Source organism: Aotus nancymaae, unplaced genomic scaffold (genome assembly GCF_030222135.1).
Source record: "Aotus nancymaae isolate 86718 unplaced genomic scaffold, 86718_ANA_hifiasm-v0.15.2.pri h1tg000016l, whole genome shotgun sequence".
NCBI classification, from domain to species: Eukaryota; Metazoa; Chordata; class Mammalia; order Primates; family Aotidae; genus Aotus; species Aotus nancymaae.
In genome coordinates, this window is record NW_026988428.1 from 53,280,069 (window position 1) to 53,564,466 (window position 284,398).

General features: G+C 36.8%; 2 protein-coding genes and 1 pseudogene across 9 annotated transcripts; all 3 read right to left on the reverse strand.

The window, feature by feature from the left end:
- Nucleotides 1-15,336: 15,336 nt before the first annotated feature.
- KCNJ8 (potassium inwardly rectifying channel subfamily J member 8) lies at nucleotides 15,337-24,436 on the reverse strand. 2 transcript variants are annotated; one of them, XM_012457123.2, is made up of 3 exons: nucleotides 24,179-24,436; nucleotides 22,900-23,330; nucleotides 15,337-16,419 (listed from the first exon to the last, which is right to left on the reverse strand). In XM_012457123.2, the coding sequence occupies exons 2-3, from the start codon at nucleotides 23,271-23,273 to the stop codon at nucleotides 15,519-15,521; spliced, it is 1,275 nt and encodes a 424-aa protein (XP_012312546.1). In that variant the 5' UTR covers nucleotides 23,274-23,330; nucleotides 24,179-24,436; the 3' UTR covers nucleotides 15,337-15,518. The 2 variants fall into 2 exon arrangements, with proteins under 2 accessions (XP_012312546.1, XP_012312547.1); XM_012457124.2 differs by lacking the exon at nucleotides 24,179-24,436 and adding an exon at nucleotides 23,717-24,023.
- Nucleotides 24,437-46,128: 21,692 nt separating this feature from the next.
- On the reverse strand, nucleotides 46,129-210,723 carry ABCC9 (ATP binding cassette subfamily C member 9). 7 transcript variants are annotated; one of them, XM_021666846.2, is made up of 41 exons: nucleotides 196,922-197,711; nucleotides 196,438-196,556; nucleotides 192,303-192,464; nucleotides 189,630-189,771; nucleotides 184,034-184,155; nucleotides 175,264-175,430; nucleotides 174,002-174,244; nucleotides 171,927-172,121; nucleotides 169,865-170,017; nucleotides 168,800-168,955; nucleotides 166,691-166,825; nucleotides 164,754-164,916; nucleotides 159,301-159,341; nucleotides 158,081-158,223; nucleotides 151,540-151,648; nucleotides 146,162-146,269; nucleotides 139,564-139,636; nucleotides 136,490-136,595; nucleotides 128,356-128,394; nucleotides 126,845-126,946; nucleotides 124,869-124,953; nucleotides 123,527-123,607; nucleotides 116,406-116,543; nucleotides 116,131-116,256; nucleotides 112,136-112,232; nucleotides 109,156-109,385; nucleotides 108,325-108,473; nucleotides 108,039-108,108; nucleotides 95,705-95,862; nucleotides 91,794-91,886; nucleotides 76,289-76,391; nucleotides 65,866-65,967; nucleotides 64,909-65,029; nucleotides 63,242-63,372; nucleotides 62,110-62,188; nucleotides 60,123-60,231; nucleotides 57,982-58,085; nucleotides 55,455-55,588; nucleotides 53,540-53,602; nucleotides 52,399-52,574; nucleotides 48,766-48,854 (listed from the first exon to the last, which is right to left on the reverse strand). In XM_021666846.2, the coding sequence occupies exons 3-40, from the start codon at nucleotides 192,442-192,444 to the stop codon at nucleotides 52,437-52,439; spliced, it is 4,650 nt and encodes a 1,549-aa protein (XP_021522521.1). In that variant the 5' UTR covers nucleotides 192,445-192,464; nucleotides 196,438-196,556; nucleotides 196,922-197,711; the 3' UTR covers nucleotides 48,766-48,854; nucleotides 52,399-52,436. The 7 variants fall into 7 exon arrangements, with proteins under 7 accessions (XP_021522517.1, XP_021522519.1, XP_021522520.1 ...); XM_021666842.2 differs by lacking the exon at nucleotides 52,399-52,574 and having other exon boundaries at nucleotides 46,129-48,854; nucleotides 196,922-197,710; XM_021666848.2 differs by lacking the exon at nucleotides 128,356-128,394.
- An 11,627-nt stretch (nucleotides 210,724-222,350) lies between these two features.
- On the reverse strand, nucleotides 222,351-226,520 carry LOC105720547 (translationally-controlled tumor protein-like; annotated as a pseudogene).
- Nucleotides 226,521-284,398: the final 57,878 nt, after the last annotated feature.

The following is a 284,398-nucleotide window of genomic DNA, read 5'->3' on the forward strand; positions in this document are numbered from 1 at the left end:
TAAGGTAAGACTATGGGACCAGTCCTGAGATTGGCTACAAGGGTCCAGGATTACAGGTTAATGGTGTAAGGGAGGCTCTAATAGCCTAAAACCTAGGGTTCTTCTTAGACTTGCACATATGAGAGGATGCTTAGGGAGACTTTTCTCAGAATTAGCAATAGGCTCAACTTCTGCGGTCAAAGAGTATTACTACCACCATGTCCAGTAGAGCAAGGGAAAACATATTCTCTTTACCCCGAGCCCCCTAGCATTTACAATAGATGACAAAACCTCTGACCGTCAGTCACAGTCTCAAACCTTCCTCCACTTTCTGTGCTTGTACAAGAAGACTGGGACAAGGTATAGTGGTTAAAGGCAAGCATCATCAGATTGGTGGGAAGTTCTGTAGTTTTTTCCTCCTATTCCCTATGAGGCTAGTCTAACTGAAGCATTCATGAAGCTTAGGGATGCCTGTAAAGTATCGAGACTGCCATCACTTGCTCTGAAGGACGTTTCCTAACTTGCAGAACTTATAGTTCCTCTCAGATGAAGGGGGTGGGCTACTTTTTGGCAAGGCTTTACTTGGGTTCCCTAGAATCTGCAAGAAGTACATGAATATAAACTCTAGTGTTGGGTTGTCATTTGGAGAAGGTAGGAGGCTTGCTGGAATTGATTGTGACAGCAGAGAGAAGAAACAGTTGTACAGTGCCCCGGGGAAAATGGGAATGACCCCTCACCCCATACAGGTTCTCTGTGGCCATTGCAGGATGCAGAAGAGGACTTTAGTTCTTTTGAAGCTCCACATGAGGAACGACGTGAAGAAGACAGAGACCAGGGTAGGCAGATAGGAGTGGTCCAGGCTTACCCACAGGAGACTCTTGCAGGTTGGGGTCTAAGATGGCCCCTTATGACCTCGGCTTCCTGTGTTACTCTCTTTTATCCAACAGAATATAATAAAGATGATGGAATGTCCCCCCCAGTATTTCATTATCAAGATCATAATTTGCACCTTGCTAGCAAACTCTCTCCATTGCTTTCTTGGCTTGAGGCTTTAATGAAGCAAGCAGCCCTGTTGGGTGGCACTTGCAGCAAGGAATTGCAGGTGGCCTCTGGCCAATAATCGGTGAAACTGTGGTCCTCAGTCCAATAGGTTTCAAGAACCTGACTTTTGCCCACAACCACATGAGCTCAGAAGTAAATCCTTTCCTAGTCAAGTGTTTAAATGAGACTTGTTTAAGCCTCGTGAGAGACCCTGGCTGACACCTTGTTTGAGACTGGTAAGAGAGCCTGCATCAGAGGATCCAGTTGCACCATGCCTAAATTTCTGAACCTCAGAAACTGCAAGATAAATGTTTCCTGTTTTAAACCATTACATTGTGGTAATTTGTTATATAGCATAACTAGTAGAGACAGTGAAGGCATGGCCACTGGCAAAAAATAAATGGAGATTAGGAATCCCCTCACTGACAGGGTGCTTAGTAATGTAATAATGATGCTACTAACGTCATCCCAAGAAAAATTCACACACATCTTGTGGGTAGAGAGCATGACATTGGCACAAGCCACTAAAAACAGATGGAAACATATTGGGTACCAGTTACATAATATATTTTCTACCAGCTCTTTTATTCCCTCTTCTCTTCCTAATACCCAGGGGGTCAAAAAGGAAGAGGGAAGAGATGTTCTAGTAATAGGCTGTTCCTCCAAGGTGAAAGAAGGAGAGAGAGATAAAAAGAACAGACTACTCCCACCCCACCCATTCACTTCAAATCTTTTGGGCCACAGCCTTTCCAGTGATAGGGGAGTAAAACTTTTCCATCTGATATATTATTGGAATTTTTAAGTAGACAAACTTTTTGGAAGTCCAGAGATTTTCTACCCAATCTGGAGAAGAAATTTAATATAGTATATACATAGGAAATGCTTGCAGAAAAATCAATCTGTTGATTGTGACAACAGAGAGAAGAAACAGTTGTATTGTGCCCTTGGGACAATGGGAATGACCCCTCACCCCATACAGGTTCTTTGTGGCTATTGCATACAGTCTATCAAATTTAAACTCCTCAATTAGTAAGTTTGTTTTATGCATGCAATCCAAGAAATTTAAACTCTTCAATTAACAAGTCACATATGAATTCAGCCAAAAAGGAATTTAAGGCTCTGAAAACTGGAAGACGCTTTGGGAAGAGGCTGTAGACTCTGAGCTGTGACAAAGTGCTTCAACATCTGAAAGGCACCAAGACTACCTTTGTCCTCCAACATACATCCAATGAATTTAACATGGAAATTCTCAAAGGTTTGACAGCAGTTTGTCCATACCTGCACATAGACTACGATGAAGCCTGTCTAGAACATCTCTTGATTTACATATACCCGAGTCTAGTCAGTGTTTTGAATCACCTTAAAACATAATTTGAAACTGAACACAATGACTTAATGATCTCTGTACTTAATACTACTGATCACTCTCATCCTTTGGGAAGTTCTTTTAGGGCTTCAGTGATCTACTTTCCAGGGTGTTCTGCCCTTTCTGACCATCTCACAGGCCATCTCTTTCTGTGGTTTCCTCTGAGTTGTCTGTCTAGATGCTGCTCCACACACATATGTTGATTCCTCTAGCTCAATACCTACTGTAAAGATTCTGCTGGCGAGCATGCTTAACTAGCAAAAACCAGATTTTCTATATTTTCTAGTAGTCACCTTCTCATCCTTTCGATGGTGAAACCCAGTGTTGAATTATAGTTACTTTATCTCATCCCTTAAATTGTCCCTGGCCTTCTTAATAAATCAGTCTCCAAATATCATAGATTTTCTCTAGCACAATGTCCTGTACATCTGTCTCTTTTACACTCTCTTTAGTCCAGGCCTTCATTAACTGTCGCCTGGGCTACTGCAGTGAACTCCGAGCTGATCTTCATACCTTTTTTCTCACTCATTCAACATAGTAGTAATGAAAGCTTCATAAAAGTGAAGCTACAACCATGTTTTCTCTTTAAAAAGCTCCAAGGTGTTCTCTTTCCTTCTTAGTTAAATTCAGATTCCTCATTTTGATATTCACTAATCTGCCTTCTGAATCCATTAATCTCCCTTCTTTTGTCATTTATTATACAGACTAAATCTTACCCCTCTTGCTGTTCTCTAGAAATACCCTTTCTTTTCCCTTTTGCCATTGGCTGCCAGAATAAGCTTTAAAATATGTATCTCATATATATTACATATGTAGACATATGTATGAATATCTATATGTATATATAATAAATATATAATATATATGTGTATATATACATACATATATAATACATATATGTATATCTAATGCATATATAATGTATGTATATATTATATATACATATGCCTATATCATAAATATTGTACCTGTATCATATCTCATATATTAAATTATATTAAAAATTACAATATAATTTTAATTATACATATATATAATTAAAAATTAAGTGATGGCAATCCCTGCTGCAGCCTTTCAATGTCTGTATGTATATACATGTATAATATATAATACATATAATATATACATACATATATAATATATATTATATGTATTATATATTATATATTTATTATATATGTTATATATTATATAGCATATTAATACTATTATATAATATATATAATATATAATATATGTATGTGTATATAATATATTATATATGTATATATTCAATGCATGTATATACATATATAACATATATAATACATATACATTATATATGTATATATAATGCATATATAATGTATGTATATATTATATATACATATGCCTATATCATAAATATTGTACCTGTATCATATATATCTCATATATTAAATTGTATTAAAAATTACAATATAATTCTAATTATACATATATATAATTAAAAATTAAATGATGGCAATCCCTGCTGCGGCCTTTCAATGGCTCCCTATTGCATCTAGAGTAAGTGGAGGCCTTTTGTGCTGTGACTCTCCACGCACTCTACACTCGGGCAGCTGGCCTTTGTCCTGTTCCACCGCCAAGACCTGCTTCAGCATGTGCATGTCTCATTGCCTTCCCGTGGCAACCTCTTGTCCTAGGGGCTTCAACTCAAATTATACTTATTCAGAGAGCCTTTCCTACTTCATTCCACCTAAGGAATTGCTCATTAACACCTTCCTTCCCAGTCTCTCACACCACCCTGTTCAATGTCTTCATCACTTATTTCTACCTGAAATCATCTTGTGATTAAAAAAAAATGTTTAGCTGCTTGTTGCTTGTCCTCTTTCATGAGGCCAGGGACATTTTATATCTTGTTTACTCTTATGTTTCCAATATTTAACAGCACCATTCCTCGCTTGATAAATATATGAATTAATGAATCAATGCCATTTATTCTGCTTGGTTACCCTCCTTGCCCATCTCTGCCTGTTGAAATAGTGTCCATCATTCAAGACCCATCTTTCCATTCTTTGGTCTTAATCTCTAAAGCTATTCTTGCACCAAAAATGTTCACATAGCTTTTTGTTTTCACAACAGCTGATCTGGCCCTTGTCAGGTTCTGCTTTGTTACTTTTAACCTTCCATTATTGCTTAGACTACAATTTTCTCTAGCAATAGTTTTTTTTTTTTTTTACATTCATCTTTATATTTCATTACTGTGATAAGAAAAGTGTAGTTGAGTGAACAGCTGATAAATTGAATTAAAAGGCAAGAAATATGACTAGAATTCATGCTACGATTTTACAAATAAATTCACAGTTCTGTTGGATTTAGGGTTTAAGGAATGTCTTTATGGAGCTAATTATTGATATAAGAATTTATTTTATGATAATGATACCAATTAGTAGTTGTAAAAGGTAGATAATATAAATCACATAATTCTAAGAAAAAAACCAATGACAAAGATTTTTCTTTTTCTTTTTTGAGTAAAAAAGTAAGTGGTTCCATTTATATAGGCATCTAATAGGTCTAAGGGTACCATACTTTGAATTTGACTTGAATTTTAAAAGTAGAAGTAAATAAATAGGCTTGACTACTTTACCTAAAACTGACAAAAGACCAAAATTATATTTAAGTTTAATTTGCTAGAATCCCTATAGTACACATTTCAAGAGGTGTCTCTCTTTAGTTGATGAGATGATTCAACTTAATTCTGTGATTTTTCCACTGCCTGTTTTATGTATTTGTTTTATTTTTACCTTTCTTGCCTTTAACAGGATTTATTTTTAGCAAGTCAAAACCCCTTGTTTAGCCACTCCATATAGTCTCCTCGAGTCTGAACTCTCTATATCCTGTTTCTAGTCTAACCGCCTTGTTGTTATCTTAAAGCTTTATTAAATATATATAAGCTCTTCTTTTCTATTAGTATTTCTAATAAGCACTAAGGATAGGCATTAATCTGGCTCTGGCAGTAATAAATTTTGGAGCATACTGATGACATTAAGAAGTTGTAGATGGTTTTGGTATGTTATAAAATATTTACAAATTGAAGTGTGTGACATCTAGAATTCATTCAAAATATACAGAGAAGGAGATAGAAAAACATGCGACGGGAAAAGAGGAAAAAGGATTGGCCCTAAAGTGATCATGATTGACGGGGGTGTTTCATATGTACAGTTCATTATGCTAATCTCTCCACTTTTGTATATGTTTGAATTTTTCTATAACAAAAGGCTGAAAAAAGAAAAGAATTACATTTTTTTCCCCAATAAAATACATTGGTTTAAAGGGTAATTTACAAAAGGAATTCTAGGGCAGAATAATTTTATTTTGAATAACCACACAGGAAATCTTTTATTCAAATGTCAAAAATTTCATTTAAATTTGATACGTTCTCCCTTGTTTCTTAGTTATATTTACCATATTTGCTATTCCAGCATTCTAGATTAAGCTTTCTATATGTTTCTCTGTACCTTGCCTACATTACAACACACATTTCTGCAGCTACTGCAATGTTCTGAAAAACTTAGTTCCATTCTTGTAACGAGTTCACCTTCTCTCCCAAAGCCAGGGTAATACTATTCAGCTACAAAGACAAAAGCCATACTAGAAAATCATTTCTGCTTTCGAGTAGTTCTACCTAAAATGGAAATATTGTAAGTTGAATTCTGTATCTGGATGATTTAAAAAAAAAATGTTTACAGTGCATGTCAAGTTAGGCCCTTTAGAGAACTCCAAAATAGTGATCTGTCAAAAAAGTATATTCATATAATTATAAATGTAAATTGCACAAATGTTAAGAAACTTCAAAGGGTGTTGAATAAAACTTTAATTCAAATGTTCAACTGCAACCCTCTTCTTTTTCTATCACCTGTGGTAACCCAAGTTATCTGAGGACCCAAAGTACCACTGGCATCCCTAGAAGTCTTAGGCACTAGATTCACAGTTACTTACAATGCCAATCCTTGTCTGCAGATCAGCACAGAACTACTAAAGCTCTGCAACGTCCATAAATTGCTGTCTGCTCTGGCTTCTGTTCCCAGCTGCTACCATCTCTGAACTTTAGATACTTCCTGACTTTTGTTGCAAAGCTCCTTGTTTAGCCACTCTATACCTCCTTCTGAGTGAATCTGGGTAATAGGTCTTAGCTCTGATTGGTTTTCCCAGCAACTCCATTCTATGCTCTTTATCTTTTCCAGGAATTTCTCAAAATTTCTTTCCCACTGATAAGTCTTTCTTGTTTACCCAGGCTGCAGTAGATTAAGTGTGATTTAACATTTTTTTGTTTGGTTATTTCAAAGATAAGGGGATCAACTAAAGGCGTAGCTTACCATTTTGGGCTAAAAATCCTTCTCAGGCTCACTCTCAGTTTTCTAATGATTCTCTGGTTCTAAATTGCTTAACCTCTGAATGTACCTTTGTAGCCTCTGCTATAAAGCAGCGGAGTATCAGAGAATCAGAGAAGAGTTTGATAGCCCCTCTTTTTATCTCCTTTCCTGACTTAAAGTACTGAGCTCTAAGATATTCATGTTGTTTGCGAAATTAGACATGACTCGAAGAGGGAGTGGTACCCTATGAGCTGAAGGCTGGGAGTTAACATTTTTGGTAGAAGATGGGGCCTATTCTTTATTGTTTTCCCATGTAGTCATGGTAGTTATTTTAGGACCCTCTAGAATAAATTCGCTGGTTCTTTCCTTTTCATTGGTCCCTATTGCCCTCTCTGTTAAAGAATCTGTTTCCTGCCCTTTAATTGACACTACCATACTACTGCTGCTGCTGCTGAAAGAATAATAATGATAGTAATCGTAATTATCATAGTTAAGATTTATTGAGCATTTACTATGTTCCAGGCACTGTGCTGAACACAAATTCTCAATACCTCAAAATAACTATATATATATATATATATATATATATATATACACACACACACAGTATAATAATGAGTATATGTATATTATATATAATATATAGCAAACCATATAGTATATATATTAATATAAAATAAGTAATAGAATACTTAATTTACTCAGTATGTTAAGTAAATTGAGGCTCAGGGGAACTTGTTCAGGGTCCCATGACTAAGTGGAAGAGAAGCCAGGGCTGCCTGACACCAAAGTCCCTGCATGTAACCATTATCATGTAACATGTCTTTGCAGGCATTTTTTGGTAAATGTCTTAGTCTGTGGGCACCTTGTGGTGACTTGGTTTATAATTTGTATCCCCAGGTTTTATCACAATGCCTGGCACAGAGCAGTTGCTACATAAATAATCGTTAAATGAATGATCGTATTCACACTCCAGCATGGAGCTATACATCTAACAGACCATGACACGTAAGGAGATAAATCTATTTTAAAATGATGTACAAATTTTATAGGGTCTTTACATAGTCAATTAATCTAAAAATTTTCAGTGCATTTACCACACAATTGAGAAAGTAAATTTTTATTAATGTTGATTAGTTTTAAGTGATTCTTTCTTGTTATTATTGTTTTGAGACAGAGTCTTGCTGTGTCTCCCAGGATGGAGAGCAGTGTCACGATCTTGGCTCATTGCAACCTCAGCCTCCCAAATTCAAGCAGTCCTCCCACCTAACCCACCCAACTAGCCTGGGACTACAGGTGCGAGCCATTATGTCTGGCTCATTTTTGTATTTTTAGCAGAGACAGGGTTTCGTCATGTTGCCCAGGCTGGTCTCAAACTCCTAGACTCAAGCAATTTGCCCACCTTGGCCTTCCAAAGTGCTGAAATTACAGGTGTGAGCCTCTGAGCCTAGCCAGAAATTCACTTTTTACTTTTCATTCTTTTCTTCTCTTTAAAGTATTTTGATGGTTAAATTATTTTGAATTTTATTAAAGGGAACCATGCATATAAAAAAGTGCGCAAATTATAACGTACAGTTCATGAATTTTCCCCAGGTGAATACACTTATGTAATTAGCACACAGTTCAAAAAACAGAACATTTGCAGAGACCCAGAAGCTTCCTCATGCCGCCTTCCAGCTCCTATCCCTTTGCCTCTGATGATAAACGACGTCCTGACTTACAAACACCAAAGAGTCATGTTGGCTGTTTTTTATATAAATGGAACCATAAAGATATGGTTTTGATTTGCTCAAAATTGTGTCTGTGAGATATATGGATGTTACTGTGAGTAGTTATAAATTATTCTTTCTCTTTGTTCTGTAGTAGTCCATCGTGTAAATACATTGTTATTTACATATCCATTTTACTGTAGATGGACATTTGGGTTGCTTCCAGTTTGGGCCTATAATAACAGTGATACCATAAAAATTTTTATATAAGTCTTTGGCGTATGGACCTAAAGTGGAACTGCTAAGTCATAGCATTTGTTGTATTTTGTTTTACAAGACCCTGCCAAACAGTTTTTCAGAGTGGTTATGACAATATACTCTCCCACTTGTGGTAGTTGAAGTTCCAGTTGCTCCTCATCCTTTTCAACACTTGCCTTCATCTTTTTCCGTTCAACCATTCTGCTGGTGTGTAATGGCATTACATTGTGCTTTTCATTTGCATTTAGATTACTAGTGAGCTTGAGTACCTTTGGATATGTGTGTTGGCTTTTTGGGTTCTCTTTTTTGTGATGTACTTTTTTCATGTTGCTTGTCAATTATTTCTATTTGGGTGCCCACATTTTTCTTACTAATTTCTAAGAGCTTTTTAATACATTCTAGAGATGAATTTTTATAGAATATGAAATGGAAAACATCGTGTGCCATTCTGTGGGTTACCTTTGCATTTGATAATTAAGCATTTCTATTAATCAGGATAGAGGCCAAACTGTAGTATAGTTAAGAAAACATGCAAACAAGCAGTCAAAAACTAAGCCAAACAAACCTGTCAAAATAAAGTAGATGTTTATTCTCATTTGTGTAACTGGCTAAAATTAGGAAGCCAGGCTTGCATGGCACTGTTGCACAAAGTGATTTGCCATGCCAGCTTACTGCCATCTTTTTACTCCACAGGTTCTGTCTTCATCAGCCTGGTCAAAGCTGGATTTCCATCATACATGTGCTCAGTCCATGGGAGGTGCAAAAGGTAGAGACACACAAACTCAGGGTTTTTTAATCAAGAATTGAAAGTGGTCCATGAGCTTCTGCTCACAGTACATTGAGCCCCAAATTCAGCACATGACCATAACTTACTGGCACAGCTGCTGGGAATGTATAATCTCTAGCTGGATGTTCACGTGCCCAGCTAAAACTGTTTCTATGAAGGAAAAAGAAGAATGGATTTTGGGGTGGTAACTATCAGGCTGCTATCACCATCTATTTTAGGCAAGCACCAGGATACATACTTTGGGAGGAAGAAGTTACAATCTAGTGGAACGAGATGTCTAGGGTATTCAAAATCTATGATACCAGTTATTATGAAATAACCAATAAATAGAGGTAAACGTTGTGGGGATAAAAAAGGAGTGATTTAGGTGGAGGATCTGAGAAGGCTTTGTAAATGCAATAGTTTGTGGTAGATAGAGAAAGCACAGAATTTCAGTCTCAGCAACTTGCAGAATGTGAGTGAAGCATTCAATAAACCTGAAGCTTCATCAGGTGTTGTGGGTGGGGTTAGAAAATGAGGCAGGAAAGGTGTATTGGAATCAAACCACAAACAGCCTTTTAACTATCATGTGTAAAGAATGTGAATTTTCTTCAACAACCAATGGCAAATAAGAGAAGCCTTTTGAAGTACTGAATATCTTAACTTCAATTTTATAGACAACTGTTTTAGCCTCCACTTTTTCAATATACACTGAAGTAATCCAGTAGTATGTGGCAATCCAGATTTAATATTTTTATTCCTTCAAATAATTAAGATAAACTCAGGGTAAGGTAACAGCTTCATTCCAACTACCCCAGGGAGCATTGGAGTGGAGGAAGGAGTGCCATATGGGACAGCCAAGAAAATCTTCATGAGAACTGGAACACCTCTTGAAAAGAGTATTCATGAAGATGTAAATAACGTAAAATGAAAGTGGGCTCTGATGTAATATTTTGATCTGAAGTTAAAGACTGATTAAGATTTTCATGAACTTAAACTTGAATCTGTGTGATTATCAAGGGGTGTAATTAAGAGTCACATCCTTTCTAGGTCTGTGGGGAAATTCCCATCACCATTGATGAGAATTGTGCATAAAGATCATGGGAAGAGCACGGCCCTTGGGTTTCCTCTTAAACAGCCTGTAGGATTTGTTATGGTTATTTAATGCACTGGTCCTTGGAGACACTAACTACAATTCTGCCTCTACCTTCCATGCTGAAAATAACAAAAGTTGGGAGTGGAAGCCCCAGGAGATGTAGATATCTTTTCATTCTTTCTTCTTTATCTACAATTGATTTATTATCAAAGGGAAAACTTCTGGCTCCAGAAATGCCAAGTCACTAAACAACAACAGTAACAACAAGAAAATGAATCCAGGTAGTGGAGGGGAGAAAGCGCTGCCCTATGTTCATTCAGCGATTAACTTTTCTGCGAGTTAGACTTTCTTTAGGAGCTAAGGTCATTTCCTTAAGCTGCTGGGAAACTGTCGGTTCTGAGACACACTTACGTGTCAGAACATTTTGGCCAGGGATATTTAGAAACGTCCGTGGGCAAGGGCAACAATAATTTTCTTTAGAGAGAGTCTTGAGCTAAGATGCAAACAATAAGGAATTGTAGAATAAAACCATGGTATGGTGATAAAGCAGGGAAAAGTGACAGTTCTAAGGACAGTGTTCTATTTTCTCGTCCAGCTGTCAGCAAAGCTGTATGTGCAAAATTCTGGGTCTTCCACTGTCTTTCCATGCCTGCTTAGTAACTAGCAGTATGTTTTGATTTTGGTTTTGAGACGAAAGTATCTCTTCTACAATTCTGGCATGCATTCTAGTTTTTCTTACCTGATACTTTCCATCTCTGATTACTTACCAGCAGAATCAGCGTGTACCCTGGCTATCAATTTCTGTTCCTCCTTAAAGAAAATAGACACACCTAGTTATTTTTGCCAGATGGTAAATGTCAGACGTGGCAGACATTCAATATGTTACTGAATGAATAAATAACAGACATGTACAACCAGAAATCTCTGTATGCAAAATGTTTCATTTTTACACATTGTGGTATTTTACACATGACAATATTTGAAGACAGGCAAGTATCTGTTAAAGGTGTCAAAGGATCAGGAAAAGCGACTGGGAGCGGGCAGATATAAGGGTTTCTGCTGCAGAGGTTTTAAGAGATCAGATCCATGTTGCCAAGTTCTTTTATCTCTGTCCTAGAGAAGAAGAGTAATGCATTGAATCAGCTATTTACTAAGAAGCCAATTTGTCTGAAAGCAATCCCTTTTTTTTTTTTTTTTTTTTTTGCCTTTTGTCTTTTGCCTTTTTTGAAATAAACGAAATCCTTTATTTCAAGTGTTTGTCCTGGGCCAAGGAATTATACTCTTTTAAGCCCTTTATATACATTAACTCACTTAATCTTCACAACAAATTTATGAGATAGATACTATAATCATTCTGAGTTTATATATGGGGAAACGGAGGCACAGAGAAGTTAATTGTGTCAAGGCCTTACAGATGCTAAATGTTAACATTGAAATTAAAACCTAGGGAGTCTGGCTTCTGGGTCTCTTATTTTTTTTTTTTTTTTTTGAGACGGAGTTTCGCTCTTGTTACCCAGGCTGGAGTGCAATGGCGCGATCTCGGCTCACCGCAACCTCCGCCTCCTGGGTTCAGGCAATTCTCCTGCCTCAGCCTCCTGAGTAGCTGGGATTACAGGCACACGCCACCATGCCCAGCTAATTTTTTTGTATTTTTGGTAGAGACGGGGTTTCACCATGTTGACCGGGATGGTCTCGATGATTCACCCACCTCGGCCTCCCAAAGTGCTGGGATTACAAGCGTGAGCCACCGCGCCCGACCTCTGGGTCTGTTTTCATAATTACAACACTATACTTCCTCATGAGGAGACACTCGAGCAGAGACTAAATAATGACATGGGAGATTCAATGAGATTTTCTGAGGGAAAACACTCCAGGTAGAAGCAAATCATAATGCAAGAGCCATATGCCTCTTTCTCAAAGAGCAGAAAGGCCAGTATGGTAAAGTGTGGGAGCTGCTGAGGAGAAGAGTGCTAAGAATGAGATGCAGTGGCCTGTGGGCCTTGGTAAGGATTTTGGTTTGCATTTTAAGAAAATTAAAAAGGTCTGGGCACGGTGGCTCACAACTGTATTCCTAGCACTTTGGAAGGCCGAGGTGGGCAGACTGCCTTAGCTCAGGAGTTTGAGACCAGCCTGGGCAACACAGTAAGACCCTGGCTCTACTAAAAATACAAAAGATTAGCCAGGCATGGTGGTGCACACCTGTAATCTCAGGTACTCAGGAGGCTGAGGCATGAGAATCCCTTGACCTGGGAGGCAGAGGTTGCAGTGAGCTGAGATTGTGCCCTCCAGCTTGGGTGACAGAGTGAGACTGTCTCCAAAAATGAAATAAAAAAAAAAAAAAGGCAGAAGAGGATTTTAAGAAGAGGTGTCGTGTAGTTTGATTAGTGATTTAAAAAAATATTGTGGCTGCTCTATGAATTGTAGAAGTGGAAGAAAGCGTGGAAGCAGAGAACCAAAATACAGAATATAAAATATTTAAACTCAATATATAAGTCAAAATCATACATAAACACATATATATGTATAGAGTCAGACTTATCTTCTAAAATGATCTAGTTCTCAAATTGCTTACCCAGTGAAATACATTTTAGCAAAAATAGGTTACAAAATCATTTTAATACTCTCTAAAACATTTTCAGATTTCTAGGAATTGTTGATAGGATTTTTGTTTGGTGTGGCTGTCTCTAGCTAAATGATGTCTCTGTTTGAGCCACAACTTGACACAGGGAGCCCCTCATACCCTTTCATTGACAGGCTTATTATATTGACGAGGTCATTAGGTCCTTGACACCCAGCATTTGGTTGCAGCTGGAAGGTGTCTGGGGAAATTTCCTGTACTCCATAGCTAGCTTTGCCCCTGGTGCTAGGGAATTCTCTAGCCCCCGGACTCAGAAATTTTGCATCTCAGCTCCACTGTGTCCCGACATCACCTGCTGCACAGCCTGTGTCACCTCCACAAACGCTGGGCTGCTACTGAGCAGCAGAAAGGCACCATCCATGTTCTTATTGCTGGATGATATGGCAGCTGCCTCTGGGTCTGCTCAGCTGCCCTGGGCTGGGAGGGTGGGAACCTGCATCTGGTCCAGAACTGCTTTGAGGTTGGGTAGCCACCTCTGTAGTTGCTGTTGGGCTAAGTTTTATTAAGATAGTCTTTAGCAATCTAGACAGAAATGTTTTAATATTCAAACAATTGGTACAGATGCATGCATATATACAGGGTCACAAGTATCCTTGCTTGGTTTATGAAGGAAGTGGTGGAATAGAGAGAATTGGTCAGATTCTGGATATATTTTGAAGGCAGAGCCAAGAGATCATTGCTAATGGATGGCATATAAGATATGAAAGAGATGGCAAGAACGACTTCCAGGTCATGACTTGATGCTTGAGTGACTGGAAGAAAGACTGGGAGGAGGGCAGGTTTTGTGAGTGAGAATGAAGCATTTAGTTTTAGACATAGTAAGTTTGAAATGCTTATTCAATATCCAAGTGGAGGCTCAGGTGCTTGTTTGATCTGTGAGTCTGGAGTTCAGAGAAACAGTTAGAACCTTTTCAGGAATGATTTACTCAATAACCTGATAAACAATTTCCGTTCACTTGGTTAGAATAATGAGTCTTAAGATAGAACATTTCATAATTACCTATTTCAATGTTCATAAATAAAATAAAATACAAAGCCCCAAATCTGTGAGAAAGGCTAGTTAATAGCTCAGCTTTCTGATGCTTAGCTATATAAGATGCAAGATTGAAACCATATATAGCTTATTAACCTAGTACTTCTCTCTTCCCTCTCATCCCTTCCTTGAAGAAGCAGGCACTAAGGATGCTTAAGTGAAGCTTTGATAGAAATTCTCACTTTAGCAAATGAGATAATGCTAAATTTATATATGCCAAGCCTAAATTCAGATATTGCTGGGAAGGAAGTGTAGTTTTAAGGTGGGAGATTGAAGATTCAAAAAAAAAAAGTTTATAGGATTTTCATGGTATGCCAGACTCAGATGGAAAAACCAAGAGGACATTTTAAAACCTGTAATAAAATGAAAACAAAGCAAAAAAAGCTAGTTCTCTTGGAGCAGATTTGAGAGAGAGGAATCTCAGAGTGAGTGTTATCACTTTGACATCTCTTTTACATGGCTCTAAAAACGTCTTTCCTTGAGTTTTAACTTGAGATGATTTTGTGAAAGAGGAATCACAAAACTAGAGTGAGTACAAATAAAATGTTTTAATAAAATATTCAATACAGTATTTCCCTGTGGAGGTTCTATAAGAAGAAGTGAGAAGCTGAAGGAAGTGACTGTCACTGTTGGGAACCCAGTCCTAAATGAGACAAGACTTAGCTTTCCTCCAAAGACACCTTGTTCTGCTCTGCCCAACAGGCTGCAATGAGATGGATGAGGAAAGCTTCAGGAGTCACTGACAGACCAAGTGAATGAACTGAATCCACTTACAGATTGACTTAAGCGGTATTTTCCTCAGGCTTCCTACCAAATGCAGTAGCAGGGACACAGGAGAAAGTTGATGTACAAAAGGTGTTAACATGAATTTGTTTTTTCCCCTCCTATTCTATTTGCATTTGCAGAGTGATCAATAGACACAGAGAGATCTGTGGTTTCACCAACTAAGCATTTCAAACAGACTCATTCCTTAACCAAATTTTGTGCTCAAGTCTTGTTACTATTAGTATAATTCTTGTGTTTCAAATTGAGAGAAACGAGAGCATACCCATCCCTACACATAACTTAAGCATATCACTGCGAATTGTACCATACAAAACAAGCATAAGCCATGAATCCTCCACATTGTGTATTATTTTTTATTACTACAGAAAGTGCTGTTGCTTGACTGTGAATATCATTTAGTGTAATAAAATGTAGATGGACACATTATTGTGTTCCAGCTCTGGTTCAGTCTGACGGTGCCCGGCATAAACCATTGAAACTTGATAAAAGATTGTCTTGGGGTTATCTTGCTGTCATGATTCCGATGTGTTTTGATTTCCTTCTGGAGTCATAAATTGCACCTTTGGTACAATAAGGGAAGAGTTGTTCCTTCGGATAGAATTGTTCCTCCTCATGGAATTGTTTCTTCTCATGGAATTGCGCTTCCTCAGAGAATTCTGATGGGACAGTTCACTCTTTTGGAGGGTCTGAATAAGGATGGAAGGCTTCTCATCCAGCTCTCGGGCACTGCACCGTGGAGCAGCTACTTTAACAGTGTTGCCAAATTTGGAGTAATCCACAGAATACACTCCTTCTTCCTCAGTCACAATGGACACAAAGCGGTGGCCCCACTGGATCTCCTCAGCGATGTAGGAGGTTCGTGCTTGTGTGGTGATGCCAGTAGTTTCAACCACTCCTTCCAGGATAACTATGACCTCCAAGTCTTGGTTGGCCAGGTCAGTTGCTGAGATGTCATACAGGGGGCTGCGCTTGTCAATCACGTGGCAGATGATCAAAGGCGCCACCAGGAAAATGTTATTGCTCTCGATTGGGTTATCAACAGGAATGTCCAGCTGGTGAATAGGCACCACCTCCCCTTCAGGTGTAGTTGTTTTCTTGACCACCTGGATGCGCACGGAAGCACTAATGATCATGCTTTTCCTCAGGTCACCCACTCGGAACATGAAGCACAGCTTGCCATTTCGGACAGCAATCACAGCATGGCGGCTGAAAATCAAAGTTTCTGCTCTTCTGTGAGCCTGAGCTGTTTTCATGAAAATACAGCCTAACATGACTGCATTGATGATCAAACCCACAATATTCTGGAGAATCAAAACCGTGATGGCCAAAGGGCACTCCTCTGTCATCATCCTCCCTCCAAACCCAATGGTCACTTGAACTTCAATGGAGAAGAGAAAAGCAGAGGTGAAAGACCTGTGAGGAATGATATCAGAAAACACCACCATCAGGTCACATTTTGAATAACGAAATAATATGCCAAGCTGAGCTTTTCATTTTCTTCTGCTAAAGACTATTAAATGCTTGCAGAAAGGCTAGGCAACTTAACTTGTAAAATGCCTAATTCTCGACTGTGTTTAGAACAGTCTCTCTCTCTCTTGCATGCATCTACCTCCACAATGCTGGAGATTAACATCCTATTAATTAACTAAGTTCCTTTAAGCTAAGGCCTAATTCTGTTAATATTAACATTCTATTAATGTTTCTTAGGTCACATAGTGATGAGCCTAATTGTGTAAAAGATTAATATATTTTTATATCTAGGCATAGTTTACATTGCAAAATATTTTACTTTCACAAAGGCACAGTTAACTTTGTAAAACTTTCTACCAGGTAGATGATTATTATTTATTGCATATCTATGTTTAGGAGACCGAGTCATATGGAAGGTACTGAGTATGGAGTATTTATCATTTATAATCTTTAAACTTGTTATTTATAATCTTTAAAGTCATATTCATTAGCTAATACTTATTTTGTACCTCATATAGAAATAGCACAGTGCTTAAAAAAAGGTATAAAACACATTATTACAAACAACTAGTATTTTTAATAGAAGGGAATGCTTTTCCATTTGGAAAGAAAAGTGTCTTATTGATGGTCTAATTTTGTTCTTTTAAGTCAGGGGTCCCCAACTTCCCTGGGCCAGGAAGCAGTACTGGTCCATGGCTTGTCAGGAACGGGGTCATACAGCAGGAGGTGAGTAGTGGCTAAGCCAGCATTACTGCCTGATCTCTGCCTCCAGTCAGATCAGTGGAGGCACTGGATTCTCACAGGATAGTGAACTCTACTGTGAACCTCGCATGTGGGAGATCTAGGTCACCCCCTCCTTATAAGAATCTAACATCTGATGATCTAAGGTGGAAGTTTTATCCCCACACCATCCTCATTCCGCCTCTATCAGTGGAACCAGTCCCTGGTTCCAAAAAGGTTGAGGAGTGCTACTCTAAGGGTTCTGGAGAATACTGAAGTGATTGACGGAAGAGCTAGAGGCAGAAACTAGTAAATGACTGTGTCAAGATCACACACAGATATCCCTTATTTTATTCTACTCTGCTGTGATGTACTTTGGAGATACTGCATTCTTATAAATTGAAGGTCTGTGGGAACCTTCATCCAGCAAGTCTATTGGCACCATTTTTTTCCAAAGCATGTGCTTACTTTGTGTCTCTGAGTCACATTTTTGGTAATTCTCACAAGATTTCAAACTTTTTCTTTATTAGTACATCAGTTATCATGATGTGTGAGTAGTGATATTTGATGTCACTATGGTAATCATTTAGGGCGGCAGTCCCCAGCCTTTTTGACAACAGGGGCTGGTTTTGTAGAAGACAATACTAGGGGGTGTGTAGAGGGGAAAGCGGTTTCGAGATGAAACTGTCCCACCTCAGATCATCAGGAATTAGATTCTCACAAGAAGCCCGCAGCCTCGATCCTTCACCTGCACAGTTCACAATAGGGTTCACAGTTCTATGAGAAACCTATTGTTCTCATAGAAGAACAGGGGACCCCTAGTTTGGGTACCATGAGCCGTGCCCATATAAGATGGCAAACAATCAATACATGTGTGTGTTCTGACTCCTTCACTGACCAGCTGTTCCCTTGTTTTCCCCCTTTCCTCAGGCTTTTCTATTCCCTGAGACACAGCACTATTGAAATTAGGCCAGTAAGTAGCCCTACAAAGAACACCAATTGTTCAAGTAAAGGAAATAGTTGCTGTCTCTCTAAATCAAAAGCAAAAATGATTAAGCTTGGTGAGGAAGGCAAGTCAAAAGCCAAGACAGACCAAAGGTTAGGCCTGTTGTGCCAAACAGCCAAGTGTGAACAATGGAAAGAAAAAGTTTTTGAAAAAAATTCAAAGTGCTACTCCAGCGAAGACACGAATGGTAAGAAAGCAAAATGGCTTCATTGCTGAGATGCAGAAAGTTTGACGGATCTGCATAAAAGACCAAATGGGGCACAACACTCCCCTAAGCCAAAGCCTAAACTAGAGCAAGGCCCTAACTCTCTTCAATTCTATGAAGGATGAGAAGCGAAGAAGTTGCGAAAGAAAAGTTTAAAGCTAGAAGAGATTAGTTCAGGAGGCTTAGGAAAAGAAGCCACCTTCAAAATAGAAAGTACAAAGTGAAGCACCAAATGCTGATGGAGAAGCTGCAGCAAGTTATCCAAAAGATCTAGCTAAGAAAATCAGTAAAGGTGGCAGCACTAAACACAGATTTTCAATGTTCAAAGTCAAACAGTCTTCTATTGGAAGAAGATGTTATCTAGGACTTTCATAGCTAGACAGAAGTCAATGCCTAGATTCAAAGCTTCAAAGGAAAGACTAACTCTTGTTAGGAACTAATGCAGCTGGTGACATCAAGTTGAAGCCAATGGTCATTGAGCACTCTGAAAATCCTACAGTATTAGGCTAAATCGACTCTGCCTGTGCTCTGTAAGTAGAGATAAAAAGGCTACATGATAGTATATCCATTTGCAGCATGATTAAATCGTTGAAGCCCACTGCTGAGACTTACTGCTCGGACAAAAAGATTCCTTCAAAATATTACTGCCCGTTGACAATACACCTAGTCACTCAAGTGCTCTGATGGAGATGTAGAAGGAGATGAATGCTGTTTTTATGCCTGCTAACACAACATCCATTATACAGCCATGAGCCAAAGAGAGTCATTTAGACTTTCAAGGTCTATTACTTGAGAAATTTACATTTCATAAGGCGATTGCTGCCATAATAGTGATTCCTCTGATGGAGCTGGGCAAAGTAAACTGAAACCCATCTGGAAAGGATTCACCATTCTAGATGCCCTTAAGAACATGTGTGATTCATGGAAAGAGGTCAAAATAGTCACATTAACAGGAGTTGGGAAGTTGATTGTAAACTTCATGAATGAATTTGAGGGTTTCAAATTAAAGGGAATCACTGCAGATGTGGTAGAAATAGCAAGAGAACTAGAATTAGAAGGGGAGCCTGAAGATGTGACTGAATTGCTGCAATCTCATGATAAAACTTGGATGGATGAGGAGTCGCTTCTTCTGGACAGGAAAAGAAAGTGATTTCTTGAGATGGAATCTACTCTTGGTGAAGATGCTGTGAACATGAAAGGACAACAAAGAATTTAGAAGTTTACATAAACTTAGTTGATAAAGCCGTGGCAGGGTTTGAGAGGACTGACGTCAGTTTTGAAAGTTCTACTGTGGGTAAAATGCTGTCAAACAGCATCAAACATTACAGAAAAGTCTTTTGTGAAAAGAAGAGTCAATTAATGCAGCAAACTTCATTGTCATATTTTAAGAGGTTGCCACAGCCACCCTAGCCTTCAGCAACCAGCAGCCATCAATTTTGAGGCTAGCTCCTCCACCAGCAAAAAAAGCACATCTTGCAGAAGGCTCAGATGATCATTAGCACTTTTTAGCATTAAAATATTTTTTGAATTAATATATGTACATTTTTCAGCCATAATGGTACTATATACTTACTAGATTATTAGATTACAATATAATGTAAATGTTTTACATGCACTGGGAAACAAAAAACTTTGTGTAATTGGCTTTATTGTGCATATTTGCTTTATTGCAATGGTTTGGAACCAAAACTGTAATATCTCTAAGCTGTACCTTAATTAATATTATGCTAACTTGAATTTTCCCACTTTGGCCTAATCCTGCAAAAGAAGCAAAAGGAAGGAACCAAGAAGTTGTAGGATTTTCTTGGGAAGCATTTTCAAATTGCACATCTACCCCATACCTTAGTGAATAGACATTGATTCGGTAGGGTGAGGTTGGATCTGGGTAAGATGCTTTGAAAAGCTCTCAGGTGATTCTGATTTACCCCCATTTGGGAAGCACCACATTTGTTACTAACAACGTATAACACTTAAATTCACAACTAGTACTGCTGTGGCTTCTTCGTGGAAACAATATTAGTCCTGTCTGTGTCCCCAATCCCAATTTCAAACTTCTCTAACTTTATAGAAGACAAGCCACACATTGGCCATCTCTCAAAGTATTACCTATTTATTTATGCCACAGACAGCAGGTGAGAAAAGCGTTTAAACATTTGAATACTTGGTATATACATTGCACTTTGTTAGGAAACCAGAAGGGATAAGCAAGAATACAGGGATTATTCTTTTGACTATCTTTTAATTGGAGTGTGAAAGTTGCCTTTCTCTGTCGTTACTAAAAGGATTCATGGAAAACTACAGTAATAGCCTATTGCACCAGCTACCCACAAAAAGATATATGGTACAGCCCCAAAACATGGCAAAGAATAAAAATGGACCCCAGAGAAGGGGTATGGATACAACACTAATTTCTGACAATGTATCCATACTTCAGAGAGCAGTCTAATGATAAATATCCCAAATGGTTTGTTTTAGTGGTTTAAGAGACTACTCATGTGCCATATTTTGTGTATTGTTGAATTCTAAATATTACATATGGTATAAGACCCAGCTTTTTACTGACACCTGCTGTGTTAAACAATCTCAAGAGATAAAAGTGTTTAGCTGTTCCTTTTCTGTTACAGAAAGAGCTGGGCTGGATAATATTGAGAAAGAGGAAATACATTGGTTATTTTTTGACTCATATTAAATGAAGGAGTCAAAGAGAGTCCTTAAAAGAGAAAATACATGAAGGAGAAAATGAGTCACCCTAAAAGAAGAATGGTCAAACATTATTTGGAAATACTGGTGAATATTCAATGAAAAATGTTGTTTCCAATTTTAATGATATTGTTGGACATTGAATTTACAAAGGGAAAAACTACAAAGAATTAGAATTATTATTAGTCACCTTTTAAATTCTCATTGGGAGAGAATGAAGATTTATTTATTTTTAAGGTTTGTGGTTATCATTTATTTTGTCTTTTTATCAGTATCTATTATATAATTTAGATTAAAAATTTATTTTGATATGAAAATGATTCACCACTAACAGTGCCAATAAGTTTCTTAAAGAGATATATTATAAAGGTATTTGATCTTAGAATATCTTTGGAACATTTTAACAGATATTTTAAGTATTGTGTTTTCTTTATATCTGGTATACTGATGATTACTATGTTTTCCACCTGCATTTTCTGAGACAAGTTTGTGACAAGTTTGAAAAAAGAAAGTAATATCTAATTAATGTTAAAAGCAATAGATCAGTTTAATATAGTTTTTGCTCCTCAAAATTTGAGCTGAAATCTGTGAGCGTGTGATCTCTGTGCACTAATGCTGCCTTCCTCCTTGAAAGGCTGGCATTGCAATCACTTAGCAAATGGAAGGGTTCACTGTCTGGGGTTCACTTTCTGCAGTGATATGCTAGCTTAAAAAGGTGTCAGGGCCACTAGAGGTCCCATTCTTTACAGTTTCCTGGTATTATGATGCTTTTTCAAATTTCTTTGCTTTGTGAATTATGAGAATTTAAAATTTCTTTCAAAAATGTTTTGGAAAATTTTCCAGTAGTATTACTACTGTTTTGTTTCACAGTGACCGTCCTGGTAATTGATATAATTTATCTCTTTTCATCTCCGAATAACAAAAAAGAAAACATTAAGAAATAAATCACCTCAACTAAATGTTCTTAGCCCATGTGAAAGTAAGAGAGAATCACTGAAATCAAATTCAATTTACCTGTCTTCAGGATACTTAAGATGAGAAAGAAGCCAAAGTGAGGTAATCTAAGAACTGTCTCGTTCCTATTCGATTAAAACTTTGAAAGAAGAGTACAAAGTTAAATTGCTTCTATATAACCCCTTCCAAGAAAATTTTGAACTAATTTTCATTAAAAATTAGCAATTTCTAGTTCTCAATCTTAGCATAACTTTTAATTTCTGGATCCAATGCAAACAATCAGTTATGTTATGATAATCTTGATAAAGAAGGGATGATATTTGTTATTGCATTTTTTAGTAGATTTTTAATCTAGGACATTCTCCCCCTAGGGCCTTCCCATTTTTTTTCTTATTATTTCTGAAAACATCATGGGTTAGAAGAGTCACTATGAAAAATGTCACTAGCACAATATTATTTATTGATCAGAGATATTTACTTGTGGACCCTGAAACTATGGACAGCAGCTTTTCATACTGAACTAAATATGTGCGTTTTTGGAGTAAAGTACTCTGTGTAATCCTTTGAATTACAATTTTTTTGATAACTGGTATAATATTTTCAAGTCTAGTCCAAAGGACTGAAGCCCAGATTTTCAGAGACCCTTCGTCCAAAAAGCTGCATTTAAAAAAAAATTTACTGTGTTAGGTTTTGTTCTTTATTGCGCTTTCTTTATTTCTGAAGGTTTTAAAGCTAACCCTTTATTCCACTTTCAATTAACAGAATGACAAGAGGAAGCGCATTTTGACATTTTTTCTCGACTGTTTTCCACCCCTGCCTCATCCCACAACGTTCTTACCTGACATTAGTCACACACACAGTGGACTCCAAACCACTTTTCTCCATTCCACTTTTCTCCATGTAAGCATAGATGTCCCCATGGGCAAAGGCCACCAGCCACCACATGATAGCGAAGAGCAGCCAGCTGCAGAGGAAGGACATGGTAAAGATGACCAGCGTGTGGCGCCATTTCAGGTCCACCAAGGTGGTGAAGATGTCCTGCAGGAAGCGTCCTTGCTCACGGATATTCTTGTGAGCCAGGTTGCAGGCCCCGCTCTTAGCGATGAAGCGGGCTTTCGGAAGGCGGTCTCGGATGCGCGGTTTGCGCAGGTTCTCCGCGGCGATGCGCGCCAGCACATACTCCTCCGGGATGATACTCTTTCTGGCCAACATCGTCCTGTCACCATAGCCAGCTTAGCCACCTGCCTCTGTCCCTGGACACCCGTCCTCCTGCACGAGGGAAACATTAATTAAAAACTTTAAAACCCACCCTATCCTCACCTCTTGGGTCCTTGTATTCAAGGACATGTCTGTACTTGCGCGAGGTAACATACAGATCCAAATATGTGATTTTTATTAAACATGAATCTAGCTTGTGCTTGAGTTCGAGCATCTCAGAAAAATTACTCGGTTTTACTAAAGAGAACTGTTTCCAATTTTTCTTATCATTCTGAGCACATATGGGCATAGCCTTAAACAAAACCAGGAGCCTTGAGGTAAACAGCAGGCTCAAAGCTAATTATCTGCGATTAACCGCACCTGTAAATTAGTGCCAGGCTACAGCACGTGGCGTCGATCATGAATATTGAGCTCAGTTGGGTGCACGATTTACTTACTTATTAAAGTACTTAGATGATGTAGCAGTATTAAAAGAGGAAATTCTTCCTCCGTTATTTTTAGAAGTAAGCAAAGGCCGTGACTCCTTGCGCAGTGTAAATAACATGTGTAACCTGACAAAAAATATAAGTAGTGTGCTATAGAATTTATAAATTATAAGAATTATTTTAAATGCGAAGGAAGTATGAGTTGCATCTAAAAAGAGTTTAAAAGGTTCCTATGGAAATTATAATATCATAAATCGAAAACATTATTATTATTATTTTACAACGAAGGAATCAAACATACAAGGTGCGGGAGAAAAAAAAAAAAGGGACAAGAGCCTGCGGGTTGCAGTAGGGAGTATGCCCCGAAAAGTCCATCCAACACTGCAAGCCTCAGCTGTGTTTTGCATTTTAAATCATTTGCCGGGATGCGGACTGGCTCTCCCTCCCCTCCCCCGGAGTAGCTTCGAAACTTACAGACTCCGGGCAGCGGGCGCGGCGGCTGTACCTCCTTGCACACGCCGGCGGGACGCGGGCAGGTCCCTCGCTCTCCCATCCTGGCGCGCGGGACCAGAGGCCGCCCAGGCCGGAGGGACAGACTGGGGGCTGCGCGTCCTAAGGGGAAGAGTTAAAATAATAAAAGGTGCAACTGAATCTAAACGCAGGGAGGGCTAGAGGAAGGGGGATGGGTGTAGATCTTCCCCTCCCCCTGCTCAGCTCAACTCCCTTGGCCACTTCTGTGGGCGGAGGAGGGACTGCGGGTGCGGGGGGCGGGGAGGCGATGCTCCACAAATCAGCCTCCCAGTTAGGGCTTTGACGCACGCCAGACCTCGGAGGCCGCCGTCGTCGCGGAGTAGGGGGCGGGCGGGGAGGGGGCGAGCGCGAGTCCCCGGGAGGTAGGGAGCAGGCCAGAGGGAGGGACGACCCGGGGGAAGGCGGGACCTGCAGAGCCAGCTCCTTTCCAGTAGCCGCGACCCCCTGCCGCCAGCGTGACACACAAGCCTTTAAAAGGCTCTCTGCTCAGGAGAGAGAACTTTCTGAGTCCAAGTTCACTGACGTAAGGAGGTTTTTTAATTTTAATCTTAATTTTATTTTGTGACCTAGGTAGATAACTGGGCTACTTCGGACTGAATAAAAGCAGAGAGGTCAGAAAATATTCTTCCGAGGCGTTCAAGCTGTGGGCACACACAATTATTTACATTAAATTTCCACCTGCTAGGAGAGATACAGGTGGAAGATGTTCTGAAACTCACTATAGTAAACTATTTCTTCACCAGCCAAAGCCAGTTCTCAGGGAATTAAACACGCACACACACTTCAAAACAGCGACTTCCCCCAACCCCTTAAGGAAAAGAAAGAAAAAGAAACCACTGCCAGTGGCTCCCAACGGAGAAATTTTACCCCAAACAGGGACCGCTGTTAACACATCAGCGCTAAGGTCAGGTCATTCGGTCTTCAGTAATTGGTTGCTTTCTGAAATGTTGCAGCTTCTTCCTCTGACTAGATGGTCTGAATGATAAAACAGAGCATTTGCGCACAAGAAAGATTATACAATAAACATCTATAGCTTTTTGAAAAAGAGCCAGTGAAGACAAATGTGCTTTTTCCCACAGGTCAAGCCTCCTGATTTTGGCACTTGCGTTAATGGAAACTTTAATTCTTGGAAGTTTCACGTATTTTCCAAGACTCGGGCCGAAAGTGTACGGGGCGTAAACAGTGTATTCATTTAATTACTCAAAGACCTAAAATTAGTCTTTAATGAAGGCAAATTAAGAACATTTTTTCCCCTTGTGGTTAGATCTGCTTAACCCCTGTAAGCCTGGGATCCTAGTTTGTTAGTGGTAGTCCTCCTCTATACTGTCATTAATTTTTGCAGTAATTCATGTCGTATAATAGTTTTACAAGTGTATGAAGGATCAGTGTGTGTAGTCAATTCTCATCATTGTTCTGTTTTACCTTTGACTTCGGTGTACGCATTATTCATTGTTTTAGCCTGGGGGAAACATTCACTGAACACCTTTGTAACCTTTGCTTTTAGGTTTATGTATCAAGAGATATATAAATATATGTCATAGTTGTTGCTCTTCAGAGGCAGACAGTTGCAGTAGGAGACAAGACATTGATAATAAACTCTAATACAAGCAAGGATGTAATTAGATTAGGAAAGGAAATAAATGCCATGGAAATTCAGATGAGAGGTATTTAAGAATAGGAGACTAAGGAAAAATCCATGGATTGTCTGGCGTCTGATCTCGGCTTTGAAAGTCTAGATATATTTGGGGTAGATAGCCCACATCAGTATTGATGAAGCCAAGTTGGCTACATAGCAAGATTGGACACTTGAGTCCAGTGCTCCCTTGGCAGGCGCTTGTTACCACCACTCTCAATACTTAATGAGATTTTCATGTACTTGTCACTCCCATTCCCACAACTCCTGTACCTCCTCCCTTAAACTGGGGACTCCTAGAGGGCAAGGCTGTGACTTGCTCATCTTTGTAGCAAGGCCCTAGCACCGTTTAAATTACAAATGGACTAAAAAAATATTTTCGAATCAATAAATAAAAAAACAAAGGTGAAAAAGCATATTGGGGCCTTAAAAATACAGAGACACCTTAAATACTGAACAAAAGAATCTGAGCAGTCCTCAGTAGGTAGTAATAAGGCATGAAAAGATTTTGATCAGAAAACTACATAGTAAGAGCCTGTTTTAAGAGGATCGATACTGAAGCAGAGAATACAATGGCTTTAAGGGTTGCATTTCTTGAGTATAGTCCCTCTGGGCTCCAAAATTCTGTAACTGGCAGAAAGCAGTGCTGGAAACTATTATATTAATTAGAGAAGGAATGTGTCTTGGGCTGATAGGTAATGTCAGTGGGCGATATACAAATACATACAAAAGGAGTGTTATACAGAGTCAGTATTGGGAAAGGGAAAAGTCAGAGGTGACTATGATATTTATAGTTGTAACAGAAAAATAGTAAGAAAATTGGAATGAGAAGAGCTGAACTGCTATGGAGAACTTATGAGAAGATTTACAACAAATAAATCCGTATCTGAATCCTCTGAAAATTCTATTCTTTTGGCATAATACATATTTCAGACTCATTTTTTTCCCGCGAGATATATTCTTCCAAATATGCAATTTTAAATCAAGTTTTGACTTGCTTTGGTAACAGAATGTCATATTTTTATTAGTAACTGAACTTGATTAATTCAAAATAAGGGCACATAATAAAGATCAAATTTTAAGGAATTAATAAGTAAATGTTTGATAATAGTAGGCCTAAAAATAAATAGTAGTCATTTTTTAAATGGTAAGGAATGTGTACTGTAAGACTATTATAGATAGATGTTTTTCTATTCCCTTCCTCATATTTTTTCCTTAAACAGTGGATATCTTTGTCCTTCAACTAGTTTTTCCTGCACTGAGTGGAAGCTGCATGAGAGCATGTTATTTATTATCACCACACAGCCAGGGTCTCAAATTGTTCCTAGCTCCCAAGAGTAGGTACTAAATAAATACTTGGCAAATGAAGGGAAGTAGGAATAGTGTTCAAAACATGGTATTTCTCTCTTGCATTTTCTCTCATCTCTCTACCCTTCAAGGTTTTGCAACTATTTCTCAGAACCCACATAGGAAATGGGAAGTTTTGGAATTCACTTGAAGTCTATTTCTCTACCTGTCTGCAAAGATTTTCTTATTCTCACTTTTCTCTTTACCATTTTGCTGTACCTTTAAATCAAGCTTGTCCAACCTGTGGCCCACAAGATGCTTGCAGCCCAGGCGAGCTTTGAATGTGGCCCAACACAAATTCATAAACTGAAAATTGTGAGATTTTTTGTGATTTTTAGCTTATCAGCTATCATTAGTGTTATTGTACATTATGTGTGACCCAAGACAATTCTTCTTCTAATGTGGCTGAGGGAAGCCAAAAGATTGGACACTCCTGCAAAATTATCTATTTCTCCCTTCTTTAACAACTTCCTTAACTGCTTTAAGAATACTTACACTCGTTTGGCATTTGCTAGTGAAGTTTCTCTTTACAACTTGGTTTTAAGCTTACTGGACGTATACCTCTATCCCCCCAAAATCTTTCTGGACACATAGTAGCTGCTCAATAAATACTTATTATTTACTGACCTGTAGCCCTCCTTCATATTATGGTCCAAATAATGAACATTTAAATTTGCCTGTTGTGAGAAATTGGCAAAAAAAAAAATCAATTTTTCAAGAGCACATTTACTACTTAGGGCTTATTTTATTCATCTGCTTATTCAATCACTGTTGTCCACTATAAGTTATTTGTATTTTCTTAAATGTTCAATAATTTTCTTAATTGTTCTTTCAGGAGTGAAGACGAATTTGCGCACCATCAGAGGAGATCAGTAAGTTCAAAACACAGCTAATTTATTTACTATTATAATTTTCTTGAGTATGCAGGAATCCTGTTAGAATGTACTCATGTTGCAGAAATTTATGCAATTGGGAAGCAATTCAAAGACACTGGTTCACTTGTAAGTCAGCGTCTGTCAGGCTCCTTTTAGACCCTATGAGCATTTTCTTTGGGTTTCTGACATTCTCATTCTCTTGAGAAACAAAGCTTGCCAAGTGCCTTCGGACTAGTAGAGAAAATATTAGGTTGATGCTTTTCCTAATTGTCTGCTGCTTTGATTACCAAATGCAAATCAGCGAAGTTTCTGAAACTACCCTTGAGAACAAGGGTGAAATTCTTGCATTTGTTGAGTTGGCCTTTGACGTGACTTGTAGACTTCAAACTCTTGGATTTCCTGAGCCATATTAGACTTAAAAATTTGGAGGGTCTTCAAAATGACGATGGAAATGAGTCATGTTAGCAGACCAAGTACCAGTTGGTCTATTTGCTTAGTATGCTGCTTTATTAGTGTCCTCATATAAACCACTTTGGAACATACTGCCTTGGAATCAGCTTAATAAAATTGTTACATAAACTAGTAATCAAAACAGCATGTTATAAACTTACTTTTTTGTAGTTATCATGGAATGGGAATGACAGTATAACTCTTCTTAGTTATTTGTTCCAGCAAATTCAGAGAACATTTCTTTTTGAGATATGTGTCTATTTATGTGCAGAAAAGCATTACGCTGCTTTAAATAAGATCATCCCTTTTCTTTTTTTTTTTTTTTGAGACGGAGTTTCGCTCTTGATACCCAGGCTGGAGCGCAATGGCGCGATCTTGGCTCACCGCAATCTCCGCCTCCTGGGTTCAGGCAATTCTCCTGCCTCAGCCTCCTGAGTAGCTAGGATTACAGGCACGCGCCACCGTGCCCAGCTAATTTTTTGTATTAGTAGAGACGGGGTTTCACCATGTTGACCAGGATGGTCTCGATTTCTTGACCTCGTGATCCACCCGCCTCGGCCTCCCAAAGTGCTGGGATTACAAGATCATCCCTTTTCTTCTTTGCAGGCTCAGCTCCTCAAACTCTAGGAAGCTCACAGCTGCGAGTCAGTAGGGTAGGAAAAGAGGCATTCATAGCAATAACTACCCTTTGATTTGCATCTAGGTGAGCAAAATGGAGTCCCTGCTCCAAGGCATTCTTGCGAGGAAGCTGTTAGCAAATAAGTAATACATTACATAATTATCAATAGTGGTAAAATATATAAAGAAAATAAAGCAAGATAAGGATCAAAAGTAAGTAGGACCAGAGATGACAGTTTTAAATAGAGTTCCAAAGAGACCTCTTTACAACAGTGACATTTGAATAAAGAATCAACTGTGTAATCAACTGGGGAATGAGTACTATGGAGAGCCCAAGAGCAAGTGTAAAAGCTTTGAGGCATGAGGTAGTTTGATGTGCCTGAAGAACAATAAGAAAATCAGTATACTTAGTAAGAGGAAAGGCAGAAGAAGAGGCAGGAAAAGTGGGAAGTGCCTTCACTGATCTCTCACTTTACCCAATGAGTAAGGATTGAGAGTCTGCCAGGTACTAGGTTATGAAAATCATTGACCCTAATCCTTGAGACAGCTGCATGAGAATTAGGTTGTTTTCCTCATTTGCACACAAGTTGATTAGAATTTAGCAAAATGACTTTCCAAAATCACTTACCTAGTAGGTAGAAAGCTATGACAAACTCAGAACATCTGAGTCCAAATCCTATGCTTTTCTCACTAGACAATATCTCAAAGAGATGATTGTCCAACCACGACCCAGCTACATGAGAAATGCCTGGTAATATGATTTCATACCCCTCCAGACTTCTTTTGAGCAAGGATAGAATAAGATAGAGAATCTTTGCCCCAGAAATTAAAATGTCTTTAATGAAAAGGTATAAACACTTCTAATAAAATAAAACACATTTAAAAGTTATCCTGGAGATTCTCTTGCCCAGCCAGGTGTTAGAACCTCATATAATTGTTTTTAAGGCAGGATGAGATAATATAAAATGCTTAGGATAGTTCCTGGCCTGTGATAAGTACTTAATAAATGTCAACTCTTATTAATATCTTAGGGCTGGTTCTGGTTTGGTGATGGTCCAGAAGGTCTCAGAGCAGGCTGTGGGGGTAGAAAGGAAAAGCTGTAGCCCACAGATTTCTTTTATCATTTTATAGACCTGGATATTTTTGAGATCTTACCAACTCTCAGAGTGCTATTATAACTAACCAATACTTGTACTACCATCTCCTCAACTCTTGAATTTAATTAAGACACTGGGGACTAAAAAGGAGCCAACCAAGATACTGGTAATAAAATAAGGACTCAGAAATCAACACATCTGTTTTACTGTAATAGTGTCTCCAAGAGAAAAATAGTTCCTTCCATCAAAGAAAGACTACCCATGCTGATTATGTTCTACTGGTAGGCTACAAAATGCTAGTTGTAAATAAAGCTAGGAGGGCCTCTCCCAAGAGAAGATGAGAAATAGTGTCTGTCACCGTTGAGTTTCAGAGCCTGAAATTATGCTTTCCGTTCTTGTGCCAAAGAAAGGCAAGTTCACATGAGCCTGGGATCTGTCCTGCCATAGGAACTCTTCACAGGATTTCTGAAACTCTTAGGGAAAAAGCAATTCCCAAGGATGGCCTGATCCATTGCTATGCTTTCACGTCATTAAGTTTTGCAAAATTAGTGACTCATGCGATGCTTGGAAAGAGAAACCTGACGTTTTCCAAAACTCTCCGTAGAGCAGCTCCTTATTGCCACCTTTCAAAACTGTCAGCTATAGAAGGATTATAGAGGTTGAAAGTTTTAAAGTGATATTTAGACTTCTTGGGCCCAATGAAGACAGGATTTTTTTTTCTGCTGTTAAATGATCTTTCCTTTTGTTTCTTTTTTCTTTTTTTAAGGTAAAAATGTTCTGTGCCAGAAAAGCTTTCACCAGGTCATTTTTGTCCAAACAGGTTCATACTGGAATTCTGGAATTACATATTTGAGAGTTGTTTCTAATTTAAAATGTCAAATTACCTCATTTTTTGTTAGAATCAATGGGATATTAAAATGATCCCCTCTCTGTAAACCTACAGAAATTTACTATGCATTTGAAAGTCAATCTTTCTTTAAAAAATTGAGAAATTGTGGGAGATACATGAGACATAGTATAACCTTTTATTTAAGTTCACAAAGGTTTAGAGTCAGAAAGACGAGATCAAGTGCCAGTTCTACCATTCACTTGGTCGATGGCTTTGAATAACATACTTAATGCCTCTGAGCCTCAATATCCTCTTCTGCAAAATGGACTAACATCTACTTCTCAGAGTTGTATAGATTAAATGAGTTGCATATGTAAAGGATTTAGCATGCACAGGCCCAGGACACCCAAAACAATGTTTTAAAAAATAATTATAACTTTGATACAGCATCCTTAATATTTAGGATATAGTTTATTATTTATTGTTCTTTTCTTAGCCTGAATTTGTTAGTATTGTTAGATTATTGGTAAATAAAAATGGTGATAACAGGCATGCTTTCTCTTCTTAGTGATTTTAATAAACTGCTTCCAGAATAATTTATCACTTTAAGGTGGTATGCTTTTTTCTACCTGTTTTTTAAATCAGTGATAAAGAATTATACAAAATGCCTGTGTAGCATCTACCAAGTTTATCTATTTTTTTCTTCTTTGACTAGTTAATATGGTGAATTAAGTCACTAGATTTAAAAAAATTGAACTATTTTTACATTCCAAGATTAATCTCCAATTGGTCACAGTGAACTGTTATTTTAATATAATGCTGGATTATGTTTGCTGAACAATTTGCTTAGGACTTTTGCATAAATATTTGTGAATGAGATTGGTCTGTATTAATTCTTTTCTGTGTTTTCTATCTGGCTTTGGGAAAATGTTATGAATCTTTGTAAAAATAATTGATGTGTATTCTTTCTCCATTGATTGGAATAGTTTATATAGAGTAGAGATTAGCTACTTCTTGAAAGCTTGAAATAATATTGATATCATCAGAGTCTGAATTTCTTAGGAATAATTTTGGGCTCTTTGAACTTCCTCATTCTTTCTCTTCTCTGAGATCCCTAGTTCAGACCTTCTCATTTTATCCTCCATATCTTCTGGTTGTTCTTCCATGGTTGTTATCTGCTTGTTCTGCACTGCATTCTGGATCTGTTTCCAATGGAAATAACTCTCTCGTCATCTAAACTTAATTACTGTTTGTTATATCCACTGAAGTTTAATAATAATTTTAGAGGTTTTTTCCCTAGTTATTTTTTTTTTGAACCACACTTTAAAAACCTATGTATGCAACCACATAACTACCACATGGATCAGATGTAAAGATATAAAGCATATCTATCACCCTGGAAGATTTCCTTCTGCCCTTTTTAGACTGTAGCTGCTCCCTAGCAGAGCTCACTTTTTTATGGCATTTAATCAGCAGTTTGTTTTGCTTGTTGTTGAACTTTGTATACATGGAATCAGACAGTAGGTATTCTTTAGTACCTGCCTCTTTCATTCAACAGAGTGTCTGTGAGATTTGGCCAGGTTGTTTTATATTCCAGTAACAGTATTTCATTTTGTGAATATAACACCATTTATTTATCCATTTTCCTGTTGACGAGCATATGGGTTATCTATGTTTGTTTGACTATTATGAATTTGACTATTATAAGTAAAGGTGCTATGGAACATTTCTGTACAAGATCTATTGTGGGCATAAGAATTCATTTCACTTGGATACATGCTCCAGCATGGAATTGTTGGGTCCTGGCATAGGTACATATTTAGCCTTATAGAAACTGCCAGCCTGTATTCCACACTGGTTGTGCCATGCACGTTCCCTTCTGCGGTTGTGTGAGAGTTACAACTTCACCGTGCTTAGTATTGTTTAGCATCTACCTTGTCATTTTAGCCATTTTGGGGGACAGTTTTAAAAATTTGCATTCACAATGAGGAATGATGTCGAACACGTTTTCACATGCTTACTGGCAAACATACATACTTTAAAACTTCTTATAGATTGTTTTATAATGATTTCTAGTTATTGTGCTAATATTCCTATTGGTTGTGTCTCTGGAATCCAATCTTGGTGTTCATTTTCTCATGTGATTTTAATTTTGAATGTGAGTTAAATTTATTGTTATTTTTTCCTCCCTGGGGGATCTAGATTGTACCCTAGCAGACTGATTTTGCATTTTCCCTTTCCAGAACCTCAAGGATATCAATATTCTGGAGCTATTTTTATTCAATTTCTCATCTTGAGTATACGATCTCACCATTGCAAAGTTGAAATGTCAATTTGTTTTTAGAGGAAATAAAACATTTATTCTGTGATTTTTAAAATCCCACGTATTCCCCAACTAAGATATGGTCAACATAGTGTGCTCTCAATACTAACATTTCATATTGGAATATACTTTTCAACTCATAAAGTTATTTCCCATCATTTTATTTGAGATTAATAAAAACTCAGTGAGGCCAGCAGAGTAGTTATTGTCATGCCTTTTCGTTTTCTTTTTGCAAATGAGGAAATGGGGACCCACACTTTAAATGATAAATCCAAGGCCATATATCCAATTGATAGAATCAAGACTAGAACTCAGTTCTTCTAGTTCAGTTCTCTTTTCAATAGTATTCTACATAGAATCACATAATTATTCTTTATTATATGTCACATACTGTATTAGTCAGGGGTTCTGTAGAGGGACAGAACTAATAGGTTAGGTATATAATATAAAAGGGAGTTTGTTAAGGAGTATTGACTCACAGGATCACAAGGTGAGATTCCACAATAGCCTGTCTGCAAGCTGAGGAGCAAGGAAGCCAGTCCGAGTCCCAAAGCTGAAGAAAGCAGAGTCCGATGTTTGAGGGCAGGAAGCATCCAGCAAGGAGAAAGACGTAGGCTGGGAGATCAAGCCAGTTCTTCTGCCTGCTTTTATTCTGGCCATACTGGCAGCTGATTAGATGGTGCCCACCCAGATTGAGGGTGGGTCTGCCTTTCCCAGTTCACTGGCTCAAGCGTTAATCTCCTTTGGCAACACCCTCACAGACACACCCAGGAATAATACTTTGCATCCTTCAATCCAATCAAGTTGACGCTCAATATTAACTGTCACACATACAGTATAAATCATTTATTCCCAAAACAAATAATTGACTTTACTAAATTAATCTTTATTCTAGTGCAGCACATGATTAAGAGTGTGGCCTTGCAGTCAGATTGCTTGAGTTTGCATCTGAGTTCCACTAAACCTTGTGCAAGTTAGCCTCTATGAATCTCAGTGATTAAATGGAAATAAAAATTTACCTCATGGAAATTTTTTCAAGACCAAAAGAGATTATACTTGTAAGGCTTATATCATATCTGCTCAATGTATGTTAGCTGTCATTACCCTTAGAACAAATTTTTAATTAGATGGTATATGGAATGAACATTCTACTGATAACTGAATCAATTTCATGTTGCTCTTCTTTTCCCCAGCGATTTTTCCTGTTTCATATTGTTTGATACAAGATGGTACTAGACATTACAGAGATTATAATGGTATTTAAATCATAAATCATTATGTCATCTCTTTGCTTTATTGGCATATGTAGCTAAGCTTTATTAAAATATTATTTAAGCCAAGAATTTCCCATGAAATATTAAGCTTTCTATTTCTTTCCCCTGCATTTTTGGCCAAAGGCCTGGATGCCTTGTGTTTCCAATATAATGTTTTGTTGTATTGAATATATGCTGGAAGTTCAGTCAAGTGGGAAAAAAGATGAGAAGCTTCTATTTTCCAAGTGAAAACTTGTCACCCCAAATCACTGCATTTTGCCATCTTCTCCTTCCTGTTTCCCAAGGACATAGGGACTGTGCTCCTGGGCCAAGTGCTTGGCACGTGTAAGTGTCTGTAGGTTATAGGTCACTGGGAAAAATGGCTGCTTCTATCCGAAATTTGCTTGTAATGATCATGTTAGCAATCTTAAATCAAGTGGGATAGTGCAATTCTGTGGTGGTGGTGGTGGTGGGGCGTTATGGCTTGTTTTGAGTGGGAAGTTGTGAGAAAATGTCTCAGGCTATGTGTTATGCAGTTATTCCCATAGAGAAACAAGACTTGGGCTTAAAAAAATCAGTATTTGGAGGTGATTATTTATGGCAAGAGATTTTGTTTTGTTTTCTTGTTTTAAAAGAAAAGTACATCTTTCTTTAGACTTTCCTTTTCTCTGGAACAAAGATAGGTTGAAAGAACATGAGAAGAAAGGCCTAGAGTTTTAGACAACAGCTCCTTTTAGTGCTTATGTGATAGAGGAAAGATTTTTACTCTCAATTTTTTTCCCCCAAAGGAAAATAATAAGTAGCCAGCCCAGTCTCATTAGTCTTTTTTGGAACTACTGGTTGTGATTTGTGTTTGCCTTCTTACTTTCACATCACTCCCCAGACTGTGTGAGGTTCTCCTCATTGCTTCTAACTGGCCTGTACTACCTGACCACAGCTTCTTAGGTCAGAGGTAGACTCCCGACCCAAAGTGATGTAATGCGCAGTTGTCATGTATAAGATTAAACGATGAGCTGCACAAGGTAGATTCCTTGCTTGATACTTTGAAATAGACAATCTGAGAAATGTAGTTAGTTGTGGACTGGGAAGCCAGAAGATTTAGTCTTGGGGATAGGAATGGTTCATAAAGGCAGGAAAGAAGTAGGCAGGGATAAGAACAGGGCAGAAGATAAATAAGAAACTAGAGACAGGGAGTTGGAATTGAGGGAGTGGACTGTCCCCAGAGAGGTCCCAGTCCTCACTTTCCCTGAGATGAGATAATTCTGCTTTTCTTAGATTCCAGTGCAGATATAACATTTTAATATCAACCTCCTCTCCACACCTACCCCACGCTGTTTAAAAGTATAGTTTCTAGAGTTGGATGGTCAGTCTTTAAATTAGTAACTTGGGGATAAATCATTAAAATCCTAGCCTCGGTTTCTCATCTGTAAAGTGAGTATAATAAAAATACTTATTTCTTAAGATTTTGTACTATTTTAAATATACTACATAGCTATGTGCTACACCGACAAATAATCTCCCTGAATCACATTTTGTTACTCAAAGATGAACACAGCAGATATTCAACAAATTATCAATCAAGATGAAATAACCAAAGTGTATTTTCACATAGCATCCCCTAGTAGGGAGACAACCACCTTTCACAGGTGCCTGGTTCAACACCTTTCATCACAATCATCATCATCCCTTTACTGAACTAAAAAGAGCCTCCTCACTGTAACCCAGCAATATGTTGCCAGTGTTATCTTAAAAAGTAGTTTAAAAAGAAAGGTTGGCCAGGCGCAGTGGCTCACGCCTGTAATCCCAACACTTTGGGAGGCCAAGGCAATCACCCGAGGTCAGGAGTTCAGGACCAGCCTGGCTAAGATGGTGAAACCCCGTCTCTACTAAAAATACCAAAAAAAAAAAAAAAAAAAAAAAAAAATTAGCTGGATATGGTGGCAGGTGCCTGTAATCCCAGCTACTTGGGAGGCTGACGCCAGAGAATTACGTGAACCTGGGAGCCGGAGGTTGCAGTGAGCCGAGATCATGCCATTGTACTCTAGTCTGGGTGAGAGAGCAAGACCCTGTCTCAATAAATAAGTAAATAAAAAAATAAAAATAAAAAAGAAACACTGAATCTCATATCACTGGAAACACCTTTTATGATCTATTTAGAAATGAAATTTCTTTCTAAGGTTATTTAGGTCTGAAAGACACACTTACCGATTACTGTGAGAATATTTCTCTTTATGCCATCTATTCTAACCACCTGTGTTTATCACTGCATTAGTGATATAAAGTTTCATAGCAACTATAGCCTTATTTAAGGCAGCAAGTTAAGCTAAAATGTGAGTGTATATGTGTGTGCACTGCATGCACACGCATGTACTGAAGGGTTGGAGAATAGGTTTAGGTTGTAACCTACAAAATCAAGTTAACAGGCATTTTAATGCATTCATATAGCTGGAAATTCTGTTTATGTCCAAGTTCAAATAATTGATGAACATTTTGGCTCTCTGAAAAAGTTTATGAATTTTTAAAATTACTTTTTACTTGACAACTGTTGAAACAAAAAGCCCAAACTACTGTGAGTTAAAGAGCTGGCCTAGATATCAAAGAGCTGGCCTAAATCCACTTGGCTCTGATAATATTAAAGGTCAATCATCTTTCACTTAATAATAACTGATAATGTTGTATAAACAGTACATACTTTTAATCATTCTCTTAGAGAAAGATGGTAATGAAATAGCATTAAGCTACTGCATCAGAGTTGCACTGTTGATATATATGAACAAGTTCCTTATTTATTTTTAATTTTAGTTGATATCTTTCTTTTTATTTATTTATGGAACCCAGGCACCATTATGGCTCACTGCGGTCTCTAACTCCTGGGCTCAAGGGATCCTTCTGCCTCAGCTGCCTGAATAGCTAGGACTACAGGAATGTACCATCCAGGCCAGCTAATTTTTTATTTTAAAATTACCCCAGAGCCCAAAGTACAATAAAAATAAAAATAAAAATAAATTTTTATTTTTGTAGAGACAAGGTCTTGCTTTTTTGTCCAGGTTGGTCTTGAACTCCTGGTTTCAAGTAACCCTCCCACCTCAGCCTCCCAAAGGTACTGGGACTGCAGATAGGAGCCACCGTGCGTGACCTAGTTAATGTCATTTGCACTCATTGTCACATTGCAGTATTGTTGATTTATGTTTCCGAATATAAAATATGAAAATGTCTCCTTTATAGCACGCTCTTCAATTTTGAATATGATTTTTAAGTTTTGCAATTTGGTAGGTAAAAAGTGAATAACCAAACAACAACAACAAAAAACAAAAATCCCCTCAAAAGTTGAATTATGTTTACATTTTCAGTAAATGCAACTTCGTACGGCATTATGCAACTCAATTATTTTTGCTCTTAAAACTTACATTTGCCTCTGTGGAGTAGAGAGGATCTGAAAAGAAGCATTGAAGAATGAGCAAAAAGTGCACCCTCAGTGGTCCTTTGTACCTTTTAGGTGGCTAGAAAATATGTTTCTTGCTACTTCCCCCAAATCTGCCAGTCCAAAGTACTTGAGGTAGCTTGCCTGCAAAATCGCTGCCATCAATTCTTTCCATTCCTGCATGTGCTTACTATTCTCCCATTAAGAGGAGAAACTATTTTTCCCCCATCTTCTTTTTTTTTTCATTGTACACAGATGATGACCTTTAGTTTTTTATATATATATATATATTCTTTAAGTCCTGGGGTACATGTGCAGAACGTGCAGGTTAGTTACACAGGTACACGTGTGCCATGGTGGTTTGCTGCATCCATCCACCCGTCATCAACATTAGGTATTTCTCCTAATGCTATCCCTCCCCTAGCCCCACACCCCATGATAGGACCCAGTGTGTGATGTTCCCCTCCCTGTGTTCATGTGTTCTCATTGTTCAGCTCCTACTTATGAGTGAGAACATGCAGTGTTTAGTTTTCTGTTCCTGTGTTAATTTGCTGAGAATGATGGTTTCCAGCTTTATCCATGTCCCAGCAAAGGACATGAAGTAATCCTTTTTCATGGATGTGTAGTATTCCATGGTGTATATATGTGACACATTTTCTTTATGCAGTCTATCATTGATGGGCATTTGGGTTGGTTCCCAGTCTTTGCTATTGTGAACAGTGCTGCAATAAACACACGTGTGCATGTGTCTTTACAGTGGAATGATTTATAATCCTTTGGGTATATACCCCGTAATGGAATTGCTGGGTCAAATGGTATTTTAGCTCTAGATCCTTGAGGAATAGCCACACTATCTTCCACAATGGTTGAACTAATTTACACTCCCACCAACAGTGTAAAAGCGTTCCTATTTCTGAGCGTCTTCTCCAGCATCTGTTCTTTCCTGACTTTTTAATGATCACCATTTTAACTCGTGTGATAAGGTATCTCATTGTGGTTTTGATTTGCATTTCTCTAATGATCAGTGATGACGGACTCTTTTTCATATGTTTGTGGGCTGCATAAATCTCTTTTTTGTGAAGTGTCTGTTCATATCCTTCACCCACATTTTGATGGGGTTGTTTGTTTTTTTTTCTTGTAAATTTGTTTAAGTTCTTTGTAGATTCTGGATATTAGCCCTTTGTCAGATGGACAGATTGCAAAAATTTTCTCTCATTCTGTAGGTTACCTGTTCACTTCGATGATAATTTCTTTTGCTGTGCAGAAGCTCTTTAGTTTAATTAGATCCCATTTGCCAATTTTGGCTTTTGTTGTCATTGTTTTTGGTGTTTTAGTCATGAAGTCTTTACACATGCCTCTGTACTGAATGGTATTACCTAGGTTTTCTTCTAAGGTTTTTATGGCTTTAGGTCTTACGTTTAAGTCTTTAATCCATCTTGAGTTAATTTTTGTATAAGGTGTAAGGAAGGTCAGTTTCAGTTTTCTGCATATGGCTAGCCAGTTTTCCCAACACCATTTGTTAGATAGGGAATCCTTTCCTCATTGCTTGTTTTTGTCAGGTTTGTCAAAGATCAGATGGTTGTAGACATGTGGCATTATTTCTGAGGCCTCTGTTCTGTCCCATTGGTCTATATATCTATTTTGGTACTAGTACCATGCTGTTTTGGTTACTGTAGACTTGTAGTATAGTTTGAAGTCAGGTAGTGTGATGCCTCCAGCTTTGTTCTCTTTGCTTAGAATTGTCTTGGCTATACAGGCTCCTTTTTGGTTCCATATGAAATTTAAAGTAGTTTTTTCTAATTCTGTGAAGAAAGCCAGTGGTAGCTTGATTGGGATAGCATGAATCTATAACTTACTTTGGGCAGTATGGCCATTTTTATGATATTGAGTCTTCCTATCCATGAGCATGGAATAATCTTCCATTAGTTTGTGTCCTCTTTTATTTCCTTGAGCACTGGTTTGTAGTTCTCCTTGAAGAGGTCCTTCACATTTCTTGTAAGTTGTATTCCTAAGTAGTTAATTCTCTTTGTAGCAATTGTGAATGAGAGTTTCCTCATGATTTGGCTGTTTGTCTATTATTGGTGTATAGGAATGCTTGTGATTTTTGCACATTGATTTTGTATCCTGAGACTTTGCTGAAGTTGCTTATCAGTTTAAGGAGTTTTGGGAGTGAGACAATGGGGTTTTCTAAATATACAATAATGTCATCTGCAAACAGAGACAATTTGACTTCCTCTCTTCCTATTCGAATACCCTTTATTTCTTTCTCTTGCCTGATTGTCCTGGCCAGAACTTCCAATACTATGTTGAACAGGAGTGGTGAGAGAGGGCATCCTTGTCTTGTGCCAATTTTCAAGGAAATGCTTCCAGATTTTGGCCCATTCAGTATGATGTTGACTGTGGGTTTGTCATGAATAGCACTTAGGATTTTGAGATACCTTCCATCAGTACCTAGTTTATTGAGAGTTTTTAGCAAGCAGGGGTGTTGAATTTTATTGAAGGCCTTTTCTGCATCTATTCAGATAATCATGTAATTTTTGTCATTGGTTCTGTTTATGTGATGGATTATGTTTATTGATTTGCATATGTTGAACCAGTCTTGCATCCCAGGGATGAAGATGACTTGATTGTGGTGGATAAGCTTTTTTTGTCTTGCTGGATTCAGTTTGCCAGTATTTTATACAGAATTTTTGCATTGATGTTCATCAGGGATATTGGCCTGAAATTGTGTGTGTGTGTGTGTGTGTGTGTCTGTCAGGTTTTGGTATCAGGATGATGCTGGCCTCATAAAATGAGTTAGGGAGGAGTTTCCCTTTTTCTATTGTTTGGAATAGTTTCAGAAGGAATGCTAACTAGCTCCTCTTTGTACCTCTGGTAGAATTCAGCTGTGAATCCATCTGGTCCTGGGCTTTTTTTTGTTGGTAGGCTATTAATTACTGCCTCAATTTCAGAACTTTTTATTGTTCTATTCAGGGATTCAACTTCCTCCTGGTTTAGTCTTGGGAGTATGTGTGTCTAGGATTTATTCATTTCTTCTAGATTTTCTAGTTTATTTGCATAGAGGTATTTATAGTATTCTTTGATGGTAGTTTGTATTTCTGTGGGATCAGTGGTGATATCCCCTTTATCACTTTTTATTGTGTCTATTTATTTGATTCTTCTCTCTTTTCTTCTTTATTAGTCTGACAAATGGTCTATCTATTTTGGTGATCTTTTCAAAAACCAGCTCCTGGATTCATTTATTTTTTGAAGGGTTTTTTTTGTGTCGGTATCTCCTTCAGTTCTGCTCTGATCTTAGTTATTTCTTATCTTCTTCTAGCTTTTGAATTTGTTTGTTCTTGCTTCTCTAGTTCTTTTAATTGTGATGTTACAGTGTCTATCTTAGATCTTTCCTGCTTTCTCCTATGAGGATTTAGTGCTATAAATTTCCTTCTAAACACTGCTTTAGCTGTGTCCCAGAGATACTGGTACATTGTGTTTTTGTTCTCATTGGTTTCAAATAACTTATTTATTTCTGCCTTAATTTCATTATTTACCAAGTAGGCATTTAGGGACAGCTTGTTCAGTTTCCATGTAGTTGTGCAGTTTTGAGTGAATTTCTTAAACCTGAGTTCTACTTTGATTGCATTGTGGTCTGAGACCTGTTTGTTATGATTTCCGTTCTTTTGCATTTGCTGAGGAGTGTTTTACTTCCAATTATGTGGTCAATTGTAGAATAAGTGTGATGTGGTGCTGAGAAGAGTGTATATTCCGTTGATTTGGGGTGGAGAGTTCTGTAGATGTTTATAGGTCTGCTTGGTCCAGAGCTGAGTTCAAGTCCTGAATATCTTTGTTAGTTTTCTGTCTCATTGATCTGTATAATATTGACAGTGGGATGTTAAAGTCTCCCACTATTATTGTTTGGGAGTCTAAGTCTCTTTGTTGGTTGTTAAGAACTTGCCTTATGTATCTGGGTGCTCCTGTACTGGGTGCATATATATTTAGGATAGTTAGCTCTTCCTGTTGCATTGATCCCTTTACCATTATGTAATGACCTTTTTTGTCATTTTTGATCTTTGTTTGTTTAAAGTCTGTTTTATCAGAGACTAGGATTGCAACTCCTGCTTTTTTTTTGAGCCTATGTGTGTCTTTGCACATGAGATAGGTCTGCTGAGTACAGCACACCGATGGATCTTGACTCTTTATCCAATTGGCCAGTCTGTGTTTTTTAATTGGGGCTTGTAGCCTGTTTACATTTAAGGTTAATATTGTTATGTATGAATTTGATCCTGTCATTATAATGCTGCCTTGTTATTTTGTCTGTTGGTTGATTAAGTTTTTTCATAGTGTCTATGGTCTTTACAATTTGGTATGTTTTTGCAGTGGCTGGTACTGCTTTTTCTTTCCAAATTTAGTGCTTCCTTCAGGAGCTCTTGTAAGGCAGTCTTGGTGGTGACAAAGTCTCTCAGCATTTGCTTGTCTGTAAAGGATTTTATTTCTTCTTCACTTATGAAGCTTAATTTGGCTGGATAAGAAGTTCTGGGTTGAAAATTCTTTTCTTGAAGAATGTTGAATATTGGCTCCTACTCTCTTCTGGCTTGTAGGGTTTCTGTAGTGAGATCTGCTGTTAGTCTGACAGGCTTCCCTTTGTGGGTAATCCAACCTTTCTGTCTGGCTGCCCTTAACGTTTTTCCTTCATTTCAACCTTGGTGAATCTGATGATTATGTGTCTTGGGGTTGCTCTTCTTGAGGAGTATTTTTGTCGTGTTTTTTTTGTATTTCCTGGATTTGAATGTTGGCCTGTCTTGCTAGGTTGGAGAAATTCTCCTGGCTAATATCCTGTAGAGTGTTTTCCAACTTGATTCCATTCCCCACATCACTTTCAGGTACACAAAATATAGGTTTGGTCTTTTCACATAGTCTCATATTTCTTGGAGGCTTTGTTTGTTCCTTTTCATTCTTTTTTCTCTAATCTTGTCTTTAAGCATTATTTCATTAAGTTGATCATCAATCTCTGATATCCTTTCTTCTGCCTGATCGATTTGGCTGTTTATACTTGCAGATGCTTCACAAGGTTCTTATGTTGTGCTTTTCAGCTCCATCAGGTCATTTATGTTCTTCTCTAAACTGGTTATTCTAGTTAGCAATTCCTCTAACCTTTTTTCAAGTTTCTTAGCTTCCTTGCACTGGGTTAGAACATGCTCCTTTAGCTCAGAGGAGTTTGTTGTTACTCACCTTCTGAAGACTACCTATGGCAATTTGTCAAATTCATTCTGGATCCAGTTTTGTTCCTTTGCTGGTGAGGAGTTGTGATCCTCTGGAGGAGAAGAGGTGTTCTAGTTTTTGGAAGTTTCACATATTTTGTGCTGGTTTTTTCTCATCTTCATGGATTTATCTACCTTTGGTCTTTGATGTTGGTGACCTTCAGATGGGGTTTCTGTGTGGACGTCCTTTTTCTTGATGTTGATACTATTCCTTTCTGTTTGTTAGTTTTCCTTCTAAGAGTCGTCTGCTGCAGGTCTGCTGGAGTTTGCTAGAGGTCCACTCCAGACCCTGTTTGCCTGGGTATCACCAGCAGAGGCTGCAGAACAGCAAAGATTGCTGCCTGTTCCTTCCTCTGGAAGTTTCATCCCAGAGGTGCACCTGCCAAATTCCAGCTGGAGCTCTCCTGTATGAGGTGTCCGTTGACACCTGGAGTCTCCCAGTCTGGAGGCATGGGAGTCAGGGACCCACTTGAGGAGGCAGTCTGTCTCTTAGCAGAGCTCAAGCTCTATACTGGGATATCCACTGCTCTCTTCAGAGCCGGCAGGCAGGAATGTTTAAGTCTGCTGAAGCTGTGCTCATAGCCATCCCTTCCCCCAGGTGCTCTGCCCCATGGAGATGGGAGTTTTATCTATAAGCCCCTGACTGGGGCTGCTGCCTTTCTTTCAGAGATGCCCTGCCCAGAGAGGAAGGATCTAGAGAGGCAGTCTGGCTACAGTGGCTTTGCTGAGCTGTGGTGAACTTCACTTAGTTCTAACTTCCCTGTAGCTTTGTTTACACTGTGAGGGGAAAACTGCCTACACAAGCCTGAGTAATGGCAGGCGCCCCTCCTCCCACGATGCTCAGGCATCCCAGGTCGACTTCAGACTGCTGTGCTGGCATTGAGAATTTCAAGCCAGTGGATCTTACTAGCTTGCTGGGCTCTGTGCGGGTGGGATCCGCTGAGCTAGACAACTTGGCTTTTTGGCTTCAGCCACTTTTCCAGGGGAGTTCTCTCATGCTGGTGTTCCAGGCACCATTGGCATATGAAAAAAAAACTCCTGCAGCTAACTCGGTGTCTGCCCAAAGGGCTGCCTAGTTTTGTCTTGAAACCCAGGACCCTGGTGGCATAGGCACCCAAGGGAATCTTTTGGTTTGTGGGTCGCAAAGACTGTGGGAAAAGTGTAGTGTCTGGGCCAGAGTGCACCATTCTTCATGGCACAGTCCCTCATGGCTTCCCTCGGCTAGGGTAAGGAGTTCTCCAACTCCTTGCACTTGTTGGGTGAGGCAACGCCCCACCCTGCTTTGGCTCACTGTCTGTGGGCTGCACCCACTGTTTAACCAGTCCCAGTGAGATGACCTTTGTACCTCAGTTGGAAATGCAAAAATCACCCCCTTCTATGCTGATCTCACTGGGAGCTGCAGATCAGAGCTGTTCCTATTCGGCCATCTTGCCAGTCACCAAGTTACTTATTTTACACAGTGGGCAGATTAGCAAAAATAATGGCCTGAAAACAAAACTCTTTGTCATGAATATGGAGTGTGTAATTGGTGATGGTCTGTGATGGTTGGTGGCAGTAAGTCACAGAGCGCATTCCTCTTAGAGCCAGTTAACTTATTTAGCCAGATATGGGTCTCTTTATCTTTGTCATTTTAGAAATAGGGCACTGGTGTTCATAGTGTGACTGGCTAAGTGCAATTTGCTACTGTCTATAGAAAAAGACATAACTTAAATTCCATTTATTAGATATGTATAATGGATATATCAACCTTCATATATCAGCAATGATACACTTGCAAAAAAACATAAGATGGAAAGGAGAATAGTCATCACAGATAATTTACCTTCCTTCCATGTTGTGAAACATCAATAGTGAAATCTCAAACTGGTCACATGCACATACAATTAATGTTTGAAACACTTTGCATCTTTGTGAAAAAGTTTTATCCTCAGATCCCTTGTTGCTGATTAAACCCACAAAACAAAAGAAAATAATGTTTTGAGTCCCTGTTGATAACTTCTCAGCTAAAATTCAGTTCATTAAACAATGTTTCCTTTATGATGAACTAAGGCAATTAATTCAGTGACACCAAGAGGCTTGTTTTAGCAATTCAGGATAAGGTAATGTCAGCAGGGAAAGGAAGCATGTGAAAATCACCGTTAGTATTTGATGGTTCCGTGTTAAGCATAACAAAGGGAAACTAGTGTAATGATTGAGGTAACTCAGTGATTCCCAAACTTGGTTAATTATGAATCCAGTTGGAGACACTTACTAGAAATATAGATACAAACTCTTTCAGTGGAGAATTTGATCCGGTGAATCCTGTTAATACTTGAGATAATCTGATATCAATGATATGTAATTACTAAAGAACAAATTAAACATAAGATACAGGATACATCCCCTTGGCTATTGCTTCTTATGCCAAATGGCTTAGATTAGAAGACTGTATCTAACTTTGAATAATAAGTCAATAATGGAATTATCATAGTACTGTAAATCACAGACCTCCAAAGAATGTGTTACAAAATATGATAAAATATATATTGGAAGACAACCCTAAAAGTTGATCAATAAACCTTGGGAAAAAGTCCATTAGGTTATTTAAATAAAGATATATTTAAAAAATAATATAGCTGTTTCACTTAATGGAAACTTCTCTGGAGCCTATCTATAAAAGTAAGGAAGTGCATGACTCTGGCAAATGTGAAACAGGATTGTCAAAGCAGGGCTAGGTATTGTCTCTAAATCGGTATTGATTTCCATCTATTGACCAGTCCTGGCTGCTGCCCAGTGGAACTGTAAGTGAAAAAATAATCACCCTCTTTAAGCAAATAGAGTAATTTATTATATAATAGTAGTCCAATATGTTTTTATATATTATAGAGCATAAATACATTTATTGTAGAGAATAAACACATTTTATATATTGTAGAGAATAAATAGAATAAACACAACACAGAAAAGAGAGAATAACCTATAGTTATAGGCACATGGCAGCAAAATTAATCAGTGAATCAATCAACTATATTTCTTAGGGCCTACTGTGGGTTAGGCACTTGTATTAAATTCCAAGGGCACAATGGCAAACAAGACATGGTCCCAAATTTCAGGGATCAGTTATTTAGAGGGTCTTCTGGTATCTAATCTAGAACTGAGTAGACTTTTAAATGGATCATGAGTAAGAGTATAAAAATAGAGGGTGTACAATTGTTTATACGAAATGTCTTTTCCCTGTCAATGACATCAGTAACCCTGGTATTTTAATATAATGCTTGATGCATTTATTGCTTCTTATGGGAATTATAATTTAAAATTTTATTTGACTAATGTAAAATTTATAAATGTAAAATTTGATTTAGTTAAGCTGGTCATCTTTTACAGAGATGTACCTATATAGTCAAATATTATTTTAAGATGAATCTTTTTATGTTTGATAGATAATATATGTATAATAAATGGTTATCAATGAAGAACATTATCCTTGACCTTAGTCAATTTAGTTGACAATTAGACATTTACTCAAGTAACTAACAGTTATGAGGGGACCAACCACCACTTGGGTGTAAAAGGGCAAACATGATCTTTAGTTTAGTGTAACTAAAAAGGCTTCTACTGATGTTGCCTGTACAGTGATATAATTAGAAAATATCATTAAAAGATTACTTTATGGGTAACAACCCTTTTCTCTGTTAGAATGAATTATAACTTGCTAACAAGAAATATGCATATTCAGCCCTACAAATGCTTTAAACACCAACATTTTAGAAGAGTGGTTGAAGTTTTAGAAAATATTTTCAAGATATAATTAATGAGTACCAGTCATATTCTGTTTAGTTTTCAGAAAACAATAATGTTATTTTCTTCCAATGAAGTTTTACATACACAACAAAAGTTTTCAATTTAAGCTAAATATGATGGGCCATTTTTGTCTATACTTATGGAACTTATTTTTTTGTCAATATAAAGATTCAATATTCTAGATACACAACTATTACAGATTTTCCAACAGTGAATACACCACACAATAAACAAAGCACAAAAAACTATAGAAAAGCACCAAAATTTCTCTTAATTCATCAATTTTATAAGTCTTCACAATCTTACAATGGATGTGGATCTTCATATGAAAATGAAATTGATTATATTTACAGTGGATGGGCGCAGAATGGTAGAAATGGGTTGCTAACATGACAATGAAGTTAACTTTTAGTATTTTTGAATTTATTAATTTTCATTTAAGCAAAACCTAACACTAATATCCCATGAATTTTTGATACACTCTCTTTACATGCTCATTAAAATTACAATAACATTTTTGGTATATTTTTTATATGCACATTAAAATTAGAGCAGGAGCAAATGATCACATGTGACACCACTGGGTAAATGTCTAGAAGAGGTAAACTCTTCCAGCCAGAAATAGACACTTGTTACATATATAACTTCAAAGTGTAAGATATTTCCAGCCTGCCATTAGATTGTTTCAGAGGAAATATCTGACACCTAAGAGGAATGTTCACCTGCCATAATTAGCAGTGCCAAAAGAAGTCACGTGCCTGTGTACATCTTGAGTAATGTGGCACTTTAGGGCTTAAGATAAGAACCACAGCTAGTAATTAAACTGTAGAACGTTTATCTGGCCTGCCACTGAAAGACTGAACCTAATCACTCTTTGAACTTCAGTCTGGAAAAGGCACATTATGCCTGATATCTTAATAATTCTCTCATTACAGGACAGGAAAAAATGAAAATTTGAGTAAAATTTTAAAAATATTTAAACTCTTCATGATCTTTCTAGCTAAGGCTTTGGCTTTATAGAATAAATATAGTGATAACTTCTTTGTGATAAGAAACAAGAGGAAAAAAAAGACTTCTAACAAAAATAGGTAAGAGTAATGTTAATGAATGCAAATACATTCTTGTAAAGTAGATAATGAATTTGAGAATTTCATTAGAAAACATGTCTTTTTAAATTCTCTTCCAATAACCTCTGGAGACTCCAACAATAAGGAAAATATATTCGTACTAACAAGAGTATGGTAATACTAACTACTCATTGCAACTTCCATGCCTGAGAGATGCCAGACTTAAAGTTCCAGAATTCCATGCCAGACTTAAAGTAATGAGAAAATCGTAGCTATAGATTTACCACTTAAAGTAGCTTACAGGTTTAATACAACCTAGCTATTAAAGGCAGAGTGGCTTGATCACTATAGAAACATCAATAATGAACATATTAAGCAATAATATCCTGAAAAACTGTTTTAAAAAACAGGAAAAATAAACGTCAACTTCTTGTGCAAAAATCTGTAAAACTTTAAGATGCCACTTTACAGAGGTCAAGCTGATGATCCATTAATTAGGTATGACTGCATTATTTTAAATACACATATCGTTTTAAGATACTCCTTCACATGTCTGCGCGAACAAAAGAAGCAAATACTCCATCTTCCCGAGCTAAGAGACTTTCTGGAGTGTCATATTCTAAAATATTTCCTCGCTTCATCACGATAACCAGGTCTGCCGTCAGAATAGTGTGAACTCGATGCTGTGAGTGAAAAGAACACATGTATTTGTTATACATTTCAGGGCACAAGCCAAAACAACACAACATGTATATTTCATGAATTATTCTGGGGTATTTGTTTATCTTGGTAGTAATGAGATGTGGGAATCACAGACATCTCCTCTTTTTTCCTTATTTAAATGATCATTTATTTACATACTTTTAAGCAATGGCCAACATGGCTGGGTTTTCTATGGGCTGTATTAACTTGAGTGTAGCTAATATATCAATGTTATCATTTTCATGAAACCTTAAGTATAAGTAGGGTAAAAATGTTTATTAAGCAATTAAGAGAGGCCATTGTGAACCAGTGGAGTTATACTTTAATGTCAACAATAATGATCTCTTGTGCAGAGTCACTAATTCCTTGGGCTATAACACAATTTGAAGAACCCTGGAAAGTGGTTCCATTCTGGGATGATAATATGGGGAAGTCCATTCTGGCATGCAGCAATAGAAGGGATTATCCAGGCCTTTAGACATGCAGTCTCAGTGTTTGGAGATCACTGGCACTGACCCATTCCTTCTTTCCACATGATGGCCTTTGGATTAATTAGTAACTAATAATGATGAAAGTTACCACTTCCTGAGCATATGCAATATATTAAGTGCTCCACACACATTCTGGTGAATCAATAGAACATTCCTCAGCTGTGAGTGTTATCTCTCCCCACTTTATAGGGGAGGCCATTCAGAGAGATAAAGCAAAATCAGGAGATCACGTAGATAATAAGTAGCAGAACCAGTATCAAAACTAGGTTTACTAATTTCAAAATGTAAGATATTTCCATTCTGTCATCTATCATAAGGCTCTCTGATACCTTAGAGGAGCATTCACCTACCACGTCAGTGTTATGGTTAACAGAACAGGCTCTGAAGTTAAACTGGGATTGTGTAATTTGGCTTTACCAACTGTTAGTTGTGCAATCTTGAGCAATATGCTTAACTTTGTGTAGTTCCAGTTTCACATCTGTAGAACTATAGTAATGGTACCTGCCTCAGAGAATGGTGATGAAGTTCCAGTGAGATAATCCATGTAAAAAAAAATCAGCACCTTGTCTGATACATACAAACAAATAATAAATGTCAACTACTATTGTTTTTTATGTCTATAAATTAGGAAAAATCTGTGTGATGGGCCTTTACTCTTGCTAAGATCAGTGTTGTTCAATAGAAATATAATGGGAGCCACACGTAATTTTAAATTTTCTAGGAGCTACATTTTCAAAGTAGAAATAAGTGAAAACAATTTTAATACATTTTAACACAGTCTATTCAGATGTTATTTCAATATGTAAACAATATAAAAATGATTTATGAGAACTTTTACATGCTTCTATTAGTGTTAAGTCTTTAAAATCCGGTACATATTTTACACTTGTGGCAGTTTTCAATTCAAACTATTCACATATCAAATAATAGCCACATGTGGCCAGGGGCTACCATACTGAACCTGAACAAAATATTAGTGTGCTGATGGTAGTCCCTGTCCAGAGTTCTAAAGCTAGAAATGCTGTCTGTTTAGCTGATAAACAGTCTTCCAAAGCGCTTCTCTGAACAATTCCAAGTCCAACCTAAAGCCATCCTCAGAGGTAAGGGCCTGCATTCTGCCCTAGGCCATGTAGATGGGGTGGACTCAGAAAAACCAGCAGTTATAGTTGTGACTCATGACTTCAGGGGAAGAGAAACACATATATGGAATGTGATAATGATGCCAGCTTAGAACATGCACCAGTTTTCAACACCCATGACAAGCCTATTGTTCACTGAATATTGGTAACAAATGATACATTAGGTTGGTGCAAAAGTGATCGTGGTCTTTGCCATTACTTTTAATGTCAAAGACCACGATTTATGAATTAACAAGATTTTGGAGGCTAATGTTTATTTATCTTTGAGAAAGGACCAGAGCCATTTGCACACCCACACATTTGGAAAAAGAAACTTAACAAACTATCCAATAATATCCACTGTGCATTTCCCTCCAGAAAAATATTAGTTCTTCAATAACCATATCATGGATGTCTAAAAAAAGAATTTGGCCTCAAAACCCATAAATGTAATATTATAAACACTGCATTAATATTCTAAAATAATGTTTACTAGAAAAAAATAAAAATGAAAACATTAAAAAATCTTGGCTAACAGAAATAAATATAGTTGGTTTTTATTCCATTATTACAAATAATTTTTCTTTGACAAAGTGTGGTGTCAATTGTAATTGTGTTGATAAAATTTTCAAAACATTCCAGAGAAATTAATCGTGTAATCACTTTCAGAAATAAATACATGGACTATTTTGGTGTGTGAGTGCTTCTGTTTAGAAGCTGGAGAAAGTTATCTTTTTAAGTTATTCCACAGTTTTAGCAGCAGTTAACCAAAGTAATAAGCTCTTAGCCAGGGAAGGAAAAACAGTTAATTTTAACAGAGCTGAGAGTCATTCTACAAAGAGTCTACCACAAACGCGGTGGTGCTTTCCCTTTTACGAGCCTGTTATGAGGAGTTGGTCCTTTAAAAAGTATAGTGATTCTTCCTCGACAGCTTCATGTGTATTAGGGGTGGGTGGGAGCAGGGAACTCTAGGTATCCTAGTGACCACCTTCACACAAGTGATCTTGAAATGAAGAATGGGTGAAAGATACCTAAGTCTATAGAAACGTATTTAGTGAATGTAGGAGGAGAGAAATCAGGTAAGAGGTAAACTAATCAGGAAACCTAACATTTTGTTTAAAGTACAAATTATGCTCAAGTAATCTTCCAGATATTGACTAAATAGAACCACCTAACAATGCCATGCTTCATGCAGAGTAGAGAAAATTCATCTTTTGAGTAGGCAATGGTCTATTTTTTCTCCCTCTCTCCACCTATTTTGGGGCAACAGGAAGTTCTTTATCTTCTAAAATATCTCCCTACCTTTTCCAGTAAGAAAATTCTTGAAAATACTGGACAATTATTTTTCAAGTTAACCAATTCTCCTACCCCTTAAATCATTCACACCTTTTCACTGGAAAAATTAGAGAAAGTAGATTTTTCTTTACTTAGGCAGTTTGCAAAAAGTGAGCGCTGATGGGGTATTTACTGCCATCTTAAAAAATGCTGCATTCCAAAGGGGTTCTATTTCTCCCATGCATCATCCAAGAAAGTGGAAGCATAGCAAGCACTCCATACACAACTCCCATTACTCACCAGTGAAACTCAAGTAACTATTTAAATTTAGCAATGCATTCTCCAGCGCAGGTAAGAAATGTGTATGGCACTTTTATGGATGCTTAAAAAACATCCCTAGGGACTAGTGAAACTGGTCCTTAGAGTAAGAGGTAATTCAGTTCATAGGTTTCATAAACACTCTCTTTTGCATGTATATATTTGAAAACACACGCATGAGCCCCATTTGGCAGTGAGCATAACTAAAGCACTTGGTTGAGCTGATTTGGTAACACCCTGCAGTTAGTTCCCTCATCCCAGCCCTCCTCTTTATTCAAAGCATTAGCCATGCCTTACTGAGGGGATACTGCTAAGATAACTACCAGAGAATGACAGATTTGGCGCAGTAGATCATGACGGTCTACTTGTTGGTCATCACCAAAGTGGAAAAGAGGCCATTCCTGAGGGCGAGCAAATTTGGAACAGTATCACACTCCACTAAAATACCCTCAGAAAAGACTAAAACAAGGCCTGCATCCATAATAGAAGAGACACGGTGCTGGAGAGAAAAATAGAAAGAAGAGAAGAGAATCAGCAGAGAAAAATGTCCAAGTGACTCATTAAAAAAATAGTTTTTGTTAAGCAGTAAGCCTGAATGTGAGCAAGAATCCACTTGCAAAGAGGAAAAGACAGAAAACTGTGGGCTATTATAAGTCAGCTTTAACGTGAATTACAAATATTTAAGCACTTCTATTTGATTGGTGCTATCTAAAACAGAAAAACTTACCTGCCCCTACCGTGATAGATCTCATTGTCTATTTTTTTAAATAGATAAATGAATGGAAACATAGAAATTAGGTATAGATAGTAGCAGAATAAGCAATCAAATGGAGGAATTATTTTCTTTCTGGAACTGCTCATCAGACCATCAGATTATAGAAAAGAGAATTATTCTATATGAACTACCATTGTATCTGGTGAACAAGCAGAGGCTATGACCCACTGGAATCTTTAGATTTAGGATGTCTTATCATTGTAACTTAGGAAAGTCAGTTAGGTAGAGCAGACAGTTTGGAAAGAACAATGCTTTCAAAACATCTTTGTATTTTTTTTTTTTTTTGTTTGTTTGTTTGTTTGTTTTGAGACGGAGTTTCGCTCTCGTTACCCAGGCTGGAGTGCAATGGCGCGATCTCGGCTCACCGCAACCTCCGCCTCCCGGGTTCAGGCAATTCTCCTGCCTCAGCCTCCTGAGTAGCTGGGATTACAGGCACGCGCCACCATGCCCAGCTAATTTTTTTGTATTAGTAGAGACGGGGTTTCACAATGTTGACCAGGATGGTCTGGATCTCTTGACCTCGTGATCCACCCGCCTCGGCCTCCCAATGTATTTGTTTTTAACAGATACAGAAACATTAGCTGAGAAATACATAATTCAACAGAAGTATATTTTGCTCAAACTCAAAGATGATAACATGTTAGAAACACCACCAAAGAGGTGTACTGACTCTGTCTTCTCATACTTACAGCTATTGTCACCACAGTTCGGTCTGCAAAGGCTGTCATTACTACTTTTTGCAAAATATTTTCCTACAAAAAAAAAATAAAGTGTAAATTTTCTCTGGACTGCTTTGTCTTACCATAATGTTTTGCCCCAAGAACAATATTCCACTCAATCCCTTGTGAGCACTCTCACTCCCTAGTCTTCTGTGGAAGGCATAAGAAAGAGCAGTCCCCAGCAGCAGGCTCATGTTGGATTCTGTACGTGTCTTCAAAACACAAATGACAGTCAGTGATCAGCTGGAAGTGTGTGATAGATTTATTTCCAGGAAACCCAAAGAAGAAAATGAAATTAATGTAGTATAACTCAAAATGCTCACTTGAGTTATACTACAAACAGTATATATTCGAAACCAGCAAAATTCTGTAATGATGTTTACCTTTGAGTCAGAAAAGGGAAGAACTAAAATTGATGCCAAAAATTTGAACTTTGACCCATAAATGAACATTCTAGGCAGAAACTGTTTTTATTCCCACCTCAAAGCACTATTATAATTATATTTTAAGGGCTGTTCTGGATACAGATTTCATCTCTCTTAGAGGAAATCTTGGTTCAATTTTTAAAGTGAAGGAGTTCTTTCTTTCAATCAACTGCCATTTCTTTCATACTCTCCTTAATTGAGGCAATATTACCCTTATAATAACTCTCAGTGTTGTAAAACCTTAATAATTAATACTGAGTTTGAAGGTGCTTATGCTATTTATTGCAATGACTTGATCAGAGACCATTTTACTGCTTTAGATTAAGTTCAAGAAAGCTGTGTAAGTCTACGTACTTCGATTAGACTTACTTAATAGAAAAGGGGGTGGGGAGGCACACAGGATGGGAGTGGAGGAAAATGCAAACGTGGATGGAGAGTCAGCACCAGAGGGAATGAACAAACAGTATTGTTGGCTCCTGTCTTTCAGGGTGGCCTCTCCTGTCTGTCTGGGCCCTACTATCTGGGGGTTTTCTCGAACATTTCCTGATTTGGGGGTGCTACTGCAATTTTAGATCCCGATGTACTTAAGCTGATAGCCCCCATGGCTCTTTAAAGACATAAACACATGCAAAATCTGGATAAAACCAGGTTGTGATTAAATAAAAAAAGGTCAAGTTAGCATCTCCACGTATAAATAGCTCTTAACAAACTTGAAACTGTTTCACTTTATGAGTGGTTTTACCCAATCTAAAGTATGCAGCAAAAAAAATAACATGAGGTTGTGGGTTCTTTTTTTGTCCTTTCTGATGTCAAATTTTAATATCGTTAACTTTCAAAAGAACATTAATTGCTAGCTCATACACAGTTTATGATTTAATGTAATATTTTCCCTACTCAATCATAGCCTTCTGGACAGATCTTTCTTGGACACATTTGACAATTTCAAGTACTATCTTTCAAAAGGCAAAATTTATGACTTTTTATAATAAACACATAGAGAAGGCTGTTATTAATTCTAGCTATTATTAATCCAAGTGAATCCTTCTTCTTCAAATTTGTTTAGGAAATAATGAGTGGTGGTGTTTATCAATAGATTCTATTAAATAGAGATTTTCATACTGCATTTCAGAACTTTTATGGCATAATACTTGAATATAGTACAGTACCTCTCATCAACTAAGCCCTGGAAATTTACTGTTCTGAAAATTTATCAAAAAGTTGTGGCAAATTTATTTTATGTTTATTGGTAATAGAATGCCTTTAAACCGTATATAGGGTCTTATTTATTTTAATTCTCAGTGTGCTGTAATCAGTTCATCAAGGAGAAGATTGAGAAGATTCTCAAAACAATAGTATTTGGACTGGATTGGATTCAGAACCCAATCAGGAAATAATCAACTATAATTTTCATGAACATTTCTCCAATTTGTCAATTTTAAAAGCACAGATAATGCACTCACTGTGGCCATGTCAATGGAAGCTGTTGCCTCATCCATAATAAGAATGCTGCTTTTGCGGACAAAGGCCCTGGCAAGGCAAAATAGCTGTCTCTGTCCAACGCTAAAATTCTCCCCACCTTCAGTGACAACTGCATCTAAATCAGAGAAAGAAGCAAGGATTTCACTAAAGGAATGCTACTAACATTTTCTTGGGCAAAATCACGTAAACCACATTACACTGTACGACAGCATGATAGCTATCACTTAGTGCTGGTGCAAGGATTTCATACTGGAGCAACGAAGAGGAACTCCACTTTGGGAAAATAAAGATGATCCTAAATCATCTCATTTATAGCAATAGGTAGGGAATTACCTCGATAGTAGGATATAACACATTTTGAAGACAGGAAAACCTTGGAGATTATTGAATTATTTAATACTATTCTCTAAGGAGATTAATTACCTAAGGCCCAGAGAGATGAAATGGCTTGCCTAAAGTCACATTTAGCTAACTTGATAAGATATAGAATATTCTCAACTCCAGTTCCACTTCTCTTTTCATTATACCATCTCTCTAGACTGTTAAGTACCAAGTGGATAAGGACTGGATTTGTTTTCGTTTCAATATGTCCTTAGTACTGTGGTATCTTACACAGGAGCTGAATAATCCACTGTTGTATGGATAAATGAATGGTATGTCCTCATTATCCTTTTCTTTTTTTTATGTCCATCTATTTTTCATAAACTGTACTATTGTGAGTTTAAGATAAATTCTGTTTACAAAATGTCTTTTTTTATTAGAATTCAAACACAGTTTCCTAAAGTTCTGGGGGTAATTTCTATTGATTATATTCTAATGCTATCAAAGTCTTACAGTTTGTCATGAATAGAAGATAGGTATTTATTTTCCAAATTCTAATTTATATATAAAAGAGGATGCTGGGGATAAGGAATGTTTCCACTAAAGCTGGCCTGAACCAAATCTTCATTAAGCAATTGGTCATCTTTACTAAGATGATAAGCATAATATACAGTCCGTTACATAATGTAAATACAATCTCCTATTGCCTGTGCTGTACCATAACCTCAAAACACTATGCCCACGATTCTAAACAGGTGCATGTAGCTCTCATGTTAATGAAGAGGATTAGAAAGATGCAATAGTCTGTCTTTTCAACTATTAGTGGAGAGAAAGGGGATCTCTAAATGCCAAGAGAGAATGTTCTATAAGCATGTATTAATTTTTCAAGTAGACTTGCTGGGCTTTCCACAGGAGACATTAAAAAATTATTATGGGAGCTAAGCAAAGTGGGGCACCTACAGTCCCAGCTACTCAGGAGGATGAAGCAGGAGGATCACTTGACCCCAGGAATTAGAGGGTGTAGTATGTGATGGTCATGCCTGTGAATAGCCACGGCACTCAAGTCTGGGTAACAGTGAGAACTTGTCTTGAAAAAAAGGAAAAAAATCACTATGGGAAAGTTCATCCAGAATTCTGGAATTACTTTCACAACCTGACCCTGGCAAGTCAATAAAACTTTCCTTAAAGACATGCTGTCTTAACTTTTGTTTGTGGCATACTTTCTCCTTGGAACTTAATTAAAATAATAAAATGTAGTGTTTTTGAGTTGGCTCTCCTTTTCAAGTAAACTAACAAATACACGTAATTTTATTTTGTAGGTTGATTTTTAAAAATCTAGATGCCAAACAACACAATTAGGCAATAATAAATTGTATATTAAATTTAGAATATCAATCAACTATTATCTTTCCTATTGCTTTCTTAGATGAGTTAAGAAAGCAGAAGTTTAGATGTTAAGAAAGCAGAAGTCAAAAATTATATGTTTGATTTAATGAGTTAAAGACAGTGATTTTAATCTGTGATTAATCTCTGTGATTTTAATAATCACATTTTCTTTCATTCTGTTATCACTTATTTGTCAGAAATTGTACAACCTCTGGGATTGAATTTTTATCAGTGATTGAGTACATGTTGTGTTCTTTATGCACTTGGTTAAAACTGATACTGCCTCAAGGCAATGCACAACAATGTCTTCAAACACAAAGAAACTTATGTCATATCAATAAAAAGAATTTTCCCTTCTTGCAGCAAGGAAAATGGCTACTAATGTGGCAAAACTGCCTTTCCCTAAATGGTGCCAAAGACTTAAACCTAACAACTCCTGCAATCCTCCCATTCATTTCCTGATGGTAGGTGATCAGACAGGTCAACTGAGCAAGAATAACTGCAGGGAAACATCCATTACAATGACCCATACCAACCAATTGTGAAAAGATGGCAGAGATAGATGTATTAATTGGAATATTTTGGAGTAGTCACATAGAACAGAATTTGTTACTGGGTTCATTCTCTGGTACCCCATGCAAGAACAGTAGAGTTTGAAATATTCTAATGACTTTTAGGATATTGTTGTAAATATAAGGAGATTTAACACTAAAGTTATGTGATTATAGCATAAAATATAGATAAAGATATGTAGGATTAATGGCATATATAAAAAATAAATATACTATTTGGAAAATATACCTAGACCTCCTGGTAGAGATTTGACCATATTCTTCAGCTGAGCAATTTCTAAGGCTTCCCAGAGTCTGTCATCTGTGCATTTGCACTCTGGATCTAAATTAAATCTGTAGGGAAAAATTAGTTAATCAATAAGTAAAAATAGAGAAACTTTTATGTACATTTACTTATTGCTTTTCTTTCCTTACAATGTAAGTTCCATTTGTTTGGTTACTGCTGTATATTCAGCACCTAGAATAGTGCTCAGGGCAGTGCAAACACTGAATTAGTGTTTGATGAATGAATGCATAATCTTAATAGTATAAAACATGGTCTTGATGATATTATTATATAACTTAATATACATTATATCATATAACCAAGTTTGTTACATAGATCCATTGGCTCCAAATAATGCTTGTATAACCCGAATAGTATCTAGCAAAATATTCCTGCAGAACTGATGCTACATACATACATCTCTGTGGGAACATATGACACTATTTTAGATAGGCTATGCTGCATCACCAGCAATAGTAGTGTATTGGTCCATTCTCATGCCGCTATATGTTTATAAAGAAAAGAGACTTAGTTGACTCACAGTTCTGCTTGGGGAGGGAGGTCTCAGGAAAATTACAATCATGGCGAAAGGGGAAGAAAAAATGTACTTTTTCACATAGCAGCAGGAGAGAGAGAAGTGCCAAACAAAGTGGGAAAAGCCCCTTATAAACCCATCAGATCTCATGAGAACTCACTCACTACTATGAGAACAGCATGGTGGTAACTGTCCCATGATTTAATTGCCTCCTGCTGGGTTCCTCCCATGACACTTGGGGATTATGGGAACTACAATTCAAGATAAGATTTGGGTGGTGACACAGCCAAACCATATCGAGTAGTATGCATAATAAATATTCTTGGAGATAGAAATTCACTATGTCATTCCTAAATTACTGGATACATCCAGAAGTTTTAAAGTAGTTTTACAACTGAATATTAGGCAATCTTACACATATTTTCTCTTTAATTAGTAAAAGGAGGTGGCAGACACTTCTTTGTCTAGATAGAGGTGAGAAGCAAGATAGACAAAAGATGATCAAATGAGAGATGTGATCTGGGGGATGATGCTGATAGGATTTTTCTCTGTGTCACCACACAAATCTCATCTCGAATTGTAATCTTCACATGTCCAGGGAGGGACCTGGTGGGAGGTGATTGGATTATGGGGGCAGTTTCCCCCATCCTGTTCTCATGATAACGAGTGAGTTCTCATGAGATTTGATGGTTTTAAAGTGTGGCAGTTACCCCTTCACTCTCTCTCTTTCCTGGCACCATAAGAAGATGTGCCTTGCTTTCTTTTTGTCTTCTACCATGATTATAAGTTTCCTGAGGCCTCCCCAGCCATAAAGAACTATGAGTCAATTAAACCTCTTTCCTTAATAAATTACCCAGTCTCAGGTCATTCTTTATAAAAGTGTGAAAACAGACTAATAAAGATGCCAACATGGACTTTGGAATCAGATGAACTTCAGTTGGAATAGCAGTTCTTCCACTTACTAGGGGTATGAAATTGGGTTAAGTTACAGCTTCTTTGAGTTTCAAAATTCTCGTCTGTGAAATGTGGATAAAAAATATGTACCCTAGAGTAATGGTTTGAGGACTTAATCAGATAATATTTTATGTATTTTTTTTTTTTTTTTTTTGGTGGGAAACCCTGAACCAGGCAGGAAAACTGTAGCAGCTTTATTCATAGAAATTTTGGCTGAAGTAAAGTTATAAGGGGTGGAGGGAGAGGTAAAAGGATTAACCAAAGTCAGAATATCTGCTGAGGCCAGGCCAGACATACAAGTTAGACTGGATATCTAGGATATCTAGGATAGAACACCTTAGAAATGTCTGCCAAGCATCACTGCTCTCAAGTATAGAGAACAAAGTGGCTTTTATAGAAGCAAATTGTGAGGGATGAAATCTCCTGGAAGCATAATTTTTATAGGTTAATTTAGCAACTCTAGGCTTTTCCAATCCAGATTGTAGGACAGCATATTTGATTTTGTTGTCCTGATATCAGTTCACTCATACCTGAAAAATGACTCTGAGTAAAACCTTTCTAAGAGTCAAAGGCTAAATCCTAAGGCACACAGATGTTTGCTGAACATGTTACCTACCTAATGGAACCACTGAATAGTATTGGATCCTGCAGAATGATTGAAAGTCTAGAACGTAGTGTGTGCAGTGGTAATTTAGAAATGTCTATCCCATCAATGACAATTTTTCCTGTTAAGGAGAAACAGAAATTACAGGCATGTAGTAAGGTAACAAGTAAATAATATTTGTTCACAAACTAAAAGTTCTTTCCTAGTTCAGGGTTGAAATTCAGAAGACCAACTTTTCCATTTAAGCGTTAAAAACATCATGTGTCTCTAAAAAAATACATGTTTGGTGATGGTTTGTTTTTCTTATGTATTTCTCCTAAAGGAATTCAGAGTTTTTATTTGGTTTATGTGATCATACCAACCAAAAAGTACTTTTACCCCTTACTGAGTCCTTTCCCTTCTTGTATTCCCTTTATCCTCCTTCCCACTTTATTTCTCTTCATGAGATTTATCAGAATCTGATATTCTGTATACCTTATCTTTTTAATTGTCTGTTCCCCAACTAGAATATAGGCTCTTTGAAAACTAGGATCTTTGTCATTCATTCCTATATTGATTTAATGGTACAATGCATTACAAATAGAAAAGACAATTCTGTGATACGAATATCAAGTTTTAATAAATTTCTCCACACTGCATATGGACTCATAGAGATTTGTGCAGTCTGGATGTTGTTTCTCCACTGTCATGTGTGCAGTTAATCATATCACTTATTGCCCCATGAGATAAGATGTCAGGCTCAGAATGGCAGCTGCAGTCCTTTTACCAGATAGATTTAGAGCAGGCAAGGGTGATTAGCTTAACCTATGTCTTTCAAGAATAATAGATCAGAAATAATAAATTATGTATTAAAATCTTAATAGCCTACTGCTATTAAAAAGAGAATAAATCACTGATAGTGTTCACATGGGACCTGAAATCATGTGTCTGGACTCATGAGGATCAGGCTAACCTGACATGATCAGTCATAAACATAGTGTTTCAATGAAAAATGTCAATTGTTTTTGATCACTTAATTGCCTTATAACTTAAATCCCACTGAAAGTCCTTAAAGTATCTGTACATTATTACTAGCCATGGAAAAAGTAAGCTGCTAACCTAGTGACAGAAGTTTATCTTCTTCCTGAATCTAAACCTCAAAGAAATTATACTTACTCTAGTTCCATGTTGTTCATAAACTGACCTCTTTATCTCACAGAGCTGTTGTGTAGATTAAATTCAATAATATAAACTGTCAAGTACAATAAACATGCAAAGTGCTATAATCATCATAATCATTACAGATAATAACAGTAAGCACTTCCTGTACTGTCAAGTACAATAAGTTCGGTCAAGTTTATTGCTGGATCCTCTTTCATTCAAGATACCTGATGTGCTGGCCTATATATAGGCCATCTGATAGAATAAATTATGTGACTTTTTTTAAAAACAAAGATTAAATTGTTTCTATGCTCTTGTGTATCATATTATTAATAATTTGGTGGATGAATAAATAGCTGTGTACATTGTTATCATGAGCTTTATCACTTTACAGCAAAGGTTGCCTCCTCACAAAATGTTCAATGTCATTAAACCATGATATTAAGCAGATGATGGTAAGAGTCATGTACCAAAATTTAAAAGGCAGTTTACTTATCTCCTTGCACTTTTTTCCTTTGTTGGAAAGAGATATATGTTTAGTCTAAAGGAAGCAAGGCAGTTGTCCTTCCTCTTCCTTTCTCTTGAAATGCCACCTCCACCTACTGCCATTCAAAGTGGGTGGTTTTGTTTTCATTTTACCAGTTTATTAAAATGCTTTAAGGACACCACTTTATTTCCCCAATTCTATGTCCTTTCTTTACTTTTGGGCTGTTTATTTGGGATATCTGCCTTGAACCATGTGCAGAGCACAAAGTCCTTATAAATATTTGCTTTTTATTTCTGCAGGATTAGGTAAATTGATTTTTTTTTAAAAGGAAAGCACCACATGGCCACTTAAAAAATTTAGTTAGCAACTCACCATCAAATATATCAACCATTCTGAAGAAAGCCAGAGATAAGGATGATTTCCCACTGCCAGTGCGACCGCATATGCCCACCTACGAAAACAGCTGTCACTCAAAGAGAAGAAGACTCAAAGGACAGAAGATTAGCCTAAGTTTTGTGTTTTAATTTAAACAAGATATGATAAAACTATAATTATATCTAAATAATTACATTATAGATATTTTTTCTTAGGTCTACATTATGAATTATCATCAAGATAAAAACAGGCTGGGCACAATGGCTCACACCTATAATCCCAACACTCTGGGAGGCTGAGGCAGGTGGGTCACTTGAGGTCAGGAGTTCTAGACTAGCTTGGGCAATATCGCAAAACCCCATCTCCACAAAAAACACAAAAAATAACTGCATGTGTTGGTGTGTGCCTGTAGTCCCAACTACTTGGAAGGTTCAAGTGGGAGAATAGCTGGAGCCCAGGAGGTCGAGGCTGCAGCAATTCATGATCATGCCACTGCACTCCAGCCTGGGTGAAAGAACAAGACCCTGTCTCAACAAAATGAAAATATAAAAACAGTTCTCACCAAATCTTCAACGATTTCATTCTAATTATTTTTATTTCCACGTGGTTGCATTGTTTATCCTTCATAGCTTATTTTTTTTTGCATTTAGTATATTGTTGGACTAACAAATAATGATTTCCATGTTATCTTAGAAGTGATGGTTTTATAACAAAAAGTAGAATGAGTTCATTTTCTTCTGCCCACTTGTTCTTTTTATAATAACTAATATAAGTCATTTGGGAACTAGAGTTATTATGAATGCAAAGGTTCCCAATGGGATGGCTAATATGGCAGGAACCAGAAGACAGACATTTTTTAAAACATGCCTATTGTTGACTTTTCTGATTTTCATGGGAGATTAGTGAATTACAATATGACTTGGATAACATGTACTGTAGTCTGATCCTATCTCTCTTGTTTTTATTCTTTTATGCAGATAATTTGACCTACACCAGGTAGGGAATATTATGTGAGCCCAGTGAGAATATATTTACTTGGCTGGGAAGTCTGAAGAGCTTAGGCAGTAAAAAAACCAGATTCCATTGGAGGTTTTATGTATACAACAAATCAAATGCAGTGATTTCATACCTTTTGTCCAGGTTTGATGTAAGCCTTGACATGTTTAAGAACAGGTTTCAGATTATTTTCATATCTGACACACAGATCATGTATCCTGATCTCCCCTTCTTGTGGCCAATGTTCTGGAACTTGAGAAGGATCTGGAGGTTGAGGTGAGGAAATAGATAGATAATAGGTAGATAGAGACAGATGTAGAAATAAATGTATGCATACTTAAATACATTAACACATGTATACTTTTTTCTAAATTTAAAGTAATACTGAACAAAACTATGTGGCAGGTTTTTAAAAAAATTTAAATCATATTCAAATAAACACCTTTTGATTTAGCACTTTTAAGACAGTTTTTTCCTTTGGGAGGCCGAGGCGGGTGGATCACGAGGTCAAGAGATCGAGACCATCCTGGTCAACATGGTGAAACCCCGTCTCTACTAAAAATACAAAAAACTAGCTGGGCATGGTGGCGCGTGCCTGTAATCCCAGCTACTCAGGAGGCTGAGGCAGAATTGCCTGAACCCAGGAGGTGGAGGTTGCGGTGAGCCGAGATCGTGCCATTGCACTCCAGCCTGGGTAACAAGAGCCAAACTCTGTCTCAAAAAAAAAAAAAAAAAAAGATAGTTTTTTCATGTTTATTTTTGGAGCCTTAACCATCATCATGTCTCTTTAGCATTCCATCACTCAATTCTATTCAAAGTGGACAGAGATAGTTAGTTCATTTGTGAATTGATTTATTTGTTCAGTCAGTTGGTCATTAAACACCTAGGTTCCTAAAAAGTGAGAGGTACTGTGCAAGGTGCTGGGAATGTGGAGATGAAAGACACAGCCCAAGGTGCTTGCTCTGTTCTTGGAGAAGTGTCCAGTAAGTTAGCACCTACAGTACTTCATGGAGGCCCCATGATGAGGGCAAACCTATGGCGCTCTGGGAGCATGGATGGCGCTAAACTCAGAGGTCCAGGAGGGCACCAAGAGGAACCAGTGCCTGAGATGAATCTTAGAGGATGGGAGATGGGGAAATTTATTTTAAATATATGCACATAGGAGAACAAAGAGGAAAAGAAAGTCTAGCATGTTAGTGTGGCCAGAGTAAAAGTGGTGCAGGTGGATGACAAGAAATGGGACAAGACAGGTGGGCAAGGGTTGGCTAATGAAGGGCTCATGATGTTAGCTAAGTGTTCTGGATTCTGTCCTTGAAGAGCTAGATGGCTGTTGAAAGATTTAGGTAAAGGAATGCCTTTTAAGCTTGAGATTGGCATTAATAAAGATTATTCTGTTTTCAGTATTGAATTTCCTGCCAGTCTTATTCTAGCAAAGTTAAGAATCTCAGTATTTTCAGATCCAAATTTCTTGACATCTAAGTTAATAATGTCTTGAGAAAGATAATATAATAGTTTATAGTTTAGGTCAGCAATTAATGTAACAAAGCCCAAATATTTTTATAACCCACTTTAGATAGCATTAAATAATCCTTGTTTGGACTCTGTCTGGTTTTATCCAAGACTTTTCAGCCTAAAGAGTCATATCTTTTCAGGTGTACATAATAAGCAAAGCCAAGATGAGAGACAGTTTTCTGGATATTGAAGTGGAAAGCAGATGCAAAAACAACAATGTGCCCAACACACAATAATATTTGTTTAAAATGAATATTTAAGTGAAACAAACAATATTTAGAGCAATACCCATGGTGCCTTCATAGTTCTCTGACTCCATAGTCAGGAAACTGTTCACTTTCTTCACTGCACCCATCTGGACCTCCAGGTCAGCCAAGTTCCTCACAACCCAATTCAAATAATTGGTTATCTGTGCCAGATGATAAAAAAACTTCTTAAAATAAATTAAAGTAAGAAATGGGGGTAGTCACTAGAAATTTTGGAATGGGTTAACTTGGACTATTAGTGTATGTGTGCGGTACAACTCATAAGTGCTACAGAATATTAGAGACCACGGAGAATGTGATGCAATATATCAGCAAAGAAGGTGTCTGTTCCCTTTAAGGGTCCATAAGTGTCACTATTTTGTGAACTGTCCTCTAATTTCCCTACACAATGGATAGTGGTATACACTACTGTTTCCACTTATCTCGTGTATATTCCATTCATTGTAGTGTCCCCAACTGGGTTGTGTACAACTCAGAAAAGGGATCCCAAATAGCCTTGAGAGTACTCTGACCATGAGATCTGAGATGTTTTTAAAAATTGGTTCACAAGGTAGAAATGAATCCAAACTATACTATAAAGCTGGGTTTGGGCCCCAATCTACTATTATTTGCAAGATGTAATCGTTATGAATTTAAACCTCTCCTCTAATGTCCATGAATAAGAGTTGATAATAACTACAGAAAGAACCTCCAACACTGCACAAAGTGAGATTTCTTTCCCTTTCTTTCTTCTAAAAATGAGATACACGTGCACAACGTGCAGGTTTGTTACATAGGTATACATGCGCCGTGATGGTTTGCCGCACCTATTGACTGACCCCCTAACTTCCCTCCCCTCATCCCCCATCCCACAGTACGTCCTGGTGTGTATTGTTCCCCTCTCTGTGTCCATGTGTTTTCAATGTTCAACTCCCTGTTATCAGTGGGAACATGTGGTGTTTGGTTTTCTGTTCCTGTGATATTCTTTATCCATACTTACCGTAAGTGCATACAGAAGACCCAAGCCTACCAATCCAGAATTCGAAGACCCACTAATGGATGCAATAGATGCAGTGAGGACAATGCAAGCTCCCAGATAATCCTTTGAAAAAGCAAGAGAAAATGTTAAAAGACTACTCCCAAGTTCTTAAAACAAATATTTCAATCTTCTCACAGAGGTGATCATTAAAGGAATACACATCATTCCATGTGCATCCTGTTAAGTTTCAGAGGAAGAATACCTAAGATGTGTTAGAATAATAGCTTGCAATAATAGGGCTGGAATAGACAGTAATTCCGTGCTCTCACTAAGACAGATAGATAGATAGATAGATGGATAGATAGATAGATAGATAGATAGATAGATAGATAGATAGATAGATAGATAGATATGGGTTCAGAGAAGTTAAACATCTTGCCAGAAGTTAAGAAGTTAAGCTACAGTTGGTGGCACGAGGATCAGATGTAGGGTTTCCTTTTTTTCCCCCCCAACTTTCTACAACATTGAGTTGCCAGATAAGCAATTATTTTTGGACCTGATTTTCTAGCTCAGATTTCGTGTGTGTTTATGTCAGGATTGTGATTAGCTCCTCTGTGTGGTGTAGTGAGGCCCTTGCAGAAATTTGTCTCTGGTTAACTTGTTGGGATTTGTATTTGGTTGATGCAAAAGTCATGGCAAAAAACCACAATTACTTTTGCTGCAACCTAGTATTTGAACTTTTTGTCAACTATCTGGACTGAGAGTCTGGGACACTAAAACTACAGCTTTCACATAAATAAGAATAAGGGCTATATTTGCTCAGATAGTACAAGTATGGGCATGTCTTAATGTATTTAAATAGTGTATGATTCAATTAAAAACTCTTTTCCAAAATTAAAACAATTCTTTAATAACAGCCTTAAATTCAAATAAAAGATGGGGACACCTGTCCATTTCCTAACACTTTCTTTTTATCCCATTTCCCAGCACTCTTGGGTATTGTTCTGTCTCATCATTTAAAAAAGAAATTCTAAAAACTTCTCATGTTAATGTGTCACACGCCCCCAAAGCATGTAGAATTTGAGATATGGTCACTTTCTAGAATTATCTCAAGTCTCATCCCACTGGTGAACTCCTTCTCTAGCCAGATTTGTCTCTGGTTTCTCAAAAAAAAAATCTCACAGCTAGATAATAACATATTAATGACAGTAATGGAATGTTCAACGTGCTGAAGTCAAAGAATGAAGTTTCTCAAATGAGCTCACATGTATACATTCCGGCCTCTTTTAAAAACAGCTCCAAAGATCAAACTGTTGGAGAACTATCAATGGTCCCAGCCTTGGAATCAGAATCTGGGTTCAGACACTGACTTTGCCAATTACTAGTTAATGAGCAAGCAATTTAAAACTCTCTGAGACTCAATTTCTTCCCTAGAAAATAGAAATCATATTTAATTCACAAGGATTTTTAAAGGAATAAAAATGTTAAATACCAGTTAGATTTCCCTATCTACATGTACCAAGATGTCTTTTTTTTTTTTTTTCCGTTTGGATAATTTTCAAATGTTTCAAACAAGCTTAAAACTTTGTATGCATCATAAAACATCAAAGGTTAAAGCAGGCACTAAAATTCAGTTCCCCATTGATGCCCATGATCTTTACAAAGATTAAAGGAAAATAATCCATAGTTAATCCTTTGAGGCAATAAATTCCACAGAGGTAGTAAGTACTTCTTTGATTGCCTCTTCTGATGTATCCTTTTCTTAACAACTTGCCACACCCCTATCAGACAGTCTTTCTCTTTTCCCCTTTATTTGAATTAACTACGTGGATGCAGAGTTTAAGCAGTCTGGCATGTTCTCCTGCAGTTTATACATGCCAATGTGCTCCCAAATACTTCTAAAATATTTAGAGCAATATGAATTTTTTCCTTTCAGCCATTTTGTGTAAAGTTCATACTATCAAATTTATGTTATACATGCTATTTCCATATTATTTTTTCTAAAAGTCTCATAGAGTTTCTGTAATAAGTTGCAGAAAGTAAATTAGTACCAGAAAATCCTTCCAGCAAGGTCTGCCTGGCTTGACATTAAAAGAAAGTATTTGTCATCTGGCTTCTGAGAAATATCTGTGGGTGGTGTATGTTAAGGGTTTGAGGCGAGGTACTTCTTTTATTAACTTCTATTCTCTACTTCCTGCCAGCTGACTTCATTTATTCATTCATTCATTCATTCTTTTAAAAATGTAAGTCAGGTCATATAACTCCCCTATTTAGAATTAACAATGCCTTCCTATTATAATACATTCAAACTCAGATAGATTACAAAGCCTTTTAAGATATAGTCTGGATTTTGTTCCCTGTCTACTCTGACCTCATCTGAGATTACTTTCCTGCTCCTTCACTATACTCCAGCCACACTAGCCTTTTTCCTATTCTTGGGAATACATCAACTTTGTGCCAATGACTGCTTGAAATACTTGTCAACAGGTCTCTGATACCTGGCTCCTTCCCATCATTTGAGTGTCAACTCCAGTCACCTCCATGGAGAGGTTTTCCTTTCTTGGTCCCTAACTCCAGCTCTGTGCCTCTTCTCTATCCCACTGTCCTGTTTTGTTTTCCTCAAAGCACTCTGAAGTGTATGAAATGATCTTATTTGCTTGTTTACATGTTTATTGTCTATCTACTCTCATTAGAATCTAAGTTCCATGAGGACAGGGTCTTTGAATTTTTACCACTATTATCTCCAGTAATAGGAATAATGCTAAATATATTGATTGTAAAGTTTCAGTACTTTGTGGAGTAAATGATTAGATAAATTCACCCCTTCATAAAAGATTCACTGAGTTTTTCTATGAGCTGAATATTTTCCAACTTAGGGCTTCTCCTGACTTTGCTTTTAGGATTTATATGAATCATTTAAGGCTCTACCAATCTCATATCCAGATTTTAAAAGTTAAATATGTAAAGATATTACCACGGTACGTTTTTTCATAAAGTGGGAAGTCTGACACAGAGTTTTACAATCTTTTAACCCCATCTTCCATTTAGAACTGTAATATGACTGTCTCTTAAAAAGCTTTGCTATGTGTGTTAGGGGTTATTTCCTTTTCGAAAGTGAAAAGTACTTTTACCTAAGCCATGAATTTTATTATTCAGTTCCAAATTATTACATTTTTTTTTACTATTTTAATTGTGGAGAAAAAACTCACAAAATGTTGCTGTGTTTTTTATAAATAATAGATCTGGACTAGAATAGAACAAGGTCATATCTGAGACATTGAAACAACAAAAATCACTGGGTCTAAATAAATGGAAATTAAGCAATAGGCATAATATGAATATAAATATAATAAAGGAAATGTAAAACATTATACACTCAATTTCTCTCTAGTAAGTTTAGTTTACTATGGAAATCTTTGTGTTCTATATTGGGCTCCTGAATTCACTCACTGTAAAGAATAAAATGGTAGATTCAATTAGATGATAATTTTAACTATTTTCTATTGAATTGAAATGATAATGCTGGTAACAGATAGGTAGTCCTATTCTGGCAAAAGGGCCAGCAAAAGAAGTGAAAACAGATGAGGGAGAAAAGGTAGAAGGCTCATCAGTAAGTTGTAGTCAATATATATTTTCTACGCCTCTTTCATGTGGGCCCAGAAAATATAACATTTTCAAAACTACTTGTACAATTTTCAATCCGATCAGTAAATATTACTAGTTATTAGGCCAGTAATCAAAACATGCTCAAATTAATATATTAAAATATTTTGGAAATAATGTTTTTGACCCTTCAGCAAAAGAAAGGCATAGCTTTTTGAGGTATATTTTATAGCAAAACTTTTCAGAAGAGGAACTGATTTTCAAAACCTAAAATCTATTAAATTCAAATAGGTATTATAGCTTGAAAGCCAATATGTCTATAGTTTAGTACCTATAACAAAGTTTTTTTATTATAAAAATATTTTAAAACTATTTTTTTAAAGAAAAAGCTATTCATGCTGTCTTTTAATTATACTAACTAAATACTTTCCAGCTCACTCCTGGATTATTATCAGTGCTGAAAACTGTTTTTTTCTAAAGTACTGGAAATATTTTAGAGATTTCTGATCAGAATTTTATCTTGATTTGCATAAGGGACAAAGCTCCTTTGTATATTACACTTTTCAAAAAATATACAGCAAAATCACTAAATTTCAATCACTTCAAATATTATAGTAGTATAGAAATGTGAAATTAATAGCTAGCATAAAAGCTTTTGTTAGCTCTCATTTTTCACTTCCTTTACTGTTAAACTTAACAAGTTTAATGAATCACAAAGTGACCCTACGGTTACACCTTTCCATTCCTCTGCAAATCTGTGAGTAGCAAAACGGGAGAAATGTCAGATATAGGTGAAGGGGAGGAAGGCAGCAAATCACACTGCCACATATGTAACTATGCAACAACCTTGCATGTTTTTCACATGTACCCCAAAACCTAAAATGCAATAAAAAAAAAAAAAAAAAAGAAAGAGAAGCAGATGGTCTGAATAACTTTCCCAGAAGACAGCAAATACTTAGGGATCACTAATAGCATTTATTCTTCTGCTATGGCCTTACACATCCTAAGCGACCTACTCAGTGAAAAATACCTTCCATCCAAATAATACAATGAAATGAGAGATTCAACTTAGGAAACAGAAGCTACAACCTAGATGAATCATCTACCTTCAAAAGAGGGCTTTTACCTGTATATTATACAGGTAAATTATAACTTCCATAAATTTTGCGAATTCAATACTCCCCACCAGAAGATTTCCATGTCAACAGAGAGCCCTCTTTTCAGATTTCTAGTGATTCAAAGACATCTATCTGTATTTGGAATTATAATGAAAATTATAATTCTCTATAAAGCAATCTGGTAAACAGTTAAGAGCAACCAAAAAGTATATGATCCATCTCCTTCGTACAGCATGCAGGAGCACATTATGGTACCACTGGCTGTCTGCAAGAATATATTAAGGCCTCCAAATTACGAGATCAGTGCATCCCTATCTGGCATTGAATTGTGAACACACTAAAAAGCAGTGTTATCTCACAAAACAGACTTTTGTGCAAGCTCACTCTAAAGACCATTTTTACTTTAGCCTGTTGATTAAAGACTTTATTTTTGGCTTCTTGATGCTAATTTTCTTTTGTCCTTTCACCACACAGCAAGACAAAACCTTGGAAAGACAGACTTTAGATAAAATTACACCATTTTCGCAACTGAAAACACCAATGCCAAAGAACTGGAATTGTTTAGTGCAAAGGGATGAAGAGAGAACACTGTGCTGAACAAAAGGACATAAGCAGCATTCAGAGGTTAGGCTATAGTGACACATTGCACTCAACCACGGCCGGCTTCACTTGGCACCCAGAGGAAAAACAGTCCCCTCTGCTGCCAAAGCAACTCCGGTGGCCACAGTCTAGCCGCTTTCTACCAGCCAAATTATAGTTTCTTCTTTTTTGATTTGAGTGGGTTATGGCCTTTATTGTTTTTCCCAATTTAAAATGAATATGAAATCAATATGGTGGGCAAGGCTAGATTTTCCATCGGGAAAACTGCACAGAGAAAGAGGATAAATCATGATTGTCTTAACTCTTACTTAAGATGAATGGGAAAAGAAAAGAAAGCTCTCTCTCTCTATTTTTTAAAATAATTATTTTGAGATAGTTTCTATGAATACCTAGTTTATTGAGAGTTTTTAGCATGAAGGATGTTGAATTTTATCGAAGGCATTGTCTGCATCTATTGAGATAATCATGTGGTTTTTGTCTTTGGTTCTGTTTATGTGATGGATTACGTTTATTGATTTGCATATGTTGAACCAGGCTTGCATCCCAGGGATGAAACCAACTTGATCGCAGTGAATAAGCTTTTTGATGTGCTGCTGGATTCGGTTTGCCAGTATGTTATTGAGGATTTTCACATCGATGTTCATCAGAAATATTAGCCTGAAATTTTCTTTTTTTGTTGTGTCTCTGCCAGGTTTTGGTATCAAGATGATCCTGGCCTCATAAAATGGGTTAGGGAGGAATCCCTCTTTTTCTATTGTTTGGAATAGTTTCAGAAGGAATGGTACCAGCTTCTCTCTGTACCTCTGGTAGAATTCGGCTGTGAATCCATCTGGTCCTGAGCTTTTGTTGGTTGGTAGGTTATTAATTACTGCTTCAATTTCAGAACGTGTTATTGGTCTATTCAGGGATTTGACTTCTTCCTGTTTAGTCTTGGGAGGGTGTATATGTCCAGGAACTTATCCATTTTTTCTAGATTTTCTAGTTTATTTGCATAGAGGTGTTTATAGTATTCTCTGATGGTAGTTTGTATTTCTGTGGGATCAGTGGTGATGTCCACTTTATAACTCTTTATTGTGTCTATTTGATTCTTCTCTCTTTTCTTCTTTATTAGTCTGGCTAGCGGTCTATCTATATTGTTAATCTTTTCCAAAAAACCAGATCCTGGATTCATTGATTTTTTGAAGGGTTTTTCATGTCTCTATCTCAACATATGAAAAAAAAGCTCATCATCATTGGTTATTAGAGAAATGCAAATCAAAACCACAATGAAATATCATCTCACACCAGTTACAATGATGCTCATTAAAAAGGAAACAACAGATGTTGGAGAGGATGTGGAGAAATAGGAACGCTTTTACGTTGTTGGTGGGAATGTAAGTTAGTTCAACCATTGCGGAAGACAATGTGGCTATTCCTCAAGGATCTAGAACCAGAAATACCATTTGACCCAGCAATCCCATTACTGGGCATAAACCCAAAGGATTATGAATCATTCTACTATAAAGACACATGCACATGTATGTTTATTGCAGCACTATTCACAATAGCAAAGACTTGGAAACAACCCAAATGCCCATCAATGATAGACTGGATAAAGAAAATGTGGCATATATACTCCATGGAATACTACACAGCTACAAAAAATGATGAGTTCATGTCCTTTGCAGGGACATGGATGAAGCTGGAAATCATCATTCTCAGCAAACTAACACAGGAACAGAAAACCAAACACCATACGTTCTCACTCACAAGTGGGTGTTGAACAATGAGAACACATGGACACAGGGAGGGAAACATCACACATCAGGGCCTGTCAGGAGGTGGGGGGCTAGGGGAGGAATAGCATTAGGAGAAATACCTAATGTAGATGACAGGGTGATGGGGGCAGCAAACCACCATGGCACGTGTATACCTATGTAACAAACTTGCACATTCTTGCACATGTATCCCAGAATTTAAAGTATAATAATAATAATGATAATGATAAACAAAAATTAGATGAGGTTCAGAGAACTTCCCAAATTCAACAAAAGGGGTTTCTACTCGTTTCTCTCTCTTCTTTCTTGGGACTTCCTGTCAATAGCAGTGACATGGCTTTGGAAAGTTAAAACTCGGCATGAAGAAGAAGGGTGGAAAAACATGGCCACAGAAAGCAATGATACCATGTTTTCTCCTGTTTCCATTATGGCTCTGAGTCCATGAATTAGAGTTGGTGAAATCTGTGTGAAGAAATCCTGCTTGCCTCTTCTACTTTATACCCAGTGAATTGACCTTCTTTGTACCATTTTGGCTGCTTTCCTGGTCTGGAAACTCTAAGAATATTTTCTAGAAGCAGATATTAATGTGAACTTACTAAGTAATACGACAAAGGAGGGGGTTGTGTTGATGCCATAGATAAGATCAATGCAGATGTACCAGGCCAAATAGAAATTTTAATTACTTAAAAAAAATGTATTACAAGGCAGCTGTGGGGTGTAGAGAACAGTTCACACCCTAGTCTCCAAGGTCCTATATCTCAACTTCATTTTTCTCACACAAGATCCAGTTATTCCAAACTAAAATTGCGTCTCCAGTGATATGGACATGCCCACAGAAGCACAGTAGTAACGAGGCCATTTATATGCACACAACTGAGAGAAAACGTTATTTCCCAGGAGAAGTTATCTACTTTATTTAACCCTCCTATTGTGGTATATGTTCTTGGATTATAGCATTTATATTTAAATACACCCTGTTCCAATAAAAACTCTCAGTTTACTCAGAAGAGCAGAGTGACAGTGAATCTGACTGGTCTCACAATGGATCTCTGAGATTGTCTAGAGGGGTGTGTGTGTGTGTGTGTACACATGTTCACCCATATGAAGTTACTGACATATAAATACAACAGATGGAGGCGAATCATACACCAAGGACCTTGAACCTTGACTTCTGTCAGCAGATATGGCTGGAACTTTGCAATAAATCAACAAAAGTTTCTTGCCAAAATATATCTTTGCCCATCAGAAATAAAAGCAAAATACTTCTTAATTTTGTATTAATTTTTAAGAGAGAGTTCTAGTAATAAGACTAGATTGAAAATCTTGGAAGGATGCTAATACACAGAAAGCAAAAAGAAGACATAGTAACAAACGTATTACAAAGTAACCAAATGAATGGCCCATTCTGCCCTTCCTGTTTAAAGTGACAGTATTTTTTTTTTGCAGGTGAAATTCAAGATATAGAATTCAAGATATAGATTCTATTATATTCAGGCTGCTTTTTCACGTGGGGGTTAAAGTATTGGGTTGTGAGTCAAACTAAACTAAACCATTTTGAGTTTGGCTGCTGTTCCTTTCTAATTTTTCCTGACCTTCCTTTTCTTGGCAGTCTTAGGACTCTAATATCTTGTCTTCTGGCTATGAGAATACAGCATATGGTTTGTTTGAAGATTTGTATTCAACATTTATCCATTAACCTGACAGCAGGAAGTGCTAAAGAGCAGAAACAGGAGTCGGTCAGACCCTCACCTCAAGTCCAAGGCAAACATGCTTGCCCCTAAAAGACATACTTGATCTTCAAGTTCAGGAAAGCCAGATACAAAAGCAACTACTAACATTTCTCCCTTATGATTTTGGGACATTCTTTCAGTAAGCTATTCCATCAGTAATTATATTATTAATATGATTTTTTCCTTTATAGAACAACAGAAATCACTCACACACACACACACACACACACACACACACAAACACACACACAACCCAAAGAGAAGTCAAAACAACGAATTAAAAGAAGAAATTATGGAATTATTGTTTAGATAGGGTTTAGGAATAATGTTTTGGTTTTGTGATAAATCCTAAGTAATACTTCACTTGCCTTTATGTTATCTATAAACAATCCCCAAGAAACTCTGCCCTGCCGTCTTCCCAATGTGACAGTTACCTGGAGGGAATTTATCAGTAACCAATGCTTCTATCGAAAATCTGTGAAAAAATAACTGTGTTGTGCTGTTGAATATTTTCTATATTATGACTAATATAGTTGTGAGAATCTCTGTAAACCAGTGAGAAATCATGATCACTAAAGCTCACAAGGATGTTCAAGATCCTAGATTAATCTGTATCCATCAATCAACTACTCAGATTTTAGCTTGGGCTCCTTCATTTCTACCCTATTAAATTCCCTTTACCATCTTCCTTCTCTTTTCTGTTGTGTTTTGAAAGAAAGCCTGCACATGTTAGTGCAACACAATTAGTGGGGATAAGATTCTTCCAATAGTACAGATCAACATGCTTTTTCTTTTCAAAACTGGCAAATACTCATTAAAAAAATTACCCTAAACCCACCATTACCACCAAAGTAGCTTATGCATGTTTTGGATTGCACAGACTAGAAACTATATTCTTTGCCTTCTGGAATGTCTGTCTCATCTCTCCTGTTTGATATTCCAGCTCATTGGCTTATGAACTCCCTACCAGGGCGGGTTCTGTTTCCATTCATTATTTGTTCATGCATGCATTTGAAAAACATTTCTTGAATGCATTTGCCAATAATAGGGGATTTATGTGACTTTCAATCTAATGCCCATACAAGGTACACATTCTTATTTTGTAGATGAGAAACTGGGACTAAAATTAACTTGCTAGACCAAGTCTGTATGATACCAAAGCTTGTGCTTGTTCTTCTACATTATGCAAGACAGAAGGCAATGGATGATTAACTGTGGTTTCTACATTTTGTGCTAACATGACCCTCTACTGGCTTAAAACATAGAAAGTTGCCATCCTTCCAGGCAGGACCAACTCAGGGAAGGAAATGAGTACATCTGTTCACTTGCCAAATGTGCTCTTTTGGAAAAAAAATTGAAGTTATACAAATATTTGCCATTCCATTAACTTATGTGATCTAGAGACTAATGAACATAAAATGAATTTTTGCTTTTGGGGCTATTTGTCTTTTCATTAGCTAAAACATTATGACAAACTTCATCTGTAACATAAACAAACCTGAGCTATTTTAAAGTCCAGAAAATGTGAAGCTAGTGCCGAATCTCAGTGGAAGACTAATTTTTACAACTGTCTGCCTCTTTGCGGCAGGCATCTTCTCTATTTGGTTTCCATTTCGAAATCATGAAATGAACGTACCGTTCTGACCTCCAGCCATCTGTTGGCAGCTGAGAGAAATAAGTAGGCAATGTTGTTTGTATCTGTCAGTTCCAGCATACGTTGTTTAAATCTGGTTTCATGCCTGCAGAAAACAAAAATAATACGATGTTAACCACACAACAGGAGAGGTAATAAAAAACAGTCACACTTACTACTACACAATTTACTCAACATAGTGACAAACTAATGGCACGGAATGATCAGTAAATAGATTTCTGCTTCAAAATAAAGACCAGCTGCTACTGCTCTTTGCATTCTTAGTAGAGATGGTATGGTCAAGTGTTTATTTCCTTTCTTACACCCTTACTAAAAAAAAGTCCTTCTAATACAACATGGCATTAAAAATCAGTTCATGCATTTCTACATAATTATTGTAGCCATGAGAACAAGGCATAGCCTACTACATTAAAAAGGCCTTACAAAAACCAAGATAAATTGTATAGAAATGCAACTCTACTGACTTTTTGTGGCATTTATTTTACTTTTCCAAACAACAGAGTTAGAGTTGGGTGGGAGGTTCTGGATCAGAACCAGCGAAGACAGAAAACTATGCACTTGCAATTGGCAAAAATGTACTTTTAAAATTCTCTTTTTGTCTAATGTTTCTGGGAACCAAAGAAAAAAAAACTCGGGTGGCGACAAGTAGAGGATGGGGGACACTAGAGATGATGGGAAATACTCTTGTTAAATATCTACACCCCCAAATTCTAAAGTATTTGTTAGGATGGTCATTGCATAAAAGGAATTTGGTCTGTGTACTTTCAGGGTTCTATGATATATATATAGTTTGGATATTGATCTTCAACAAATTAAGTTAATTATTGTTGTGCAATAAAATCACACCAAAATTCTGTGTGACTTATTTTATACATGAAACTGTTACTAAAAGCCTTATCCATTTAAACATCTGAGCCACTATCTCAAAGAAATTCTAGCAACATGCTAAAAAAAAATCTCTAAATCACAAAAATAGTCTCTTTTCATTTCTCAATTATTTTCCCTGAATAACAAAAATAATGGAAGGCTGGATAATACAATAAAAATAACCGGGTTGAAGGTGGGGAAAATACCAAATTAAAACGTGATTTATTCACTCTCTGCAGCCGAAGCTTGTCTTACAGAGACCTCCCATCTATGGGTTATGTTTACAAGAAATAAACAAACTTCATCTGATGAAACAGCAGTGATTCCTTCTCGGTAAAAGACTTCCCCGATGCCCCCTCCCAATTTTCAATTAAAATTGTAAAATTTTATAATTAATTATCACATGTCAAAGAATGACAAAATCCTGGGTGGGGTGTCCACTTGGCCCAATGAAGTGATCCATACAGGCCAATATAAAGCAGATGCTTGATGTCTATCCAATCAATCTGATCATTCCAATATGTCAAACAAGATAGATAATTCAGCTGGACAGTAAGATCTTATCTACAATAATCAGAGAACTCAACAATCATAGCCAACTAATTACCTCACTTTGAGTTGAGTATCCGTGGCCCAAATGCCATGCTGCCATGCACAGGAGGCCTGGCCTGAATGGCAACACTCTGCTGTGGAACTAAGCAGTTCAAGCTTACCCTCCAGCTGACCCTTTTAGGGATGAATATAGAAAATAACTAAAGGGTGAGGGAGACATTCAAAGGGTTATAGGATTTATGCGACAGTGAACATGAACCATAAAGATTATCTATCTGTCTATCTATCTATATCTATCTATCATCTATCCACACATGTGTAAGGCTTTTTTTTTTTTTTTTTTTTTTTTTTTGACAGAGTCTTACTCTGTCACCCAGGCTGGAGTGCAGTGGCACAATCTCGGCCTCAGCCTCAGCCTCCTGAGTAGCTGGGACTACAGGCATGCACCACCATGCCCGGCTAATTTTTGTATTTTTAGTAGAGGCAGGGTTTCACCATGTTGGCCAGGCTGGTCTTGAACTCCTGACTTCAGGTGATCCACCCACCTCAGCTCATTCTTTCTGTATTTGCTAGGTACATGTTTGGCAGATTTTCATCCATTCATTCAGAAGCATTTAGCAATCATCAACTCTAGACATTATGCTAGACACTGAGGATATAGGAACAAGACATCACCTATTCCCTTGAAGGGTCAACTGTATAGTGAAGGGAGGAAACACAGCATTAACAAGTAAAAATGGTGCAACACACTATCTAGCTATAAGGACTGTAAGCACAAAATGCTACATGAACATAAAGGAACAGCAAGATTTGCAACAACCAGATGATCAGCACGGTAGGAAATGGAGTGAAGGGTGGAGAGAGAGGATGGGTTAAGCAAGGTGTCACAATGGACAAGGAAGATAGTCTGAGTGAGGTTTTAAGGGGTGAGTGAAATGTTTTTTGGTGAACAAGGCATTCTAAGTGGCGGGAAAAATATGAGCAAAGGCACAGAAATGAGAAGGCGCCGCATGTTCTGGGTCTTGAGACAGGTTCTTCTCCCTAGAGGACTGAGTGACGGAGAGATTGGAGATGAGGCCAGGTGGACCAAAGCCAGTGGACTACATTTGAGATGAACCTCAAACACTTGATTCTGACAAACTGCTTTATCTGGGACACTTTTGACTCTTCCTCTAGTTTTGTGATGTTGTTTCGGATCCACTCTTAAAAGAGTTTGTAAATGGAGTTGGCAACAGTCTGAGGCAGCAGTGAGAGGGGAGGGGTGAAAATGCAGTGAACATTCCTTCTGCGTGTTTCTATTTGGCAAGAAACCTTCTGTTTTCCTAATGGAAACTTTGACACACTCAGCCTGTATCTTTTCATCCATATCCAGCTCATCTTCTGAACATTCTTAGACCTTTATTCTGTCAGACAAGAAAAAAATAGGAAAGGTCACTAAAATCTCAGTCTAATTTAACTGTGATGCTTTCGTGGTAAAGTACTTGAGGGAGTTCATTGCTTCGTGTGAGTACATCACGAACCCTCAATGCAGGGGAGGGAAAGCAGCCTCATCAGTAAGTACTAACTTTCCAAAGAGCTCAAGACTCTGGGGACTCCAGATAGTTTGAAAAAAAAAATACAGATGGATGAAAAAAAGACACTTTTGATTCCTGACCACAAGCACCAAACATAAAGATTCTAGAATTTCACCCATGACAGCAAGGCCATCCCCACATTTTCAAGATTTCTTTTGGTTTTAAAAATGCTGATATTTATGATATTTAAAAATGATTTACATCACTAATCATCAGGGAAATGCAAATTAAAACCACAATGAGACATTACCTTACCCCTGCAAGAATGGCCATAGTTTAAAAATCAAAAAATATTAGCTGTTGATGTGGTGAGTAGGGAACATGTTTACATTGCTAGTGGCAATGTAAACTAGTGCAACCACTATGGAAAACAGTATGTAGATTCCCTAACAAACTAGAAGTAGAACTGCTATTTGATCCAGCAATCCTACTACTGGGTATCTACCCAGAGGAAAAGAAGTCATTATATGAAACAGACACTTGCACACATGTTTATAGCAGCCCAATTTGCGATTGCAAAAATATGAAACCAGCCTAAATGCCCATCAACTAATGGGTGGATAAAGAAAATGTGGTATACATACATCATGGAATATTACTCAGCCATAACAAGGAACAAAATAATGGTATTCTTAGTTAATTGGATGGAATTGGAGACCATTACTCTAAGAGAAGTAGCTCAGGAATGGAAAACAAAATATCATATGCTCTCAGTTATAAGTGGGAGCTAAGCTATGACGAAGCAAAGGCATAAGAATGATATAATGGACTTTGGGGACTTGAGGGGACGGGTAGAAGAGGGGTGAGGGATGAAAGACTACACATTAGGTACAGTGTACACTGCTTGGGTGACGGGTGCCCCAAAATCTCAGAAGTTATCACTAAAGAACGTATCCATGTTACAATCAAAAACTTACTGAAATAAAATAAAATAAAACATTAAAAAATTGACTCTGGAACATCTAAACCTGGATTAGTATCATGCAGGTACTTCCAGATAGAAGTTGAGTTGTCTTTTCTTCCAACTATAATTCAAGCATTGAAATTTAACATACTACTTTGTTCTACTTACAGCTACCTAAAAGTTTTCCTCATGTAAAATTAAGGATACTAATGCTAAATTATGCTCACATGTCTAGGGAGGAAGGTAAATGAAAAATCTGTATCTTGACTCTTGGTCAATTTCTTCTTTTATTCTAAATCTTTCTCATTCCCTTCAGGATGCTCTGCCTTATTCTCATCCCCATCCCTCTCAGAAGATGACCTCCCCGGTCCTTCAAGGAGAAAACAGAGGCTGTTATATGTTGAACTCATCGACTTTCTGTTGTTTCACCTGCCAGTTTTTCTGAATCTATTCAGATCCTTTTCTTACCTTCACAGAGGAGCTATGTACTAAATACTCTTCAAGCTGAACTGGTCTTCACACTTGAGCACGTAGCATATTCCTGCTAATCTGCTGTAATAATCTTCTCTGTTAACTGTCCCATCCTGCCTCTATCTTCACTTCTTCCCTTCAGTCTTTGAAAATGTCTAGTTCATTACCCTCTTAAAAAAAAGACAATAGTAAAAAAAAACTACTACTTTTAGTTAGCTCTCCTAAACTTCCCACCTCAGTAAAACTCCTTGAAAGAGTAGTTTTTCCTTGCCATGTCAACTTTCTGATTTCTAATTAATTTTTTAACCCTCTGAATTTTGCTTTCAATCCTCTCCACTTTATCATTACTGTTCTTGCTAAGGTTACCAATGGCTTCATGGTTGCCATATCCAACGGACACTTTTAATTCTTTTTTATTTTTCTTTTATGTTGTTATTACTATTGATGATTCAGTTTCTTTTTAAAATGCTCACTTGATTAGCTCCAGTGACACCACTGTCCTGATTTTTTTTTAATTGCATTTTGGATTTTGGGGTACATGTGAAGAACATACAAGATTGTTGCATAGGTGTATACGTGGCAGTGTGATTTGCTGCCTTCCTCCCCTTCACCTATATCTGGCATTTCTCCCCATGCTATCTCTCCCAAACTCCTCACCCCCCGCTGTCCCTCCCCTATTTCCCCCCAACAGACCCCAGTAAGTAGTGCTCCCCTTCCTGTGTCCACATGTTCTCATTGTTCAACACCCTCCTATGAGTGAGAACATGCGGTGTTTGATTTTCTGTTCTTGTGTCTGTTTGCTGAGAATGATGGTTTCCAGGTTCATCCATGTCCCTACAAAGGACACGAACTCATCGATTTTGATGGCTGCATAATATTCCATGATGTATATGTGCCACATTTTCCCTGTCCAGTCGATCATCGATGGGCATTTGGGTTGGTTCCAGGTCTTTGCTATTGTAAACTGTGCTGCAATGAACATTCGTGTGCATATGTTCTTATAGTAGAATGATTTATAATCCTTTGGATATATACTCAGTAATGGGATTTCTGGGTCAAATGGAATTTCTATTTCTAGGTCCTTGAGGAATCGCCACACTGTCTTCCACAATGGTTGAACTAATTTACACTCCCACCAACAGTGTAAAAGTGTTCCTATTTCTCCACATCCTCTCCAGCATCTATTGTCTCCAGATTTTTTAATGATCGCCATTCTAACTGGCGTGAGATGGTATCTCAATGTTTTGATTTGCATTTCTCTAATGACCAGTGATGATGAGCATTTTTTCATATGTTTGTTGGCCTCATGTATGTCTTCTTTTGTAAAGTATCTGTTCATATCCTTCGCCCATTTTTGAATGGGCTAGTTTGTTTTTTTCTTGTAAATCTGTTTTAGTTCTTTGTAAATTCTGGATATCAGCCCTTTGTTTTGTTTTTTTCTTGTAAATCTGTTTTAGTTCTTTGTAAATTCTGGATATCAGCCCTTTGTCAGATGGATAAGCTGCAAAATTTTTTTCCCAATGTGTTGGTTGCCGATTCACTCTAATGACTGTTTCTTTTGCTGTGCAGAAGCTGTGGAGTTTGATTAGGTCCCATTTGTCTATTTTGGCTTTTGTTGCCAATGCTTTTGGTGTTTTGGTCATGAAGTCCTTGCCTACGCCTATGTCCTGAATGGTTTTGCCTAGATTTTCTTCTAGGGTTTTTATGGTGTTAAGTCTTACGTTTAAGTCTTTAATCCATCTGGAGTTAATTTTAGTGTAAGGTGTCAGGAAGGGGTCCAGTTTCTGCTTTCTGCATATGGCTAGCTAGTTTTCCCAACACCATTTATTAAACAGGGAGTCCTTTCCCCATTGCTTGTTTTTGTCAGGTTTGTCAAAGATCAGATGGTTGTAGATATATTGTGTTGCCTCCGAGGCCTCTGTTCTGTTCCATTGGTCTATATCTCTGTTTTGGTACCAGTACCATGCTATTTTGATTACTGTAGCCTTGTAGTATAGTTTGATGTCCAGTAGTGTGATGCCTCCCACTTTGTTCTTTTTGCTTAGAATTGACATGGCCATGCGGGCTCTCTTTTGGTTCCATATGAAGTTTAAGGTAGTTTTTTCCAGTTCTGTGAAGAAGGTCATTGGTAGCTTGATGGGGATAGCGTTGAATCTGTAAATTACTTTGGGCAGTATGGCCATTTTCACGATATTAATTCTTCCTAACCATGAACATGGAATGTTTCTCCATCTGTTTGTGTCCTCTTTTATTTTGTTGAGCAGTGGTTTGTAGTTCTCCTTGAAGAGGTCCTTGACGTTCCTTGTTAGTTGTATTCCTAGGTATTTTATTCTCTTTGTAGCAATTGTAAATGGCAGTTCGTTCTTGATTTGGCTCTCTTTAAGTCTGTTATTGGTGTATAGGAATGCTTGTGATTTTTGCACATTGATTTTGTATCCTGAGACTTTGCTGAAGTTGTTTATCAGTTTCAGGAGATTTTGAGCTGAGACGACGGGGTCTTCTAGATAAACAATCATGTCGTCTGCAAATAGAGACAGTTTGACTTCCTCCTTTCCTATTTGAATACACTTTATTTCTTTTTCTTGCCTGATTGCTCTGGCTAGAACTTCCAGTACTATATTGAATAGGAGTGGTGAGAGAAGGCATCCTTGTCTAGTGCCCGATTTCACAGGGAATGCTTCCAGTTTTTGCCCATTCAGTATGATATTGGCTGTTGGTTTGTCATAAATAACTTTTATTATTTTGAGATACGTTCCGTCAATACCTAGTTTATTGAGGGTTTTTAGCATAAACGGCTGTTGAATTTTGTCAAAGGCCTTCTCTGCATCAATTAGATAATCATGTGGTTTTTGTCTTTGGTTCTGTTTATGTGGTGAATTACGTTTATAGACTTGCGTATGTTGAACCAGCCTTGCATCCCTGGGATGAATTCTACTTGATCATGGTGGATAAGCTTTTTGATGTGCTGTTGCAATCGGCTTGCCAGTATTTTATTGAAGATTTTTGCATCTATGTTCATCATGGATATTGGCCTGTAGTTTTCTTTTCTTGTTGAGTCTCTGCTGGGTTTTGGTATCAGGATGATGTTGGTCTCATAAAATGATTTGGGAAGGATTCCCTCTTTTTGGATTATTTGGAATAGTTTCATAAGGAATGGTACCAGTTCCTCTTTGTATGTCTGGTAGAATTCGGCTGTGAACCCATCTGGACCTGGGCTTTGTTTCGGTGGTAGGCTCTTAATTGCTGCCTCGACTTCAGACCTTGTTATTGGTCTATTCACGGTTTCGACTTCTTCCTGGTTTAGGCTTGGGAAGAGGCTAGTGTCCAGGAATTTATCCGTTTCTTCCAGATTTCCTAGTTTATGTGCGTAGAGTTGTTTGTAATAATCTCTGATGATGGTTTGAATTTCTGTGGAATCTGTGGTGATATCCCCTTTATCGTTTTTTATTGCATCTATTTGGTATTCTCTGTTTTCTTTTTTATTAATCTGGCTAGTGGTCTGTCTATTTTGTTGATCTTTTCAAAAAACCAGCTCCTGGATTTATTGATTTTTTGAAGGATTTTTTGTGTCTGTATCTCCTTCAGTTCTGCTCTGATTTTAGTTATTTCTTGTCTTCTGCTAGCTTTTGAGTTTTTTTGATCTTCCTCCTCTAGCTCTTTCAATTTTGATGATAGGGTGTCAATTTTAGATCTCTCCTTGCTTCTCATTTGGGCACTTATTGCTATATATTCTCCTCTAGAGACTGCTTTAAATGTGTCCCAGAGATTCTGGTATGTTGTGTCTTCGTTCTCGTTTATTTCAAAGAATATCTTTATTTCTGCCTTCATTTCATTGTTTATCTAGTCAACATTCAAGAGCCAGTTGTTCAGTTTCCATGAAGCTGTGCGGTTCCGCGTTGGTTTCTGACTTCTGAGTTCTAACTTGATTGCCCTGTGGTCTGAGAGACTGTTTGTTATGATTTCCGTTCTTTTGCATTTGCTAAGGAGTGATCTACTTCCAATTATATGGTCAATTTTAGAGTAGGTGTGATGTGCTGCTGAGAAGAATGTATATTCTGTGGATTTGGGGTGGAGAGTTCTGTAAATGTCTATTAGGTTTGCTTGGTCCAGGTCTGAGTTCAAGTCCTTGTTAATTTTCTGTCTCATTGATCTGTCTAATATTGACAATGGGGTGTTAAAGTCTCCCACTATTATTGTGTGGGAGTCTAAGTCTCTTTGTAAGTCATTAAGAACTTGCCTTATGTACCTGGGTGCTCCTGTATTAGGTGCATATATATTTAGGATCGTTAGCTCTTCTTGTTGCATTGATCCTTTTACCTTCTTTGTCTCTTTTGATCTTTGTTGCTTTAAAGTCTATTTTATCAGAGATGAGAATTGCAACTCCTGCTTTTTTTTTGCTCTCCATTTGCTTGGTAAATCTTCCTCCATCCCTTTATTTTGAGCCTTTGTGTATCCTTGCATATGAGATGGGTTTCCTGGATAAAGCACACCAATGGATTTTGGCTTTTTATCCAATTTGCCCGTCTGTGTCTTTTGATTGGGGCATTTAGTCCATTTACGTTTAGGGTTAATACTGTTATGTGTGAATTTGATCCTGCCATTTTGATGCTAGCCGGCTGTTTTGCCCATTAGTTGATGCAGATTCTTCATTGTGTTGATGCTTTTTACCATTTGGTATGTTTTTGGAGTGGCTGGTACTGGTTGTTCTTTTCTATGTGTAGTGCCTCTTTCAGGAGCTCTTGTAAAGCAGGCCTGGTGGTGATGAAATCTCTGAGTACTTGCTTGCTCGCAAAGGATTTTATTTTTCCTTCACTTATGAAGCTTAGTTTGGCTGGATATGAAATTCTGGGTTGAAAGTTCTTTTCTTTAAGGATGTTGAATATCGGCCCCCACTCTCTTCTGGCTTGTAGGGTTTCTGCTGAGAGATCTAGTGTGAGTCTGATGGGCTTCCCTTTGTGGGTAACCCAACCTTTCTCTCTGGCTGCCCTTAGCATTTTCTCCTTCATCTCAACCCTGGTGAATCTGACGATTATGTGCCTTGGGGTTGCTCTTCTTGAAGAATATCTTGTGGTGTTCTCTGTATTTCCTGGACTTGAATATTGGCCTGCCTTGCTAGGTTGGGGAAGTTTTCCTGGATGATATCCTGAAGACTATTTTCTAGCTTGGATTCATTCTCTTGGTCACATTCAGGTACAACTATCAAACGTAGATTAGGTCTTTTCACATAGTCCCATATTTCTTGTTGACTTTGTTCATTCCTTTTTACCCTGTTGTCTCTAATCTTGCTTTCTCATTTTATTTCATTGAGTTGATCTTCGACCTCTGATATCCTTTCTTCTGCTCGGTCAATTCCGCTGTTGAAACTTGTGCATGCTTCGCAAAGTTCTTCTGTTGTGTTTTTCAGCTCCATCAATTCACTTATATTCCTCTCTAAGTTGTCCATTCTTGTTAGCATTTCGTCAAATCTTTTTTCAAGGTTCTTAGTTTCTTTGCATTGGGTTAGAACATGTTCTTTTAGCTCATGGAAGTTTCTTATTACTCACCTTCTGAAGCCTGATTCTGTCTTTCATCACACTCATTCTCCATCCAGTCTTTTTCCCTTACTGGTGAGAAGTTGTGATCCCTTGTGGGAGGAGAGGTGTTCTGGTTTCGGGTGTTTTCATCCTTTTTATGCTGGTTTCTTCCCATCTTTGTGGATTTATCCACCTGTCGTATTTGTAGTTGTTGACTTTCAGATTGGGTCTTTGAGTGGACGTCTGGTTTGTTGATGATGAAGTTATTTCTGTTTCTTAGTTTTCCTTCTAACAGTCTGGCCCCTCTGCTGTAGGACTGCTGAGGTCCACTCCAGGCCCTGCTTGCCTGGGAATCATCTGCAGCAGCTGCAGAACAGTAAAGGTTGCTACCAGTTTCTTCTTCTGCTTTGTCCCAGAAGGATACCGGCCAATTGTCAGTCTGAGCTCTCCTTTATGAGGTGACTCTTTGGATATACGGGGGTCAGGGAGCTGCTTGAGGAGACAGTCTGTCCTTTATAGTAGCTCAAGTGCTGAACTGTGAGCTCTGTTGTTCATTCAGAGCTGCTGGGCAGGTACGTTTAAGTCTGCTGCAGCAGAACTCATAAACCCCATTTTTTCCCCAGGTGTTCTGTCCCGGGGAGTTAGGGCTTTATTTATGAGTTTCTGCTGTGCTGCTGCCTTTTTTTTTTTTCAGGGCTGCCCTGCCCAGCAAGGAGGCAGCCTAGTCACTGTCTGCCTATAGAGGCTTCACTGAGCTGCTGTGGGCTCCGGCCAGCTGCTGTGTGAACTTCCCTGCAGTCCTGTTTATATGGGTGTAGTTAGAACTGCCCCGGCAGTGGTGGCCCGTCTCTGTAATGCCGGACTCTCTCTGTAATGGCGGGTTGCCTCAGCAATGGCGGACTGCGTCCATAGTGGTGGAGTGCCTCGGTAATGGCGGATGCCCCTCCACCACAGAGCTGGACCGTCCTGGGTTCAGCTGTGCTTGCTGTGAAACTCTCAAACCAGAGCGTTTCCAATTGCTGTTTTTTTGTTTTTGTTTTTGTTTTTGTGGGAGTGGGACCAGCCAGGCCTGATCACCTGGCTCCCTGCCTCAGAGCCTTTTGTTTTTTAGTTGAAGGGTCGGCTCTCTCCCAGGTGTTCTGGTTGCCTGTTGAAAAGGCGCTGGGATCTCTGTGATTTCCCATGCGGCGACCCACTGTGCTGGCTGAAACAGCGGCTCTGAGATTCGTGGCGCTTTTTTGCCCAGGAATCTGCTGGCCTGGCTCCCTGTTTCAGTCCCCCAACCTTTTTTTTTTTTTAATCAGATGAATGAGCGACTCTGCCTTCCCAGTGCTTCCCGGGACCCAGTCGCATTTACTCTGCACTGGGAACCGCCGTGCCGGGGCGCCAGCAAAACAGCTGCGCCGGCCAAAACAGCCACGCTGGTGACCCATGGGGCTCCTCCACCTGAGAATCTCCTGGTCTGTGGGCAATAAAAGTCCGTCTGGAAATGCGGCGTCCACTCACCCTCTGCGCTTTCACTGGGAGCTGCAATCCTGAGCTGTTCCTAACCGGCCATCTTGGATCTTCCTCCCCACTATCCTGATTTTTTTGCCTACTACTTAGATGGCTTATTTTCTCAACTGGTCTGATTTCCTCTCCCTTACTGGGAAGATGGGCTCTGCCCTACTAAGCATTAACATTTGGCACTTATATGTAATTGAAGTCTTGGAAGGAAGCAGACAAGACTGAATGAAGTGCATTACAGTGGTGTTGCCCAGGGTAAAATGATCAAACATAGGTAAACAGTCCCTTCGGCTTCCCAGACCTGTCCTTGACTTAGGTAGAGCTGCTACAGGTAACGGTTTGCTTGCCAGAAGGTGTCATTTGGATAAATGGCTATCAAAAATCTCAGCTGACCACTTGAGGGCTTTTAATGGCCTCTAGGGAGGCAAAGTGCTTGAGTGCTGGCCTCTCTTATCTGGATGTATATACATCCAGAAGGATAAAAGAGGGCTGAAAATTTTATATATATAAATGACATATACATATAGTATATATAACATTTTATACACACAGAGAGAGAGGAGAGGGCCCAGTGAATAGATCTTTTCCATCATTAACTTCTCACTCATAGGAATAGTTGATCTTTATAGGGACTAACTTGCTAAAACAGTAGTCACAAGATCAAGGTTGCCAAGACGTGGCTCCTCCTTCCATGAAGAAGACATCAGTTTGGATTTGATGACACCAGGCTGTCCTGTGTTGGAGTTGGCCAGGAGCAGGAGGAGCTCAATAGAATTTTTATTAGAAGACTGAGATCATGACAAGGGGCAACATCAACCCTTCCCCTTTCCTGAGGCAGCTGACTGGAAACAATTCCAACAGCCTGTCCAAATTAGGAGGTCTGGAAGCAGATAGATGTTGAAGTAAAGAGCCATGGAAATATTAGTAGGAAGTAGTAGATTGAGCAACAAAGTGTCCTTTAATTTATTTGCAAACCATTTGGACATCTACTATGTGACTGACTCTGTTAATATTCTAAAGATTAAGATGAAAGACACATTACCAGCTCTTAAGTAGCTCCCAATCTTGTAGAGGAATGCAAACGTACAGTTGATTATGATGCAGTATGCTAAGTTTAGGATGTAACTTAAGATAGAGAGCTAAGAAGGTTATGGGCTCTACATTGTAACATTCGGGAAGGCTTCCTGCAGTAGATGATAATTATGGACTGATATTTCAGCAATGATATGGGCACTGGTTAGCCACATATAAAAGGGTATTGGGAGGGACAAGTAATATAACCAATCTTACTCTTAACCTAAGAGGACCAGCTTTGTTTAACGAGGCAGCAATTGTCAGATCATATTTTCCACAGGATCTTTTTTATCTACTTGTTCTTTAAGTGCTAGTGGTCTGAAATTTTTGTGCAAGCTTCTCTTTTCTTAATCTACACCCTCTCCCTCAGCAATCAAATCCATGGCCAAAACTTTTAACTATTATCCTTAAAAGAATGATACTTAAACCTGTTATCTTCTGCCCTTAGATATCTCTTAGACACCAGACCCATATCCCCAAAAGACCGTTAAAAAAGTCCAGCTGGATATCTCATTACTACCTACACCCGTGCATAACCAGACTCATCAACTCCTTCTCCAATCCTCCACATCACCTTCAATTTCCTAACTTGGAAAACTACTTACTCATGGGAATCAGAAACTTAGAAGGAATCATCTTCAACTTTTCCCTCAACCTTATGCTTAACATTCAGTTTGACCCTAAGTCTCATTGGTCCCACTTCCTAAATATTACTTAAATCTGTGCTTTCTCTCCTGGTCCTTAGTTGCTTAGCCTGCCTTTGTAATCTCTCACGTGGACCACTGCAACACTCTCCTGGAGTCTCCTTGCCTTGAATGTTATCCATCCCCAGTTCATAGTAGTATCGCAGAGTTATCATGATGGACACAACTCTGATCATACCACTTTGCTGTTCAAAATTCTTCAGTGACTACCTCACATTGAAAGAATCCAGTCTAAGTTATTTAAAGGTACTTATTCAATGCCCTTTATGTATTGGCGTCTGCTATGGTTTCAAGACTCATCCCCATAGCCACCTTCTCTGTACTTAATCTATGTTCCAACAATACTGGACACTTTTGACTTTCATATAAAATAAAAATTATCATGTTTTCACACATCTGTTACATCTTCTTTGAATATTCGATCTCCTTTATCTGCCAGGTCAATTATTCATTATTCAAAGATTTGTTGTTCAATAATTATCTCCCCATTCCTTCTAGACAGAATGCTACCCTGCTCTCTGACACAGTTGTTTCTTGTCATACATATATTAGACTATGTATCCTGCTGTGTTGCTATTTTTTTCTTGTGTTGCTGTGTGAGCTCCTTAACACACCTCCTGCTAGCTACTTAGTCAGTATATATTTATTGAGCACTTCCTTAGTCCCAGGCACTTTTCCCAGTGAATGGTGCTACAACAGTGGGAACAAAAAAGAGCAGGGGATGGGGAGATCTGATAGAACTTACATTCCAGTTGGAAAGGACAGATAATGTGTCAACAAATAAAAAAGATAATTTAAAATACTCAGATAAATACCACAAAGGAAATAGAAAGGATAACATGGCAGGTGTATGTGGGGAGACTGTGGGGAGGGTGGGCAGCGGTGCCACTTTTTGCTGGTTGGAAATGAAAGGCCAGGTCTTTATAGTCTTTATATATCCACAGCAAGAACAGTATCTGGCATATGTTCAGTACTCAAATAAATATTTCTTAAATAAGTTGAATTGAAAGTACTTATTTGGTGAAAAAAGTAATCTTTAATATAGTATACTTATTAATACCACTGATCATTGCTGGCTATTATTAGAATATAAATTTCATGGTTTTTTTTTTTTTTTTGAGTCGGAGTTTCGCTCTTGTTACCCAGGCTCGAGTGCAATGGCGCGATCTCGGCTCACCGCAACCTCCGCCTCCTGGGTTCAGGCAATTCTCCTGCCTCAGCCTCCTGAGTAGCTGGGATTACAGGCACATGCCACCATGCCCAGCTAATTTTTTGTATTAGTAGAGACGGGGTTTCACCATGTTGACCAGGATGGTCTCGATCTCTTGACCTCGTGATCCACCCACCTCGGCCTCCCAAAGTGCTGGGATTACAGGCTTGAGCCACTGCGCCCAGCTATAAATTTCATGTTAATATCTACATTCAGTGCCAATAAGTAGTTTTGACATCTCCAATAAAAGGGATTGCACATTATGATGGAAAAACATACCAGTGCAGAAAGTGTGAATGCTTCATGAGGCCACCTACACAGATTATGTACACATGCTGTGGAATATAATGTTGTGGATAGTTGTCTTTTTATATTCTACTCTGTGACCCAATTCTATATTTAAAAGTAAGTTTCTTAGGTTAGAAAACTCTCTAGTTAAAAATCTATATATACTTGCAATCAGGATTTCAGAAAACTATGACACGAAAATATAAATTTTCTAGATTAAATGAAATATTCAGTAATACCACTTTCTTTGCTAATCTTAATTGAACAGGAAAATTGGGATAGGTAATTTTTTGAAAGCAAACACTCGATCAAAAACTTAGATTATTATTCTGTTTACAAACCTTGAAGAAAAAGGACTAAATTCTAAAACAACTTTGGTGTAATAGTATTCCTTTTATGAAGACTATTATTACTATTATTATTTATACATTTAACTTGTTTCTTGGATACTTCTTCAATAGTCAATGTGGTTAATGCTTTGCAGGCATAATGTCAATTAGTCCAGTGACTCTAAGGAGTGAGATGACTTTCTCCATTTAATAGATGAGGAAACCAAGGTTAGGGAATTTAAAAGCCTTATATAAGTCACACTGCTAGTATTTTTCCAATCTGTTTGCTTCATCCTTTATTATAGTTAGCATTTGGGATGAGCAAACGCTAACTCTAATCATTTAAACCAAATTTTTCTTATTCCTGGTTTGGCAAACTGTCAGGCACACAATGGGAAGATGAAACAAAATGAAAGCAATGATCAGTTATTTATAGAAAAACATTTGTTGATGATGCACTTGCCTAATCAGCTATATAAAAATGTATTTACTTACCTAAAAGCCCGTATGGTGGTGAGTCCTTCCGCTGTTTCTGAGAAGTGACAGAGCAGAGGGAGCTGGGTACTATCGTCAAGTTCCTGGAGGTCCCTAGGAGAGAGAGATGGGCAAAAATAACTTCACATGTATCCAGACTCAAAGACCACCATGTTTATTCTTTAAAAGCACGTTATTTTGTGATTTATTTGTTTTCTTCATTGAAATTATTTTCCCCTAGCACTCAGTTAACAAAAAGCTCAACACCTTACAATCTAAAGAGGAAGAGGAAGATAGATACATGATGAATACAGGTAGAAGCTGAACATAATGTGTTGTTCAAAACTATCAGCTCTGTGTAACACCTAATGTAAACTGCTACAGGACTCGTGGAATGAGCATTTGATTCATACCTAGGATGTGGGTGGGATTTTCCTTAAGCAGATGGAATTTAGGCAAAACCTTAAGCTTGATGAAGAATTCAACAAAATAGACAAGAAGGAGACTAACAAGAACAAGCACTGGTGTCTGAAGAATCTTGCAAGTTCAATCTGTCTGATGCCCAGAGTCCTTTAGGGCTGTTGTAGTGGGAAGAGGCTATGTAAAGGATATGGCCTTGTAGGGGTGATAGTAGATTATAGAAACATCCTTAATGGGCTTAAGAAAAGATCACTGAAGACTAGAAATAAGGTAATCTGGTCGGGTGCAGTGGCTCATGCCTGTAATCCCAACACTTTCAGAGGCTGAGGCAGGTGGATCACTTGAGGCAGGAATTTGGGACCAGCTTGGCCAACATGGTGCAACTCCATCTCTACCAAAAAATTAGCCAGGCGTGGTGGTGCACACCTGTAATCCCAGCTACTCAGGAGGCTGAGGCGAGAGAATCACTTGAACCCAGGAGGCAGAGGTGGCAGTAAGCCGAGACTGCTCCACTGCACTCCAGTCTGGGTGACAAAGCATGACACTGTCTCAAAAATAAAAAAGAAAAAAGGTAACTGGAGCTGTCCTTTAATCTTTCAATCAACTTGGGAGAGAATGCACAGGATGAAAGAGAATGGGTGAGTGAGGAAGATCAGTTAATATAGTCCATATAAGAGGATTTTTTTAAAAGTTCAGAACTAGTGTGATCCTGGTGAAGTTTAAAATAAGAAGTATGGGAATGTGAGACAATCAGAAGAAGCCCTATTTGTTGCAATCATCAATTAGTTTTCAATGGATAAATAAGAGGCACATATAGCTCGACTATTTCTAGTTTAGCAGACTTGAAAAATGACAGTGCTGTTTACCAGAGTGGTAGTCAAAAGCACAGAAAGAAGATATTTGGAGAGAAAAGATAATGAGTTTAGCTTGGGCCACAGTGAGTTTGAATCCTTGCTTTCATGGAACTTCCATTCATAGTTTCTCTATGGAACTACAGGTACATATGGATCTACAGGTACATGAATGAATGGAAATGCCTGAATCTGACCCTTTTGATAAAGATACATACTCAAGACAACTTTGTTTAAACCATATGAGCTAGCACTTCTAGAAGACAGGCTAAGAGTTACACCGCATGTTTCAAAGCACTCCATATTTTACTTCTCAGACCCTTTTTCCTATCCTTCTCTTGGTTTTGGGGGCTGAGAAGGTTAGAGATGTAGTGTTGGAATTCACCTGTGAGGGTCAGCTGAACTGATGAACACGGTCCCATAATCTTCAACCATTAACTTAGGTCATTCCTGGCTGCCAGTGTAGTCTAGTCCCACAGACAAATACAAGTCTTTTCAAAGTAGAGTTTCTAAAATGTATTTCCTCATTCAGAATTTTCACATGGGGTTTGGGGGGAGAGAAAGATAGAAGGAAGTGGGAGAAGGAATATGAAGGAATGTGAATAGTCTGTTATTTTTAAACATAAAACCAAGTGGCTATTTGTAAATCTGACACAAACAACAGGTGGTCACTACATTGAGGTTTGGACTGAGGGAATAAAACTGTGGAAGGAGGAACTTTTGTTTATAAAACTCTGATAAAACCAAAGAGGTGAGGGCATAGCATGATCTTGTATTCTTGCAAGAAGGAAACACTTACTTACAAAGCTAAGCATGCATTAGATCCTTGATTTTAAATATTTAAGTTTTCATAGCATTTCCTGTAGCTAGTTCCCCACTTAAGTTCTCTTTAGTGTATACAAAAATAGTATGTTAAGCTGCCTGAGCTTTTCAACATGAGTGAGTTCCAAAGAACCTCAACATCCAGAAGGATCCTTGTCTGAGGTTTAGTAACACATTGTTATATTTGCTAACTTTCAGATAATTCCAAAAACTATAGTGTATAATCCATTGTCAATATTAATTCTTTAAAATAATCATCCTTTCCATACTTTAGTCTCTAACAGATTATTCTCACTGATGATGAACAGAATTCACAATTCAAATTTGTATTGGACTAGAAATACTTTCCTAAACTTTGCACTCCTTTGTATTGCTAACGGGCAATAATAGGCCCAAATGAGTATGTGATTGAAGTAAGATATGACTGATGTCAGTGTTAAGAAGCCGAGGACAGATTTGGAAACAGTTAGCAGTAGTGAAATAACTCTGAACTTCTTTGCTCCTCCAGCGAGTAGGTCAGCAAATAGTATCAGAAGAAATGAAATGTGAATTTGATTCCTAGCTTCTCCCTTTGGTCAGAATTGCTGCAAACAAAGAGGATGAGTCTAGGGATGAAAAAACAGACTAAATATGGATCCCTGACATTTAAAGGACTCTAATTCATAGCTAAGAGGGAGAAACAACTATTTCTTCAAATTATGAAATATTATATGATATGTTCAGAGGCTCCCAACTACAATTCTTCTTTTCTTATCTTCTCCTACTTTCTTTCATCTTCCCTGCACTCAAATCATGTTAATATTTTCAATTTCCTGAATAAACTCAATACCTACCTTCTTATTCTAGCACTTAATCCACATATTAAGATTGTTTTGTATATGTTTTATACATATACATTCCTAAGAGACTATACATTTTTTGAGAAGAGGTCCCTGTAATATTGATCTCCTCATCTGTCACATGGCTTAACACAGTTATTTGCAACACAATGAGTGCTTAGTATTTGTTGAAATAACATAAACTTTACTATACTATTTATAGCAGGATTTCAAAGTTAAACTGGAAATTTTAAAACAACTGGTATTATATTTCATTTAATCAACATCTTAGCAAATGGCAAATCCTAAATGAATAATTTTTTCCCATTTGTGGAGTATAATAATATTAAATCACATACTCTTTGTGATTATGTTTGATTTTCTAAGTTTTCTATCAATGTCATGTTCAGAAAAAGGACCATTGAATGAAAAATTTGGCAGTCTCAGAACTCCAAATTCAACAGACTAATCCACATGTTAATATATGTCTAGGATTAGGTAAGGCCCAGACAACCACTTATAGATATAATATTAATTGAGATCTAAATGAATCATAATGTCAGGATAGATTTTATCATGTTACAAACAGGTTGCATTTCTACATTCCACACCTTATCTTGAAAAACATTAGAGCAAATGTAGATCAAGGTAAATCAAATCCAGTTGTCCCCATGGGGTACTGATTCCAGGATTTCCCATGGATACCAAAATCTGCAGATGCTCAAGTCTCTTGTATAAAATGGGTGGCATTTGCATATAACCTACTTACATCATCCCATATACTTTAAATCATTTCTATGTTACCTATTGTACCTAATTCAATGGCAACACATTACACATCACTTCATCAGTGTATATTCAGTGTAGTGCTCGGCATGTGACAAATTCAAGTTTTCCTTTTTGGAACTTCGTGGAATGTTTTCTTTCCAAATATTTTTGATCCATTGTTGGCAGAACCCATGAATAGAGAGGGCTGACTGTATATAAGCTTTTGAAAATGAGCAGGACACTGTTTACTTACTTAGAGGCAACCCGGAAGTATTTCTGGATAAAATAAAAGGCAACACCAAGGGGCAGGAGAGCAACCAGGAACACAGGAGTAGCATGAGAAATCATCCCAATGGCAGACAGGCAGAGCAGTGTTGAGCGAGTTAGAGATTCCAAGGTTGGAGGGATGTGCTATTAGGGTAGTTTGAAAGGGAAATATGATTAGCCCAATGAAATATTGGTTACAATGTAACAAACATATCTATTTTATATTGACACTATGTTATACAGTTAGCTACAAAAGTAGTATATAACCATACTCATCCTAAGCAATTCTTCACTCGATTTCCATAGTTTAGTATGTCTGTCTATATATATAACAAAATATCATTGATATGTCTACCTATCTACCTATTTATCTCCGGTGTTTTATGTAAATGACACTGTACTATAAATATTATTCATTCATGTGTTTGTTTACTGAACAAGACAGACTGTATATCTTCCTATGGCAGTGCATACAAATCTATTTCTTTTTTTTAAGGAGACTTTAATATAAATAGTTAAAAGCTTTTCTTTTATATATATTTTATTGCACTTTAGATTCTGGGGTACATGTGCAAAACATGCAGGATTGTTGCATAGGTACATACATGGCAATGTGGTTTGCTGCCTCCATCCCTGTCACCTATATCTGACATTTCTCCCCATGTTATCCCTCCCCAACTCCCTACCCCCTTCTGTCCTTCCCCTAGTCCCCCCAACAGGCCCCAGTGTGTGATGCTCCCCTCCGTGTGTCCATGTGTTCTCATTGTTCAACACCTGCCTATGAGTGAGAACATGTAGTGTTTCATTTTCTGTTCTTGTGTCAGTTTGCTGAGAATGATGGTTTCCAGATTCATTTACGTCCCTACAAAGGACACGAAATCATTGTTTTTTATGGCTGCATAGTATTCCATGGTGTATATGTGCCATGTTTTCCTTGTCCAGTCTATCCTCTATGGGCATTTGGGTTGGTTCCAGGTCTTTGCTGTTGTAAACAGTGCTGCAGTGAACATACGTGTCCATGTGTCTTTATAATAGAACAATTTATAATCCTTTGGACATATACCCGGTAATGGGATTGCTGGGTCAAATGGAATTTCTATTTCTAGGTCCTTGAGGAATTGCCACACTGTCTTCCACAATGGTTAAACTAATTTACACTCCCACCAACAGTGTAAAAGTGTTCCTATTTCTCCACATCCTCTCCAGCATTAAAAGTGTTCCTATTTCTCCACATCCTCTCCAGCATCTGTTGTCTCCAGATTTTTTAATGATCACCATTCTAACTGGCATGAGGTGGTATCTCAATGTGGTTTTGATTTGCATTTCTCTAATGACCAGTAATGATGAGCATTTTTTCATATGTTTTTTGGCCTCATGTATGTCTTCTTTTGAAAAGTGTCTGTTCATATCCTTTGCCCACTTTTGAATGGGTTTGTTTGTTTTTTTCTTGTAAATCTGTTTTAGTTCTTTGTAGATTCCGGATATTAGCCCTTTGTCAGATGGGTAGATTGCAAAAATTTTTTCCCATTCTGTTGGTTGTAGGTTCACTCTAATGATTGTTTCTTTTGCTGTGCAAAAGCTCTGGAGTTTAATTAGATCCTATTTGTCTATTTTGGCTTTTGTTGCCACTGCTTTTGGTATTTTGGTCGTGAAGTCCTTCCCTATGCCTATGTCCTGAATGGTTTTGCCTAGGTTTTTTTTTAGGGTTTTTATGGTGTTAGGTCTTATGTTTAAGTCTTTAATCCATCTGGAGTTAATTTTAGTGTAAGGTGTCAGGAAGGGGTCCAGTTTCTGCTTTCTGCACACTGTTAGCTAGTTTTCCCAACACCATTTATTAAACAGGGAATCCTTTCCCCATTGCTTTTTTGTGATGTTTGTCAAAGATCAGATGGTTGTAGATGTGTGGCATTGCCTCTGAGGCCTCTGTTCTGTTCCATTGGTCTATATCTCTGTTTTGGTACCAGTACCATGTTGTTTTGATTACTGTAGGCTTGTAGTATAGTTTGAAGTCAGGTAGCGTCATGCCTCCAGCTTTGTTCTTTTTGCTTAGGATTGTCTTGGCTATGCAGGCTCTCTTTTGGTTCCATATGAAGTTTAAGGTGTTTTTTTCCAGTTCTGTGCAGAGGGTCATAGGTAGCTTGATGGGGATAGCATTGAATCTATAAATTACTTTGGGCAGTATGGCCATTTTCACAATATTGATTCTTCCTAACCATGAGCATGGAATGTTTTTCCATCTGTTTGTGTCCCCTCTTATTTCTTTGAGCAGTAGTTTGTAATTCTCCTTGAAGAGGTCCTTTACATCCTTTGTTAGTTGTATTCCTAGGTATTTTATTCTCTTTGTAGCAATTGTGAATGGTAGTTCATTATTGATTTGGCTCTCTTTAAGTCTGTTGTTGGTGTATAAGAATGCTTGTAATTTTTGCACATTGATTTTGTATTCTGAGACTTTGCTGAAGTTGCTTATCAGTTTGAGAAGATTTTGGGCTGTGATGATGGAGTCTTCTAAATATATAATCACGTCGTCTGCAAATAGAGACAATTTGACTTCTTCCTTTCCTAACTGAATACGCTTTATTTCTTTTTCTTGCCTGATTACTCTGGCTAGAACTTCCAGTACTATACTGAATAGGAGTGGTGAGAGAGGGCAACTTTGGCTAGTGCCAGATTTCAAAGGGAATTCTTCCAGTTTTTGCCCATTCAGTATGATATTGGCTGTGAGTTTGTCATGAATAGCTTTTATTATTTTGAGATATGTTCCAACGATACCTAGTTTATTGAGAGTTTTTAGCATAAAGAGCTGTTGAATTTTGTTGAAGGCCTTCTCTGCATCTATTGAGATAATCATGTGGTTTTTGTCTTTGGTTCTGTTTATGTGGTGAATTATGTTTATAGATTTGCGTATGTTGAACCAGCCTTGCATCCCCGGAATGAAGCCTACTTGATCATGATGGATAAGTTTTTTGATGTGATATTGCAATCAGTTTGCCAGTATTTTATTAAAGATTTTTGCATCTATGTTCATCATGGATATTGGCCTGAAGTTTTCTTTTCTTGTTGAGTCTCTGACAGGTTTTGTTATCAGGATGATGTTGGTCTCATAAAATGATTTGGGAAGGATTCCCTCTTTTTGTATTGTTTGGAATAGTTTTGGAAGGAATGGTACCAGCTCCTCTTTGTATATCTGGTAGATATACAGCTGTGACCCCATCTGGAACTGGGCTTTTTTTGGTTTGTAGGCTATTAATGCTGCCTCAACTTCAGCCCTTGTTATTGATCTAATCAGGGTTTTGACTTCTTCCTGGTTTAGGCTTGGGAGGGTGAAAGTGTCCAGGAATTTATCCATTTCTTCCAGGTTTATTGGTTTATGTGCATAGAGTTGTTTGTGGTAATCTCTGATGGTAGTTTGTATTTCTGTGGAATCTGTGGTGATATCTCCTTTATCGTTTTTTATTGCATCTATTTGATTCTTCTCTCTTTTCTTTTTTAATAATCTGGCTAGTGATCTATTTTGTTGATCTTTTCCAAAAAAAACCAGCTCCTGGATTTATTGATTTTTTGAAGGGTTTTTTGTGTCTCTATCTCCTTCAGTTCTGCTCTTAGTTATTTCTTGTCTTCTGCTAGCCTTTGAGTTTTTTTGATCTTGCTCCTGTAGCTCTTTCACCTATTTCATTTTAATGGTTCCATAGTATTAGCTTATTTAGCAATTCCTCTACTGTAATACATTTAAATTAATTATCTGTAATTGCTTCCTCATATCCTTTGCGCTTTGAGTGGATTATTTTTTCCTTATTGATTTTTAGATACTCTGTATATATCATCTTTATTTTTAAAAAAAATTATTTGCAACTTTTTTTCCCTAGTTATCTATTGTATTTAAATTTCTCTTTGGTGCTTTTAGCTCAATAACAACTTAAAGTTTTTTACAGTCATTTCTGTTGACGTGTCGGCTCAAAAGTAACCTATTTTCCTTATTGTTTCTGAGTTACTTGTCTTACTCAGAAGGACCTCTCCCACTCCAAGATTCTAAAACTATTCTCCTACATTTTACTTTATAACTTTATGTTTTAATATGACCACCTCTATGCTATATGCATTTGTTTTGTATTTTTAAATAGCTAATTATTCCAATATAATTTGTTGAAAAATTAATCCTTTCCTTATTAAGATGCCACATTGAAGATCCAAGATGGCCGGTTAGGAGCAGCTCAGGATTGCAGCTCCCAGTGAAAGCACAGAGGGTGAGTGGATGCCGCATTTCCAGACAGATTTTTATAGCCCACAGACCAGGAGATTCCCAGGCAGAGGAGCCCCACGCGTCACCAGTGCTGCTGTTTTGGCCGGTGCGGCTGTTTTGCTGGCACCCCCGCGTGGCGGTTCCTGGTGCAAAGTAAACAGGACTGGGTCCTCTGTTAGCCAGCAAGGGGAGCTCTGGGAAGCTCTGGAAAGGCAGAGTCACTCATTCATCTGATTAAAAAAAAAAAAGGCAGGGACTGAAACAGGGAGCTAGGCCAGGAGATTCCCAGGCAAAAAAGTGCCACGAATCTCAGTGCTGCTGTTTCAGCCGGCACAGTGGGTGGCCCCATGGGAAATCACACAGATGCTGGCAGCTTTTCAACAGGCGACCAGAACACCTGGGAGAGAGCCGACCCTTCCACTAAAAAAACAAAAGACTCGGAGGCAGGGAGCCAGGTGATCAGGCCAGCGGGTCCCACCACCCCCCTAAAAAAAAACAGCAATTGGAAACGCTCTGGGTTGAGAGTTTCACAGCAAGCACAGCTGAACCTGGGACAGCCCAGCTCTGTGGGGGAGACGCGTCCACCATTACCGAGGCACTCCACCACTACGGAGGCAGTCCGCCATTGCTGAGGCAGCCTGCCATTGCGGAGGCAACCTGCCGTTGCCGAGGCAACCTGCCATTACAGAGAGAGTCCGGCATTACAGAGGCGGACCACCATTGCCGAGCCAGTTCTAACTACACCCATATAAACAGGACTGCAGGGAAGTTCACACAGCAGCTGGGCAGAGCCCACAGCAGCTTAGCGAAGCCTCTGCAGGCAGACAGTGACTAGGCTGCCTCCTTGCTGGGCAGGGCAGCCCTGAAAAAAAAAAGGCAGCAGCACAGTGGAAATGCATAAATAAAGCCCTAACTCCCTGGGACAGAACACCTGGGGAAAAAATGGGGTTTATGAGTTCTGCTGCAGCAGACTTAAATGTACCTGCCCAGCAGCTCTGAATGAACAACAAAGCTCACACCTCAGCACTTGAGCTACTATAAAGGACAGACTGTCTCCTCAAGCAGCTCTCTGACCCCCGTATATCCAAAGAGTCACCTCATAAAGGAGAGCTCAGACTGAACTTTGGCAGGTATCTTTCTGGGACAAAGCAGAAGAAGGAACTGGAAGCAACCCTTACTGTTCTGCAGCTGCTGCAGATGATTCCCAGGCAAGCAGGGCCTGGAGTGGACCTCAGCAGTCCTACAGCAGAGGGGCCAGACTGTTAGAAGGAAAACTAAGAAACAGAAATAACTTCATCAACAAACCGGACGTCCACTCAGAGACCCAATCAGAAAGTCAGCAACTACAAAGACTACAGGCAGATAAATCCACAAAGATGGGAAGAAATCAGCACAAAAAGGATGAAAACACCCGAAACCAGAACACCTCTCCTCCTACAAGGGATCACAACTTCTTACCAGCAAGGGAACAAGACTGGATGGAGAATGAGTGTGATGAAAGACAGAATCAGGTTTCAGAAGGTGGGTAATAAGAAACTTCCGTAAGCTAAAAAACATGTTCTAACCCAATGCAAAGAAACTAAGAACCTTGAAAAAAGATTTGATGAAATGCTGACAAGAATGGACAACTTAGAGAGTAATATAAGTGAATTGATTGAGCTGAAAAACACAAGAACTTCGCGAAGCATGCACAAGTTTCAACAGCTGAATTGACCGAGCAGAAGAAAGGATATCAGAGGTCAAAGATCAACTCAGTGAAATAAAACTAGAAGGCAAGATTAGAGACAACAGGGTAAAAAGGAATGAACAAAGTCAACAAGAAATATGGGACTATGTGAAAAGACCTAATCTACGTTTGATAGGTGTACACGAATGTGACCAAGAGAATGAATCCAAGCTGGAAAATAGTCTTCAGGATATCATCCAGGAAAACTTCCCCAACCTAGCAAGGCAGGCCAATATTCAAGTCCAGGAAATACAGAGAACACCACAAAGATATTCCTCAAGAAGAGCAACCCCAAGGCACATAATCGTCAGATTCACCAGGGTTGAGATGAAGGAGAAAATGCTAAGGGCAGCCAGAGAGAAAGGTTGGGTTACCCACAAAGGGAAGCCCATCAGACTCACAGCAGATCTCTCAGCAGAAACCCTACAAGCCAGAAGAGAGTGAGGGCCAATATTCAACATCCTTAAAGAAAAGAACTTTCAACCCAGAATTTCATATCCAGCCAAACTAAGCTTCATAAGTGAAGGAAAAATAAAATCCTTTGCGAGCAAGCAAGAAGTCAGAGATTTCATCACCACCAGGCCTGCTTTACAAGAGCTCCTGAAAGAGGCACTACACATAGAAAAGAACAACCAGTACCAGCCACTCCAAAAACATACCAAATGGTAAAGAGCATCAACACAATGAAGAATCTGCATCAACTAACGGGCAAAACAGCCAGCTAGCATCAAAATGGCAGAATCAAATTCACACATAACAATATTAACCCTAAACATATATGGACTAAATGCCCCAATCAAAAGACACAGACTGGCAAATTGGATAAAAAGCCAAAACCCATTGGTGTGCTGTATCCAGGAAATCCATCTCACATGCAAGGATACACAAAGGCTCAAAATAAAGGGATGGAGGAAGATTTACCAAGCAAATGGAGAGCAAAAAAAAAGCAGGAGTTGCAATTCTCATCTCTGATAAAATAGACTTTAAAGCAACAAAGATCAAAAGAGACAAAGAAGGACATTACATAATGGTAAAAGGATCAATGCAACAAGAAGAGCTAACGATCCTAAATATATATACACCTAATGCAGGAGCACCCAGGTACATAAGGCAAGTTCTTAATGACTTACAAAGAGACTTAGACTCCCACACAATAATAGTGGGAGACTTTAACACCCCTCTATCAATATTAGACAGATCAACGGGACAGAAAATTAACAAGGATCTCCAGGACTTGAACTCAGACCTGGACCAAGCAAACCTAATAGACATTTACAGAACTCTCCACCCCAAATCCACAGAATATACATTCTTCTCAGCAGCACATCACACCTACTCTAATATTGACCACATGATTGGAAGTAACTCACACCTCAGCAAATGCAAAAGAACGGAAATCATAACAAACAGTCTCTCAGACCACAGGGCAATCAAGTTAGAACTCAGAAGTCAGAAACCAACGCGGAACCGCACAGCTTCATGGAAACTGAACAACTGGCTCTTGAATGTTGACTGGATAAACAATGAAATGAAGGCAGAAATAAAGATATTCTTTGAAACAAACAAGAACGAAGACACAACATACCAGAATCTCCGGGACACATTTAAAGGAGTCTCTAGAGGAGAATATATAGCAATAAGTGCCCAAATGAGAAGCAAGGAGAGATCTAAAATTGACACCCTATCATCAAAATTGAAAGAGCTAGAGGAGGAAGATCAAAAAAACTCAAAAGCTAGCAGAAGACAAGAAATAACTAAGATCAGAGCAGAACTGAAGGAGATAGAGACAAAAAAAATCCTTCAAAAAAATCAGTAAATCCAGGAGCTGGTTTTTTTGAAAAGATCAACAAAATAGACAGACCACTAGCCAGATTAATAAAAAGAAAACAGAGAATAACCACATAGATGCAATAAAAAATGATAAAGGGGATATCACCACAGTTTCCACAGAAATTCCAAGCATCATCAGAGATTATTACAAACAACTCTATGCACTTAAACTAGAAAACCTGGAAGAAATGGATAAATTCCTGGACACTTGCCTCCTCCCAAGTCTAAACCAGGAAGAAGTCGAAACCCTGAGTAGACCAATAACAAGGTCTGAAGTCGAGGCAGCAATTAAGAGCCTACCACCAAAAAAAGCCCAGGTCCAGATGGGTTCACAGCCGAATTCTACTAGACATACAAAGAGGAGCTGGTACCATTCCTTATGAAACTATTCCAAATAATCCAAAAAGAGGGAATCCTTCCCAAATCATTTTATGAGACCAACATCATCCTGATACCAAAACCCAGCAGAGACTCAACAAGAAAAGAAAACTACAGGCCAATATCCACGATGAACATAGATGCAAAAATCTTCAATAAAATACTGGCAAGCCGATTGCAACAGCACAACAAAAAGCTTATCCACGATAATCAAGTAGGATTCATCCTGGGGATGCAAGGCTGGTTCAACATACGGAAATCTATAAACGTAATTCACCACATAAACAGACCCAAGACAAAAACCACATGGTTATCTCAATTGATGCAGAGAAGGCCTTTGACAAAATTCAACAGCCATTTATGCTAAAAACCCTCAATAAACTAGGTATTGATGGAACGTATCTCAAAATAATAAAAGCTATTTATGACAAACCAACAGCCAATATCATACTGAATGGGCAAAAACTGGAAGCATTCCCTTTGAAATCGGGCACTAGACAAGGATGCCCTCTCTCAACACTCCTATTCAATATAGTACTGGAAGTTCTAGCCAGAGCAATCAGGCAAGAAAAAGAAATAAAAGGTATTCAAATGGGAAAAGAGGAAGTCAAATTGTCTCTATTTGCAGAGGACATGATTGTATATCTAGAAGACCCCATCGTCTCAACTCAAAATCTCCTGAAACTGATAAGCTACTTCAGAAAAGTCTCAGGATACAAAATCAATGTACAAAAATCACAAGCATTCCTATACACCAATAACAGACTTAAAGAGAGCCAAATCAAGAACGAACTGCCATTTACAATTGCTATAAAGAGAATAAAATACCTAGGAATACAACTAACAAGGAACGTTAAGGACCTCTTCAAGGAGAACTAAAAACCACTGTTCAACAAAATAAGAGAGGACACAAACAGATGGAGAAACATTCCACGTTCATGGTTGGGCAGAATCAATATCGTGAAAATGGCCATACTGCCCAAAGTAATTTACAGATTCAATGCTATCCCCATCAAGCTACCAAAGACCTTCTTCACAGAACTGGAAAAAACCACCTTAAACTTCATATGGAACCAAAAGAGAGCCCGCATAGCCAAGTCAGTTCTAAGCAAAAAGAGCAAAGCGGGAGGCATCACACTACCGGACATCAAACTATACTACAAGGCTACAGTAATCAAAACAGCATGGCACTGCTACCAAAGGAGATATAGACCGGGCCCGGCGCGGTGGCCCACGCCTGTAATCCCAGCACTTTGGGAGGCTGAGGCGGGTGGATCACGAGGTCAAGAGATCGAGACCATCGTGGTCAACATGGTGAAACCCCGTCTCTACTAAAAATACAAAAAAATTAGCTGGGCACAGTGGCGCATGCCTGTAATCCCAGCTACTCAGGAGGCTGAGGCAGGAGAATTGCCTGAACCCAGGAGGCGGAGGTTGTGGTGAGCCGAGATCGCGCCATTGCACTCCAGCCTGGGTAACAAGAGTGAAACTCTGTCTCAAAAATTTAAAAAAAAAAAAAAAAAAAAAAAGATATAGACCAATGGAACAGAACAGAGGCCTTGGAGGCAACACAACGTATCTACAACCATCTGATCTTTGACAAACCTGACAAAAACAAGCAGTGGGGAAAGGATTCCCTGTTTAATAAATGGTGTTGGGAAAACTAGCTAGCCATATGCAGAAAGCAGAAACTGGACCCCTTCCTGACACCTTACACTAAAATTAACTCCAGATGGATTAAAGACTTAAACATAAGACCTAACACCATAAAAACCCTAGAAGAAAATGTAGGCAAAACCATTCAGGACATAGGCATAGGCAAGGACTTCATGATCAAAATACCAAAAGCATTGGCAACAAAAGCCAAAATAGACAAATGGGACCTAATCAAACTCCACAGCTTCTACACGGCAAAAGAAACAGTCATTAGAGTGAATCGGCAACCAACACATTGGGAAAAAATTTTGCAGCTTACCCATCTGACAAAGGTCTGATATCCAGAATTTACAAAGAACTAAAACAGATTTACAAGAAAAAAACAAACTTGCCCATTCAAAAGTGGGCGAAGGATATGAACAGATACTTTACAAAAGAAGACATACATGAGGCCAACAAACATATGAGAAATGCTCATCATCACTGGGCATTAGAGAAATGCAAATCAAAACTACATTGAGATACCATCTCATGCCTGTTAGAATGGCGGTCATTAAAAAATTTGGAGACAACAGATGCTGGAGAGGATGTGGAGAAATAGGAACACTTTTACACTGTTGGTGGGAGTGTATGCTAGTTCAACCATTGTGGAAGACAGTGTGGCGATTCCTCAAGGACCTAGAAATAGAAATTCCATTTGACCCAGAAATCCCATTACTGGGTATATATCCAAAGGATTATAAATCGTTCTACTATGAGAACACATGCACATGAATGTTCATTGCAGCACAGTTTACGATAGACAAGACCTGGAACCAACCCAAATGCCCATCGATGATCGACTGGACAGGGAAAATGTGGCACATATACACCATGGAATATTATGCAGCCATCAAAAATGATGAGTTCGTGTTCTTTGTAGGGACATGGATGAACCTGGAAACCATCATTCTCAGCATTCTGACACAAGAACACAAAATCAAACACCGCATGTTCTCACTCATAGGCGGGTGTTGAACAATGAGAACACATGGACACAGGGAGGGGAGCACTACACACTGGGGTCTGTTGGGGGGAAATAGGGGAGGGACAGCGGTGGGTGGGGAGTTGGGGAGAGATAGCATGGGGAGAAATGCCAGATATAGGTGAAGGGGAGGAAGGCAGCAAATCACACTGCCACATATGCACCTATGCAACAATCTTGTATGTTCTTCACATGTACCCTAAAACCTAAAATGCAATAAAAAAAAAATAACCTAAAAAACAAACAAACAAAAACAAAAAAAAAAAGATGCCACATTTATACTGTTATATTTCTACATATGCTGGTGTTTTTTAATTCTCCATACTGTTCTTTTGACCTACTTGCCTTCTGCAATCAAAAGAGTTTTTAAATTTTTAATATTTAAAAAATATCTAATAGGGAAATTCTTTTTCTATATATACAGGATTGTTATGACTTCTGGGATTGCTGAACATCTTTTCTTCACATTTATTTCTGTTTTTATAGTTTTTGTTGTTATGAATGGAGTTTGTTTTTCACTATTTTCTTAAATTGGTGTAGAAGAAATTGCTGCTTTTCATATGATATATCTTATGTAGATACTCTGCTGAACTTTCTAACTGATTCTCTATTTTACTATTTTGAATACTCTAAGTAATAATCATGTCATCTTCTAAATAATGACTATTTTGTTTCTTCTTTTTCAATGTGTATTCCTTAGAAGGATTTAGGTGCAGTCTGACCAAGGTCATGAAAACATCAAAACTTCTCAACATATTCTTCAGTCAGCTGCATTCATCAAGCACCCTTTCTAAATTGAGGGCCATTTCGCTGTTCCTAATGCCACCCTGGAAAGTCAGAAAAGGCAACAGCTGGATTTGATGAATTCCTTTCTCAATCATCCAAAGGGTTCCACTTTTAGAGTGATACAATTTCAGAGTTTGATATCTTTGATTTCAAGACAAACTTGATTTCAAGACAAAATCAGATACCTAAAAATCTTAGGTTAAAGTGGACATTCTTGGACTATTTCCTAAAATATCACACCATTTGAAGCTTCAAGAACCAATTTCATAAAAGTAAAGGACTTTAAGACAGCTTGGAATCCCACCCTTCACTTCTGAGAGAAATTCTGCATGCACACTAAACTTTTAAGAACTTTATACTGGGAATGCTGATATATTATTAATCAAAACAATTTTTATAATAAAAAATCTTAAATGTTCAATTATGCTTTACTATTTCTCTTTACTTCATGCTGGTTCTCCAGGTATCTTCTCCTACAAATTAGTCTGAGTTAAGGTTTTCCTTTAATATTTCATTCTAGATATTATTTGCATGTATAATATTGATATAAATACAAAAAGACCTTCATTTAAATTTCAGCAATTCTCTATTGTTAAGAGGAATTATGCTTTATCTTAAAATGCTATTTAGCTTACATTGTGAAACTACTTCTTGAACTTGGAAGTAACCCAGTTACTACTCACCTGATCAATGATATTAGTATCAGCTGAAAAGCGATTGAGAATCAGTCCCAGGGGCGTGGTATCAAAGAACCTAGGCAATAAACAGATGAAAGTGTATGACAATACTAAACTATTTGGAACCTGGGCATTGCTAATGGGCATCTTAGTGTCATGAAAATGAGAAGCTCCCTATTCATATGTGCTCAAGGACTAAAGAAATTCTTTGAACTTTTACATTTCACTTAAATTGAAAAATGCATATTTTTATTATTTTATGTGTGAGAGTGAGAAATAACCACTGTTTTACCTTATTGGTCCAAGAATTATCTTATTGAGAAGGTTGTGGTGAAGATTTTTGGCAGCTGTGAGACCCATCCATTCTACAGTAAGGGATGTAACAAGGCAAAGGAAAATGCCTGCTCCACAAAGTATGCTAAAACCAGCCACATAGTAGGTCTAAAAAGCAACCAACACAGAAAGCACATAGGAAATGATCGATTTAGTTCTTTCATACTAGAAAATCAAATGTCAACGTCAGGCAAGATGGTTGACTTCGTTATTGTACATGCATTTAGACAGTTCAGGAATGCAATTTGTTGAGACCCAGGGTAGTATCCCACCATAATCCCGCAGGCCAAGCCACCACCTGCTCCCTTCACTCTGTTTCAAGGCTTGCTTAAAAGCAAATTAAGAGAGAGAGAGTTTGTTTTCAGGTTTCGGGCATATTCTTGGCTTTCTACATTGTAGAGCTCACTTTTCTCATTCCTAGTCTCAGAATGACCAGCTAACACACTGATGTAGGTAGATAACACCAAATACCATAAGAATAAATACAAAAAGGTCCTATATATGTGTATATATGTATAACATGTATAAAAATATATATACATAACTCCCTAGAATACAAGTCTAAACATATTTAAATATTTCTTATGGTAAACTTTAAAAGTATTAATAATAGATTCTATTTTAACATTTTTGATACTTTATTTCAGGTCCGGTTGTAATTATTAACTTACTGAATTATCACAGAAGTCCTATGGCATTTGGAATATAAGCATCTAACTTGATAAGAAGGTGTCACTGTTAATGTCACTATTTCCTTGATGATTTAAAAACAAAACCAAACCAATAGTACCTGATCAGCTTTTCCAGTACTGTTTATATTGTACTCTGATGTCCACGTGGCCAGCCAATAGTCTATAGCTACAATGACTGAATGCTTCAGAAGCTTAGAGAAAATCATCAGGATGAGCAGGAAGAATCCTCCAGAAGTGAGGTACCGCCAGCAGGTTTTCCATGGCATTTTAGTCCTAAGCCTCATTACCGTGGACATGTTATCATCCTCATCTTCCTCCTCTTCTTCCTCTACATACAAAAAACTTGTTTAAGCTTCAGATGGGCACCAGCTAGATACAATTTCTATTGTTCCACAAATAGTATATAAATATCCATAAATTTATAAAATAAGCATTAGTATTGAAGTTTTAAATGCTTTAAGCAGGGCAAACTTCATTTCTTTCTGAAAATAGGTGAAAAATGAATGAATGAATAAGTGATCAAATAAACATAAAATCTCTGTCTAGATGAGATGATTTGCTGATTTATTGCACATCAAATTGACTGAAAGTATAGACCAGAAACTTACTAAGTTATTGAAGGAATTGTGTTGCCAACAAAAACCACAATATTTTGACCTGTAAATTTCTGAATGGATAAAGCTGCACCAGGAGGGAATAGGCTCTGAAATCTGTGCACAGCATAAGAGGGCATACTCCATTCTCTCTATGGCCCACTTTAGATATGATCATGGAGGGGAATGGGCAAGGAGGAACCTTCCAGTGGGCAAAGCCAGGAGACACAAAGGATAATGGGCCAGGAATTCATCTCAGATGTTTAAACCCTCTAGAAACTCCAAGATGGTCTTCCTTATGAATGATTCCACTGCTAAATCAGGTTTTGCATTTCCTGACAATCACAGTTTGATCATTTCTATGGTCCAGTGACTGTGTTTTCCCATCCTTTCCTTTTCCAAAGGAACTTTATTCATTAAAGTTATCCTGTACCTCACTACTATATACATGTCAGGTTGTGGGGAGGAAGGTTGTCTTTACTTTTCAGGTTATTAGACCACAGGGATCCAAATATGTTTATAATGAGAAGACAGAGCATCACCAAAAATCCTGACATCTGAGCTGGATGCAGCAAATGACTTGGTCACAGATGATCTCTCCTTTGTCAAGAGTGTGTCTTTTGTGTGAGAAGAACAGAATAGAAATTTGCATGACCAAAGAGTGGACGCTTGCACACTGCTAGCTGACTCCCCAGTACCCATTCTTTGCTTCTATATCGATTGAAATTTAAAGTAACCCATGGCTGCCCAGCTAAAGACAGCATCTCCTCACTTTCCTAGTACCTAATCTTTCTAAGCAATGACTGAGCCAATAGTAAGTAGAAATAATACATGCAACTCCAAGTCTCTTAAGCGAATGGAAGTGCCCTCTACTTCTTTTCTTGCACTACTGGTGGCTTGAGCATTTTACCAAGACCTGGAGCAACAAACTAATAAGTAATATGTACCGCAATTGGCTCTTTCACATACATTACTTCATTTACCCTGTAAGCAAAGTGCTCTTATTTTATACCTGAGAAGATCGATTAATATGGCAAGCCAATGACATAGTATCCCCACTGATATGCTGAACAGAGTAATTGGGTACCACTTCATTCTTACAGAATATTAAAAATAAATTGTTTAGAATTCTAGAAGCTGATGTCTGTTTATAGCACCAAAAATTCTTTAGAAACATTTTTAATCATAGAAATTGAAAGTAAAATTTACCCTTCATTCATTAATTCATTTACTCAATGAATATTTGTTGAAACACTGAATAGTTTTGTCAGAAATATAAAAGCAGAACATTTTGGTGCTAACTTTTCTGTTTCTTTAACTAGTTGGTAGAAATACAGGCATAAGCAAAAATCACAAAGGAAAATGAAGCATAATGCATTTACACTATTGATTTAAAATGTGGTTTATCTCACAATATTCTTGGCAATGAATGTCAAAGCACTGTAATTATTCCATTTCATTCCTCACATTTCCAGTCAATCTTTTTTCCCCATATACCTTATCAGATTCAGAAAACTGAAACATAACAAATGGCATTCTAATTTTCTTAACCTTCATGGCCATATTGTCATGAAACCTCATGAAGATGAAATAAATGACTCAAATATAGCTATTTCAAAATGCCATATTTCCCTTTTATTATTTCTGAAGAATTGAAATTTTCTTCACTAGATTTGGTCATTATCCAGACAATTTCAATTTTTCTGAACAAAAGTCTAGATCGATTTACAATCTACTGCCATTTCCTTTCAGTTCTTTCCCACACATAACAACTGTAGTAACGCACATTATGTAGAGCCCCTCAAGATGACTGGTGAAAGGTTACATGTACTTTTTCTTGATTCCTATTGTTTTCATTTTTAGTATTTGATTTAACTTTTTCCCCTTGCAAAGTGGCTTATTATTCATGAAGACACTCACATGTAAAAAACCCTCATATCCTGTTACCCCAGTAGAATGTTCCAGATAAAAGAAAAGAGATCAACCCAGCAATCCCATTACTGGATATATACCCAAAGAACTATAAATCGTTCTACTGTAAAGAGACATGCATACGTACGTTCACTGCAGCCCTGTGTACAATAGCAAAGAACTGGAACCAACCCAAATGTCCATCAATGATAGACTGGACAAAGAATGTGGCACATATACACCATGGAATACTATGCAGCCATAAAAAATGATGAGTTTGTGTCCTTTGTAGGGACTTGGATGAATCTGGAAACCATCATTCTCACCAAACTGACACAAGAACAGAAAACCAAACACTACTTGTTCTCACTCATAGGTGGGTGTTGAACAATGAGAACATGTGGACTCAGGGAGAGGAGCATCATACACTGGGGACAGTTGTGGGGGGGAGGGAGAGACAGTGGGGGGCGGGAAGGGAGGGGAGGGTGGGGAGGGATAACATGGGGAGAAATGCCAGATACAGTATATACCTAAAGTTAAATAAGTAAATAAATAAATAAGAAAAGAGATCTACCTTCGTCTTCGTCCTCCATTTGGGCTTTGGCCTCTCTTGAATACATGGCCCTTCGGAGAGTTTTCCTCTCTAAAGTAGTTTGGTCAGCTTCCATATCCTACAGTAAATATTATACTATCACACAAGGAACTAACACCAACAGGTTGTGACTTAGCAATGAATGACTTGCATGTGTAAATGGTTAGTTACCTTTACCAATCTCAGGGGCTCTGTGTTCACTCTGGAGATCCACAACTCCTATCACAGAAGCAGCTGTGGGGCAGAGCCTTAGACTTGTAGGAAGTGCTGCAGTACTCAAAGGTGTAGGGCAGCACACGAGACCAGGAAAAGCAAGAATGAGATGCAGCTGACTCCAGGGCCAGGGGGGTATCTATCTCCCTGAGCCCTAAAGCACAGTTCCACCACCGCTACTTATTTATACATCACCTTCAGACTATCCTTGTAATTTTTCTAATTAAAGATCATTCATGTTAATACATATCTTCCTTCAAAAGACCACATGGTTCCAAGTTGGTTAAACTGCTGTCAGTCATCCACTATTTTGAATTATTAAATCAGAACAAGTTTCTTTAGCATCTCACTAAGGGAGCTACACGAAAGAAAGAGAACTGAATAGGATCTGAAAGAAGGTAGGTAACTTTGAAGAAAATAGACAATGAGGATTCTTAGGTGCCTGGCAGTGTAAGAGAGAGCCCCAGGAGGAGAGAATATACAGAAAGAGAAGGGAAAGGTGCCAAAAACGAAAAACTTTGCAGATATTTAAGAATTGCTGTGAACTTTATCCTGTAGTTAAGAAAGGGAGAATCATTTCATTTTCTCCATACCCTGGCTTCTAATACCCCAGCTTCCCTGACCTCAGGACTGGACTGGAGTAGTAGTATCAGTTCAGTTACATTGTGGATTAAATCAGGTTCTACAGGCCATTCTGGAAAACCAACCATTTCCATTTTTCTGTGGGGAAATGCATTCTGAATTCTAAACAACTAACCCACAAACTTTTGGAATCTGTGGTAAATTGGAAGCTTCCTGCATAGGCCAATACAAAAAAAAAAAAAAAAAAAAAAACCCTACGCAGTTTTACTGTTACATTAATAAACCAATAAACCTTTTGTGATTAGTCCCTAGGTAATGACTTTGGTTGATTTTTTTGGCCTCATACAACATATCTGATTTAGGAAACTTGCTATTTTAGAGGGCTCTACTACTTCAGATTCTTGGTTAAAAGAGTGAAAACAAAAATGTCTCCTGAATCCCATTTTTACAGAGACAGTTTGACCCCAGTTTTAAATTTTGCAGAAAGATATGAAAACCAACCTTTATAAATGAAGCTAAATTAAACACAATATTATAGAGGATTCTTGTCTTGTGCATATCATATAATGGAATAAAATAAACCTGCACATTGAAAAGCAGATTTGATTCCAGTTCAATTCCCCATGCTGTGACCAAAAGGTTTAAGACCTTGGAGACTTAAACAAACAAATAAACAAAACCCAAACGAACTTTAAAGCAATTTTTCCTAAGAGTATATGCTCACACTAAATTCAAAATAGGTTAAATGTTTAAGTAGTGTTGATACTTGGACTAATAAAAATTTACTTTCATTTATCCAATAAATAGTCACTGGGCCAGGCCAGGTGAGGACAGTAGAGAGTGAAGTGAGGAGTGTTAAATAATACCAGTTTATTCTGCTTAACAGCATTAAGAAGATAATGGTTCATGTAATTTAAGCTAATAATATTTAAATCACTAAAAGTGCTATCTCCTTCTTCTTCTTTGTAGTTTTCATTACTGTTTTTTTTTTTTGTTTTTTTTTTATCATATTCTTTCCTGTTTACCCCTTAATCCTTAAACTGAGCTCTTTTTAAAGCACTCCACTAGGAAGTTTTGTGCATCCTTCGGTTTCACCTTCCTTCTCCACTTGCTTGATCTGTTCTGGCTCTAGGCCAGACTTTCTCAGCCTTGACACAGTGACATGTGAGCTGGACAACTCGTTGTTGTGGGGTCTGCCCTGAGCATTGCAGAATGTTGAGCACACTAGACGCTAATGGCATCCCCCCGCCCCAGTTGTAACAACCGAAAACGTCTCCAGATGTTGCCACATGTCCTCTAGGAGACAAAATTGGCCCAGGTTGATAGGAAACACCCTGTCCTGTCATATAACAAACTAAACACAAAGCTGTTTGTAGAAAAACTTCCCCAAGGTATTGTGGTCTTGTTCACAGTGTGATTCTCTCTGGTTGCAGATGAATCCAGGTGCCTGCCTTTTGCTATGTGGCAGTAATCTCCCTCCATCCTGAGATAAGGATTCTGGGCAGGTGCGTGATTCATTCTGGCTTCTAGCGGCTGCCATTCTACTTTGTAACTGGATTTACCCTGTCCATACCCTAACTTGCTCCACACTTCCTTCAGTTCATACATAACCCTGTAATGTGTCTTTAATTATACAGCTATGCTATCTCAAGTGATCACTTCATTTCTAAATACAACCTAATGGACTTTCTTCCTGGCTTGCCTAACAGTATTACTATAATATTGAGCCAACAGCTCTCTTTATTTTCCAGCTCTTCTTTCCAAAGTAAACCATAAATTGTCCCACTCCTTAAGTTTACGTCATCTCTTTTGTCCCTGGCATTTAGATCACTGAAAAAAATGTCATTTGGAGCTATCCCCAGTACGTTTAGAATCAAGCTTCCCACAGCACAATTCCTAAGCAGGCACGTGTCGACTCTACCTCCTAATGTTTTGGAGTTTTTGTTTACTTACTGCTTTTTTTTTTTTTTGTCAAATATCCTCATTTCAATGGTTCTGTGATTTGTCCTGTTCTGCTTGTATATTTTTGCATCTATCTTTTCTTTGTGTAGTTTGCTTTTGAGATCTTTAGCAAATTCAAAGAAGGTAGAGACATCCTAGGATTTCTCTGGCTTTGTATCTTCCTCTTGCTATGGAGACAGATCCTTTATTTTCTTTTCTAAAATGATATATTTAAATTTCCTGATGTTTTAAAGAAATTAACTGGTACAAATATTTTACTTTGTAAATGTTCATTCCTGGCTAAGAATACCAACGCTGGACACTTTGTACTCCCAACTCAAGAATGAAACATTTCAAAAATTTGCAAATTTAATTTACGATTTCACTTGTTGATCAAAAGTTGTTCCTCTTTTGTTGTACTCAGTCTGGTATCCAACTCTGTTATTACCTCATTCAATGTTATATTTACATCATCCATAGCATTATAGTATAATTACACTGGAGATGCGGCTGTGTTTACAGCCCATTGGTACCACTTATTATATATGCTGTACAACTTTAGGTAAGTTATTTAACCTCTCTGAGCCTTAGCTTTCTCATCTGTCTAAGTGAGATAATATTTTCTTTGCTTATTTGTCAGGAGTTTGTGAGAATTAAAATAGATCATGTAAAAAGGGCCTTGTGGACTTTAAAAAAACCTACACAAATGTAAAATTTTACTTTTATTTCCTTCTGAGAACTTTCTTTCACCCCAGCAGCCTTATCCCTGACATGCCTTACGACTTTGCCCCGCCCCCCCGATAGAGCTCTTCCTTCAAAATTACCTTGGCTTTTGACATTCCCATGAACCTCTATTTGTAGGTGATTAGTGAAAATATTCTAATTTTACAGACAAGAAAAAGGAGGTATAAGTAAGAAAAAATAAGGAAATGCCATGCTTCAGTAAGTAGTTTGTCTAAGTTTTAAACACACATATAATTGCACTATGGTTCAGATTCAAACAAACAGCCTCTAAAAACCTGACAGCACCTCATCCAAAGATAGCATTAGAATTTTACAGGCTCAAAGTAGCCTGTTCATTAATAATAGGTAAAGATACAATTGCTTTGGATTTCAGATAAAGACCATTATATTACTAAGCATTAAATGGTAATTTTTAAAAAGGTGTTCTTAGTAATTCTTAGTACATTTCTATCTCTTCTGAACTGGACTCAGAACTCTTCTGAACTATGAGCACTTACCTTTTCTAATTCTTGATCTTGCCGATTCATAAGTGTTTTCCAGTGTTCATAAAGCTCAACATCTTTGGTCTGAATATCCTTCAAAGTTCCTTCTCTTAGGACACTTCCATCTTTCATGGCTATGATCTAAAGAAAGCAGATATTCCCAGAAATGTGACAAAAAGCCTTGACTGGCCAAATGAACTACCTTCATTTCAGAAAGCATTTCTCACTGTCTCTATTTATTTATATGACTATAATACAAAAATGAACAAAATTCTCTTCTAAACTCTTACCCAGTCAGCATGCGTCAGATACTGCAATTTGTGAGTCACAAGAACGAGTGTCCTTTTGTCATCTTGGAGGAATTTCAAAATCCCCTCCTGCATTAAGTGATCACTTAAGTGAATGTCCAGGGCTGAGAATGGATCATCCTGCAATCAGTAAAATGGGGGAAAGATGGACATTTTCTATACTTTTTACATAACTCAATTCCTCTAGAAAGTAGTAATACAAATAACTAAGGGCAAATTACTCCCTAAATCTAATTTATTTTAAAAAAAAGGATAAAGAAAAACTACCTGTCAGGTACCATGCTTATTACCTGGGTGACAAAATAATCTGTACAACAAACCCCCATAAAACACAATTTATATAACAAATCTGCGCATGTACCTCTCAACCTAAAATTAAAATTAAATAAAAAAGAGGCAGGAGAAAAACAAACAGACAATGAAATAAAGTTAGAAGTACCTGCAGGTGAAAAGAAAAACAGACTTTGTATAATTATTTTAAAAGTAAATAATATTCCAAATGTTTTGAATTTTTATAGAATCTGAAAGTTCAAAAACCATATTTCTCAGCAATCTATAATAATAGAGCAAAAGAAAGAATGAAAAGATAATTGTAGTTGAATTCTAGATAATAAAAATAGGTATAAAAAATGTTAATTGGGCCGGGCATGGTGGCTCATACCTGTAATCCCAGCACTTTGGGAGGCCAAGGCAGGCAGATCAACTGAGGTCAGGAGTTTGAGATCAGCCTGGCCAACATGGTGAAGCCCTGTCTCTACTAAAAACACAAAAATTAGCCAGGCGTGGTGGCATGCACCTGTAATCCCAGCTACTCTGGAGGTTGAGACAGAGAATCCCCTGAACCCAGGAGCGGAGGTTGCAGTGAACTGAGATTGTGCTCCAGTCTGGCGACAGAACGAGACTATCTCAAAAATAAAATGTTAATTGGATCACATCAGGACTTACTTAATGGGGATATTCTCAAAATTAAATGAGGTAATATATATAAAGTGCTTAGTATGGTACTGGGTATGTAACTGACATTAGATAAATGTTAGCTATTTTTATTATTATGTATAAGAATAGCATGACTAACAACTTACCTGATGACAACTGTTCTAGGGAGAAAGTTTTCATCCACTAAGTGATTAAGATATTTAGAGAATAAGAAATCACATTAATTGCCTTTTTTTGTTGTTGATGACATCACTCACTATAAATTATTTTCATATATATTTAATTCCTAAAATGTTACATAGAGCATCAAATTATATGTTTCACATTTTTGGATGTTTAAAAGAGGAAAGCTAGAAACTACCAAAGAAAACCGAAATGTTTCCTCAAATCTATGAATTAGAAAGCAAAGTGACCTGAAGGGAGGATGCTGCAACGGGTATATAATCACCCCTTAGAAGGACCAGAGTTGGCAGAGAATGAAAGAAATTGAGGGAGCACTGACGAGGCAAAAGTGGTAAAAAATGGTGGAGGTTTCTGGTAAAGAACTGGGAAGAGTTATCAGAACAGTGGGGAAAAAGTTCACAAATGTCTTTCTCATTATCCTTTTTCCATTGTTGTTTCTTCAATATGTAAAATGCAAACAAACTTCTACTTTGTCTTATGGGCCCAAGAAAGAAATAGCTGTTTCCTCATACTACACACAGGCTACATGCTGAGATATGTACAAATTACAATCCTGCAAATTTTCAGTTGAGCACGATCATAGTCTCTCTACCGATAGATTGTATTGCTTAATAATCCGAATAACAAAAAAACAAAAGTAATTTCTATTTAGATAGAAATGGAAGTTTGGAAGTTAGAATAAATGTTCTAAATATATGATCATTATAGATTGTCATATGATTAGCTCAGTAATGTTTCAGCTTTCCATCGATTTGTCTGCATAGATAGAAACTATATACAATATGGCTTTATTAAAGCATTTAGGAGAAGGCATATGCAAAAGAAATATTATCAAAGTATTTAGAAAGTTAAAGGGTGATTAAGAATTATAAGAGCCTTTAAAAAAATCAGTCTGCTGGATATCATAATTGTGAATAAATGGGTGATATAATCAATGTCTTCAAGTGGCTTTTATAGAAATGGACACAATTATCTTGATTGTCTTGAAATTTCTTTGGATGACATGGAAAATATTTCAAATCTTTCATACCCTCTGGAACATCTTAATGCACATCAACTATTTCTGAAATGTTGCAATAGGTACTTTGTATAGGAATTTGAATTGGCCTTCAACTGCTCAGTGATTTGCTTTTTAAAAGCACTAGCTCCTTAATTGTCATTTTGCTCCTTTTAATAACTAGAAAAAAATACTTTTCTAATTATTAGCTTTTTAATAACTGGTAGAAAATTCTACCACTAATATATGAAATTTCTTTTAACATAGAAGTTATGATGTAACTTTGGAATTACCTAAAAATGAAAGTCAAGGTACAAATATAAAGTGGTATCTCTACAGCAATGGAAAAATATCAAGACTGCACTGACAAAAGTGTCTCCATTTCCATCTCCAACAATGCGGCAAGGATATAATTACCAAGATTTAGCAATCAGCAAATTATTGGTTTTAGAAAAGCAGATGACTTTCACAGCCAAAATCTAATTGCCTTTGAAATAACTCTCTGCTTCTGATTCCATTAAAACCCAAAGAATCATTTGTGATGCAGACCAAACTATCCTGAAATAATTCTTTCTGAGAATTTTTCACAGAAAAATGACATGAATTAAAAATAAATTTTTATAATAATTAAATTTGACATTCAACAAAATTCTGAATTAATCAATTAATTAATTAATTTTGAGATGGAGTCTCCATCACCCAGGCTGGAATGCAGTGGCACCATCTTGGCTCACTGCAATCTCCTCCTCCCAGGTTCAAGCAATTCTCCTGCCTCAGCCTCCCGAGTTACTGGGATTACAGGCACACATCACCACACCCGGCTAATTTTTTTGTATTTTTAGTAGAGATGGGGTTTCACCATGTTGGCCAGGCTGGTTTCGAACTCCTGATCTCAACTGATCTGCCTGCCTTAGCCTCCCAAAGTGATAGGATTACAGGCGTGAGCCACCACACCCGGCCTAAATTCTGATTTTACATGTTATAAGTTAGTAAGGCATAACTGAAAGTCCCTTATCTCTAAATTAGAAGGTCCAAATCATAGTTATGACCACTCTTGCAGGCTGGCCAATGTTTCAAACTCAGTCACTTCATTTGTAAAATGGAGATAATAAAGAGACCCGTGAAAAACCACATTGGATTGCTGCAAAGATGCAACAAAATAATGTAGGAAAAGTCTGTAAATCCTTTCCAAAGTGTTGCTTTATTATTATTTTCTTATAAATAAAGCCGTGGTAGATTAACATCGTGCTTCCCCTTCAATGCATCATAGTGAGAGTTTAGCATCTTCTAAGCATGTCTTAATAAGGAAGAGTGCGGTGACTAAGAACACAAGCTGTGGAATCCGGCTACCTGACTTTGTATCCCTGTTTCACTATTACTATCCGTGTGACTTTGGATAAGTTATCCCCAAAAACCTCAGTACCTTCATCTGTGAACAGTAATAATAACAATAATAATAGTAATAACAACAATAATGTCAAACCTAACAGAGTTATTATGAGAATTAAGTGAACTAATGTGTATAAAGTACTTAGAATCATGCATAGGTCACGGAACTATCATTTTTATGCCATAGCTTCACGGTGGGGACTTGTGGTCTTTTTTTGTCTCATACAACTTTTTATACAACTTAAAAATTGAGGCTTAATGGCTTGAGAATCATGTCTAAAGATTCAATATATAAAATAAGATTATGAGGAAATACTTCCTTTAAAGAATGCAAAATTTCTTCCTTTAAAGAAATTTGCCAAATAGCTAATTCAATGAGTGGTCAATTCTTTGTTTTCAAGCTTGTATTATTTATTCTACTATACATATATACAGTCTTCATTAATATATTCTCTTCTGTATTCAATGAATGTGCTTAAATAGTATATTCTTTGTACAAATGTAATTTTCGAAATAATTTAATATATTCATTGATACAGCACATTTGCAGATGCAATAGTTTCCAAAAATAATATTTTGATACATAATTAAGACATTTTCATCTAGCTTTTATACTGTTTCAAGGCTAAGATGATAAAAATTTATTTAGACAAAATGTAAAACTATTCAAGTGACATGTACAAGTAAAATCCTTAAAGATATAAGTAATGCCTTTTTCTCAGCTCTATTTCCTTTACCCAGCATAACAGATAGCATTGGGGATGGTCACTGGTTATTAATAGATAGAAAGGAGGAAAGAAGAAAGGGAGGGAAGAATAAAGAAAGGATAAAAGGGAATGAGTGAGTAAAGAAGAAAGGGTAAAAGAAAAGGAGAGAAAAGGAAAATACAGCAATAATTTCAGAAAATACCAGAGAATCTTTGCTGATTAGAAAGCCAATACTCAAAAGACACGCATTTCTAGTCCAAACTCTGTCATTCAGTAGCCATCAGTCCTTGTATAAGTTTCATCATTTAGCCTGAGGATACCATCTACCCTCTCACAGCACTGTGATGAGAATCAAATGGGCTAATACTGTACTTCATGAATTTTTAAACAATGGAAGTGTAAGATATTATTATTTTTGAGGAATTTGTAAAACACATCAACAGCATTCTATTGCTGCTAAAATGTTTTTCAATAGTTTACAATGGCGTATAAGGCCTAGATCGTTAAGATCCAATGGTTTTAAGGTTATCTGAGCTGATCAGTGTGCGTCTAATACAGAATTTTTCAAAGGGACACTTATAAACACTATACATCAGGGATTAAGAAAAGTTATACAAAATATGTCATTTGTTGAAGAATTGAAAATACTATGCTTGCTTAGCCTAGAGAAATGTAAGTTTAGACAAGTTATGACAATATTAGAATGTTGAAGTATATATACATTTTTTGCTGCAGAAGTAGAGTACAGGGTGATGAATAGACAGTACTTAGATAACTTTCCAATAATAAGAGCTGTCTGTGGTAGAAAGAATAATGGCCCCCAACGATGCTCAGGTCCTAATCCCCAGAACCTGTGACTGTGTTAACTTATATGTCAAGCAGGATTTTGCAGATGTAATTAAGACTAAAGACCTTGAGATGGGGAGATTATCCAGATGAGCTTAAACTAACTATATGCATCCTTAAAAGCAGAAAACTTTCCCAGCTATGAAGAGAGGAAGACGTGACTATGTAAAAATAGTCAGAGAGACGTCATGTTGCTGGCTTCAAAGATGGAGGAAGGCAAGCATGAGACAAAGAACGTAGGCAGCTTGTAAATGCTGGAAAAAGCAAGGATATTGACCCTTCCCTGAAGGGAACACAGCCTTGCTGACACTTTGATGGACGTCTAATCTATAGAACTATAAGATAATATAATAAATCTGCATTGATTAAGCCACCAATTATGGCAATTTTTCATAGCAGCAACAGGAAATTTATATACTGTCCAACAAGGAAAGGCTGCCTTAAAGGTGAGCAATGTATCTTCAGGGAGAGTCATCAAGAAGCTGTTAAAGTTGATGCTAAAAGTCATCTTGTAATGAATAGGTGGGAACTGACAATAAGTTAACCCTACAATTTCTTTGATTTCCATGATTCTGCAATTGAAGTAGGTCAGAGTCACTGAATCGCAACAGGCAGTAAAATGAACTGGAGTAGAAAGCCACACCCAGGGGACCTCAGTCCCTTTCAGATTTCCAAGTCAGTTCCTCAGGTTCAGTCAGTAATTGATCCCAAGCTTCAAGAAGTCATTTCTAGTTGTAGATCCATCCATTATTATACAAAAGAATTTACAGCCAGGTGTAGTTTACACCTGTAATCCCAGAACTTTGGGAGGCTGAGGTGAGAGAATCACTTGAGGTCAGGAGTTCAAGACCAGCCTGGCCAACATGGTGAAACCCTGTTTCTACTAAAAATGCCAAAAAAAAAAAAAATAGCTGGGTGTGGTGGCATGCACCTGTAATACCAGGTACTGGGGAGGTTGAGGTGGAAGAATTGCTTGAACCTGGGAGGCAGAGGTTGCAGTGAGCCGAGATTGTGCCACTGCACTCCTGCCTGAGTGACAGAGTAAGACTGTATCTCAAAAAAAAAAAAAAAAATTACAATTACATAGGCTACTGTTAGATCCTGCAATGGCTTTCATGCTGTTTTGGGGTTTTTTGGGAGGATAATTTTGGAGACAGGTATTAGGGAGATGAATTAGTATGTTCAAATTTTGCTACCATCCCCAATAACAGATACAAATTCAGTGGGAAACTCCAAAACCAACTTACTATTTGAAGAGGTTCTAGAGATTAGATCGAGTAAAGATTCTAAAACTGTTCTGGGAACCAGATTTATAAGTGGTTAATAATTGTGCAGAAGGAGAAGGCAGGGATGCATTTACATACTCTGCCAGCATCTCTCCATTGTCTACTTGTATGCTATTTTAGGTACGTCCTGCTGGAGAGACCAAAATAAAGCAAAATTATAATCGACATAACTATCAAATTTTATTTCTAGATCCACAGGTAGAAATATATTATTAGTTCAAGATGAAAATCATTCATAGAGCTTTTAAAGACATAAACTTTAGACTGTACCTTTATAGATTATGCCACAGGTCTAGAGCAGAACCAAGATTTCTACACTTCTGGGAGCATCACAGAAAAGCATATCCACAGCCTGAATTGCACAGCCCTGGAATGGGATACTATGCTTACTTACCCCTATGTCTACCAAGAGTATATTTTCTGGCTTTTCTTTGTCATCAAATATAAATAAGAAGACTTATGATCCTGCCTAGTTGATCCAATATCATCCAAATTCTCTCCTGGTTAAGAAACTCAGATAAGCAACCACTTAGGGCATCTTAGTCTCTTGGATACCAATCTGGATCCCCCCAACTCTCAAGATATGCTGATCTTCTACTGATCTACTGATCTGTACTGCGAGGATTTATTTCCCCTAAATACCCTATGACTTCACAAGTTAAACCATCTTTCCTTGAGTTACTTGACTTAACTTTTTAAAGATTCATTTGTTCAGATGGAAGGATGAAATAGAAATAAAATGGAAAGCCATATTCTTACCAAAAAGACAATGTTGGTGTTTTGATACAGTGCTCGTGCCACACAGATTCTCTGCCTCTGTCCCCCACTCAGGTTGATGCCCTAGAGAAGAGACACCCCAAATATCCATTTTTTTTATTAGTAAATGATCTATTGGTAATATTACCTTAAAATACAAATGTCTTTTAAAAAATCTTCAATTGTTAGTAACTTATTAATTAAATTGTAGTAACACTGGTAAGAAAACATGAAAACTGTCTACTGGTCAACAATTCTCAAATTAATTAAGATAACTTTAGACTGATATGGTTAATCCTCCTTTCACTCTAATAGAGAGCTCTGCTGTAAAGAAGCATTAATCACCAAAACACTTGCTAGGAAATGCAAAAAACTCCAAGATTTTTTCTTATTTCCTGAATTATGTCTGTAGTTTACTTAACATGCGTAATAAGTACTAATGGTAATAAAGTACTAATTATACATTTTTTTAAAAAAACTAGGCTTAATTGAGCTCTTAGTATGTGCCAGACTTGCATACATGGCTTTACTTTTTTTATTTCTTATCTTCATAGCAATTTCAAGATGTAGGTATTGTTTTTATTTTACACATGTGGAAACTGAGGCTCAGAGAACTTAAGTTCATTCTCATACACACTGTGGTATGTAGCAAAAAAAAAACCAGCCATTAAAAACAAAGGCCACAGAGCCAGACTAATCCTGGTTACACCACTATCTTGGCAACTCTGCAAGTTCCTTAACCTCTCTCGGCCTTGATTTTTGCAGCTTCATATGCAGATAATAATAACACCCATAACACAGATTTCTTGTGAAAGTAGATAATGCATATAAAGATTCTGCCCAGGACTTATAATGATTAAAACATTTAAGACATTGTTATTCTAAGCATTATAGGTATAAATATTTTTCAGCTTATCTGAATAATATGACATCAATGCAAAACATGGTTATACAAAGAAAAAAGATCACTTTAATAAGAATAAATAGATTTTAACAAGATTGGGAGAAGTTATCGAAAGTAATCTCAGTTTTTGAACCCATTACAGCAAGCTCCACGTAAGCAAAATGCATTTGCTCAAAGGCAGGAACTATGTTTTACTTTTCCTTGAGAACTCTTAAGTGACTCGTACCATGGTAAGTATACAGTGATTACTCAATAAATATTAATACGTAAGAAAGAGTGGGATCCAAAGACTCTTGTCCTTGCTCTTCTGGAACTTGTCACTGGGACAACATACAACTCCTAAGCTCTCAAATTTCATGATTCTCTATTAATGATTAGAGACAACCGGAAGACTTTTCTAGATTTTTTATTCATTATTTAATGAAACTATATATAGCTCACCCTCTCTCCAATTTCAGTTTGGTCTCCAAATGGTAATAAGTCAATATCTGGTTGAAGAGAACAGGCATCTGTGACAGCTTTGTACCTTTGGGAGAAATGATTTTGAATTTTTAGATCTCTATTAATACATTGCCCATAAACTAAGTGCCAAGTTCAATACTTCAGAAGCGGAAATAAAACATTTGCTGAATTACTTACATGCCAGTTTCTGCACTACATTTCTGGATACAAAGATAAATAAGTACAGTTTCCCACTCTTTTTTTTTTCTTTTTTTGAAAGATGGAGTCTTACTCTGTTGCCCAAGTTGGAGTGTACAGTGGCACAATCTTGGCTCACTGCAACCTCCGCCTCCCAGGATCAAGTGTTTCTCCCGCCTCAGCCTCCTGAGTAGCTGGAATTACAGGTGCACACCACCATGCTCAGTTAATTTTTTTGTATTTTAGTGGAGGCGGGGTTTCACCACATTGCCCAAGGTGGTTTCGAACTTCTGAGCTCAGGCAATCAGCCTGCCTCAGACTCCCAAAGTGCTGAGATTATAGGTGTGAGCCACCACACCCGGCCAGGTTCCCACTCTTAAAAAGCTAGTTCACAGAGCACAAGACTGATACAAAAACATATGACGATAAGTGTACCTTGTTAGGTGTTATAATGGAAGTGAGTACAAAGCATTCCTAGAACACAGAGGAAGAAATGACTGACCATTCCGAGAAATTTCAGAGGAGGTAAAGCTTAAACTGTGTTCAGAAAGTTGAGTGGCAAGTTTTCAGGAAGAAAATGAGTAAGGAAGCTTTAAGGAACTTGAGAAAGTAAAAAAGCTCATGGTGAATGTAAGAGACAGAGGGAGGCTCATTATGGCTAACGCAGAGGTTGCGAGTAGGTGTCCTTGTACATTGTCATGCATGCAGAAGGGAGGAGACAAGAGAGACAGGACTGACAGTGCTCAAGTTCCTGTAAGGCTGGGACTGGAAATCAGATGAACTGGAAGTACAAGGAAGCGTGGGGATTGAAGGTGCTGGAGGAAATGGCCATGATTTTATTTTCTTAGTCAGTCAGTCTTAAAATAGTCGAGTCATTCTTGATCTTCCCTCTTCTTCTTCCTGTTGATATCTGTCCATTGTCACTCTTGAGTTTTTTTCTCAACCTCCCTTCTTTTACATTTCTACTGTCATTCCCAAGTGTAGGCAACACACACTGCGTGCCTGGGTAATTATTCCAACTAACTCATAAATGTCTCCATATCTAAGTATATATACACATATGTGAATCTGTATATATAGTATGCATATCATTATAGCCAATTGGCTTTTAGGGGCCCCCCCATCCACTATCTGGTCTCAGCCTCCTGAATCTCTTTCTTTCTGGTTTGCTCCTGGGTTCTAAAGAATCCTGAAAAATTTAGGTTTTGTCTTTTGTATGGTCTACTTTTCTCCTCTATCCTCCTTCCTCATGCCTCTCCACTTAGCTTACTCTGCTTAATTTTCAAGACCCATCTTAGGGTCCTAAGACCCCTCTTGTAAGAGTGGCTCAAGGAAAGGGTCATACCTTCTTATGTGGCAGTGGTACTTAAAAGATGCTTGAAAGATGGCATATTCTGGCTGCTCCAAGTTACCAGACCCCTGAGACCCTACATTCTTTTTCTTTTCACAGTTAAACTTCCTTTGTGAAATTTACTTGAATTTTTCCTTCTTTATCTTTTCACCAACTTAAGCAACATCCCCCCACTCTCACCCTCCCCAACCCACACATACACACTTCAATTGCTGTTTAGTCTTGGTGCACAAATTGTTCTCAATAAGGGTACAAGATGGGCTGGAACTTCCAATGTGACTTCAAAGAACTGATTCAAAAGACCTTGGTGATAAGGATAAAAACGAGGCCAGCAGGGAAGAAAGTACCAGATGTAAAGTTTCCAGAAACCATTGTTCATTCCCAAACACATCAGAAAGAGTTCTAAACTTTATGTGTTCAAAATTACCTCTGTTTGTTAAAAGGACTTCCAAAAGTAATATTTTCTTCTACTGTAGCATTTAATAGCCAAGGCTTTTGAGCTGCATATGCCACAGAATACCTGTTCCTACTGAAAAATGAAAAAGAAAAACAAAATACCAGGATTATGCAACAGTATTGTACTGTGTATGATTTTCCTATAAATAGAGAAAATAAAATTAGTAAAGTATCTCAAACACAGAAATGGAAAACTTCTAAAAGAGAAAAATTAAAAGACTACCAACCTTACTATGAAATGATTAAATATGCCACCTAAATTAAAAGGATAAGGATTGAATCAAAATGTCACATGTATAAAATTTGGTTTTGCACACTGAAGAGGTGTTTTAAGGTCTAAACAACTAATTAAAATTTCCTTTTCTAAAATGACTATAATTTAAAAAATAATTAAAAGATTAATAACAATTTACTCTTTCTAATAACCACAGATATTTTTCATGATACTAATAGCACTTTACTAACCATACATTCTACATGCAAACCTTTAAAAAAGATGTTAATTGGTATTATAATTATTGTATGGGTTTGTGGCTTAAGCACATTAACATATTTCATGGTAATAGATAATATGTAAATATTTCAAAACAAAGAATATCTTAAGGAGTCCCTGAAACTTTCAACATTGAAATCATGTATTTAAAAACTGCATATTTCAAAATACATTGAAATAGCTTATATTTAAAAAAATAACTCCCTCCCTTCTTTTTTGACTTGGAAATTCTACCAGATGTCTATACATCAGACTCTAATTTCCAATAGTTTCCAATAGTGAGCTGAAGAGGATGATGGGATAGGAGTGGGGTAGAGGGCAGATCAGTTTAAAAGTCAGATTTCCACAGTTAGTTCATGATCTGTAAGTACTAATGAAGGAAATATGGTTAAAAGAGAGTATGGTTAAAAAAGACAGTAGTTAGAAATGTTCAATGATCTTTCTAAAACATTACATCTTAGGAGCATAGGAGACATGATAATATATAGTATGCTAGTAGTCTCTGAGATAATCATATGTACAGTAAAACAATGGTTCCCAACCTCTGACATATCTGCTTTCCCTCCTCACCCCACTCGGGTCTTTAAGTCTTTTTTTTTTTTTTCTTTTAAGTAGACAAAGCACTTGGCTCTTCATCTCTACTTTACAAGTGGACCCCATTGCTGTTCAGCTCAAATCAATATATGTATTAGTTATTACATTTTTATTTTATGAAATCCCAAGACCAGTTTACTGAAAACAGTTTGAGTTTCAGCCAAAGCTGGGACACGTGTGACTCAGTCAGAGGAAAACAGTTGACACAAGGAGGCACTTTGTTTGGTAAATTAATTCTTTTAGCAGTCTGCCAAGGTTGCGAACCACTGCTGTTGGAAATACGCTAGTACACTTTAATAAATAACTATGCATCATCAGAATAAACAAAATGAGATTAAAGAGATTAAAGTCTGAGGAAGGAAGTTATTAAACTCAGGTTAAAATAGAAATAATACCTTCTGGTTGCTTCAAAAGAAGGCTCAGATTCATTTACACTGCAAGTATGGCAAACAATGTTCATTAATTATGAAGAATAAATATAGAACCAATGTGCTTACACAACAGGTAAGAGATACAATAAACACTGGACATTATTAAAGAGCTACATTTCCCAAATGGTTTTTGATATTAATTTCAAAGACAAACCACATAAATAGCATTCTTCTTTATGTCTTCATCAGCTAGGAAATAATTACTTAGTAAGCTTCTAAAACATAGGTAGCACTATTCTCGTTCATAAAAAATTTTGGTTCATAACAATGATTTGGGTTCTAGTGTCAATCCTGCTCCAAAAAGCTGTATAATTGGGGAATCCCTCTAGAATACAGTTTCCCAGTTTCATAAAGATTCTGTATTTTCAAGGCCTTCCAACCTTTAAAATTTGATTTTAATAAATTTAAATTCCAAATTAGCTACTCTAAAGCCAGAGCAGAAATACTTTTGGGGCGCTAAACATGAAAGATACACAAAACACACAGGCCCCTCAGGAGTTTGTAACAAAAACAGACATGCACAAGAAACCAAGCTACATATAAGTATAATTAATTACTGATACGATTTATGTAAAAAGTGGGCTTTGACTCGTCACTGTTTGTTATGCCTGTATTATGAGGAAAGACGCCTGAAGACCTATTTCTTTTATTGTTCTAATTTTTAATAATTTAGGGTCAGTTGAATTCTGACACTCTGAAAGACCTAAATTCAATAACCTTATTCATAATTAATGCCTACGAAAACTCCAAAAATTGATTCTATTTGACTTTGCAAAATGTTGTATTTTTTTTTTTTTTTTTTTGAGACGGAGTTTCGCTCTTGTTACCCAGGCTGGAGTGCAATGGTGCGATCTCGGCTCACCGCAACCTCCGCCTCCTGGGTTCAGGCAATTCTCCTGCCTCAGCCTCCTGAGTAGCTGGGATTACAGGCACGCGCCACCATGTCCAGCTAATTTTTTGTATTTTAGTCGAGACAAGGTTTCACCATGTTGACCAGGATGGTCTTGATCTCTTGACCTCGTGATCCACCCACCTCGGCCTCCCAAAGTGCTGGGATTAGAGGCTTGAGCCACCACGCCCGGCCAATGTTGTATGTTTTTATGGGAAAATTTACCTAATTATGCTACCTAATGATCTTTGGTTTAGAGTTAGTAAGGATCATTTTCATTACTGCACACTGCTAATGACGTCTTGGGATGGCTGATAGAGGCAAAAAAAGCAATATCAGACTAAAAATTTCCTCTCAATAATAATTATTCCCTGATTTAAGTTACTGATAAAAAATAAGGAAATGCTCATTTTTCTGAATAATATTTTCCACACAAAATGCTTTAGATACCAAGATATTTATACTTTATTTCCTGTGCTCTAAATCCAATAGGTGATCTCAATAGTTTTAACTAATTTGAGGAAGAGAAAGAAGAGGGGAGGAAGAGTCCGTGTGTGGCAGAAATGAATGTGTTAATCTGTATTCTGGCCATTCAAGTGGAAATGCCCATTAGACCTGTGTAAATAAATACCTGTTGGACATTTGGGAATGTCAGCCCAAGGTGGAGATATGAATTTAGAATTCATCAATCTATTCAATAAGGATTAAATTCCAACTCTATTTATTCAATATCAGTTCAAAAATATGCATTGATCACTACTTAGTGCCACACATGCTAGAGATAAGCGAACAAGAAAGATCCATTCCTTCTTTCATGCCACTTTCACTTTTGTGGGAGATAATAAGGGAATAAGGGCTAAGACAGATGGGGTAAAAGATGGTATTAGGGCACTTATCAAGAACCAAGAACCAAAAACAAAGACACAAAGAACCAGAGAACCAAGCCACCTTTAGTAAATCAGAGTAAACAATAGAGTTTATGCCAGAGGCAAAATTAAGAGTGTGCTAGCTGAAAAAAAAAAAAAAAAAAAAAAAAAGGCAAGAGTACTTCAGACCAGAGAAAATATGTATTAGAAAGCCATGAGGTATCCTGGTTACACAAAGAAGTGGTATAAATTCCGCGTGGCTGAAATGTAGGTGTAAATGGCAATGAATTTAAAAAAGGGGCTCATAAACCCTTTTATAGAGCTTGAACTTTTCCTAAAAGTAAAAGAAAACCACTGAAAAGGTTTAAACAAGAGAGAGATATAGGTTCAGTTTAGAAATATCATTCTGATCACAGAATGCAACAAATGAACTAGAGGGAACAAGACTGGAGATCGCTAACGAAATCCTTTGCCAACCTCACAGATTTGACTCAGTCAAGTCACCTTTATTTGTTCTTATAAAACCCTGTACTTCTTTCTGGTATTTATAACACATTAATCAAATAACTGTAAAATTATTTTCTTACTTCCTCTTGGTTTCCCTGCTAAATAGTAAGCTTCATGAAAATAGGGTCCTGGTTTCTCTTGTTCACTTATTTCTCCCCCAACAACTAATACAATGGTTTGCGTATAACTGGTATGAAACCAATATTTTTTTAACAAAATAAATGCAAGTGTCACAGAAACCAAGAGAAAAGTTGATTTCAAGAAGTCGTCATTGGGTGAAGAGTTTCAAAATCTGTGGAGAAGTAAGGCTGAGGACAAATTATTGGGGATTTAGCACTTAGGCAGTCATTGGTGAGAACCTTTCATCCAGGTTGCAATGCACAGAGTAAAGGAGCAAAACAGAGGTTAAGTGTGGGTGGACCACATCGTTAAAAAGAGGAATATTTCAGTCGATTGAGAGATAAGTAAGACCATTTTTTAAAAAATGGGTGAGGCATAATGGAGTGTGAAGAGTAATAAACAAAGACATTCATAAGAAAAAAGGGTTAATTAACCCAGTAAGATCCTGAAAAATGCAAAACAGCACATAGGGGATCTTAACTTCTGAAAACCTCTCCTTGAAGGATTTACGTATATTCTCCATATACCACACATTTCTCATTGTCAGAGAAAGAAAAAAGAGGTAAATATAGATCCATTTGTAGGTAATCATCTTCCAAGAGCAAATTAACCTATTATTTCACTAACATTTTAATGAATAATGTTATAACCCTTAACTTCCAAAGTCTACCTATTCCAGCCCTCTCACATATCAGTATGTTTAATCAAATTCAATTGTGGAAGGTTTTATTTTTTTCTCTTCCAAAATAAAGATGTAGATTTAGCTCTGTCTAGACTCATTCTCCACTATTCAATGTGGTACTCAACAGCACTCAAGACAGCAAGAGACTGCAAAGAGGTCAGATATAAAATCCCCTTCTAGAAAATAAGGTTTCACTTCTGAAAACCTCTCCATGTAGAATTTGTGTATATTTTCCTTCAAGAGCAAAAGTTAAAGTTGATACAGTGTATTAGCAATTTCCAAGTATTATGGTTAATAATTTTATAGAATGGGAGAGTTGAGTTTTGCAAGTTTAAATCAGGAATGACATTTGGAAGAAGGGAAACTAGATTTGGCACAAACATGATATATTACATCTGATCCAGGAAAGCTGACAAAATATATTATTCCTTCATGCCAGACAAAGTCACATGAAAAGGGATAACTCCTCCATTTGTCTGAAAATAATTGAAGCACTGTTACATAGCTGATTACACCAAGACAGTGGAAGTCAGAATATCAGGACAGAAGGGGCCTGAAGAATAGTATGGTTGATGGCACGGGTGAGAGGGAAAAAATAAATAAAGGAAAACAAAGATAAATGACAGCTCTTTCTTACATAATTACCACCACAATTAAAAAGCATTCTGGACCCTCTCACTGAAACTATCCATCAGGTAAGGCATTTTTCAGTTCTAGCTCCTATGATATCAGTAGAAATTATTGCTTATCATGACAACCAGGAAAGGACTTCAGTCAGGCACAGCATTTGTTTTTCAACAGATATGAAGCACACCTGGATGCAAGACAGATGTGCACATCGGCATTCTGACAATTTTGGAGAATGTTTTCGTTCCTCTTTCCTCTCTCTAATCTTTTCTCTTCTGGGTATACCACATGTCAGACTAGGTCAAAGGAAGCAATTCCCAAGGAAACAACTAGCAGCATCTTTGTGTACCCCATTCTACCCACATAGGTGTGTGTTGGATGAACAGCAATGCCTTTTCTCCAGCCCAAAGTAAACATTTCCTGCTGCAATAGGTCAGAGTACTTTATTGGATTTGTTCATGCCTATCTATGAGGACACATTTAAAAATAAAATTTATGCAATCAGAGACACATGTCATGGTGAAAGAATGACAGCAAGATATTTGGTATCTTACCATATTATTTAGTTTGTTTTGCTTTAAGCTTTAAAAAATATGAAACAATTCAGTCTGTTGAAGCAAAGGACTTCTAAGCATTTACATATCAGCAGCTTATAAATATCAAAATTTCTAAATTAGCTTTGCTTTAATTATTAGTTATATGCCTTTCTTTATTGGACTGGGCATACAGCTTTTGTTTCTAGAATGAAAAGAGCAATTGCAAATAACTTTTTTAAAAAGTTATTTTTAAATAACTTTTTTGAACTCCCCTGAACATTCCAGATCCTAAAATATGTTTTATCATATATTAAGAATACCATGAAAGAAAATTAAGTAATTCTTTTAATTAAATAAAAATAGAATTTGCATTAACTTATTCAATGTATTAGAGGATTACTTTTTCATTTGTTTGTGTGTTGAACTAACTTAAACATTTTTGAATAAAACTTTATGAGAATTTTATAAATACTCAGAATTATCTTAATTTCCGTTTTACACTTTCATACTACTGGCTCTGACTCCAAGGTATATGCTCAATCTATCCACTTTGGTCCATTTCACAGCTACCATGGTACATCAAGCTACCTTCATCTCTCATCTGAATTAGTGAAATGAACTCTTAAATGGTTTCCCTCACTTCCCCTCTTGCCTCTGTAATTCATTCTCTACACAACAAATCAGAATCATCTTTTCAAATTGTACATCATATCTTTGCAAAATATAAATCACTCTTCAACTTAAACTTCTGTAATATTTTCCCACTGAACTTAGAACAAAATTTTAGCTCCATATCATACCCAGAATGCTTGCCTCCCTTTCTAGGAAGCCTCATCTTGCACCTGCCTCAGTCAGTATTTATCAGCCATTCTAGACCCTTTTTGGATTCTCAAACACACCTCACAGGTATAGTACCTTTTGCTATATTGTCTTGTTTTATCATCTTCATGGCATTTGTCAAAGTCTAATATTATATCTTTTTCTTGTTGATTACTTATATACAGTCCATGTTCTAGACTATAACTGCATGAGAAAGAGATTTGTCTTGTCTTGTTCACTTCTATATCTTTGATACCTAAATCAGTGTTTGGCATGAAGGAGGTACTCAGTAAATGTTGAATGAAAATAAAAAGGACTAAGAAACAAAATAGCTGTATTCCATACTAAACATAGAAGATGGTCCAACTGACGTACAATTTATACATTTCTCCAAATGGAATTAATTTCATTCCTGGATCAAACTAGATGTTGAAGATCTGCATATTTAGACCATGTTGATTTGATACTACCTGTACCACATCCACCTCCTGCATGCTCTCTAAACCTTTAAATATTTATATATAATCTATAATCCAGTATTATATTCTGAATTTTATTGTAATAATTGGCACATGGAATTTGCTTTTGAATAAATTTTAGGAATATCAAGGACATTAAGAATTAAATAACCTTTTATTGACTTTTTATGAGGTATATGGAAGATATTTCTTTAGTTTCTTTCTTTTCTTTTTTTTTTTTTTTTTTTTTAAGAGAAATGGTCTTTCTCTGTCACCTAGGCTGGAGTGTGGTGGCACATTCACAGATCACTACAGACTCAAACTCCTGAGGTCAAGAGATCTTCCTGCCTCAGTCTCCCAAGTAGCTAAGACTACAGGTATGCATCACAATGCCCTGCTGATTTTTTAAACTTTTTGTACAGATAGGGTCTCACTATGTTGCCCAGGTTGGTCTTGAACTTCTGGCTTCAAGTGATACTCCTGCCTCAGCTTCCCAAAGTGCTGGGATTACCGATATAAACCATGGCTGGGCAGATTCCTTTCACAGTTCTCTCTAAGAAAAGAAAATCAACCTCTACTGAGTAAATGTATTTCTATTTGTTCCTCATGTTTCCTTCTTGGCTTAGCTTCCATTAGGTACAGAGAGAAATCTGTGGCCCATATTTTATAATTATACAGGACTTCGGTACACGCATTTATGTCTATTACAACCTCAGATGATTATTTAAACAATATTTAAAAAATTTATTTACCTTTATCTTTCCAACTCTTCTATACTATGTTATTTTAAATAAAACAATATAAAACTTTATGAAATAAGATACGATATAACTGGTATACATGCTTAGGAAAGCAATAAAATAAATAACTAGGCTATAAAGAATATTTTCTGCATTCTCACATCATTATTTATTAACACAATGATAATTATTAATGATAATATTGGGGGTCAATTTAGCCCAAGTGGAGCTGAGGCCTGGAAACTTGAATGACACTCGGAATAGGCCTTATTAGGACAGTTTCCTGGTTGTATGAAAATGAACTCTCAAACCTCTTCTGTCATTATCATTCCTTCTCTCTGTTTTAATGGTGATAAATCAGGATAAAAACAAAAACCAAATAACTTAATTATGGTTGTACAAGTCACACAATATAATTAAATCCAGCGGGATCTGCTTCTTCATCCAAGATGGAAGTGATAGTGGCTAGGGGAACTGATAGATGCTAGCCTCAAGCATCTAATGCTTGAGGATAGTGATGGGAAACCTTGTCTAGTGCCATGAAGCAAACTGAGGTAGCAATGATTTACTGAGCTCTCTCCTAAATATGCACTGAACAGTTGCAAGGCTACTATTTGCTAGATTTGCTCAACAGGGATAAAATGTACATTCAACAATTCTCAGTCTTCTCTTCTCTTGCCAATGACATTGAAAACAGATTTACACTTCTACTGGTTTCAGTCTGAATTTCACAACTAAGAATTTTTTTTCAATTGGAGTTTAAAACAGAATCTACTCTTAAAAGGGCCGTAGTCTGCTCATTCTTGAGAGATGTCTATGCATATTAACAGCACCTCAGCCACAGAATTCATGATAGTAGGTACAAAATAATATGAAAGAATTTCTGTAGGTTTCCCAATTGATATTTGGGACAAGAGAATCCCTTGGTATGGGGGCTGTCATGTGCACTGTAGGATGTTTAGCAGTATCCCTGGCCTCTATCCACCAGACCAGTAGCAACCCAGTGCTTCCGTGTGAAACCAGAAATGTCTCCAGACATTGCCAAATGTCCCCAGGGACAAAAGTCACAGCTGTTTGAGAACCACTGGTCTATAGCCTAATTTCTTAGATTAGTTATAGCCAATTTCTTCGTACACTACTTATGAGGAGTCTACTAAGTAGGCCAAACTAAATAATTCTAATTTGCTTTTTATTAACCAATTATGTAACATATTTATGAATCACTTTTAATACCACAATGTGCTTTGACCACCATTCAAATATCTAGAAGAAAAATGCTGGAAGCAATCATTCAAATTTCTGGAAGATGCACTTTCATTTCCATGTCTTTAGAACTGCACAACACACTAATCAACCCTATTCATATCTCCAATTAGGTAATTCTAGTATCTAGTTTAAGTAAGCATAAGGATAAATAGTTGATTTTTACTTTCTTATACAGATTTTGGAAAAGATAATTTGACATTTCTTCTCTGAACATTGAACCTTTAAGGCACTGCTTCTATTTAAGCCTTATAAATAATGCAAGTTTTCCATAACTTATTTTATTACAGAATAAGCTTTTTAAGTTATTTAAGTGTTATTCATTTAACTTTAAAAATCTATCTTTACAATTCCAGCCTTACTTTTGTCTCAGTAATATACTAGTTTATGCTATTATAAACAACTTTTGTAATAAATGTTTTTAACTTTTTACTTAAAACATTTAAGGTCACCACTAATTTCTTTTTAAAGCTGTACTTACCTGAGGGGTGTTCAGAGTCAGAACATGTAAATATATTTCTCTAAGTTATTTCCTTGGAAGATTGTCAGATGTATGACATAGCAACAGAAGCCAACTAAAAATATACATACTTGCTCCAGTGAACTTTTCCTTCCAATGTCTGCATCTCACCAAGGATGGCAAGGAGAAGAGAGGACTTCCCACATCCTACTTGGCCCACAATCATAGTTAACTGACCTAGAAAAGCAAAACAAAGGATAACTACAGAATGAGATGGAATTCTTAGTGAAATAAAATCAAAACACATTTAGAAAAAGCTAATGTTTTATAATCACTGGCCCAGTTTTGATTTCTAGCGATAAGGTATTCTAAACAGCTCCTTTCTGTGATAAGTCTTTTTGGAAAAAGAAAAAAAAAATATATATATATATATATATGTAATGGTTTATTATTTTTAAAACTATGAGAATAGCTGATATCAGTAAAGAAAGCAATGAAATGATTGCCCAGATCATCTAGATTAGTTTTAACTTTATAATTCAATTCATTCAGAATAAAAAGGGCAGTTTTGACTAAAATAAATAATCAGGATAAAAATGATTTGGGCTAAGTTACTAAGACACTCTCTTCTTCAATTTCTCTCTTTGTTTTGCATTTATAATAGAAAAATCTCCACCAAATGAACATCAGGCCAAGTCAAAAAATATTTCTATTCAATTACAGAGATATTTTAAGGAAAAATTACTGGGTTTATTCTTAAATATTTTATTCTTTTTGATGTTACTGTGGATAGTATTATTTTCTTAGTTGAAGACAGTTTGTTATTAGCATATAAGTACTTGGAAATAAAATTAACCAAGGAGGTGAAAAATGTATACACTGAAAACTATGACATTGATGAAAACACAAACAAAAAAATGAAAAGACATCTGGGTTTAGGGACTGGAAAATTAATATTGTTGAAACGTCCATGCTACCCAAAGCAATCTACAGATTCAATGTAATTATTATACATATCCCAATGAATTTTTTTACAGAAATAGAAAAACTGATTCCAAAATTCATATGAAAACAGTAGACCCCCAAATAGCCAAAGCTATCTTAAGAAAGCAGAACAAAGCTGGAGGTATCACACTTTTTGCTTGTAAAATATATTACAAACCTGCAGTAATCAAAACAATGTGGTACTTGCATAAAGACAGATGTATAAATCAATGGAAGAGAAGAGAGAGGCCATAAATAAGCCTATACATATACAGTCAACCGATCATCAACAAGGGCATTTAAAAAACTGAATACATGCAAAAGAGTAAAATTGGAGCCTATACTACACCATACACAAAAATCAACTCAAAATGGATTAAAAACTTAAATGTCAGAGCTGAAACTACAAAAATCCTTAAAGAAAAAAATAGAGGAAAATCTTCTTAGCATCGAACTTGGCAGTGATTTCTTGGATTTCACACCAAAGCACAGGCAACAAAACCAAAAATAGATAAGCAGAACTACATTAAACTAAAGAGCTTCTGCAAAGCAAACGAAACAACAGAATGGAAAGGAGACTTATGGAATGAGAGAAAATATTTGCAAACTATCTATCTGATAAGAGGTTAATATCCAAAATATAAAATAGCAAAAACAAAAACAAAACTAAAACAGAAACAAAACAAATAATCCAATCAAAAATGGGTAAAGAACCTGAATAGAGATATTTCTCCAAATAAGACATACAAATGGCTACCAGGTATATATAAAATGGCATTTAACAACACTAATCATCAGGGAAATACAAATCAAAACCATAATGAGATATCACCTCACACCTGTTAGAATGGCTGAAATAAAAAAAAAAAAGTGAAAGATAAGAAGTGTTAGTGAGCATGTGGAGAAACTGGAACCCTTACACACTTTTGCTGGCAATGTAGAAGTGTACAGCCAACCATGAAAAACAGAATGGAAGTTCCTAGAAAAACTAAACATAGAATTGCCATATGATCCCACAATCCTACTTCTGGGTATTTTTGCAAGAGAATCAGAATTAAGGTCTCAAAGAGATACCTGCTCCCCCATTTTCATTATAGCATCCTTCACAATAGCCAAGATACTGAAACAACCCAAGTGCCCATTGACATATAAATGAACAAAGAAAATGTGGTGTATACATGCAATGGGATATTTTTCAGTCTTATAAAAAGAAGGAAATCCTGCCATTCATAACAACATGGATGAACCTAGAGGACATTAAGCTAAATGAAATAAGCCAGTCACAGGAGGACAAATGCTGTATGAGTCCACTTATATGAGGTATCTAAAATTTTGACTCTTTTAGGTATTTTAACTAATTTAGTCAAAATTTTAGACACTTCTTTTCACAGAAGCAGAAAATAGAATGGTGGGTTCCAGGGGATGGCGGAAAGGGAAAATGGGAAATTGTTGTTCAATAGGTATTACTGCATTTCTGTTATGTGAGATGAATAAGTTCTAGAAATCTGCTGGTCAATGTAGTACCTAGTACCTACAATTAACAATATAGTACTCTGTACTTTAAAATGTGTTAAGAGGATAAGTTTCATATTAAGTGTTCTTCTCACAAAAAAATAAAATGAAAACAGAACAGAAAGAAATTTTTGGTAGCGACTGCATATTAAGTACCTTTATTGTGGTGATGGGTTTCACAGGTATATATATATATCAAAACTCATCAAAATGTAAGCATCAAACATGTGGAATTTTTCTGAATCAATTACATTTCAGTAAAACTTTTTAAAAATATTCATATGAAAACAGTACCTAGTGGAGTGTAATAAATCCATATAATTATTGGATATTTAAGTTTTAAGTATCTTGAAAACTTCATCAGTATTTCTCATGGATAGAAAATAAGTTCCTCATATACTCATTCTTTAAAGTGTTTCTCAAACAAAAAGTGAAATCAACCACCCCACTGTTTAAATTGCCCAAATCAGCAAATGAACAGTAAATAATTGTCCAAAGGTATAGACTCCATAGTGAAAGGCAGGTCTTATCATTTCCAGCCATTCCCACAGTGACACAGTGGCTCACAAGCAAAATGGTGCAAATAGGTAACCATAAATAATATTTATGTCTTTAAAAAGTCTTTCTCTTTTTGTTAGGCTCAATTATCTTGGAAAACCATGATTATGGTCATGAACAATTACAAAAATGTGTAACAAATGACTCTTACCTGTTGGAATTCGAATGTCTATATTGGATAATGTTGCTAAACCACTGCCCCATGAAAAGTACCCATTTGTGACCTACGAGATAAAAATATAGAAATTAAATTATATATGTGGTATCAATGAAAAATTCGAATTAAAATAAAATTTTTTAAGTGCTAAAAGACTTAACACAAGGTAGAACACACAATGGTGAAATTCTGATTTAGAGTTATTTAGTGATAGTAATGAAAAATTAAAAAGAATGAAAGTGAAAGGAGGGTCTCTCAATTTGTGATATGAAGATTGCTAAAAATCTTCTTTGAAAATTTGGGATTACTGGATCGTTTACATATGGACATTCTTAAAAGACAATTATCCCAAACATTTTCCAACAAAATCTCCACATTAATTATTTTCTCACTGCCAGACAATTCCCCAAATCCTACTGATTAAAATAAAGAACAGAAATAACCACAAATTATTTCAGCAAAATGGCTGCATTAACTGAGGATTAATAATTCTATCATTAATGAATTTCCTGAACTGTGTAGGCTATTCACTGAAGTTAAAAAAAAAAAAGGATAAAGAATAATAAAAGAAGTGAGCCAACATTATTTCTGGTATAAATGCCAACAATCAGCAGAGATCACAATACCCTCTATTCATCCCACAAAATCTATTTGTTTTAATAAGCTTCAAGTGGACTTAATAGTTTTACCAGACAGAACCCAAAATTAGAAGGATGGAGTAGATACAGATGAGGGGAGGAAGGGCTCCTAAATATCAGGAGAAATTAAAGATACACTTCACTCATAAACTAATACTTTATTTCAAAACCACAAATGAAATTCTGAAGCACATTATTATTTTGGAATTTTGCAGAATGCATTTGTGATATCTCAATTGTAACTACATATAACATGAAAACTTCATAAAATGAACAACTTAAAGAGTGAAAAACTCTGCTTGAAAAGATTAGGTTATGTTTTTCCATGCAGGTTTTCTCTAGCTTGTAATATGTATGGCACAATATTTAGTAATATTAGTCACATAGCTATGCATGAAATTAGTCATGGAAGGAGGGTCTCATGGAAGGGTTGGATCAGAATTACTGATTGCTTTATAAATATGGCTGATCATCCTCATTCTGTGTGAGGCACTATGTTGTTAGGTTGGTGTGGGTTACAAAGAAGGTGTAAGACATCTTCCCTGCTCTCTTGAAGCTTGCAATCTGTTTAGTAAGTAAACCATGGAAAGAAGTGAGCACAAGACAAGACAGTATGGGCTAAGTACCAAATAAAAGGGACAGACAGACACTAAGTACAATGCAGCTCATAAAGAAAATCATTTACCTCTGGGATGAGTCAAAAAACTTTTTTTAAAAAAGAGGCCTTTTAGCTAGTTTTGTAAAATATACTGAATGTCAATGAAAGCACCAGTAGGTAAAGAACTATAGTGAGAATAGGCCGAACATAAAAAAACTAGAAAATATTTCAGAGGAAATGATGAATAGAGCTAGCTGGGGCAGAGCTGGCTGGGGCAGAGCTGGCTGGGGCAGAGCTGGCTGGGGCTGTCATTATGGTTAAATGACAAATAGCACTCAAAGAAATTATACAGCCTGAAAGGCTGAAGATTTTTTTTTTTCTCTCCAAGAGTAGGTGAGGAGGCTAAAAGAGGCACAAAAATAGATGCTTGTGGACAAGGGCCAACATGGAACTGAGAGAGGTCCTACATGACACTTGAAGTTCTCAGTGAACTGTGAGCTAAGGTGATCTGGAGAAAGAGGAGGCGAAAGGAGAGAGAAGGAGGTGGGAATAGAGTGGTGACAGCTGCATAGCTACTGTAGGTTTGGAAAATAATGCTGCTAAGAGGCATGTAAAAGGATGGCAGATAGCTACTGGGGGAGGGGTGTCAGCTGAGGTTGGAGATAATAAATCGGTGGCCATGCTGGCCTGCACCACGGTGTCACCTTTTCCATAGCACTCAGCAGTCTGGTTATAGATGTGTAGAAGGCATGAGGTTGGATTGCTGCAGAAAGGTACTAAGGACTGGGAGAAAAAAGAAGGGGCTCAATATATTGAAGGTTAAAAAACAATGACCATGAAAGTAAAAGCCTGAGAAAACTTGGGGACCAAGATTTTGTTGTCAGTGACTGACAAGTCTAATAGAGTAAGATAGAGGGGATGCAGTTCCAGGTAATGACCAGGTGTAACTACAGGTGAGGTTGTGCAAATGGAGTGATGGTAGATTAGGGGATTTTCGGGCTGCGATACTAGATAGACTGTGCCCTTGGAAGTTTAAATCCTATCCATGCGTGGCACATACAAAGATAAAAAGGTGGACTAGGAAACATACTCACATCTACATTGAAGGTGGAAGAGTGATTCTGAGGTCTTCTGAAAATAGATGTAAGAACAGGTAGAAAATGCCATAGCTTTATGAGTGTGACAGGGAAAGGTTATGGTCTGAAAGTAGCAGGAAAGAACTAGAAGAATGCAATGTCACCTTCTGATTTGGTGCTACAAAGAAGTAAAAAAGGAACAACATCCACCCAAGAAAGATAGAAGAGGAGGAAGGCTAAAGTTAATTTCTCCTGCTGCTATTTACACTTTCATTCCCTCCTGCCTTTTACAAAATGCACTAAATTGCCCACCAGCAGGGTTAAAATCCTGACTTCCCCAACTAGATGTCTGCACTCGGAAAATCAGCTAATATATAAATCAATCTTTGCAAAGGTTCATGTAAGGATAGGTACAATGATGATCATCATAGCAGGGTTTGTGATGGAAGATGGAGGCAAGCTCAGTGTCCATCACTAGGGGATAAGTAAAATGCAGTGATGCATTCTACAGGATACAATGGTGCCCTTAGAAGGAGCAAATGATCATGAAAACATTTAAGTAAATTGAGAGCACACAGATGCTTATGACAACAATGCATATTTTACAAGGATATGAGCATGCCTAAGCACATCAAGCACATTAGAGCTGGTTCTATAATGATGGGGTAGGGATAGGTATATTGGGGATAAGGTGACTTTGATAGGAAGGAGTATCAGGGCTACAGGGAAATAATGAATTAAAATTTAAAAGCAGGAGCCATATAGACACAAAAAGTCACCTAGTATATGATTCCATTTACATGAAATATCCAGAATATCCATAGAAACAGAATGCAGATTGGTTGCTGCTGGGGCAAGGGAAGTGGGAAATGGGGAACAATTGCTTAATGGATTTGAGATTTCCTCTTGGGGTGATGAAATAGTTTTGGAACTAGGTAAAGGTGGTGGTTGCACAACATTGTGAATATACTAAACATCGCTGGATTGTTCACTTTGCAATGGTTGTCTGCTATGTGAATTTCACCTCAATGAAAAGAAGTTTTTAAAAAATTTAAAGATAGAGGACACACAGACCACTGTCCATTGCCTCCTGCTGAAAATAAGTAACAATGCTGAACAAAATTTGGTTTGTAAAATATCTCACTAAAGAAAGCAGTTAGGAAATGACAAGTCAAAATAAAAGGAAAAAATACAAATTCAAAGATGTGAGCCCCAGAGTACCTAAGCCTCTTTCCCACAAGGGGCCAAGTATAGCTAAGAAGTTTAAAAAAAAAAAAGTATAAAGACTTGTTCTAAACAGTGTCAATATTTATTAGAAAACTATAGTAATCATTACAGTGGAATACTGAACAGACAAATAAATCTGAGAAAAATAAATAAAGACTCTCAATTGATCCACACATATATAGATCCTTAATGTGTAACTGACATCACACTGAAGATCAGTAGGGATGGTGATCAATATATGGGGCTAGGCAACTGGATATCAAACTTGAAAACATTAAATCAGACCTTACTGATTTACTACTAAATTTAGGAAAATGGCTACTAATAAATGTACTACTGCTACATTTATGATTTACTAATAAATTATTCATCACTGACTTACCTACTAAATCACATCCCTACTTCATACTAAACACAAAAATTGATTTTACATGTATTAAAGAACTAAAGGTAAAAAAATATAGTTTCAAAGCTTTTAGAAGCTAATATAGGATGTCTTCATGACCTCTGGATAAGAAAAGTTTTCTTAAGACCAAAAAACGAAAGCATTAACCATAACTGGGGCAAGGGGAGTTGGAAATGGGGAACAATTGCTTAATGGGTTTGAGATTTCCTCTTGGGGGTCATGAAATAGTTTTGGAACTACGTAAAGGTAGTGGTTGTTATATACTAAGTTGTTATATACTAACTAAAAGTTGTATACTAGACTATGTTAAAATTAAGAACTTCTGTTCAATGAAAGATATCACTGAGCAGAAAGCTAAGCCACATAGAGTACGAGAAGAATTTTGCAACATGTATGACTGTCAAAGTAGTACCAAGAATTTTTAAAGAGGAGAAGGACAAATAACCTGGTAATTCACAAATGAGACATTTAAACCAAACCTAAATGGCCATTTTCATATATATATCTAATATGGAAAGGTGCTTGACCTCATTTGTAATCAGAAAAATGCAAATAAAAATCACAGCAAGATACAATTGTATTTCTCCCAGCACATGACACTTGGCAAAAAATGAGAAGCATTGGTGAAGATGTAGAGCAACTGGAACTCTCAGTCACTTCTGGTGAAAGTGTAAATTGCACAATCACTTTGGAAAACAGTTTGCCATTACCTGGGAAGGTTGAGGATGCATACACCCTATAACTCAGCAACTGTTCACAATAGCCTCAAGCTGAAAAATGCCCAAGAGCCCATCAAAAGTAGAACAGATATGAAATTCTGATATATTTATACAATAGAACAATTTATACAATAGAACATCAATGAGCAAATGAATTACAGTTACAGCAATATGGATGAATTACACATACATAATGTTGACCAAAAGAATAAACACACACACGCACATATTTAAACTTTAAAGAAACTAAAAATATGTTTTTAGGGAGGCATGCATGGCAAGAATAGTCAAGGAAATGATGACTATAAAAGTCAGTGTGGCAATTATATCAGGGGAAAGATATAAGAGAACAGCAAATATATGTGTTGGGGATTTTCTGAGGGAGCTGCTGATATAACTATGTACTTCTCTGTAGTATATTGTATTTCACAATAAAATATTTCAAAAAGATAAATATATTATTACCAATTTATGAGTTTTCACCATAAATAAAAAATTAATTTGGGCTTAAAAGTGAGCCCGAAACTGCGGAGGCCAGTCAGAGGCACAGCAAACCCAAAGCCATTGATAGGCAGCATTTTTTTTTTTAATGCATGAATGGTCAATTTTGGAAAAAAAATTATAATAGTCTCTTTTCTTTCTATTATGAGACACATGGAAAAGACATATTTTTAGATTCCTATTACAGTGAACAGAAAATGTCAATTAAAAACTGGCCCTTTTTTTGACTAATACATTAGTAGTTATCTGGGCATAGCAAAGAAACCACAGCATAGAGGATCCTTTCCAATCTCTCATTCCTTATCTTTTCATAGCCCATAGTTCACACTCTGCCTGAACATTATAATTGCCTAGGGAACACACACACACACACACACACACACAAACACACACATTTTTAAAGCTTTGTAGGTGATTCTAATGCATAGCCAAAGTCAAAAATCACTAGAGCTCTCTTTAATGCATATGTGACATATCCTTTTAACCCCCAAACAACCACACTAAAATGGCATGTCCACCTCAAGATGGGCAAACCATGACTCAGTGAGGCATAGTAATTTGCCCAAACAGCACGCATCAAATTAGTGGAAAAGGTGGGGCTAGGACTAACTTGTTCCACTCAATCACATGTTTGTTCCAATAACGAAGTGGCTATTGTGGGAAGGTATTGTGTCAGGTGTCAAGGAGAGAGAGACCTAAACATAGCTCTTGGCTCTATTATACACCCCACACTGAGCCTCCTCCTCTCTGACTGGTCCAGACTGTGCAGGGGAATTGGATATCCTGCAGTAGCCAATGCAGCCAGTTTGCTAAGTTTCCAGGCCTCTGGCAGCTCCCATGGCTAGAGGCCCTTGACTGCTGCTGGCAGCTACTCCAATTCCTCCACAATACTGACCACTCCCTGGGGCTTATCCCCAACTCTTGGTTGCCTGTTCCGCCTTAACTTAAGCACACATGCCTGGGGCAAGTCCAAACAGCCAAGTTTGTAGTCAGATCAAGTGCAGTACTGGGAAACTGTTGAATGCATACACTGGTCTGAGTCTCCCCTGATTGAAAACAATGACTATCTAATTTATATTCCTAAAATTTGAATTTATAATATTGTTATTCTCCATAAGTCAATTTATTTGGTTGATAAACATAGGAATACCAAAAATAAATACATGCAACACTAGCTTCTAAAGCAGATTTAGAAGAAAGGCACATTCTCTGGGTATTGAAATGTACTGCTGGAGCAAAAATTGTGGTTGGGAGATGAGGAAGAACTGACAATTAAAACTCATCGAATGTGTTTTTAAATGTTATTACAGTTAATGACAACTGTAAAATGAATTTAAAGGCACAATTTAGGATACTTGCAGAACTTCACCATAAAGTAGTAACATAAATGTTTCTATTCATGTAAGAATCCAAGAAATAAAAATAACCTTTATGGCAATATCCTCTGTTTCTGTGGGACGTAGACGCCGTGTTGATTGCTCATAGCTGTCCAGGTGATATCTTCCAGGCTGTTTCCTGTTTATAGTTTTTGGCTGCTGCATTCCAAATGGAAAAGAACACAAGTTTAAGCTTTATTTTAAAAAATCAGGTTTTACTGAACATTTACTCACATTGCTGCCTCACTTAAGTTCCAAGGAAAAGAAGCAAGTGGATGTTATATTTTAATTATTTCAATGACTCCTTAAAAAAAAAAACAAAAGAATTCTTAAGCTATAGTTAAATCTAATTCATATGCCTCTTAAGAAAAATGAAAATACTGGCCGGGCGCTGTGGCTCACGCCTGTAATCCCAGCACTTTGGGAGGCCGAGGCGGGTGGATCACGAGGTCAAGAGATCGAGGCCATCCTGGTCAACATGGCGAAACCCTGTCTCTACTAAAAATACAAAAAATTAGCTGGGCACGGTGGCGCGTGCCTGTAATCCCAGCTACTCAGGAGGCTGAGGCAGGAGAATTGCCTGAACCCAGGAGGCGGAGGTTGCGGTGAGCTGAGATCGTGCCATTGCACTCCAGCTTGGGTAACAAGAGCGAAACTCCGTCTCAAAAAAAAAAAGAAAAATGAAAATACTAAAATAGGATACTTGCAAATGATGGAAGTTAAAGTACAGGTCTCAAACTAAGTTTTGGATAATCTTTTTCCAATGATACAGATGGATTATACCCAGGCAATAAAAACAGCTGTGTGGTGTTAAAAGGTGATCAGATTAACTCAGGTCAAACTAGAATCCATTCGTTAGGCTATGACATGGTTTGGATGCATTCCCCCTCAAATCTCCACTTGAATTGTAGCTCCCATAATTTTCACATGTCATGGGAGGGGCCCAGTGGGAGTTAATTGAATCATGAGGATGGGTCTTTTCCCATGTTGTTCTTGTGGTAATGAGTAACTCTCAAGAGATCTGATGGTTTTACAAAGGAGAGTTCCCCAGCACATGCTCTCATGCCAGCTGCCATGTAAGACGTGCCTTTGCTTCTCTTTGCCTTCCACTATGGTTGCGAGGCCTCCCCAGCCATGTGGAACTATGAGTCCATTAAATCTCTTTTCTTTATAAATTACCTAATCTCAGGTATGTCTTTATCAGCAGCATGAGAACAGATTAATACAGCTATCAGGCTTTTAAACATTCCACCAGTAGATTATTGATTATTCTCTGAATCATGATAATTTTTAATCTGATACACTCACATAAATCAGATTGAGCTACACAGCACAAAGAATCTGCTATGGATTGACAGAAGCATAAAGATCTAGATTTTTTTCATCCAAAGATATTACAGTGTTTCATCAAGAGATCCATGTCTTATAAAATGATCTAGTCTATTTCAAATTTTATAGCCCTATTCCTAGTCAACAAACTAAAACATCCATTGTAAAGAGGATGCCAGCTGAGGTGTGACAGTCTTCACATATTTAGGTGAACATAAGTCATACCTAGAAATTTGTCATTCTCTAATTTTTGAGTTCAGTTTCACACAGAGATAAATGGCTAAAGAGAAGGTAGAATATTTAGTTCATAAACCTCTCATTTGGAAAAAATTTAAAGCTCAAAACTTCTGCCAGAAACATATTGAATCAGTATTTCAACATAAATAATTTTTTTTTAAAACAGAGTCTCACTCTGTCACCCACGCTGGAGTGCAGGGGCATGAACACAACTCACTGCAGCCTCAACCTCCCAGGCTCAAATGATCCTGCCATCTCAGCCTCCTGAGAAGCTGGGACTACAGGTGCATACCATCATGCCTGGCTAACTTATCTATTTGTAAAGACGGGTTCTTCCAATGTTGCCCAGGTTGGTCTTAAACACCTGGACACAAGCAATCCTCCCATCTCAGCTTCCCAAAGTGCTGAGACAATAGGTATGAACCACTGTACTCAGCCATAATTATCTTCCCTACTCAAATACTTATAGAGACTATGAAGGCTAAGTAATAATACATTTTAAACTGTTAAGTTACCTAGGAAAGCGAAGGATTCTAGAATTGTGAAAGTTGTTGGTTTGGAGGAGGTTATTTTTTTGACCTGGAACTGCAGGTTTAGCTTTTTGAAAAATCCATTGGGTTCTACTATGGGAATTAGGAATGTCCTTGAATAATCAGTAATTTAATCCAAACAAGATATTGCTCTTCCAACTTCCATCAACTGGTGTATCAAGAGAACACCAAACTATCAAATAGTACATTGCTAGGCTACGCGCAAATAAATATACAAACTAAAAAGCCACTGAAAAGATCAGAAAGTAAGACACTAGCAGTTGTTTAGTCACACAGAAAATACTAATATATTTAGACTTAAAGAGAGAGAGGAGGAGAGTATGTTCATAAAATTTTATTTTAGTTTCTTTTTTCCTTCCCACAGCCCTCACAAATACTCCTGGAAGTACACTGCAGGAGAGGTTGTAGAAAGCCACTATCCTTTAGGCTAAATATATTTTCCATACAAAATAGGTCTACACCTACATATAAAATGCACTGTCTTCTAGAGTCTTTAATTCTGTAACATTATTGCCCCCACAGGTCCAAAAGAAATGACTTCATGCCCTTCAAAAATCTAAGAAGAGGGTGGGAAGAGGAGATGTGTTGACAGATTTGAGTCGAAGTTCCACAGATGTAATATGAAGAGACTTTGGCCCTAGACTGTCACTAATTCTCCATGGAGATTCTACAGCCAAAACCACTTAAGTCTAAGCTTTTACAGAAAACATAGTATCTTAAGCGCTCTCAAGAAGGAGTTTCCATTAGTGTTATTTTCAAACACACAACTTTTTTCACTCCATTTTAAAAAGTTTGTCATTTGTGGTTTGGCCCATCAGCAGTGATGACTGACCCTGAAAGACATCAAGAAGTCAAGTCTGGTTTCAATAACCCTGAAGATATTGGATGCATTTGAAGGGGATTCTTTTTTTCTTTTCAAAACCTTTTTTTCAGTTCCATTTTTCCTCTGTGCCACATCTCATACAAAAAAATTCTTCAGATTTCCCTAACTCCATGAACTTGACCTCCCGTATCTTGTTTCTTGAGGTCATACCCATATCTCTAAAAGACGAGTTCTTTGGTAGTCTAAGACCATCCAAAGAGGGACAAGCCTGGTTCTAATCAAATAGTTGACCTTCCTACTACTGAAAAGTTTAGACACTCTTTAATGCGCTTTTGTCTTTGTGTCCATGTCCACACAATAACAAGCATTTTGAGGCATTGTTCCTCCACCATATATAACCATGGTTGGTGGTCCCTTCTCAGACAAAATCACACCTGTTGAATAAAACAACTTAACAGAAAAAAAAAAAGCCCTCCAGAACAGCAGAAGAAAACAAGTCTAAATATTGCAACATGATTGTTTTAACTATTTTTAGCAGTTTTAAACATGATGCAAAAAGTATATAATATAGAAGACTTCCTGGGAAAAGCTTTCCACATTCTAATCAGTAGTCAGGAGACTGCATGTACACTTGTGTTGGTTCACATAAATGGTAAATATATTCATATTTTTTCTAATAGTAACATTAACTAATATTAACTTATGACTCACTGTGGAACAATGCTTTTCTACTTTATGAAATATATTAATTTTTAAGAATTTCTTCAGAATGTTTTTGACACTTTCTTCAAGAAAGTGGTATAATCCAGTCATTGATTTAATATTATCTAATGGCTAATGACTCTTAAATTTATATCTCCAATGTTTATGTCTCTACTTGGATTAAGAAGTATCTCAAAATTTGCATGTGCAAAATGTACCTCTTGATTACACCTCAATGCCAATCTCCTCATTTCCCAGCCTCCCTATTTCAGTTAGTGGCTAGATCATCTACCCAGAAGTCAAACCAATAATGTAGGATTCCTCCTTGAGTCCTCTTTCTCCTTCACTCCTCCATCCAATCTATCAGCAAGTCTTTATTAGCTCAACCTCTAAAGTGTATACTGAATTTGATCTTTTTTTTCCACAATGTCCACTGCAACTGGACCAAAAACTCTAATTCTAACCATCATCCTCTGATGCCAATGTTATTATAATGATCTCTTTACTGATCTACATGTTTCACTCTTTGTCCTCCAGTGACTTCTCTCTACACAGAAAACAACAACATAATCTTTTTAAAATATAAGCAAAATTATATTACTCCCTACTTTGAAACCTTCCAATAATTTCCTATTGTATATCAATAAAATCCAAACTCTTTCCATGGTTTACAAGGCCCTCAATCATTGTTCTTACATCATCTCATCTTTCTCTTCTTCAGCAGGCTCCAACCACAGTGCCCCTCTGTTCCTTGAATACACCAAATGAATTCCTCCTTCAAGATCTTTGCAACTATCCTGCTTGGAATGCTCTTTCCCCATAATGTTTCAGGAAAGGTACCTATTTTTTACTCAGGTCTTAGCTCAAATGCTGACTCTTCAGAAGGGACTTCTTGGAAATGACCACCCTGCTTCAGTACCCAATTCACTCTCTGATATCCTCTTTTATTTTCTTCACACAGTGAAACTATGTTATTGTTTTAATTTGCTTATCAACTCCTGCCTCAAAAAAGCAAATTCTATGACAGGAAGGATCTCACATGTCTCATTCATTGCTATATCCCTAGGTCTTAGCACAAAGCACAAGGTAGCCAAAAAATCTAAAAACACAGGCATATATTTAAAAAATAACTTATACATATTACATGTAACGCATGACAAAATAACATTGACTATGTTTCCAGATTTTATGTCGATACTAAGTAAATATTAGTATCATGGATAAATGAACTGGTCTACAACTTACAAGACTCAAGTTTTAATTCTAGCTCTACCACTTACTAATCTTATGATTTTATTTAAGCCTCGTGACATGCAAAATAAAAAGAGCTGGATAATTGGAAAGTAAGAAAAAGACAATGCAATGTAATTCAGCTGGAAAATAAGAGACAATGTAATATTTTAAGTAGATCGAAAGATAAAATGCATCAGAAAATATGTTTTAAACTAAAAAGCATAACGTAGTTAAAAGATATTATAAGAAGAAAATGGTGCATGAGTAATAAGTTTATTTTGTGTTATTTTTATATAAATTTGGAGTAACCAAACTCTCAATTTCTTTTTGAATTGAACACATATTGTCTCTTCAGACAATTCTTTCTGGATTTATAAAGATAAGCTGTATACATTTGTTTATTGACTTTAGACTTGTGAGGTTGCGTAGAAGCAAGTGGCAATTTTTCTTCAGATGGGTTAAAAAATAAAGCTTATAATCACTTCGAATATCACTCATACTCTGCTGAGACTGTCCTCTATTCACAACTTCCATAAGAAAAATAAAGCACTTACAACTCCAGTGTGTTTCTTACAGGACTCAAAAGGTAGCGAACTTTCACCAGTTCGCCAACTGTCATCACCAATCTCATCACTCAAGAGAAACTCATTCAGCTTTTGAACACTGCAAAAAGCAACAAACACAAAATAAGAGTTAACAATAAAGCCACCACCAACAAAGTACTACTTAAATAACCCCCAACACAAATTATCATGGTGAGTAGGATGCCTGTTAGAGTCATTTTTCAAGACCAACTGGGAATTCATCTAGATCAACTGTTTTGACAATCCTAAATTGCCAGGGACAGAGGGATTTCCAGAGCATGGAACTTTCAGTGCTAGAACCAGAAAAATCTCAGAAAAATCAGGACCACTTGTCACCCTAAATTCAACAGAACATTCTTTGCTTTTTTTTTTTTTTTTTTTTTTTTTTTGCAATTATATTCTTTGTCAAAAGCAATGAAGTTGTTTAGGAACTTGGAACAGAGTGATTAAAAATAACAACAATGAGGAAATTCCTCTTAGTATTCTCATTTTATAAATGAGGGGGAGGTGAGGTACAGAGAAACCAAGTAATCTACCTAAAACCTTTTAGCATGTAACCACTGCAGCTCTGGAGTCCCTGGCCACTGTGTATCTTGCTTAAGCACTATATATTACACACATTTTCTGAATCTGGCAAGGAGAGGGGCCTCTAGAGTCTTGCTGCTCAAAAGTTTCAGCCAAGGACCAACAGCATCAACATCAACTGGGAGCTTATTAGAAACAGGAAATCTAAGCTCTGCCTCCAAATATGAATCACAATATGCATTTGAACAATACCCAGAGGTACTTCATAAGCACGTTACCATTTGAGAGGCCCTGCTCTAGAAGACTGGTTTGCAAACATTCTTTACTGTGACTGCCTCAGTACAAGCCTGGGCACAAGACTACTTGGCTCATATACTCTACCCATTCTAATTTTCTCAATCCAGTATCATAGGATCAGAAGCAAAAATAAATAAGTAAAACAAAGAAAACAATAATAACATTTGTAGACATTTTCCTATAAATAAAATAATACCCAAAAGAAAATTCAGTGAAGTTGCAAAGGAAAACAAGTACTCCTTTTGGCAAGCTAGGATGCAGAAAGTGGAAAAACTTGCTTAGTATATGCAGCAGCAACTATGGGGGAGGTATCGCCTTTTTATAGGAAACTAGAAAATGTATGTATAAAATAAATGGTTTCTTTTTTAAAAAATTATTTGAACTTATCGTCAAGTTCCTCTAGACAGGTCTTCAGGGCTTGTTTCTTTGTGACACAATAACAAAATGAGAAAAAAGTAAATTTAATTCAGTCTGTTGCCCATGATATTTAAGCATTTTGGCTTTGCATGCCATGGAAACATGAAGGAAGATGAAAATCCATTGAGGCAATCTATTAGCTGTAAAATTGTAGTTGCAGGGAACTAAAAGAGATAATTGTTTAGGAAGAGCTTCAGTTTGTACACTTTCTTTGAGTCTTTGACAGCAAAGTCTGACCACGTAGACTTGAAAAACAGTGTTATAAATGCCTTATGAAACATTATCTCATTCCTCTTAAATAGCAGTTATTTCTTCATCACTTTTGTAGATTGTAATTGTCATTCTGTTCTTATATTTTGAAAAGATTTCATTTTAAGAAGTACAGCTCTGTCAATCAAAGAAATACCTTTTTAACAATCTTACACTATGTCTCTGCACAAAAAAGAAAGTGGAGAAGCCAGGCTCATTTGTCTTTATAACTCCAAATCTAGCAATGCCTGGCACAAGTTGTTCAAGGAATTTTTGTTGAATAAATCAAAGAAGGAATAACCAATGATTCAGACATTAAGTAAAGTCGGTCGGTTCAATTTTCCATTCCCATTTCTAGTATAGATACAAATCACTAATCCTTCCAGTATAGACACAAAGCTTTTATGGAAGAAATGAGCCCACTCTTCTTGAGCATTGGAAGCAATGACCCCTGACCTTGATTGGGAATGAGGATGAACGTTATCTCTTCATAATAACCTACTTTGAAACATCAGTGACAAGGACCATCAATGGACGCCAATACTAACCTGTCTCTGAACCTCTTACTTCCCTTTCCTCCCAAGTCCCCAGGCTCTCTGGGTGAGGATCTCCAGTACTGCTGTTTTGTCATTGTTGGTGTTTGTTTCATGTCTATCCCTGCTACTAGACTGTGAGCTCTTTCAAAGCAGATTTTCATCTTTAGAATCTATCCCAATGCCTACCATAGAGCATGGTCATTCCTCAAGAAATGTCTGATGAAATAATAAATGAGTAATACAAAAAGCATTTCTATTCATATGAGGTCCTTTCAGAAATCACAGAGGTAAAACGATTGTTGAAAATGCAAAAATCCTGACCGAGGGTGAAGTAATTTCCACCATGCTTCCAGGTTTATATTTTTAAAATGTAAATCTATGCATGTAACGACCCGCTTCTTACAAAGTGACAAATGGCATCCGGTTGCCTTTACGCATCTTTAGCGTCATCTAAAAGCTGCTCAGGAGTTTACGCTCCAGCTTCATGCCCTGATACTTCCCACATCAGAACCCTTCCTCCAATGACACTGAATTACTTTTAGTCTCCTGAGATACCAGGATTTCTCACCTACTTACCCGCCTCTTCCCCTTGAATCTACTGCTCCCTCTGCTAAAACATGTTTTATTTTTATCTCCAACTTGCCAAGTCTTACCTACTTTTAAAGATTCTATGAAAGAGTGCCACTTCCTTTAAATCTTTATTCATCAGATAGTTTCCCTTCTCTCTCAAAAAGCTTCAAGAATGTCCATCATGAGCCATAACATTCTGTGTATAGCTTTATAATGCCATAACCCATTATACAGCAATTTGTTTCCCTTCCTGGTCTATCTCTCCAGGAGTCCCTCCCTGGACTCGCTGTAGATGTAAGGCTATCTTTTATCTTTGCAATTCTTAATGCCTAGCAATGTACCTGTATCAATAAATGAATGCACCTCCACAGAAGATGCTCTGAGGCATGGGGTAGAGATGAGTGAAATGATGGTAAGATGGTGAAATGGAGATTTGTAACATACCTAAAATATTTAGGCAACATGGTGGGCACTTTCTGTGTATTATCTCATTAAATTTTCTCAACCACCATAAGCAGGTAATATTATTGTGCTCATTTGACAACAATGAGGTCAAACAATGAGTATTTCCTGGTAGGACCAGAATTTGAAAGTAGGTATATTTTCTACCAGTCAATTTGCTATCCTGCCTCCACCACCTTTCTAAATCAGTATTTTACTATTTTCTCATTTGTTTAGATTATTCACAGAAATATTTTAGGTCTTAGTCGTATGTTATTTTTTCACTTCCCCAATTACACTTTGGGTGAGTAGACACAGCTTAAGTACCCTAGACAGGAGCTATATTAATTGGGAAAACTAAGTTTGTTCCCAGCAGTCACATGTTTGTTTGTTTCTTTGTTTTGTAGGAATTATAAAATTTTGTACTGAAACACAGAGAACAGGTCAAAGTGTAAGCATGCTATATGGTAAATATGAATAACCATTTATTTGACTTAAGATAATGCAGTGAACTAGCCATACATACATTCTTTTGGGAGGTACATGAGAAAAAGAACACAAAGTTACTTCCCAAGAAAGTGAAGGATTTGTGTTACACATTTGTTTTTCTCTTGGCCAAAAGCCTTTTTGGATATAGATATTGAATTGTACATCAAACAGAACGTACAGATACCTAAACTCAAATTATTTATAAAGGACACAAGCTATTACTTTTAAAAGAGCAAAACACATATATTATTTTCTTACAACTAAAGCAAAGTAGAAAAGTGAGAGGCAAGCATCCTAAAAAACATCACTCTTCTTAGAGCATTTTGTTATTTTAGATAATAGTTACTTTTCATTATGGGGTTTTGGGAAAGTAGGCAAGAACACTTCATCATAAAATGTCCAGAAAATTCAAATGGTGTGGAGGGCTGGGGTGTGTGAGGACACAACCTGAATCACACCTGCCTTGTTCTTCCATTTTACGAGGTATATACAGGTCTCAGTCATTGAATGCCACGAAGACAACTTTGGCTAATGAGCCAAACTTTTTAAAAGAAAGCATAAAATTATTTTGGAGCAGAGAATTGAACATGGTATGGAATCTTCCTCCAGTAAAATTTACAAGTCTCTTACACGCATGTATAACACAAGTTTGAGAGTGTGCTTTATCCCATTTTAACCCACCAAGTTTCTAAATGTATTTCAGAGTGCAGTGAGGGACTTAGAATTTCCACACTTCCTGAAGAGGAGATTTCAAAATCAGCTGACCAAAGTCTCCGATTATAAACAGGCTGCTCAACTCACTGTGGGCCAACTGGCACTAAAGGCTGGTCACGGGTTCCCAGGCACAGAAGAAAATGCTGTAAGTCCAGTCAACGCTGGGAGAGCACTTATTTGGGTTCCCAGAACCATCAGACAGTGGTAAAAAGGATTAATGTTCTCTTCTGACCAGCCATCTCTGTAGGACCCGCAATTCAACCACTGAAACTCATTTGAGAGAATCAGGCTTTTATAAGCAGATTCTGTTTGGCCTATGGCTTCAGAAATCTGGAACTGAGCCCTGAAAACAGACTGGTCTTTATCAAACTGGCAAATGTCTTTTCCATGAGATGTGCAGAAGGGAGAGTGCTATGCAGAAATATACAGTGGGCATATCCATCCTCCACTGTACTAGGATTTACTACCACAGAATTGTATACCACGGATTGGAGGGCCACCCCTAGATTTTTTTCAGTCTTTTTTAATCAACTCAAAGTCCTTTCAATGTTTGCTAACCTCCTGATTTCAGAGTCATTATGTATTGTAAGTTATCAACTGCTTTCTATCTCCACTTGTAGCACAAAGTCAAATTCTAAATAAAAGTGCAACCATGAAAGGGACAGTTGTTGAGTGGAGAAAGTGAAAATAAGGACCAAAATAGCAGACTCTGGCCGTTTATCAATTTTATTGTTTGAGTAGCTTCCCTTCCAGAGCACTGCCTAATTTGGAAGTGGTGTTATAAAAAGTAGTCAGTGATCTGGACAAGTGTTTCAGAAGGCAGAACAATAAGAAAATGAGGGCAGATGTGGTCAGAAGGCTTGAGCTCTAGACACTGGTTGTTAATGATGTGTCTTAGAGGTTAACATTGAAACTATGTTATGCTATCATATTGTATAGGAATTTGGTTTATAAGATGATTTATATGCATTTTAATGTTATTTGGTAGTAAGCTATTGTTAAACCAATGTAAACGATTGGCCTAAAATTGAAGATTCTGGTATTTTGAATATTAAATTCTAGTTTTCTCAGTAAGATATAGACACGAGCGCAATTTTCTCATTTTAAAAGTCTTACAAATGATGTTCTATGTTTCTGTCAATTGCAACATGATACTTCATTTATTTAAAGGTTCAGTTTTCCAATTTTTCTTCAATATTGCAACATCTTAGCATTTCTTTCAAAAGCCAGATGTAAATATGATAATGACTATTTACAAAGCATTCTGAGGTTTCATAGGTTTATAAAAAGCATATATCTAAAAAAATTCTTCTTTAAGACTGCCTAACTTATAGGAGCATAAGACATATAGACTATGATATAGGCAGTGTATCTTCTGGTTTGGTAACACATCTATATAAGTAAAAATGGTGGAGAAATGGTCCTATCATATCTATTTTTATAGTTGTGCATTATAAATTATAAAGAGACAAAATTTTCACTGGTTGGAGACACTATAGAAGCATATTTAAATGAGCAAAATACAAAATGGTTTTACAATTCTTTCCATTTTCAGAGACTTTAAGCCTGGATTTTTTTCCAGATTAAACTAAAATTAAAATAGTAAATGTGATGATGTGAACATTCGCTGACACTATTGGTGCCAATATAAACTGGCACAGCTTTAGTGGAAATACATTATGACTGTGTTCATTTTTAAAAATCTTAAAAATATGTGCCCTCTTTGACCTAACACCACTTCAGTGGAAAGCAACATATTCATCAAGGACCTCAAAGGTGTACATATTATTAGAACTAGCATCCCCACTTCTAGAAATCCAACCTAAGAAAATCATCAGAGAAAAGTTTAAGATAAACAGAGATGTGTGAACTTCAATGTTATTTACGTTAGGGAGAAAATAGAAACATTCTTAATGTCCAATAAAAAGGTAATTATTAAATAAATTTGAATACTTCCAACATGGAATATTTCATAGTCAGTAAACATCGTGTATTATAAAACTTAAATAAGGGGAAAATAATAAAAACAATAAATGTAATCAGAAGACAAACACTAGATAAATTTAAAATTTTTGTTTTGAAATAATTATTTTTATATCAAAAAAATAAAAGACTGAAAAGTAGCATACCATAATTTTAACAATGGTTATCTCCTGGCAGTGATTTTAAGGTTCTTTTTTATATTTTTTCAAATACTCCCATGAACACACATCATTTCTATTATCAACAAGCAAAAAATATCAGCAAAAAATATCAGACACTTTAGTGCCTACCTTATGATGGCTTTGACTGCAAATCTGACCACCGTGGAGAGCAGGAACAGTGGTGTCACCAGGATATGGAAGAGAGACAATGAAGCAAAGGCTTCTGCAGGTTTCAGATTGTTTCCACTGGTATACGCATGGGTCACAAATGTCTGTGCAAAGAAAGGAGTTCTTTAGTGAAAGCTGAAGAAAGTTCCACACATGCATACATTCAGTCTTAGAAACCTAACACATTCTGCTATGGGAATATGTTCATTGTAACTATGCTAACAATGACTTCATCCAAAACTCCCTAATTAAAACAATATTTGCTTTTGGTGAATACTGAAAGGTTTACCTGCAATTATGATGGTAAACTTATGAGAAAGTTAGTAAAAATTCTACTTACAGATTAGGTAATTGACTCTGTCAAATTACTAAGTAGGGGGAATAACTGGGTGGAGAACCTAGAGTTTTCAACAGTCAAGCCCTTTCCAAGCAATACTAAATATTCCAGGAGAAAAAATAATGTTTTGTTATTTTACGGTCCTCACTGTGGATCTTTAATAAAACTGTCAGCATTGATATCCAAAGAATACTTACTTATATTTTTTTGGAGACAGGGTCTCACTGCATTGCCTAGGCTGGAGTGCAGTAGCATGATCATGGCTCACTGCAGCCTCAACCTCGCCAGGCTCAGGTGATCCTCCCACCTCAGCCTCCCAATTAGCTGGGACTACAGTCATGCGCCACCATGCCCAGCTAATTAAATTTCTACAAAAAATACCAGTTGCCAAGTTTGTCATTTTAGTATAAAATATAATGCAATTATTTAAGATTTTCTGGTTGTTGATCTAGCTCCATCTTGTTATAAGAGTGTCTGGAAACCAGGTCATTGAGATTAGAACCGTTAGTTCCCAACCACTGTTCCTTTTGCTCCTAAGCATACATTTGGTGATGTTTTGATTGTCATAACTGAGGTTCCTACTGGCACCTGGTAGCTAGAAGCCAGGGATGCTGCTAAACATTCTAACACAGAGGGGAGGCCCCTAGAACAAAAATTATTTGGAACAAAATGTCCATAGTGTCTTTATTGAGAAACCTGGATTAGAACTCTTGCAACCGAGACTGCAATAGAGCTAAGTCACAGAGGTGAAGTAATATATATTACTACCCACACATTCTTGCCCATACATCATTTATAAACACTGACTTGGTTTCATTTCTAAAGACAAGAAAAAGTGTCTTACAGCAAGAACAGCTGCTATGGGAATTGCTGCATTCATGAAGACTGTGGAAAGAAATAATATGCATTAGTTTCACTGAACTGTGCAAACATTTTCAGAAATTTTAATTAATCATCTATTATTACTTAAACTTTCTTTGAAGACAGGAAGGACAAAATGTATTAAATGTCATTTTGTCTGGAGACCAGAAACATTTCCCAGTTAATATAGCCTTGTCTGCAGTTTTATGAGCTCCCATATGTTAGTCTTAACCACTATCTGTTTTTCTTTATTGAAAATTTTTTCTTCAGAAATGTTACAAACAAAAGAATTTATATAAAATCATCCTTCAGTGATACAAATTATTAGAATTTAACAAATATGTATTCTAGAGAGGGGTTACGATCTATCTTTTGTTTAGTCCACTAAACTAATTTAAATATGTGAAAATCAGGTTATTACACAGATTAAAAACAAGAATTTGACATCACTTCAAGTTCTCTTTCCAGTTGTGATATTAATATTCACTTATGGCCCTTTCCTTTAATAAAATAACTCCATATCCTGGACTCTCTGCATGGTTAAATATCTCTCCTGGAATATATTTCACTATCATTGGATCAGCATGAAATGCCTAGCTGAAATAAGAAAAACTCACATTTTAGCCTGAAATACTAGTGTTTGGAAATAACAGTAAAAATTAAAAGCCCAGTTGATGATTTATAGTCACACAGTCATAAACTATAGAGTTTTAGGAACTGAGAGACCAAAGAATAAGTAAGTTGTTGGTAACGGAGCCAGGCAATGACAGAGTGAGAAGCTAGAATCTAATTTTCTTGACAGTAGCCGGCTCACGTCTTAAAAATCATCCGCTCTCACCACTGTACATACAACAGAATCAGACTGTGCTTTTGCAAGTCCAGATATGACTTAGTTGTCAAAAATAGACTCTTGTGTAGTACTGCAAAACCAAACACTGATCTGAGTTTCATAATAACACAGATGAGGAGCCACGTTTCTGCCTCAACCTTCTTTCTCTGACTATTGTCATCCTATTTTATTTTAAGTTCTGGGATATGTGTGCAGGATGTTCAGGATTGTTACATAGATGGACATGTGCCATGGTGGTTTGCTACACCTATTAAGCCCAGCATGCATTAGCTACTTTTCCTGAGTCTCTCCCTCCCTGCTGCCCTCCTCATAGGCCCCAGTGTGTGTTGTTCCCCTCCCTATGTCCATGTGTTCTCATTATTCAACTCCACTTATAAGTCAGAAAGTGGTGTTTGGTTTTCTGTTCCTGTATCAGTTTGCTGAGGATAATGGCTTCCACCTCCATCCATGTCCCTGCAAAGGACATAATCTCATTCCTTTTTATGGCTGCATAGTATTCTGTGGTGTATATGTACCACATTTTCTTTATCCAGTCTATCATTGATGGACATTTGGGTTGATTCCATGTCTTTGCTATTGTGAATAGTGCTGCAGTGAACATACTGATGCATTTATCTTTAAAAGAGAATGATTTATATTTCTGTGGGCATATGTCCAGTAATGGGATTGCTGGGTCAAATGGTAATTTTTGTTTTAGGTCTTTAAGAAATCATCGCACTGTCTTCCACAGTGGTTGAACTAATTTACATTCCCACCAACAGTGTAAAAGCATTTCTATTTCTCCACAGCCTCACCAACACCTGTTGTTTCTTGACTTTTTAATATTTACCATTCTGACTAGCATGAGATGGTATCTCACTATGGTTTTGATTTCCATTTCTCTAATAATCAGTAATGTTGAACTTTCTTTCATGTTTGTTAGCTGCATAAATGTTTTCCTTTGAGAAGTGTCTATTCATGTCCTTTGCCCACTTTTTAGGTTTTTTTTTCTCATAAATTTGTTTAAGTTCCTTGCAGATTCTGCATATTAGACACTTGTCAGATGAATAGATTGCAAAAATTTTCTCCCATTGTGTAGTTTGTTCACTCTGATGATAGTTTCTTTTGCTGTATTGTCACCTATTTTCTAAGTGTATTCTTTTAACCTGTTTTATATCAGATGAGGATGAAGCACTTGACACAGTGCCTGGGGCAAAGTGTGCACTCAATAAACGTTTGTATTATTCATTATCTTCTTTAATCTTTACAATCCTACATGGTAGATATTATTACTATCCCATGTTACAGATGAAGAAACTGAGGTTAGGAGGATATAAGTAATTTTCTCAAGACCACACTACACAAAGTGTTAGAGCTAGGATTTATAGCCAGCTCTATTCGACTCAGCACCAACAAGGCTGCAGTGAAGAACATCATAAAACTTGAAGTGGTCAAACCAGAATTTTGCTCCATTGACTCACGAATCCTAGCTCCCTATCATGAACACAGGATCATGCATTTTCCCCCTCATGACTTCTTATTGCTCTCCCCTGGTATGGCCTCCCTCTACCCTCTCTTTTCTTATATTTGACTCAAATACCAACCCAACTCTTATCTCTACAGACAGACAAGCTGGATTCACATTTCACCTCAGCTGGATGATGTGAAAGAAGTACAAGTTACTTAAATTCTTTATACATCAATCTTTTAGTTTCTAAAGTGGAGTTAATAATACAGTCTAGGCCAGGCATGGTGGCTCAGGCCTGTAATCCCAGCACTTTGGGAAGCCAAGGCGCTTGAGCTCAGCCATTGGAGGCTGCAGTGAGCTATGTTCTCATCACTGCACTCTGGCCTGGGTGATAAAGTGAGATCCTGTCTCAAAGAATATATAAAAATAAATAAATAATAGAATCAAAATCAATGGGCTGTTGTAATAATTAAATGAGATAGTATGTGAAAAACCACCTATGGCTAAGAGTGGTGGCTCATGCCTGTAATCCCAGCACTTTGAGAGGCTGAGGCGGGCAGATCATGAGGTCAGGAGTTCAAGACCAGCCTGGCTAATATGGTGAGATACCGTCTCTACTAAAAAAAAAAAAAAAAAATTAGCTGGGCATGGTACCACATGCCTATAGTCCTAGCTACTCAGGAGGCTAAGGCAGAAGAATTGCTTGAACCCAGGAGGAGGTTGCAGTAAGCTGAGATCGCACCACTGCAAATCCAGCCTGGGTGACAGAGTGAGACTCCGTCAAAAAAAAAAAAAAAGAAAAAGAAAACACTATGGCAATAATTGTCTAAAGATATTGTCAATATATCTTTGTTGTTGTTGTTTTTATCATATTTCTGGCTGCCTCCAACCTTCTCCTGAGAGTTTCAGTCCTTGAAGAGAAGGATGTATTGAAGGGGCCACCAGCTTAGAGTAGTACAATATAAGCAAATGAATCTCGATCATCCTGTCTTCTAGCATTTTGACACCATGTTAGTGGTGCATTGCTGGAAGATAAAACTCCTTCCAACTTCTTTTTTTTTTTTTGAGACAGAGTTTTGCTCTTGTTACCCAGGCTGGAGTGCAATGGCACGATCTCGGCTCACCGCAACCTCCGCCTCCTGGGTTCAGGCAATTCTCCTGCCTCAGCCTCCTGAATAGCTGGGATTACAGGCACGCACCACCATGCTCAGCTAATTTTTTGTATTTTTAGTAGAGACGGGGTTTCACCATGTTGACCAGGATGGTCTCAATCTCTTGACCTCGTGATCCGCCTGCCTCGGCCTCCCAAAGTGTTGGGATTACAGGCGTGAGCCACTGCGCCCGGCCCCAACTTCATTTTTAATGCATCAAGCATCCGGGCTAGAATAAAGGGGCTATATAAACCAAATATTTTCTCTAAATCTATTTCACAAAAGAAATGTTTATAATCTCCAACCCTTAAAGGAGTTTATGATTCAAGAGGAAACAATATACAAACTTCCAAAACTTTAAATTGTTAAAGGTCTTGGGAGTAACAAAGATGAGCAAAAGTGACACAGAAGTCAAATCAAATCAAATATTAGTAGGAATAGTTTTGCTAAGTTTGTGTGAATTATACTAATATAAACCCTGTTATTCATGAGAATACTCAGAGTCATACTTTGAGAAAAAAAAAACCATATTTTTGAAGCAGTTGCTTTTAAAAGTTAGAGTTGAGGATGAAAGAACTCTGTATTTAAAATTCTTGAAAGTATATTGAAAAGAAAGGGTTATATGTGAATGAAGTTTGGCTTCCTTCACCTGAAAATGATATTTTTTTCTCCTCAAGTTTTAAAAAATGGCTATGTTTCTTGACAATCTTCAAGAAAATATCATATCATAAGCTCCCAAGGAGACAGGTTAAAAACAGCAAATATTTTTAACCCTTTTCCCAGTTAGAAGAAAAAAGTGCGGTTCACTACCAGTACTCATTTATTTTTACATAAACATGCTCTTTGAGGCTAAAGCAAATCTGTTTAATTTTTAATTTGAAAATAAAATGTAAAAACTGTTCTTGGAATTTTCCTAAACAGAACTAACATGAGAATTGTCACAATCATCTGGATCATTTATTTAGGAAAAAATCGGATTCATCAAATGAATCTTCAGCCAACGCTGTTCAAGAAAGATGTTAACATCACACATAAGAATGCTATATTCTTTGGGAGGCCGAGGCGGTCGGATCACGAGGTCAAGAGATTGAGACCATCCTGGCCAACACAGTGAAACCCTGTCTCTACTAAAATACTGGGTGTGGTGGCACACACCTGTAGTCCCAGCTACTCAGGAGGCTGAGGCAGGAGAATTGCTTGAACTCAGGAGGCGGAGGTTGCAGTGAGCCAAGATTGTGCCACTGCACTCCAGCCTGGCGCCTGGTGACAGAGCGAGACTCTGCCTCAAAAAAAAAAAAAAAGAATGCTATGTTTTCTAGGATTTGACATTTTTAGTGATCGAGAGTTACTATATTTTGTAAATGGGAACACCACTACTAAAAACAGAATGCTACAAATAGAATAATGTCTTTTGTTTCCAAAGTCAATATCCTAGAGTGATACTAAATAATAATAAAAGTCAAATATTTTGTGGCAAAGTTTTCTCGGGGTAAAAGCTGTAGCCACAAGCCCTACCCGTGAATATTCTAAGATAAATGGGAAAAGAGTTAAAGGATCTCTGGGCATAAGAAGATCAATAGTAGTGTAGTCAAATCAATTTCAGTAAATATTTTACTGAAAACCAACTATTTTTCCTAATTGAACTGATACAAGGGTTTTATTTATAGTTATTATTATCATCATCATCTTCATTTTACTGATGAAGAAAACCAAGAACTTCAGTTTGTAGAGTAACAGAGCCAAGGGCACACTAGTTGTGAGGAATCAAATTCAGGTCTACTTGACTCTAAACCTGTGCTTACTTTGGTCTTTAAACGTAAACAGATAGCCCTGTGTAGCTGGTGGCTATTGGACAGCGCATGTTTAGAAAATAAATGGGTGTCCCTGAATGACTAGAATGTTTCATTGATCACAATCTAAACTGAATAGACTATGGGTTTCTCTGGTTGCCCTTAATGTCACCTGTTCTCAGAGCAACAGCAACTTACTGGAGAGTGATGTATAAAGTGCAAAGGTTTTGAGACTAGATAGTTCTTTCATTCTTGTTTCCTCCACACTTTTGCAGAAAATGTGTTCCCAGGCATACAATTTTAGAAGTTTGATGCCTTTCAATATTTCATTTGTTTTCTTCAGTCTCTCAGTGGAATAATCCTATAAAACAAAGGAAGAAAAATAATATCAGCTGCATCCAAGTGAATCAGAAAGGCAGGACCATGTAATGGACAGGGATTAAGGAGATCTAGATGTCTGACTGGCCCTGACACTCACTAATTAGGTTGTGAAATTCCCAGGAGAAGCACTTAAACCCTTTGTGCTTCATGAAACAGAGAGTCTAATGAGATGGACTCAAAATGTCTTTCCACTTAAAAACACGTATGTCTCTGTTGCTTAGGTTTACATAAAGGCTAAAAGCAATTTTCTAAAGTTTCACATGATTTCCTTTAATCATGTCTGCAGATAATACAGACATAAATTTAAACAACTAATAAGGAGACTTATAATGGCTCCTAACATCTAACTCATTTTCTTCTCCCATCAACTTTACCATTCATACTTACAAGAAGAAAAACAAGAAATTTAAGAAAAGTTAGTGGGCTTATTATTTGAAAATATGAGGGTACAGAGTTAAGTGCATTCATATTGCATCTTCATAACACAGCTATTGAAACTAAGCCTATTATCTTAGCTATCAAGAAATTTCCACATACTTCTTTATAAGCTCTTTATTAAGACCTAAGTTAGATTTACTAACAACTTGAAATAATTGTAGAGAGATTTGTAGCAGATACAAAAGATTCAATTTAGCCAGCTGTTTCAGCTTCCTTCATCATGACATGTAATACTAGAATTACTAGCAAGGTACAGTATGACCAATTAACTATCAAAAGGGGCAGTAGAGTGGTCAAAAGACAGCTGGGAGAAAGCAGAAGTAGCAAACGGCCTGGTTTTTGTTCAACTTTTGGTTTTTACAAATGATTGTTCAATGAGTGAATGAATATGGTATGAATAGCTAAACAAAAGACAGATGTTTGGGAATCATCATTTCTCTCCTAAGCTCCTCTTCCACACCTTCCTGTACTTGTGTGTTGGAGTCAAAAGGATAGATGGTTCAGACAGAAATAATGAGTAACCTACCCAAAACAGCAGAAAAACAAGCGATAAAAACCACTTGCATCACATGCAACTTGCTTGTCATAGTGGAAACACAAACGAGAAACAATCCCGTCAGTGGTAACATCTCCACATTCTATGCCTGATTTACAGACAGCCTTGCTCATATTTAATCAAACTTTATCTGTAAACATGCTGTCAACAATTTTATTATTTGCAAATATTTCTCTAAAAGCAGCACATTTGTGCTCAAATAAAATAATTTCACGGCAAATTGAAGCCGGAAAAGGTCAATAATTGGGCTTTTTCTTGCTTGCCAAGTTGACCAGAAACATTTTCAGCAAGAGTAGCTGCCACTGAAACATGTCAGGGTGACTCCATAGATCCTCACATGGTTTGAGTCTACCTTAGAAAAATAGAATTTCAGAAGCAGCAAACTTGACCCTTCACTTGTACCTCGATCCATTTCTTGCATGTCAATAACTAATATTCAATAGAGTCAAAGTATGCTTAAGAAGATTCTTTAGACAAGTGATCTAAGAAGACTGAAAGCCTGATCACCTCTTGGTACTTTAAAACATCAGGAACTGTGATTCTAGTATTTTGAATCTATGGTCATCAAGTTTTAAATTTCCAATCCACTTTTAAAAATTGTTTTTGCAACATGGAAAATCCACATTTGCTGCTGAAGAACTGAAGTGAAATATAATTGTTTCCAAACTATCCTGAGTGGTATGCATTAATTTCCTATACTATTAAATTAAAATAGCATTTCTCAATTTTTCTAATTAAGTTTCCAAAAGATGTTACTTACAAGTGTACTTTTCTGAGCTTCTGCCAACTTTGTAGCAATGAAGTACTGAATTGGTGCAAGGAGCACAATGACAGCTGCACCAACCAATGCACTTGATCCAAGTAAATTATAGAGCAGAATCACTCCCATTATGATCTAGAGAGAAAAACACATGGAGAAGGGAAAATTAATGGCAGTGTGAGAGCCATTGCATGAAAGGATATAATTTTTCATGCAAATATAGTATTTCTTAATTATCATATTAAGTTTATTTGGAAGTCAACTGTATTAGTCAGGGTTCTCTAGAGGGACAGAACTAACCATCAAGTCAACTCAACAGTGACACTTGGGTTTTGCTATGAGTTATTTGGGGAAAGTTAAGTGCTAGGAATGTACTTTTAATATTACAATCTGTACAACTGGTGTCAAATCAATTTATTGCATGAAGTTGCAAAGTGGTCCCACGACGCTTCTGACCTTCTAAAGCAGTCTTCAGATTTTTAAAAGGGCATACAACTTTTCTTGAAAATGCTGCCACTCACCATAAATTTGACATTCTATATTCTCTTGGAATTGTAATAGCTTTTCAAGGCTGAGAGGATGGAAAGTAGTGAGCAGCATAATGTGAGTAGAGGATGGTTGTCTGTGGATTAAAGGAATGAGCTGAGCTCCTCACCTCCTTATGACTCCAGATGCCACTTAATGACAAGAAGCCTGGCTCTAACTAAAACTGTTAAAAAGCTAAAGTTGGTGCTCTATTTTAACATGCTTCTCTTTAAAGTTATTTCCCCAAACTCAGGGCAAAACCATTCAGACCTATCCTCTCTGGTTTGCCACTGTCTTCTTTTTCCTTTAAAAACTCAGAATTTAACCTTGCTATCCTATCTTCTCTTTCTAATATATATACATTTTTTGCTCAGCAGTTCAATTTATCATGGTTCAAAATATCAACTAATGAACTGTATCTAAGCAATTCAAGTATATAATTTATGCCTCTATGCCAATGATAATAGCTTAATAGCAGTTTTCTTGGGGCAATGACACACTTAATGCCTAGCTAATTAGGTAGTTTGGAAAATCCAATGAAAACAAAAATTTCTTTAAGATCACCCATGATGCAGTCATTCAGAGATTTTTGGTGCACTTGAAATTATACCACCTAGGCAGCTACCTAATTAACCTTTCTATAAGAACATATTGATAAAATGAGACAAAGTATATCTTAAATCTTACATTGTGCCGAGCACTGTGCATAATATATACTTTTATTTGCCATGTTTTTCCATTTAAAAATGAAAAGGCAAACAATAAATTAAAAACTAGCATCTTATTACTTTTGCACTTTAATAAATGTGGGACACAGGGACTTAGATGATAGATTGTATCAAATAAGATCTAGAGCTTAAGCTTAATCTACAGAATGCAAAACAAGATAATTTAAAATGTCCAGCTTGTACAGAGGAAAAAACTGAATATATTTCTTTTGCCATTTTTACCCAGTTAGGGGAACAAGAAAACATGTGTCTTTACTAAAGTGTTATTTTACATAGGAAATAGCTAAATAGCACTCCAGTTTGTCACTGTTCCTACCATTTTATGCAGTTTAACATGTTGCAATATACTAGCTATTGAAACTATGGGATGGATTAAAGCAATTGCTCTCATTTATAAATGCTATAAAATAGCTTACTAAAATGAAAGGGGTCAAACTGTGGCTCTGGGCTTTTGTAAATCAAGACAATAATACTAACAACTAACTGGATGTCCAGGAAATGCTGGGCACTATGCTAGATGTTATAGACATACTAACCTATTTAACCTTGACAATTCCCCACGACTTTATGAGAAAGATAGTATTCAGTTTGCAGTTAAGAAAACTAGGGCTTTAAGGAGTTAAGCAGTTGTATAAATGAGGGGTACAGCAGATATTTGAACCCAAGCAGTATAATTTCAAACTCCTCTTTCTTAACCTATGCTATAACACTTATGAGTCTCAGCTTCCTTTTCTATAAAAGAGTGTAATATTTGCACATTCAAACACTATACACCTTTTATGGAGCTAAACATTTTAACTGCTCTTTGTTTTATTTCCTCTGCAAACAAAAGTCTTACTTATATTGATCTACTTACCTGAACAGGCATAGCCCATAGATTGGGACACAGGAACAAAAACCACATGAGTTGATTAGTTTCAATGGCAACTAAGTTGTTGATCTGCCCCAGAGTCATCTCCCCCATGGATAAGTTAGATGTAGAGAGCCTAAGAATTTTATTGTAAATCATGGCCTACAAAAAAAAGACGAAGAAGAAGAAGAATACATAAAGCTCTAAACTTAAAATTGACACTATGATTATTTATTTTCGTTGAAAATAAATAACAAACATTTATTTTTTTTGAAAAAAAAAAGAATAATTCTATAAGGTCATCTTAAATCAACCACTACAGTTTCTTTCTTTCGTTTTCTTTCTTCTTTCTTTCTTTTTCTTTCTTTCTCTCTCTCTCTTTCTTTCTGATTTTCTTTCTGTCTTCTGTCTTTCTTTCTATCTTTTTTTGATGGAGTCTCACTCTGTCACCTAGGCTGGAGTACAGTGGCACAATCTCGGCTCACTACAACCTCCGCTTCCCGGGTTCAAGTGATTCTCCTGCCTCAGCCTCCCGAGTAGCTGGGATTACAGGCGTGTGCCACCACGCCTGGCTTTTGTATTTTTAGTAGAGATGAGGTTTCACTGTATTAGCCAGGATGGTCTTGATCTTCTGACCTCATGATCTGCCCGCCTTGGCCTCCCAAAGTGCTGGAATTACAAGCGTGAGCCATCGTGCTCGGCCCACTACAGTTATTTCTGCTTCAGTATAGTTATTTTCAGTCCTCAACCAAATACAGACTTTTTTTTCTATGATATAATAAAAAGATGCATTAAACTTTAAGCATGAGCTCTAGAACAAACAGAAAGAGATAAGTAAATGTAAAATTTCAAAAATATTTTTCTTAATGTATTATTTTAAAGTTATTTTTAATTCAACAGGTTTATTAAATAGCTCTATGTTTCTTTCATTAAGTAGATTATAGAAACGTTGTTATTGTAATACCAAAATGAAAGTGGAATGAAAAAACAAACTGAAGCTACTACTGTTCTTATTACTGAATGGTATATAGCATTCTTAAGAAACAAAGATTATTCACAGCCTTTACGTACCAGCAGAGCTCCACGGAGGTTAATGCCAGTCTCTATGGTTACATAGTAGGAAGCCTGCAAAAATGTCCTTTGCAAAATAAGAGCCAAGAAGAGAAGAACTGCTAGAACGTAAGCGTTTTCAAGAAATTCCTTTGATGAGAGGGTATCTGAATTCTTGTCCCAAAAGAAAAAAAGTGACAAATTAAAACTCATCTTTTGATAGACCAGGTGTTCAGTTTGCATTTATTAAAAGATACATAGTACTTAAATATAAAAACTCAATGTATGTAGAATACAGTATTGAAATGAGCTACAGAAAGGCAATTTTGGCTTATATAAACATAAACCAGGTAAACCCATAAAATCCCCAACTGATTAATGAGCGATGGAAATGCCTAATTGAAGAAAAAAAAAGTAAAATTTATTTTTAAAAGATTAGAGTGCATTTCCTGCAAAAGTATATCACCCCTTAGTAAAACAGTAAGCAATAAATAAAAAAAAAAACAAGTTAGTTTACCCTCTAATTTGAAAGTAGAAGCTATAAAATTGATAGCTGGTCAGCAAGACCAATGGGACAAAAAATACAATTTTGGTAGCCTTATTAATTTTAAATAATTCTACCCAGTTGACTTTTTCTGATTTCTTATATCTTAATTTATACTAATAAAATAATAAATTATAAAATAGGTAATTTGGCTATATCACCCATGCAATACTTCCAGTAAAAAAAACATGACTTATGGCTGAATTCAGCATAACAATATCCAAAATTGATTTTTGTTTGTAACAATAGCATATGGTAAATTGTTTGTTAGAAAAGAAGAAAAGAACATTTGACTAAGTACATTATGTCAATTTGGACATTCTTTATTTTCTATGATTCAGACCTAGTAGAATTCTACTTCTGGTCCCTTCCTCTTCTTTTGTGGGTATATATACAAATGTGCAAGTCCTATTTGTTCTCAGCAAAACATATGGCTTACCTGTCCATAAGAGAAGGGTAATGGATAAACTCTATGTGAAATTTAGGTATCTGTATGTAATTAGGCTAGCAGGGACAAAACATTACCAAAGTGTATTCAATGGTGAAAATATGTTTATTTCAATTATAATTGAACACTAATGTGTGCAAGAATCTAGGCTAAGCATTGTGAACACAAATATGAATGGCTCACCATAATTGTTTCATAAACTTACGACTAGGAAGATAAGCATATCTCTAAGTAATAGGCTTCAGTAAGTGCCAACATAAAAAGAGTGTGCTCAGGGACTCTCAAGAAGAGTCAAATTTCAACTAGGACGATCAGAAAAAGCTTCACTGAAGAGACAATATATAACTTCAGCTCTCAAACTGCATAACACTTTAATAGGTGATAGAAAGAGGACAGGAAATCAGATTGAGAGAATAGAAAATGAAAATGGATTCATCTGGAAATAGTTTCTACCTGTGGAACCAGGGCAATTAATACTTATCTTAGAAAGAAACTAGGAAGTTTACAATGCAGTCTTTATTAAAAATAGAAAATAAAAGATTACATATTTATAATAGTAAACATATAGTATTTTATACTATATAGCCCCAATATAATAACATAATAGCTAATAAAATATAATAATGTTACTTGCCCTGATCATTGTGAAGTGTTTTTATTATATAAGAAAAGAGAAATGTACAATATTACAAATCACATTGCTAGTATTATTGGTCACAGGCCTCTAAAAAAGTGACTCAGCCACCCCTCATACATAAAAATTATTTAAAGAACTACTATAAATATTAAATAAAACAATCAATGTATAATTTCTATACAAACTTTCTGGCACACAGTAAATGCTTGTTAAATGTTATAGGCTCTGAATCTGATGAATAATTTTGTTGGCCAGATTCATTCAATAAATACAACACATGATTTTTTTTTTTTCTAAAAGGGAAAATTACTGTTTTCTTTCTTTTAAAAAAAATTCAATTATCTGAAAAAATAAAAGCCTATTTGAACACTCATAAAACTGCATTAATAAAAAATGACAATTAAAATGAAATCTGCCAATAATATGTTTCCTTTGAAAAGCACCAGGAACTTACTCCAGTTGTGTTACTTGTCCCATTCTGGGTTTCATTCACACGCTGAACTATTCCAGAAATACAGAGAGGTCCAGCAAAACCCAGTAAGTCAGCCAGGTAGCGGAATGTGCTACTAAGCAGAATTGGTCGCCCAAAAGCTCTGTACATCGCAAGCCATATAGATGGAGTCCTATTTGGATGATCTGCAACTTTTTTCTGGGGGGAAAAAAACAAAAACAAACCAAAAAAACTGTTGGAACAAAATAAAACTGCTTAGAGCAGTAACTAATCTCTACTATGGAAATTCCTTCTCACAGTTCTGAAAATATTTTAAGGGTTCCAAAATAGATGTTAATGAGTGCCTTTCAACATAGTATCCATAATTCTGTATCCTTGCCTTCTATGCAAATAGTAGCTACTGAATGCATTTTAATGAAATAGAACTAGAAGTAAACAGGACAATTTTTCGAAGACGCTATACTTTTTTTAAATCAAACGATGACACAGGATTCTTAAAGCGTAATTCATTTTTAATTTTCTTTGATTTGGAAAATGTATATTTGTCATGAAAATTGCCAAATAACATTGCATAGCAAGCAAAAGAGTAAGGCATAAAGATCAAGGTTATAGGCAGACTGGGCAAGATTTTTGGAGTTACTAGATCGCAACAGGTTTGCCTGTCCAATGATTACAAACTAAACAAAACAGATTAACCCAACTTCAAGTTTCTTCTCCTCCATGGTGTTTCTTATCTCCATGAATGGTAGTCAGTACTTTAAAAAATTATGGTAGACTTGTGTTTCCTAGGTATTCCTCAAATAAATGCAAAATGAAGAACAGCATTTATTCTTAAGTCAAGTCATGGCTTCACACAGCTACAGTTGTCTGTTGTAAAGATTTTAAGACCTAAGCAATCATCACAATTAAAACTTAGGCAAGAGGTAGATAAAGTTTTTTCGTTGTGACAAGGAAGTCAACTCACTGGAATAGAGCTCAATTATGTTCCCTGTGGAACCCCTGTTAAAATAAATAATTTGTTTTCCAAAGTTTATGTAGACATTAACACATCAAGTTCGAGATAATCTCTGTTGTAAAGAGAACTCAGAAAAATTAAGCTAAATGCTTGCTAGACTGGAAACATCTTTACTTTAGCAGTTTTAAAAATTTTATGCAATACTTTTCCCAGAGGTGAAACCAGAGAAATGACTAAGGTTCATTTTAGTAACCTTTTCCTGCCATTTAATTTCATAACACGTATTTCTGACACAAAACAGATTATTTTCGTCATTTACCATAAATGCTTTGTTGATCTTGATTTAGAACAGCCAAAATTCGTTAGCTGTTTTATCATACTCTATTTCCTTCCAGTATTGTTGGGAATCCTAATATTTTAAATGGCAATGGTATTTGTAGGTTATTGCAACAGAAAACACATCTACCATTGGGGGTAGCATGTATGACTATTTAGAATGATAAAAGATAAAATGAAAATATCCAAAGACTCTCATCTTGAAATTTTTTAAAACAATAATGAATACTTAGGAAAAGTACCAGAGAAAACCAATTTTGGCAGCCATATAGGATGATACATGGAATAGGCAGACAATGTCCTTTTATTTAATTTAGTCTCCCATTTTGAACTATAGAAGCTAAATTTTAGTCAATAATTAACACCAGGCTTTAAATTTCTTAAAATTGATTATTAGTAGGCATCTATTTTACCTCTTTATATAACAAACATTTTATGTTTGTAAAAAGAAAATAAAAATTTAATGAGTTATTAATATTATATGGTAATGGATTAGTATATATGAGCATTGAACTTAATTCTTACTTTCCACTTAGTGACATATCCCAGAGAAAAGACAGTACTCACTCTATCCTTCTTCATCTATTAATGGGGCAACTAATATACGTACACTTCATTGGCTCTTCCAATATTCCAGGTCCAATTAACATGATTCAACACTACAGAGGAAGAAAGATGAAGGAAATCTGCTCTTCCTTAACTATAGATATGAATTAAGCTTTGTGTCTTTATATTTAATAGGAACATTCTCTGTTATTAAGCATGTGGAAGACAGATATTAAATTACCTTTTGTTCTTCATATGCATCTTTCAGGCAAACATAATTTGTTACTGCTCTCATTGCTATCGGCAATTTTCCAATTGCCTTCAGATCAATAGGCTTTTTATGAGCAGATATAATAAGTGTGTTCATCCACCAGTATGTTGCTTTTGACAGCAAATTCACAAATGGTTGAAGAAATCTCACTCCCAGATCCTGGAGGTCTTCAGGAGGCTTTACTTTCTGAGGATTCATGAAGAATACATATCTCTGTGGCAAGAAAAATTCCACAGCATGACAATTAGTCCAGTTATTTTCCACATATTACAAATAAAATTTTGACCTTTTCTACATTTTCATATCAGGTGACCAAAATTTATACTTTAATGACTCTTCCCATCCCTTTCTGAAATATTCTTTGAGATATTTTCTTCTGTTGTGACTAGATTAGCTAGTTAATGCCAGAATTTTGCATTTAATTTTCTTGGGGTTAATTCTAAAAGATCAGTTAACCTTTTAAAGATAGTTTTTATTAAGAGTCAATGTTTCATGACATCCTATGATAGGGTCAACCAAATAAGGGCTTTTACATTGTTTAGATTTTAAAATGTGTTATTGAGACCATTATTGAATCACTATTGATCTCTGGTTTGCTGATGTTAACTGACTAGTCTCTGCATTAATTGCAGCATGTATCTTTCTGCTCACAGATCAAGTTCAAAGTTCTCTGATAAAAAATGAACACCGGAAAATCTATCTCTGGTATCTCACACAACATAATGGACAGCATTAAGTGGTGGAAAGTACAATCAATTTGCAATTATAAACCAGGTATGGGTCTTGACCATATTACTTTGGATATATAGCCAAAGCTATCTCTGTATGTTTCCTCATCAGTGAAATGAGCAAACTGGATTAGATTATTTTCTTTTCAGTTTTAAATTTCTAATAATGCAATATTTCACTTAACCTAGGTGTGCTTGAGACCAATCATGGATGATGGAAGATTCTCCTAAAAACAATTTCTTCTGTAATATAAACTGAGCATAATATCTGACACATAGCAGGCACTCAATCAATCTCTATTTGTGAATGAATAATAGTTTCTAGAGTCACACTGAGATTTCTGAAACATTAATGGCCTGTATTTAGTGATTAGTTCAGCTTTATATATATAAATCAAATGCATTTGTTCATCCTCCTAAATACTAATTATTTCTGGCTAATGGTAATCTTTCATACTGAGGTCTTGAATCCAAGTAACTAAACAAAAACCATTAGCTGCGTACCCTGACTCGAATGACGTTGATCTCCACAGCCATCAAGAGCCCATTCAAGATGACCATCATGCCTGTGATGCAGAAACGCAGGTCTGATATGCCCAAACCAGATTGACAGTACTTAACCAATTTTATTGTTTTTGTAATAAAGGCCATTACCCAATACAGGAATAGGGCTGAAAAGAAAAAGACAAAAAGAGAAAGATACAATCTTTTCTTAAACTTCACTAGCAATTGAATATAATTATGATGCTTTTTAATAACAAAAGCAATTTTATGTACCGTATTTCCACATGGTTTTACTTGGTAAGAAAACAACATATATGATTTAGTGTACTTCTGGAGCTTTGAAATGAAGGAGTAATAACTTAAAAATGTTGAGTGCTTCCACTCTGCCCATATATGATAGATGGGAGGATGTAAGGAGATACATAATAGGATAATCTAGACTCTTTAAAATGTATGTCTAAGTCCACAAATTTTAAAAAGTGGCTTTTTATCTTCTGGTCTTGTTTCCTAAGAGCCTTGATGATATGAATAATTCACAAGTTATTATCTGTATAACCTACTTCATAGGTATATTGCAAACCCAAGGATATGTCTCATGGTATTACCCTGGAATTATCATGGAATTTATGTATCTATGTAATTGCGTTTCTGCCTTACAGATTCTTATTCAAGTTGTAAATGACTTTTCTTAGCCAAATGGTTTAAAACACCACGCCCATTCACATAGCACAAAGAACGATGATCATCCAGAGCGACTGAGATTTCAAGTACTTGGGCCAGAAAGGTGAGGATTACACTGCCTTAGAACCACAACCAGAATTTTGCAGCAAATATGAGATAGAAGCAGTGACTTTCTTAGAAATATTTTGGCAAGTATACAATCTACTTTTAACTTTGAATAAACGTCAGTACAAATAAATATGGTCTAAGAAAGAAGAAATCTAAGACACACATAAGGCAATCCAGCTTGGACCACATTTGTCAGAACCAGAAAAGTTGAGTGATCACTTCATTAGTGAAAAATAACTGAACATTGGCATATGAACTCAACATAGTTCTTGTTTTAGCTTAAATATATAGTTAGAATGGATTTATTTTAAAAAGACCAAATTATATGCTATCTAAAGAGAGTCACCTTAAGTATTAGAAAGAGTAGATTAAACATAAGTAGATTAAAAATACATACATGAAAACAAGCATAAGAAACTTGGAGTGGCGATATTAATATCAAACATAGCAAACTTCAAGACAATTATTACCAGAAATAAAAAGACTTTTAATAATAATGAGTCCATTTTGCAGAAAATACAATAAAAATATGCATATGCCCAATGAAGATTTAGAAGATCTATTAGAACACTATCAAACACCTCGTTTGATGTATATAAAACTATTTGAGATTTAGTACTCTAAAATTACATCTAACATCTTCAGATTTTACCTTCTTATTAACTGCATACAGTACTGGTATAGATTATATGTTTAGTCAGAAAATGAAGAGCAGAGAATTTGAAATAATAGAAATCATATAAAGTAGATTTTCTGACCACTATAAAACTTAATTTAAAAATCAATTCTTCACAACAGACTATTGATTTTCTATTGCTACTTCACAAACTATAACAAACTGAGTAGGTTAAAACTGCACACATTTATTATCTCACGGTGTCTAGGATTCAGGACTTTGAGCCAGGGTCAACTGGGTTCTCTATTCCAGGTTCTCATCAGGCTGGGTTCTCTGCTCCAGGTTCTCACCAGGTTCTAGGTATTGACTGGAACTGCTGGCTCAACACAGGCTCTACTGATTTGAGACCTTCCTCCATGCCATACTCTATTGGCTAGAACCTAGGCACAGGTCCTACTCACACTCAAGGCAAGACAGTAATAAAGAGCGTGAACATCAGGCACAGAGATAATGGAAGTAACTTTCGATCTTTTCATGCAGTAAGATATCTAAAAGCTTCTAAATATTTGGAAATTAAACAATAGTTACTAATAATCCACATGTTAAAGAAGAAATCACTAAAGAAGTCAGATAATATTAAAATATATTAACTATATTATAATAAAAATATTACATTTAAAATTCAAGAAGTACAACTAAAATAAGACTCAGAGGAAAATTTATAGCTTTAGACATTTGTTTTACAATATAAGGTTCAAAACTCCATATTCATCTTAAAAGCTAAGGAAAGAAAAAAAAAGGACCAAAAAAAGAATGAAAACAATAGAGTAGAAAGCAATAAAATAGAAAAATGAACAATTGATAAAATGAACAAACTCAATAATGCCATTCTTTGAAAAAACTAATAAAATTGATAAGCTAGACAGTTCAAGAAAACAAGAACACAAAAACCAATATTAGGAATGAAAGAGGCACTATCCTTACATACCCTACATACTTTGAAAGGAGAATCAGAAAATATCATGAATAACATATGACAATATATCCAAAAACTTACATGAAATGGAAAATTACTTAAAAATGTAACTTATCAAAACAAACATAAAAAGAAATAGATACTCTGAAAAGTCTATATAATCACTAAGGAAATTAGATGATATATTAACTAAATTATAAAATTTAGATATGAAATTTTATTGGATATAACACTGTCTAATACAGAAATAAACTCATAATCTTAAATCCTCCCTTAGTCCAAATTCCAGGTCCCTACGACTTCACTAGTGATTTCTATTCAACATTTAGGAAAGAGATAAAATTAACCTTACACAAAGTCTTTCAGAAAATAGAGAGAAAACATTTTCCAATTCATTTTATGAGGCTGTTTAATACAAAAATGTATAAGACTGAAAAAGATATTACAAGAAAATAACAGATAAATATCCTTCACTACATAGATGTAAAATGCCTTCGCAAATAAAATCTAGTGATATCAAGCATGCGTGATACATTATAACTATGTGTGGTTCATCCCCGAAATGTATTGGGACTTTATTTGAAAAATAGATCAATGCAATTTAGTACACTAACAGAAATGCAATTTTCCTAATGGATACAGGAGAAAAACTTTAAGAAAATTCAACACACATTCAAGACTTTAAACACCCTGAGTAAGCTTTAAATAAAAGAAAATTTACTGGGCAAATAAAGGTTCACTATGAAAAACATATAACTAACATTACAATTAATTATGAAAGACTGACCATTTTCTCCCTAAAATCAGAAACCAGACAGGATTTCAGTCCTATGCCTATTTGGCATTTTACTGGACATCCTAGCTACAGCAATATGACAAGAAAAAAAGAATAAAAGAAAAAAGAAAGCATAAAAAAGGTTGAAAAAAACTAAGTGTCTCTATTTGCAGATGGCATGTTTGTTTACATAGAAAATCTTAAGTAACCTAAAAAGCAATAACTAAAAGTAATAAGTGAGTTTCTAAGGCTGCAAGATACAAAAAAAATGAAAAGCCCTTTCTCTAAGATCAAAAACACAATAAGAATGCCCACTTTCACCACTGCTATTAAATATAGTACTGGATGTCCTAGCTAGAGCAGTCACATAATATGAAATAAAGAACATCCAAATTGGAAATGAAGAAATAAAATTTCTTGTTTGCAGATGATAGCCAAGACCATCCTAAGCAAAAAGAACAAAGCCGGAGGCATCACACTACCTGATTTCAAACTATACTACAACGCTACAGTAATCAAAACAGCATGGTACTGGTACCAAAACAGAGATACACACCAATGGAACAGAACAGAGGCCTTGGAGGCAATGCCACACATCTACAACCATCTGATCTTTGACAAACCTGACAAAAACAAGCAATGGGGAAAGAATTCCCTGTTTAATAAATGGTGCTGGGAAAACTGGCTAGCAGTGTGCAGAAAGCAGAAACTGGAACCCTTCCTGAAACCTTACACTAAAATTAACTCCAGATGGATTTAGGACTTAAACATAAGACCTAATACCATAAAAACCCTAGAAGAAAACCTAGGCAAAACCATTCAGGACATAGGCATAGGCAAGGACTTCATGACTAAAACACCAAAAGCATTGACAACAAAAGCCAAAATAGACAAAGAGGATCTAATTAAACTCCATAGCTTCTGCAGAGCAAAAGAAACAATCATTAGAGTGAACCTGCAACCAACAGAATGGGAAAAAATTTTTGCAATCTACCCATCTGACAAAGGGTTAATATCCAGAATCTACAAAGAGCTAAAACAGATTTACAAGAAAAAAAACAAACAAACCCATCCAAAAGTGGGAGAAGGATATGAACAGACACTTTTCAAAAGAAGACATATATGAAGCCAAGAAACATATGAAAAAATGCTCATCATCACTGATTATTAGAGAAATGCAAATCAAAACCACATTGAGATACCACCTCACACCAGTCAGAATGGTGATCATTAAAAAATCTGGAGACAAAAGATGCTGGAGGATGTGGAGAAATAGGAACACTTTTACACTGTTGGTGGGAGTGTAAACTAGTTCAACCATTATGGAAGACAGTGTGACACTTCCTCAAGGACCTAGAAATAGAAATTCAATTTGACCCAGCAATCCCATTACTGCGTATATACCCAAAGAATTATAATTATAAAGACACATGCACACGTATATTCACAGAAGCACTGTTTACAATAGCAAAGACCTGGAACCAACCCAAATGCCCATTGATGATAGACTGGACAAGGAAAATGTGGCACATATACACCATGGAATACTATGCAGCCACAAAAAATGATGAGTTCATGTCCTTTATAGGGACATGGATGAATTTGGAAACCATGATTCTCAGCAAACTGACACAAGAACAGAAAATCAAACACCACATGTTCTCATTTATAGGTGGGTGTTGAACAATGAGAACACATGGACACAGGGAGGGGAGCATCACACACTGGGGTCTGTTGGGGGGGATCAAGGGAGGGACAGTGGGTGGGGGGGGTGGGGGGAAGGTTGGGGAGGGATAACACTAGGAGAAATGCCAGATGTAGGTGATGGGGGGATGGAGGCAGCAAACCACATTGCCATGTGTGTACCTATGCAACAATTCTGCATGATCTGTACATGTACCCCAGAACCTAAAGTACAATAAAAAAAAGAAAGAAACCCAAAAGAACTAGAATAGCCCAAGCAAACTTCAGAGAAAAACAAAGAAAATGTATGACTTATAATTTATGATTTCAAGAACTCCAAAGCAAGAGAAAACGTTAGTGTTATAAAAATCTACGAATACATCAAAGAAACAGAAAATATAGCCAAAAAGTAGATTAAATTTAGTCACATGATTTAATTTTTTTACAGAAGTACCAATGCAATCATGAGAAACGGAAATTCTATCCCACAAATGGTGCTGGAACACACTAATATCCACTTGGGAAAAAAAAGAACTTTGACACCTACCTTACACCATATACACAATTATTTTAAAATGAATCACTGTCCTAAAGCAAACAGGAGAATAGGAGGGAAACTTATTTAGAGAGAAGACAAAGATATCTTAAGACACAGAAAGCAGTAACTGAAGACTAGAAGAAATGATAAATTATACTACATCAAAATTAAAAATCTTCTGCTCAAAAGATCCTATTAAATAAATGAACATGTATGCCACAGACCAGAAAGAAAACATTCTCAAAACATGTAACTGATGACGTACTAGTATTTAGTATGTGCAAAATATTCCTTCAACTCAAGAATAAAAGTGCAGCCCAATAAAACATGGGCAAAAGATATGAACAGCCACACCCCAAAGATAAAAAATGGCCAATAAATTCATCAAAAAGTGTTCAACATCATTAGTCATCAGAGAAATGCAAATTAAAACCACAATGTGTTACCAGTCCACACCCACTAGCATGACTAAATTAGAAAGACCAAGATCACCAAATGATGAACATGTGGAAATGGAACTCCTACACCTTGTTAGGGAGTATAAAAATGACACAACCATTTTGGGAAAAGATGTCAGTTTCTTAAAATATGAACATTTACCCACTTATCCTATGACCCAGCGATTTCACTCTTAGGTATTTACCTAAGAGAAACAAATACATATAGCCACAAAATACTTGTTAAGAATATCAATTGCAGCTTTTCTTCTCATGATAGTTAAAACCTGGAAATAGTACAGGTGTCTATTAACAAGAGATTGAAAAAACTATGATATAGTTATACAATGAAATACAATTAGAAGAATAAAATATTTATCTATGCTACATCATGGATGAGTGTCAAAAAAAATCATGCTTAGAAAAAAAATCCTTACTTAAAAGTCTATACTGTGTTATTCAATTTACATCAAGTTCTAGAACAGGCAAACCTAATTCATGGTGGGGGTAAAAATCAGGACAGTAAAGGTGACATTGTGTATAAGAAAATTTGCATGGCTGGGCAAGGTGTCTTACGCCTGTAATCCCAGCACTTTGAGAGGCTAAGGTGGGTGGATCAGGAGGTCAGGAGTTCAAAACCAGCCTGGCCAACATGGTGAAACCCCAACTCTACTAAAAATACAAAAAAAAGTTAGCCTGGCATGGTGGTGCGTGCCTGTAGTTCCAGTTACTGGGGAGGCTGAGACAGGAGAATTGCTTCAGTCCAAGAGTTGGAGGCTGCAGTGAGCTGAGATTGCGCCCTGCACTCCAGCCTGGGTGACAGAGCAAGACTATGTCTCAGGAAAAAAAGGAAAATTTGCATGGATGATAGTTATGTTATGATAGGATTATACAGGTACATGCATTTAGCAAATTAAAATCTCTGTGTTTCATGTAAATAAGTTTTATCTTACAAAAAGAACCGTAAATGTAATGATATGCATGAAGTGCTCACAGGGAAAGCATATTAATGTCTACAACTTACCTAAAATGCATCAAAACTAAGATGCAGAGAGGTTTGAATAGAAGGATGAAAAGAGGTAGATATGTGATAAAACAAAGAGAACAAATGTAAATTGAAGAGTTTAGGCATTGGGTAAGCGGGAATTCACATGATACTTTCAACTTTCTGTATATTTGGTGATTTTCATAATGAAATGTTGATACAGAATTACTAGCATTGTGGTCTTAAAATGAGTAACTTTTCTAGGTCCAAATTTTTCTCTGCTAAAATAACAAGAAATAGTATCTTTTATCTCCATGTCCTTCCACCAATATAATCAACTTGTGCTCTCTGTCTTGCACCTACATAACAATAGGACTCTTTTGATTGCATTTCCTTCAAAATACTATTAAAACCTACATTACTTTCTAGTTGTATCTTATAACTTTTTTTATCACCATCAACTTTTCAAAAATGTATATTGAGCTTATTAAATTTCAATTATATATTTTTTGCAGCTACCTGTTGGAAAATTCTTTTTTTTTGGCATCTTCAGACTTCTATGATAATGTCTGCCTTCCATTAATTATCTATTAAGATAATTAAAAACTTGACAGCCTTTTAAATTAATATTTAACCTTCTCTACCTTTTTTTACTAGATTGCCTTTAACAATCATATAATGTTTCATGCATCCATTTTAAATTTTAGTGTCCTCTGGACAAATGAATAAAATACTGTGTGTGTGTTTTTGCTACTTCTTCTCCTAATTTCTACATCATTAGTCAACATCATCACAAAACAATCAAATAGCATTAGAAACAGTAAGCATCATTTACACAAACACACAATTTGGACTGCAATTTCAGGAGGTTCATAGCTCATCCATGATCCATGTTCTATACCTTTATCTCTTTAAGAAAGAAAGTATATGCCAAAGAATATGGTGATGGGTCAGAGTATAGAACATAACTAATGTAGATGGGTTATATAATTTTGACCCAAGGCAAAAATAAAATTAGGAATATTTTAGACAGTCTCTGATTTCCACAGAACAAGGAGGCAAGAGAGGAAAAACAATTTTAGTCACAATGCAGGTATGAAAGGCTGTGCTTTAAAGGCAGCTGCTTTTCATTATGCTATGAAACATATTCTGCTACATAGTAATTCTAGGAAAATATGGCATCCCCACAGCATCACTGAAAGGACTTGGGAAAATGTCTTTGGACTTCAAGCCAGAGGCAGAAACACCTGGAACTAGAGGCGATGACTTGTTCATGGGCAGCATGGTGCAGCAGCTCCTCACAAGAGCTCTGATTCTTAAAAAATACAACTTCTGCAAGTCAGAAGGCCAGCACATTCCCCCACTTTTTTTCTCCCCTTATACACAGACACACCCCAAAGAGCATTTATTGCAGAAGAGATGGCCTTTGGGTATGGAATTTTCACAGCCTAGAGTAACTAAGCTTACCTTCAACCCCACATTTACTGGGCAGCTACCAGATTATTGATCACTGTGGTTTTCCCACACTTTCTGTTTTTGTTTTTTTTTTAGACAGAGTCTTACTCTGTCACATAGGCTGGAATGCAGTGGTACAATCCCAGTTTACTTCCACCTCAGCCTACTGGGTTCAAGTGATTCTCCTGCCTCAGTCTCCCAAGTAGCTGGGATTACAGGCTCCCACTATCATGCCCGGTTAATTTTTTGTATTTTTTTTTTTTTAGTAGAGATGGGGTTTCACCATGTTGGCCAGGCTGGTTTCGAACTCCTGACGTCAGGTGATCTGCCTGCCTCAGCCTCCCAAAGTGTTGGGATTACAGGCATCAGCACTGTGCCTGGCCAGTTTTCCCATACTCTCTACTCCCCACACACTCTGATAGTATTTACCTTGAGGAAAAAGAAAAACAAGTTACTCTGTAGAGGGGAAAAACAAATAGCTCTTTAGGGAGAAACAACAAAAGTGATCATACTTACCTAAAAGTAACTTAGGAAAATTTGATGTTTCAATATTGTGATAATATACTATTGATGTTGTAGTGGCAACAAAGCCCATCACAGCTGGCATGAAGAGGTGGAGGTGCCTCGATTCTCGCCGTCTACAAAGAGTAGTACAATGTCAATGTATAAAGTTGATGATTCCAGATAATTTCTCATTTTTTTCCAATTTTTTCATAAGAACTTTCTCTTAGCAGTAAGATGTTTAAAATACAGTCTGCAACAGTAGTTTCCAAGTGAATATGTAAGGGAAGAATATATTGAAAGACATAGTTATGCGGAAAAGATTTATCTTAACATGAAGGGCTGAATAAAACAAGCAAACTATACCTTAAAGTGCTTACAACAAAAACAAATATATAACTACTCCTATACTGTAGGGCAGAGCCACTGAAATAATTTAACAACTAAAGCAAGTAAAAACAGTTAACTCAATCTGAACTCTAATGTGTGTAAGTGTTTTTTCCTTTGACAGCATTCCCAACTTGACAGTCTTCAGTGATTTCTCCATTCTCGTTAATTCATTCAATGCATCTGTGATTGCTGGTCCAGATACTGTATTAGGTTCTTGGATGCAACAATGAACAAAACAAGATATAACATCTGTAGTCAAAAAATGTAGTATATTGGGGATACCAATAGTGAATAGAAAATTACAACACAGCTGAAGGGACAGTGAGAGAACACAGAGTGCATGTCTGGGACAGAGAAAGCTTTGAAAAGGAAGTGACTTCCAAACTGACACTTTAAGAATGAGGAAAGGCTACTCAGAAGAAGAAGAGAGGAAGACATCTCCAGGCAGTGGGGCCAATGTGTTCAAGGGTATTACAAGCAATTCAGCATGGCTGCAAGGAGAACAGGCTTCCCTCTGAAGGTAACAGAGATCTCCAGGTGAATCGGTGATCCCATGCCAGATGTGCATGGTGGTCAGCCCTCAACCCCATTGGCAGTGATAATGCCACAGAGTGAAACATTTTGCTTTCCTCAAATTACTTGAAGATATTAGTACATAAATGGTATAGAAAAGACAGCGACTAGTTCAAGAATGGGGGAAGGGAGAACATTCGAGAAAGTCTTTCCAGAAGAGGTATGCTTGACAATGGGAACTGAAATATGAAAAGGAATCCATTGGTCAGGAAAAGGGGCATTTTAAAAAAGGAACAGAATGTACAAATACATAAAAGCATGAAACAATACAACATGTTCAAAATTTCAAGTAGTTTAATATTCTTAAAACAGAAAGTTTAAGATAGAATGTATCATGGAAGGCTTTTTATGCTGTGGTAAGAGGCTGGCATCTCAACCCATGGAAAACTGAAGCATTTTAATAGGTAAGTGGTGTGGTCAGAGATGTTTTAAGTGGATAGCTCTAGCAGTCATGTGGATAAGGAAGTTGGTAGGTAGTACATGAGTTTGCAGTGGAGGGAGAGAAATGGAAGGAAGGAAAGCAGTTAGGAAAATATGGGTATAAAGTCAGGTGACAGATGATAAAGGTCTGACTTCAGCTTTGGCAGCAGTAACATGGAAGAAACAATACATTTGGAAAAGATTGATTGCTAAAATGGACAGGAGTTTGCCAGCATTAGGGTATGAGGGTGATGGCAAAAGAGAGGTAGAAGATAATTCCTAGGGTGTCTGTGTGGTTGGCTGTGTGACCAAGTAAGAAAGAATGAAAGAAAGAGAGAAAGAAATGGAAAGAGACAAAGAAAGAGAGAAAGGAAGAAAGAGAAAGTAATGAAGGAAGGAAGGAAACCACAATTTACTTACTAATACTATTTAGGAAATTTTTAAATGAGCACACTTCCTATCCAATCCTTTAAAATGGGGTCACAACCATACTCACAAGAATAAACAGGTTTGATAAGAAATAATTATAATAAATAAATTAAAAACTCAATTTAAGATTTTAGAGAAAGAATGACAAACCGTTTTCATAATGGTTTGCATTATGGGAATGGAAAGCAATAACAAAGAATTAATAAAGATAACAGCAGCTACAACAAAGTTTTGTACTTACTGTGGCACTCCTTTACTAGGGATTTAACATGTCTTTGAACCAGGCTAGTATTTTTATAAGATTGCTGTTATTTTATTAGTTCTCTGTTTACAAAGCTGCATAGGTTTTGAATGGTTCTCCAACCCTATTTTTTCCCTTAAGCTATGTTCTTTTTAGAGTATGATTTGCAAATCTCAGTGGCTTGGTAGGAGCGCATATGTCCCATTTATCTTTAGATAATCTTTAGTCAGAACTTTGGAAAGAAATTTTTAAAGTATTATATTGTGAAGGTCGAAGAAATCATTTCAAAAGAGAAAAAATAATAAAAATAAAAACCTAAGGAAAACACAATAATAGTGAAGATTTTAATACACTGCTTTTAGAATTTGACAGATTAAATACTATAAAACCAAGCAACATATACAATCAGTAAACTTAATAAAATTTTGTCTCCTACAAAATATATATAATACTTTCTAATACTCATTACATATTTATAAATGATCAAGTATTTGACTATAATGAAAATGTTACTTAACAGCAAAGAATAATCATGTTACAAACTACATGCTTTAATAATAAACCAACCAAATTCAACAAAAGAGCAAACTGAAAAGGATTTCTAAGCCTAGGAGAGTATCTAAACTGGAATCACAGGTAGAAATAAAAAGGAGAACAAAAACCCATCCAGAAGAGATAAGAATGTCCCAAAAGAAATATTTATAGCTTTAAATGTTTTATTACTAAAAAACAAGATCAAATATTCTGTTATGAAAGCCTTTGCATTGTTTTTCTAATTATAATGAGTATTTGTCATATATTAAGTAAATCATTCATAAATATTTTATTTAAAAATGGAAAGATGGAATGATCAGCAGTGTCAAAAGCAGTAATTATGATAAAGACAAAAGAGTGTCAATTAGGTGTGACTAATAATCACAGAGATTCTTATAGATGCAGTTTCCAGAATAAGATGGAGCAAGAGAAAAGCAAAACTAAATGTTTGGGTTTAGGAGTAACTAGAAGATGAATCTATCTTCTAGTTACTTTTTTCAAAAGTACATCTTTTTTTAAAAAAATAAAAAAGCCTGGATAAAAATGATAAGGAGAAGTCTATACCTAGAGAGTAGAAGAGCATAGCATGGAATAGAGGGATTATTTTAACCTGTTTTTAGGACCTCTTTTATCACCACCACTACAAACAAGTTTCTACTATTAGGATATGTCATTATTATCACGAGTCCAGTCTGTGTTTTCTGAGGACCTGACTGAATCTACATCAACCAGAGAGTTCACCTTGTCCACATGATGTCAAGTTTCAAAGAAATATACGATGATCTATCTTCTACTTTATACAGAAACATAGAAACAGATAGAGCAGCCTAAATGCTAAGGAAATGAAACACTTAAGCCTAAATTGGCTATGCTGGTATAAATATACCAGAACTCTAAACAGTTATCAATAAGATAATATCCAATTAAGCTTCTAAATTCCTGGAGGAGTAGCATATATTAGAGTCTCTAATTTTTTTTTATCAGAAATTAAGACATGCACATATCTGCAAAAAAAACCCTCATAAAACATTACAAAATAGTTGGTTCCATGACAAAAGCTTAGAAGTTTCATTCCTTATTAATTCCAACAGAAAACATAAACAGATGTCAAGGAAGTTTCTGTTAGATAAGAAGAAAATAAATTTTGGACTTTCCTATCAAAAAATTTAAAGTCCTTCTTATATTAATTCCTCAATGAAAGGTACACCATTTAGCATAGTTTCGGAATCAAAGTTTCCTATTCTTGAGTTTATCTTGTTACTATATAAAAAAAATATTTTCACCAGATTATGTTGAAGTTTATAAATATAATTCATTATATTTTAACTGCCTAATACAAACATCATATTTTACAAAAATAACAAAATTCCTTTAAAAATATGGGTTTTCAAAACTATAAAAACCCTGGAAGGCAACCTTGGCAATACTATTCAGGACATAGGTATGAGGAAAGATTTCATGACAAAGACGCCAAAAACAATTGCAACAAATTCAAAAATTGACAAATGGGATCTAATTAAATGAAAGAGCTCCTGCCCAGCAAAAGAAACTGTCAACAGAGTAAAAAGACAACCTATAGAATGAAAGAAAATTTTTGCAAACTATGCATCCAACAAAGATCTAATATCCAGCATGTATAAGAAATTTAAACAAATTTACAAGAAAAAAAAACCCATAAAAAAGTGGGCAAAGGACATGAACAGATACTTTTCAAAAGAAGACATACACATGGCCAACCATCATGTGAAAAAAAAGTTCAACATCCCTGATCATTAGAGAAATGCAAACAAAAACCACAATGAGATACCATCTCACACCAGTCGAATGGCTACAATTAAGAAGTCAAAAAATAACAGATGTTGGTGAGGTTGTGAAGAAAATGGAATACTTATACACTATTTGGAGTGTAAATTATTTTAGCCATTGTAGAAGACAGTGTGGTGATTTCTCAAAGACCAAAAACAGAAATAACATTTGACCCAGCAATCCTGTTATTGGGTAATAGGATTATAAATCATTCTCTTATAAAGACATATGCATGCATATTTCACTGAAGCACTATTCACAATAGCAAAGACATGGAATCAACCTAAATGTCCATCAGTGATAGACTGGATAAAGAAAATGTGGTACATATACTCCATGGAATACTATGCAGCCATAAAAAATGGCAAGATCATGTCCTTTACAGGGACATGGATGGAGCTGGAGGCCATTTTCCTTAGCAAACTAGCACAGGAACAGAAAACCAAATATCACATGTTCTCACTTATAAGTGGGAGCTAAATGATAATAACACATAGACATACAGAGGGAAACAACACACATTGGGGCTTTTTGGAGGGGGGAGGGGGGAGGAGGAAGAGGATCAGGAAAAACAACTAATGGGATCTAGGCTGAATACCTGGGTGATCTGTACAACAAACCTCCATGACACAGGTTTACCTGTATAATAAACGTGCACTTGTACCTCTGAACTTAAAATAAAAGTTAAAAAAAATGGGTTTATTACAAATCTTCATTTTAAAAGTTTTGTGCTTTGCCTGAATTTAAGGCTTTATCCTCACTGATTCTCAGCCTCTTTAATCTTGCCTCATCTATCTTCGCTTCTTTACAACATAAATGGAAACATCTGAGAAATGATTAATATATTAATATAAGTATTAATATAAGTATATAGCTATTAGAGCTATGTCAATGCAGACAATCTTTCCATTTATACCTATTTTTAACATTAAAATGTTCAAAAAGATGTAAGAACTTCTTTCAAGAGCTACATGGATCAGAGATCAAAAACTATAAAGCATATCTATGAGCTCAAGTTAAAAAGATGTGAACTTATACGATCAGAGAAATAATGTAGCAACATAAAAATACAGACAAAACACATGACTATCAGACAAAATGAGTGACAGACATCATTCCTAATACCTCAAAAATTAAGCCTGTCTTGGTAATGCTCTTAGCTACTATCTACAATATACCCACTGGTATATTGCAATGGTATTATTTTAGATCACTTACGAGTCTGAAACAATGCCTTCTGCTATTTCACAGACATGCACAAACAGGAGAGCGAATGTAAGAATCCATCTCAGGTTATGTCCAGGAAAATGAAGCCATGTGTTGTGGTGAATTTGTACTTTTGAGCTTTGGCTCCCCCATCCTGGAAAAAAAGAAAAGTTTTTTTTTAAAAAAAGACATAAACCAAAGGCTCAATTGTAATCATAAAAATAACTTAAATTATGATAACCTTTAAGGGGGAGTCCTGAAACCTTAATACTTTCTAGAGTAGCAATCAAAATCCTAGTCTATTTTCATTATTTAAAAGAATTACAACTAACTTTTACAAGACTACCCAGGCTGACGCATTCATATTTGTGGCATTACTCAGGAATGATATCAACTCTGGATGACGACATGGTTCTATCTCATGCTAATCAGAAGTTCTTCCTGACAGCTTTCTGATTAATTCAAAAGGAAATAAATTGATGATAATAATACAAGAAATTTGCTGTCAAAAAGCTTTGAAGACATGAAATCTACAGGGGACAAACCAAGAAAAGACATGTTTGGTTATAAAGTACAGGACTCATTAGTTGAGTCAACTCTGAATCATATACATATCATATGAGAAAAATTGTCATGTATGACTGGGCTGGCACTGTTATTCAACAAGTGGTACTGACACTTTTCTCAAAGGAAGTTAAAGTTCTCGATGATGAACTTTTAAGCAGGCTCAAAAACATCATAGGTCCACCCTTAGCTTGCCAATGAAGAAAACAATTCAAGATTATATGTTAGTAAAATTCTGATGGTTTCCAAACTACTATACAGTTTAGTTACTATGTAGAGTAATACAACTTCATATGTGGTGTGCTAGGAGGCCCCACTTTTGTCTCTTTTTGTTTCCCTTTTTTCTCATTTTTTTGACTCTAGAAAAAAAGCCTCACCTACTTCAAGACAAATAGGGGTTTGTGCTTGAAATATTGTAGGAAAGAATTTCTGTATAGGAAGCAGACTCTCCTTTTATTTGAAATGAGTATTGATTCATGTCTTAGTTGTTTTCAATTTACTTCAACATTGGAAGGTTAGTTATATTTAATATATTCTACTAGAACTTATGCTATAAACTCCCATAGGCAAGTTCTATGTCTTTTTTTGCAACATTATGATTTTCCTAGTACCTGATTGTTTTTGAGATTTATTTATGATCCCTCACTAATTCAAGTAACCAATGTCATAAATGAATTTTTTTCTATTTCCCTTTAACAACGTCCCCTCCAATTCTATTCTATTCTAATACCCTGGTGCCAGCCTCTGTGCTAGATGCTAAGGATACAAAATGGAATGTCACTGTTCTTGCTCTAAAAAGGTTACCCAGGTGTCAATACTTGGGGAGTTATTAATTGTGGAATTACAGTTTAAAAAACCAATTTTTCTACTGTTGGCAAAGGACATTCTTCATGACCTACCAATAATACTACATAAACAACAAGTGATATTTCTACATATGGCCACTCTGTTCTCAATATATTTAGCATCTGTACATTTGTTTAACATAACTATGTACCAAGAGTTATGTTGGCCTGTGTATATACCATATGATGAGTTCTTTATCCCTGTTACAACAATGCCAAGCACATAGTATCCTCTCAATTAATATTGTTAAATAAATAAATAAAAGCATATGAATAATTTTCAAACATTCCCTTAAAGCAGATCATTAAAATTTGCCATTTTCTTAAGAAAATGCATCTGAAAACTTTTTCACTTATTTAATTGGAAAAATATCATGCATGAAAAAATTAAACACAACTCAAAATAGTGGTTGCCTCCTGTGAAAAGACAGGAATGTAGGATATGGAAAGAGTAACAAGACCAGGAAATGGTACACAGAGAGAGGTCCTTTCACTCTTACTGCTATATTCTTTAGATGAGTGGCGGTAGGCTCAATGGATGTTTATTATATTATTCTCCATCATTTTATGTATCAAAATACTTCATAATTTTAAAGAAGTTGAAGGGTCTGTTTGGGCAAGTTATTCAAATTATTCATAATTGCCCTTGTCAGATTTTATATATATGTAAACTATAAAATAATAGAGGAAACTGTATTACTAACTTCTTTCCAAATAGTTTGTGAATGTCCTCTTTCTACAAAAAACACCATCCCATCACTCCCACTGTAACTTGCATGCTTGGCAGCTTTCAATTCCTCAAACACGTCACTCACTATTTTCCCCACCAGCTCCAAAGAGTGAGTTGTTTCAGCAGGTTAATGTGTTCCTGTACTTGTGGCATAGTCATTTCTTGTGACTAACACATCTGCCACACTGGACTATTCCCTGAAGGCAAGTACTCTTGTATTCATTTTCCATTCCCTTTACCTAGCCCAAAGTAAGTGCTCAACTAACGCTGTAGATCTATCTCATATATTTCTCTCTTTCCTTCTTTTTAAAAAATCACTACTGCTACCTGAAGCCCATTCCTAAGCAAGCATGTGACCTCAATTTCACCTACGGAAGATCACCTGTCAAAAATACATCGTTAAAAAACACAAAATACTTGCTTGTTCATTTCTCACAGGCATCAACTTCCTTGTTAGAGAAATTAAGTCAACATGACCCCAAACCTCAGCCATTAATGATATATATAAACATTAAGCGGTATAACATAGGACATTAGATTACTTACCAATAAACAATATTGGAAAAGTGATAAACAACAGAAAGACATGAGGGACCAGGTTGAGGGCATCCACAAAGCAGGAATTTTGTAACACACCATCATTGATATTATATGAAGTAATGTTGTTACCACAAAATGAAAGGCTCATCTCTTCTTATGTGGTTTACTCTAAAAGGGAGAGAAATGAGAAAGAAAAATCCTCTCATTAGTAAACTCTTGTTCATAAAATTGTAGCCTTGAATAGGGGCTATATCATAAAATTAATCCCCTTTATCTTGATAGCTGAGGAAATAAGAAACTCAATGCCAAAGTAACTTGAAGATTTCTTATAAAGGCTTGTATGTTCTGTAAGATCTTCTTTCCATAGCTTTTATTTCCAGAGAAAAATTCTTTAATGTGGAAAATGTATTATAATTAATATCTACCTTTAGTAGTACCTCAAACAAGTGTCTGACTAAAATGCTTTCAAAGAACCAAAATGGTCATGTATTAAGAAAGAGGAGAAAAAAGATTGAACCAATGACTAAAAAGTCAAAATGATATAATTTCAAATATTTTCTCACAGTCACTGAAAATGTACTAATAAACAACTCAAGTTGTTCAGTAAATTGTGACAGAGTTTGCTGAAACATTTCATTAGTTGTAGGAAACATTAATATTCAGAGACCAGTGTGGCGGTTAACAGTAAGTCTTTTTCTGAAAAATATTAAAAGTCAAATACTCAAGATGAATTAAATCTAACTCAAATGAACTAGTCAAGGAAACTACTCAGATAGTTTGAAACTCAGGATGCCTTTTAATTGGAAATTGGTACTCCATAAGTAGCAGTAGATGAGTTTAGAGAGGAAACAGAGGACAAGGTCACACAGTGCTTTGTAAGTCACTGTCTGGATTGTGACTTCTACTCTTAGTGAAATGGGCCACTGGGGAGTCCCGGGCAGAGGAGTGACATGCTCTCACTTACATGTTAATGGTCTTCTATTATTGCTGTCCTGAAACAGATGCAAGATGAGCAAAGGTCTGCTCCATCAAAATACTGCTGTGAAATTCCAGCAAAAGCTTTAACATTCTGAAAACTTATTTTATAATGCCTACTACTTACTTAGTACCTACTAAATTCTGGGCACTTTGCATATCTTAAATCCTCAGAACAACCTTGTAATGCTAGTGGTTACTCATCTTTTACAGTGGAGGATACTGAGGTTTAGATAAGTTCAGTAACTTGCCAATCAGTAGAGCAGCCAGGTCCACACCCAAATGTCTGATTTATAACTATTTCTTTCCACTGTATCACACAACCACCAACCTGCTTTTTAAAGAAAGTATCTTAGCTATTTTTTAAAACAAGTAGCAGTTTAAGATTTTAACCTCACTAGACTTCATGTCTTTTCCACATTTATGTCACAGTGGATTCTGAGCTGTATTACCATAGCCTGGCAAAAATTTTATTAACTAGCATAGTACCTTTTCTTTCCTTTCATTGATAATTGATTTAGCAATGGCCACAAACAATACTTTTTCTAGAAGAAAAAGAGTGTTACACAGAAAAGATTGTCAATGGTAGGTAAATCATTAGAGAAATCAAATTTCAAGCAAAGGTATATAAAGAATTATATGACTAGCTCAGCTAAAGAGTCTGCGTATTTACAGTCTTAAATGCTTATACAGAATGCCTCTCACATATTGTTCCTGATAAGCTCTTTTTATAATAAATCATTGATATGCTCCTAGTTGAGTCTTTCCCTCATATTTGTTAAAAAATTTACATTTTTAAAACCTCAAGGTGAAGTTATACACTTGGTAAATTCTTACAAGCTATTAAGGTTTTAATCTGGATAAAAGAATAAAAAGGAATTGAAGTTTTTAAACAACTGCAGAATGGAAGTTATTAATTTATGGGTATATGTTAGATATATTTCTGGCAAAGACAGACAAAAACAAAACTAAAAACTAATAGCTAGTAATGAAATTTTTTAGACTACTTCTTTATTTAGTAGAAATGATAAAAGGAAACTGAAAGCCCATTCTCAATTGAAAAACATATATATAAACTTTCCTTGCACAAACTAGAAAATAATTTTTATTTTAGCAACTTTTATAATCTTATTCAAAATTATAATATTCCAGTTGGCCATATTTATAAACTATTAATATTGAAGTAGATGCTAAAGTATAACCTGCTGCTTTGCAAATTACATCTGTCATTAGCTATAAGCATTGCTTGCCTGGTGTTAAATCAATCCTGAAATCTACCAATGAAATCGCCTTTAGATAAATGTGTGTAACTGTGGACTGAAGATCTCAGATAAATACAATCACCTGAAAAATTTAAGAACATTTTCAGCTATATACTATATATCTGGGAATCTATGCCATTAACTAATTAACTTTAAAAACATTTATTGATGTTTACCACCTGCTAGTTACTAGGAATCCAATTGGGCACGTCAGAAACAGTACCTGTGATCTTAGACTATATAAATCATTTTATCTTAGTCTCAGTAGATCTGGGTATATTGTAAAGGTATATGATCTAAAAGATAGGAAAATAACCAATGATAAAATCATGCAAAGGTGTAAACTTCAAGTTGGTAAATAAACGCTTTAGAATGATTTTTCCTGTCTGCCATAAACTCTAACTTCACATTTCTGACTGGCTCGGAACCTGTCCATTAGCTCACTACATGTCTCCTTTCACCTTTTCTTTTGACTCCTCCTTTATCCTTTCCCTTTAACCCGCAGTCTTTATCCAACATCCTGAGTCCATGTGGTACATTCTAACAATTGGCTTCCATTACAACCCAACATGGACAAAAAGAGGGAGGCAATAAACTTATTGCTGATATATTGATAATTATTGTGTTTATCAAAGGCATTTTATTGAATCCACGTTTCTAGGGATCAATTGCCATTTAATGTTTCCCTCCCAGACACCAGGTTCAATTGGGAATGTTCTAGGAAGGGTATAAATCGCTGTTCTTTCTGGCTAAACTATGTCACCTGACATCCTTCAGCTCCACCCCTTCTGGAGCTGTTTGGATTCAGCTAAGCACTAACAGAGGCCCAAGCATCAAGGAGGGAGAGAAAAGGTAGGGTCGATGGGGAGATACAGTATTTTCCTTTCCACAAGCATAAGCCATCAAAACATGTTCAGGTGTTTATGAAAGTTGATAGAATTAGAGAACTTGACTGAATAAATTTTAAAAATAAAGATCAAAGTGAAATTTTGCTTCTAATATATGTCTACAGAGCATATAAGATACGATGGAAATACTCCTAATTATCTACCTTATAATTTCATGGCAAGAATCACAACCTCAGTGTTCTTATTCCTTGAAATGCATTACATGAAATTCCACACATCTAGGGTGTATAAATTTTGGATTTGGTTGGTGAATATAATACTTGACTTATCCAGTCTGTTGGTTCCTCTGCAAGGGAGGAACAGTAATTATCTGATTTAATTCTAAAAACACATTAAAGTGTTGAGGCATATAAGGTACATCATTTATTTTGGCCAGCCCTGTCCTTTGGAAATAGACTATAAGTAAAGCAAGTGAAAACTTGCCTGCCTTCCTGCTCACTTAGCAGAAAGCATTAGTTCTGATCAAACAGCAATTGCAGAGAGCTTAAAATGCTGGAAACACCTGGAGAAAGCATGCTAAACTTAAATAAAAGATTTCATTCTTATATGTAAAACGATTAATTCTTTAGTCGTTTAGAGACTAACCACATTATGTTATGAAAGAGAAACATGACATTTTAAAGAACTTAGGGCTTTATCATTATCTAGGGCATTTTCAGGATGGACATCAATTGCAAAAACAAATGCTGTAATCACCTCCTTGAAGTGATTCAGTCCATAGTTCATGAAATAAGAACTAGAAGATGTATAGCTAGTTAGCTAGCTACCATGGCTATACTTACGACCGATCCAAGTAGGAAAATCACTGGCAAAAATGACCACTGACTTTTGACTTAGTGCCTGATCTGAATCCACCCATACTCTTCAGTGGCTGTGAAGTACCAACCCACACCAAAAGAAGCATTGGAATTACACAGTAGATATTCCTCAGACAGACACTGAAATGGGATTTGTTTTTTAATCCCAAACTGAACAAATAAAGCAAAAAATAAATACCTTGGGCAATAGCTTCACGCTGCTTCAAACCCCTGCGGGTGCACTTGAGCTACCTTCAAAACACCGACTTCCTACACTGTCTTAAGATGTAAATTTCAAACCTGCGTCCAGCAGGACTCCTAAAAACAGCAAAGAGTAACAAACATTAAGCAGAAATAGAAAACGACTTCTTGAACAATACAAGAACTGTCTACAGGAAAGGTGGTAATAATAACTCTTAATAACAACTCCTTTCACTGTTTCCAGCTGATTTGAGGAGGAGCCCGCAGTTTTAAAGTAAAACTAGAAACCTGAATCCCCACCCCCTCACTTCTCCAGCCGGGCCTCGTCCCGTAATTCTAGAAATAGCGATCGCGAAAGCTAAGTGCCGAGAGAGTGCGAGGGAGCTTTTGGGTAGCAGAAATGTTAGCTCAAAATCGACAGTTTACAGTTATTTCTTAAAATGTTTAAACAGCATTCATATAAAAGACACGGATTCACTTACTCCGATGACAGTTTTCCTCCCCTAGGCGAAGCACGCAGTGCGCCGGAGCGGATTATTTTTAGGGTGGTGGGAGACCAGCTGCTGCCTCCTATCGAGTTTCTAAATTCCACAGACTGCTCTGGGCCGGGACAGACTCCGCGACTGTGAGGCAGGAAACTGGGCAAAGCCCCGCGCGCCGCGCCTGGGGTCGGAGACCCTCCCCATCCCTGCTCTGCCCAGCTGTAACCTGGGGCGCGCGACGCTGCGATTTCACAAACCCGACTGATAAGGCGTCCTCTAAACTTCATTAGACACTGGAACTTGAAATATGATTCCATGATTCTCCGGAGTCGGGTTTTCAAACGTCAAAACACTCAAGGTATTCTTTTCTTTTTTCTTTTTTTTTTTTTTTTTTTTTCTTGTCCTGTTATAACTATTTTTCCCTTAAATCAAGCTCTGGTATTCTTGTTTCTTTGTTTTGTTTTGTTTTGTTATTTTTTCACGCTCTGTAAGCACTCTTTTATCAGCCACAGAAAGAAGTGGATTTGCAGGTTCGCTGCTTCCCCCTGAACGGATCCGGGGAATGAAGGGCTCATTCTAGGTAGAGGCACCCACTGCTGGGCTATTCGTGCACGAATGTCTCACAGGAGCAAGGCAGGCTCAAGTCGAGTTTTCCACCTTTTCCCCAGCGACCTGGAAAACTTGGCTACTCTGGGGGACCAGCCGCCGCGCAATCTAAGGGCGACCCTTGCCCACCGTCCCCGAAAGTGAGACGCCGGTTCCCATGGACTGCACAAACAGTTCCCCCTCTTCTCCTGTTCCCAACCAGAGACATAATAAACTCTCGAGATAACGTGTTTATAAAACGATCATCCCCCAACTACTCCCCCGCAAAACGCAAGCGGTGAATTTTGCCCCCGACAACCCTCTTTAATTAACACTGGATTTTCTCAAGAGCCAGTTTTGAGTCAGCTCGAGATAAGCATTGTTTTCAGCAACTGTCCTATTCCAGTAAAACATGGTCAGTCGGACGGACTGCTGCCCCCGAGGCTCCGCGCGCCATCCTCAAGGGGCACTGCTGGAGGACTGCGGGCTGCTGGCGCTGGTCCCCAGCCAGACCTGACCCCTAAACACCGGTGGCCTCCTGGCCTCTGCGATGTAGTGGGCCCAGGCCGACTCCAGCCCTACCAGTCCCAAGGGATTTTTCCGCGGGCGCCCCACGCTTGATAAGGTCGCTGCATTTCCGGGTGAGTGCCTGGCCTGCGCCAGCGGCAGGGACTTGAACCCGCGGCCTCTAAAGATGTGCGAGGCCACTTAGGCGAAAACCTGGGACGGTCCGAAGACTCCGTTCTTGTGGCCTTTGAACGCTTGACAACTGTACCCTGGCGCTGCCCGCAGCGACGCAGGGAGATAAGAGCTCCCACTTCAACAGTGAGGATCCTAATACTATGGATGGAGCCCAGGGAGACCGTGTGAGCAAGTTGGACGTGGGGCCAGACTCCCCAAGGCATCTGTGGAGAGAGAACTGGAAATAGGGGGTGCAGATAATCCCAAGATGAAAACTCTGAGTGTGACTACAGAAAATGAAGTTTACTTGAGGATTTTTAAAGAATATTACAATTATTAAGGTTATTTACAATGATATTTAAAAATCATGCTTATTGTAGAAACTTTGGAAGATGTGATACTGTAACAGTGGAGGTCAGTGAGCCCCCCTCCATAGATACACATGTGCACACACACCCATAAAACTACTGAAAACATTTTTGTTATAGTTTAACAAACACAGGCCGTAGGGTGCATTGATTAAGAGGGTGGACTAGGAAGGCATCCTGCTCGATATCAAATCCTGCTAGTTAGTTCAGTGACTGAACAGTCATATAAACCCCCTGTGTATCAGCTTCCTGTTTAATGGGACAATAAAGGTAAACAATTGAAATAATTTAAAATAATTTAAATGGCTACATAATATTCCATTGAAAGTCTATACAATAACTTAAAATTAATTTTCCCATTGTTTGAGATATAGTTGCTAAATTGTACTAATATCTGTGATCATATGATAACTTTTTTTCAGAAATTTTTTTTCTTTCTAACAAGGAATTTTTTAAGATAAATTATCTGAAAAATAATTACAGGATCAAAAGTGGTAAATATCTTTAAGGCGGTCAACATAGAATGCAAAATCACCTTTCTAAAAAGTTTGTGGTAAGTCCCCCAAATTATATGAGATGACCTATTAGGCTTATACTCAAGTATTGGATATTGCTATTTTTTTATTTTAAAAAATATCTTAAGTTGACAGATAATATTCAATTCTGTTATGAACATTCAACATTTCCACAATGTTGATTAATCGTTGTATCCCCTCTTTTGTGGCAGTTTGTTCACATACTTGTGTATTTCATGGGTCTTAATGAAGTTTATCATTTGTATAAATATTTAATAAGAGGATACTAAAATCAAATGTTTTATAAGAGGATACTAATCCTGCTTCCCATATAAGACACATTTTTCCCAATTTGTCATATTTAAAAAAAAAGTGCTGCCTTTAAAAAAATAAGAAAAAAGTTTTTATGTATTTAAAAAAGATTTATTAGAGCACACACTATGTGCTAGACACAGAAGCTAATGATGAGTCAGATCTCTAGGGTTTATTGTAATTCATTGAACTTTCTTTTAAGGGAAATTTTATGTTAGCAAATTTGCTGCTTGTTGCCATTGCAATGTATTACAATGCTTTCATTAATAAATATTTACCTTTATTTATATTTGTTTAAAGGCTTTTGTAAAAATTTCATTTTGGAATTTATTTTGGCATTAAAATTTTCATGGGATGAAAATCTACATTAATATTTTATTTGTTACATGAACACCATTTACTGAATAACCTTTTTCTTCTGCATTGTGGTATGATACCACCTTTGTCATATACACACAATTAGTTCATAATAAGATTTGTTTCTGGGCTAACTATTCTGTTTATTTGATGTGTTTCAATTTTTTATTATATTGCTATGATTAGACTGATTTGATTATTAAAGATTAAATTGTATTTTAACCCTCATAGTGCCAGTCCCCTTTTCACTCTTTTCAAAGTTTTCAAAGCACCTCTCTTTTGGGGATTTTATTGGAATTTCATTAAATCTAGAAAGTAATTTATAAAGAACATATTTTTAGTGCTTTGTCTCTTCACCCAGAAATGTAGTTTCCCATTTATTTGTCTTCCTTTTACCTCAATATTAAATTTATGCAGGTCTGTGCATATTTTATAAAGATTGATCATACAAATTTCCTATTTATATTTTAATATTTGTACTGCTATTAAGGATGTACTATTGATTTTGTCCAAAAAATTGTATATTTATCTTATATCCAGACACTTTAGTAGGACTTCTCAATAATTGCAGAACTATTTCACCCTGTTACCTTGACTTTACAGAAAACATTATTTCATCTGCAAATAGTGGTACCCTTCCTTCCCTTTTTCAAATACTTACAGCTTGTTTGCATTTTATCTCTAATTTTCATTAACCAAATTCCATAAGTATTAAATAATACAAAAAGATAAATCATTGTTTCTGTCAGAAATATATACAATATATTTTTAAATCAACATTGGTAAGTATAATTTTCATAAAATAAAAAGTATCTATGATACATGTAAAATCCAAACTCTTTTGAAATAGCCCTGATTCCAGATATGAAGTATTTCTATCTCTCCAGGAAGTTTTCCTATGCCTTTAACTAGTCAGTCTAACCATCTCTTACTTAGGGTAACAAATGATCTGAGGTCTATCACTAGAGATTAGTTCACAAATGTCATATAAAAGGAGTCATACAGTACGTACTCTCTTGTGTCTGGCTTCTTCAGGTAAGCATAATATTTTTGAGATTCATCCATGTTGTTATATATATCAATTTTATTCCTTTTATTGCTGAGAAGAATTTCACTGTATGAATATGCACAGTTTGTTTATTCATTCACCTATCTGTATATGTTTAGGTTATTTCCCATTTTTGGCAGTGATGAACGAAGTTTCAGTGAACAGTTTTGTAAACATAGTTTTTTTTTTTTTCTTCTTGGGTAAATGTTAAGCAGTGGATTTGCTGAGTCATATGGTAACCATACATTTAACTTTACAGAAATTATCAAAATATTCTTCAAAGTGATTGAAACATTTTACATTCCCTCAAGAAAATTATGACTGTTCCAGTTGCTCCACAATCTTGCCAATATTTAGTATTGTCATTGTTGTTGTTTTTCTAAATTTTAGTCCTCATATTGCATGTGAACTGGTTCTTGATTTTAATTTGCAACTACCTTACAACAAATGATTTTGAACACATATTTTCATCTACCTTATGGTTTTAATTTGCATCTACCTTACAACAAATGATTTTGAACACATATTTTCATGGTACTACTGGTCATTTATATATTTTTTCATGGTAGGCATAACTCTATGGTGGCTCCCATGATAATTGCTCCTGGTGTTACTCCCGTTATTACATTATGTTACATGACAAAAGGGATTTTGCAGATGTAATTAGGGTTCCTAATTAGTTGACTTTAAAATAGGCAGATTAGAGTAACATCAGGAAGATGACAAAATAAGAGCCACCAGCCTTTATACTTCCACAAAACACAACAATTAGACAGCTATCCACAAACAAAAATGGACCTAGGAGGGCTCAAAAATCCAGTTAGCAAAAACACAGTGGGGGAAAAAAAAAAAGGTCACTTGAAAGATTGGCTTAGCAATGTCTGCAGATGGATATAAACAAATAGGGATGGGGTATCTGTATCAGCCATATGTTGGTCCCATCATGATCCACAGTGGCTACTCTGTATAGGACCTTGGTAGTCTTAACCACTGAGTACCTCAAAAACCCCCACAGCAGAAAACACTGTAGTGTTTGTTGGCACTGACCCCACTGGCCTTCTCTACAGAGGATATCAGCAGCTTTTGCCATTGAAGTAACCAACAGCCATCCCACCATAGATCTCCAGGAGAGGGAAACATTGCTGCCCACTCTCTAAAAGGATGTGCTTTTGTGTTGACCAGAGACCAGGACTGCCACCCCTAACCCCAACCTCATGCATGCTCTGGAACTCAGAGTCACAGCTTCTCAGTACACACATACACCTTGGACACCAGTTCTGTGAACACTCTGCATATGTCCACACTCCATACCTAGCTCTATGACTGTTGCACATATACTTGTGTCTCAGGCACTAGAGCCACTGCTGTCAAAGTAGAGCCAGTGCCCTGAACACAGCGCCACTGTCTGTCTTCATCTGTTTATACTCTGGACCCTGGCTATATGGTCACTTCTACATCTCAAACATTGGAACTCCTGTCAGTGTGAGCTAGCCAGGGCCCTGGACCCTGGAGCTGCTATCTGTCCACAAGTGCCTGTGTTCCAGACTCTATCTCTGTGGCTGCTGCACAGATGCCCACTTGTGCATCAGACACCATTGCCACTGCCACAGTGAGGGTGCCCATGTGCTGGGCTTGGCCCCAAGAGGGATCCTCTCAACAATGACATCCCCTGTGAGACAAGAAGAGATCAAGAGGTTCCTAGAAGCCACCAAAGATCCCAACTGTTTTTATCACCACTGCAGATATGCATTGCCTTGGCCATTAAAGAATCCTTCAATCTTTGCCAGTGTTAACCTCAGCCGATGTGGAGATTTCACCACTGGGCCTTCCCCAAAGCCATAATTTCCACATCTCATTTAGTCAATGCCCTCACACTCACATGCAGGTGAATGTCTTTGCCCAGCTAAGCTAGTCTATAAAGTCTGGAAGGAATAACTACTCCATCAATTGCTCAGATATCAATGCAAAACTATAAGATACATGAAAAGTCAAGGAAACAAAGTACCAGAGAAACACAATTTTCAAGGGACTGACCTAAAAGAAGTAGAGATTTATAAATTGTTGGGCAAATAATTTAAAATAATTGTCTTATGGAAGCTCAGTGAGTTCAAAGAGAACTTTTTGTGCAATTTGCCAGTCTGTATCTTTTTATTGGGGCATTTAGACCGTTTGCATTTAAGGTTAATATTGTTATGTGTGAATTTGATTCTGCCATTTTGATACTAGCTGGTTATTTTGCCTGTTAGTTGATGCAGTTTCTTCATTATGTCAATGGTCTTTACCATTTGGTATGTTTTTGCAGTGGCTGGTACTGGTTGTTCCTTTCTATGTTTAGTGCTTCCTTCAGGAGCTCTCGTAAGGCAGGCCTGGTGGTGACGAAATCTGTCAGCAGTTGCTTGTCCATAAAGGATTTTGTTTCTCTTTTACTTATGAAGCTTAGTTTGGTTGGATATGAAATCTGGGATGAAAGTTTTTCTTTAATGATGTTGAATGTTGGCCCCCACTCTCTTCTGGCTTATAGGGTTTCTGCTGAGAGATCTACTGTGAATCTGATGGACTTCCCTTTATGGGTAATCTGACCTTTCTCTCTGCATTTTTTTCCTTTATTTCAAACCTGGTGAATCTGATGAATACGTGCCTTGGGGTTGCTCTTCTTGGGGAATATCTTTGTGGTATTCTCTGTATTTCCTGGATTTTAATGTTGGCCTGCCTTGCTAGTTTGGGGATGTTTTTCTGGATAATATCCTGAAGAGTGTTTTCCAGCTTGGATTCATTCTCCCCATCACATTCAGGTACACTCAATCAAATGCAGATTAGGTCTTTTCATATAATCCCATATTTCTTGGAGGCTTTGTTCATTTCTTTTCACTCTTTTTTCTCTAATTTTGCCTTCTTGTTTTATTTCATTGAGTTGATCTTCAATCTCTGATATCCTTTCTTCTGCTTGATTGATTCAGCTATTAAAACTTATGTGTGTTTCATGAAGTTCTTATGCTGTGTTTTCAGCTCTAAAAAGTCATTTAAGTTCTTCTCTAAGCTGGTTTTTTTAGTTAGCATTTCGTCTAACCTTTTTACAAGGTTTTTGTTTTTTTGCATTGGGTTAGAACCTGTTCCTTTAGCTCAGAGAAGTTTGTTATTGCACATTTTCTGAGGCCCGCTTCTGTCAATTCATCAAACTCATTCTCCATCCAGTTTTGTTTCCTTGTTGGCAAGGAGTTGTGATCCTTTGGAGGAGGAGAGAAATTCTGGTTTTTGGTGATTTCATCTGTTTTGCACTGGTTTCTTCCCATCTTCATGGATTTATCTACCTTTGGTCTTTGAAGTTGGTGACTTTTGGATGGGGTCTCTGACTGGATGTTCTTTCTGTTGATGTTGAAGTTATTTCTTTCTGTTTTTTAGTTTTCCTTCTAACAGTCAGACCCCTCTGCTGCAGGACTGCTGGAGGTCCACTCCAGACCCTGCTTGCCTCAGAATCATCTGTGGGGGCTGCAGAACCGCAAGAATTGCTGCCTGTTCCTTCCTCTGGGAGCTTCATCCCAGGAGAGTACCCACCAGATGTCAACCAGAGCTCTCCTGTATGAGGTGTCTCTTTAGACATATGAGGGTCAGGGAGCTACTTGAGGAGGTAGTCTGTCCGTTATCAGAAGTCAGGTGCTGTGCTGGGAGCTCCATTGTTCCTTTCAGAGCTGCCGTTCGGGAACGCTTAAGTCTGCTGCGGTGGAACTCACAACTGCCCCTTTTCCCAGGTGCTCTGTCCCAGGAAGGTGGGGCTTTATTTATAAGTCCTTGATGGGCTGCTGCCTTTTTTCAGAGATGCCCTGCCCAGCGAGGAGGGAGTCGAGTCACAATCTGCCTGCAGAGGCATTGCTGAGCTGCCATGGGCTCCACCCAGCTGTTGTGTCAACTTCCTTATGCTTTTGTTTACACAGGTAAGGTTAGAACTGCCTCAGTAATGGCAGACTGCTGCTGTAATGGTGGACTGCCTCCATAATGGTGGGCTGCCTCGGTAATGGTGGACTGCCTTGGTAATGGTGGACTGCCTTGATAATGGTGGATGCCCTTCCCCGCACTGAGCTCAACCATCCTGGGTTGAGCTCAAACTGCTGTGCTGGCTGCGAAACTCCCAAGCCAGTGGGCTTTTGCTGGTCTCTGTGGGGGTGGAACCCACCAAGCCAGATCATCTGGCTCCCTGCCTTCAGCCCCCTTTCTCTCAGGGGTATGGCAGGCTCTGTCTCGCAAGCATTCCAACCACCAGTCAAAATGGCTGCTCAGATTTGTGCTGGAGACCCGTGGCCCCAGCTGAATTCACCACCCAGATTTGCACTGGAAACCTGCAGTGCCTGTTGACTGGGTGAGAATTTCCTGGTCTGTGGGCTGCAAAAACCATGGGAGAAGCACAGCATCTGAACTGGAATGCTGGAGTGGCCAAAAAAGTCCCTGATAGCCTCTGTTGGGTAGAAGTGGTGGTCTCTGGCACTTCCCAGGTGAAGCAGTGCCCCACCCTGCCTCAGTTTGCCTTTCATGGGCCACACCCACTGTCCATCCAGTCCCACTGAGATGAACCTAGTACCTCGGTTGGAAATGTGGAGATCACTTGCCTTCTGTTGCTCTTGCTGAGAACTGTGCTCCGGAGCTGTTCCTATTCGGCCATCTTGGTGGAAGTCATTCTTTTAAAAGATTAAATTATTTTTACATAATCCAAAAAATATGAAATTGTCCAGTCAGAGGAAGAAATAGAAAAAAAATGAATAGTGAAAAATGTCTATGTGAATTATGGGACATCATCAAATAAAACAATATTTGCATTATTCAATTTGAAGGAGAAAAGAGAAAAAAGGACCAGAAGCTTATTTATTTAAAGTTATAATGGCTGAAAACTTCCAAAATCTGAAAGGAGATATGAACATCCTGAAATAAACCTGAGACTCCCAACACAGATTAAAGCTAAAGAGAACTTCACCAAGACATGTTATAAGAATACTGCAAAAAATAAAATAGTAAGAATTTTGAAAACTGCAAGAGAAAAAAAGAAAGCTTATCTCATACAAGGAAACTTCCAAAAGACTATCAAGAGATTTCTCACTGGAAACCTTAAAGGCCAGTAGAGAGTAAAATGATATATTCAAAGTGCTGAAATTTACAAAACTGGCAACCAAAAATATTTTACCTAGGAAAGCTAACCTTCAAAAATGAAGGAGACAGAAAGATTTTCCAGACAAAGCAAAGCTAAGGGAGTTCATCATCACCAGACATGCTTTAAAATAAATGCTAAAGAAAATTCTTCAATCTGAAGTGAAAAGAGACTTAGTAACATGAAAATATGTGAACATATAAAACTCACTAGTAAATCACAGTATATAGCTGAATTTAGAATACTCTGATACTGCAATGGTGGTGTGTAAATCATTTAACTCTAGTATAAAGGTTAAAAGACAAAAATATTTAAAAACAACTAAAAGTAAAAAATTTGCTAATGAATACACAATATAAAAATATAACATCAAAACACAAATTGTCATTAGAGTAAAAGGGTAGAGTTTTTTGTAAGCAATTAAAGTTAGGTTGTTGTCAGCTCAAAAAAGACTGTTATGTTTTATGTGAGTCTCATGGTAACTATCGAGCAAAAACCTATAGCAGATTCACAAAAGATAAAAAGAAGAAAACCAAAGGATACCACTACAGAAAACTATAAAATCACAAAGAAAGACATCAAGAAAGACTAGAAAACAATGAGCAGTTGGCAGTAGTAAGTCTTTAAATAGCAATCATTAGTTTACATGTAAATAAATTAAATTCTTCAATCAAAAGACATATAGTGGCTAAGTAGATATTTTAAAGGGCCCAACTATTTACTGCCTATGAAATACTGATTTCAGCTTTCAGGACAAATATAGGCTGAAAATGAAGGGATGAAAAATATATTCCATGCAAATGAAAACTAAAATAGGGCAGGAATGGGTAGCTATACTTTTATCACATAAAATAGACTTAACCTCAAAAATTCAACAAGAGAAAAAAATATAATTATGTTACAATAAAGAGGTCATATAACAACTGTAAATATATATGTATCCAGAATTAGAGCATCTAAGTATATTTAGCAAGTATTAACACAACTAAAAGAAGAAATAAACAGCAATGCAACAACAGTAAGGAATTTTAACACCTTACTTTCAGGACCAGATAGATAGTTCAGACAGAAAACCAATAGCAAAACACTGGAATTGACATATGACAATATTAGAATACAAATTCTTCTTAAGTGTACACAGAATATTCTCCCAGGATGGATTATATATTAGGTCACAAAACATGTTTTTACAAGTTTTAGAAGACTGAAATCATACCAGCTATCTTTTCCAACTACAATAGTATAAAATTGGAAATGAATAACATGAGAAATCTTGAAAACATCACAATATGTGGAAACTAACACTCTTGAACAATTAATGGGTCAAAGAAGAATCAAAAGAGAACATTTTTTAAAAATCTTGAAACAAGTGAAAATGAAAACACAACATCCCAAAACTTATGGGATGCAGCAAAAGCAGTACAGGGGGAATTCAATAATGATAAATACCTACATTAGAAAAATGAAAGATCTCAAATTAAAAAAACCCTAATGTTATACCTCAAGGAACTAGAAAAAGAACAAGCTAAGCCCACAATTAGCAGAGGAGAGAAAATAACAATGCTGAGAGAAGAAATACATAAAATAGAGACAATAAAAACAAAAGACCAACAAAATGAAGAGCTGATTTTTTGAAAAGATAAACAAAATTTTAAAATCCTTAGCTATACTAAGAAAAAAGAGAAAAGACTCAAAAATGAAAGAGAATACATTATAACTGATATGACATAAATACAAAGGATTGTAACAGATTACTATGAAAAATTATATGCCAATAAATTGGATAACCTAAAAAAGGAGGATAAATTCCTAGAAGCACAAAACCTACCAATAGTGAATCATGAAGAAATGGAAAATCTTAGCAGGCCTAAAACTAGTAAGGAGATTGAATCAGTAATCAAAAATCTCCCAACAATGAAAAGTCAGTACCAGATGGCTTCACAAGGGAATTCTGCCAAATATTTAAAGAAAAATTAATACTAATTGTTCTCAAGTGCTTCCAGAAATATTGAAGAGAATGGAACACTTCCAAACTCATTTTATGAGGCCAGAATTTCTGTGATGCTAAAGATAGACAAGAAAACTACAAGAAAAGAAAATACCAGCCAATATTCCTGCTGAACATAGATATACAATTCTTAACATGATACTAGCAAACCAAATCCAACAGCACATTAAAAGAATCATACACCATGATCAACTGTGATTTATCCCAGGGATGACTTTACATATGCAAATCAATAAATGTGAAAAACCATATTAACAGAATGAAAGGTGAAAATCATATGATCATTTCAATAGACACAAAACAAGTTTGGAAAATATTCAATATCTTTTGTAATAAAAATTCTCAACAAATATGATATTTAGAAGGAATATACCTCAACATAATAAAGGTCATATATGGCCAGCCCATGGCTCACATCATATTCATCATGAAAAGCTGGAAAACACTTCCTTTAAGTTCAGGAAGAAGACAAGGGTGGCCACTATCATCACTCTATTCAACGTACTACTGAAAGTTGTAGCCAGAATAATTAGGCAAGAAAAAGAAATTTAAAAAAACATCCAAATTGGAAATGACACAGTATAATTTACAGATGATCTGAACTTATATGCAGAAAACTCTAAAAGTTGCACCAGAAAAACCTGCTAAAACAAATGAACAAGTTCATAAAGTTGCAGGATATAAAATCAACATACAAAAATCAGTTGTGGTCAATGCCCTAACAACAATCTAAAAGAGAAATAATGAAAGCAACTCAATTTCAGTAATATAAAAAAACAATAAAATACTCAGGAATAAATTTAACTAAGAACCAAAAGATTTGTACACTGAAAACTATAAGACACTGATGAAAGAAATTGAAAACATACACTTGCAGCATACATAGATGGAACTGGAGATGAATATGTTAGCTAAAATAAACTAGGCACAGAAAGAGAAATACAGTATGTTCTCATTCATATGTGGAAACTAAAACAGTTGATCTCATGTAGGGAGAGAATAGGATAATGGTAGCCAGAGGCTGGGAAGCAGGTGGGAGTTGCCAGGGGAGAATTAAGAGAAGTTGGTTAATGACTACAAAAATACAGTTAGATGGAATGAGTTCTGGTGTTCAATAGCACAGTAGAGTGACTATAGTTAACTATAATTTATTGTGTATTTCAAAATAATTAAAAGATAATATTTTAAATATTCCCAACATGGAGAAATGGCAAATGTTTGAGAAGATAGATTATCCTAATCACATTTGAATATTACACATTGTATACATGTATAAAAATGTCACATGTACCCCATAAATATGATAATTATGTATCAATTTTTAAAAGCAGGAAGAATTGAAGATATAAATAAAGAGTCATCCTGTGTTCATGGATTGGAGGATAAATACTGTTAAAACATACATACTACCCAAAGCAAACTACAAATTCAATGTAATCCTGATTAAAATCCCAGTGGCATTTGTTACAGAAACAGAAAAAAAATCCTGATATTTTTAGGGGAACACAGTAAGATCCCAAATAGCCAATGCAATCTTGAGAAAGAAGAACAAAGCTGGAGGCATCACACATCTTGATTTCAAAATATATTAGAAAGCTACAGTAATCAAAACAGTACGGCATTGGCATAAAGACAGACACAAAGACCAATGAACCAGAAGAGAGAATCCAGAAATAAACCCATATATATATAGTCAACTGATCTTCAACAAGGGTGTCAATATCACACAGTGAGGAAAGAATAGTCTTTTCAACAAATGGTGTTGGAAAAACTGGATATTCACAAATAAAAAGAATGACGTTGGACTCCTATCCTACATCATACACAAAAATAAACTCAAATTTATTAAAAACTAAATGTCAGATCTGCACCTATAAAAATCTTCAAAGAAATGATAGGAGAAAATCTTCTTGACATTGATCTTGGCAAATGATTCCTTAGATTTAACACCAAAAGCATAGGCAACTAAACTAAAAATAAACAAATGGAACCACATGAAACTAAAAAGGTTCTGCACAAAAAAAGGAAACAACAAAATGAAAAGGCAACCCACAGAATGGGAGAAAATATTTGCAAACCATTTATATGATAAGGGGTTAACATCTAAAATATATAAGGAACTGATAAAGCTCAATATCATTTAAAAAAACACATAGACAAATAATCCAAGAACTTGAATAGACATTTTGCCAAAGAAGACAGACACATGGCCAATAGGTATATGAAAATGTGGTAAACATCACTAATCATCAGGAAATGCAAATTAAAACTACCATGAAATATCACTTCACATCTGTTAGAGCGGCTATTATCAAAATGGTAAGATAAATATTGATGAGGATTTAAGGAAAAGGAAACCCTTGAGCACTGTTAGTGGAAATGTAAATTGATACAGCCATTACAGAAAACGGTGTGGAGGTTCCTCAAAAAATTAAAAGCAGAGCTACCATACCATCCAGCAATACCACTTCTGAGTATATATCCGAAGGAAACAAAGATCAGTTCTCAAGGAGAACATATCTGAACTCCCATGTTTTTTACATTATTCACAGTGATCAAGCTATGGAAACAACCTGTCTATTGATGAAGAAATGAATAAATAAAACATATACATATATATTTTATGTACATTATATATGTATGTATATACATTTCATATACACATGTAATGACATATTATTCAGACATAAGAAAGAAGGAAACCTTACCATTCGTGACAACAACATGGATAACCTGGATGGCATGATGCTAAGTAGAATAATCCAGTGAGAAAAAGGCAAATACTTGTGTGTGGAATCTAAAAAGAACAAAAAAGGTCAAACTCATAGAAAGTGGAAGTAGAATAGTGGTTGCCAAGGGCTAGGGAGAGGGGAAAGGGGGGAGAAGTTGGCCAGATGGTACAAACCTGCAGTTATAAGTATGTTCTGAGTATCTAATGTAGAATATAACTATAGCTAATAATATTGCATTGTATACTTGAAATTTGCTGAAAGTGTGGACCTTAAGTGTGTCCTCACATTTTGAAGTAGAATAGTGGTTGCCAAGGGCTAGGGAGAGGGGAAAGTGGGGAGAAGTTGGCCAGATGGTACAAACCTGCAGTTATAAGTATGTTCTGAGTATCTAATGTAGAATATAACTATAGCTAATAATATTGCATTGTATACTTGAAATTTGCTGAAAGTGTGGACCTTAAGTGTGTCCTCACATTTTTAAAAAAGCAGTTATGTGAGGTGATATATTAACTTGAGTGTGATCATCATTTTGCAACATATATCAAATCATCATGTTGTACAGTTTAAATATATAAAATTTTATTTGTCAGTTACACTTCAATAAAGGGGAAAAAAGAAAAAATAGGCAGATTTTCCAGGCCTAGTTTAATCACATAAATCTTTTTTTTTTTTTTTTTTGAGACACAGTCTCTCACTGTCGCCTGGGCTGGAGTGCAGTGGCACGATCTCAGCTCACTGCAACCTCTGCCTCCCAGGTTCAAGTGATTCTCCTGCCTCAGCCTCCTGAGTAGCTGGGATTACAAGTGCCCAGCACTGCACCCAGCTAATTTTTGTACTTTTTTAGAGATGGGGTTTTTTTGTATTTTTAGTAGAGATGGCGTTTAGTAGAGACCAGATGTTGGCCAGGCTGGTCTCGAACTCATGACCTCAGGTGGTCCACCCACCTCAGCCTCCCAAAGTGCTGGTATTACAGGTGTGAGCCATCATGCCCAGCCCATAAACCCTTTTAAAATCAAAGTTTTCTCAGACTGGTAGTAGAAAAGAAATTCGGATAGAGCTAAAAAATGAGAAGTATTTGATGTGAGGGGGGTTCTCTGTTCCTTAGATGAAGAGAGCCATGAGTCAAGGGTCTATGAGTGGCCGGCCTCAAGACCTGCACATAGTCCCCAGCCAACAAGCAGCAAGAAAATGAGGACTTCATTCCTTACAGCCATGAGGAGTAAAATTCTTCCAAAAACCTCAATGAACCTAAAAGTGAATTCTCCAAATAAAAGTTGGATCCTCCTAATAAGAGCCCAGCCTGGTCAACATCTTGATTTTTGCTTGAAAGACGCTAAGCAAAAAACCCCATCAAGCCCACTTGGACCAACAGAACTGTGAGATAATAAATGGGTATTGTTAGAAGTCACGTAAGTTTGTGGCAGTATGTTACACCACAATGGAAAACTAATGCACCTCTTTTGTAAAGCATCTGTTTACACTGTTGCCTATCTTGTTTTAACTGGGTTATCTTTTAATTATTGAATTGTGACTTTTAAAATATATCTACATATTTAATTTTAATTTTTAATTTTTGTGAGTACATAGTAGGTGTATACCTTTATGGGTACATGGGATGTTTTGATATAAGCATACAATGCATAATAAACACATCATGGAAAATCCATCCCTTTAAGCACTGATCCTTCATAATACAAACAAAACAACTATACTCTTACTTATTTTTAAATATACAATAACATTATTAAGTTATTGACTACAATCGCCCCATTGTGCTATCAAATACTAGGTCTTATTCATTCTTTCTATTACTTTTAAAAAAATATATTATGCATATGTTATTTGTCAGCTATATGTATTGAGAACATTTTTTGCCCATTGGTGGCTTGCTCTTTCATTTCCTTAGTGGTGTTTTTAAGGAATATTTTAATTTTGATCAGTTAAAATTATCAATTTTTATTTGTTCATTTAATATCTTAGTGCATTGGCTTTCCTCTCTAAGAAATTTTTGTCTGGTCTAAGACATAAATATATTCTCCTACATTTATTTCTAGGAATCATATGGCCATAGCTTTTGTGTTGCTTCTATGTTCTACTTTTGGTTTACTTTTGTGTAAGGTATAAGGTAGATATTGAGGCTCATTTTCTGATTTTTGGTGTGTGTGGATAAATTTCATTTTTGGAAAAACAGTCTGTTCCCCCACCAAACTACCTTGGCATCTTTGTTGAAAATAACTTGAGCATACATGTAAAGCTTCTCTTGAACTTTCTGTTTTATACCATTTATCCATGTCTATCCTTTTTCCTTTACCATTCTTCTTTATACCATAGATTTTTAGTAAATTTTGAAATCATGTAAAATAAGTTCTTCAATAGTCTTCATTTTCAAGATTACTTGAGTTATTCCATGCACTTTTCACTTCTGTGTAAATTCTGAAGTTAATTAGTTTGTCAATTTCTACAAAATTCCACTAATATTTTGAGTATGATTGTATTGAATCTATAGATCAGTTTAAGGAGATTTACATCTTAACACTGAGTCTTCCAATCCATGAATGCAACACGTCACTCTATTTAGCTAGGTCTTCCTTTATATTTCAGCTATGTTTTGAACTTTGTTCAGTGTATATATCCTGTATACACCATAGCTCACTAAATCTATCTCAAAATATTTTGTGATTTTGATGGTACTGTAAATGGTCTTTTTAAATATCATTTTGTAATTGTTCATTACTAGTGTGGAAATGTCTTTGTATCTTGCAACATTGCTAACTTCACTTATAAATTCTAGTACTTTTGTAGATTCCTTAAGATTTTCTATGTTCATGATGGTATCATCTACAAATAAAGACAGCTTTCCTTCTTTTCCATCAGTATTTGTTTCTTCTTTCTTGTATTATTATAGTAGGTATCACTTCCAGTATGATGCTGAATAGGAATAATTAGAGTGGATATCATTGACTTGGTCTCAGTATGAGGTAAAAGGATTCAGTCTTTGACTATTAAATATGATATTATGGGTAGGATTTTCATAAATTACTTTTGTCATATCAGGGACATTTCCTGTTATTCACGGTTTGCTTAAAGAGTTTATTATGAATTGTTGTTGAATTTTATAAAAAATTTTTCTGCATATATTGTGATGACCATAAGCTCTTTCTCCTTTATTCTGTCAATAGACAAAAATTGTTTGATTGTTGAATGTTAAACCAACCTTGAATTCCAGAGGTAAGTTTTCCTGGGTCATGATATCATCTTTGTTTTATATATTCCTGGATTCAATTTATTTATATCTTATTTATAATTTCTTCATCTGTCTTTAAGAAGGACATTCATTTTCTTTTCATTTCTTTCTTTCTTTTTGATGTTTAGGGGTTGTTTTTTGTTTGTTTTTCAGAAATGTCTTCATTCAATTTTGATATTAGGATTCTGCCAGTCTCATAAAATAAATTATAGTATACTGAAGAGATATCTGCACTCCCAGGTTTATTATTATAACACTATTCACAATAGCCAAGATATAGAAACAAACTGAATGCCCATCAACAGATGAATAAAGAACATTTGGTACATGTAAAAATGGAATGCTATTCAGCCATAAAAAGAATGAAATGTATTCATTTGCAGCAACATAGGTGAGCCTGGAGGACCTTATCTGAAATGAAATAAGTCAGGCATAGAAAGATAAATACTGTTCTCATTCATATGTTGGAGCTAAAAACAAGTTGCAATCATAGAAGTAGAGAGAATAATTGTGGTTACCAGAGGTTGGGAAAGGTAGTTGTGGGGAGAAATAGGGAAAGGTTGGTTAAAAGATACAAAGTTACAACTAGATAGGAGGAATAAGTCCTAGCATTTGATAGCACTGTAGGATGAATGTAGTTTGACATAGTTAATTTTCTTTTATATTTTCAAAAAGATTTTGAAAGTTCCTTATACCAAGAAATGATAAACATTTAAGGTTGTGGATATGCTAATTACCCTGATTTGATCATTATACATTATATACATGTATCATCATATACATTTATCATTCAGTGTCCCATAAATACCTATAATCATTACATGTCAAGTAAAAAGGAAAAAAAAAGAGAGATTACCAGATGTGAACAAAAAAAAAAAGGGAGAAAGTTCTTCAGTCACTGCCAGTGTTCAAAGGCCACAGGCCAAGAGTATTCTTTGGGCCAAGAGCTAATCACTACTTTCAGTGAAGACACTATCTGTTTGTTAAAGACAGCCAACCACTGACAGCCAAGGCAGTTCATAGGCAGAGTAGAAACCTGAAAAATGCTACATCTGCTCAACAAAACTTATCAGGGCATATTTCTCTCATGCTTCTCCGCCTGCGCACACGTTTCTCCAAAGCTATTCCACAGAATTACCCTTAACATTTGAGAACAAATGTATATCTTCATGAACCCAGCAGTTTAATCCAAAGAAACTCATCTCAAGATCAGTATTTCTTATCATCGTGTGTTTCAACTTAAAAATAGATATAAATTTTGCCCTTTACCTTATAACCCAACCCCTACCACCAATAAAGAGCCATGTCCATTTTCAAAATAAGAATTTTGTAGCATCTGACATTCTGCCTGAATGCGATAAATATTCATTCAATTACTAAATTATACATCCAAGTTGACTTTAATGGAAAGAGATATACCTTTCTATATCTTCAAGCAAAATCAGTGCACCAGGAATATATTTCATGATTACTCTGTTGTGTCAACTATCAAAGGCACATATCCCAGTTTAGAAACATGGTGGTATAATGATCTCATAACTGATTATTTACCACGATAACTACCAGAAATACTTTTAAATACAGGCAATGGTGCAGGATCATGATGCCAAATATAGTTCTTGGGCCAAGATAAATATAATTTAACCTTGATCTTTGTTTCCTTACTGAGTTAGCTATGCACTAGTGAAATAATCATTTAAGCAGTCAAAATCAAACTTTTCACCACACAAGTGGTTAGTGCTTCCCTTCTTTCTGCAGATCGTTTCAGCTATTTCTTTATCCAGACTCTGAAGAAGAATGCAGAAGTAATCATCCTTATCACTTAGGTAAAAATTTACAGAGTTGGGAAATGATACAATTATATGGATAACCTGGTTGAAGAAGGAGCCAGAAAGGAAGAGTAAAAAACCTTCCTATCTTTGTGATTCTACTTGGAAGGCACAAGGATTCACTACGTTATTCATGAAAAGTAACAATAATAACAGGTAATTTGAGCAATTACTATGGGCAAAGCACTAGGCAGGCAAACCATCTTACCCAATCTTACTTCTATTCTATAAACTAAGTTTTTAATAATCCCTATGACACTGGTGAAGAAACTAACAAAAAGATAAATAATTACATTCCTCTCCACCCCCACCACCAACCTAGTGGCACTGGAGATATGATCAGAATTTTTCCTGCTGCCCTCCAGGAGCAAGGAGCATAGAGAACATTATGGAGTGGGGATAAAGAAGCAGGTAATAGAATATGTCTGCTTCACAAATACAGTGAGGGTTAAACATTATTTTGGAGGGCAATAGGAAAAACCTAAAATATTGATATTGGTCAAGAAGAATGTCTACATATCATTAAGACTTCATTAAACTTTTTTCTGAAATAAAAATCATATTAGAGTGTCTTGGAGGCATAATAAAAATTTAAACTACCTATAGTCTATTTCTTCTTTCCCTCTGTCTCTTTCCCTGCTCCTAAGGTAATTCCACCTCCCGGCTCTTCTATGTATTGCACTGGTACCTCCGACTTAAAGCCTTGCTTGGAGTCATTCTTACACTCATCGCTCATTGTCTCTTACTCTGTCCCCTTCCATTCTAATACAAATATTCAATCATTTATGTTATACTCAGCAATGACTGGCCTCCACCTCTTCTTTTCCTTTCTGTCTTTTTCTTCTTTAGTTATTGTATTAGTAATGTTATGTATCATTATTTATTGTATCAATTAGTTATTAGATCAATCATTAATTATTGAATTATCAATCTTCTAATTGGCCTCTCCCACCTGAACCATTTTACACATATATATCATATTAATCTTTCCAGAAAACATGTCCAGTTACAGCTTTACCACAAGCACAAACCTCTCATGACTCACTGATGTTGTCACTCTGTCATTTAAAGTCTTCACAAAGCTTGCCCCATCTTCACTGATTCCTTATATTCCAACCAAACTCTACCACTTACAGCCCCAGCACACCCCTGCTCTAACTACTTCCATGCCCTTACTTAGTCTCATCCAACTGCCTAAATAGTCCTTTTCTACTTTTTCTTTCTGAAGAATTCTGACCTGTTTCAACACTCTTCCCAGATATCTCATTTTCTGTGGCCCTAACTCTGAAGCTAGCAGTGTCTGCCACACATACTAGGTATTAAATTGGTGCTAAAACCCTTTATTCCTGTAACTGCAGTAGTAGCACCACCTTCAATATGGCTTTTGCACTGTTTCCCCCACTTAGAATAGGCTCCAGTTCCAGCAGCAGAATCCTCACCAAATAAAGAGAGCCTAGAGGCAGCAGTCTTAGTGGCTGCTACTCCTTCCTTCTCTTTTCCCTTCAAGTGCAAAGCACTGACTACCCAGAGGACAAAGGAGAAAAAGCCAGCAGGCTGAAATCAAGCAAGCCTACACCTCAGCTCCCACTGCCCCACAGCAACTTACATGGAAAACTTGGTAGTGTTCCATCCATAACTCTTTAGAATGAGAGCAGAGATTCAAGTAAAGAGAACTATCCAGGTTAAGAGTAATGAGCTGTGTTTCTGGAGAGATATCAGTGAGGACACTTGTAGATGTGAACCCAGCAAGATCCTGAGCCAGACAAATTGTTTTTAAAGCAATGAATTTTCTTCTAAATCATGCTATAGTTAACATGAGTCAAGAAACAGAAACTAGAGAGCAGTTTTCCTTAAAGATGACAGTTTGTGGGAATGAAAGATACTCACTTATACAAAATAAAAAAGCATAATTAAGATGTATATCTCTATTATTACGTATCTTATAATTTTGGAAGCACCAACTCATACTCATGCCTTTAATACTTAATATTCAAAATTTCTTTTGAGGATGTGAATACAGATGAACTTCCTTAGGAAATGCTATAAAAGGACATAAGGTTAAAGTAAAAAAAATAACAAAAAAACATGACGTTGTTCCTGGAATAGCAGATCACAGAGACGAATCTGGGAACCAGATCCTGAGGGCATTTAATATGCTTAGATAAGCACTAGAGATTACAGCAGTTTGGTCACGTAATAACAAGTTTTTATCCTATTGCAAATGTAAACCATTTAAACAGTGCATTTCCTTCTCTAATAATTCATTTGGGAAAACAGATACTGGTCTTAAGCCAGAGTAAGTACAGTTCATTAGATCTTGATGAAAATAAAGTAGCAAAAATCAACAGGTTTATGTTCTTGGTTCATCACCCACAAACCTCAGAAATAATTATTATTAATATTGAAACAAAGAGTATTAAGACTTGGGTTAATGTATTATTTTCACAAATATTTATTGAGGGCCCACCATGTGACTCACACGTGGTAGAAGAAAATAGCATTAAACAACTTAGACATACCTCTTGTCTTTCTAAAACCTTAAGTCTAACAAGGGAGAAAACCATTAAATAAATAATAACAAAGACTTTCAAAATTAAAATCGTGGTAAGTACTATAAAGGGAAAGTACAGAATGGGATGAGATTATATTATTGCAAGACTAAGTCTAGTTAGAGAAGTCTCCCTATAGAAATGACATTGAAGCTGCAGCTTGGAGGATGAGGAGCAAGCCAGGTGAAGGCTAAGGTGACTTTGGGAAGATACCCATGTTCTAAGCCAAAAGAACACATGCAAAGGCCCTGCAGAGGAAGGAGGTACCTTTGAGGCACCACTAAAAGGCCAGTAGTTGAAATATTATTAGTGCAAGGAAAAGTGAGGTATTATGAGACAGAACAGTTAGGACCTTGGTCATAATAAAGATCTTGGATTTTATTCTAAGGTCAATAGACAGCCAGCCAACAGGTGAACATTTAAAGTGTTTACTTTTTTTTCTATTTTGTATAAGCCTATACAGATATCTTTTACACTCATCTACTTCTTTGTGTTGAATTATTCTTTGACACATTACTATGAATAGACTTACTGATTAAATGGTAGAAAAGACTTTATTGCCCATACTATATGTTAATATAGATATAAGTTTTTAGAAGCAAAAGCAATGAAAGCAACTGCATATCACTTACCTACCTGTTAAGCTTCAGCATTGCCATTTTCCTCTTGTACTTTTTGCTGATTTATTAAGTATATTAATCAGTACAATACTCTGTCAAAGACCCCAGACGTCTTATTTATATTATAGATCAAGGTTTATGTTTCTGATGAACAGCTGGCTTCCTTTATGTGACTCAAGGCCTCAGGTTTCCCACAGCTGGTGACTTTGCTATCCCCTCAGACAGTCATTCCCAAGCTTTGCTGCACAGTAGATTTACTTGGGAGCTTTTAAGTTTTTTGATGTCAAGATTACATCCTATATGATTTAAATTAGAATGTCTGGGGCATGGTAGTAAGGCATTCAGACAGTGATTGGGAAAAGAGAGTGTGAAAAAGGCACAGTCTCCCTAAACACCTGGTCTTAGAAGGGACACATATTCTGTTGGTTAGAACTAGGTACACAGTCATGCCTATCTGTAAATGGGGCTAGAAAATGTAATCTAGCTGTATGCCCAAAAGACAAGGGAAGAGCTAAAGGCCTTTGTCTCAGAAAGTATTAAAAGACCTCACGTGGCCAGGTGTGGTGGCTCACACCTGTAATCCCAGCACATTGGGAGGCCAAGGCGAGTGGATCACCTGAGGTCAAGAGTTCCATACCAACCTGACCAACATGGAGAAACTCTGTCTCTACTAAAAATACAAAAATTGGCCGGGCATGGATGTTGCAGTGAGCCGAGATTGCACCACTGCACTACAGCCTGGACAAGAAGAGCAAGACTCTGTCTCAAAAAGAGAACAAAAAAGCTCACGTATTGCTGTTAACTTTGTTTCATTTTTTAAAATGACTGTTAAATGTGACTTTTCCATTTTTTTTCAAATATTTGAAATTATTTTAAATATTTTTATTTTGTTGGGCTTAGTGTCTAGAAGATCAGATGTGAATGTAGATTTTTATATTAGCTTATATAAAGTTGATGCTCAAAAATGTTGGGTGATGATCTTTTGATATGTGAAGCTGTTTATTTAATATCAAGGATGAATTCTGAAGTGGAGACCATCGATTTTGATAGAGAACCAGATCTCTGACATTTACTTCTCTGTGTAAGCAGTGCATGGGTGCCACTAGGTTTTCAAAAATTTGTTTGAAATAAGCTATTAAAATAGAAGCTTTGGCTGAGACTAACAGATATCATGTATCAAACTGAGCCAGAATACCCTTTAGGACTTAAAATCTCCTTGCCCACAAGGGCAAAGAAAGAGTCAAGAATTAGTGTGCAGAAGATGACTTTTGAAGGGGACTTTCGGAAAAGAGTCTTTAAATAGAGCTCTCCCAAAAGGGAAGAGTCAGGGAGGTTTCCTCCTAACCCCATGTTGTGAGAGAGGGGACTTAAGGAGATCAGTTCGTGAGCCTAATACATGTCTCCTGTAGTTTGAAAGACAAAGTGGACAATATTGCATCATGCCTGATAAACATAAAGGACAAGAGGCCAGATCAGGAGGTGAAGTTTGGGAAGTGCTGTAACTTCACTCCCATCTTTTGTGCTTGTTCCACTGCGTGTGTGACTATCTCCCACCTACCCAGAAGCGGAGGGAGGGTGGCCCAGTAGGTGACCGGTATTTCCGAGATCTACTGTCTTAAAGTCTAAAGAAAAACTTTTGTTTTCACATTTCATTACATGTTTTTTTCAGTCTTCTTCATTTTCTCAAGCCTCTGAAAACTCTGAAAGCAATAGCTCAGACTTTTGGGTATTTTTACCAAGATTAAAATAAGATAAAGTGAAAGTTCTTGGCAAACTATAAAATGCCATAAAATTGTAAGACATTAGTATTATTGTGATTATTGTGTGCTTATTTATCATAAGTACTTACTGCACTGAAAAGATCCCTTCTCAAAACATAACATAGGTATATGTGACCATATCTTAACCAGGTTCCATTTGTTTGAAGCTTTCTTAAATTTAGTTTCTAGTGAAGATGTCATGGGCTTAAACTTGGCAAGGAAAGTAAAAAGCATTAAAAAAAAAACAAACAGTAAGTTCACTTAAAAATTTTTCCACAATTTTCCTTCTCTTTCTATCTCTCCCTCATTTTTTTGTTTCTCTGGAAAAACACCAGGGAAAACATTTCAAGCAATTATTTTAAAAGACCAAGAGGAAGTTAAGTGGAGTAAGAAATCTCTTACTCTGTTTAAGAAAACAGTAAATAGTACAATGGACATAACCCATGTCTGAAAACTGACATATTAATTATAAAGGTGAGGATCTGAGACCTCTCCTCATTAGAAAACAAAAGCAATAACAGCAAAACCTAGTCAAAGGATGGGAAAATATGCAAAACAGTTTTTCCAAATGTGTTAGTCTCTTCTGTATATGTGTGTGTGAGCGAGTGTGTGTGTGTGTGTGTGTGTGTGTGTGTGTGTTAGTCTCTTTTTATTCTTTTGGAACTCTCTTTCAGAGTTAAGTATTGCTGTTTATAGGTGATGAAATGCATAAAAACCCACTTCAAATGCTGGTACTACTTTAAGCATGGTCTTTCCCTTTACTTCAACTTGGAATTAAGACTTTTCATTTATATTCCAGACCCAGAAGTAGTTTTCACTGTAGAAGTTATCTGAAAACAGTCTATGCTTTCTCCTAGTGATCTATAACCAGATTCTTAAGATTGTCTCAGAATACTACAGGATGATTTACTTTAAATATGTATTAAACTAGGAATGCTTCTTAGTTTAATACATATTTAATGCATTTAAATTCATTTAAATGCATTTTATTTTTGGACTCACAAAAATGATGTGGCTAAAACCAGTTAGATAATTTTTAAAATCTCTTTGTCTACAAGGGCAGAGAAAAAGTCAAGAATTAGCATGCAGAAGATGATTTTTGAAGGGAACTTCTGAAGAAGAGTCTTTAAATAGAGCTCTCCCAAAGGGGAAGAGTCAGGGAAGTTTCCTCCTAACTCCATGTCTTGAGAGAGGGGACATAAGGAGATCTGTTTGTGAGCTTAATATGTGCTTCCTACCTACATGACATACTTTTTCTTAAAATGCCTCTTCTCCAAGTGAATCAATATCAAAACAAATGAAGTGGCCAGGCGCAGTGGCTCATGCCTATGATCCCAGCACTTTGGGAGGCCGAGGTGGGCAGATCGCCAGCCTGGCCAACATGGTGAAACCCTGTCTCTACTAAAAATACAAAAATTAGCCGGGCGTGGTGGCAGGTGCCTGTAATCCCAGCTACTCCAGAGGCTGAGGCAGGAGAATCGCCAGAACCCAGAAGACAGAGGTTGCAGTGAGCTGAGATCGTGCTACTGCACTCCAGCCTATGAGACAGAGCCAGACTCCATCTTAGGAAAAAAAAATGAAACGCTCAAAATGACATTAGTCCCACTGGTCTAAGTCCTGGTGTTGTGTGGATGACAAGAAGCAGCCAGTTTTGTGACAGATAATAGATTCAAAGTAGTTGCCAAATTTGTTAACACTTTTCCATTTTTAAGCTATCCTTAAAGAAAATTATATATGGGGTCACATAATCCTCACATTAGGCCAGGAACACTTGGCCTATGCCAAGTGTTAGGCCATGCCATCTGGATTCATCTTTTCACCAATAGAGAGAACTGGTAGCTTTTGAAATTAGCAAGGATGTGGTTGATTTGTTCTACAGCCTACAATAAAAGATTTGTACTCTAGCAGTATCTGTTCAAGTTTGTCTTTGATTGATTTCATGTACTCTTTGGTATACTTCTTGTAGGCTTCTTTTGTGAAGCTAGTTTCCTGCAAGTGATGACTCATCATGACAGCAGCACCAGTGATTACCATGCTTCCAGTATGTTAGCCCTTAGGACCTTCAGCAAAGACATTGCCATTAATGAGTGAGTCATTGATGTTATCCTCTGTCCCAATTACTATCTTCCCCTTCACCTCCAAGCACATCCCGGCAGTGAGCTCCTAGATTTTATAAATGTCAGATAACGTCTTATTATAGCTGATGAGATCCTGGTAGATAATCTTGATAGTAGCTGGAAGGAGACTACAAAGGTTCTAACTTAGCAGGAGCCCTGAACTCCCTTACAGTAAGTACAGTGCAGCCAGAGAGGGACTGGGGGAAAAGTGGGGAAATGTACAAGCAAATTTAACACTGCAGGAAATTTACTTTTACTGGGAAAGATAAAAATAATGCTTTCACTGATTTTACACATGTTGGTGATAAAATTCTCCTTCTTAAAAGGAAAAAGAAAAACTTCACCAGGCTCCGTGGCTCATGCCTGTAATCCCAGCACTTTGTGAGGCTGAGATGGGAGGATCGCTTGAGTTCAAGTGTTCAAGACCAGCCTGGGCAACATGGTAAAATTCTGTCTCTATAAAAAATACAAAGGAAAAGAAAAAAGAAAAGAAACACTTAAAGTAAATATAACTGTAAATTCATGCAGTCTAACAATGTTTGATAGTGTTGTACAGCAATTAGATGCATCTACACTTTTATCCAATGGGGCACCTGTTCAGCTCAGGCTCAAATTGAAAAGATAAGAAAATTAGGGCTCCTAGCAATTAACAAGTTGATCAACTTCATACTGCTAGTATAAGGTCGATTTGGGATTCAAACTGAGAATCTTAGTCTCCTTTCCTAGTACTGCGTAAGAAACAAGTGTAAGGTATATTGCCGTGTCGATATGAGGAAACTGAGGCCAGTGAGAAAAAATGAGAATCCAATTTATTCAGCTCTCGAGCGAGGTTCTGTGGTCCAGGAAGGGGCCAGAGAAGTCGCAATGGGCTTCTCAGGGCATGGGGTTTTATAAGGAGTGGAGGTAGTTGATTGGTCATTGGGGAAACAAAGAGCAGACAATTTCATTGGTAAGGAGGTTAGATTGATTGTTAGGGAAACAAAGAGCAGACAGTTTCATTGGTCAGGGGGAGTTAAGATGCCGATGGGGTGAGCTGCCATTGGTAGTCAGGCGGGGCTAAGGGAAACAAAGAGCAGACAGGTTCATTGGTGAGGAGGTTTGATTGATTGTTAGGGAAACAAAGAGCAGACAGTTTCATTGGTAAGCTGACTGGCTGGGGAGGTCAATGTTAAACTGCCGTTGGACAAATCTTTGGCAGGTTTTTTTAAATTTTGAAGGGGTTGAGTGACGAATGCAGGAGTGGGCGTGTGGAGCCTGCATGGAGAGGCCAGATAGGAGTGGGTGTGGGGAGCCAGCATAGAGAGGCCTAATAGGAGTGTGTGTGGGGAGCCAGCATGAAGAGAGATAACTGTGTCCATTTGGCTCTCAGTGAGGCAGCCGGCCTTACAACAAGAATAGGGGCCCTAATGCAGAAGGACATTATCTTGCACAGAATATCTTAACATGGAACTGTATGGAAAGAAAGAAGACAATATGGGATACCCTTCCTGTTAGACTCTCTAGGAAGCAGATGCCAACATGAGTTCAGAGTGCAAACAGTTTATTGGAGGAGTAATATATTTTTTAAAAAGTGAAGAAAGTAGAATTCAGAGCTTTCAAACCATGACATGAACATGACGAGGTTTCTGCCAACCCAACAGGGAGCTCTAGAGCAGTGTGTCCAAAGTTAAGCCCTTGTTTGTATCACCTTGTAACACTGCTTTGCTCAGTCACTGGCCACAGGGCCACACTGCAAAGAACTTGACCTCTATTCAACAGCTAAGGCAGATCCTAAGAGAGCCAACTGTGGGAGACAGTCAGCTACTGTATTCCTCATAGCTGGGTAGAAAGCCCTCTTGAAGGGAGATCTGAGCAGTACATCTCAGTATCTGCCACAGACACACAGAACTTGGATGAATGAAGAAAAGAAAAAAGAGAAATCATTCTTCTGACCCTATGTAAATAACCCTCATTCCCTGAGATGCAGTACTTCAAATTTAAGAAAAAAGTTACAGAAACAACTATTTAAGAAAAAAAGATCTGTAATCCGAGTTACTCCTCAAACAATATAACCCCCAGAAGTTCTTCCCAAATAAATTTGTGAATATCCAGTGGATGTCTCACAAGAGTTCTAACAACATGCTGTTGACTACCATGGGGGAATCTACCAGTTTTCTTATCTCCTAATCTAGATCACTGGATAATGTGTCTAACTGCTCCTAAGAGTGCCAGCTATGCCAAACCATTGGCAGTTTCACTTCCCAGACACTACCACAGAGGATGCTAAGTTACCCAAGACTGAGGGTTCTAACTTCTAGTCAGGGGTTCTGATGTTTTGTATCCAGAGAATAGAAGCCACTGAAACCAGCATTTCATCATTATCCATATCAATAATGCAACTCATCAACATTGCTAACATTCTGTTCCTGTATCACTGATACCATCACTTCTAAGAGGACTCAATGTCTCATGAAGGTTATAGAACAACAGCTTTTTGAGGTTTTACTTACTTTTTTGTTGTAGCTTTCTTGCTCTCAGATTGAGAATGGCTGGTCTAATTGATCATTTAAGTGACAGTAATGTATTGGACTTCTCCAAGTGTCTGTATTTCTACTTTCTCTCTCTCTCTTTTTTTTTTTAATAGAATGAATTCTTTCTTAGTAGAAAAACAGACTGTTGTGTTGGTTCCCCAGGTATTTCAGATTTATGCAGATATTCTTATATCCTAGGATGGTCATGGCTTCAGTGTCATGAGATACCTGCTACATTTGCCTAAGAGTTTTCTCTGATTTCTAAGGAATGGGAAATTAATATCAGAAATTAACTGAATAATTGATACTTTTTATATAGCATAATAATAACTATAAGACATGGGCTACAATTATCACTGACAGTGTAAATAGAGTTATTCTCAACAAATCCTTTTCCTGTCTTTAAAAAGCATTAAGGAACTCTTCATGGCAGGATGGTAGGCCCCACATGGCCATTATTGCTATAAGTCTGTTTCCCAACTGGGCAGAATCAACATATAACACTCCTTATAAATAGTCTTGAGGCTTCTCTCTGTTTGATTTTGTTACGTGTTACACTAATATCACCCTAGAATGTTTTCAGTCCAGCAACCTACATTTAAGAAAGTCAAAATCACGCTTTGTATTTTGGAACTACAACTTAAAGAGATCAGTATTGGTCCTGAAATTTGCATTTGAATGATTTGTTAAAAGTTTTTCTTACAGGAAGACTAATTGATTCTTACATAGCTTTATATGGACTATTACTAGGTAGGACAATGTTAATTTTCACTATTTGAAGCGGCAATATTGTGTCAGTACTTTTAGGATAGCAATATAGAAAAAAAATCAGAATTCAAGACTTTATTCCTCTTTTCAGTCATTCATTCACAGGAATTTTCAATTTCTTTGGAATAAAATGAAAACCAAGGAAAGCCATTTTTCAGTTGTTCATTTTAGATTTCTAGAAAAAGAAATCATATATTATTTTCCAGGAAAAAAAGAGTGTAAAAGAGAGTCTTCCCTTGCCAATTCCTCTCATGCTACCGAAATAAAACACATCTGTAGGCCACAGAGCACACAAACATGTTCACCTCATCCTCTGGCTGTAGTGGTGATGTGTTCTTCCTGTTTATCTTTCTTGAGGATATCAACTTTTCTCCACTTCCATTCTCAGAACTCTTTAATCTCACAGTGTTCTCTACACCCTCTCTCCAGCATTCCTCCATCACTGATCTCAACAATCAGGGCCATTTAGGGTTCACTCAAGACTGCCAGGGTCCAAACCAAGACTAGAAGGATAAGAATCTTACTTCCAGTTTGAATTTGAACACTTTCCCACAGAAAAAAACTCATTTGAAAGAGAGATGAGACAAAAGATTCAAAGTTGAAGGACTAAGTAAGCAGAAAACCAAAATAACAGTAAGAAGAGCCCTTTCACAGGCATAGCCCAAAGTTTGTAAGCAGAATAGTGTGCAAACATGTACAGTCATAGAATCATAGTTCCCTGAGCTTTTTCAAATGTAGAGAGCATGAAAAAAAGGAGCTCATTTTTTTGGAGTTAAAGGCATTTAACACTCTTTGGTTACAGTGACTATCACTGAATATAGCAAAACCATAGAAGCTTCAATGATTTCATTATTTAAATGCTAGGCAAATTGAGCTAGGGATTTATATGCAGTTGAGGGTTTGCACTTAATTCAATAAACAATTGATACCACACATATTTATTCAGCTCCCACCATTACAAAACTGAGCATAACTGAAACATTGGCAAAGAGCATTAAAGACAAAAAGACTAACATAAGCAAAGGTAAAGAATCTGTAGTAGAATCAAAATAGTAATGGATTCAGTTTGACCAGACTTCAGGGAGGATCTGAAGTGAAAAAAAAAATAGAAAGGAAATAGAAATTGCAATCAAGAAAAAACTTTAGTTGACAGATTAAGGAATTTATTATTTCACGAGGAAACGGGAAAAAATTGAAGATTTCTAAACAGGAAAAACACACATGATTAAAACTGCATTTTAGATAGATTAAGTTGACTGTGACCTGCAGATTGGATGCTGGGATAGAGACCTACTCGAGGTAGAGACAGCTCACAGCTGAGACTGTTGCTTGGTTTTCACAGACCAGAGTAATGAAAATAAAGGTAGAGATAAGAGACGAAAGGGGAAGTAGAACAACATGATCCGGGAAATGATAGTTGATGTCACTGAAGTTCCATTGGTTTTGCTACATTCAGTGATACACACTGTAACCAAAAAGTGTCTACATGCCATTAACTTCTAAATAACGAGCACATTTTTTCATCCTCTCTAAATTAGAATCGCATGTCTCAGTGGAACATGAGATACCGGAGAAAAGGAATAAAAAGTATTTCAGGTTTTAGACCAAAATTTCTGAAATGGGGCTATTACTACAACAATGTAGTTTCTGAAAAATACAAGCAATCCATTAGATTGTTTAAAATAACATTGATGACTAAGGAGTTTATAAAAAAGTGAACATATTTAGCAATAAATGTGTATAGTAAAGCATCAAGACACTTTTACTTTGAACTCATTTTATAACTAGTGACTGAGAAATAATAGTGATCACTGAGTTCTTGTGGCTGGCCGCGGTGGCTCACGCCTATAATCCCAGCACCTTGGGGGGCCAAGGTAGGGGGATCACAAGGTCAGGAGATCAAGATCATCCTAGTCAACATGGTGGAACCTCGTCTTTACTAAAAATACAAAAATTAGGCAGGCATGGTGGTGCATGCCTGTAGTCCCACCTCCACAGGCGGCTGAGGCAAGAGAATCACTTAAACCTGGGAGGCAGAGGCTGCAGTGAGCCAAGATTGTGCCACTGCACTACAGCTTGGGTGACAGAGCAAGACTCTGTCTCAAGATAAATAATAATAATAATGATCACTGAGTTCTTACTCTGTACAAGAAATTATGCCACTATTACAAATATGTACCTGGCACTATTCTTTCATGTGTATACATTTAAATTTTTTGTGGTCTCAGATATGGACTACTCACAAAATAATGTTTGTTTCTTCAAAGAAGATATTTTCTTAGCCACTCAGTCATTTGTTTGACAAATTTTTATCAAAGGTTTACAATTTACCTCATCCAGGTTATGGAAAGCAAAACACATAGTACCTACCCTCAAGGCGCTTATATTCTCATAATGAAATGGACAGACAAAAGTTTATTAGGACTCTGGGTTTCCACAACGTGGACGAAAAGCTTATGTGAAAAATTGTTCACACTATGAACTCCTAGAAAATCTGGATTTACAGAAGAGGTCGATGCATAGCTGAGCTCCCTCAAAAGAAAAAGAAGTATCTAAATATCAGAATCAAAGGGTTGTAAGTAGTTTATACTATGATAGTCCTAGAGGGTGATACAGAAGGAGGAGGAGGGATAATTAAATTAGTTAATACCTGGGTTGGATTTTAACCCTTGCATAGGACGGGGGTTTAGGATTTGGAACTGAAACTTTGCTTAATGGCCTTTCCCAGAAGAGCTGTATCCTCAGTAAAAAGAGAATCCAGGAAGGAAAAAAGTGACTTAGCAGCCCAGGAACCTAACCTTCAAACTCACCCTGGCTTCTACTTTGGTGAAAACAAATTGTAAATGAGAAATCAGCTCCTTTGGCCTATACTTTTCACAGGTTAAGAATAGAAACCCACATGGTATTCGAGAATCCCCAAGCTGAGAAAAAAACATCAATGTTGATCCTCTGCCAGTTACATTCTTTAGTGCCTGGCAGAATCAAAAGCAAAATTGCCCTGGGGAGTAATTGTTGTGGATAACGTCAATGTGCTTCACTCAGATCCCCTGGGCCCTTTTTTACTATTTTTTGGGGGGGCCAGGGGACTCCCTTTATGGTGTGCTTTTCCATCCAACAGCCAGCACCTACTGAGTCTCCTTTTGCAGAGGACTGCCCTCCAAGACACATCCCCACCCCTGCTGTTTTTCAGCAGCTCCTTGGCCTCTGTTTTTATAACTCTAAGGCATAACTTACCAGAGTCCCCTGCAGGTTCAGCCTGAGATCACTTTCTGTGGGATTTTGCCTGGGCTCACACCCTTGCTTGGCTTCCTCCACTTCTCTGTTCAGGCTTCCCCTACTCTTTTGCTGGTTTCCTCTAGAGCACCTCCTTAATAGACTGTCTCTGAATCCTCACCTCACATGTCTGCTTCTAAGGACCAGGACCCAACACATTGCTGCGGGATTCCCACAGGAAAATAAGCACCTCTAAAGATAAACTCAAGAAAATAACTGCAGTATATACAAGGGAAAAAATTCATCTAAGACAGTCTGTAGAAACAATAACAGAAATATTAATGCAACTAAGAACTTCATGGAGTAGAAAAATTACTTGACAAAATATATAAATTATCCGGGATACAAATGGAGAGAACCAAAAATGGAAAGTTTGACAGAGAGTTTAACGTATACAGGGATACAATGATAAAGTTTGACATAGGTCTAACAGTAGTTCCTAAGAAGAGAGAAGAAAGAAATGGAAAGGGACTCTCTGAAGCAATGTGTCTAAGGAGTTTACAGAAATTATGAAATACAAGAAAAAATACAATTCCTAGGTAGAGTAAATAAAAATTAAATCTACATGAAGGAAAGAATGCACAACACAAAAGTAGAGAAAACATCTTGAAAGCAACCAGAGAGAAAAGACAGATAACCTGTAAAGAAACAAGAATTAGACTACCAGGAATAGGTTATTATATTAATAGCAACCACAGAGACCAAAAGACAGCAAGATAATGTCTTCAAAGGGGAAATAACTGTCAACATAAAGTAAATCGACTACAATATTATTCAAGAAAGGATAAAATAAAGACATTTTCAGATGATAACTGTGAGATTTCATCATATAACCATTTTCACTGAAGAAAGAATCAACCTTAGAAGGAAGATCTGAGAGGTAAGAAACAAGGTAGAACAAAGAAACAATGGATAACATATGTGGGCTCAACTAAATTAGCGTCAACTCTAAAAAATAACAATCCCATAACAAAAGTGGTTAATTTGGAAACATGGATATTTAAAAGCAAGATTAATTTTAGAAGCAATTACATGTGAGTAGAGTTCAGAGATCAGAGTTAATGCATTCTACCAATTAGATATCGTCTAAGAGGAGAGTAAAGATACCACTTATCTTTATCCTCCACACATAATGTACGAACGTTATAGATTTATCTACCTGAAGCCTAATGACTTAAGATATTCTTACTACTGGAAAGGAGGCCTTGTCCTAGATCCCAAAAGCAGGTTCTTGGATTTTACACAGGAAAGAATTCAGGGTGAGTCACAGTGTACAATAAAGTTAAAATGGCTTATTACAAACTATTCCAATACAGAGTAGAGTGTCCTCAAAAAGCAAGAGGAGGAAAACCTCTACCTCAAACGTAACATTTGCTTATAATGGATATTAAAGATAAGAACAGTGTACTTTATTATAAAGGCTTGTGATTAGCTTGCGACAGACTATTAGTATTGCTTTTTCTCTTTAGTAATTATTAATTTCAGAAAGAATTTATATCTGTACTATTATCTTTAGAGCAAAACTTGTTTTAAACTGAGAACGTCTTTTTCCATTAACTCATTTCCTCAACCAGAAGCATCATGTGATCAAGACTGCCTAACTTTCTGGGAATGTATCCCAGTAGGTCTTGCTTTCTCCAGACTTTATTCAAGATGGAGTCACTCTGGTTAGGACGCTTCTGACATTCTCACCCTACAATAATAATAAAAGGAGATTTTGAAAAAAACATAATTTATCCAATAGAAAGATAGAAGAAAGGACACAAAGTAAAATACAGGAATTAGAAAAACTGAATGATATATGTGGACCAGCTAATTAGGTGATAGTGGCAGCAAACAAAATAGACAATTGGGCGGGAGGAAACATTGTTACTTGTAGACAGGGTTGTCACACTATGATAAAAGGAGCAATTCATCAGAAAGGTATGTTAATTCTGAATTTGTAGATGCACCTGCCAATATATAAATTACAATAATATGAAAAACAAAAACTGACATAATTACTAGGAGAAAGTGACAAGTCTACTATCATGGTTATAAACTCTAGAATAGTTCCTTCAGTAATTGATAGAAAAGATAAAAAATTAGTCAAGAGGTGATCTGAACAACAGTTCACATCCTTGATTTATATATTGCACATAAAGAAACACTATCTGAAGGAATCAAAGAACATTTACAGTCATATTCCACATAACAGTATTTTGGCCAATGACAGATTGCATATTTGAAGGTGGTTTCATAAGATTATAATATGGCTGAAAAATTACTATCACCCAGTGACGCCTTGTGACATTGTAGCCTTTTTAACATTATAACACAAGGCATTATTCACCTGTTTGCGGTGATACTGGCGTAAACTGACCTACTGCACTGCTAGTCCTATAAAAGTACAGCACATACAATTATGGTCAGTACATAATAGTTGATAGTGATAATAAATGACTATTACTGGTTTATATATTTGCTGTACTTTTTATAGTTATTTCAAAGTGTACTTCTTATTTAAAAAAAAAAAAAGCTACTCCAGCCTGGGTAACAAGAGCGAAAATCCGTCTCAAAAAAAAAAAAAAAAAGCTAACTGTAAAATATCCTTAGGCAATTCCTTCAGAACTTCCTTCTTATTCCAGAAGCAGGCATTGTTATAGACGATGACAAGCATGTTATTGCTCCTAAAGACCTTCCAGTGGGTCTTCCAGTGGGACAAGATGTGCAGGTGGAAGACAGTGATATTGATGCTCCTGACCCTGTGTAGGCCTAGGCTAATGTGTGTGTTTTTGTCTTCGTTTTTAGCCAAAAATTTTTAAAAGTAAAAATAAAAAAAAATTAAAATAGAAAAAGCTTATAAATATATAGTTTTTTATAACTGTATAATGTTTTAAGTATTATTGCAAAAGACTCAAAAATTTTTTAAAAGATTTTAAAATTTATAAAGTAAAATAGTCAGCTAAGATCAATTTATTGTTGAAGAAACATTTTTAAAAATAAATTTAGTGCAGCCTAAATGTACAGTGTTTATAAAGCCTACAGGAGTATACAATAATGTCCTAGGTTTTCACATTCACTCATCACTCCCTCACTGACTCACCCAGAGCAACTTCAGTCCTGTAAGCTCCTCATGGTAAGTGCCCTATACAGGTATACCACTTTTTTATCTTTTATACCGTATTTTTACTGTACCTTTTCTATTTTTAGATATGTTTATATACATTAATACTGACCATTGTGTTACAATTACCTACAGTATTCAGTACAACAATATGCTATACAGACTTGTAGCCTAGGAGCAATAGACTACACCATATAGCTTAGGTGTATAGGAGGTTACGCTATCTAGGTTTGTGGAAGGACACTCTAGGATGTTCACACAATGAGAAAATCAACTAAGGATGAATTTCTCAGAACGTATCCCCATCGTTAAGTAATGGATGGCTGTACAAAACTTGACTTAATGTTAGGCTACAAAGCAAGTCTTAACAAGTAACACAGAATGTATATATTGCAGAACCACATTTTTTCTCTTCCATAACAAAATTAAAAATTAAAATGGGATAATTAAGAGCCCATATACTTGGAAATTTTAAAATACACTTTTTAAAACTTTGTCAAATCTTTTTTTCTTCCTAGAGTCTGGATCTCACTCTGTCACCCAGGCTGGAGTGCAGTGACGTGATCATAGTTCACTGCCACTTCGAACCCCTGGGCTCAAGTGATCCTCCTGACTCAGTCTCCCAAGTAGTTGAAACTACAGGTGTACCACCACACCTGGCTAATTTTAAAGTTTTTTTGTAGAGACATTGTCTTTCTATGTTGCTCAGGCTGATCTCAAACTCCTGGGCTCAAGTGATCCTCCCACCTTTACCTCCTGAAGTCCTGAAATTACAGGTGTGAGCCACCGTGTCCAACCTCAAAGAAGAAATCTTAATTATAATAAAAACATACTTCATGTTTTATAAAAACACTGTATATCAAAACACAGAATAAAGTCAAAGCAATACTTAGATTAATTTTATAGTGTATGTTTAGATATTAGACATGAGGAAATATTAAAAATAAGTTATCTAAGCATCAAAATCAGAAGTGATAAAAAGCATACACCCAATGAAAGCAGGGATACAAAAAATAATAATGATAAAGAGCAAATAATAATAACAAAGTAAAAAAAAACCACACTCAATAGGGTAGATCAAGAAATTATAACACATTATGATAACTTATGAGGAAAGGATGTACAAGTTTCCTCCTGTGTGCAGTGGCTTCCTAGAGTCCTTCATGCCAGGACAGTCCTTCCTGCCAAGCCCTGCCTCTCTGTCTAACCCCACTTCCTTCTACTCTTCCTCTCTCTCTCCTCTTCTCTTTCTTTTCCTTGAACCTGCCAACCTCCTTCCACCTATTTAAGACCTTTGCACTTGATCTTTTCTCTGCCTGGAGCACTCTGCTCTGTTTTTGCATTTATTCCAAACTTCTTCATTGCATTCACATTTACATCAAAAAAGTGTTTACATGGCCTGGCTCAGTGGCTCATGCCTATAATCCCAGCACTTTGGGAGACCAAGGCAGGTAGATCAAGAGGTCAGGAGGAGATTGAGACCATTCTGGCTAACATGGTGAAACCCCATCTCCACTAAAAATATACAAAATTAGCCAGGTGTGATGGTGTGCTCCTGTAGTCGCAGCTACTCGGGAGGCTGAGGTAGGAGAATCACTTGAACCAGGGAGACGGAGGTTGCAGTGAGCCCAGATTGCACCACTGCATTCTGTCCCCCCTCCAAAAAAAGTGTTTACTGAAAATCAGTGATGTTCCTGACAGGGGGGATATAGCAATTAATAGAATAAATAAAAATATCTGTAATTAAGGAATGTATGTTCTAGTAGCTGGCAACTTTTTTCACTCAGCAAGGTCTTTCCTGACCACCAATATGAATTTCAATGTTACTTATTTTCTTGTTTTCCTATTTATTGTGTTTCTTCACCCTAGTGTGCCACATCTTTGAGAGGAGAGACCTTGTCTATCTTGTTTATCACTATACTCTGAGGGCACGGAATGATACCTCAAACAATTATGTATTCAAGAGCTATAAAGTGAAAGAATGAATCCATGAATAGGGGATTCATGGATGGTGTCACCTCAAATTATAGTTGAGGAAAACATTTGCCTGCAGCAAAAGGGGTGTGTATGTGTGTGTGTGTGTGTTTGTGTGTTTGTGTGTGTGACCAAGAAGAACAAAGATCCTGTGTAAACTCAAGAGAACGGATATTGTGGTATTAGAATGAGAGGTTAGATGGGCAGGCAGGGGCCAGAGGCAAATAGTCTGGTTGCTATGCAAAAACAGCAGACATTTCATCTTACCAACAACAGTGTGCATGATGGCCATTTGTTTCAATACAAGATGGGAAATTTAAATCTCCTTTGGGGATTTAATTTTAAAAGTAAAGAATGATTTTATTTGGTTTGAAAACAAATAACCAAATTTTATTTGGTTGTAATTATTATGAGCTCTGTTTTAGTTAACATGTAATATATAACTGCATATACTACATAGTTGATAAAGGACATTTCATAATCAACTTTACATGGTGCTTTATAGGAACACTGAAATAGGTGTAGGTCAAGCACTAGAACTTAGTTATGTACAAACTTAGAATGTATTTTTCCATAACTGGTGTAAAGTTTACTTTCAGTGAGCCCACTTGTGCCATCATCACCATGGTCATCAGATCTCACATGGACTGAGTGGCTCTTATATCCAAGACACTATTTTAACCCATTTAATTCTCTCAAAAACCCTCAGTGCAGGGACAATGAGTTGCTTAAAGTCCCATAGCTAGTACATGGTATAACTAGGATTCAAAATGTGGTAGCTGAGCTCTGCAGCCTGTGCTCTTAACCTTTGCTCCCCACTGCTTCCATCCTCCCTGATGAATTACATCCCGCCCACCGAGTTTTGTCACCTAATATTATGAAAACGTGCACTCTCCAGATTTAGGTCATCTTCCCATGCCATCCTTCTCTGCCTACCTCCAATCCTGTTCCTCCTCACAAGCTTCTGCCACTGATCTCATCCCTGGTCTGACCCCTGGAATTGGAGGTCCTGGTGAAAGACAAAAATCATAGTCAGGTGCTTTCAAAGACATGGGAGTCCATGTTCTCAATCAGATTCAGTCTGTCAGTTGTCTCTAGTGATGTAGGGTCTCCATGTAGATGGCTTGTGGAATTTTCTTAGCCAATGTAAGAAAATTTTCTCCCCCTCATCCCCCATCAGTGGTGCACATACCTTTCTCTCTGTACATTCTCCTGAGCAATCTGAGTGGCTTCTGTCCCTCTGTTCAACTCTCGGCTCTCTCATGTGGAATCTTGAGGACTAGCCTCCGTGACTTCTGGGAACTAGGATATAGTGGCCCTCACCTCTCATCTTCATAGGCATACTGTGATACTCTCATGCTCTACTGGCTTCTGGCATCAGAAGCAGTGAGGTTTCTGCCTTCAGAAATCTCCGGTTGAAAAGTCACTGGCATTCTCCAATTTTTAGAGTCCTCCAATATTTTAGAATATATAAATCTAGTGCCTCCTTCAATCTAGGGGTCTGGGGAGAAGTTAAATGCTTTAGAAATTGGGTTCTCAAGAAAATGACCATTTTTACCCTTCAGGGTGCTGTGAGAATCTATCATTTTATAAACTCAATGGTGGGTATCCCATACTACAGGAGTGGGGAACAGCAGACATTGTTCATGTTAAAAGGTGAATTCCAAGTACATTTTGTTCTCAGTTATTAGTTTAACAAGTTCTACACAAAAGCAGTAACATCAGGGAGCTGGAAAGAATCTAAGTTGGTACATCACATCCCATTGTCAACATCAACACACTCATGTCATGAAACCTTGCAAAGAAAGTGATATCAACACCATCTGAATCGGTACAAGGAATCACAGGGACTTTATAGGGTTTATGTGACTTCTAATAATAAACACTTCGAACGTATTAACTCAAATATGTCAACATTTAAACCACCACTTTTAAAAGTCAAGAACAATACGACCTAAGCCTTTTATTTTGGTAATAAGATATATAGTTTTCTTTTGAATGATTAATATGTCTACTAAATGTCAAAAGCCAAAAGCTACAAATTTTTCTTAGATAATACACATTTTTAGGTCTTTATATTAAAACAAAAAATAAATTTAGCCATGTTTTGTATCAATATTAATCATATTCCTGACCACCAATATGAATGTTAATGTTACTTATTTTCAATAAGTATTTATATATTATATAAATATATTATAGTGTGATGATCCAGTAATTATTAGTATAACACTTGGCTTATATTAAGCCTGTTTCCTGAATATGAGAAATACAGTTGGAACTACCTCCCTCATTAGAGTGATAGTGAAGTGTACATAATAATATATTTAAAGCCAAGGACAGGCACGTAGTACATGGTAGTTATCATTCTGTCCTCAGTACCGAAATTTTTGCATAATTCTTTGTCTTCCATTGTAAAGTTTTTGAATTTTTTAAAAAGAAGTTCTTATCAGGAAATAACACAGTATGTCCTCTGCATTACATAGTTATGCATTCTAAAAGTAATTTGTTTTCAAGGGTCTGCTCATTGACCAGGTCAAAATTGTATTGCTTACAGCCAAAAACACTTCTGCCCACTTATTCTTGTCTTATCCTTGCTGATTTGTGGCACTTGTCAATAAATATTGACAGTAAAGTATTTGAGAGTGACGTCTCTTAGTCTCCTAGATACTGTTTAATGTAGATTTCAAATCCTATTTTTAGAAAAAAATTCCCTCAAAAATACTTCAGTTCTCCAAAGCAGTATCTCCGACTTCCCCTGTCTACCTTCACTTAGAAGGTGCTTTACTGACAGGTTAGCTACTCATGTCTACAGACTGTTAGACATTCTACCACCTTTCAGTCATTTTTTTTTCTGAAATTTTGTGATTTTCAATTTTGCTACAATAATGGCGAAGCTCGCATTTTCGTAGCTTTTTCTTCTGCAGCGTTGCTCCCTCTAGTGCTGAGTTGAGAGACTGGCTATTCGACAATATAAAAATTTTGCTAATTTAACTAACCAAAAAGTTAACTGTGGAAATAAATATATTATTTACACATTAAAAATATTTCTACATGCCAGGGGTAGGGTACTATTTATTACCATATCTCCAGAAGCCAGTGCAGCATTGACTCCTAAGAAATATGTTTTCAACCAAACTGCTGAGAGAATACAAATGATGGAAAAAAAAAATTATTAAGATTCTATCTCACATTTTTTAATTCGAGATGTGCCTTTTGTAGTGACACCTAAAGTTTTAGAAACATCTTACCATAGAACAGCATTATTTAGCTAGTTATGAAAAATGAAATAATTCTTTAGATTATTTGTCTTAAGAATAGGGTATGTGATTCAAATATACATAGGAAGAAGCAACTTAGCAGTTTCTAACTTAGCAGGAACACTGACATTTGGATGTTGTGCACACACACTTTTGAGGAATTCTTCTGCATACCACAAGCTAGAGCTACTAAACTTCCATGAATCCCATAGTCCTTTGGTGTTGGGGATAGCTGTTGGCAAAGTTTGCTTTATTCAACGAAACTTACCCCATCAGAGTTCTCTTGAATTCTTGTCTCAGTAGTCAGCCATTTGCTTCCAGTATTGTCTTTACTTTTCACCTCTCTTGCTTAATGCTCCAAATCCAAACAGCTCTATTTTCCAGCTGAGCATATTTTATTCACTTTACTCTTTGACTTGAAGGTTGTTGGCTAGGATCCTCTCTACAGTACTTCAGATTTGGAGCAGGATTCTCCATTCAAAGTAACAGGGACAAGAAGACATCCACATTTTGCATGATAGGTCATATGCTACTCAATATGTTATAATTTACCTATATACATCTAAGAGGCATTCTACTGATTTTTATAATACAATCTACAGAAAGTAAATTTGACAAAATTGCCTTGGCTGGTGAAAAAACATAGATTCCCCAGTAACTTTCAACCATGCCCTCAAGGGCCATGCCAGAATCCCTAGAAGTAGGGCGGTCATGAAATTTTTGTGTTTATCCATGGTTTTTCAATAGTTGAGATGTATGGGTCTAAGTTAGAAGGGACTCTCTGAAGAGTTATGAGGGCTTAGGTCTCATGACCTTATAAAACTCTAAGACTGCTCACAATTACACAAAACAGCTACCAAAAAGTAATTTCAGAATAATTAAATGTCTTCACAAACACTGTGGAGTTTATACGTAGCTCCCTCTTCTTTTCCATCTTTCTTTCCTCCATTCCACAGTCTTTCCTATTATTTGTCCTGCACCTATCACTTTGTTTCTTATTCTGCAAAGCTCAGGAGAACCCAGGTGGCAAAAAACAGAACTATTCACAGAGGATGAAGGAAAGACTTGGCAGATTGGCAGACAGAGTTAGAATCTCTTAGGCCAGCAAAAGTTAAAAAAAAAAAAAAGGCTAAGAACACACAGACATATTTGCGCATATGTTAAAATGTTTTGATCCATCACATAAATGTGTGTGAATTGGGGGTGAAGACAAAAAAAAAAGATGAAAAGACACATTTCAGTCTCTTGTTCTACGAAGGAAACAAAATATCTCTCTGGTCATTTCTATTCTGATCATTCACTGCATGTTTAAATAAGTTTAAAGAGACTCTTAATGCCTCTCTGAACTATGGAAGCAAGTAGCTAATTATTAGTTTTCTTGTAACCTTCACAAAGACTCCTTTGAGGGCAAGCCACAGCCTCACAAAAGCTGTTAATTTGCATTAAACCAATTGCATGAGCAATTGTTTAGAGTTAGGAAATTTTATTATCAGTTTAGCCACAAGAGTATGCAAAAAGACAAGATTCTAGTGTAATAAAAGTTCCTACCTTGCAGGCTAGTAATCTATATAGAAGAATTAGATAAGATTATTTCCAGTGTTAAATAATGCAAAAATTCAAAACCATTGCTGAAGCACATACAGGAATCCCATACTTCTCAGTGCCTCACTGTTATTTCAACAGTTTATACTTCATCAAATGTGCTTCCTGGATTGCAAGTTCTACTATCCTATTAGTTGATCCTGGATAATTTTGGTTTACTAATGCACCATTTTATGCTAGCAGAAGGAGCTCTACATTTCTCAGGATGCAAGCAATGGATTTAGAAGAGATAATTTTCCTGTTTGTAAGAATATATTAATAAAATACAGTGAATGTTTGTCTTAGAGAATTTCTCTTTTCCAATACACAGGAGAAAAAATCTTCCCCACCATTACCTTTAAGATTTCTTCAAAATGTGGTTTCTACGTAAAATTCTGCTGCTGCTTTCCTGTAGCTTCTGATTCTTGAAATTGCCACATAACCAAGAGAAGGAAAGGGTATCAGTTAGGATTGGGTTCAGCTTCATAGAACAGAGACTCAACTATGGAAGCTTAAATTCACAGGTTCATGCTTTCAAGTTTAATGATTAGAGAATACAGCTGGGGCCTGATACAGTGGCTTCCTGGGGTCATAGGGACCCACAGAGATCTCTGAGCTCTTCCATCCACAGTGCTTACAAATGCATTGTATCTGCATTTTAAGCAGCAGGAAGGAGGAAGTAGAAGAGAGGCCAAGGGGCATCCTCCAGCTGTCTTTTATGAAAATTTCTCAGAAGTTACACACTTCCACTTCCACTTCATGGATGGTGCTGAATAAGATCAAGGCATAAGGAGAGAGAAAGATATAGGAGCAGACAACCAACAGTCTCTGTAGCAGAATGTGATGATGATATAGCATACCATCATTTATGATTTTAAAGCAGTCAACTAAGTATTTAAATTCAATCACTCAAGATTTTCCCTCATATCTTTCCTTTTCCTCCCTTCCCTTAAAGTAAACTTAAATTTACAGAGAACTTACCATATTATGCTGCAATCAGAAGAGGGTCACAGCTGGACTTTTTATTGCCATCATGAGGCTGGTATTACTGCTGAGTCTATGCTTTCTCTGTGGTCCCTGCTCATGAAGTTCATACACTCCAAATCCTACTCATTTCAACCTCAGGTCTCTTTAGGGTCTCCAATCTTCTGCCATTTTCAAGGTTAGAGATTCTGTCCTTGCCCATAGTTAGGATAGGAGAGGCTATGCTGCAGGGAAAGAAAAGAAAACAGAAAGACTATCCCTAAATCTCAGTGATTGAACATACTAAAGTTTATTCCTAACTCACACTGCATTCTGTAGATGTTTCTGGAAGGCTCTGCATAGTCACTCAGCGGCCTAGTCACTCTTCATAGTCAGGAAGATTCTACCAACCAACTTTTAGCCATCTTATCTAGACCATGTGGTCTTCTCTGTCACTATGGTAGGGGAAAAGAGGCTGGACAGTTGCCTTGCGTTTTTCACTATCAGCTCCCTAATTGATATAGCACCACTTCCTGCCAGGGACTGAATGTTTGTGTCCCCCAACATTCATCTGTTGGAACCCTCCCCCGTAAAGTGATAATATGTGGGAGTGAGGACTATGGAGACTAATTAAATCTAGATGAGGCCATGAGGGTGGGGTCCTCATGATGGCATTGGTGTCCTTATAAGAAGAGACCAGAGCCACCTTCTTCTCTGTCTCTGCCGTATGAGGATGCAACAAAACAGTGGCCATCTGCAAACCAGAAAGAGGGCCCTCACCAGACACCAAATCCCCTTGCACCTTGATCTGGGACCTTCCAGCCTGGGAACTGTGAGAAATAAATGTTTGTTGTTTAAGCCACCCAGTATACAGTATTCTAGTATAGCAGCCAAACTGACTAAGATGCTTACAGTCTCATTTTATTGATCAAATTAGGACGTGGTCCACCTAATTCCAAGAGAAGGGGAAAATGTTTCTTTCATATGTCTGGAGAAAGACGAAAGGAGTATTGGATAGAAAATGATAATGTCTATTTCTTGAGCTGACTATGACTCTGTAAGGCCACTCTCAGGCCCCTCAGTCTAGTCAACTCACTTGATCACTGCTGATTTACCTCTAAGACACAATGTTTGACATGAAACTTCTCTGTGAGGCTTGTGTCTCCTAGGCCACTTTCCAGAGTCCAGAAAATGGATAACATCTGCTCTTTAATAATATCAATCATACCTAAGATTTCAATTCTCTCATTCCATGAGTGGGTAGGAAAGGATGTTTCTTAGAAACAAACTTGTTCTGACCTCTCAATGCATCACCTCCATTTTCTTCTTTCATTTGCTTAAACTCGTAGCTCTTTCTTTTCCTGTGGGTAATATAACTTATCCTTTAGTGTCATGTCATATATTCAATAATCTTCTTCAAGTCATAAGGGCTCAGTCATGTCAGAATTCACTTACCCCTTTTCTCTCAATAGAGCCTTGCTCGCTCAAATAAAAACTGTGTTTTCAAGATTATTTGTTTCTGCTATAGATTTACAAATCCCATTTGGTATTTTAATTATTATTTTTTGTACACTGTATCTACCCAACATTTGAGAGTGGTGCATAGAAAGCTGTTTTAAGCACTTGGAGATAACAATAAATACAAAGATAGGGGCAGGGTGCAAATAATTTAAAATGTTAAGTCTTTTATGCCAATATATCTACGAAGTTAGGAAAAGTACACTATATCAGGTATGATATTTGGAAAATTTTAATCACAAGTGTTCTCATTTCATTCACACTGTGATTCTTTGTGATTCTTCATCCTTTAAAATAATGGGTTTTAGGGCATTAGGGAACCATGAAGTTCCTAATCAACTTTGATTATCTAATTAAATGTTTTGTTATTTACTCTGCAGAGAGAGACTTAATTTAAGAGCCAGACAGTCTAAAGAGAATGGCCATTCCTAAACTCCAAACTACCATTTACAAATTACAAGGCAAATCTCATAAAATTTGACAGTGGAACTAGTCTACAACTCAGAATAAAGAGTGCTCTGAGAACATGGCATAAGAAATAGTATCAACTCGAAAGGAAGGTGAGATACAGGTGGGGTGGAAGAAGAAGTTACACTCAAGGGTTTCTACTCCTTTTCTCGAGATTGAAATATTTTAAAGTGTTCTTGAGATAGTAAAAAAAAAAAAAACAAGTATGTCAATAAGGGAGCCAAAACAGATCCTCTTTAGTGCTCCAACAGGAGATCATTTCACAGAAATAGGCACCCTTTTTTGCCATCATGAGGGTATGTATTCTCTTCCTGGGTCCACAAGGGGGTGTAGTTTCAAAGGCAAGAACTTCCTGCCCCATATCTCCACCCACATCTCCATCCGGGAGATGAGAGGTCTTTGTTTAACTTTTGCGCCCACGGGGAAAAAAATCAAAGATCAATCACTCCAGCTGAAGTTTAAAGGAACTCCTTTCATAGGCCAGGAAACTTGAATGGAGTGGGAATTCCTCCTAGGTTAAAAGTCCCCATCCCCCGACTCCATATCTGGATCCCCTTCCACAACCGCGTGGAAGCAGCTTTTCTCTCTATCCATTTATTTCTGCTTTTTGTCTCTTTCTGCCTAAGTAAATCACTTTCTGCAAAAACTCTTTGGGGTCCAAGATTTACTTACCAGCACACCACACCCGGCAGGGTCCTCTCTCCCATTCTTGGGTGAATGAGGGACCAAGAGCCTACAAGAACACCATCCTAGGGGTGGAGCTGAGCCTCCCCAACCATGGGAATCAGTCTCAATAACAAGGCATTTACTGCAAAGGAGAATGATATTAAAGGATGTATAAGCAGAGAGTACTGGAGATAGCCCCAGCCACCCTACATGCCTTTGCCCACCGCTATGGTCTGAATGTCTTTGTTCTCATCAGATTCGTATATTGAAATCCTAATCCCCTCATGTGATGGTATTAGAAGGTAGGAACTTTTGGAGTGATTAAGATATGAGGATGGATCCCTCATGAATGGGAGTAACGTCCTTATAAAATAGATCCCAGAGAGCTACTCATCCCTTCTACCATATAAGAACTCGGCAAGAAGGTGCCATCTATAAACCAGAAAGTAGACCCTCACCAGACTCTGAATCCACCTGTACCTTGATCTTGGACTTCCCAATCTCCAGAACAGTGAGAAATACATTTCTGGTTTTTATACGCTACCTAGTTTACAGTATTTTGTTATAGCAGCCCAAATGACTAAGATACCCACATTCCTGGCTGAAATGGGTTATTTCCAGAAGTTTTCTCATGCTCTCAGTAATAGACACAGTGTACCACCAACATATCCTTCATGAATAAAAAAATTATTCTCCTAATTGCTGGAAGGATTCCCAACAGATAGCCCAACTATCAGTTCTCTTTGATGAGTCCCTCTGCTGAAGAGTCCAAACTCTCCCAGTGTCATGATTTCTTCCAAGGATGGTCTATATTCACTGATTGACTCAGAGACATAAACATCTGCCCCTTTGCCCTAAGTTGAGAAAACTCTAAAGGACTACCCAGCACAGTTTCAGAACTCCCCAGGGAGGCAGCTGAGGCCTCTGTTGAGACTATGTTGCAGCCCAATTTATTCCTCTGCCAAATCCTGTCTCCTGTCTTTCTTTTCCATTCCACACATACTGATTCCAAAAGCATTTCCAAAAGAACTTCCTGCTCTGTAATCTCTGAGTCTGCTTCCTAGGGAACTAACCATGCAATATTGGAAACAGAAGTGGAGTCAAGAAAGCAGACATTAAAATGGACTTTTGAAGTTGCATTACCCAACACTCATCTGGTAATGAGGATTTCAGCACTTGTAATAGTTGAAACACAGATGGTCCCTGCACTTGATCTTAGCCAGAAGGCTGAGAAGTAAACAGGTAGTCCCTTGCATAAAGTCTCCATGCTACCGCTAAAACTCAGGTGGTGAACTACAATGATATTTTGATTAAAGAAAGTACACTGGCATGTATGATGTTTCTGGCATTTGAGAAATACTGGGTAAGTAGTAACTATAGGATCAGAAAAAATGGATACTATACTCTATGAGCACTTTGGGAAAAAAATTGAACGATGAGGGTGATTAATTGGCAATTAAAAGTTAAGTCTGTTAACCAGGGTACCTCTTTTGCACCATGAAAAAGATATTTTGATCTTCTACAGTTAGTGGGCAATACAAGCTGAAGACCAAGCCCAGCACATAATAAGAGTAGTAGAACTTCAAATTCTGCTGCTATGCCTGCTGTGCCAAGATCAGGCCTTGTATAGGAAAGAATGGGATCCTCACTCACAGAATGATGACTTCTAAAGTCCTGGAATCCCCAGATTCCCCTGCTTTGAGAGCCTCATAAGTGGCCTGCTCCTTTCTATTAAAAGTCTGAACTCCCCCTTTACTTGAAGATAATGCAGACAGGTCGTCCCCTGCAGCACAGTAGAAGTTACAACCAGGATCTCCCCAACTTCCCCTCTTTGCCACTGGGACAATAGTGGCTCAGCTGAAACAGGCTGGAACATACCAATAAGGAAGAAAAGGGACTTTACCCCAAAAAAGCTGTAGGACCTGACCAACATGTACTGGCAGAAGCTGGGAAAATTCACATAGCACTGATTTTAAGATGGTTCCTAGAAGCACAGGAAAAATGATGGCCGATAGTACATGAGGTAAAAATAGACTTAGAAGTATTAGTTCTCATACAACTATGTAAATAGCTTGGCTACCTATAAAGATAATAAATTCTTCACACCTGTAATCCCAGCACTGTGGGAGGCCAAGGCTGGTGGATCATGAGGTCAGGAGTTTAAGCCTAGCCTGGCCAATATGGTAAAACCCTGTCTCTACTAAAAAATACAAAAATTAGTTGGGCATGGTGGTACACGCCTGTAATCCCAGCTGCTCAGTAGGCTGAGGCAGGAGAATTGCTGGAACCCAGGAGGCAGAGGTTGCAGTGAGCCGAGATTGCACCACTGCACTCCAGCCTGGGCGACAGAGTGAGACTCCATCTCAAAAAAAAAAAAAAAAAAAAAAAAAATTCCATGCAACTGGAATAATTTAATATTACCAAATTCAGATTACACAGTTATTTACATAACAATGTTTTATTCTGTGAGTAGATTTGAAGCTCCTTGAGGTCAGAGACCATATATTTTGTTCAAAGCTCTAACCCAGTACTTAACAGAAATTTATAGACTTCTAAGTGTCAGCTAAGCAAACAAATTAAGGAATGTAATTAAGAGAAAATATACATCAAATAAATAGACTAGAGATATACTAGATATCTTTGAGATATTTTTCCACCTCTGACATTTTAATTTTTAAATCTTGATTCACCAAAAAATTTTCTATAGTGTTAGTCAACATCTCAGACCATTTATAGAGAATGCTTTTGCTTTTTAAAAGGCTTTTGCTAAACCAATTCTTCCTTTGCTTTTTTGGGGGCATAATTATTTTGGGTACAACATCACAGGATGGTTTTTAAAGGAGCCTTAAGTAACATGTTTGAATGGGCCTGAGGAGAGCTTTTATTTGTAGAAAGTCATCAAAAACCTGATCTAAAAATAACGTATTGGCAGTTTTTTGTTGTTGTTGTTGTTATTGTCCTCTTTCAATTCTTCTAGTGGTAACGGGAATTGGGTAAACTTTTACACAAGTGGCAATGGGAGGTACACACAGTGTTAGACTTTGAGTGGCTATAACAGCAAAGACAACAGACAGGTGGGAGACCCTGGTTATTGCCCAGTAGTTTTTGACACCTGGGTTTATCCTCTACTAAGGAAATGTTTTTTGTCTTGCCACATTACTTCTGGCAATAAAAACCCACTAATAACAATACAGACTAAGTCTAAAAGGTTTCCTCCATTTTGAGAAAGTTTCTGGAAAGGGCAATAAGACAGAACCATTAGATGAGGCTTGTCTCAGAATAACTAAAGTGCTGCTACTGGTTGTTTCTTCTTTCTTTCACATTCCTCTTACAAAATGAGGTTTATGTTCATTGATCAAAGTTTTTATTTTTCTCTCTAAACCCACGAATTTTCAAGTTGTCTGATTGTTTTCCTCAATTCATTTGTTTCTATTACATTCTCCATATGAAAAAATCATTATACTTTTTGCTACCGTGGGAATGTCTTGTTGCTTAAAACAGATGTTAATGACAATTTGATTAGAATGAAATGTCAGAAAAGTCAAAGCGACTGTGGGAAAGAGTGTGAACACTCTTTAGGGTTAGGAAAATATAACCATGTTGTATTGACACACTTGGAGGACTAATGTCAAAATTCTTCCTTTGGTTATTAGTTCATGTGAAACAGATTTGTAAACCAATCTTAAAGGTTTCTGCACTCAAGAGATGTCTTCCTAAATGATTAGTTTTGAATTCTTTTCTGGAGAAGAATAGTAAAAATATTCTTCCCAGTTATCTCACACTATTTCTCCCCACTCACCCCTGCTCAACCTTCTTATATCAAAACTGAAGTACCAGGTGCTCTATGCACTTGCTCTAGTCTGAAGGTATGGAAAAAAGAAGGGGAAGAACCCAGTTGGGGCTGAATGAAATGCCTGCTCAGGACCTAGATTCTGTTTTGCCTTCTAAGATGTTATTAATTATCCTATACCAGAGGCCCTTCTTTCCAATCAGTGTGTGACTCCTGTAAACTATAACTCATTTGCTCCATCTCAGCTAAATTACATGGGGCCTCTACTGAGCGCTTCAGATGGGATGCAGGGGTTTCTACTCTTGCTTTTGCTTGACATGTTCATGGATTCTTTCCTTGCACTGTCCTCTCGCCTTCTGATTGCATTAGCCAGCTTCTCTTCAAAGTAAGGGATGTTAGTGATACTTCTTAGAATTTTATCAGTTTCTGTTTTGTCCTCAGTACTGCTCTTGGATGAGGGTTCCGGGAAAAAAATGTGACCGCATCAGAAACTTTGGTTTCTGTTATTAAAAAATAAAAAATTTGAAATATATGTCTTGATGTCATTCCTTTTCCCTTGATTGTTTTTCTCTGGTGAATTCTTAGCTTTGCTCAACGTTGTTATCATTATTGCCTACTTTCATTGGGTACTGGGGAGATTTTAGGCCACTACATCACTATGCTATCGTAACTGGCAAATGTTCCTACTTCACACACAGCATGCAAGAAATCTGAACTTTGTGGGGTGATTTAATTAGGGGATGCAGAAAGAACCAGGAGCTATTGATAATCTGTCTGGACAGATTATCTTCTTGAATAAGATGACAAATCGAGGTGACTAAGTCCATGTCTTGTTAATCATTGATTCTGACATAGAAGAGGAAAAGTAAGAGTAAGTTATATGCTACATCTTTGGCATGCTCCTCTTAAGCAACATATTTTGGCATACTTCAGTCAAATCTATGCTATATAAGAAAGGAAAAATAAAAACATGAGCAATTATTATTTGAGTTTAGGCAATGAACAAACTACGTGTAATTTTCAGCCTTAGCTATTTCCTTTGGTTAAATTCATGAAAAAGTTGCCTGACATATTTCTTTTTAAAATTCATTTGCTTCATTTGGATTTACAAAGAATTCAAGTATGATTCACAATTTAAAAGTCTGATTTTTAAACACACACACACACAGTCACGCATCACATAACAAGAAGGATATGCTCTGAGCAATGCATCATTAGGCAATTTCACCATTGTGTGAACATTGTCAAGTGCACTTACACAAACCTAAATGATACAGCCTATTACAGGCCTAGGTTATATTCTGTGTGTTTTGCTCCTAGGCTAGTAACCTGCACAGCATGTTGTTCTATCAAATATTATAGGCAATATTAAGTTTTGTGTATCTGAACATATTTAAACATAGAAAAGGTACAGTACGAATATGACATAAAAGATAAAAATGTTACACCTGTATAGGGCACTTGCCATGAATGGACTTTGGAGGACTGGAAGTTACTTTGGGTGAGTCAGTGAGTGGTGAATGAATGTGAAGACTTAGGACATTGCTGTACACTGCTGTAGACATTATAAACATTGTACACTTAGGCTACGCTAAATTTTTAAAAAATCTCTTTCTTGAGTAATAAATTAACCTCAACTTACTCTAATTTTTTATTTTATAAAGTTTTTAATTTTTTAACTTTTTTGATTCTTTTGTAATAACACTTAAAACACAAACACATTGTATAGCTGTACAAAAATATTTTCTTCCTTTATATCCTCTTTCTATAAGCTTTTTTCTATTAAAAATATTTTGTTTCTGTTTTTACTTTTAAAACTCTTTTGTTAAAAACTGAGACCCAAAAATGCACATTTGCCTAGGCCTACACAGGGTCAGGATCATCAATATCACTGTTTTCCACTTCCACATCTTGTCCCACTGGAAGGTCTTCAGAGGCAATAACACGCATGGAGCTGTCACCTCCTGTGATGAGAGTGCCTTCTGGAATACCTCCTGAAGGACCTGCCTAAGACTGTCTACAGTTAACTTTCCTTTTTAACTAGTGAAAGAGTACACTCTAAAATTATGATAAAAAGTACAGAACATATATATAAACCAGTAACATAGTTGTTTATGATCATTATCAACTATTATGTATTATACCTAATTATATGTGCTATACTTTCATACAATTAACAGCACAGTAGGTTTGCTTACTCCATCACTACCACAAACATGTGAGTAATACATTGTACCACAACATTAGGACAGCTACAGAGTCACTAGGTGATAGAAAATTTTCAGCTCCATTATAATCTTATGGGACTAGCATCTTATATGTGCTCTGTCCTTGACCAAAACATTGTAAAGTGGTAGCTGAATGTATATATACATACAGACAGAGACATTTTGAAACTAGGAAAAAACAGTAAGCCTTTATACAATCTTTCACTTCTATAAAAGATAAATTATATCTGGATTCCTCACTTAATGACAGGAATATATATATATTCCTGTGTATATATATACATATATATATATATATATACACACACATACATATATATACATGAAATACAGTCATATATATATGTATTTCAACCCATAAAATTAAATTAGAAAATTATTGGCATACTGAAAAGCTTATATAATTTCTTTAAAAGATTCTGAAGATCTTTCAGTATTTAAAAAATTTTTTTCAAGTCAATAAGAGGATAGGATTGACAGAAGGAAATATAAGGAATTAGCTTTGCATTTTGAATATTTATTTACTAAACATCTCGTATATAGACGATATCTAAGGTTTAGTTTCTCCAAAGGTATCTATAATTATCTCATATGGAATGTTTCATTCTGCTTTGTTCTTATTTGTCAACAAATAAGTTATTCACTTAAAAAATATATACATATATTTCAGCACCTACTATCTTTTCCCTTTTCAAATATGCACAACAAAACTTGCAAGCCAAAAACACAGTAAAACAAGAAGTTAACTGAGCTGCATGAGTGATATGAAATACACACATTACAGCTGAATTTAGAAAATAATTGCTTTTAGGCACATTACTCTTAAAATAATGACTCAATTTTGAAGTGGATGCTGATTCTCCTTTAGTAGATTGTGTCTTTTGGGTTTCATGTAGTCAGTGATGATAAATGTCAACTAACATTTTTTTCAAAATTACATGTTCCTTGTGAACTTTCTTGATAATTAGAAATTAAGTATTTAATTTTTCAAAAGATAGGCACTTTTGTCTTTCAGAGCTCAGAATTGCCTAAATATTATGACAAAATATAAAAACAGTACCAAACAATAATATATAAATAGTTGCAGATTTCTACCATACAATAAATGACCAAAAAAAAACACTGTAGGAAACAGTACATTATATATGACTTTAGACTGCCCAATTACCATTTCCTGCATGTATTTTATATAGACCTAAGCTGTGATTTCCTGCAATTCACCCTAACCCTAGCAACTGGTGGTCTGGCAGCTTCCTGCCTCTTGCAGACTGTGGCTTAGACTGGTGGGTCCTTTAGCGGAGGCAAGGGCAGTGAGTGTGAACACTTCTCTACCACCACTAAAGACTGGCAGGAATTTTTTGTCTTTTTATGCACCTTTAGGCATTCTGCATACTGCCATTTAAAGAGAAGTGTTAGTTATACTGCATGTGGGATGGTTTAGAAAAGAGAGACAGCATGTTGCTTGCTGTCTTTCATACTTAATCACATATGAAGTAGAATCTTCACTGCTCATACATCTCACTCACTACCTAAGCTCAGTACAGAAACTAGAAATGAAAAGTGGATCTCTATCAGACCCATGCTGGATTATTTTACTGTAACTATTAATAATAATGCTTAATTGGAAAATAAAAACTGGCAAATGCTAAGCCAGACAGGAGATTAGGACAGCTGGTATAATCTTTCTTGGTAAACTAGAATATATGGTCTTTACCTCTTAATTAATACTATTATCATGGCCTTTCCACAAAAATTTGTTATTCAGGACCTGAAAACTATTTTGTAGGTGAGGGGCAATATCCTGTGTGTAATCTTTTGCTTCTTGGTTATATAATTTGGTTTTCAGATTATCCTTCAGCCTTTGAGATGAAAAGATCCTCGTATGTAAAAGGACTCTGCAGTGGACTAGAGTTTATGTCCCTCAAAATTTATACGTTGAAATCCTAACTCCCAAAGTGATGGTAATAGAAGGTGGAGGCTTTGGGGGATAATAGTCCTGTTCATGAGGGCCCTTCCTTATCCTGACTATTATCCTATAAAAGAGGTCCCGGAGCGCTTGATCATCCTTTTTGCCATGTGAGGACACAGCAAGAAGGCACCATCAATAAATCAGAGAGCAGGCTCTCGCCAGACATTAAATCTGCTAACACAATGATGGTGTACTTCCCAGCTTCCACAACTATGAGAAATAAATTTCTGCTTTTTATAGGCTATCCAGTTTATGGTATTTTGTTATAGGAGTGAGAGCAGCCTCAGATCCCTTAGGGAATAGAACCAGGAATTAAGGACACATTCATTCACACGCGTGTGCGCACGCACACACACACACACACACACACCTTTTCATCTTTCTGTTTGTTGGGTTTATTTCCCCCACTATGAATCAGCTCCTTTCACATGGCCACATGGCTGGAGTCATAGCCTGTGGCTGCTGCACTACCAAAGCAAAGAATTTTCTTACCTAATTTATTTTGTATCTCTTTGTATTATTGATATATAATATTTGCACATATTTATGATGTACATGTGATATTTTGTTACATGCATAAAGTATGTAATTATCAAGTAACAGTACTTAGGGTATCCATGACCTTGAGTATTTATCCTTTCTTCAAATCCTTTGTTTTAGTTATCTTGAAATACACATTGTTATTGTTAACTAGTCACCCTACTCTACCAGTGGACATTAGAATTTATTCCTTCTATCCAACTATATTTTTGTATCTATGAACCAAACTCTCTTCATTTGCCCCTCCCACCTCATATCCTCCCTGCCTCTGGTATCTATCGTTCTACCCTCTGCCTCCATGAGATCAACTTTTTACCTCCTACCTATGAGTGAGAACATGTGACATTTGTCTTTCTGTGCCTGGTTCATTTTCCTTAACATAATGACCTGCAGTTCCATACATACTTTTGCAAATGGCATAATTTTTTCTTCTTATAGCTGAATAATATTCCATTGTGCATATATACCACATTTTCCTTATTCATTTGTATGTTGGTGGATACTTGGGTTGATTCCATATCTTTTCTATTGTAAATAGTGCTACAATAAACATGAGGGTGCAGGTATCCCTTTGATATACTGATATCCTTTTCTTTGTATAAATACACAGTAGCGGAATTGTGGGATCATATGGTAGTTCTAGTCTTAGTTTCTTCAGAAATCTCCAGCTGCAGAAATTTGCATAAGTAACAAGGAGCCAAATGTTAACCACCAAGACAATGGGAAAATGTCTCCAAGGCATTTCAGAAACCTTTGCAGTAGCTCCTCCCATCACAGGCATGGTGTTGGATGCCTGTAGTCCCAGCTACTTGGGAGGCTCAGGTGGTAGGATCACCTGAGCCCAGGAGGTTTAGGCTGTGGTGAGCCATAATCACACCACTGCACTCCAGCCTGAGTGACAGAAGTGAGACCCTGCTTCAAAAAAAAAAGACAATAAACATATATTTGCCCTATACTTTGAAATCACACAGATGTTCATAGCTATAAAACCTCAAAATGAAGTTTAGTTTTTGTGTTTTTTAATGTTACAAAAGCTTTGAAATGAGATGATAAACCAACTAAATAGACCTCCCAAAACAAAGTTCATAGACTGAGTTAGTTTGCAGCCATTCCCATTCCATATTAGTAGGTATTAAAAACAGACAAAACAAGCAGGCTGTGGTGGCTCACACCTGTAATCCCAGCACTTTGCAAGGCTGAAGTAGGTAGATTGCTCGAGCCCGAAAGTTCGAGACCAGCCTGGGTAACATGGTAAAACCCTGTCTTTAAAAAAAAATACAAAAATTAGCCAAGCATGGTAGTGTGCCTGTAGTCCCAGCTACTTGGGAGGCTGAGGTGGGAGGATTATTTGAGCCCAGAAGCTGGAGGTTGCAGTGAGTCATGATCACACCATTGCACACCAACCTGGGTGACAGAGCAAAACCTTGTCTCAAAAAAAAAAAGAAAACCCAAAAAACGAAAAAAAAAGAAAAAAATGATGATAATTCAGGTCATGTACAAAGTTGATTTGTTTTGATATTATATGCTTTTAAAATGATATATATGTTTATGTGTGTGTTAGAAATTTTTGTTCTGTAAGATTTTATTACCGCATAAATAATTCTTACCTGTATTTCTATAAAAATACTTTCTTTAAAGTGCAAAAGCAAATTATGAACTAGAAAAAGAATAAAGAAGGTTATTAAGGGCATAAAGCATGTTTTATGCTTTGAGGTTAATTGAATCATATAACCTAACTCTACATGCATGCCTAGTTTCTTATTTTGCATTCAAACCGCACTATTTAAGTATCTTTTTTTCCCCTGTCTGTTCCATTAAGCATACATGTTCTATATTTATGGTACTTTTAAATGTCTTGGCAGAAATCGTGTCAATGAGAATGCATTGGTTAATTTTCAGAAAAAGAAAGTTTAAAAAAATACACACAAAGAGATTGTTCTTAAATATCCAGCCTTTTCCCCCAAATCATTTGTTTCAGAAAAATATTTGACCTGACATTGTTAAAATCTTGTTCTTTCAAGTGGAATTAAAGCTTTGCAAAATTTCAGGTACAGTGGCTCATGCCTGTAATCCCAGCAGATTGGGAAGCCAAGGTGGGTAGATTCCTTGAGGTCAGGAGTTCACGCCTCTGATGCCAGCTAATCGGGAGGCTGAGGCAGGAGAATCACTGGAACCCGGGGGTTCGAAGTTGCAGTGAGCTGAAATCACACCACTGCACTCCAGCCTGGGCAACAGAGAGAAACTCTGTCTCAAAAATAAATAAATAAATAAATAAATAGCTTTGCAAAATGCAAGGCTACTCTGGAAAATGCAAATACATTCTCAGCAATTACATTTAAGTAAAAACGCTTATTGTTAACAAACTATATTTTTGATGGATTTTTAAAATTTGAGCACGATATACTTATTTCATCATATTTGGCTATTGTTTATGACACTTTGACTCTGAATTTTGGCTTTACCACTCTATCATAGGTTAATTGGTGAGTAATCTTCAGCAAGTTAGGTAGCCTGTAGCAATGTATTTCTCCAGAATTACAGAAACAATATTAACTTTCTCAGAATGGTTACAAAGAGTAAAAGAGATGGGATATAGAAAGCAATTAATCTAGAACTTGGCATATATTAACATTCAATAAATTGCTCAATAGGCTTTGCTATAGGTTGAGGTCTGCTGTTCAAAAGATAATCAAGGTTTTATGCAAAGTAAAGTAATTCCTCATAGCATAAGAATCAGATCTTCCTCAGTCTTAGAAATATGAGGGCCAGGAAACCCTACTGGACTTTGATAATATAATAACTAAAACAACATTTAGCCAAGAAACAGAAAACCTGCCTGAACTCTTCCAATTTTATCCATACTCCAATTTTTTCTCTGTTTGGCAGGGAACATCATTTGAGTTTCATAGGAGTATAACAGAATTAATGACAAAATAAATTATTTCCTGCTATTAGGTAAACTGCTACTCTATTTCCATTGCTTTGGATGCTTCATTAATACAGGGCTGAAACTGTTAATTCGTTTTATCCCTGTGTTTGGTAGTGAACAACAAGAGTAGTATCACTGTGTTGAAAGAAATTGTAAAGTGACTGATACGCACCACTTGTAGGTGTGATTCTTGTTTTTGGTTGATGAGGTATCAGGTTTAAATTCTAGCCCATTCTTTCTGCTAGATGTTCACGGCGAAGACTGAAAGTAACTTGCCTTTGAATCTTCAGCTTAATTCCTAGAATATCGACTGTAACACATGGTTGTTGATCTGAGCTGAACCACATCACACCTAAGTCCTCCTGTCTTTTCTGCTGTATCACCAGCACTTTCTGTTGGCATGAGCAAGAATAGTATGAAGGTAACGCTAAGCCCAAAGCCACAGAGAATGGTCTTTTGTTAACTCATAGATATTGGGGGTTTATGATTCTCCCTCTTCCCTTCCCCCACAGAATGGCATATGAGGACTTCTGGGGTTATATTACGTAACCTAAAATTGGCCCCTCAGGCCACCAGAGAACTGAATTGACTCTCATAAGCAAGGAAGCTGTTCATGTGGGAAGTGTTATTCCCATGGGCTCTTTTGCAGAACTGTTCAAATTTAAACAATATATCTGGGGAAAAGAAAGAATGTGGGAAAGAAATATAATAAATTGTTCCTGCGTGTTTGTATAATTTCTGCTTTTTGACCAAAAGGAGTAATATGTAATCAATGGTTTTACGTTTTTTTGGCACTTGGTCCTGAGCCAAATTGAAAAATAGCTCCTCTCCCACTGAGGATTATTCCAAGGCTTTAGTGTCTCCTTTGTGTTGTGAGAACCACAACCCAGGATGTTTCCCTTGTTGGGAAATGGGGAGAGTGGACGTGCAGACCTGAGCGCTGTGGCCTGGTCATTAACACTCACCAGCTGTGTCAAGACATGTGATCTCAAAATAAAAGTGATGCAGAACATCCTCGAGCCTCAAAAGTCACACGACTAACACTGGGGCATGAGAGAGGAAAGAACTTTCTGGGACTCTGAGTTATAGCTTAAGTGCCAAGGGAACACTTTCCCTGGTGGTATTGCCACAAAATGGGTATGAAAATAATCTGGGCTCTGTCTGACCATTAGCCATCTCCACAGAGCAGGGGTGGGGAGCAGATGTGTGAGTTAGGCAATTTCATTTCATTTGAAAACAACAGATGACCCTTGCATGCACTTTGCTTATGTTTTGCCCCTTGAGTCATTATTATCCGGAGGCTGGGACAGGAAGCAAAATCTACTTCAGACAGAAGAACTTTGTTCTATTTTTTTTCCCATCCAAGTTTAGGAGAGGAGATAGATAGGTTAATTTTTTATGGGAATCAACCCAAAATCTAGCTTGGCTGCCTGAATGGTCAGAAAAATCAGACTGACTATATCCTGGCCAGGTTGATCTTATTATATAGATCACCTTGCTTTGTTCATTATGACAGAATTAAAGAGTTGAATGTACAATAGGACTTGAAAAACAGTACCTTCAATTATCCAGATCTAGAGTATGAAGGGACTTAATATCAGCGTTTCCTTTTAATCTTATCTAAATCAAAATCAAATAAAATCAAATTGACCCCAGACCAAGGTTGAAATCGGAGATGGGTCCAGAAGTTGAGGTATCTCTGGGCTGTAAATGTTCACAAATCACTGGTTTGTCTATCTGATTTTTTATTTACCTGTACTTGTTCTTGGTACAACAGATATATTCTGTTAAAGATTTAGATATATTTCCTTTTAAAGAATAGTGAGGCAGAATCATGTCATTAATGACCATGAGCTTAGGAATCAAAACTGGATTTGAATCCCAGTGGGTGCTCCCAAGTAGTATGTGACAGTAGTCAAGCAATTATATGTTCCCAAGCCAAAACCTCCAAGTCAGCAAAATTAGGGCAATAACTAATCCAGAGTTGCAAGGAGTAAATGATAATATGTATGTGAAAGATGTGTAGTGCCATATGTATGTTAATAGCCCAATTAATGTCAATTTCCTTTCTTACTGGGCAATCTAGATGTTCAATATATTAAATATTTCTCAAATATTAGACACCCTCTTATTATACCTTAAATTGTGTGAATTATATTTTTAACTAGACCACCTATATAATAGTTTGAAACTTCATTCCAGTGAGTCCATTGGTTCAATCAACTATAAAGGAAAAACTAACTATTATATCAGTAAATCATTGTTTAAAATCTGAGTGACCATTTCTAAATTAACACTAAGCAATCTTTAGAAACCCTGAATACTGAAAAGTTTATGGTATACTGTCTTCCCAGCATTCATTCATTTATTCATCATTTAATAAATATTTATAGATTACCTACAATTAGGCATTGCTCTAATCACTGATAGAGGAGTGATTCAGAAAGACAATCTCTGTTCATAGGAAACTTACATTTTAGTGCAAAAAATAATAGATATAATAAGCCATTATATCATTTCCATATTAGCTATAAATGTATCTTTATGTTATTTCTATTATATATTTATATTTTATATACTATATAAAAATGATATATACATTATACCAAAGATGATGTATTATTTGGAAAAAATACAGAATAGGGTAAGATAGATGGGATGCTGGGGCCAGGAATAAAGTTTGAAACTGTAAATAGTTACTTTACTATACCCCTCAATGTGAGAGGGGAAGAGAACAAGAAGGCGAGATAGCAAGCCACAGAAAGAATAAGAGGATGGCCGGGCGCAGTGGCTCACGCCTGTAATCCCAACACTTTGGGAGGCCATGGCAGGCAGGTCTCCTGAGGTCAGGAGTTCGAGACCAGCCTGGCCAACATGGTGAAACCCTGTCTCTACTAAAAATACAAAAATTAGCCAGGTGTGGTGGCATGCACCTGTAACTCTAGAGGCTGAGGCAGAAGGATCACTTGAACCTGGGAGGCGGAGGTTGCAGTGCCTGAGATCACACCACTGTACTCCAGCCTGGGCAACAAAGTGAGACTCTGTCTCAATAAAAAAGAAATAATAATAATAAGAGGGAAGTCTTCTAGGTAAAGGAGACACCTCATACAAAGGCCCTGAGATAGGAGTGTACCTGCCATGTTTGTAGAACAGTAAGAGAGGCCACAGTGTGGATGAAGTGACTGAAGTGGATGAAGTGAAGTGAGAGAAGGTGAGAGTAGTAAGAGATGAGCTCAAATAGGTGATGAGGACTAGGTCGTGTTTGACCTTAGAGTATAATGTAAGGACTTTGATTTTTATTCTGCATGAAAAGAGGAGTCACTACAGAATTTTGAGCAGAAGGGTGAAATAAACTGACTTCAATTTTGATAGAAACTCTGGCTGCTGTGTTGAAAGTGTATAGTAACGCAGTCAAAATGGAGGTTGAGAGATCAGTTGGAAGGCTAATGCAGTAATTCAAGTGAAACCTGATAATTGTTGGATGGTGGTAACAGTGAAGATCGTGAGAAGTGGTCAGATTCTGGGTATATGTTGAAGGTACAGCCAACAGGACTTCCTGGCAGGTTGAAAATGAAAGAGTCAAGAATGTTCAATGGTTTTGAGCAATGGAAAATATGTGTAGCTAATATCACCTGAGACAAATAAGACTGGGAGTTGAATTTATGTCTGGAATTCAGAGAGGAGGTGTAGGCTAGAGATATAAATTTAGGAATTTTCACCCTAGGAATGGTGATACACAGAAGCTACCATAACACATCTCATGACTTTGTGGAACTTATATATAACTTGATTTGCAATCAGGTTCCCCTTAAAATAATATAGTAGCCCCTTTCATACAACTGAAGCTTTTGAACTCCACTTAAAATATGAAATTTTTACTTACACTTAAAACCATAAATCTGGATGATATCAACGAGGCAACGAATGTGAATAAGAAAAGTTGACCCAGAACTGATCTCTGGGACACTCAACATTAGAAGATTCAGGGGAAGTTGAAAAAGCAAAGAAAACAGAGAAGGACGAGACAGTGATGTAGAAGGAATACTAGAAGCGTGTGGTGTCCTAAAAGCTAAGGGAGAAAAAAAAGATGATTTCGGGAGAAAAGAGTAGGGCCAGGAGTGATAACTCACGCCTGTAAAACTAGCATTTTGGGAGACTGACGTGGGTGGATCACTTGAGGTCAGAAGTTCAAGACCAGCCCGGCCAACATGGTGAAACCCTATCTCTACTAAAAATACAAAAAAGTAGCCAAGCATGTAGTGGGCACCTGTAGTTCCAGCTACTATAGAGGAAGAGGTGGAAGGATCACTTGAGCCTGGGAGGCAGAGGTTGCAGTGAACCAATATCTCGCCACTGCATTCCAGCCTGGAAAACAAAGACTCTGCCTCAAAAGAAAAAAAAAGAGTAAGCTGCTGTATGTGAAAAATACTGTTAATATGTCAAACATCATGAATCCTGAGAATTGAAAACTGGATTTAGCAACATGGAGGTCAGTGGGAACAGTTTTTTAAAGCACCATTAAAACTTCAGAGTAAAAAAAATTATAATAAAAGTTAAGAAGACCAACAAAATTCTAATTTTGACATTAAGTCTAGTTTGATTTCTTTTTTTCTTTCTTTCTTTTTTTATGAGACTGTCTCACTCTATCACCCAGGCTGGAGTAAGTGGCATGATCATGGCTAGTGACTGAACTCCTAGGCTTAAGTGATCCTCCCGCTTCTGCCTCCTGAGTAGCTGGGACTTCAGGCACATGTCGCCACACCTGGCTAAGTTATTTATTTTTAGTTTTTTGTAGAGATTGGATCCCATTATGTTTTCCCAGGCTGGTCTCAGACTTCTGACCTCAAGCTATCCTCCTGCTTTGGCCTTCCAAAGTGCAGGGATTACAGGCATGTGCCACCATGCCTGGCCAGATTTCCTTTTTTAAATGACAGTATTTAAAAATTGGGGGAAAGGTAGCTCATTTGTCAGTGCCGAAGGAATATATTCAGTCTTCATTTCGGATAATGTAACACTGAAATGACTGACCCATTAAAATTATTCACTATACTAAATTAAACAATAATTTGGTATTGGAGTATCAGTAACATAAGCTTTTTCTACTCTCTCACACACACAAACACACAGCCTTAATAGCTATAACTGATAGTATTTCAAATAAAGTTTGGATATAAATTCTAAATACATCAGAAATATATTTCTAGACATTAGACAATGGTCCATTTTTTTGAGCAACATTAAGTGCAACAACTTCAAGTATTAAATACAAACTACATGTTGGAGTTTCTTATAAATGAATTTGGTCTCTAATAAATACATACGTACAGTGCCACCTACTGTCTGGCAGTAAAATCTTAACATCAATCATCCATACAGGTGAATTAAGATAAACAAATAAAATACATAATACTCTTATTATCAGTAATCTCTTTTTGGAAATCAGACATTCTGTGTGACAGCACTAACTTAGAGAACATATCACATTATCTCAATGAAGAAAAAGTATAACTAACACAATACTCATCAATCTGCAACTCCTAATAATTTTTGTAAAATATACAAAAACCCACTAAAGAAGCATATAGACACACACATACACACCCCAAATCATCATGTTGGGGTATAAATGCTTAAAACATTACTTTCCAATTACCAATTACTATAGTTTTTAGTAAACTGCTGTTTTTAGTTGGTGGTAACATTAGCTGACCATTGACATAGATTCCAAAAGTCTACAAGTGATTGCAATTTTATTTGTGATGTTACTTTAGCCTTTTTCCCTAATCATTCTGTTAAATATTTATATCTGCTATAATACTATAGAGTTACCTGTAGGGCTTACCATTAATTTAAATGTGTAAGGTAGAACACATTGTGTATAATCTATTATTTATTTAAGAAAAAGGGGAAGATATTATAATATACAGTGACCCTTGAACAGCACGTGTTTGAACTGCACGAGTCCACTTAATGCATGGATTTTCTCTCACCTCTGCTATTTCTCAAACAGCAGAACCAACCCTTCCTCTTGTTCTTCCTTGTCAGTCTACTCAACATGAAGACAATGAGGATGAAGACCTTTGTGCTGATCCACTTTCACTTAATAAACAGTAAATGTATTTTCTCTTCCTTATGATTTTCTTTCACATTTTCTTTTCTCTAGCTTACTTTTTTGCAAGAATACAGTATATAATATATAGAATATACAATAGATGTGTTAATCAACCAGCTGTGTTCTTGGTAAGGTTTCTCGTCAACAGTAGACTATTAGTAGTTAAGTTTTGAAGGAGATAAAACTGATGCATGGATTTCTGACTGCATGGGGGATCTGCATTCCTAACCCCCACATTGTGCAAAGGTCAATTATCTATATATAGTTATATAAATAAATAAGTATATATACTTATATATGTGTTAAGTAGTATCCTATAGAAACAGAAAGAGACTCAAGCAGAGGAAAAAAAATGGAAAAAAGGCTTCCTTAAATATACCTTGCTTAGTAGATTCGACTACATAATTGTAAAGCACAATTAAATAGGAAAAGCAATTCAAGTAAATAAGATAAAAGAAATTAAAAGCTGTACTGGTTTTTAGCAATGTAAATAGAAAATATATAAACCAGCAGAAAAACACATTGCAATAAAGAATAAATATGTTATATGAAATTAGGGTATGAAACACCAACAGCCATTTTTAATAGGAAATTGTTGAATAGAGAGAGTTCCATGGGGGTCTGCGGACTTTGGCACATCGAGGAAAGTAAGGACTAAATTTCTACTAACTAATGTCTATGTGTTGCACAGACTCATCACATCTTTGGTAGACAACAACCTGACCTGAATTCAAACATTATCACTTAATTTCAAATATTCACAAGCTTTAAAAAAAATTTATATTCAACATTTTCTCAACTTATGCTCCCTATTAAAAATTCCCTTTAAAGTTACACGAAGATATTTTGTTTGATTACTTTAATTTTTAAACTCTGGAAGGATACCAATCTTTGCGTTTTCATAATAGAAGGTCATTGTTTTGCTGTTTTATTTTCTGGGTTTTAAGTGCTCTGCATCTACAACAAAGTTAAGCGTCATTTTACCTGCCAACATTCTAATTATTCTACAATAAGTTTACAGAATAACTGGTAAACATTAAAGATATGAGGTTAGTAAAATAAAAGGAAAGAACTGTAAGTGCAAATATCTTTATGCAGCCTCTGGCAGTGGCTCATGCCTGTAGTCCCAACACTTTGAGAGACTGAGGGAGATGGATCGCTTGAGGTCAGAAGTTCAAGACCAGTGTAGCCAATATGGTGAAACCCTGTCTACTAAAAACAGAAAAATCAGCCAGGCATGGTGATGCATGCCTGTAATCCCAGCTACTTGGGAAGCCGAGGCAGGAAAATCACTTGAACCCGGGAGGCAGAGGTTGCAATGAGCTAAGATCACGCCACAGCACTCCAGCCTGGGTGACAGAGAGAGACACTTGTCTCAAAACAAACAAACGAACAAACAAACTATCTTTATGCTTTCCTCAGTTCCTACCTCACCTCTATTCTTCCATTTGTTTAGTCATTCAGCAAATATTTATTGAATTCCTGCCACATGCAGGTTCTGGGTGTGCAGTGGTGACACCTGCAGGCTCTGGGTGGGCAAACTTTGATGTCATGAAATGAAGTGTGAATCACGGGAATAGAAATAGCAAGGAGAAAACAAAGACAAAAAGTATATATGAAGAGGATCTCAGTAGATTTTCATTTTATTTTAACCAGTTATTCTTTGGCTCATAGTAATACTCCATTGTGTTAAAAAGAAAAGTGAACTCTCAAATTCACTTGTGTCCTATTAGTATGCAAAGAAAAAGAGGTCCTAGGCCAGGAGCGGTGGCTCCTATAATCCCAGCACTTTGGGAGGCTGAGGCGGGTGGATCATGAGGTCAAGAAATCGATACCATCCTGGTCAACATGGTGAAACCCCGTCTCTACTAAAAATACAAAAATTAGCTGGGCATGGTGGTGCACGCCTGTAGTCCCAGCTACTCAGGAGGCTGAGGCAGGAGAATTGCTTGAACCCAGGAGGTGGAGGTTGCAGTGAGCCGAGATCGCGCCATTGCACTCCAGCCTGGGTCACGTAACAAGAGCAAAACTCTGTCTCAAAAAAAAAAAAAAAAAAAAAAAAGGCCCTGAGGGAAGAGGGCCAGAGAGAGAAAAAGGTAGTGATAAGAGAGAAATAAAAACACCTGTAGTATCTGATAGCATAAATTTTCCTGTCCTATTCCATCAATATGCTTTCCTCAGTTCCTTAAAATTCCCATGCCTTTCTAGGGCTCATTTCAAAAGGCCATGCACTCCTCGAAGTCTTTTCTGATCCTCCAAACTCGACATAATTTGTTTCTCCCTTTAAACAGCCAAACTCTATTATTCGTCTTTTGGTGCATATGTTTCCCCACTTATCTTCTGTTAAGCCTGTTTGTATAATTCCTCTAGGACAAAAGCTGTCTCTTATTCACGCCAGTGTCTTCTACATAACGTGAGCTTAATAAATGTTGATTTGATTGAACCTTGAAAAGTTATAATTCATCTGCCTATAAGCACATTACTCAAATCAAATGGACTTGTATACCACCTATTGCCATCACACAGTTGGGAATGTAAATATGCTCATTTCAAAACTTTATACACACACCCATATATACATATATGGTCACATATATTTATAAAATTAAATATTTGTATTTTATTTAGTAAAATGTCATCTATATGCTATTCTACTGCATTTACTAAGGGATCACTATAAATTTAAAAGGTTACTTCTTGAGCACTTCCAAACTGATCTCATTTAAATAAAATATTTTCCAGGTTACTGAGCTATCTTTCATCTTCAATTCATAATCTTTTATATGAAAGTAAAAGTTAGGATAAAAATTCTTTGTTCATGTGAAACCTCATAGGAGATAACCCCCAACACTGTGTGAAGTCTACAAAAGAGTATTTGTGATTGAAAGATCAAATCAAAAGGAGAAAAGAAAGGTAAAAATAACATGTACAAAATTTTATTTACTTAGCAAAGTAAACAGTATTACAAAATCTGTCATATAATTAAAAAATCGTGCATAATGCAATAATGATGCTCTATAGTCATCTCTGGGGAAAGCTTCTTTCCAAATTTTCTGTAAATAATATGCCTATGGATTAAATTTAACAAAAACCCAAAAGAAACTGGCAGGTTACAACATAGGTAGTCAGAGAAGCAGTCCAGACTATTAGAAGAACCATAAAGATGCTTAGTGCTAGAACCCAAAAGGTTCAAAATGATTTTAGAATTAAAATCATGGCAACTAAGGTACCAGACATATAAAATATGACCCCAGAACAAATGCTTCCTCTAGATACTCCCTTGATTCACCTCTATAGTGGAGATAAACATCTACTCAAGCAATAGTTTTTGTTAGGATTTTTAATTTCCATTAAGATTATTACAAATAACTGATAGTAGTTTAGAATGTAGGTAGTAAATTAAGGCAAAATAGTAGCATGATTATTAATTTCATTTGTCAACATGATGGGGCTAAGGGGTGCTCAAACAGCTCATAAAATATTATCTCTGTGTGTCTGCAAGGATACTTCTGGGACAATCTAAATCAGCAGACTGAGTAAAGATCACCCTTAGCAATGTGTGGGGTATCACCCAATCCACTGAGGGCCTGAATACAACATAAAGTTTGACCAGACCAAGTTTATTGATATGGGACCACTATACAGATTCTGCATTTAATGTTGCAGCTACAGAAATCTGCGTAAGTAATGAGGAGCCAAGTGTTAATCACCAAGAAAGTGGGGAAAATGTCTCCAGGGCATGTCACAGACCTTTGCAGAAGCCCCTCTCATCACAGGCCTGGAAGCCTTGGAGGAAAAAATGGTTTTGTGGGCCCCCTTGCTGTGTGCAGTCTAGGGACTTAGTGCCCTATGTCCTAGCCACTTTAGTCATGGCTAAAAGGAACCAACGTACAGCTTGGCCCATGGCTTCAGATGGTGCAAGCCCCAAACTTTGGCAGCTTCTATGTGGTGTTCAGCCTGTAGTTGCACAGAAATAAAAAATTAGGGCTTGGGAACCTCTGCCTAGATTTCAGAGGATGTATGGAAATGCCTGGATGTCCAGGCACAATTTTGCAGCTGGAATGGGGCCCTCATAGAGAACCTCTGATATGGGAGTGCAGAAAAGTAATATGGGGTGGGTGCCCTCACATAGAGTCCCCCTCACTGGGGCACTGCCTAGTTGAGCTTTGAGAAGAGGGCCACCATCCTCCAGAACCCAGTATGGTAGATCCACCAACAGCTTGTACTGTGCATCTGGAAAAGCAGTAGACACTCAATGCCAGTCTGTGAAAGCAGCCAGGAGGGAGGTTGCATTCTGCAAAGCCACAAAAGGAGCTTCCCAAGACCATGGGAACCCACCTTTTGCCTCAGTGTGACCTAGATGTGAGACATGGAGTCAAAGGAGATCATTTTGGAGCTTTAACATTTGACTGCCCTGCTGGATTTCAGACTTACATGGGGCCTGTTGCCCCTTTGTTTTGGCCAGTTTCTCCCATTTGGAAGAGCTGTATTTATGCAATGCCTGTACTCCCATTGTACCTAGGAAGTAACTAACTTGCTTTTGATTTTATAGGCTCCTAGGTGGAAGGGACTTGCCTTGTCTAAGATGAGATTTTGGACTATGAACTTTTAGTTAATACTGAAATGAGTTAAGACTTTGGGGCACTGTTGCAAAGGCATGACTGGTTTTGAAATGTGAGGATATGAGATTTGGGAGGGGCCAGGGATGGAATTATGTGATCTGGCTGTGTCCTCACCCAAATATATTCTTCAATTGTAGCTCCCATAATTCCTACATGTTATGGGAGGGACCTGGTGGGAGATAATTGAATCATGGGGGCAGTTTCCCCCATACTGTTCTCATGGTAGTGAATAAGTCTCATGAGATATGATGATTTTATAAGGAGAAACCTCTTTCACTTGGCTCTCATTCTTTCTCTTGCCTGCCACCATGTTAGACGTGTCTTTTGCCTTTTGCCATGACTGTGAGGCCTCCCTAGCCATGTAGAACTGTGAGTCCATTAAACCTATTTTTCTTTGTAAATTACCCAGTCTTAGGCATGTCTTTATCAGCAGCATAAAAATGGACTAATACAGCCAGGCTGTTGTTGAACTCCTGACTTCAAGCAATCTGCCCGCCTCTACCCGCTAATGTGCTGAGATTACAGGGATGAGCCACCATGCCTGGCCATGTGATGGTTAATTTTATGTGTTAACTGAGCTAAGGAATATTCAGATAGCTGGTAGAACATTACTCTTGGGCATGTCGGTGAGGGTGTTTCTAGAAAAGACTAGAATTTGAATTGACAGACTGAATAAAGATAACCCTCACTAATGTGGGTGGGCATCATCTAATTTGTTGAAGGCCTACAAATAGAATAAAAAGTAGAAGCAGGGTGAACTTTCCGTATGCTTTAGCTGGGACATTCCCTTTTCAGATATCAGTGCTCCTGGGACTTAAACTATTGGCTCCATTCTTAGGCCTTTAGGTTTGGACAGAAACAACATTACATGTTTTCTAGGGTTGCCAGCTTACAAACATCAAATGAACTTTTCAGACTTCATAGTAGCATGAGCCAATTCCTCATAATAAATATTTTTCTATTTTTTATTGTAGCATTATTTATAATAGGAAAGTCATGGAAACAAATGTTCATGAAGAGATGAATGGATAGACAAAATGTAGTATACACTGTGATGGAATGTTATTAGCCTTTAAAAAAAGGAAATCCTACCATTTGTGACAACACAGAAAAACCTAGAGATTATTACACTACGTGAAATAAGCCAGTCACAAAAAGACAAATGCTCATGATTCCACTTACATAGGGTACCTGAAATAATCAAACTCATAAAAGCAAAAAACGAATGGTGGTTGCCAGCAGGTGGAGGAAAGGGAAAATGGGAAATTATTGTTCAATAGGCATAAAGGTACAAAGTTTTAATAGGTATAAAGTTTAAGTCATGCTAGATGAATAAGTCCCAGAGATCTTGTGTACAACATAGTGCCATTGTTAACAATACAGTATTGTGCACTTTAAAATATGTTGAGGATAGATCTCAGGTTAAGTGTTCTTACCAAAACACCCACACACAGACACACACACACACACTTTTGGAGGTGATGGATATATTCAATACCTTGGTTGCAGTGATAATATCACAGGTTTATTCACACATTCACACTCATCAAAATGTATACATTAAATACGTGCAAATTTTTGTATATCAAATATACCTCATTAAAGCTTTAAAAAACGTTGATTTGATACTAAAATATATTCACATTGAAAAATATTAAAAATAAATGCAAACCATTCTGTTATATAATGAATACTTAGGGCTGTCAGCATTATTAATCATTTGCATGTTTAATTAAATATTATATTTTATCATTATGGATCTAAGTAAGTCAAAATTAAATAGGCCAGGCAGAATAAACATTCTCAAGCAGTATGATGTTTCTCTATGCCTCATCAACTTGCAGAATATTATAATTTTAGAGCAAGCAGCTATTTTATATATCAGCAAACATATGAGGAAACTTTCACGCAAATGCTAAAAGAAAAGTTTATAGTGCTAAATGCCTACATCGGAAAGTCTGCCAAATCACAAACTGACAACCTAACTGCATACCTCAAGAAACTAAAAAAGCAAGAACAAACCAAAACCCAAAGCTAGCAGAAGGAAAGAAATAACAAAGGTCAGAGCAGAACTCAGTGAAATTGAAACCAGAAAACAATACAAAAGATTAATGAAACAAAGAGTTTATTATTTGAAAAGATAAGCAAAATTAATAGACCATTAGCTAGATTACCAAGCAAAGAAGAGAGAAGATACAAATAAGTTCAATTAGAAATGAAAATGAAGACATTATGACCAATACCACAGACATACAAAGTATCATTCAAGCCTACTATGAATACCTCTATGCATACAAACTAAAAAGTCTAGAGGAAATGGATAATTTCCTGGAAACATACAACCTTCCTAGCTTGAATCAGGAAGAAATAAAAATCTTGAACAGACCAATAATAAGCAGTAAGATTGAATCAGTATTTAAAAATTGTCAGAACAACCAAAAAAGTCTAGGACCAGACAGATTTACAGCCAAATTCTACCAGACATTCAAAGAAAAATTGGTACTGATCTTACTGAAATTATTCCAAAAGACTGAGAAAAAGAGAATCCTCCCTACCTCATTCTATGAAGTCAGTTTCACTCTGATACCAAAGCCAGGAAAGGACATTAAAAAAAGAGCTACAGAACAGACTAATATCCTTGATTAACATGGATGCAAAAACTTCAACAAAATACTAGCAAACTGAATCCAACAGCACATCAAAAAGATAATACAACTTGATCAAGTGAGTTTCATCCCAGGAATGCAGGGAGGGTTCAACATATGCAACTCAATAAATATGATTCGTCACATAAGCAGAAGTGAAAACAAAAACCATATAATCATTTCAATAGATGCAGAAAAAGTATTTAATAAAATCTAGCATCCTTTTATGATAAAAAAAATCCTCAACAACTAGGGGTAGAAGGAAAATAACTCAAAATAATAAAAGGCATATATGACAAACCCATGCCAACATCATACTGAGTGGGGCAAAGCTGAAAGCATTCCCCCTAAAAACTCAAACAAGACAAGGATGCCCACTTTTACCACTTATTTTCAACATATTACTGGAAGTCCTAGCCAGGGAATCAGATAAGAGAAAGAAATAAAGGACATCTGAATTGGAAAAGAAGAAGTCAAATTATCTATGTTTGCTGATAATATGATCATATATCTACAAAATCCTAAATACTCCCCCAAAATACTCCTAGATTTGATAAAGGGATTCAGTAAAGTCCAAGGTTACAAAATCAATGTAGACAAATTAGTAGCACTGCTATACATCAACAATGACCAACTGAGAATCAAATAAAATACTCAGCCCATTTTACAGTAGCTGCAAAAATAAAATAAAGCAGAATACCTAGAAATACACTAAGCCAAGATGGTAAAAGATCTTTACAAGCAGAATTACAAAACACTGCTAAAAGAAATCACAGATGACACAAACGAATGGAAATACATATCATGCTCACGGATTAGAAGGATCAATATTGGGAAAATGACCATGTTGCCCAAAGCAACCTATGGATTCAATGCCATTCCTATCAAACTATCAAAATTATTTTTCACAGAATTAGAAAAAAAAAATCCTAAAATTCATATGGAACCAAAAATGAGCCCAAATAGCCAAAGCAATTCTAAGCAAAAAGAACAAACCTGGAGGCATCACATTACCCAACCACAAATTACACTATAAGGCTACAGTAACCAAAACATCATGATACTGGTATAAATGTAGAAACACAAACCAACAGAACAGAAAAAGAGAATCCAGAAATAGAGCCAAATGCTTATAACCAACAGATCTTTGACAAAGCATAAGAAACATAAATTGGGGAAAGCACAACCCATTCAATAAATGGTGTTGGGAAAACTGGATAGCCACATGTGAAAGAATGAAACTGGATCCCTATCTATCACCATATATAAAAATTAACTCAAAATTGAGAAAAGATTTAGATCTAAGACCTGAAGCCATAAAAATTCTAGAGAAAACCTAAAAAAAAAACTCTTCTGGACATTGGCCTAGAACAAGAATTTATGACTAAGACCCCAAAAGCAAATGCAACAAAAATAAAAATAAATGGGATCTGATTAAACGAGAAAGCTTCTGCACAGCAAAAGAAACAATTATCAAAGTATACAGACAACCTACAGAATGGAAGAAAATATTTGCAAACCATACATCTGACAAAGAACTAATATTTAGAATCTACAAGGATCTTGAACAAATCAGCAAGGAAAAAAATCCCATCAAAAAGCAGCTAAATGATATGAATAGACATTTCTCAAAAGAAGATATACAAATGGCCAGAGACATATAAAAAAAGTTCAACATCACTAATTATCAGGGAAATGCAAATTAAAAGCACAATGAGATGCCACCTTACTCCAGCCAGAAAGGCCATTATTAAAAAGTCAAAAAACAATAGTTGTTGGCGTGATATGGTAAAAAAGGAACATTTATACTCTACTGGCAGGAATGTAGATTAGTACAACCTCTTTAATAAAAAACAGTATGGAGATTTCTCAAAGAACTAAAAGTAGATCTACCATTTTATCCAGCAGTTATCAAAGGAAAAGGAAAATAACTCATTACATCAAAAAGACACCTATATGCACCTATTCATCACAGCACAATTCACAATAGCAAAGATGTGGAACCAAGCTAAGTGCCTATTAACCAATGAGTGGATAAATAAAATATGGTATATATACACCATGGAATATTAGTCAGCCACAAAAAGAATGAAATAATGTCATCTGCAGCAACTTGGAAGGAGCTGGAGGCCATTATTCTAACTGAAGTAACTCAGGAATGAAAAACCAAATCATGTTCTGTTCTCACTTATAAGTGGGAATGCGGAGGCATACAGAATGGTATAACAGACATTGAAGACTCAGAAAGGGGGAGAAGAGAAAGTGGGTGAAGGATTTAAAAAATGTGTATCAGGTACAATACATACTACTCAGGCAACTAGTGCACTAAAATCACAGACTTGACCACTATATAATTCATCCATGTAACCAGAAACCACTGTACACCTAAAGCTATTGAATTTTTTTAAAAAGAGAAAGAGACTCGGCTAGGTTATCAAAGCTGGGTAAGTTAAGAACCAGGACAAAGTACTGAATTGGTATTGAGGTGATGAAGTAAAAATATGACACTTGACTAAGTTTTAAGTTCTCTCTTTTTAACTAGTTTTATTAAGGTGCAATTGACAAATAAAAATTGTGTATATTCAAAGTGTACAAAATGATGCTTTGATATATGTATATATTGTGAAATGATTACTGCAATAAAGCAAATTACATATTCATCCAATTTGGATCTGGGTAAGGGAATTAAGAAGGGAAACTTGGTGAATAAACATGCAAGAGTAGCACAGGGTACAGGATCTGCATGTCTTGTTCCAATGGCTATCTTGAGTTATTGTCACTCTGGTACAGGCTTGTATCATTTTGACAATAGCTGTGTTGTATATGAACCAGCCTGAGATAATCTCTAGATGGGGAGGATTTCACAGCTGGCACAGCCGGATCTCCGTGCTGGGTTTATTTCAAGATTAGCCCCTGTAGTTTCTAAGCAAGTACATAATTAGATAAACTAGACCAATAAAAGAAGTACCCAGTGGGAGGGAGGGAAATAAAGGGCTTCAAAGTACATTTCAAGGCCAGCGAGGAGAAAAAAAGAATTTTAAAATGAATTATGAAGCTAAATTACTTGGTTATGTTATTATTTATAATAAAATGAAATTAAATGAAATACTTAAAAATATTTCATTAGTAATATCAAAATTATAAAAGTCTTTAAATAAATACAGATTAAGGCCAGGCATGGTGACTCATGCCTGTAATTCCAACACTTTGGAGGCCAAGGCAGGCAGATTGCTTGACTCCAGGAGTTCAAGACCAGCCTGGTTAACTTGGTGAAATCCCCATCTCTACAAAAAAAAATAATAATAAATAACATATATATATATATATATATATATATATATATATATATATATATATATATATAATATATATAAAGGGATCAAGTAAGTGCTGGGTAGAGAAGGGCAGGGTCTCTGGCAAGGGATCCACCCTTGGGCCTGTGCCCATGAACCTGAGAACAAGAACTCCTGTTTATATGCCCAAATGTTGCATTTTCCAAGCCCATTCTGGCCCACCACACACCCCCATCCTGTGCCTATATAAACTCAAGACTTTAGTGAGCATATATGCAATGGGCTGAACATCACATCGAGACCAGCAGGCCAGAACACCAGCCACGGCGGAAAGATGGCGGCAAGAAAGAGAGAAGAGGAGGAACATTTGGATGCGGAGAGGAGTTCGTCTGTGGTCGGTCAGAGAAGAGTCCGGCCGCTGGGTTGCCTGACTCCAAGGTAAGACCACTTTCCCACTCCATCCCTGCTTCTGGCTTTCCATCCCTCTCACTGAATAAAACCCCACTACTGAATAAAACCTTGCACTAATCTTTCAAGCCCACATGTGATTTAATTCTTTTGGGACACTGGGCAAGAGCTTGGGATACAGAAGGCTGTCACATTGGCCCTCTGCCCTTGCAATAAGGCAGAGGGTCCATTGAGCCGATTAACACACAGGCTGTCTGCAGACAGCAAATCTGAAAGAGCTTTGTAACGCACGCCCACTTGGGCTTTGGGAATTGCAGACACCCACTCCTAGGTACTGCCGTGGGGCCAGAACCCAGAAGTGCTTGCCCTGGCCTCTGCACCTGCCCGTCTGCATGCTCCCTCTACCCTCTACGGATTTGAGCTTTGGGGAAACCAAGCAGGTGAGCCACACCCCTGTTACATGCCCTGAGAGGGGAATCAAGGAACTCTCCCATTTCAAAAATACAAAAAAAATTAGCAGGGTCTAGGGGTGCATGCCTGTAGTCCCAGCTGCTCAGGAGACTGAGGTGGGGAAATCACTCCAACCTGGGAGGTCAAGGCTGCAGTGAGCTGTAATCATGCTACTGCACTTTAGCCTGGATGACACAAGTGAGACCCTGTCTCAAAAAATAAAAAATAAATACAGATTCGTTGCTTTCAAATACCAGGATTACTATAAATTAAATATTGCTATGACTTAATTAAATGTTCATGTTCCTTCAAAATCTATATATTGATTTCCTGCAAAGCTGTCTCACGTGAGGAAAATCTACAATCTGAAAAGAATCCCCTTCCTTTTTGAGGTCTTTTTCCCTGATCCAGGAGAAAATTAACTAAGAGTCTGGCTCCCTTTTAAGTCTGACAAGAAACACAATTTATTCTCTCTGAAGCCCGCTACCTGGAGTCTTCATTTGCATAAAAAAAATCTTGGTCTCCACAACCCCTTATCTTATCATAGACTCTCAATTCTATTGATTCCAGGTCTTTAGATAAAACTCAACCAATTGCCCTTTGAATCCATCAAGAAACTCCCACTTCGAGTTATCCTGCCTTTTCAGATCAAACCATGTATTATGTTTCCCTAAATGTATAAAACCAATTGATTTATGGCATTTTATTATAGCAGCTCTAAAAAATACTTTTTATTTGTTTCATTTTATTATAGCTACTATAAAATAGCAATAAAATATTGTTTTATATGTACATATAAAATTGGTCATATAAATCAAACAATTTCATATGATTTGATATATATATTTATACTATATATAATATACTTGAATATTTTGGATATATATTCAAAATATTTTAATATATATTCAAAGTCAAATACAGTCACTAGAATACATTACAAATATATATTAGCTCAACTTATTTAAATTCAAATCAAAGAATTGCATCCACTCTGCAAGAAACTATGTTAGGTAATGTGGTTAATATAAGCTGAAAAAGACACGGCTCCTATGCTTCAGGAAATCCAAAAGTAATGAGGAAGGCCGACACACACATGGCATGCAATGGTGGGTATAACATGTAAGTTTAAAAAAAGTAAAAAGAAGGAGGCCAGGAGCAGTGCCTCACACCTGTAATCCTAGCCCTTTGAAAGGCTGAGGGGGGCTGATTACTTGAGCTCAGGAGTTTAAGACCAGCCTGAGCAACATGGTGAGACCCCTATCTCTACTAAAAATGCAAAAAATTAGCCAGGCATGGTAGTGAATGCCTGTGGCCCCAGTGACTCCAGAGGCTGAGGTGACAGAATCACTTGAGCCCAGGATGCAAAGCTTGCACTGAGCCAAGATCACACCATTGCACTCCAGCCTGGGCAACAGACTGAGACCCTGGGAAGGAAGGAAGGAAAGAAGGAAGGAAGGAAGAAAGGGAGGGAGGGAGGGAGGGAGGGAATAAGGAAAGGAGTAATTTGCAAATGGGTATTTTGAAAGGTCCTCATTAAGCAGAACCCTGAATTAGCTTGATTCCATCATTCCATATTGTATACATATGTCATAACATCCTTGTGTAGCCCATATTTATATGTAATTATAATTTATCAAAAAAATTAAAATAATTGTTTTTAAAAAGAAGATCTTTGGAAGCTAATCATGACATCAGTAAATGGGGATGAATAAATAGTCCTATCAGAAAAAGAACAAAAAATTAAAAAATTCATGGCAATCAATGAATGAAGAGTAGAAAACAACCAGCAATTTTGTTAGTAGAGAATTTGAATGTCAGTTTATGGAAGGTTAAAGAGATTATTCTGTTTGTGTTGGTGAACCACAGAGGTTTTGCAGGAAAGGAGTAACATGATCAGATATATTTAAGGAAGTTGACTGTGGTATAATACGCGGCCTATTAGATAAGACAACAAAGAATAATAGGTGGTATCCAGATGTCGGGTCCAGACTAGGGTGTTATCAGTAGAAATAAAAAGGAGATGATGAGGCAGGAGATATTTTGAAAATACAATGAACAGAAAAATGGGATCAAATAGGAGTCCAGGCATTTCAGCCAGGTCAGCTGGGAGAACCTGTGATACCATTGATATAGAGATTGACAATAACGGAAGTCTCCTGGGAATATCCATGTGAAACTGACAATAGGCCAAAAAAGAATAATCAATAGGAGAAAAGCAAGAAAAGGATGTTGATTTAATCGTTATTCATTTAGATGAAACTGTAAGCACAAATGAAACTACCAAGAAGAGTGTAAATTGAAAGAAGAGGGGGAAAAAAAGCAAGTGCAAGAAATGTCCAAATTCAAGAAAGAGATATTTGTTTCAAAATAGTAGTGTAGAGTTGGCATTTCTGATTTTTCCTGGAATTTATCCAAAAGCAACGAGGAAAAAGAGGAATAAAAGACTAAAGCTATTTTTGGTAAGACTAGAAGTCAGTTAAAATTTTACCATAATATAGGTGAAACAAAGTTCAAGCAAGCAAATTCTTACAAGGAAGTAGAGAAATAAAAAACATGCTGCTGCTGTTTACCTAGGAAGGAGCCAGAACAAAAGGACATTTCATGAAACAGGGTTACACCCTAAGGTGCAAAAATCTGTGTCCACAATGGTAGGAAGAAGAAGCATGCACTAAATATAAGAAGTCAGCTTGTTTTCAAATGGTGCAGGCTAGGCCACATGAGGAACCACACACAGGGCCCATTTTGGTTGGAGCAGGCCTTCTCTGTGGCAGTTGAGGAGAGACTTTGCCTTGTTAAAGAAACTAACAAAACTTAGCTTGCCTATCCAGCTATTCTGACACAAGACCTTGGTCCTCCCTCACACCCCCAAATTCCTGTAGATATCTGGAGGAATGTACTTGTTTCAGTGATAAATAATAAAAAGGAAGTCTGTTCAGAACCCACATAAAGATACTAGAAGGAGAAGGAAAATAAGAATGGGGTGAGGGGAGAAGAAGAAACAGAAAAATCAACTGACAAATTAGGGACACTCAGCAGAATAATTTTGCCAAGGAGTAAATAAAAATTCTCACTGGATGTTTGATATAAATGAGAAAATCTTAATGTATCAATTGTCTCTGTGGAAAAAAAAAAAGAATAAGGAGCAAAGATCCAGCAGCTCAGCATTAGATTTAGTGAGAACGTAGAATGAGATGAAATAAAAGCTGGGAGAAATCAGAATCGAGGGGAATACATAGAATCACTACAGAACAAATCTGAGGTGGAAGAAGCACAGGGGGAAACAGGTACTATAGAAAATACAGCAAGTGACATCAAAGACAAAAATAAAATGAGTTCACAAAATTAAACAAAAACGAAGAGTTACAAATAATTAGAAAAAAATAGAAATTGACAAAAGGCCAAGACAGACAACACCCATCACCAAAATTCCTGTGTTAAATAAAACTTCAATAATAGAACAGAATATGCATTTGAGGTGACAGATGACCCTGGAACAACACATGTTTGAACTGAGAAGTCTACTTATATGCAGACATTCTTCTACATCTGCCACCCCTGAAACAGAAGATCAACTGTTCTTCCTCCTCCTCAGTCCACTCAATGTTAAGATGATCAGTATAAAAACCTTTACCATAATCCACTTTCACTTAATAAATAGTAAGTATACTTTTCTCTTTCTTATGATTTTCTTAACAACATTGTCTTTTCTCTAGCTTACTTTATTGTAAGAATACACTATATAACACACGAAACATACAAAATAAGTGTTAATGGCCAGGTGTAATGGCTCATGCCTCTAATCCCAGCACATTGGGAGGCCAAGGCAGGTGGATCACAAGGTCAGGAGATCAAGACCATCCTGGCTAACACAGTGAAACCCATCTCTACTAAAAATACAAAAAATTAGGCAGGCATAGCGGCACACTTCTGTAGTCCCAGCTACTCAGGAGGCTGCGGTAAGAGAATCCCTTGAACCTGGGAAGCAGAGGTTGCAGTGAGCCAAGATTGTGCCACTGCATTCCAGCCTGGGCAACAGAGCAAGACTCCATCTCAAAATAAGAATAAAAGTAAAAATAAAAAAGTGTTAATGGATGTTTTACGTTATCAGTAAGTCTTACAGTCAATAATAGGCTGTTAAGTGTTAAGTTTTTGGGGAGCCAAAAATTGTATACAGATTTTTGACTGCACAGGGGGTTAGTGCTCCTAACGCCAACATTGTTCAAGGGTCAACTGTATACTAAAAATATTTCCTGAAAAAAAAAAGTGGTAAGACTTGAGAGCTTCCCTGAAGGGAAGCAATCAACATTAGCTCTCAAGTCTTATCTTTTCCCTAGTCTCTACTTAGGAACAGGGCATTGGTCTCTTCTGCTTTTGGTATCTTCAAAGTTATCTGGTATTTTTGTTCCATTCTTTATACCATTAGCTTGGTATATATTCTGGATACACTTAAGTGATAAAAGAAGGGTTTTTTTTATTACATAGTACATTTAAAATATGCAAACCAAAGCTACATCCACATATACAGGTATAACCAAAGACATATATGAACCATAATAGGGTAAGCATCTGTAAGCGGCAAGAGAAAGTGAGTAGAGAGCAAGAATGAAAGGGAAAAAATAAAATTAGAGGGGAGCCTCTCATAGACCAGTGACAAGAGAATGTAATAAAGAGGACTGTTATCTCAAATCTCATCACCTTAACTTAGGAAACAAAACAAAATCTGCTGCCCAAACAGTGAGAAGGACAACCAGGTAATAAGGAGAATACATTAGTATTTTTCAACTATTATTAGTATTTCAAAATATTATTCTACTACAATATATTTATTTGTTTCCATTTCATTTTTCATTGGTCACTTAGAGAACAAAGTAAAATACTCCATTTTTCTCATTTCCTGGACTTTCTAATGATTTCAGATCAATTTTACAGATACATGTCATTTCTCTTATGTCTAGAGATATGAATGCTGAATTTATAATGGCTATGTTTCAAGATTTTATTTTCTGTCAGTTGTTTGGAAGCTCAAACACATTTTCCTGGTGTAATAATATTATAAATGTTAGTGAAAGGAAGTGGCAATGTATCAAGTATAAAAATAAAGAACGTCTGACAGTTGAATGCATGAAGATTGAAGACAGTTTATATTATATATTTTATTTCCCATATGTCATATTTAATAATTTACATATCTGTTTTCGTCCACGAAATCTTAAGGTTCTTTACAGTTAGAGCTGTGGGTTTTCAAAAAAAAAATTATATAACCTATCACAATACTTAGTAAATGTGTTTTGCTTTGAATAGGCCTTCAAAAAATGTTTGTTTGATGAAGAGTTGGATGAATATATTGCTGTTAACAACATTTAAAGTGAAAAACAATTAAATTCTTTTGTATTCTATCTCTCTATCCTTCTCAAAAGGAGAAAAAATTACATCTTTGAAACAAGATTAATTTCAGTGTTTTTCTCTTCTACATTTCAAGCCTACTGGGTAACACAGAATGATACAACTTCATAGATAAGAAGGTCCTGTTCAACGTGCAAGTGACCAAACACTTGGAAGTAAAAGAAAGTAAAAAAAGGAGCTTGTGCATTAATCTTACCCTGTAAAACAAACAAAAATTGTACCCACAGCCTGTAAGTGCTCACGTTATTGCTCTGGCAAACCATAACGATGTGCAGTGGGCTCACACCGGCCCACTGGGCTCAAATCAAGGCATCCACAGTCCTGAGTTCCTTCTGGAAACTCCAGGGGGGATTTATTTCCTTCCCTCTTCCAGGTTTTAGAAGCTGCCTACATTCTTTGGCTAATGGCCCCTTTCTCTGTCTTCAAAGCTGCATCTTCTCTCCTCCCTGACCCTGCTTCCATTTTTACAAGGTCTTTGATTCTGACCTTGTTGCCTCCCTCTTAAAAGGACCTTTGTGATTACACTGAGTACACTGTCTCCTCTGGATAATACAGGGTCATCTTGTCATCTCAAGATCCCTGACTTAATTGCCTCTGCAAAGCCCATTTTACCATGTAAGGTAACATCATCACAGGTTCTAAGGATTACAATTTGGAGATTTTTGGGGGAGCCAATATTCGGCCTATTGCACTGTCCTTTAGCAAAATCTAAATGCCTTCATGAAAACAAAGACAATTGAGTCATTCAAAAACCATCACCATTTTTGCTAATCATTCACTAACGTTATTAAGTTTGGAATCAAACCAGTAATAATCGTAACCTAAGTATCAGCTGTGTATAAGTCCTCAGAGTCCTTGAGCCTGGTGTGGTTATAACTGAAGTATAATTGTGCTACAAGATTAAAAAAAAAATCCTCCAACTCTTGCATTACATATAATTGCACAGCCATTATCTCTCCGTGTTTCTCAGAGCACTTGGGAGGCTTGCACTTCTGCTCATCACTAGTTCTGACTTCTTGCTTTTGCAGTATTCACAATCCCACTCACATCTGGTATCCTGTGCTTTTTATGTCCCTTTAACATACTCTTCCACATGCTGGACATAGCCCTGAGGACTGCACTCCCCTAACCCTAAACCTAATCCAGACAGAGGCTATGTGGATAGCTGATTCTAGTTGAAACAGGAAGGCATAAAATGTGTTTATAGCAAAGCTCAGCAAGAACACAACAAACATCTTAAAATGCCCTAATTCTAGCTCATCCAGGCCATGCCCTCCACGTCTTCTATGCAGAGCCTCTCTTGGTACTATGCTTTAAGAAAATCAAGCACTTCAGTTATCTTCTTGTAAAATATGATATTTTCCATCTGCTAATAAACTAAACTTTGTTAACATACAAATATCTTAATAACTCCATTTGTTGGACTCTTATTATATGCTATTCACTGTGCTAAATCCTTTTTATGCATTGTCAGCCCTCAAAACAACCTTATGATGTGGTCATTATTATTATCATAGCTGTGAGACAGATGAGAAAACTTAGACTCATAGAGGATAAGTAATTTTCCCAAAGTCAGTCCACTCACAAGTGGTCAAGGAAAGATCTGAACACATAGGCCATTGAGCACAATGCATGCACTTGTCACATCGTGGAGTTGGAGAAATGGACAATGTGTTAACTAGGAAAATCTGGCATTTCTGGCCTCTTCCCAGGGTCACAGATTCCTACTTGCTTAAAAAGAGCAATGCTATCCAGTCCCATTCCCACACTGAGAAGCAGCAGCACAAGTAGGCAGGACATGGGGCAACTTTGTAACATTCCCTATCAATAACCCATCTCTGTCTAGGGCATCCTTTCCCCAACATGGGCTCCTTCAGCAATGGGGCTGGCTCCTGTTGATATGTTTCTGTGTGACTTGGGGCTAATAGCTGTCTTCTCAAGACATCTGGGGACAAAGATCTGGTAATATGACCCACCCTTTTCATCCTTTGATGAGGGGCTACACTTCTGTCTTTACATCTTGGTGGTTCCAACTAGAACAGTTCCTTCCAACCCTACTCCAGCCTTAATGCCTCTACAGCAAGTGTGTAGTGAACAGTGGAGTTCTCCATCAGCTCCTTTTCAGGAGGTAAGCTGGGAGGACATTTGATATTATCAGTACTAACTCTCTTCTTCTTGTCACTCCTAAGATCTCATCTACTATCTTGCCCACGGGCACCATCTATCCAAAAGAAGAGAACATGTTATAAAGATATTTCTCAGTAGATCATACCTATTCTGAGTCTGGGTAGATGCTAGATGGCTCTATTTTTTTTTCTCCCCATCAAATTCAACTTTACTAAATCATTCAAGCTTGTTTTCATAGCATAAGGACTTAGAATACTGCTTCTGGAGCTTAAGACTACATTCAAATGAAACCTCATCTCTACCAAAAATGCAAAAATTAGCCAGATGTGGTAGTGGGTACTTGTAATCTCAGCTACTTGGGAGGATGAGGCAAGAGAATGACTTGAACCCAGGAGGTGGAGGTGGCAATGAGCAGAGACGGTGCCATTGTACTCCATCCTGGGCAACAAGAGTGAAACTCTGTCTCAAAAAATAATAATAATAATCTTATCTTGACCACTTGCCAGCTCTGAGGATTTGAATAGGAGTTAAACAACTCTAAATGAGACTCTGTTTTCTTATATGTAATTGGGGATGATGTTGAGTCGTTCAGAGTTGCTGCAGGGATAAAATGGGATAATGCTTGTAAACACTGAGCAGTGTGAATGCCATATAAGTTCTCCATAAAGGTAAACTGAATATGTTTAGATATCTCTAGAAAATGAACATTCTCTATTAACATTATCAAAGTAGTGAGCATTTTTCATTCATCATATTGCAGGGTATTGTTCTGGAAGCATTCTTTTTCCAAGATTGCTAGGCAGAATCTTTCCTGGTTTTGGTGATCTTAAATCAGTTTTGAGGGCTCAGTTCCATAGCTTCATGCACAAAAGGTTCATCTTTTCTGTTACTAGCCAAAACCAGTCTTTCAACCTAGAATTAGATTATATCCCCTATGATCTAATCTAGGAAATTGCTTCAGCAGTTTTTCCCTCTCTTCTCTGTATTGTTAATTTTCTCCTCTCTACTGGATTACTTTTATCAACACACAAAGCTAGTATTATTTCCCACCTCTTAAAAAAAAACAACTATTTGACACCCATTTAATCCTTCAACTACTGACCCTTTCCTCTTTTTTCTTTTCACCAAAACTCTTTAGTTGTCTGTACTCATGATCTCCACATTCTCTCTTCTCATTCCCTCCTCCTATTTCCTCCTTTATCCACCACAAAACCAGTGGACTTACTATTCTTAAGATCCACAATGAGTCGACATTCCTAAATACAATAACACATGACAATATATTCTTCCTTTTTAGATTGACGACATGTAAGAGGAATAATATATTGTTCCTTTTTAGGTTGACATCCTGTAAGAGAAAGAATATATTGTCATGTGCTGTGTTTAAGAATGTGGACTCACTGCTGATCTTAAGAAAAGTAAGTCCATTGGTTTTGTGTTGGCAAAAAATAAAAATAAAATAAAATAAAAAAACCCTGATTAGAATGGATTAAAGAAGGAATGAGAGGAGGAATGGGAGGAGACAATGTGGAGATCATGATTATAGACAACTAAAGAGTTTTGTTGTAAAGAAAAAGGAGACTAGGGATAGAAGTCGAAGGATTAAAAGGGTGCAAAAGGAAGCTTATTTGGGATTAGGGAAGAATTACAAGTCAGGATATGTACATTATCGTGGATCATAGGCACATCCAAGGTTGTAGTAAGGGTAAAGTTCTAAAGACAAAAGAGAGAAAGAAGTATCTACAAGTTGTTTCGAAACAAAAAACATTGGTTACAGAGACTTGTGGCAGGAATTGACATCTGTTTACTAGTGAGATAGTCAGGCAAGTGTTCTTGTGTAAGCAGCTAGCTGTCCTTGTTTGACTAGCTGTCCCTGTGCTGCTAGCTCTCCTTGTGTGACTCATGTAGCAAACTGCACTTTGAAAAAATGTCCTGTGGTATTTTTTTGGTGGAAGCATAGTGCATGAGTGCCTCTCCCTCATGGCCTCCTGGCTCTATTATCTCAGGGTTAGACATAAGCAACTTCATTTTGGTATTGATAACTTTCACAGTGACAGTCACAGCATTTGATAATTGAGCACTTTTCCCTCCTTCCAACACTTATTCACATAGATTTCAGGCTACCATATTGGCTTCTGTTTTGCAATCTGTCTCAGTCTCTATTGTGTTGTCTTCTCATTTTCTTAAGCTCTAAGTGTTAGAAAGCCCCAGGGCACAGTCTTCGGACTTGTTTTCTCTTCTGTTCACTTTTAAATCTTAGCTGATCTCATCTAGTTTCTTCTCTTTTCTATCTACCATCACCTCTCATTCTCATCCAGTCCTGTGGCTGAAAATAGTACCTATATGCTGATGACTCCAAAGCTATATTTATATCCTAGACCCCGCCTATGAACTTTAAGCTAACAAATTCAATAGTCCACTTTTTATTTCCCTTTGGATATTGAATAGATGTTTCATACATGGCATTTATAAAACAGAATTCATAATTTTGGCTCCAAAACTTAGTCCTTCTTATCTTTTCCATTTCAGTTAACAGCAACTCCCTCCTGCTAACAGTCAGGCCAAAGATCCTGTTGTCATACCATTTTTCCTCTTTCTCTCAGGCCTTTCACCTTGTCTGTCAGAAAATCCTATTAGCTGTAGTTTTAAGATATATCCAGAATTTGAGCACTTTTCATCACCTCAGTATATTTTCAGTGCTCAGAAAAGTGCCTGACACAATTGTCATGCAATAACAATTTGTTAAAAGAATGGCATGAATCAAGTTATATCCCTCCTATCTATAACATCCTTAACAAAGCTGAACACATAAGGTCTTTATGTGCTGTAATCTGGCCCACGCCTTCCTCTCTATTTTCATCTTTTGCCACTAACCAACCAGTATCTTCTGCTTCAATCATAGTGACCCACTTCAAGTTTCCCAAATCATCATGCAGTTTTATTTCTCTACACCTTGGACAATGCCATTTCCTCAGCTGAGGTCTTTTTTATACTTTAACAGTCTTTCAAGAGTCATCTCAACCAAGAAAAATCTTACTCTAGCCAAAATACCTCCCTCTGTGCTTGCCTACCTCATGTACACTCTTTCACAGCACAAACCACACTCTACTGGGGCATGCCTGTCTCCCTGTCATAATCCTAAGCTCGCTGCCTTTTGCCTCTTGGTTTGGTTATTTCTAATGTGTAGCACAGAGCATGGCTCTCAGAATGCAGTAAATGTGAATAAATGAATAAGTGAAACTCTGTGTTCAGAGTTTATTCACTTACAAAATCGCAAAACAAGAGATAATATAAGGATATATTCTTTCACAATAAATATGAATGAATTCTTCTTCAGCAGCGACACTTCATACCGATCTTTAAAGGAAAGATGACTGAATATTTGCTTTGAGAGTAGTTTATTTTATTCCTTAAAAGTAACCCAAGGAAAAAGACAACATAACCCATCCTCTTCCTCTTCCTTGAACAATCATTCTCTCTTTGGTCTAAATAAAAATATTGCAAATAAGTATACTCTAATTTCATTTTTAAAAATTCATCAAATTTCTATGCACGATATACTGAACTAGATGCATCATCTTCCACTTTTAGTACCACCACCCCTCTCTCTTCCTTTGTCTCCTTCTCTTAAGATTGGTATTAGCCAATTGTCTTGTCTAAAAATAATTGTGCTGTAACCATACAAAGGATACAAAATGCTTTATTATCACAAGTCTGCAACTGTATTAAAGAAAGCATGTGTGGGCATAGACTGAAAAAATAATATGAGACGCAGTTCACCAATGTTTACTGGGCAGTACTGTGACCCATGCATTGTTCTGGATGAGAAGATTACAAAGAAGGAACAGTCCCTCTCCTTGAAGAGTTCAGTCTCTTGGAATTTATGTAAATCACCGTAACCTCATTTGATAAGTAACAGTGGTGCCACCTGCTCTGTTCGCAGCTTAGAGGACACCAATGTGTCCCAGGAGTCAAAACACTCAGGTGTCTGTGGTCCACCAGGATTTATAGGCCTGTGGGGAATTACCGTGGAAAATGGCAACTAAATCATTAATAGGAACTAAGATTGTTATTGGGGTGTAGTAGGGGTCCTCACATGATTACCAAAAGCTCAGTACTGGTGTCTCTGAAGCACAGCAACTGCAAAGGCACTACTCAAAGAGCCAGTATATGGGGGCAAGCTGCCTTTGCCCTGCAGTGCTGGAATGAATCATAGAGCCTGCCCCTTGCCCAGGCATGGCATTGATGTCTGTTCGCAGCTTCCCTTCTCCGTATCTGCATAAGCACCTTCTCCCAGCACCAGTTACAGGAAGGGCTGGGCCATCAGTTAATTCACAGACTAAGAGATGTGAAGTATCCAGTACCTCTCCTAAGACCCAAAACATCAAAGACTTCTTCTCTCCCCTCAAAAATGGCCAAGACCTGAGAAGCACAAAATCCTTTTACCCTCTAGAAGGCAAGACAATACACCACAATCTATTCCTCCTGTTTGTATCAGCCTCCATCTCACAAATGCAAAAGACTCTATTTCCAAATATAGGCTTGCAGACAAAATGCATGCTAGGTCAGAGATGCTTGCTTTAAAGTCTACTTTTTCTTTTTTCTTTTTTTAAAGAGGTGTGTGGGTGTATGTCTTTGAGCCTCTTGGCTGGATCAGGGTTTAAATAGTTGGCCGCAGTGGCTCATGCCTATAATCCTAGCACCTTGAGAGGTGGAAGTGGGCAGATCACTTGAGGTCAGGAGTTTCAGACCGGCCTGGCCAACATGGTGAAACCCCCGTTTCTACTAAAAATACAGAAGTTGTCTGGTTGTGGTGGCACACATCTGTAATCCCAGCTACTGAGGATGCTTGAGCGTGGGCAGCAGAGGGTTGCAGTGAGCCGAGATTGCGCCACTGCACTCCAGCCTCCTAGGCAACAGAGTGAGAATCTATCTCAAAAAAAAAAAAAAAATTTAAATGATGCCTTCAGAGCTCTTTCTCTTTAACATGTCTTTGTCCTGCTTCCTCTGGATGA

Bases quoted from the DNA above. Each gene is read 5' to 3' on its own strand.
- ABCC9 (XM_021666844.2), bottom strand. From the start codon at position 192,444: ATGAGCCTTTCATTTTGTGGTAACAACATTACTTCATATAATATCAAT. The intron at 170,018-171,926 runs GTAAGTTCCTGG...TTTTGGGACAAG, and splicing joins GGACAAGTAACACAACTGGA to AATTCAGATACCCTCTCATC. The intron at 124,954-126,844 runs GTAATTTTGAAC...TTTCTCCCAAAG, and splicing joins AGTCCTTTTAACAAACAGAG to GTACAAAGCTGTCACAGATG.
- KCNJ8 (XM_012457123.2), bottom strand. From the start codon at position 23,273: ATGTTGGCCAGAAAGAGTATCATCCCGGAGGAGTATGTGCTGGCGCGC. The intron at 16,420-22,899 runs GTAAGAACGTTG...CATTCCTCACAG, and splicing joins GTGTGTGTGACTAATGTCAG to GTCTTTCACCTCTGCTTTTC.